The 288,358-nt window shown below is 40.1% G+C and overlaps 1 protein-coding gene and 1 long non-coding RNA gene across 3 annotated transcripts; one reads left to right on the plus strand and one right to left on the minus strand.

Moving 5' to 3' along the window:
• Window positions 1-79,359: 79,359 nt before the first annotated feature.
• VEGFC (vascular endothelial growth factor C) lies at window positions 79,360-190,583 on the minus strand. Of its 2 annotated transcripts, none has more exons than XM_025932990.2 (7): window positions 190,038-190,583; window positions 116,087-116,300; window positions 114,455-114,645; window positions 99,863-100,014; window positions 83,601-83,707; window positions 82,962-83,295; window positions 79,360-79,871 (listed from the first exon to the last, which is right to left on the minus strand). In XM_025932990.2, the coding sequence occupies exons 1-7, from the start codon at window positions 190,182-190,184 to the stop codon at window positions 79,757-79,759; spliced, it is 1,260 nt and encodes a 419-aa protein (XP_025788775.2). In that variant the 5' UTR covers window positions 190,185-190,583; the 3' UTR covers window positions 79,360-79,756. The 2 variants fall into 2 exon arrangements, with proteins under 2 accessions (XP_025788775.2, XP_086559261.1); XM_086703135.1 differs by lacking the exon at window positions 190,038-190,583 and adding an exon at window positions 128,086-128,183.
• Window positions 96,898-112,436, plus strand: LOC147581456 (uncharacterized). The gene is made up of 2 exons (XR_015249918.1): window positions 96,898-96,974; window positions 111,910-112,436. It is a non-coding gene; the product is annotated as an uncharacterized LOC147581456 (long non-coding RNA).
• Window positions 190,584-288,358: the final 97,775 nt, after the last annotated feature.

The raw sequence follows: 288,358 nt of genomic DNA on the forward strand, positions 1-288,358 counted from the left end.
GCCGTATAAGGCATACTTAAACATTTCAGAATGACAAAATGTCAGGAAAAATTAATATGTTGCAGGATCAGTGTGGTGAAATAATGAGTCAAATTCCAAATCATGCAATTCAGGTCATAATAAAACTAGTTACCAGTTACTGAGTATTTCCTGTTTGTTGGGCCCTGAGCTAATTCGTTGTAGGCCATGAAGTCATTTCATTCTAAAAACCACTCTCTGAGATCAACATTAGTCAGTGGCAGATTGTGGCCACCAAGATAACTCATTCAGCTTAATGTGCCTTAACTGAGGACCGATACATAAAATTATGCAGAGAAGAGTGAGGCATCACTTTGTACAAAACAGTTCTTGTCGTGGCTGGACAGCCGTAATTATTGAACATTGTGGATATGGAGGCTGGTACTCTGTGCATTCATAGGAAAATGAACAGGTCTGGAAGTCAGGCCATCCTGGGCTTCCTTTTGTAGAGTTGTTATGTTGCAATAAGGTTGTGCTTCTTTTCATGTTTCCAGAGCAGAACTAGGAAGAGGAGTAGAAGTGACAGTGAAGAAAATGATGACTCGGTATAAGGATGTTTTTTTCAGTAAATAGTTTTTTTCAGTAAATAGTTTTTTCAGTAACTATTTTCAGAAAAATAGTTTTTTTCAGTCTAGCCATGGAACGCTCTGGCTCTACAATGAGGGATCTCCGTCTTCTCAGAGTCCCATAGCCGTGGCCAGATGCTACAGGAAAGGTGGAGTACGTATTTCTATAATGGGATGATGTTGGGTTGAATAATGTCTCAGATTCTCTTGACTCATAGACTCTGTTTCTGTGCATTTCGGGCAGTAGGTGCAAATAAGAAAAGGCGGCAATGATGTAAGCAGGCTGGTGATGTAACACTTTGCGAAAGACCAAGTTCATTTCGTGGTTTCACAGGGCCCCTTAATAATCCATCAGCAAGCCAGATTAATTAGTGAGCAAATTTTCATACATGTCTGATTTAACAGATAGATACAGTCTCAGCAAAGCATGAATAGAGAGCTGACAAAATGAACCAGTTCGGAGTAGACGGCAGGTGCTGGGGCCAGACTGATTGGGTTCAAGTTGTGTGACATAGGGAAGGTTACTTATCTTCTCTATGCCTCTATTCAGTTCGCTTGTCTGTAAGCTGGGAGGGGTTAATAGTACCTCCTAGGGTTGCTGTAAAGGTTGAGTGAATCACTCATGTAAAGAACACTGCTTTATACACGTAATAAATATTATTACTCAAATATACACTGAATAAGAAAGCAAGACATGTAATTCCTTAGAGTTAACATTTAGGTCAAAGACTTATTACATCCTGGACGTTGTTGTACTTGCCATAAAAAGTACATTTTGTACTTAGATGAACATGCCATGCTCCAGTGCTTCTGTAAGAAGTTTTCAGGCATTTCTTCAAACCATGAAAGAAAGAAGACAGCAGGGCTTAATGTTTTCTTTTCTCTTGGATTTGAGGGTAAACCCACTTAGAGATTCACTAATACACTGGAGTGAAGGAAAATACTGATATGACAGTCGCTGATATTGATATATGATATATGACATATGAATACCGATCTATGAGGTGAAAAGAGGGAAAATTTGTGAAATGGAAAGAAAATTTGCAGTGTAAAAGTGCAGAGCTAAATTTCTGCTCCGTATTTCCCTGTCTGTGGCTGTTGGCGGGTCATAGAACCAGCTGAAAGCTGGTTTATTATATAATATAGAAATACTAGGATCTGGTCTGCCCCTTTCACAGGGATGTGCAGGGCAAGTGAGTACAAATGTGAAGGTCTTCCAGACTGCAAAGCCCCGGACCAGAATCTGCTGTTGCGCTGATATATTGTGCTGGTGAACTAGTGTAGTTCACGGAATAAGATTAACTTTCTGGTTCTCTTCCTAAAAGCACACATAAATGTTGTCGCTTTAACTAATGGGAACAGAGAAATAGTCTGTCGCAGTCAGGAAGCAACATGTATTGTTATCAGACAGTATCACCCCACTTAGTTTTCCTTTACTCAACTTGGAGTTTTCAAAAGAGCAGGAGTGTTGGGCACAGGAGGAAGAATGACCAGAGGGAGAAAAAAGGACACCGTTCCCCGCCTGCTCCCTAAGTCCATCCGAGTCAGAGCTGAATTGGTGGCGGAGGTAGAGGAGTGGGATGTGGGGGAGAAATTTCGAGGTGTGACACAAAACTCTGAGACTTAACATTTTGATACCTAAAAGTGAGACTGTTTTTTAATGTAGGAAAGGACACAAAATGCTATGGCCTCTCTTTCAGGGAAGTTCTAGGGACCAGCAAAGGAAAACCTTCAGGCTGAATGAAAAAGACAGCAGGAACGAAGGAGTGTTTCTTGCAATCTTGAATTCCTGTACAATCCTGAAGGCAGAGCTCATCTCTCAGTGCTACTTTAGCTGGGCATAGAATTCTCAGTTCAAAATGATTTTCCCTCAGAATGTTGAAGGCATTTCTCTAACATCTTCAAGTATTTGGGGCCATTGAAAAGAATCTGGAAGCCAGTGAGATTATTATCCTTTTGTCATATATTTTCCCCTTGGGAATCTTCTAGGATCTTTATCGTTGGTGTGTTAGAATTTCACAGAGAGATGCTAGACTTTTTTCTCTCACTGGAACAGAAGCTCCATGAAATCAGAGACTTTTCCTTCTTCACTTTGGATTCTTAGCCCCTTGTACCACCATGCCTGACACAACTCCACAAATAGTTGTCTAATAAATTGTTGGAACCAAGGTGTTCTATGGGACACCTACATGAAGCATTTAGTCTCAAGAATCTGTCCTTTATTGAAAAAAACCCCAAAGCTCATTAGCATAAGCTCTCCCATCTTTTATTCACTAGTCTTGGATGGCAATAATGAGGTGAATTCTCTACTTGTTGAGATCCTATGGGTATCTGAACAACCCAGGTAATAAAAATAACATCTCTCCACTTTATTATTTTTTGTCTTTTCCTTTTATTCAACTGGCTTCATTTAATCAAACACCCTTTTCTAATTATTCATTCTGAACAACTGGGTGGTTCTTAGGGTAGCTATCATTTGGTGGCCATTAATCTGCATTGTTATCAGCCAAGAAATCTCTTGCTCGAGCAAGGCATAACAAATTTTTTTTAAAAAAATTAATGGAAGTGACTACTTCAGCAAGGATCCAAGGAAATCAACTTACTGATGAGAGTCATGTGATTTTCTGAATTACAAAAAAAAATTTTTCACCTTAAAAAAAATCTATGGGGACCATATAATTTCTTAGTTTTTATTTTCCTAGGTCATGATATTTTATGATGCCACTATAATCTAATATCACCGCGAATTCACTTAAAATATTACATTTCAACCCCTCAAACTTAGAACATAATTTACAAAGAAGGGAAAATCATAAAGTTAACACTACTTGTACTTTTTATATATTCCTATTTATCTCTGTATACGTTAATTGTTTAATTGAACTAACCATTCATTTATTTCATTTCATGAAATCTTTTCTCATGAACAAGATAGGTCTGTGGATCACTAACATTAAAATAAACAAACACAGGGGCGCCTGGGCGGCTCAGTCCGTTGAGTGTCTGACCTCGTCTCAGGTCATGATCTTGTGGTTCACGAGTTCAAGCCCTGTGTCAGACTCTGTGCTGACAGCTCAGAGCCTGGAGCCTGCTTAGGATTCTGTGTCTCCCTCTCTCTCTGCCCGTCCCACCCCCCCCCCCCCAACTCACTCTCTCTCTCTCTCTCTCAAAAAAAAAACATTAAAAAAAAAAAACCCACACACACACAAAATTTCTCCCAGTGGATTAAGCTCAGAATTTTGTGGCTTGTTCTGTTCTCTATTTACAGTCTTTTTCCCCCATTCAACCTCAAGAGAAGTAAAATACATGCACATTTTCAGATTATTTCCATGATGTCTCTATTAAGTATTAACAGTAATCCAAGACATGGAGATAGAGTCAGGGATGACATTTTTCCTACCTTTCTTCTGTAAGACTCCCTATTTCTTGGCTGAGGAAGAGAAATAGGCAAAGTACCATGGGGAGTGATGAAAAAAAAATGGTGATCCATCTCATTCTTCTGGGATATTTTTCAAGAACATTTTATCCTTTAAAAAATGTTACTCTTGCCTCATTGCCAAGGTCAGTGACAACTTGGATAATCCTCTAGGTATGAACTGTTTGTAAATGTGACCTGGCAAGTAACATGTCCATTCTGTGCTCTCACTTGAAACCATTTCCAACATTTCTCATTCATGATAAGTTAACATACCTTTTACCACACTTGCTCATTTTTTCCTGTTCTTTTTTGTTCTAGAAAAAGAGAGTAGATCTATTTTGTCTTCAGAACTGGAATAGCACAAATGTACTTTGTACATGGCTGAGGAGGAAGTTTCCACGTAACTTGTCCAAAATGTGGATAGATGAGTGGGTGGATTTAAAATGATTCTCCAGCACAGAAAAAGTAATGGCATTTAAAAAAGGAAAGAAAGATTTAAATGAAGTTGAGAGGAACTACGGAAGGATCACTTGAAAAAGAGCCATAAGGAGAGGCAAATCATTGGCGTGCAGCCGATTGTACGTCTTACGTATTGACTGGCCCCAGTGGCAAAGGACTTTTACGTCAACTTGGGGAAGTCTCTGAAATCCATGTGCTGTGTCCTCTTTCATTGAGCAGGTGTCATCTCTTTGCTCCCAGCCACCCTCCACTGCACTTCGGTAGATAAAAGAATGGCCACATAACAGAGTTTGATACAGCAACGTATGCCAGGGTCGTTACAGGACTCACACTGTACAACCCCAAAGCAAACACCCTTGTTGTGAGGGTTAAGTGAGGTAACCTACAATCCCTGCCTCAGTGAATGGCATTTCCCCTTTAATCCCTTTGATATTGGCTTCACTTTTTTTGTGGGAGAACATTATCTCCACTGGTTCCACCATCCGCCACCGCCACCTCCCCTGTCCCTCCCCGTTCTGCTTGGGCAACCAACCCTGTTCCCGTGGAGCCTTTGAGCCACGTCCAGACACGCATTCCCAGAGGAAACCCTACACAGTGCTCGATAATGTGAGATCGGCCAAGGTGTGAGCAGGTGGTGGGAATGGTCAGGGCTGAGATCACACTGTTTCTGCTTGCACGTTAGGGGTTCTGTGTCGGGGGGCCAGTAGTCTCTGCTCTTTCCATTTGATAGCCACCATCGTCTCTGGGGTTTCTATCCCCTGTGTTTCTTTGGGGACAACAGTCTCTTCAAGGAAACTTTTCTACTCAACTTGAAACTGGACAGAAGCACTCTCGTGTTTGCATGAGTGACCCCTTGAATTGTGTATCTTTCTCTGCTTGCTTGCGGCTGGCTGTGAGCCGGTTCTTTGAGGAAACCAAAGAGAGACTGCTTGTTGTTCAGCTAATTGAAAAAACCAGAGCAAGAACCCAAAGCGATTCAGCCTGATTCTTCCCTGATACCAGTTGGGAGTTGTTATGGGTTGACTTGTGTCTCCCCAGAAGACATGCTGAAATCCTAACCCATGCTACTGCAGAATGTGAGTTTGAGAATGGGGTCTTTGGAGATGTAATTAGTGAAGTTAGGGTGAGGACATACTGGTGTGTGTGGTGTGGGAGCGGTGTGTGCCCTTCATCACAACTGGTGTCCTTATAAGAAGAAGGAAATTTTGCTGCAGAGAGGAAACTCCACATCAAGACAGAGGCATGGATGGGAGTAATGTCACCAGAAGCCGGGGAACACCAGGCACCATCCGAAGCAAGGAAGACTCGAGAGGATCCTCTCCTGGGGCCTTCAGACACAGCATGGCCAGCCCCCATATTTTGGACAGTGGGACTATAAATGCTTGTTGTTTAAAGCCACCGAGTTTGTGGTCCTATGTTACAACAGCTGTAGAAAATAAATAGAGATGTTTTAGATGAATTTCAGTCAAAAAAAATTTAGAACTTTCCAACTTTTCCAAACTTTCATCATTCAAGGGACCTAGGAATCCAAGTCTGCCTACTGCCTTTTACTTTGTCCTAGATAGTCCTCCTGTAAAGGAACGGGTAACATAGACTATATATGTGTTGATGATCTTGGAAGCAAGTGAACTTTGAGGCTGCCCTTGGCAAGGAGCTCTTGTTTTTTTTTTTTTTTTTCATTATTATTTTTCCTGCTGAATGAAGGTCCTACACTTGTTATAAAAGATGTCACATTAATCTTACAACAGGGAGCTCTTCTTCCCTGGAGCTGGATATCTATCAGGGCCTTATTCCAGCATGCACCCTGAAGGAGGGATCTCCATCCTACAAATGATGAAGCATTTCCCTATCTGTGAAGGGAGAAAGGGAGTCAAACATTTCATATATTTAACAATATCTGTGTTTCGAGGCATCAGTTACATACAATATAAGGTTAACCCATAATTCTTGCGATCCAGCATCAGTTATTCAAGCATGGTGGCCTTCTATGGTTCAAGATGAACAAAACCCCATACAATTAATACATTCAGCACATTAAATTGCATAACAAATCACCATTAAATAAGAGGAGGTTCACATGAAAGAGATCAGCTACACAAGTCTCTCAATAAAATAATTGATGTTTCGAAAGGAAAGATTCACCAATAAGCTAACATTTCTGAAGTGGACTTCACAATTACACAACTTCGAGAGACAACATCTGTTCTCTTGCCCTATGTGGTTCTCTGGTCTCTCCACACCACATTGAGAAGCAGTATGTCCCTGGACAAACATGGTCACACAAAGCACAGACCATTTTCGTTTCTGTTTATGGAATTCTCTTTTCTACAGAGCTCTAAGTTGGGCCTGGGTTAAGGCTCCTTGTTATAGAATGTTATCATCTAAACAATGTCCTTAAGTGGCAAAGACCTTCTAACAACAAAAGACTCAAGATTGTCTGGGCTTGCATAAAAGATCTGCTTTCCTTAATCTCTACAGATGCGCATATATTTGAGGGCCTACAACTGTATCTTTGGTTTCAATCATAAGGGAGACCTTACAGATATTTACCCAAAAGCTAAGTTGCTATCACCCTTGGGGACATTTTGTGATGGCTTCTTTCAGGATTTGTTCCCTGCTCCCCAGCTCCCACCTCTCATGGACACTGCTGACTGTGTACCATGTCCTGGACCAGGAATGACAGGACAACTGGCCCTGACCAGGAGTAGTTTCTTCCATCGAGGAGTTATAGGCTGTTTGGGGGAGATAAGAAACAAACGTAAGTATCTAAGTGGCACATTAAGTCGGTGTCTGGACTCTGGTCACTGATAATTTAGACACATCAGGTTCGTTTGGAGAAGCCAGCAAGGCAGATGGGCCAAGTGCCCGAAGGTAGACTGAGGCTGAAAGCGTCCTGCACTTCAGCATTTCGGCTACGCGAGAATAAGAACTCCTCCTCTCCACGGAGTCACTCTCCTTTATGGCCTGGTCAGCATGTCCCACATTGGTGCCAAAGTGTTAGGTATTGCAGGTAACCATGGTAATGTTTGGAATGAAGTGGAACTGGGTAATTTCTGGGTACAATTTCTGGTGCCTAAATCGCACCCTCATGCGAGGGTCACAATTTCTGGGTACAATGGCCAGTCCTAGTTTCAAGGTAAATGGCCAGTCCTAGTTTCAAGAGGTTAGGGAGTATAATCCTCTCATGTGCTAGAAGAAGAGAGAGCTGGAGAGCGGTGGCCTGGGGGAATGCCCACCACCCACGGTGAACACAATTGCCTTAGGCTTCCTGTCTAGGTCTCCTAACACCTCGGAGTTTCACTTCTTTGTTACTGTGAGAGCATCTTCTTATGGGCATTTGTTACTTCTATGCCAGGTTATTTTTGATGGTGTGATGGTCATTGTAGTTGAAAAAAAAAAATACATTTCTAAGGAACTTCGAGGCCTAATAGAACTGCAACTCGTCAAAGAGAGAATTTTCATTCGTTTCTGCCAAGTATCTCCAAGACACTACTGGTCTGGTAGTAAATGAAAAGTTAAAGATAAAGAAGATACAACTTTGGGCTGCAAGTCTGCCCACAGGCTGACTAATTTCTGGTTCAGAGCAACCCTGGGTGTACGTCTTTGACTCCCAGACCAAACTGGAAGAGAACCCAACGGTGTCTCCATGTTGAGCGGCCCCTGGAATTAGTTCCCTTCTTCCTGAAAGGCCACCCTGGAACGCGAGCCTTGCTTGTAGCTCTCTTTTTATCAGAAAATGCCCCCAAGACAAAAACAGTTGTGCGTGTGTGTGTGTGGTGCACTAACCTCTCTGGAATCTTTCCTTTGTTCGGATTTTGATCCCATAATTCTTCACTGTCTTTTCAGTGTTTTAAAAAATATCAGCTTATATGTCATTAATTTATAAAATTTGTCCACAACGGGAAGGTGAGTTAAACTATTTCACTTGTCACAGAGCAGAAGCCCCTAAATCAGGGTTTTTCAGCCTTGGTACTGTTGACATTCAGGGGTGGATAATTCTTTGCCGGAGGGCACTGTCCTGTGCATCACAAGTTACTCAAACAGTATTTCTAACTCCTACACCTAGATGCCTGTGGCAACACCTCTCTCCCCTTAGTCAACACAGTCAAAAGTGCCTCCAGACATTGGCAAATGTCCCCTGGAAAGCAAAATGATCCTTTTGAGAAGCACCGCTCTAGAGTGTTGACATTTTAAAATAAAGATTTCTGAAAATATTTGCAGTGCATTTTGAAATAAGAATAATTTTATCTTCAGCTTTGTGGTATCGAAAAAGAGGGCCTTGCAAATCCAATGGGAAATTGCTCAATGGCGTGATATACTAGAAAGACCATTAAGTTTCGAGCCAGATAGGATTGGATTCTAAACCGGCCTCGGCTACTTATTCTGACAGACTACTAATTGCATGGCCTCAGGCAAGTTACTTAACCTCTTCACCCTTACTTTCCGCTTTTGTAAATTATGATCCTCAAAGGGTTGTTTGTAAGTAATTTCCTTCTCATTTGGTTCAATTATTTAATCAGAGCACGTAGAGCACATAACATTAACTTCTTTTTTGTTTTTAGCTGCTTTCTCTTTACCAAAGTCTTTATTTTGAAGTTGGCGGTGGGGGGGGGGGGGGGGAGCCCATTGAATGAAATATGTGAACACACAAAATATTTATTTAACTTGGAATCTTAAAGAATCTTCAAGGTGAGCCTCGGTTTCAATCTTTTTAAAAAATTTTTTTTTAACATTCATTTTTGAGAGACACAGAGAGAGACAGAGCATGAGCAGGGAAGGGGCAGAGAGAGAGGGAGACACAGAATCCGAAGTAGGCTCCAGGCTCTGAGCTGTCAGCACAGAGCCCGATGCGGGGCTCGAACTCACAAACTGAGAGATCAGACCTGAGCGTAAGTCAGACGCTCAACCGACTGAGCCACCCAGGCGCCCCAAAATCTTTAAAAACTTTTTACACATGGGTGGGGGAGGCAGAAACATTTTATACAATGTTTATTCAATGTTTATACAATGTTTATACAAGGCTACAATTGTGTTTCCAGATTTGCACTTTTCCTCAGGTGTGTTTTTACAATATCCCGTGCAGATTGCAGAGGTGGGAGGTAAGAAGTTTTTGGTGTAAGGCATGTAACAAATACAATTTTTATTAGTTTCCGCGTCAGCTCGAATCAGAAAGACCAACATTTTCTTGACAGTCCTAATCAGAAAGACCAACATTTTCTTGACAGTCCTACAAAGAAAATGTGCTGGGCACCCGTTGCCAGGGACAACGGCAAGTGGTTTTTACACGCGGTTGCATTTCATCTCCCCAAGAAACATCTGAGGCAAGTGCTGTGCCCATTTCACAGATTTAGGAATCTCACGGAAGCGATGTCTACATGCATCCAGCTAAGAGTAAAGAATCCCTCGCAGCTCTCCTGGCCTCAGACCCAGTGCTCTTACACGTGACATCATGCCGCTCTGATAACCAAGTGCAAAGGGAGAGGTTAGAGACACATGGACACCAGAGGATACTGTTCAATTGTAGGAAGCATGGACCCAATGAAACATAACGGGAAGGGTTCTTGAGGAAAGGCAGTGGTTCAGGATATGAAAAATATAAGCCAGAAATAAGCAAGGGGGAAGGGAGGCAGGGTGGGGCCAGAAGCATGGGTTTATAGAAAATTCCCAGCATTTATCAGATTAAAGGAAACATCTTTATTTTTGGTTAAACAGAAACTCCCCCAACCTCTATTCAATTTGGTATGTTTAAATGTAGGATTATAAATGATACCCTCCTGCCCACCAAGAGTTTACTTATGGGAAATGAACCTCCCTCTGACACAGAGACAAGCTTCTTAATCATCAGCTAATTCTAACATCTGGACATTCTTGGAACCAGAGAATTCTATTTCAAAGCTTCTGCTGAGTGCAGAAATGCTCAGTGGGCATTCTGTCTCAGTGAGAAGCAGAGATGTTGGCCCATAGATCTTGGATAGAAAAGACCTTTGAGACCCTCCGGAGGATTTTCTTGCCAGGGCAGAAGAAGTATTGAGCGCTATTACACAAAGCCTCTAAAGAGAATACTTCAGCGACAACTGCTTAGCAATACCTAATACTTCAGATTGTATCTGTCAAGCGAAGATTAAGTGGATCCTAAACCACTTCAGAATTCAGCTCCCATTTAACGATCGGCTCTCCCTCCGTGTGCAGCAGCTACTTTCTCCCAAGGATGGTAATAAAAGTGGCAACCGGCAAGGAAAATCGTGACCGTCTGCTGCGCGTAATTTTTCCTTCTCAGAGGCCACGTATTCCTTTGTAGTCTAGCTCCGTATTTACAACCCGGTATTAGACAAAGCCCAAGCTCAGACGTGTGCAATCCCTTAATTTACAGTGTCCGAATAGGTGTGGGAGTTTTTGGAAGGAAACCTGGCGTGAGAGCACGAGAAGTTGGAAATCTGAGTACTGACCTCGGAATGAAGTCACCCTGCCCGAAGGCGAAGATGTACCTGCTTTCCCATTGCCTCTTGGCCTCAGTGATCCCACGTTTCTCAGCCGTTGCCCCGGTACCTGCCATGTTTGGGGGCGCGGGGATGGCGCCAAGAACCCCCGCTTGTGGCAGCCCGGGCACTGACCGCATTCTCGAGCCCCTCCTCGCCAGGGCAGCGTGCAATTCTTTCCCCTTCTCTGCAGCCTTGATTTGTGCAGCGCACTGCGAATGAGGACACAGAGAAGCATCATCCGGATTCTGCGGAGCCTGAGTGGTGACAAAGCTTGAGGAAGCCGGTGCCCGTCAGCAAAGGGTTGCCTTCCTCTGTCTGGTCACCGCCCGGCCGTTTTCAGGCTCACGGAGGGCCCAGCGCCTTTCTTTGTTCTCGCTTTTCTATGAGGATGTGCTGCTTCTGAGTAACACTCAAGCCACAAGAACGGGGGAGGGGGAGACTTGTTTCCAAGCGAGGGTCCAACGCTCCTAGCAGTGAACTTGAGAGTGAAAAATAGAAGGTGAATGATGCTGTTCATAGCAGCGCATTGGCTTCATGGGCTCTCAGTACCATAAGGTAACATGAAAGCATGCATTTTGTAAGCATAGATTTTAAGAGGAGAATGTACGTATATACGTACACACACCTACACGTTCTACCGTCAAATTGCAAAATTCAGGCCGTAGAACATGTAGAAAGGCCATACGTTACCGGGCAAAGCCCAGATCTCCCAGGTAGGAGCCTCATGGAACCCAGCTCTGTTTCAGGAGGGTGGCGACGATGGGCACCGGGGCCACTCCGCTGTCCTTCTGATTCACACTATGTGCACTTGGCTGCACAGTGTGCAGACAGTTCATTTGCCTTCGAAAATGACGCTTAAACTTGGAATCGTTTTCAAGGAGTTGTCCTGACGTGCTATACTCAGTCCTCCTCGGATTTTGTCCTCCTTGAGGTCAACTCATCCCGTGCTTTGCTTTCCCAAGTTTTTCTGTTTTAGTGCTTCATTCTTACTATTAATATGTTAACATTTGCTGGGTCCTGTGAGACCACCAAGCGTTGATGGGTTCGCAGAATTTTAAGTGCGTTTCACTTTGCTAATTTTCGGTTCCCTGTGCCTAAGTTCCAGAATGTTCTTAGCTGAGGTGCTGTCGGTTACAGTGTGTCGGATGGTGGCATGCAGTCGGGATTCCTGCTTCTGATGAAAAAGCCTCTGAGCAGCTTTCTAAGAGCAGGTGACTATTATGAACCAAAGGTGAGAAGCGGCTCTCAGTAGTCATATAAGGTAAGCATTTTCTTATATGCAGCTCTTGTGTGCGGAATTAAACTGAGCAAACAGTGAAGAGTTGCCTTTATTGGGTAACGGGGGGCTTGAGATGATCTCCATAACGTATCTCTTTAATAATCTGGGAAGGAGTGTGGGGATAGTTTAACACCACGTGTGATAGGGAAATTTCTAACTGTAAGACCCATGACATAGAAAGAGAGAGAAAGAGAGAGGGAGAAAGAGAAAAGCACTTTCATTTCTACAAGCCATCTGCATTTTCTATACCTCAAGAACTCATAATTTTAAGTAAAATCTGGTATGAACTTGAACTTGTACGGTGAAGTTACAAATCTTAGCCTGTGACACATCGTAGAAGATAAGGCTCTGTCTTTCTCTTCCAAAACATATACACACTCCTCTCCCGACTCCTTTGGCTGCTTTGTCCCATTTCATGGTAGAGTTGAAATATTTCAAGCTTTCAAGCTAAGATAACAGAGTCAAATTCAAGGTCTTCTTAGCACAACTCGGGGAAATGCCAAGCATAGCAGCGTGTTGTTCTTGACAGGTACAACTCCATCAGTTTCTTAAGCGAGAGAAAGATTTGCAGAACCTTCCATAGGGAAATGGAGCAGAGGCCTCATTGAGTTACAGTCACTGAATTACGTTCCTTGGCACACGGTATTCACATCTTTCACAGACCCACTATAAGAAAGTTGATGGGACTGAAAATAAAGGCCAATCTTGGTAGAAAGGATTCTGTGTAGTCCGTCAATACTATGGAAGGTTAGAGGATTGCTGAGACCCCAGAATGAATTATTTTCTTGGAGCTCCTATTAGCACCACGGATAAACACAACAGTAAATTATGAATGTAAATAATCCAGCTTGAACTTTTCTCTTTTGCAGCCAACAGTCTGTGGGCCATGGCAGAAGTCAAGATCTGTCCCTCAAAGATGCTTCCAACGTGCGTGTTCATCAGGTCACTGTCAGACTCTCTAGCTCATTGCAAGATGTGGGGAGTTTTTTTCTGAATTAATTGGACAAAGTTTTAGTCTAGGTGTCATCAGCGGGTAGAGGATGGGGACATCCCCAGGGACAGAGCCTCAAACATTTGTCAACCAAACCCCCAACGTGTGTGAGGTTTTTAAAGTGAAAAGCATTTAGAAGATCAGCTTTGCTTTCCCTTGATGTAGCTGCTTTGGCCTTTACTCTGCTAAGGAAAGAAAAAAACAATGGGGGAAAAGATCAGCGTGTCCTAGTAGATTGTTTACGTGTACTTGAAACAGAGGAAATATGCTTGTATTGCTTCTGGGCGTCTAGGCAGCTTGTAGGCTACTGTGATGGGCAGATGGGAACCCAGGCTGTTAGGAAAGATCTAGTGAGCAACACATACCACAGCCGCCCATTTAGCTAGTGTGGATTATTTGTAATGCTGTTTTTAATGTATTGGATACTATTTTGCACAGACAGTGCCCCAACACAAGCCGGTCATTGTAACTACACGTAATTTTCTGGGCAAAATATTTTGAAATATTTAAATATTTCAAATTATAAATTTGAATTTATAAATAAATTTATAAATTATTTATATATATACATATATAATATTTATATATAAATATATATTTATTATATATATTTATATTATATAAATAAATATAAAATATAAAAAATTATAAATTATGAATTTATAAATTATAAATTAATTATAAGTAATTATCCCTAGGGACTATTTTTAAACCACTAAATGGATATATACTCATGAACCTTTGAACAGTGGGTTGAAATATTTAGAGTTATTAAAGCAACCTACAGAATAGGAGTCGGTTCTAGGAAAATCGTAGAGAGTGAAAATGGAAGGCGTAGGTGGGCAGCGACAGTGTTTGTATGTATGCTGCTCGGGGCGGGGGGCTTGGCTGAAAGAGACATTGGAATCCGCTTCATCTTGCTAATCCACACGTCTCAGTCCTTGAGCCGGTGTGCACGAGAAGCTATGTTATTCCCCTTCACCGGGCCTTAAAGACACGGAGGGGCACACTTAGATTTCCTGATGGCTTAGCCAGGTTCACTCCACTCTACTCACAAAAAGCAAAATTCTAGAAGTACAGAGAACGGCACAATGGGTTTTAGCTAAAGACAAACCTTGCTAAGCTGCCCCCAGGTGACTCCTCCGTCCATACCTAGTTAAAGCTGGATTCTTGGCAATTTGTGGCTTGGTCCTCTTCTTTCACTGTTTAGTATCTGGCACGATTGGGTTGGACATATTTTACGTTCATCACATCGCCACGTAAGTGGCCAGACCTATGTGGATAAGTGGCTGGCATTAGTCATCCCAACGGATGCATTTTTTAGGATTAGAAATAATCAAAGAAGAGGCAAGTCAGAAATGCAAAACTGTCTTTGCACAAGTCATCGTTCATGCAGTTTCGTTGCACGCATACAATTTGCATAGAGAAAATATGACTGGACTAGAATCCCCTGATCCTGACTGTGCTATAAATTTAAAATTATGTTTCATCTGTGATTGGAAGCTTTGTTGTGGAGATGGATGAACCCATGTGGATTCAACCCACAGGATGAGGTAACTGAGGGGCATTGGAGACTCGGTTTGGAGGTCAGATGCATTGGGTTTGAAAAATTGTTTCTTGGGGCGCCTGGGTGGCCCAGTCGCTTGAGCGTCCGACTTTGGCTCAGGTCATGTGATCGCAGGGTTCGTGGGTTCAAGCCCCGCGTCGGGCTCTGTGCAGACAGCTCAGAACCTGGAGCCCGCTTCCGATTCTGTGTCTCCCTTGCTCTGTGCCCCTCCCCCGCTTGTTCTCTCTCTCAAAAATAAAATAAAAACATTTTTAAAAAATTTAAAAAAAAAGGAAAGAAAAATTGTTTCTTCCGCTAACTTGCATTATAGCTTTGGGCAAGTTACTTCATCAGCCTGTTTACTCACTGAGGTTACACGACTGACGAATTCGTCCCTGTTTTCTCATTTTCCTCACGTTATTTCCTCAAATTATTCTTTGAGCTTGCGGAGTTGTCGTGGGCTTTGAGGAGGCAGCACGTGTCAAGAGTTGGCGCTCAGGGAACTCCCAAGGGGTGGTGGGGCGTGTTAGCAAGGAGCGCAGATTCTAGAGCAAACGTGCCCAAGGCGGACCCTGGACCTGTCGCCTGTTATCTCTATCCTTAGACCAGTTACCTAACCTCTCTGTGCTTCCGTTTGCTCTCCCACAGAAGAGGAATAACAGCACTAACTAGGGTCCTTAAGGCAATTAAGTGAGTTCATGCAGTAAATAAATGGTACCTATTCACTAATAATGACAAATATTGCCTAGTGCTGCATAACTACATTGTTATTATATTTATTACAAATTCCATGTCTTCTCTCCTGTCACTTGATGGTGACGTCTTCAGTTCTTGCTTTGCCTCTGGTGACATCTGTTCACTTGCAGTGCAGAATTCCAGCTCAAGCAGAACGAACTGGCCCAGCAGCAGGCAAGAATCATGAGGACCTCCATCTTGGAATCACATGTAGTATATTCTTGGGCCCCTACATCATGCACTTGGGCTCAACTGAATGGCTTAAAGGTCAACGATATGCAGACGAAACACAATTGTGATGTGAATGAGAGTTTGGGGTGGTTAATTTCACGTGTCAGGTTGACAGGGCCACAGGGTGCCCAGACGTTTGGTCAAATACTGTTCGGGGTGTGTCTGTGTTTCCAGGTAATATTAACATTTGACTTGGTAGGCTAACTAAGAAGATTGCTCTCCCAAATGTGGGTGGGCCTCATCTCATCAGTTGACGGCCTGAATAGAACAAAAAGGATTGTGAGTAAGAGTGAATTCCTCCTGCCTGACTGCCTTCAAACTAGGACATCAGGTTTCTCTTCCCTTCAGATGAGAACTACACCGTGAGCTCTCCTGAGTCTCAGGACCTTGAACTTGAACTAGAACTAAACTTTCGGCTCTCCAGCTTGCCGACTCATACTAAAGATCTTGAGATTTATTAGCCCGTGTAATCAGATGGGCCAATTATTCAGTTATCTAACTATCATCTTCTATTGGTTTTGTTTCTCCAGAAACCCCTAATAGAGAGGTGAATAGAGTTGTGTTTAACATTATATAAAAATTTTCTACTTTGTGGGCTTTTTTTCCCTACCTATGGAATTAATCTTGTAACAAAGATTTTATTTGACAAAAAATGTGAATCTAACACATGAATCTATTTATTCAGCAAAAGCAACAACAACAACAACAACAACAACAACAACAACGACAACAAACCATTTAGGGTCTATTATGTACCAGGCATTACACTAGCCTCTGGTGAATAACAGGCAAAATGGTCCTTCCTTTTGTGGAGATTGTAATCTGGCAGGGGGGAGAAATATTGAAGAAATATACAAAATATAATTTTTGTAGATTTTATGAAACACGTGAAGAGGGTGGAGACTCGCGAGATGTCAATCAAGCTGAAGGCTGAAAGATGAGAATCGTTTAATCATACAGACAAGAGGCTCTCCTGGTGGAGAGCCTGCGTGAACACCCAGAGTGAGGATGTTGACCGGCTGGGAGAATTGAAGAGAAGTCCTTGCAAAGCCAATGGAAACAGCAGGCGGTGAAGTCACGAGATAGAGAGTGCGGAGACTGGGTGGGGCTTTGTGGAGCAAAGAACTGGTTAGACTGGGCAGGGTGGAAGCAGGAAGACGCTGTTGGTGGTGCAGTGATCCTCAGGGGACGCTGTGTCCCGGATGAGAGTGGTGGCAGGAGAGACAGGGGAGAGGCAGCAAAAGGAAATGCATTCTGTCTGCTACCTGCTAGGGCTCACTCAGACCTCACCTTAGCACGATTTCACCGCCTTAAGCATTTCTCTCCCGTGCACCGCCCAGGATGGCTCAGGGTCTACCACTGACTCCTTGCTGTCATCTCTATGACACATCGCAGTGTGATTAGTTAAAATTCTTAAGGGCAAGGACTTGTTCCTTTTTTCCTTTTTTCAGAATTCTATCTCTGGGACCTAGCAGAGTACCTGGCACAGGATTCTAATTCAATACATATTTGTTCAATGAGCAAATGAAATGATACTACGTACTCTGCCGGAAAGAGCGGAAAAGTCCCAATTTCCAGACAGATTTTAGGAAATGAAAAGCGTAGAGAGTAAGAAACCCTTTGAATATGTTGTTCCAACATGGTTAAGATAGAAATTCTAGAAGCATGAGCTGAACAAAGTCAACTGGATTCACTGAAGCTGATACCCCAGAAGCCCCCTCCCACACCCCCAAGCCCCCACCCTGTAGCGACAGGACAGAATGTCAACGTTTTAACCAGTGGAACCATTTTCGATTCTGTACCACTTTTGGAAAGTCTGCAGGGCAGCGAGGGTGGTATCTTCCACGAGCATTGAAGTCCTCGGTCCTTTCTCTGTGCAGTTTCCTGTGCAATGTCACTGACCAGCACTGTCTCGGTGTATCTGCTCCTGGTACGCCCAGGCCAGGGAAACCACGGACAGGTGGACTGCTTAAGACTTTGGAGGGCATGTCAGAGAAGAAGCTCCGAGAGCCCTGCAGTGAGGACGCTACCACTCAGGGTTTTGAAACTCATGAGCAACGTTCTGTCTCTTTGTATAAGCTGTGCATCCTTGATTTAGCTCCTATGACACTGGGGACAAGTCTCTGTTCCAATCAGGAGCAGGGCATCTGAAGGGATAGGAATCCATCTCACTACTGACTTTGTATCTGAAAATTAGGGAGAACACTCCAATTTCCCACGCCGGGGGTTTATGGGACTTCTGTGAGCACTGTTTGCAGTCACTTGACTGGTTAGGTTCAATAACTTGTGTGATTTAGTTTTCCACTGAGTCGACCAGTAGTTTAAACTAGGCAAAATGACTTGTCATTTTGCTGTTATATAAACAGAGACTATTTGTGGATTCAGGGTCAATGGTCAGTGTGAAAAGATAGATCGCTTAGGTTGAAATAAGTGTTTTTAAAGCATGTATGGGGGAAATGTGTGGAGAGAGTTCATGTCGTGTCTCTCTTCTAAAAAAAATGGGGAATCCCAACTAGAAACATCCTATAGAGTGGCAATAAACATGTACAAAGTTGTATAAAAGCTCATAAAACCTCACCAAAATAAAAAGCGTCTGCACAGCAAAGAAATAATCAATAAAACTGAAAGGCAACGGACAGAATGGGAGAAGATATTTGCAAATGACATATCAGATAAAGGGTTAGTATCCAAAATCTATAAAGAACTTATCAAACTCAACACCCAAAAACAAACAATCCAGTGAAGAAATGGGCAAAAGACGTGAATAGACACTTCTCCAAGGAAGACATCCAGATGGCCAACTGACACATGAAAAAGTGCTCAACATGACTCCTCATCAGGGAAATACAAATCAAAACCACAATGAGATACCACCTCACACCTGTCAGAATGGCTAACATGAACAACTCAGGAGACCACAGATGTTGGTGAAGATACGGAGAAAGAGGAATGCTTGTGCCCTGCCGGTGGGAATGCAAATTGGTGCAGCCACTCTGGAAACAGTACAGAGTTGCCTCAGAAAGTTAAAAACAGAACTACCCTACGACCTGGCACAAATGACACTGCAGGTATCTATTCAAAGGTAACAAACATGATGATTCAAAGAGGCACATGCCCCCCAATGTTTATAGCAATGCGGTCAACAATAGCTACATTATGGAAAGAGCCCAAATGCCCATCGACGGATGAATGGATAAAGACGATGTGGTGGATATATATATACAATGGAATATTACTCAACAATCGGAAAGAATGAGAACTTGCCATTTGTAACAACAGGGATGGAACTAGAGTATTATGTGGAGCAGAATAAGTTGGAGGAAGATACAGGCTTTCACTCATATGTGGAATTTAAGAAATGAAACAGATGAACACAGGGGAAGGGAAGCAAATAAGATAAAAAACAGAGAGGGAGGCAAACCATAAGAGACTCTTAAATACAGAAACAAACCGAGGTTTGCTGGAGGGATATTGGGTGGGGTGGGGGGATGGGCTAAATGGGTGATGGGCGTTAAGGAGGGTGCTTGTTGGGATGAGCACTGGGTGTTATAGGTAAGTGATGAATCGCTGGGCTCCACTCCTGAAACCAATACTACACTATGTGCTCAATAACTTGAATTTTAATAAATAAATTTAAAAAAAAGCTCATAAAAGCTCAAACCTGGAAATGACCCAACGTCCTTCATCAGGAGAGTGGATAAATAAACTACATGTATTCCCATAAAAGAGAATTAGCACAGACAGCAAAAGCACTGAATGGCATCAGGTATCAGGCATGAATCTTAGCAAATAATGTTAAAGTAAAAAGTGAAAAACAGATGAAATGTTTCCATCTATCTATGTATCTATCTCTATGATGGAGCCACATAGAAATGGAAGTGAGAGATTCAGGTTGCATGAGGGCAGAGTGATAGAGTGGGGATGGGGCAAGTGCCAGGTTAGATGTAGATTACTGTCATCATTTTAGTTTGATTTGCATGGTAGAGATTTGCAGGTGCTAATTATACCGTTAAGAAGAGGGGCAGAAGGCAAGGAAAGGAGGGATGAGGTAGGACTTTACATGCATCAATATTGAGAGTGGGATGTAAAAAAAAATGATAAATCCAATTATGCACCCAAGTGAAAGAGACACACAGAGAGAGGGAGAACCCACAACCGTTGAGCAGGTGCTCAGAACTAACCTTTTCTTGGACCACTAGGTGAAAGTCTCTTTCTAGGTTCGTGTGGTCATGTGGGATATTTAGAGACCAGGCCAGAAAATCTAACTTGCTTTTCCTGACACCGGTCTATTCTTCTGTGCATCTTATCAGAGTGAAAGTCACCACCACTCCAGAAAATCTGAAAACAACGTCACCTTATTCTGCCACTCCGTCTCCCTTGTCCTCCGTATCTCTTCCGGATCCACCTGCGCTCACTTCCAACGGTCTCCCAAAGTCATCATAACCCTCCATCTCATGGATCAAGAAGCGACCTCCCAACTGCCCTTCTTGCCTCCAGGGCTTGTTCTAGAGTAGTCATCACCTTCTCTCTAACGTGAAACCGTGCACATCCTTCCATGACAGTGGAGGGTGAAACCAAACCCTTCAGCATTGTAGACAAGAGCTTTCATCATCTGGTGGGATTAGCATGCTCTTCTCTCTGTTGTCCTCAACTTCCTGCTGTCCACACCCTCACCCCCACTGCTGTGCCTTTTTGTTTTTCGAAATCGTTTGCTTTATTGAATCCTCTTAACATCTGAGGGTTAAAGACATTATGACAGCAAGAAGGACAAAAGGAAACTTGAGGCAAAGCCAGTGTAGGATCTTGGGGCCAAATGTAGTATTAGATTAGAATTCTGGAGATTGTTGTAGGCAGCATATTAAATACCTCATGCCCTTTCCATTTGAGGAAGGTTTGGCTTCTTAATATTCCCAGAGAACTGCCCTTTGGCCCCTCTCTGGCCCCTCTCTGGCCCCTGAGCTCCCCCGGAGCACACGGACGAAAGCTGGACCTCCAAAAGCCCGGTACCCAGCAGAGTGTCTGATGGCCAACATATGCTCAATCAGTGTGAGGCCAACGAGTGGACAGGTTAGAAACGAATACTACGTGCTTAACTTGCTTTGAGAATAAATTGTCCTACTTGTTATTCCTTCTTTGGTTCAATATTTCTCTCAGTAGAGTAGAATTCTAATAACCCCTGTCTTTTTCTCAAAATAAAATGCAGCTTAAGTCTTGTGGACTAAAAAGCTCAGAAGACTAGAATATTCTTGAAGGTGCAAGTAGATGGGATACACTGACACTACAACCAAAATTTGTGTATAGAGTATATAGTATATTTTTTTAACACACTGAATTGAATTGGTCTCTATTGCCTTAAACACCTCTATTCATATCAAATTTCAATGATGGGTTTAAGTAATAGTGGCCTTTTAATTTAAAACAAAATACAATATGGGGTGCCTGGGTGGCGTTAAGCGTCTGATCTCGGCTCAGGTCATGATCTCACAGTTCGTGGTTCGAGCCCTCCGTCGGGTTCTGTGCTGACAGCTCAGAGCCTGGAACCTGCTTCAGATTCTGTGTCTCCCTCTCTGTCTCTGCCGTTCCCCTGCGTCTCTGTCTCTCTCTCTCAAAAATGAATAAACATTAAAAAATTTTAAAACAAAATACAATACATATACTAATTCTAGAGGGCCCAATGAGATGGAAATTATGTATTCATCAGGATTTTGTTTAATGTTAAACAAATCCATATTTTAAACACTTCCCTGAAAATTATAATGCTATCAAACTTCAACAGGAGCAACTGTAGCATGATTTAAATAACAGCAGGTCGATGAGAAAGAGATAAATCAAAATTACTTTTATTTTTTAAAGTTTTTACAAAATTATCATTTTTTAATATGAAATTTATTTGTCAAATTGGTTTCCATACAACACCCAGTGCTCATCCCAACAGGTGTCCTCCTCACTGCCCATCACCCACTTTCCCCTCCCTCCCACCCCCCATCCACCCTCAGTTTGTTCTCAGCCTTTAAGAGTTTCTTATGGTTTGCCTCCCTCCCTTTTTTTTCTCCCTTCCCCTCCCCCATGGTCTTCTGTTAAGTTTCTCAGGATCCACATAAGAGGGAAACCATATGGTATCTGTCTTTCTCTGTATGGCTTATTTCACTTAGCATCACACTCTCCAGTTCCATCCACGTTGCTACAAAGGGCCATATTTCGTTCTTTCTCATTGCCACGTAGTACTCCATCGTGTATAGAAACCACAATTTCTTATCCATTCATCAGTTGATGGACATTTAGGCTCTTTCCATAATTTGGCTATTGTTGAAAGTGCTGCTATAAACATTGGGGTCCATGTGCCCCTCTGCATCAGCACACCTGTATCCCTTGGGGAAATTCCTAGCAGTGCTATTGCTGGGTCATAGAGTAGATCTATTTTTAATTTTTTGAGGATCCTCCATAAAAAATTATTTTTAAAAGTTTATTGTTTTATTTTGAGAGAGAAAGAGAGTGTGCGTGAGTGAGGAAGGGGCAGAGAGAGAGGGAGAGAGAATCCCAAGCAGGCTCTGCACAGTCAGCACAGGGCCTGACGCGGGATTTGAACTCATAAACCCTGAGATCATGACCTGAGCCAAGCGCCTCCATAAAATTACTTCTAAAGAGAGAAAAGACAGGCAGCTGTTCAGCTCTGGTTGTGGGTGTTCAGCGATTTGCTGCTGTGACAGCAAAATCCAACCTGCACGTGACTGTGGTTCTCCCAGCTGTCGAGGCGAGAAGTCCCTGTTCCTTAGGGACCTGATGATCCGCGCTCCCGCCCCGTATTATCAGGGCTGCAGGTGTAAGCTTCCCAGGAGCAAAGGGGCCACTGGGAAGGCTGGCAGTGAACTCTGTTTTAGCCACTGTTTATCTGTTATGGTCATTTTCTTAGCTTGAGGTTTCTCTTGGCCTACAGAGCTAGGGTCAGACTTCCACGGGCTCTTTTCCTATAGAGGAGAACCTGGTTATGATAGAAGAAAGCGGTCTTTGTCCTTGTCTTCAGCTCACCCTGTAAAGGTGGAGCTTCTGATGAATGTGGGTCCCGTTTTCATGCACTTGCAGCCTCCTTCTCTGTCCCCGAGCATGTTTCCTCCTCTGTCAGCATTCTCTGAAGTCGGCATTGCACGTTTTTGGTGCAATTGAGGCAGAACTTGAAGCTTCGGCCGCTGCTCCCGAATCTCTTCCGAGTTGTGCATTCAGACTGCAAACACGCTCATCTCGGTTTTGAAGGCTTTTGTGTGTATGTGTTTGTTTGTTTTTTTTTTAAATTTCTCCTGTAGGTTCTTCATTCATTTGATTTTGATTGTCCTCAAATAATTTTTTTAAGGATTTATTTTTCTCCCTCGAGCCTTTTAACAGAAACGTCTACACATGAACAGCATCCTGAGTTTTTTCAATTCAGCTTCTGAATGCCGGGCCAGATGATCTCCATTTTCCCAGCTGACTCTTTCTCGCTGATGCCCCGCTGCTGTCACCTTCTCTCAAGAGGCCAGGCCAACTTCCCATCTTCTGCAAGGTTGCAGTCAGACACTAACTGGCTGTCCTTCCACTCACAAGCTGTTTGAGTTCGCGCGCCCGTTTTTCCGTTGCTCCAGCTGGGGGTCCTCTCTGCTTCCAGGCAGCAGATTCCTAGGCAAGCAGTTCTCGACTTTCCTGAGGTCTAAAGCAAGGGTTTTCGCTCAAGCCGCGCAGTTTTCTGACCTTGTCCCATGTTCTCCTGAGATGCTTTAAGATACTGTTTTCATCAGTCACTTGGGGTTGGAAGGATGCTGATGCCTCTTCCAGGGACTCTGTTCTTGGAGGTGAGCCATCAGCAGCGGCCCGGGAGGATTGTTACCTGTTTTCCTGCGGACACAGGTGAATCTCAGGGTTAGATTCTGGGGCCCGAGGGTGGGTTTCGGGTGGGGCTAGAAGCCGGGGCAGGTGCGGAGGGCCTGGTCCCACGGAGAGGCGGCGGGGCTGTGGCCCAGCGCCCTGACGCCCCGGATGCCGGGACCTGGGCCAGCTCCCACCGAACGGCCTGGGGTGCGGGTCACCTAAAGGTCGCGGCTCTCCTGCCTCAGGCCCTGCTCCTGGCGGTGGTCCCATCTGGATAGGAGCAGAGCGCGCTGCCCGCGGGCAGGTAGGCCAGGCGGGGTGGGGGTGCGGGTGGACCCGGGTGCGCCTCCTCGAGAGCCGTCTCGGGGACTGAGGACTTTCTGGGCAAGGGGTGCGTGGCTCCCCGGTCCCCGTGCTCGCCGCGGGCACCGAGCAGCCCTAGTCCCCCCACCCAGTCCCGCCCACCGGCCGCTAGGTTTGGGGGGTCCGCAGCTGGCTTGGGGGGCAGAGGGCCAGGTCTGTTCGGCCAGGACTCAGGGTGCTGCGGGGCCAGCATCCGGGGGTCACCGCGCAGATGCTGGGGGGGGGGGGGGGGACGCAGTGGGGGAGGGGCGTGCCGAGTCGCGGGCTTGGGGGACGTCTCCGCGGGCCCGGCACCCACCCCGGGTGGGACCCGGCGCTGCTGACCTTGGGGTTCGCGGGGCGGGGCGCCCGTGGTGGCCGCAGCAGGTCCGCCGTGTCCTCAAGTGGAGAGCCCTTGGGTTTTTTATTCCGTGCTGCCGAACGCCGAGTTGGTCACTTTCCGGGACCCGCTTACCCCGCAGGTGACTTGGGTGGGGGTGGGGGTGGGGTCGGGGGGGGGTGCTTGTGGAATGAACCCCGCGTTCTCATGAACTTCGCGATCTTCAGCTCAGGCAGGTGTCGGCCAGCTCTCTTCCGCTCTCTAAAGCGTGTCGGCCCTTTATTGTAAGAACAGGCATAGCGGTCCATCCAGAAATCTGCCAGAGAGACCTGGGAGTTGGCCCCGACGTTGGGGTCACACCAGCCGAGCACCCCAGCTGCTCCAGGGAGGTGTGGTGGGACACATTTTTGTGACGTTCCGCTGTCCCTTCCTGGCTCCAGAGGGCACCGCGGTTCTACCTCCAATGGCCAGGATCCCGTGGCCACCGCTGACCGCACAGAACCCTGTAGAAGATTCTGTCTAGAGGGAGAACAAGTGCCTGGCGAGCAGGACGGTTGTGAGTTGGGCTAGGGAAGACGGGGAGTGGGCAGCCAGCTTCCGGAAGGGCTCTCTCTCCCTCTGCCTAGTGGCCGCAGACATCATTGTTTGCACTGTGCCTTTGAGGAAGTGGGCGAGGCTAGCTACAGCCGGAACTGGGTTCCCAGCACGGCTCCCAGAGTCCCTCCATCTGTGCTCTGTCCTGAGTCCGAGCAAGTCCTCTGAGTGTCTGTGGACAGGCCTCTCCCTCTCAGCTTTCCCCTTGGAGGGAACATTGTGGTCACAAACCTGTAGTGCGGCGGGAGCTGGGGGGTCCTTCCTGCTCAGCCTGATAGGACCTGTTGCAGACCAGTGAAGGTGGCTCTGGACAGGATGTGGTGCGGCCTGGGTGGAGAAAAGGTTGCACAGCGGTGGGCCCGGGCTCCTCTTCTGGGCGTTTCAGCAGCCACACCTCAACGTGCCCTGCAGCGTCATGTTGCAAACCGGGAGACTGGGCACCGGAGGGTCACCGGAGGGGAAAGGTGCCTGGCCCAACAGAGCTGCTTGGCGGGGCCTCCAGAGCTCCAGGCCTGTCCCTCTCATCCTTGAGGGAGCCCCTCAGTCCACGATGTGGATTAGCCATGATGGTGGGGCCTGGCGAGTCTGAAATGCGCAGGGCAGGGGGGGGGGGGCAAGATTTCTCAGGCAAGATTTCTGGGTTCACGGCCTTGAGACCGAATTCCTTCTTCCTATTTTTTCATGCATTATTTTACTTCCGGTAGCTTGGAAAGGAGGAAGACTTTGAACAGAGGACCAAGAACACCCACTAGAACAAAGCACAGGCGGAGTGGATTCGGAAGGCAGGGATCTGTTTCCAGGCATTGACCGAGCTTTGCAATTCAGAGGCATCCCCCCAAATGCCCTGCAGGAAGGTAAAATGAGGAGGCAAGTGCCCCCACTAGACCTAAGGCCGAAGGCACAGGCTAGGTGAGGGATGGTCTTCCTCGGCCCCAGGGCCAGCACGGCAAGTCTCTAGGTGCAGAGCTCTGCCTTGGGAAGGGAGGGATGATAGAGATTTTCGATCCTTAGTTTTCCCTGCAGGCTGGAGAAACACCTTCGCCATTTCCCCTAATTTGGGGAGTAGCTGCTCCAGGCAGAAGGGCTTTTTTTTTTTTTTTTTTAACTCTTTGAACCTGAGTGGAGGGGTTTCCCAGCACAGTAGACTAGAACTGTGACAGAGCCTTCACTCTGACGCAGGAGCTGTTGACCTGCTTGGCACCAAGGTCACTTCTAGCAGATTTCCTGCAATGAGTTGGGTCAAGGAAAGTTTTTCACTGATGCTTAATTTATTTTACACGATCACGTTGCCTCCTTCCTTCTTTGGGAGTGCCGTTAACAAAATAATACTGCTTAGCCCTGGACTGAATGACATTCACTGCCCCAGTGTGAGAATATTCCCAGTTTCTTTGTATAGCCCTGGTGTGCTTGGTAAGAAGGATGTTTTGTTATTTCAGCAGCCTTCAAATGGGTGATAAATAAATTTCCACTGGGCTGGCACTTCCTCTCATTTCCTGAAGGAGGGGCTGATTGTTCTGACAGCTCCCTGGGGACAGTTCAAGTTCTCGAATGACTGAAGTGACCGCTGCATCATTCCCTTGTGTGCCCTGTCACATAGAAAACCCAGGGAAGGTCATTTGTAACATCAGCATCAAGGCTGGGATTGTCTGCGTTGCAGTCTTTCTGGGGCTAGAGAAACCACCAAGTGAAGTCATACCGCAGAAAATGGTCGAGGAAGCTTAAAACCTGTTGAGATGCTCTTTTAGAATATGTGGCTTGCATAGTGTCCTCTGTCGAAGCATGGAAAAGCACGGTTGCATTTGAAGGGCATGAGGACCATGTGATTTAGGACATACAGAGAGTTCTCTGCCCGACACAGGACAAGTGACGATTAATCAAATATGTCTCGCAAGGGTAAGAGAGGTTTCTGAAAGATGACTCCTTCCCTTCGGTGCTCTGCGTTATAACCACATTGAGTCCGTATGAAGAAGACAGTAAAGTTTCCCCAGCTGTGCTGCTGCCTGCTCAAAACATCTAAATGATTGTGCAGAAGAGCCTTTGAAAGTGTGAGGTGTGCAGAACTCCACTGTTTCCGGGGCTGAAACAAGGAGTTCTAATTTGAGAGCCATTTAAGTGGACATTTCTTAGAATTCCAATGCATTGCTCATTTTGTAAATTCCTCCCACACACACGTTGTCTGTCCCAGTAACTCACTAAACTTGCCTAACACCCTGATCTCAGGGATTTTAACCATATAACTAAGGGATCGAGGTAACACCAAGGAATTAAATATAAATTATCTCGAGGGTTCAGTGGGTTTATCTAAAATGGAAACATTGTTGGTATTATGAACAGGAGGTTGAATGCTCCAAATAAATGTGCTCTCTTGGAGGCTTTTCTTTTGAGGAGAGGAACTGCAGAAGACCAGTGCCCGCAAAATGGTCTCAACTCACCTTCCCCGTCCAAAGTGTTAGCTGGTTTGGATGTTCGAGATGGATCACTTAGCGAATGCTACGTCTTCTTCCTTTTTCACTGCAGACCAAATGTTACTTTAGCCCTCTTATATTACTAAATTATTCAAGGATCTCCTAGAATATTTAGAAAATACAAATTAAGGTAAAATGTCCTGAAGCCCAATATTAGCCGACTTTAATTTTGTCATCAAAATAAGCCCTAGTCCAATGGCATCAAATTCCACAGGTATTCACTGCAATATAGTGGCGGCACATCCTTGAGCCTGGCAAATGTATCTGATGTGATATTATTATCATGAATAATTTATAATTTGTTCCAAATGGGGGCTTAGGAGTAAGACTGCCCGCCTTAGACTGTTGGTGTCCTCGAGCGCAGCTGTGTGACCTTTGGCAAATTACTTTTCTATTCTCCGATTTCTTCATCTGATAAAGTGTAAATGATAGTACACCTGCTTGATAGGGTTGTTACCAAGATTATATGAATTATAATTGAGAGCACTCTAAATTTAGCTTTATTAATCGAGATAATAGTCATGTGCAAGAAGACACTTGATTAAATTACTCCGTAGATATAAAAAGCTGATTAAGATCTCATCCTTGCTTCCAATGAATGTTTTCTGGTTAAGACACATAGATAAATGACAATAATGTAAAGATAAGAAAATTGGGAAAATTCCACAGAGCTCGATGTTACATAAGGTTTAAGAAATCATTCATTCAACACAGCATCCACTAATTCATTCCAGTTTGATAAGTAGATGATAATATAGTTTATAAGTGAATGTCTGCTAGTTAATGGCAATGAAATATTTAATACTTAAAAACTACTTACTGGGTCAGCAGGCCCCTCAATCGATGGTCTTTAATATTGATCACTAGCAGACATTTTTTTTTTTAATTTTTTTTTTTCCCAACGTTTATTTTTGGGACAGAGAGAGACAGAGCATGAACGGTGGAGGGGCACAGAGAGAGGGAGACACAGAATCGGAAACAGGCTCCAGGCTCTGAGCCATCAGCCCAGAGCCCAACGCGGGGCTCGAACTCACGGACCGCGAGATCGTGACCTGGCTGAAGTCGGACGCTTAACCGACTGCGCCACCCAGGCGCCCCTTCTAGCAGACATTTTAAAGATGAAGGTTTATAGACTTCTTTTATCAATTCTCTTGGCTTTCATGATTTAGGTTTACGCCCCATTTTATTTAACTCAGCTTGCTTTTTTGTTTTTAATTTGAGAGAGAGCATGCCTGTGAGCAAGGGAGAAGGGCAGAGGTAGAGAACCTCAAGCAGGCTCTGTGCTCCACGTGGAGCTGATGCCAGACTCCGTCCCAGGACCCCAGGATCATGACCTGAACCAAAATCAAGATCATAAGCTCAATCAATTGAGCTACCCAGGTGCCTCTAACATGCTTCTTTCTTACAGTCCTTTTCCGTACATGAGTCAGCTGATGATGCTTGTTGAAAGTCTACCAAATACTGATCACTATAAGTGCTCAAAAGTCATCAGTATATTTTTAAGTGTTAACAGCAGAATGAGAACCCATTAGAAAAAAAATATCCAAAATTTTAATTATGCAATAAAACAGCTTCTCAGTAGCCTGCCTATATGTGTATGTATACACACACACACACACACACACACACACATATACATATATATATGGAAAATATTCTCAGTATGTAATCCTAAAATGGGGCTAAACTTGATTGGTGTCAGGACATGATCTCAGCGTTGGTGAGATTGAGACCTGCATTGCTCTCCTCCGATGGCACAGAGCCTGCTTGGGCTTCTCTCTCTCCCTCTCTCTCTCCCTCCCCCCCCTCTCTGCCCCTACCCTGCTCATGCGCTCTCTCTCTCTCTCTCAAAATAAACATTTTTTTTTAAAAAGCCCTTTCAATTCAATAAGGAAAAATATTCAGAGCAAGAAAAGTGGGAAGAACACAATTTTAGAAATACAGTCAGCATTAAATATGTATATTTTCAATTGCATTAGTAATAAGTCCAGTTTAACCAAAACTTAATTACATTTTTCATGTGTCATATTTGTAAATACTAACTAGTGTTGGTGAAAGTGCTGGCTGCTCAAACCATGAATACAACCCCTTAAAAAAAAACATATTTCTTAGGGGTTTCCCTATTAATATTATCCTTGTATACAAATACCTATCCATAAGAAAATTCTTTGGAGAATTGTATAATGGGGAAAATAGGTTTGTTTAGTAGATGATATACTTAAGAAATAAAGTGAGATGAATACTTACTGATAGAGAAGGATGCTCACAGTTGTTCACATCCTGTTTTTAGGACCGAAACACTCCATCCCCCAGGTATTGGAGGAATGCTCTTTGGCTACATATGGCTCATGGCTGGGTTCCTCCACAGGAAGTGCCCTCAGTGGAAGATAACTGCCTCACCTAGGGTTACAGCCTCTGTTGGGGGTGGCTGGCATCCTTTGACTCATCACTGTAGGCATAAAAGGCTCGGTTTCCTATGTGAATTCTGGGCCACTCTGTAGGACGGTCCCAACTCTAGAACTCCTGATGGGATTGTCAGAGACCATTGACAAGACTGCCTTCCACTTTCAGTGGCCAGTTCTGCTTCCTTCACTCCCTCACAGATACTGTTCTCGGTAGCCCGGTAAACTTCCTGCAGACAAATCTCCATCTCAAAGTCTAGCTTCTCAGGAGTCCAATCAAAGACAGTTGGTGCCAGAAGCGGACAGAAGGGAAAAACCAGTGGTGTGTTGGCAAATGTTTAATAACTGGCTCTCTGGGCAGGGGAGGGGAACAACTTGATTTCTAACATGGGTCAACTTCCATGGTGTAAATCCTCCCACCTTGGAAGACTTTAAGCTACTAAGTTAATCTTCATGAATGCAGAGTCGGGAAGAGAAGCACGCGATCTCTTCTCAAGAGGTAGGGTGAGTCAGCTCTATTAGAGGGAGCAGCCTCCAGAATGAGATGGGGAACTCGATTCCTCACCACTAATGGGTGAGGAATCACTAAGTAGTGATTGTAAGAACTGTGGAATTGGATGGCTTCTCTTGAGTACCATGGATGGACTGGACAAAGAAAATGAGAAACTAAAGGTCATTAATACCCAGTTGAAGTGCGACAGAGCATCTCCTGGGCTGCAAGTAAAGAGACCTTCACCTCCAGCATCCAAAGAGCAGTAAAAGCCCAAGGATCAGCGCAAGGATTTATTTTTATTATGACTGTTGTATGGTGACCTTGCGGCTTCCATGGCAGAGATAAGCAGGCAGGGAGAAGCATCACCACCTGGCTAGAGTAGTTGTTCTTCTTTATAAGGACGAGTTAAGGCTGCTGCTATATCATGTAGGCAGAAAAGACCATCTTTGACCCCTAGGTGATGGGCTAGGACATCTTTTTGTGGTTACTTCCTTGCCCCGTTTTGGTTGTAAATAGGGAAGTTCTGTACCACCACCTGATCAAGTCATGGAATTCAGAAGTAGAATTCACTCAAGGCTGTGGTTTGGGTTACCCCACCAGATAAGCCACCTAGTTGAGTGTGGATGCTAGCCCAGGGTAAGAGAATCTAGAATGAATAGTACCGAAGGAGATAGTGGGTCTCAGTAGTGGCCCTACAACATGGTGCAGCAGAAGGGGCTGGCATTTGTTCTAACCTTCCTCCTATTAATTTCCCCAAGAAAAGACCAATCCGATTCCAGGAGGAGCTCTTCCATGATGGGGTGAACTTACTATAGGAAGCAAATTAATTTGCTTAGACCGTAGTGAGCTGTAGTGGATTCTGTGGTGGAAATCCAGATGCTGGAGCAAGGACATTCATTCCCCCAGAAGCTCTAGGAATCAGACTTGGCTGCCGATAACTCACAACTGAGTTTTTCCCAACTAATTAGCCTTAGCTGAAGGAAGCTGCCTTGCCCAGTCTGTCTGGCATATGATAGCTGGTCAGTAGAGGGTCATAGGGCTTAACCCTCTTGCCTTAATCTGAGACAGTTCTGTAGGACCATTCTTGCTCCACAGCTGCCATAGTGTAGTTGAGTATTTTGCAAATGCATCACAGACCAGTCCTGCTTCCCTCCTAGCTGCCGTTCTGAGAGCACTCTCCAGTGAACTTTCCACGCTCAAATCTGCACCTCAGATTCTGTTTTCCAGAGAACCTGACTTAACATGTGAGTTAGGAAAATACACTAACATTTCTGCAATCGTGCAGCCTAGGAACTTCTATGCTTGAGGTAAATCTAAATAGGTTCTAGTAACTAAACAGAGTTAAATGTAATGTAAGAAAGCAGAGGCTGATAAATGCACGAGTAGTGGAAGGAAACTTGGGGAAGCACTCTTGTGATTGTTTTTATGTTCTGCGAGATAGGAGGCTGACAGGTTTGGGGTAGGATTTGGAGAGGTTTGGACATGGAGAAGGAGGAATAAAATAGTTGTCTAGGAGAGCGAGAGGCACGTGAGTACGGATGAAGAATAAACAGTTGGGTTTAAGCAGGAGTGGAGTTTTGTCAAGTTTTGTCTGTCAACATAAGGACAGACAAGGGATTGATCGTAGCTATTCCTTATTTGTAGTCCATCATTTGTAAAATGATGCTTTTGTGACCTATTTGTGTTAATTATAATTGTGGACCACGAAATTTAAATTGCGTCAGAAGGGACAGGATGTTTCATGATAGGAGATACTGGGTTAATGTATAGTGGAACTGAAACTGTACTCAGAATTCTGGAGGAAATAAACTGGAAAGATGTCAGGTACATCAAGTTGAGATTATCTAAGGATTATAGCCTGATAGTGACTCAGCCAAGTGTATGACCGTGGGAGTGAGAAGATAGAATGGGATGGAGTAGGATGGAAATTCAGTTTTTATTTAGTAACTAACATTTATGGTAGACAAGACCAGGGAACCAAGAGAGTATTAAACCTGCATGAATACTGGGGCTGGATATCATGCTAGAAAAAGTGGGAGTCATCCAGGAAATCTAAAGAAGTAGAAACCTTGAGAGGAAAGTTTTTCCTAGTTTTATTGAGATACAACTGGCACGTAACCTTGTTTGAGGTGTACAATGAGATGATGACATATACTTCTGTATTATGAAATGATTCTCACAGTCAACACCTTCTCTCTCTCTCTTTCTTATTGTGGTGAAAACTTTGAAGACACAGTCTCAGCAACTGTCAAGTATAAAATAGTGTTGACTGTAGTCACCATGATCTGCATTACATCTCCAGAACTTAGTCATTTTTTATAACCGGAATGTTGAACCTGTGGGTGACCATTTCCCCCACTTCCAGCAACCACCAGTCTCCTTGGTTTCTGTGAGTTTGTTGCTTTTAGATTCCACATATGATATCATCCAGTATTTGTCTTGCTCTGTCTGATTTGTCTGACTTAGTGTAAGTCCCGAAGGCTCATCCATGTTGTTGCAAATGTAGCATTTCCTTCTTTTTTATGGCTGAATAATATTCCATTGTGTACATCATTATCCATTCATCCATCACTGGACACATACATTGTTTCCATGTCTTGGCTATGATAAAAAAAATACTGCAGTGAACACTGAGATGCAGATATTTCTTTGAGATAATTATTTCATTTCTTTGATTATGTATACACACACACACACACACACACACACACACACACACAAAAGTGTAACTGCTGAATCATATGGTAGTTCTATTTTTAATTTTTTGAGGAGCATTCATACTGTTTCCTCTAGTGGTTTACCAATTTACATTCCCACCAATAGTCTACAGTGGTTCCTTTTGCTTCACATCCTCCCTAGCATTTATCTCTTCTAATAGTCCCGTTATCAGGAGCGCGACAATACCGCATTGTGGTTTTGATTTGCACATCCCTGTTGATTCATGCTGCTGAGCATCTTTCCGTGTTCCAGTTGGTCATTGGTATATCTTCTTTGGAAAGTTGCCTATTCAGGTCCTTCCCTCAATTATTTTTTAAGTTTATTTTATTTGAGAGCAGGAGAGGGCATACAAGCAGAGGAAGGGCAGAGAGAGGGAGAGAGGAATATAGAGAATCCCAAGCAGGCTCCACACTCAGTGCAGAGCCCGATGTGGGGCTCACACTCACAAACTGTAGACTAAGACCTGAGCCGAAGTCGGACGCTCAACTGACTGAGCCACCCAGGCGCCCCTCCCCCAATTAAAAAAATAGGATTATTTGTTTTTCTTATTCTTGAGTTGTAGGAGTTTCTTTTATATTTTGGATATTAACCAAATATCCAAGGTTTTGTCGTTTATGCTTTTGGTGTTACATCCAAAAATTCATGGCCAAGACCAATGCCAAGGAGCTTTTTGCCTATGTTTTCATTTCAGAGTTTGAAAATTCCAGATCTTACTTGAAGTCTTCAGTCTATCTCAAGATAATTTATGTCACCCATGTAAGCAGAGTGACCCAGTTTCACTCCTTTGTGTGAGAATATCTGTTTTTCCAAACACCATTTACTAAAGAAGCTATCTTTTCTCCATTGAGTATTTAGTTGGCCATACGTTCATGGGTTGTCTTTGTTCATGGTCTTTGTCCATTTTTACGCCAGTACCCTGTTTTGATTCCTGCAGCTTTGCAGTGCAGTTTGAAATTAGAAAGTGGGATGCCTCCAACTTTGTCATTTCTCAAGATCACGTTAGCTATTTGGCTTCTTTTGTGGTTCCATATAAATTTTTTTTTCTATTTCTATGAAAACTGGCATTTATAATCTCAATCCAGATTGCATTAAATCTATGGATGGCTTTGGGTAATACAGACATTTTAACAATTCTTCCAGTCCACGAACACAGAATATATTGTTACTCATTTGTGTCTTCTTCAGTTTCTTTTAACAGTATCTTAAAGTTTTGAGGGTTCAGGTCTTTTACCAACTTGGCTATATTTATTTCTAACCACTTGTGACCTTTCTTAATGACCCTGAAATGTCAAACTACTGCAGAAAGTACAAATGGATTAATAGGAAAAAGTCTAAAGAGTGGATTTTTTCTCACGATTAGATTTGTGACTGTAAACAGATTGTGAATATACAATCTTAACCAAGTTAGATTCTACGTGTATTTTTAGAAAATGCTTGAGCTCCTTTAATATTATATATCCCCATTTCTTTTTTTAAATGTTTTATCAAATTTTGAGAGAGAACGCGCACATGTGCGTGAGCACAGGAGGGGCACAGAGAGAGGGAGACAGAGGATCTGAAGCCAGTTCTGCTGACAGCACAGAGCCCAATGCGGGGCTCAAACTCATGAACCATGAGCTGAAGTCAGACACCTAACTGACTGAGCCACCCAGGTGCCCGTATCATTTCCCATTTCTGTTCTTAGTTTTTTCTTCAACGTGTCTGCGTGTTTTTATGGGTAGTGTATTATATACCAAAATTGATGTTGAACTCAAGACCGTGCTTAAATGAAGTTAAAAATCAAGATAATTAGAAACAACCACATGACTGATTCTGTACTGATTTTTTTTTCATTCAGGATCTTGGCCTCAAGTACACACAGCAAAAATGTAATCTTTAGACCATGCCTTTTCAGACTTCTTATACTAAAAATCAGAGCCTATACAATGAAGTGCTTTTGTTACCATTTAGAATATTTTTCTTATCGTAACCAATTCTCATTGGGTTTTCAACATCTGTTGCTTTTATGATGTGATAACCTCCTAAGTAAACGTACATGGATTAAAACTGTTTTCCCATCCGAAATACAAGTGGTTGTTCCTGAATCTCCATACACAGTTTTGCATTTTTATTCCCCAAGGGAAGTTCTCCAGATGACTTTTACCTGACAACTAGGGTGACCTAGTCCAATGATAATGATAATCAACAACTGATAAAACTGTGGGAAAAGTCACTTCGTTCAGGCCGATGATCCAAAAGCATTTCTCATATCATATGGTTTTCTCCTTTCCCATCAAAAAAATGAGAGAGAATAATCATTTTGGAGTAGTTGGCCAACAGTGTTCTGCTTTTCAAGTAGATTTTAGATACGTGGAAATACACTAATACAGGGAGTTGCTATATATGTTAGCATGCTTTTAATCACAAGAATACTATTTATTAGTATTTTCTACATGTAGGTTTCCAGTTGTGACTTCTCATGTAAATTTTCTAATAGTAGTTTAAAGCTGGCCCAATGGTGTGTGATGGGAAATCACTAATAACGTGAAGTTTTCCGCTTCTGCCTTTGGAATCTCGCCATTTAAAAGTTACACCATAGGACTTTGTGTGTGGGAAGAAGTAGGTATACTCTTTCCTATTTCCTTCTATAAGAACATCTAAAGACCACAGCCCATATATAAACTCTGACAAGTGGAGAAAAGAGGGAAGACTGGCTGGGAAACTTGGGGATGAAGGATTAACATAGGAGCATCTTCCATGGGTTTTCTTTTAGCCTCTTCTATCCCAGACTTGGAGATGAATTAGTTGGAAATCCAGACCCACCCAACAGGTACAGACAAAAAAATTCCTCACTAAAAGCCTCCTCCTTCTAGCCAAAGGACCAGGAAAGGGTCCTGGAAAGGTTTCTAGCAAGAAACCTTTTAGACAATAATTGCTCTACTCTAGCCAAATACCACAGAAAAAGTCGTGCCCCATTCCCACTCTGTGCCAACAGAGGTTGAGTGGGTAACCTCCGCTGTCCTCAGACTGTAATGAGGTTCTCCAATCCACCTGCCATGGTTGTAGCAGAGGTCAAGTAAGGAGCTGGAACTTTCATTTCTGCCAGGTGGTAATGAGGCACCCCCCTCCACAGTATCTGTGGTAATGATGGGGGAGCCACAGCTTCCATTCCTATCTGTGAGTATCGCGTCATCCCTCCAACTGCCTGCTGAGGTGATCTAAGCGGAGGATTTTTGCCCCAGCCCAGGGGCATTGAGACACGTTTCCATTGTGTCAGTGGAGGACAAAGGGGGAGCAGTAAAGAAGGAATTCGTACCCCCTTCTTTCAGGGTGTTATCAGTGGAGACCTAAAGGAATGACAAGGAACCTCTGGCCCCACACTCAACCGTGGGCCCCATTGTCAAAAGAAGACAAGTGAGGAATCTGGATTTCTACCCCTACCTGGCAGCAACAAGGTAATAGTCCTCACTTTCCTTGCTGAAGCCGTGTCATGGAAACGAAGTAACATATAAGGTTTAAAGAATGTCCAGAGTCTCATAACTGAATAGACAAATTGTTCAGATTTTAACCGGAAATCGCTTGTGTCAAGATCCAGGAAAATGACAATTTCAATACAAAAGGCAACCAGTACATACCAGCAGTGAGATGGCAGAGATGTTAGAGGTTTAATGCAACCATCATAAAACCATTTCAATGAACAAGTATGAAGATACTTGAAGTTTTTTGAAAAAAGAGAGCCTCAGCACAAATTGCAAAGAAGCAACGAATAGAAGATAAAAAGAAGAACCAAATGGAATTTGTAGGTCCAGATAATAGAAGAAGTGAAAATTAAAGCTCTGTGGATGAGATTAAGAGCAGAAGAGAGAAGTCAGAGGAAAGAATCCGTGGACTGGAAGAGTGAACAAGAGAAATTACCCAATCTGAAAAAAACAGAAGATAGACTTGGAAAAAAGGATGAACAGAGTGTGAGGGATTCTACAGAGTATAGCTAACATTTGTGTCCTAGAAGTTTTGGAAGGACAGAAGAAATGGGAGGGGGGCTGAAAAGAACTTGAACACATAATAGCTTTAAAAATCGAAAAATGTGGGGCGTCTGGGTGGCTCAGTCGGTTGGGTGTCTGACTTCAGGTCATGATCTCACAGTTTGTGAGTTCAAGCCCCGCGTCGGGCTCTGTGCTGACAGTTCAGAGCCCGGAGCCTGCTTTGGATTCATATCTCCACCTCTCTCTGCCCCTCCCATGCTCACACTCTCTCTTGGTCTCTCAATAATAAATAAACATTAAAAAAAATTTGTTTAAAAAATAGAAAAATGGGGGCGCCTGGGTGGCGCAGTCGGTTAAGCGTCCGACTTCAGCCAGGTCACGATCTCGCGGTCCGGGAGTTCGAGCCCCGCGTCAGGCTCTGGGCTGATGGCTCAGAGCCTGGAGCCTGTTTCTGATTCTGTGTCTCCCTCTCTCTGCCCCTCCCCCATTCATGCTCTGTCTCTCTCTGTCGCAAAAATAAATAAACGTTGAAAAAAAAAATAGAAAAATGTATAAAGAATAAGCTAGATAGAGCTGTGCTGCCCAATTTAAAGGCATATTACAATGTCCTAGGAATCAAGCCTGTGATGCATTGGTGGAAACCCAGATACAAAGATCAGTGGAACAGAATAGAGATCCCAGGAATAGACCCAAACAATAAGCCCAACTGATTTCTGACAAAGGTACAAAAGCAATTCAATAGAAGAGGCATAGACTTGTCGACAAATGCTGCTGGAGCCATTGGACATTCATAGGCAGAAGAATGAATCTCTATAGATTCTCTATAGTCATACTCCAGACTTCATACTCTATAGAAAAATTAACTCAAAACAAAACAAGGACTTAGGTGTGATAGATAAGACTTTAAGCTTTATAAGCTTTTAGGGAAAAAAAAGGCATAAAATCTTTGGGATCTAGGGCTAGGCAAAGAATTCTTAGATTTGACACCCAAGGTGGAATCCATAAAAGGCAAATTTGATAAATTTCAACATTGCGCCATAAAAGTCCACAGGAAGAGAATTGACAAAGATGTCAAAGACGATAAATATCTTCAAACCATCTGTCTGACAAAGGACTCCTCTCTAGAATATGCACAGAACTGCGAGCACTCAACAGAAATAAAGCACAAACAATTCCATTGGAGAATGGGCAAAACGCATGAAGGCAACAGATGAGTACATACAGATGGCAAAGAAGCACTTGAAATAACGTTCAACATCATTTGCCATTAGGGAAAATAAAATTAAAATTTAATTCTAAACTAAAATTAGAGAACATGACATACCTATCAGAGTGGCTCAGATTAAAAAAAAAGCTGACAACACCCGATACTAGAAAGGATGCCGAGAGACTGAATCAGTTGCATACACATTGTTGTATGGAATATAAAATAGTACAGCCCTTCTGGAAAAGAATTTGGCATCTCCTTTAAAAACAAAGCATGCTGTGGGGCGCCTGGGTGGCTCAGTCGATTAAGCATCCGACTTCAACTCAGGTCATGATCTCACAGTTTGTGAGTTCGAGCCCCACGTCGAGCTGACAGCTCTGAGCCTGGAGCCTGCTTTGGATTCTGTGTCTCCTCCTCTCTCTGCCCCTCCCCTGCTCATGCTCTGTCTCTCTCTCTCTCTCAAAAATAAATAAAAACATTAAAAAAATTAGAAAAAAATAAAAGCAAAGCATGCTACTACATAAAACCTAGTTATTGGACCTCAGAACACTCATCTCAGAGAAAGGAAAACTCAGGTTCACACTGAAACTCTATACACCAGTGTTCTTTGCAGTTTTATTCATAAAAGTCCCAAAGTGGAAACACCCAGATGTTCCTCAATGAGTTGGTGGTTCAGTACCCTGTGGTAAATTTACACCATGGAATACCACTGAGCAATGAAAAGGAATGAACTAATGGCACACCTAAACTTGTGTGTATCTTAGAGAATTATCCAGAATGGAAAAAAGCCAGTCCTGAAAGTTTCTATACTAAATGATCCCATGTATCTAGCTTTCTTAAAATGGCAATATTACAGAAATGGAGAATGGGTTAGTAGTTGCTAAGAGTTAGGTGTGGGGTGGTGTCAGGGGAAAGCGGGGATGATGGGAACCAAAGGGATTAGGCATGGATATAAAAGGACAACATGAGGAATCCCAGTGGTTAAGGAAATGGTCTGTATCTCTGGTCAGTGTCACTCTTCTGGTTGTGATATAGTATACTTTTGGAGAAAACTGGTAAAGGGCCCCTAGGATCTCTTTGCATTATTTCTTAAAATTTCATGTGAATTAAAAAAAAAAAAGCTAAAAAAAAAAAAATCAAAGCGTACCTAGTCATTGTTGGTGTTATTCGTCATATTTTCTGGCTACGCCGCTCAGTTTAAGTACTTTCGCTAACTTAAGGGAATTTCCCACCTTGTGAATCTTGGCTCCTCCAATAGAAAACAGAAAAGTTACTCAATCTTCTTTTTTCTAAGGTTTTTTTTTTTAATTCCAGTGTCGTCCACATACAGTTTTATATTAATTTCACGTGTACAACATAGTGACTCAGCAATCTCTACATCACTCAGAGCTCATTCTAGCGAGTGTGCCCTTTAATCCCCATCCCCTATTGTCCCCAGCCCCCATCCACCTGCCCTCTGGTGACCCTCAGCTTGTTCTCTGTAGTTAAGAGTGTCTTTCTTGGGGCGCCTGGGTGGCGCAGTCGGTTAAGCGTCCGACTTCAGCCAGGTCACGATCTCGCAGTCCATGAGTTCGAGCCCCGCGTCAGGCTCTGGGCTGATGGCTCGGAGCCTGGAGCCTGTTTCCGATTCTGTGTCTCCCTCTCTCTCTGCCCCTCCCCCGTTCATGCTCTGTCTCTCTCTGTCCCAAAAATATAAATAAATGTTGAAAAAAAAAAATTTAAAAAAAAAAAAAAAAAAAAAAAAAAAAAGAGTGTCTTTCTTGGTTTGCCTCTCTCTCTCTCTCTCTCTCTCTCTCTCTCTGTTTCGCTTGCTTTTGTTTCATAAATTCTACTTGAGTGAAATCATATGGTATTTGCTTTTCTCTGAATTATTTCACTTAACATTATACTCTCCAGCTCCAGCCATATTACTATAAATGGCAAGATTTCGGTCCTTTTAATAGCTGAATAATATCCCCTTGTATATATATACCATCTCATCTTTATCCACTCAGTAATCAGTGGGCATTTGGGCTGCTTCCCTATCTTGGCTATTGTAAATAACACTGCAGTAAACGTAGGGGTGCACTTATCCCTTTGAATTAGTGCTTTTGTATTTTTTGGGTAAATACCCACTGGTGAGATTCCTGGATCGCTGGGTAGTTCTATTTTTAAGTTTTTAAACTTAAGTTTAAAAGTTTTTAAACTTAAGTTTTCTTGCTTTCTCAAACTTTTCGGCACAAACACGGGCATGACCTGAATGCAACTTTACAGAGGAAATGGACAATGCGAACAAAAAGATTCATATACACTCCATTTCGTTTATGGGAACAAGGATGGAGATTGGAAGACAGGCATTTAGCTTTCAGGGTAACGATTATATATGGTCAGGGTTCTGACACTAATTTGGCATTATCACAGCTGAGGGAGGCAGCAAACTCATTTAAGAGTAAACTCAACGTATCTGGAATTTGGTAACAGTGACTGCGGCTGTTGTGAGGTGTTACGGTACTGGAGGCTCAGATTCAAGCCTGAATTTCCACTAATAGAGTGTTGAGGCCAGCTTGGGCCTCCTTAAGAAAGCAAGAAAGCCAACTCTACACCTCTCTATCCAACTTTGCATTCATAGCTATAGTATATTTAACCACTAAACAAAGAAAAATTAAAAATTTCAAGTTTATATTTGACTATCTCCAAAGTAAAATTCAATAGTCACATGACATATACATATACCTAAAAACACATATAAACGAAGTCTAATATTTTTTCTATTTTTTTCCTCTAAAAAATTGGGTAAAAGCCACATGAGATGAAATTGAACAAAATGTTCATATATTTGGCAAATCCATTGGGGTTTAACAAATCCTATTTCTTCCTGAATCATCAGCGTGTTCCCAAACCTTATTTGAAGCCTTTCCTTGATGTATAAAATTTAATGCTGTGGTTTGCCAAGCTGTTAAGGAATGTCTGACATGTTATGATACGTTATTTTCTCAGGATTCAAGACCACACTTGCTCATGGATGTTGACAATCTAGCAATCTCAAAAACTTTTATTGGGCAGTTTTACTGTATCCGCATTAAATAAATGATTGTTACATTTGTTTGTATATGGGGTTCTTATCAGGGATGTTATATAACACACGTTTTGTTAAACACAGGAGAAAATATTTATACTTTAAGGTTATTTTTCTCTTCCTTTTTTTTTCTTTTAACAGAATAAGAACACATTCTGGTTAATAACTCAATTGGAAAAAAAAAGATCATTTGGGTGGAATTTTTAGGCAAAAATTCACCATTAAAGTCTTTTTTTCTATCACTGACGTTTGAATTGTACAAGTGTATGATATATACAGATCCCATTCATGGGTAATTTGGGAACCTGAAAATTTTTGCTGCCTACTTTGCCTAAATTGAACTGCATGTTCCTTTATTTTCTATAAAAACTGGTATGAGTCCACGTAAAATCTGTCACCCTCACTTATTATATTTAAGGGGGGGGGGCATTTAAAGATGGTGTCAGGAAACTCCACCGAGCTCATAAAATACCTAAAATCTGGCCCCGCAATTTTGTCTAGCAAACACTATTATCACTCTTGTTTCTCTCATTATTTTACTCCTCATCCTGAAAGTTGATTTAGGAACATTCATTAGTGCACACTTTCTCTCTTTCACCTTCACATGCTTAACAACCTTGGACCTCTTTCAAGTCCTACTTTCTGGAAGAAGAGGAGTTACGTAGAAATGGTACAAAGTGTGTACAGAAGATCCCCAAAGCATTCCTCCTCCATGGCCTACCAAAACACTGAGCTTTTACACTCTTGTGCATTCATTTTTTTATGGCAGAGAAATCACTTAAAAATTGATAAAGTATTAGGGAAAGGCCTATAACTTGCAAAATATTTCAAAAGTGGTATTTTTTATCTTAGCTCTGTTGAATTTTCATTTAAAAGTAGATAGATTTATGAGCTACTGCCTTGGCAACAACTCAGTTTGAAGAACAATTTAGCATCTCTTGTAACCAACTGCCTGGGGCTGCTCGGTGTTCTGCAAAGGGAAGGGGGAAGTAGCAGGGAACTCAGGTTTTGGCTGGGTCTCTCCCAGTTGCCCGGATGGTGAGCTGGTAAGTCAACCTTTGCACTTCATTTTCCTCGTAAATAGATAATACACACTCTGCTAATCTACAGATTTAAAACAAATCAGTGCTTACTGTATAGCTGGCAGTGTTGTGAGTACTTGACATGCGTCGGAGAGTAAAATCACGAAGACTAACGTACTCCTTGTAGCATTTCCAGATCTGTCTCCTTACCCCGCCCACCGCCCACCTCTCAGATTCAGGGAGCAGGGCGTGAAGGGTGAGTGATACTGCCCTCAGGGTAGAGTTCTTACACACAAGGGATCCAAAGAGGTTTTGTGGCTTTAAGGTAGACTTTGGAACCTCAAGGTAAAGTACGTGTCATTGAGGAAAAACCTCTTTTGAGGTTTTTTTTTGTTTCTTCCAAGTTTTTATTTAAATTCCAACTAGTTAGCCTACAGTGCAGTATCAGTTTCAGGAGTAGAATTTAGTGATTCATCCCTTCCACACCACATCCAGGGCTCATCACAACAGCCCTCCTTCAGCCCCATCAACTATTAAGCCGTCCCCTCCAGCAGCTCCCCTCCAGTAACCATCAGTGTATTCTCTGTGGGTAAGAGTCTCTTTCTTGGTTTGCCTCTTCCCCACCCCCCTCCATGTTCATTTGTTTTGTTTATTAAATTCCACATGTAAGCAAAATCACATGGTTGTTTGTTTGTCTTTCTCTGACTGACATTTCACTTAGCGTAATACTTTAGCTGCATCCGTGTGGTTGCAAATGGCAAGATTTCATTTTTTTATGACTAATATTCCATTGTGTATATATATGCACATATACATACATATATACACATGCACACATATGTATGTGGGTATATTTATAAATAGATATGTATTTTTATATATATGTATATATATGCACCACATCTTTGTTATCCATTCATCAGTTGATGGATATTTGGGCTCTTTCCATAATTTGGCTATTGTATATAATGCTGCTATAAATACTGGGGGGAGGGGGGTGTATCCCTTTGAATCCGTATTTTTGTATTATTTGAGGAAATACCTAGTAATAAGTTTTAATTTGTATATATTGAATAGTTAGAGCCAAGATTCCCCACCTAAACAATAAATAGAATATACAGGAAGAGTTAGGTTCCCCCCCTCCCCAATCACCGAGATCAGAATTAAGATTCCATGGGCTACAAAAAGGAAAGCAAATTGGAGATGGGCAAAAAGCACAGAGTGTATCTTTATAGGGACCACGTATGCCCCTCACCTCCTCTCCAGATTAGCTTTTGACGGCTTAGCCTTCAGTTGAGAAAATTGGTGCAGAAATAATCTTTTAGCTTTAAGAAAGCAGACAAGACACGGGTTTTCCTGACTTCTGCCTGTCGCAATAGCAGAAGGTGAGAAATGGCAGCGTCACTTGTTGAGATGGGAAAAGCTTGATTAAATTCATTTGCTTCTGCGTTTCCTCGAACTCATCTCTGTGTTCCTCAAAATTTCAAAAAAGGGTAGAGTTGGTTGGAAATAAGGTCCTGCAGAGTCAAAGTCAAGGAAGATGTAAGTCATCTGGACGAGCAACCAGAGAATACCAGGAAGACTGGAATCTTGGCACACGTCTGTGTGCTCGGTTGACCATGTCCTAGGAATGAAAAGCATAGTAACTCAGAGATTTCAGTTTGGACAGATGTCAATATCTGGGAACAAGTATTCTTTCCTAATGCTGAGATGTTATGTAAATTCCTCACATCTAAGATGCTACTTCGTTGAGTTTAAAGTCTGGCACGACTGAGTTCTTCCATAGTTGGCCAATATCTATTTTTGTCATCAGATACCTATTGTCTCAAAAGAGAAAATCACAAAGAAAAATAATACATTTTTGATTTACTGAACAAATAGAATGAAATTCATGTCAAGTATACATGCATTACTTTAATGTCCACAACGGTTATGAAGAAAAGCTTATTATTCCCATTTTTTACGTGAGGAATCTGGGGCATTTCGGTTAAGAAACTTGCTCAAGATCACATAGATCATATATGGCAAAACTGAGACTCAGAATTAAGTATGCCTGATTATGGAGACATAATTCTTATTCAAAAGAAATAATGTGGTGTAATTTGCAAATAATGTACTATAATCTAATGTACGTTAACCCCATTTACTTATTGCAAAGTTGTTTTTTGCAGTCTGTTCACCAAAGGCACCAACAACAGGATAAAGAATGAAAAGGCAACCTGCAGTGTACTAGTTTTCTGGGGCTGCTGTAACAAAATGCCACAGACTGGATGGCTTAAACAGTAGAAAAATATCTTCTTACAGTCCGGGAGACTAGAAGTCCAAGATCAAAGTGTCTGCAGGGTTGGTTTCTTCTAAGTCCTCTCCCTGTGGCTCATGTATGGCTACCTTCTCTCTGTGTCCTCACATGGTCTTGCACCTGTGTTCTAATCTCCTCTTCTGAAAGGTACCAACCGGTCCTGTTGGATTAACGTCTACCCATGTGACCTCATTTCACCTTAATTACCGCTTTGAAGTCCATAGCTCTAAATATGGTCCCATTGTGAGGACCTACAAGTTAGGATTTCAACATGTGACTTTTGGTGACTTTTGGGGGGGACACAATTCAGTCCATAACCTACATAATGGGAGAAGATACTTACAAACCCTATAGCTGAGAAGCACTTAATAGTCAGAATATATAAAACCTTCTACAAGTTAACAAAATAACATGATTTAAAAATGCACAAAAGTCTTGAAGAGATATTTCTCCAAAGATTTACAAATACCCAATAAGTGTATGAGATGTCCAAGGTCACTGATCCTTAGGGAGATGCAAATTCATATCACAATGACCGATCACCTCACACCATTGGGACGGGTACTACCAAAATACAGAAAACAACAGGTGTTAGGGCTGTGGAGACATTAGAACCTGTTGGGGGGGAATGTAAAATGGTTCTGCCACTGGAAACTGGGATGGCAATTGCTCAAAAAATTAACAGAATTACCGTACGATCCAGAAATTTACATTCTGGATATACATCAAAAGGAATTGGAAGCAAGTTTTCAAAAGAGATACTGGTGCACCAATGTTTACAGCAGCGTTATTCACAAGAGTCATGAGGCACAAGCAACCCAAGTATCTGCTGACAGATGAATGGATATACAAAATGTGGAATTTACTTACAATGAGTATTATTGGGACTTAGGAAGGAAGAAAATTTGGACATATGCTACAAGATAGATGATACTGGGAAGTATTATGCTAAGTGAAACAAGCCAGTCACAAAGAGACAAATATTGTAAGATTCCACTTATATAAGGTATCTAGAACAATCAAATCTATAGACAAAGTAAAATGTTTGTTGCCAGCGCCTGGGGAAGGGAAAATGGAAAGTTGTTGAATGGCTCTAAAGTTCTAGTTTTGCAAGGTAAAAAAGCTTTGGAGACTGGTTGCACAATAATGTAAATATCCTTGGCTTCCTAGAACTATATATATTTAGAAATGATTAAAACAGTAAAGCTTATGTGCATTTTACTGTAATTAAAGATTTTGGAAGACTTGCTGACCATTTGGCTCAGGGACAGCAGCTTCTAAAACAAAGTGGGCATCCAATAAATGTTTGTTGAGTAAATGAGAATATCATCAGATGTCACTGGTTCTCTTAAATGAGTCAAATGTGTTATATTCAAAAACTCTGATGAAAAATTAATGTTTAGGTACTTGAATTACTTAATATTCCATACAATTTTAAGACTTCAGAAAAAAACCTAGTCTCCTTGAATATAAATCAACACGTGTTCTGTGACTGTATCATTTTCAGAAGTGACCTAAAATTCCTTGCATTTAATGATTTGGAGAAATAAAGGGTTTCGGTGGGTCACTTAAATATTTTACAAATTAAAATTGATGACTTATGAATACTGATCTTTTTTTTAAGACTGATCATTTAAAAAATGCTTAAAAAGTGACATATTGTAAACTAGGAATAGGGAACTTACTCAATTTGATAAAGAACATCTGCACAAAACCTACAAATAACATCATATTTAATGGTGAGAAACTCAAAGCTTTACCTACTGAGATGAGGAACAAGGCAAGAATGACCCCTCTTCATTTGACTTCAACACTGTACTGGAAATCCCAGCTATATAAAACAAGAGGAGGAAACAAAAGGTATTTAGACTGCTAAGGAAGAGAGAAAACTGCTCACAGATGACATGATTGTCTAAGTAGAGAATCTGTAAGAATCAACTTCTGGAACTATTAAGTGACTGTAGCAAGGTTGTCGGATGCAAAGTGAATATGTAAAATCCATTGCTTTCCTCTATATCAGCAATGTACAAGTGGAATTTGAGATTAAAAACAAAATACCATTTATATTAGCAACCAAGAAATGAAATACTTAAGTATGAGGCTAACAAAACATGTATAAGATCTTTATGGAGAAAACTATAAAACTCTAGTCTGAATGAAATCAAAGAACTAAATGAATGGAGAGATACTTTATGAGGCAGGAAAGAAGGGCTCCATATTTCCAAAGTAGAAATATAGATCTATAGAGATTCAATAGGATCCTAATCAAAATTCCAGAGTTATGTAGGGATTAAGAAACTGATTCTAATGTTTACAGGATGCAGAAAAGACCCAGAATAGCCAACACGAGATTGAAGGAAAATTGGATCACTGACCCTACTCGACTTCAAGACTTCCTGTAAAGCTACAGTATTCAAGACAGGGTGTATTGATGGAAAAGAAAGTTGAATCCATCAATGGAACAGAATAGAGAGCCCAGAAATAGACCCTTGTAAGTATAGTCATTTGGTCTTTGACAAAGGATCAAAGGTAAAACAGTGAGGCAAAAAGAGTGTCTCAACAAATGGTACTAGGTTAACTGGATATTCACATACAAAAAAAAAAATGCATCTAGACAAGAACCTTGTACCTTAAAAATTAACTCAAAATGGATCACAGAACTAAATGTAAAATGAAAAACTATAAAACACCTAGAAGAGAGCACCGGAGAAAACGTGGATGACCTTGGGTATGGCAATAACTTTTTAGATACAACACCAAAGCACAACCTATGAAAGAAGTAATAAGCTGGAATTCAGTAATGTTGAAAATTTCTGCTCTATGAAAGACAATGTTAAAATAACAAGAAGACAAGCCACAGACTGGAAAAAAATATTTGCAGAAGACATATCTGATGAATTTGTTATAAACATATACAAAGAACTCTTAAAACTTCAGAAAAAGAAAATACGATTTAAAAATGGGCCACAGACCTTAACAGATACCTCACCAAACAAAATACACAGATGGCAAATAAGCATATGGAAAAATGCTGCACATCATGAGTTATGAGAGAAATACAAATTGAAATGGCGAGATACTACTGCACATCTATTAGAATGGCCAAAATCCAGAACACTGACAACATCAAATGCTGGTGAGGATGTGGAGCAACAGGAACTCTCATTCATCGCTGGTAGACCTGCAAAATGGTGCTGCCATTTTGGAAGACAGTTCGGGGGTTTCTTAGAAAAGTAACCATACTTTTAACATACAATTCAGCAGTCCTACTCCTTGCTATTTACCCCAAGGAATTGAAAATATGTCATATACTTGCACACAGATGGTTTTAGCAGCTTTATTCATAGTTGATTAAAGTTGGAAGCAACCAAGATGTCCTTCAGTAGGTAAATAAAGACACTGTGTCATATCCAAACAGTGGAGTATTAGTGCTAAAAAGAAATGAGCTGTCAAGCCATGAAAAGACATGGAGGGGTCCTGAATGCCTATCGGTAAGTAAAAGAAGCCAATTTGAAAAGGCTACATGCTGTGTGCCTCCAACCACGTGACATTCTACAAGGCAGAACTATGGAGACTGTAGAAAGATCAGTGATCGCCAGGAATTAAAGAGAGTAGGGGGAGGAGGATGGGTGTTACAGGTCGGGTATGGAGGATTTTTAGGAAAGGAAAAATACTCTGTATGATAATATCATGATGGATGCACGTCATTTTGTGTACTTCCAACTCAGAATGCACTGCGTAAAGAGGGAACTCTAAGGTAGACTCTGGATTTTGACTGATAATGATATGTTAGTATAGGTTCACCAGTTGTGACGAATGTACCACTCTGGTGGGTCGTTGGTAACGGGACGGGTTGTGGGGGGGGGCAGGGCACACATGGGAAATCGCTGCACCTCCCCCTCAGTCTTGCCGCAAACCTAAAACTGCCCTTGAGAGTTTTCTGGATTACTTTAGACAGAAAAGCAATACATATTTTATATCTGTACTTCCTAACAGCTAGGTTCTGGATGAAAATTTCTATTGAGAATATTAATAAATCTATGCAGAATTAATTAAAATGAAAACTTCCGAATAAAGCTGAAGTGTGTGTGTGTATATATATATATATATATATATATATATAGCATAATTTCAACGAGCTTCATAATCAAAAGCTGACCAAAAAATATTAGAGATGAGAATAAACTTTCCTGCTCTATTGAGAATTCATTTCATAACTTCCGTAGTGACTGAGAAAACTATTAAAATCTTTAACTCCGCTGCAGCATTTGAATTGTATTAATTACTATACCATAACTTTGGGAATAATTTCATTGCCTTTGCTTTTTCGTGGCTATTTTCCTTAAATTATTAACATATTATGTAGCAGAGTCAAAGTAAAAACCTAAGGGACGTAAAATGTGTGAATATCTACAGACTTGTAATAACTGAATTATTTCTTGAATGAATCTAAATTTTTCACCCCTGCCCCTAATACAGTGATTTCCATGTGATGGAAATAGAAAAGTACTATGAGCAGAAAATAACAAAGGAGTTTGAGGGAACTGGTAGATGACACGAGAAGAGAAAAAAGGAAGAAGGCTTATATCCTGTATTCAAGTGAACATAAATGCTACCTGACTGTGTTCATCTTCAGTTCAAATTATGGTACCTCTCGAGACCACCCTTGAAAACACCATTTGGATTGTCACCTCTAGATTCCCTGGCGATAGAGAAGTTACTTTCATTCCCCAGCTGAGCTAGAATCCTCCGGTTCTATCTTGCTAAAAAGGGCTTAAGGGAACTTAATCACATGTGTGCTAATTGTGGTAATTTTGCTCTCCAAGAAGCTATGGGCAAGAGCAAGCCAGATGTTCGTGTCTAGTTCCTGCTTTGTAAGAGCGCATTTAAAATTCAGTTTCTTGGGGCTCCTGCGTGGCTCAGTCAGTTGAGCGCCCGACAGTGGATTTTGACTCAGGTCATGATTCCAGGGTTGTGGGTTGGGCCCCAGTGTCAGGCCCTGTGCTTAGTAGGATGGAGCCTGCTTAAGATTCTCTCTTTCTCTCTGTCTCTCTCTCTGCCCCTCTCCCCAGCTTGTGCACACTCTCTTTGTCTCTAAAATTAAAAAAAAAAAAAAGTCAGTTTCTTACACTGTGAATCACAGCATGAATCCACAGATGCAGCTTCATATCCAAAAGAGATTCCCACACACTTGACATGGATCCATTCATTACTCAAGTTTGAGACATGCTAGTTGATGTTCAAGGATGTTTCCATGTAGTCAAAACTGTGGCTTGATGTCTTGCTCCCACCTTTTTTTTTTTTTTTTTTTTGGCTTATAGGGTCACTTTAAAGATATTATCAGAATTTTAGAGAACCTTATCTTTCTAGAACCATCTTCCTTTTTAGAATCTTTTCTGATGCAATTTAACAGATGCTTGTGTATTTATATTTCTATCATATAAGTCTAGTAAATACATTTATAAGACAACTTGTTTTTCTTTGAGACAAAGCATTACATAAAATTTAACTGAAAATTCACAACACATCAGTGAATTTATTTTTACTCCAATCATCATAAATGGCAAAAGCTGCAATATATTAGTCATTGTGTAGCTCTCTATGTGTTTGTGTCTCACACTCTGTGTTGGTACAACTCTGTGGGGTGCTGAGATAACACAGCCTCAGAAGACTGGAGGGGCAAGGTGTGACAGGATACGTCTTAGGATGTCTCTAATGCAGTCGCTGATAAAAATAGAGCTCAGGCAGTATTATGAACAGTAGGATACCATTTTTAAAGTATATTCCAGGGGTGCCTGGGTGGCTCAGCTGGCTAAGCATTCGACCTCGGCTCAGGTCATGATCTCACAGTCTGTGGGTTCGAGCCCCGCGATGGGCTCTGTGCTGACAGCTCTGAGCCTGAAGCCTGCTTCGGACTCTGTGTCTCCCTCTCTCTCTCTGCCCCTCCCCTGCTCACACTCTGACTTTCTCTCAAAAAATAAATAATAAAACATTAAAAAAATCAAAAAGGATATTCCATAACAAAATTTTTGAGGAATATCACATCAAAATGTTAAGTAAGAGTATTTTTTGGTGATACAATTAGTGCAAGTTTAAAATTTACTTCTGTTTTCTGAATGTTTGATGATGGAGTTACATTCCTTATAACCTGGTTTGCTCTGAAAATAGTTTTTGGGGAAAGTATGACATGACTAGTAGAGATAAGATATCAATAAGGTAAGCAAGAATTGGGATGTGCTGTCCCCAAAGGTGACCGACACCAGGAAAGTACAGTGTTGGGAAAAGTGAAGGGGTATTGGCTTTTGGGGACGTGTGGAGGGTCCTGTCCAGACTGAGCAAGGTCTGTACAGTGATGGAAAACCCCTACTGGGATTTTGGTAGAATGCTTTGAAAGCAAGGTGGGGAGGGAGTATTCTGCTTGTGTTCTGGAAGGCAACACCGTAAATGCTTGGGCAGGTAATACAGTCCCAGCAGTGTTTTCGGAATATCACTGTACTGTGCTTGCTACATTTGAACTCATGACCAGTGGGAATGAGGAGACCGGATACAGTAATGTTCAGTTATTCTTCTAGGAATAAAAGGTACTTGATCATGAGCACAAACTAATTTGAGAATCAGGCCAGCTTTACCGAGGGAAAAGAAGAAAAGTAATAAAATAGATAACATCCAGGTATATTCTCTTCTTCCTGAATGAAAAGACTACATGTTCCTCTGCAGACTCTGTAAAAAACTACCCATTACTAACCAGTTAGTTTCTCAATATTTGGTCTTCCTTAAATAAAGTCTTAGTCATATAAACTAGTTTTAGGAACTGGTAGAACGTCCATATTAACTTTCTAATTGACAAAATACTTTTGTGGTTTGGTGTATTAGGGATTTGGCAATCGAAATACAGCTCTCAGTCCAAGGGGAATGTTACATAGCTTGAGTTCTTTTGCCGGAAATACATTGGTCAATTAAAAGAAACCAGCAAAGCATCAAAGAGGATTTGGACAAGATACACAAACAGGAAAACAATTTCCATTATCTCTTGTCAGATCATTTAAAACTTAATGAGTATGATTCCTTGATCTTTAAATGGCCATTTCTTCATTAAAAAAAATTATAATTCTAATTTTTGAATTCACCCACATTTCCAAAAGTTAGAAAGTCTCCAAAAATTCTTAAAACTTTAATTGTGGAAAAAAATCTTAAGAGTTCTCCTCAGTAATGTATTTCCAAAATCCTTTTAGCTTAAAAAGATTTTTTTTTTCCACTTTCCAAACTCCAATGATAGAAACCAGCCCTGTGCTTCCAAATTTCTGGAATAGTTGCAGATGAGTCGATAAAAATGCCAACTTTCTGATCTGGTGTAGTGTAATTATTCTGGTGGTAGTTTTGATACTTGGTGCTTTTGAATTCATTTATGGGAGAAATGCAGCTTTTTTCACTTGTGTTTTTTTTGTTTGTTTGTTTTTTAGAAGAAAATGCACTCAAGGCAACTTTTTCTGTTTTTTTTTTTAATTGATTTGTTTTTTTTTTTTTTTTTTTTCTTTTCCTGGTATCAGAGAGAGAGAGAAAAAAAGTCCTGGAAACATCTGTTTTCCTTCAAGTCTCTGACTTTCCACATCCATTGCTCAGTTATTACCAACGACTGATTATAAAGTGAGTGATTTTTCTAGGATGCTCTGTACGGAAGAACAGGAATAAAAAAAAACCTTGAGAATACAATCTTTCTGAACCCAGACTGTAGGTACTTGGAATCGGCAAGCAGTGCTCAGCTCTTAGCAAATGAAACCATGATCTGGGCTAACTCATGATTTGCAAAGGGTTTCTGCTCATTTCATCAAGCTGTATGAATATGAGGGTTAGACGTATTTGGAGGATGCAGGGGTGATAGTGAAGGTAACGTCATGGTCCATGGCTTGGTGTAGGACTTGGGGCTTGCTCTGCTCTGGGAGATGATCACTCTGGAATTTTCCTAATCCCGCCATTAACTTTTTAACAATCCTGGAGGAGCTATTTGAATTACCCTCACATTTCACCCGAAGAATGGGCACGAGTATATTTATTTTAAATCATTGGAGTTTTCTGAACCATGACAAACACAACTATTAGTTTATATGTTAATAGACAAAGAGATAGGTTGAATACTAGGGGGTACTTTCCTTAAAAATAGGATTGCTACAATGGGGCACCTGGGTGGCTCAGTCAGTTGACTGTCTGACTTCGGCTCAGGTCATGATCTCACGGCTCATGAGTTCAGCCCTGTGTTGGGCTCTGTGCTGACAGCTCAGAGCCTGGACCCTGCTTCAGATTCTATGTCTCCCTCTCTCTTTGCCCCACCCCTGCTTGTGCTCTGTCTCTGTCTGTCTGTTTGTCTCTCTCTCTCAAAACTAAACATTACATAAGTAGAATTGCTATAAAATTAACAGAACTTTTGCAGAGCTTATTGGCATTACACTTGAAATCAAATTTGCTGGAAGTTTATTCTTTTTTTCTTATGTATATCAAGTTCTTCCACTAAATATACATTGATATTAACTGGTGTAGCCCAACTCCATGAATATTGGTATACCCAGAAGTAATTTTCAGTACTCATCTGCTGGTGGCTTATCGCTCTGTCTTAATTTGAGTGTTGCAAAAAGTTTGACCCATGTGGGTGCTTTAAAAGATGCCAAGCGCCTGAGGTCATAGGGGTTGAAATAAATACTGTACTAATAGCCCACCTGCAATTTCATGGGAGAAGGCTAGATTGAGCATAGGGATTTCTTTTCAGTGCCTGCTATGTAGAAAACATAGAACTAAATATTTTTTTACATTTATTAGTTCATTTAATTTTCATAAAAACCCTATGGAATGTGTATTATTTCCTTCTTTTCCTTTCCAAATGTAGAACTTGTGGTTCTGTGAGATGAATGGATAGGTCTGTCATCACAGAGTTGGTCAGGGGCAGAAGTGGAACTCTAAAATTCACGTGTGACTCTGAAACTTAGACCCCATTGAAGGCCACAGTTCCTTATAGTTGAAATTAGCCATCGAAATAGGGAGGGATGGAGGCAAATTAGTGGATTTTTTATTTTTATTTTCTTGTCATCTTAACAATGTGGTTCCATTGGCGAGATGTTACTAGGTATAGGAGGCAAAATTCTAAAATGGCTCCAATGACCTTCTACCATTGGTGTTCCTCCCTTGATCATGTTACCGTATATGGCAAAAGAGATTTTGTAGATGCTAAGATTGCTGATCATTTCCCCTTAAAATAGGGAAATTATCAGGGTGGGTGTAACCTATCATCTGAGCCTCATTAAATCTCTTCAGATGGTTGCAGGCGAGTAACCCTAATCATCAAAGGGATTCTTTGTGAGGAAACGCTAAGCATGAGAAGGATTCTATGTGAGGAAAGTTAACTGCCATTGGGATGGAGAGTCCCTGAGGCAAGGACCCAGGAGTGGCCTCTAGAGGCACTGATGTACTCAGCTTGTAACCCATAGGAATGGAAGTTGATGAATGGGTGTTGTTCTAAGCTGCTGTTTCTGTGGCAATAGAGAATGAATATGTTGAGTGAATGCTCAACTTCACACTGCACTTAGTTACGTGTGCCATATTGCCCTTGACACAATTCTTTTTTTTTTTTTTTAAATTTTTTTTTTCAACGTTTTTTATTTATTTTTGGGACAGAGAGAGACAGAGCATGAACGGGGGAGGGGCAGAGAGAGAGGGAGACACAGAATCGGAAACAGGCTCCAGGCTCTGAGCCATCAGCCCAGAGCCTGACGCGGGGCTCGAACTCACGGACCGCGAGATCGTGACCTGGCTGAAGCTGGACGCTTAACCGACTGCGCCACCCAGGCGCCCCGCCCTTGACACAATTCTTAATCATGAACTTGTCTACCTGGTTGGATAATTCCATTAAATATTTTTCAGCGTGAGGAGATTCACTCACCTTGTCTTGTTCTCCTTTATCTGACCAGGGTGACTTGCACCAAATCAGAATAATGAATAGATTTTGTTCACCTTTTAGTTTTGCTTAAAAAAGAATGGAGTCTGGTCTAAAGCCTACTATTTCGTATGTGCCCAAATCGTGAGTCTTGTTTTCAGTAAGAGATGTAAAGACCTACCTGGTAGCAGAGTGTTGCCTATTCACCATGTGCGTGTGTGCTTGTGAAGAGACAAGTTATCACGGGAAAAGGATCTTGTGTACTGGTAAGAAATAAAAATGCTTTGAATCCATTGGAATATCTGGCAACTTTGCTATAAAGTCTTGTTTTTATTAACATGGTTTGGGCTGGACGTTTCTTTGATTATTTAAAATTCCTTTCCACTCTCCCTCCTCCCTGCCTCCAACCCCATGTTTAAAACATTATTGGTATTTTGGCAAATCAGGCAGACATGAAAACAAACTACTTGCTTACATTTTGTCAGGCAGCTATCTAACACAAAAGTATGTTGATGGGCATGCTTTCTCCATGCTGCTATTGGGCACATATTTGGTTTTGCCGTTATTACTCATGAACTGTGTGTAATGCACATAGCACGAACTGGTCTCATGCCTTTGCAGGAGATTTATATTCCTCCAAAAGCCTAACTTCTTCATGTAAACAAAGGCATTCACAGTCCACCTCTGCATTATTCTTTAATCAAGTCTTGTGTACTTTTATAATCTATCGTTATGAAACTACCCATATCTATCACTGTAAAGCAACAATAATTGTATTACATTCACTGATTCTTTGGGTCAGGAGTTCAGATAGGGCATGGCAGGGACGGCTTGTGCCTGCTGCATAAGGGCCTGAGGGAGTTTCAAATATCTGAGGGCTGGACTCATCCAGAGGCTACTTAACTCACATGTCTGGTGTCTGGGTTGGTATGACTCAAAGGCTGGACTCAGCTGGGACTGTTGACTGGTGCAGCTACTCATGATCTCCTGGTGTGGGTTGTGATACACCAGGAGATCATGGCTAGGTTCTGTGAGAGACCATAGCAGGAGACGGTGCCCAGAGTGAGTGTCTCAAATGACCGGGACCATAAGAGAAGCATGGCATGTGCTTCACTCTGAAAGTCCTCTAGTGGCCCTGCCCTGTGCTCCATTGCTGCAAGCGACCAGAAACCCACAAGATTTAAGGACGGGCAAGGGCAGTAGACTGTGCTTCTTGATGGGAGTGAGCAAAGCACAATTCACGAAAGCATTTTGGACAGGATCTGCTTGGCGGCCATCTTTGGGAAATCTAGCATGCCACGATTCATGCTCTGGGCCACAGTGATTCACATCCCATGGCATGAAAAATAGTCACTGTCTGTCAAGATCCCAAAACATCTCTTCCTAGTTCAGTTTCCATCTCAGGCTCAGGGCCCAGAATCTTGTCCTCCAAACTGGGGCATTGTGTAAACGAGACACCACGGATGCAGTTTCTCCGGTATGGTTTCTCTCCATCTGGTCTGTGAACAGAAGAGACAGGTTATGTGTCCCCAAAGCTGCAAATGTTCAACGGGTAAGCAGATGAGGATAATCATGGCAGACTCTCAGTGTTCAACTGTACACTCGCTGTCCCATAGCAGTTCTGAAATCTGGCAGGGAACGTGTTACCAGCTCTGGGAACGAGGCGTAGACCTACAACCTGAGACATATTCCTTTGGCATTTGGATGTATCCTGAGCTCTTTGTTCAGTCTCCGAGTCCTACTTTTTCACAAGCCGTAGCCTGTAGTGATAGCTAAGCAGAGTTTTGTTTATTTTTGTTTTTATCTTGTATCTTGTTGGTTCAGGGATTCAGCGATTTTTTTTTTTCATTTCATCCTGTCTGTCCCTTTCAGTCTCAACAGTTTAAGAACTTTGTTATTTGTCCATTTATGAACCTAGCCATTTAGATAAAATCCATATATTAACAAATCTTAGAGATAAGCCCATTTCTACTTGGGGCCTCTCGTGCGACTTCTGTGGAATAATGTCCTTAAGAATTTTAGAAATCCTGATTGTGTTTTTTAACAGAGGCACACCCTGAAGACCATCAGAAAGGTTTTTGTCTGAATGTTTCTACGTATCATGGGTGTAGATCTTAGGGTCTCATGATGGTTTTCACAATTATCTGAAAGTTTTATCTTTACTCTGAGACAATATTTTTCTGCTAGCCTCTGGTTTTAATATTTGAACCAAAGATCCTTTCTTATTTGAGAAGCTTTCCTGCCTGGAAATACTTTCCTAACACCTTGACACCTGCTTTTAATCTCTCTGCTCTCAGATTGTACCATAGGAGCGAGGAGAAGCCACACGGACCTCGGCTCTTCTCCTGAAGCCTCCTTACCCAGCTGAGTTCATTGGTGTATTTCTCATTCTCTCTGTGACCATGGGTGACTGTTGCTAAACTCCCTATTGCTGCCTATGAGTTTCCTTTCCTCTGGTTTGCGACAACCACCTCCAAAATCTCAAACTTTTCCCAACTACCTTCTTTTTTTAATTAAAAAACATTTTTTTAATGTTGATTCGTTTTTGAGAGAGGGAAAGACAGAGCACAAGTAGGGGAGGGGCAGAGAGAGGGAAATACAGAATCTGAAGCAGGCTCCAGGCTCCCAGCCGTCAGCACAGAGCCTGATGCGGGGCTCAAATCCTCGAACTCTGCGATCATGACCTGAGCCGAAGTCAGATGCTTAACCAATTGAGCCCCTCAGGTGCCCCTGTAACTAGCTTTTAAGGGCAGCGTTCCCTTCCTGTGGCTGCTCTGACCAATGACCATAGGCTGGGTGGTTTAAAGCAACAGACATTGATTGTCTCTGTTCTGGAGGACCAGTCTGCAATCAGTGTTACTGGGCAGAATCAAGGCATGGGCGGGGCTGTGTTTCCCCTGAAAGTTCTGGAGGAGAATCCTTGCTTGTCTCTTCCAGCTGCCGTGGCTTGTGGCTGTGTCGCTCTGTTTCCTGCCTCTGTCTTCACTGCCTGCTTTTCTCTGTGTCAGAACCCCTCCTCTCTGATGGGGACACCTGTGCTGGCATTTACGGCCCCTCTGGATAAGCCAGGTTAAGTCTCCTCATCACAAGACCTGTAACTTAATCATACCTGCAGAGAACTTTCCATAAGGCGATACAGTCCCCAGGAATGAGGATGTGAGGGTGTCTTGGGTGGGGGGGCAGCATTTCAGCTCACCACAGGCCTTTCAGGCTTCCACCTGACCCTTCATCTTGAAAACACATCCTGCCTGTTTGGGCAGACCTTCATTTCTAGGCACCCAATTCTATTTCACACCGTTGCTGCATGAACAAAGCACCATGGGATTTGTTTAAAAAACAAATCCTTCCCTCCTAGATTCCGTGGTTCAGGAATACCCACCGTGGGAGGGGATCGATGTTCCCTGTTCCATGGTGTCTGGGGCCCTGCGAGGGCTGACGTGCCTGAGGGCGGTGGTTTGGAATCTCATGGTGAAGTGTTCGCCGTGTGTGCTGAGCGTGGGGCTTTGGGTTCTTCTCGGTTTTACTTGTTTGTGTCTACGTTCCAGGTTCCTCCTGAAGGTACCTCTTCTGTCTTTGGAGTAAAGGGCAGGGGAACCCCGCGGATTCAGCGTTCACAGCCAGCGAGCGCGCATCCTCATTTATATGATAAATCTAGGAATCAAAGTAATGTGCAAACAGCTAAGGAGTGAAAAATAGATATAGTGTACGTGCTTTTCACTCCACAGCTGGGTAGTTAAGAGTGAACTTGAGAGCCAGGTGCCCTTGGTTATACCCTGTGATACCATGTATTAGCTCTACAGCTGAGGAAGATTGGTTCAACCATCTGTGCTCAGCCTCCTCGTGTCTAAACTGGAGAGGACATTACCTGCCTCTTAGGAAGTTGTGGCAATTAAGTTAATATCTACATGCAAAGCGCACAGAACAATACAAGAAGTAGCCGATACTCAGTAGGCAGTTTATAGTAAAAATGCAATGTTAGACATCCCCACCACACGTAGCTAAGGACAGACATGCACAGATATCCTCCCCACTCCCCCCAACACACACAAAAGTCTCTAACCACTCTCCTTGTGAACCAAATAGCTATGGAAAAGCTTAGTGCCATCATGAATGTTTGAGGGCTAAGCATCCATAAAGGGACTGCCTCACTTAAGATTTGAAAAGCCACTGAGGAAAAAGAAATCCTTAAAAAAATACGTTATGTCTTTTTTTTTTTTTTTTTTTTTTTTTTTTTTTTGGCCTTAATAATTTTCTACAAGCTGGACTTTTTGGAAGACCTAAATAACTCCCCAAGATGCCTGGAAGAATTTCCCCCCCATCATATATTCTTGAGAATCTTTTTTTTTTTTTTTTTTAATGGTTAGTGAAATGAGCTTCATGTTTTTGAACCGGCATGTAAAAGAAGGTTCAGCCAGCATAGTTAGTTATTTCCCAGTTCGTCTGCGGGAAGTACATGGAAAGTTTACCGTGGAGAGAAGAGGGAATTTTGTCGTAAAGAGATAATTGTGTACTTGAAATGTCGTCCTTCATTGCAAATTTGAAGGAATTCTCCTTTTATGGACTCAAATTAGAACCATTTGAAGAAGGCGTACAGCCGTTTGAAAATGATGAGTAAAAAATGAGGATCCTAGAATGTCCTCATACTATTGGAATTGAAGAAAAAAAGTGCAGGGTGGGAAATGAGGATGGTGGTAAACCCCAGAATTTTCCAAACGCAAGGATTTACTCTCTGAGCGTTTAGATGAAACTTTTCCTTGCAGAGGAAGTTAGCATCCAGTTTTTCTGGGTGTATTTTTGGACTGTCAGCACTGGGGTGACTAATGTGCAGTTTGCCCATGACTTTGGACGCGGCAGCGTGGGCTTGCTTACACTCCAGCGCCTCCACGGTGACATGTTAATGTCACCCATGTCCTTTCATTCCCCCGCTCCCCCTGCCGCTGCCTTTGATATGTGCGTGCTCAGTGTGGAAGTCTCGCAGCTTTCCCCCAGGGACCGATCGGTCACCTTGTCCCCCTTGTAAAGCTAGGGCTCCACACTCACGGGGAAATAGGTATGGACGAGATCTGTGCCTGGAGGTCGTTGTGAAACTTTTCACCATCGTCAGTACTGTTGTTTCTGTCCGGTTGAGGATGACAGGGGTGCTGCGAGGGGTCTGGCCACCGTTATCTCAGACGGGGCTGCTCGCATAGGGGGTGTGCCGGCTTGCCTTGTACGGTATCTCCAGACATGTTGCGGATCTGCTTTTGTTGACGTGAGTATCCTCATACACAGAATTACGTGACATCTGTGTGCTTTCGGGTCAAGACTGTGCAGCTGCAACTGAACATTGTTCTCCCTGATGTCTAAATGGTGTGGACAGAGGAGGAGCCCTCTCACTTAATTGTGCAGGGTCTGACAGATTCTTGAACGAGATGTTAAGTGATTGGGGGAAAAAAAGACTTTTTTATGAGCAAAATACTACTTCATTATACTTAGAGTGCTTTTGGACTGCGAGCAGCTAAAATATGTGTGTGTGTGTGGGGGGGGGGCGCCTGAGGGCTCAGTCGGTTAAGCATCTGACTTTAGCTCAGGTCATGATCTTGCTGTTCCCGAGTTCGAGCCCCACGTCCGGCTCTGTGCCAACAGCTCGGAGCCTGCTTCGGATGCTGTGTCTGCCTCTCTCTCTCTCTGCCCCTCTCCCATGCTCGCTCTCTCTCTCGCTCTCTCAAAAATAAACATTAAATAAATAAATACATAAATAAATAAATAAATAACATATGTATGTGAATGGATCAGTGTAGTCAATATTCCTGAGCTATTAGAAACCCTTATTTCTCTTCAGCTTTTGAAGGAGGATGTTCCAAAGGACATTTGACTTGTTACCGGGGCATAAAACCCTAGGTCTTAAAATATTTTGCACATGTCACAGTGTTCTCTCTATCACCAAGGGCACCTTTGACTTCCTTGGCCTCTTCTTTGAATTTTTGCAACATTCCCAGAGGCAGGCACAGTTGGTATCTGTGTCTAACTGATGAGAAATCTAAGATGTGGAACGGACAAATAATCAGCAGAACAATGTGTTTCGACCGGTAGCTTCTTATTCTCTAAACCCATACATGGGAACAATTATAACTACACTATGAGGATTTGGGGAAAAGGTTTAAAAATTGTGTGAGGTGCCGTGCGTAATGCCAAGATGTAGGAGGTCCTTGACTTAAAAAAAAAAAATGCTGCAAGAACTTGACTGAGATGAAAAGACTCTGGCTTGAGTATGTTTCCGTATCACTTGAAATGCAAGAACTGATTCGCCCTATACACTTTAGGCTTTGAAAAGCCAACAAAATTCTGGTTCTCTTCTCTTTGCTTCGGAGCCACTTATAGCAGGAGTTGGTCTGCTCTTTATGTAGTGACTATGTGACTGACACCAATAGGCTAGTGCCTTTTACCGGGCAACATTTTGTGTATATTATGACTTTTCTGTTTTGACGACTGAAGGGTCATTAGTAAAATATATGTATATATATGTTTATATATATATTTATATATATATAGGGGAAAGTCTGTGGGGAAAGTCTGTATTAGTCCTGCACTGCTCATCTGACTCCTAAAAGCTGAAAAAAAAAAAAAAAAAGGAGCTGAATCTGCCTTGTCTTGAGCCTTGGGAAGGTAGAATTGTTCCAGGTGTTTCTGCACAGACAACTCCCTACCTGCCAATACTGATCCATAACAAGAATATGATTTCCCAATTAAACAACTCAGTAGAAAAAATTGCAAGAGAGAACACAGTCACCTTTGAAGCTTAAATTATTCGAGTGGAAGGTCAAGTGCGAATGTCTTTTAAAACCCAGGAGCAAACTAAATTGAAGAATTGAAAAAAGGTTGAAAAATCATGATGGAGAAAAGCAACACATTTGGGATGATAGATTTAAGAAGCCAAATGTGTTACTAAGAAGAGTCCTGAAGAAGAAAATATAAGATGCTTGAAGATCAAATAAATAGTATTGTGTTACATGTCCACTGCTGTGTAACTAATTATCTCCCAACTAAGTGACTTGTATTAATTTTATCTCATAGTTTCTATGGGGCAGGAACCCAGGGGAAGCTCAGCAGGGTGGTGTTCTGACTCAGTCTCTCAAGAGATTACAGTCAAACCATGTGCCAAGGCTGTGTTGTCTGAACTTGACTGTTGCTGAAGCATCCACTTCAGAGTGTATTCGTGGCCTGGAGAGAATGAAAGAGAGGGTAAGTGCTCCATGGAGAAGCCAAAGTCTTACACATTTATCTGAGCTGACGTGCCATCATGTGTCCCGTACGCTGCATCAGACCAGCCTTGGCACACTCTTTGAGGGGTCTTCACAAGAGTGTGAACACCAGGAGGCGGGGACCGTTGGGGGGCATCTTCAAGATTGCCTGCAACAAGTCCTATAGAAGGAAAACCTCTAGAGTTGAAGGAGACTTGAATCTGAAATTTCCAAGAGCTCAATTAAGGCTGGGTAAGAAAACATGCACATCTATTCGGCATAAAAGGCTTGAACACCAGATACCAAGTGAAAACCAAACAAGCTACTGTGTTAAACTTATTTATTACTACAAAGTGGAAACCTCATACCGGCCGGGGACTTATCTCCGCAAGAATCTAGAGCGCTAACAGGGATGGGATCTACCCCCTAAAGGGAAGAGAGGACTGCAACTCTAAAGTTCTAGATCAAGCCACGACAGCCCATACCTCAGTAAAATAGAAACTTGAGTGTAGAATGTAGACCATTCATCTCTCGCATGAGAAAAATAATTGAGAAAATACATTAACCAATAACCAAATAAAGTGCTCTACAGAGTTCGAGACACGGGAAAATGAAGAAAGGGAACAGGAGCATTGTGGCATGCGCTTTCAGGAGAATAAACAAGCGTCAAAGAAGGACTCCTGAGAGGGGAGCATAGAACACAGTGTATTTGGGTAACAGCCCCCAAATTTCTGTGGTTTTTGTACAATAAAAACCTAGTCCTCGCTTGACTATTCTAGTCGTCTTCACCTTGGGTGCCTCTGCCAGATGGCTGACCTTATGAGGCCTCTCAAATTTCGAAGGCACTTAAGTTTTGTGGTTCTGCCATCGTAAGACAAATGCTTTTCCGTGTTCTGGGAGCGGTAGAGAGAGGCTATTAAAAACGCACACAAGCTTTTTGCTTACTCAGCTTAGAAACGATCCCCGTGACTTCTACATACATTTCATTGGCCCAAACGTGTTCCATGACCTCAGCTGAGCACAGGGGAGCTGGGAATTGAAATACAGGAAATAAAGGAGAAGTGTATATTGATGAGCCCTGATGTTACCCACCATGCTGTCAGGTGAGGTCCGCAAACGTGGGTAAGAAAGGAAGTGAACCATAGTCGTGGGGCACAGCAGGGAAATGCGAAGAGGTTAGAGAGAAAGTTCTTTGAAAGGTTGGTAAAGGCAGGGGGTTATGTGTCTCGATTAAAGAAGGCCGTTTTTACCTTGCCTTCATATAAAAGCGTGCTTCTCTAGGGAACAGCAGGGAAAACGACGCTAACAGCAAATGGAGCGAACAGTTGACATGGATTCTGTGGATCCTTCCCACAAAACTAAGACAGGAAATGACAATATAAAATTAAACATAGAGCAAGGTGGAAAAACAAAAGCAATTATACAGGACATTAAAGGAGATGTCAGCAAATCAAAACTCTCACATCAGAAGAGAAAACCTATAGGCTGGTTTCAGGAAACAAAGCTTGAAACAAGTGGGTCGAGAAATGCTGAAAATAGAGGCAGTTGCAGGCAATTACAAAGCAAGTGAAGAGATTGGAGATATTAATATCAGACAGCGTAATTCTTTATTAAACAAGGAGCTGAAATCATCATTGACACCATGCGTTGACTGTGCATACAAATCGGTTGCAGATGCTTCTGTCGAAGTTGTGTTCATTTTGGAAATGTTCTCATCCTAAGCAGCGTGACGTTCTGGTGTTTTCTTCAACTTGGTAGATGACTTGTTGGAGTATAAATATTTCCAGGATAGAAATAGACGGCTACTGATGACCAATATTTCAATTTATTTAAAGCTGTCAATGATAAGAAAGATCGTGAAGTTCTTTGTTTGTCAGACCTCTGGCTCTTGACCAGGACCTACAACGAACTCATCAGTCCAGTGACGAGACCCCGTACATCAGTGTAAGACATGGTACCCTTCCTCATTTCTCTAGTGTAGTTCAACTCTCTGGCACTTTCTGGGGCATGAGCTGAAATTCAGTCGTAACAACTTAGTTTCTAATTGAATTGGACTTTGTGTTGCACACAATGGTTCCAGGAGGCAAATGTATTGAAAACAGGAAACATTTAAATGAAACCCATTCCTTTAGACTGGGGCAGCTGAGAGTTGTTTTTTTTTTTAAGATATTATCTCGAAAGTTCACTTGTTGGGTTTACTCGGCTATGGAAAAAACATCGCAGAGAATATGAAATTACATGGAAATGGCTGGTCTAATATAAACAGAAGTATGTGGTGCAGAATCTCACGAGGCCATGGGGGTTTGAAAGCTATTTTGTTGTTGGAAGGGAGGCTAATTCCACAGGCTGCCCACGAAAGGCTTGACGGGACACAAGACGGGCCCCAAGACGGAAAAGGTGCTGTCTGAAGTCCTGAAACTATACTTTATTTGCAGTCAACTTAAGGGCAGCAAACTATCAGGCTCCTTTGGTGATAAAGAAAAAACTGGCAGACGGCACGAAGTATTTTTAAATGGAAGAGATAAATTAACCTTTGCACATTTTAGTCTAAGGGGCGCACACAAAAAGGAACTAATGGCTAGAGAAACATTACAAGTTCACCCCGTAAGCCTGCTTGAAGCAAATAGCAGATGGGCACGGTGAGGGAAGCTGTCTCAGGAGTTGTCTTGAAAGGTTAAAATCCACAAAGACAAGTAAGAGAGAAAAACGAAACTTGAGCTCACTTCTGCAGCGGTCCTTCCTTTCAAATAGGACTATTGTTCACAACATTGTGTGCAGAAAAATACACGGAAGGCTGCCTGCAATAATGTTTTAAGTTCACTCGGTTACCTACAACTTATTAAACTTCTGTTTGGAAACTGTAAATGGCCTTGAAGCCTGAAAGGCCACTTCTGGTTCAAAGAGATCGGAGGCTACATTCCTGTTCCTTTATTATTATTTTTTATCCCAAATAACATAAGCTTCTCATAGACATCATTCTGTGTTTAACCAGAGACATTATTTTGAAGTTTCCTAGGGATGAGCTTAGAGCCGCCCCTTAGGGGTTGAGGTGGGAAGAGGAGGGTCAGGAAATGGAAAAAGGATTAAGGAATTGCAAACATCTGGCTGGATGTTTTTGTTTGTTCTTAGTACTTAGGGATAGTCTCCTTGAAAAGTGAAAAGATGACTTTCTGAAACATCGTAGTTCATAGTTTGAAGCCTTTTAAAAACACATATGTCTATGTTGGTGACCCAAAGAATTGCTTTTTTCAAGCTTAGGCAATTATATGATCCAAACTTGTTATCTCAGCATCGTAAATTACTAGAGGAAATGAACGGACACATGTTTACTCAGTGTTTTCTTCTGAAAGTAACCATGATACGTGGAAAATTAAGACAAAGTCTAAGAAAACTGAATGCTTTGGAAAGGCTCGGTCAAGGAGAGTCAGTTAAAAAAGGTTGTCCAATTTAATCTAAGCAAGTCAGCTACCAATGTTTGGCTGCTATGAAATGTAGCAGAAGAAACTGTTTTCTTCAGACTATTTTGCAAGTGACTTTAATTTCTCAATCCTTGTTAATGGAATAAAAACTCCCAAACAAAGCATTGCAAGTATTGTATATGCAAGAAAACCAAGATCTGACTCCAAAGACAAGATCTTGTTCCTACAACAAAAGCCAAGTGAATTAGTAAACAGGCATATAAAAATGTATATTTAAAGCATGATTATATTGTTAATAATTTTCACTTTAACTTCTTAGACTAATCAATCACGAAGCATGAGTTCTGATTATCTGTGCTAAAACGCTTCTTTCCCAAAAGATTCAGACACAAATTATACCATGGGCAGAGTTTAAAGCCCCCTTTTATTTTAATGTCATTAATTTTAGACAATGAAAATTAAGTACCTCGTACATTTCACACCTATTGCATGGGGCAAGTGTAATTTGACAAAGAATGTGGATTGAGGTTTTGTTAACATTTTTCATTCAGAGGGTGCCATTTTCCCCACACCTAATTCTCTTCTCACCCAAATGTTTTTTTTTTAATTTTCATGGAGATTTTGTATTTTTATCTGAAGACCAATAACCCAAAATGCCATTACATTTTTTTTAATGTTTATTTATTTTTGAGTGAGAGAGGCAGAGTGTGAAGAATTGAAGGGCAGAGAGAGAGAGAGAGAGAGAGAGAGAGACAGAATCTGAAGCAGGCTCCAAGCTCTGAGCTGTCAGCACAGAGCCCAACATGGGGCTCGAACCCACGAACTGTGAGATCATGAACTGAGCTGAAGTTGGACGCATCACCGAATGAGCCACCCAGGCGCTCCCAAAATGCCACTAAAGGGGAAGTCATTGTATATTTTTCTTAGTAGAAAGCATCTTCACAAGGATTCTTGAGCAGTCACCTGGTGGGTGACTGACAAGTCCTGGTTAATGCTATGACCGTCTTTGAAGCCCTTTCCAAGTTAAGGCATGCTTATCCTCAGCGTGATGAAAAGGCAAATTGTAAGATATGACTTCCTCGAGTGACTGTGTTCCCGTAAACATCACAGACTTAAGAGGAGTTGGGGACAAAATGCCACCTGCTTGGTGAGCAAGGCCTCCCTCACTTCTCTCAACTTCGTAACAAAATTCTTACCAAGACCTCCTCCCCAATCCCCCCACCCCTGCCAAAAAAAAAAAAAAAAAAAAAAAAACAAACCCAAAAAACCTGACACCTGATACTTAGTGTCTGGGAGGAATTTGCCCAAACTAGAGGGTTGAAATAGAGTTCTTAAAATGCTGATGTTGGACTGGTCTTTTGCTTTCTTCAGTAAAGCATTCCGGCGGACCTGAGTAAAATCGACAGTCACGGTCCCCGCAAGGGACCGGGCAGCTGTCCTCTCCCTCGTGGGTGCAAGTTGTGACCTGGCGAGGCCAATACTCTCCTCCTCCAGACAGTGCCAGTCAGCAGATGGTGGGGTGATCGTCTCTTAAGAGAGCATCCCTGTGACTTTCAGGAACTAAGACAAGGGTTCAAAGAAGACAAATGAGGGATGCTTGCTCTGCCTACCAAAAATTCAAAATAATTTAGGCTGAAATGTCACAGCACTGATGAAAGAATCCAAAGCAGATAGATTTAAAAAAAGCAGATAGCCTTGGAAACAATCAATGATGCGTAAGAAAGTAACACGTGTATGGAAAAAGAATGCCACACACACAAGTCATGTGAAGCAATCATTCTTGAAAAGTATTGGTAAGGCAATTGGCTAAATGATTTGGGCAAAAGTTCAACCATACCCTAATATTTCTGTTGGTTTAAAAAGTTGAATTTTGTAAATGCCACTAAGGAACCAGTTGTTTCATAAAAAGATTTTTTTAAGATGGAATGATTGATATTTTATGTCCTAGATTCTCTAGCAAACTTATTTTTAAGTTTGTTCCCTCCCCCCCCCCCCACCTCGGGATAATTTTACTTCTTTATGCTGGACATTCTGCTACTCTAGGAATTTCATATCCTAGGAACAGTGCGTGTCCAGGGTAATTATCATTGGTGTTATCGTTCAAAGGAGCCTCTGAATGTACCTACCAAGAAATCAAAGTCATGGATGTGGAAGAGAAAAGAAGCATGATAGACTTGCCCATAGAGCATTGTCCCACATAGAGAAGAGAGACAGGTTCATATCCCAGCCTCAGTCTTACGGTGCCTTGTAGACATTCCTCCGTGGTTAATGACACCGTTTTCTCCATCGTTGACATAGTTCTGAAATACCTTCTAATTACTGCAAAGAGAAGGGAGCTTTGCAGGAAGGACACGAAAAAAAGCAAATAAAGGTTTGACTCATGAAATTAAAAATTGTTTGCGCATAGAGACTTTATGAACTACTTAACAAGGCTAAAAGAAAACAAAAAATAGATGCACAAGTAGATAATCAAACTTTTGCTACTTGATTGCTGTTTTAAAAGTTCTTACAATTTGGTAGGTAGGGCAGCCCAATAAAAACTGGCAAAGAGGAGGACTGTCACGGAGAAATAATACATGAAAGGATATTCGACCTCATGGTTGATCAAGAGAATTACAAATTAAACCAATTTAAGGTGCTTTTCACCCCCAGATTAGCTGAGATTCTTTTAAAGATAATATTTGTGGGGTTGCAAGGAAACTTAGGTCTCTGGCAAAATTGTACAGAGAGAATCAAAGGACACATCTTTCTGGAGGAGTTTGTTGGCAATATACATCAAGTTGTCCAGAAGATGAATACACTTGACCCATAGATGTTACAGATAAGAAGGAAATAGAGCTAGGACAAAGTGTGTAAAGAATTAGGGGTCAGGGGCACCTGGGTGGCTCAGTCAGTTGGGTGTCCGACTTCGGCTCAGGTCAGATCTCTCAGTCTGTGAGTTCGAGCCCTGCGTCGGGCTCTGTGCTGGCAGCTTAGAGCCTGGAGCCTGCTTTGGATTCTGTGTCTCCCTCTCTCTCTGCCCCTCCCCTGCTCATGCTTGCTCGCTCTCTCTCTGTCTCTGTCAAAAATAAATAAACATTAAAAAAAATTTTAATAAGAATTAGAGGTCATAACTGTAATGGGGTGAAAATCATAAGCTAATTAAATAAGTGTTCAAATGTAATAGAGTAATTAGAGATTTTTGTTCAGATGTAATATGCATTTATGCAAAATTGAGACCTTCTGAAGAAAAAGTTCACACAAACATTGAGCACTAAATGCGTGAAACAAATCTGTACAGGCCCTATGATCCCAGTTTTGTGTATTCATGAATAGAGTCCTAAAACTATGTACAACACAACGTAATGATTAAGTTTGGATAGTATAACAGGCCACTTTAATGTTCTTACATGTATATATTTCTGAACGTTCTACTATAAACATGTAGTTTTTCCAGATATACAGAGACAGTAGACCAAATAGGTTATATTAGATGTTTAAATGCATTCTTATTTCATGTTATTCCTCCTCTTACATCTTCTGTCCTGTTAAGTAAGATTTGTTCTTCAAAATCTAGAATTTGTTTTGTTTTGTTTTTTCCTCCTCTTTCCTACTTCTTCCCTTTCCACCTATATGTAGTACCTACCTAAAGCAGGTAGAGACTGATTCTCAAAGGAAAGATCTCATGGAACTTGACTACGCAAATCGATCTTTCCGCACAGGAGTAGACAAAGGTGGGGGAAGACGAAGTAGGTTTTCACCTTATGATGGGTCGAATTCTGGACTAGACACACACAGTGAGGAATTCAGTAAAAGTTTGAGTAGCCCCTCTTTGCACAATCCCCCGTCGGGGCCCTCGTATGCACTCCTGCATCCAGTCTATGCAGCACCCCCGACGGGCGGCGTTGTTGAAGGAGTTGAGGCTTAGACAGGTCACATGGCCCCACAGCCTCTGAGGTGCTCTTCTCACCTTCCCCAAAGGAACGTCCATCAGAACAGCACATTTCAGTCGGTCTGGTTTTTGCATTTCATGCTGACAAAATCAGATCCATGAAGGCGGGTGGCATTTAAAATGCAGTTTTAAAATACTGTTATTTCCTCGATGGAGATATTTTTTCAAGATGAGATGGCTTAGAATTTTGGATAGAGACCCAGCCCCCTTGAAACTTTGAAATCCAGCCTGCAAAATCCAGGATTTCCAGCCTGAAATCCACAAGGTTCTTGTGATCATCTAACCAAAATTTGGACGCACGCTGTTTTAGTTCAAGACCAGGATGTGTAGGAGGAGCCATTTGACAAGAGGATCACGTGATTACAGTAAACTAAAAGCAGCGCCTGAAAGGTCAACTTTGTTAATAGTGTTTGGGGCTGGTTTATATTTTTTATGAACATTACAGGAAGTCCTGTTTTATTTTGCCTATTAGAATTTTTAATTCTGTGTGCACACGCTTTTTGCTCTGGTGTTTTTATAGTTTTATTTTTAAATTCTTACCACCCCCCCCCCCCCCCCGCCCTTTCCCAAGCTCTTAGTATTTTACACTTTAACCTTTGACCCTTTTCAGCAAACTATGCTTTGAACCACATTGACTGAACCTTCTCTGTTGTCTATCTTTTATAAAAGGTACTCTGTATTTCAGTAGATCTCTATAAATTTCTTTTCTTTTGAAGAAAGAAAGAGTAAAAAATTTCAGATCTGCTAGAAATGGATGAAGATCCCCAAAATGGCTATTTCTGAGGGTATTTTTTTCCCAACAGCTGTTGAATAGTTATGTCTAATCTCATAAGTAAGTTATATGTTGAGGGCATAGTGTTGCCTCCTTGGTTCAGTTTAAAGCACAGGAACATTATGCATTTCTCTGACATTTTCCAGATCATGCCTTTTAAAAATGCAGTAAGAATTCACTCATAGTTAATGTTTGAAAAGTGCTGATTTAAACTGAATTTCTCAGATTTATGAGTGAAGTGCATTTTCTTAACAATGAAGGAAATTCATACCCAAAGGGTGGGAGAAATTCTTAAGTTGAAATTTGAATACAAAGTTTATTTTCAACCTAATGTCATCGATACTTAGATGCTTTTAGGTTGTTTTTTTTTTTTCCCACATTTGTTGCCCTTTTCTGTATATATTTTTTAATTTTAAAAATTAAATTAAAACTGTCCCTCATTCCTGGAATATTTATCTTGGTCTTTCAGAGCCTCTAGACTGTGTGTGCCTTTTGACATACTAAAGGCAAAGAGTTGGAATTGATATATTTGAAGTGCAAAGTCTCAGGACCTAATTTGACCATAAAGTGTGACTGAATTCCAAAACGCATGACGACACTGTCTTATATCATCACAAGTGGTGATGAATTAAGGTTTTAAAATTTGATACTTGGCTGAGTTCTGACATTCTCTTGTTTTGCTCTCTTAGAACTCTGTTGCAATTGGTAAATGAGGCTGAATTTCTGGAGACTTTAATTGTGATTAAAAAGGATTCGGCATTTGAAACTTCCAAAGATCATGGGAACGACTTAGGGATCACGCTTTATTTGCACATGAACATATGTGGCCGTCTTGCCCAACAGTCAAGGAATTAAAGAAATTCTCTTTGAAATCAGCAACTGTGGCCTTGCTTCTTGGTCACCTATGGAATCCCAGTGCCGAAGGGGGTCGTGAGCTTGTAACTTTGGGAAAATCATGTATAGATTGCCACACTTAACTCTAGAGTTCCTTTTGCCAAGTTAACAACCATATTAGTGACGTGTGACAGCAGCAGGCAGTTCAACATAAGCTCATGACAATAGGAGGCATCTCGATGTGCCAACTATCTAGGCAGATAAATTTAAGACCCGTGTTCCCAGCAAAGTCCAGCTTAAACGTACATGTATTTTATCATTTTTACTTACAATTCAGTAGAGCTGTTGTTTGAAGACTCTCTCAGGTAGAGTTTCAAGTATAGCTTGTTGTTCTCGAACTAGTTATTTTCTCTGAAGGTCTTGCTTATTCTCATGTACCAACATCTAACCCTATTTGGGTATTCTGTCTTGAAATAGATACTTTTTGGTTTCAAAATGTTTGATTCCTGTTTCTTTCTTAGCTCTTTCTTAGCAACTAAAATTCGCACACAAAGAGGAGTTATTAAGGGGGCGCCTGGGAGGCTCAGACTTCAGCTCAGGTCATGATCTCACGGTCAGGTCCGTGGGTTCAAGCCACACATTGGGCTCGGTACTCGATAGCTCGGAGCCTGGAGTCTGCTTCGGATTCTGTGTCTCCCTCTCTCTCTCTGCCCCTTCTCTGCTCATGCTCTACCTCTCTCTCCGTCTCTCTCAAAAATAAACAAACATTTTTTTTTTTAAAGAGGAGTTATTATGGAGTGAATTGTGTCCCCTCCAAATTCAGATGTTAAAGTCCTAACTCTCAGTGTTACTGCATTTGAAGATAAAACCTTTAAGATGGTAATCAAGGGTAAAAGAGGTCGTAAGAGTAGGGCTCTGATCTGATAAAGCTGGTGTCCTTAGAAGAAGAGACACCAGAGATCTCATTTCTCTCACATGTGCACGGAGGAAAGACCATGCGGGCACAGTGAGAAAGAAACAAGGCAGCTGTCTTCAAGTTAGGAAGAGGTTTCGCCACAAACTTCTAGAAACAACATTGATGGTACCTTGATCTGGGAATTCCAGCTTCCAAAGCTGTGAGAAAATAAAATTTCTGTTGCCCAAGCTACCCACATGATATTGTTACAGCAGCTGATCAGATTAAGCCGGGGCAAAGTTGTGTCAAATGAACTGAGTTCGTACAGACCCCTGACAAAAATTAGGCGTGTCTAGATACAGAAGCCTTCTCCCTGCAGATTTGAAGTCTTTGTAAAGCTAGTCTTCATAAGGAAAGAGAGGGTCATGGTATACGGATTTGGTCCAAGAATAGTGCCTCCTGGCTGCAGGGAGGGGGCTGATTATAAATCCAGCCCAGAGGATGCTTTCACCCTGCTCAGGCTGTGTTGTGTTTGTGCTTTGGTCTAAGGCTGTCAAATAGGCAATTGAAAAAAAAATCTAAACATTTTCCCATAAATCCTGTTTTAAGCATTCTTACGGCTGGGGCACCCTTGCACGGGGGTTAAGAACTTGGTCCCTCTCCTGATGAGAGCACCGTAACCTTGGTCGGTGTTCTGAGCGCACTTGTCCCCCGGTCCAGGAGAGGAGCCTTAATGTGCTAGGATTTTGGCACGTCAGCCACAGCTGCACCTGTGGCAGGCTTTGGCAGAGAGCGAGAGGTCGTTAAAGTAATTCGGTCACGTAAACCTCCTAGCGTAGGGCAGCGATTTGAAAAAAAGCACTTGTGAAGAGCCTTTTAAAAAAGAGAATGTTCCCCCCTCGATATCTTCCCGTGAAACAGACGAAAGCCTGGCTGCCCAGGACTTGGCAGAACATAGGCTGACGGTCACTGTGGAAGCGGGAGGGATGCCACCCCTCGTGGTGGCCAGCCCGGGGTTTCTTAGGGACTCTGCCGCTCTGCTGCTCGTCCCCAGAAGAACCTTTAACGGTTCAGGGCTGCAGATTCGCTATTTGTAAGAACGAGAGGTCGATTTCTATCATCGCTAAAAACCTCTCCCAGGTCTAACTCAAATTCCGGAACTATCTCGTTTGTTGAAGAGAGCTTTCCCACCTCCACCATCTCTTCAGCTTAATGAGGCTGCAGATGGCCCAGAGCGCAGGCACTGTGCGTCCCCACGCCGTGGGGATCAAGGGGACTTTGCTCGCCTGAGCCCTGGAAGGTGACTCATGACGGGGGCAACAGCGCTTGTCCGCCTCTCCACCCAGGGCGAGACGGTCACAAGGAGACTCTCAAGTTCTCTGAAATTCATGGAAAGACACCTGCTTTAAGTGCAGAGATGAGGACATTCTTTGTTTCCCCAAGACCTCGTCACAAGCTACGCACCGTGATGTGAATGTGGTGGCATCAGGGTTTTGCCACGTGCACAAGTCAAGACGGACGTTCCTTGGTGCCAAGGATCCTGCGTCTTCTGCCAGGCTTTTCCCAGTGGAACTGTCACATCACCATCGTGGTATTCGTCATGTTTACTCAGGTTTACACCATAATCCCAGACCTGCCCAACAGATAGTGTGACTTTGCCTCGGCCATTCTTGTTCCCTAATCGCAGAAATTTTTCCTGCATGTGTCAGGAATCCACCCCACCTTCTTTCTCTATCACTGTCCCAGCAGGTCACATGAGACCTCTTCCTTTTTTTTTCTTAAAATACTAGTGTGTTTGGCTTTTTGTCTCTCCTTTTCTTTCCCTTTCCCTCTGTTTTATTAAAATTTATTTATTTTGAGAGAGCGAGAGCACGACTAGGGGAAGGGTAGAGAGACAGAATCCCAAGCAGGCTCTGCAGTGACCTACACAGGGCTTGATCTCACGAACCCTGAGATCATAACCTGAGCTGAAATCAAGAGTTGGACGCATAACCGACAGAGCCACCCAGGCATCCCCATCATATCCATTTTAAGATAGCATCCCCTACTTTTGATATCAGTCTGTCCATCCAACGCTTGGGCTGGAATCGGAGGAAGCTGGGAATGTAGAGTCTGACGTCCCCACATCCTGTCTGATCCCTATGTGCCTTCTCTGGCCTGTGATAGTTCCACTGAGCAGAGATTGTCACAAACATGTAGTACAAACCTCAGGCCGGGAATAAGGAAAAGAATAATCAGGGGTAACAGGTCATTGGGTAAAATGAGCAGGAAATAAGGGGAACAAATTAGTGGGTTGAAAAAATAAAAATCTGTCCTAGAAAGGAGATCGGAAGTATAAACAAGGGGGCATAATAGAGGACACGTTTGTCCCATCAGGAAGGCTTTTGAAATCTTGGTGGCAAGACATCTCCATATGACACTAGTGCTGAAGAAAAGCTTATTTTCATTTTTATTTTTTATTTTTTTTTTATGTTTATTTATACTTTTGAGAGGGACAGAGACACAGCACGAGTGGCGGAGGGGCAGAGAGAGAGGGATTCACAGAACCCGAAGCAGGATCCAGGCTCCAAGCTGTCAGCACAGACCCTGACGCGGGGCTCGAACTCACGAGCTGTGAGATCATGACCTGAGCCAAAGAAGTCAGACACTTAACCGACTGAGACCCCCAGGTGCCCCCCCACTTTTTTTTTTTTTTTTTTTAGAAAAGCTTGTTTTTAAACAATGTGTCAGCCACATAGTTTTATTTAAGGAAGTGTGATGATAATCTCAAATTCCTACTGAATTTAAATATATGTTTGAATAGAAGGAAGATGAAGTTTTAAAAACATTATGAATAGGTATAGCTGCCTTAAAATGATGAAAAAAACCCAAGACTTTAACAGCACACTACAAATAAGGTCAGAAAGTCTTCTAAAGTAGTGTTGAATAGGGGCGCCTGGGTGTCTCAGTCGGTTAAGCGTCTGACTTCGGCTCAGGTCATGATCTCATGGTCCGTGAGTTCAAGCCCCGCGTCGGGCTCTGTGCTGACCGCTCAGAGCCTGGAGCCTGGTTCAGATTCTGTGTCTCTCTCTCTCTCTCTGCCCCTCCCCTGTTCATGCTCTGTCTCTGTCTCAAAAATAAATAAACATTAAAAAAAAAAAATTAAAGTAGTGTTGAATAGACAGGAAACATTTTTTTTTTTAATTTTTTTTTTCAACGTTTTTTTATTTATTTTTGGGACAGAGAGAGACAGAGCATGAACGGGGGAGGGGCAGAGAGAGAGGGAGACACAGAATCGGAAACAGGCTCCAGGCTCCGAGCCATCAGCCCAGAGCCTGACGCGGGGCTCGAACTCACGGACCGCAAGATCGTGACCTGGCTGAAGTCGGAGGCTTAACCGACTGCGCCACCCAGGCGCCCCTACAGGAAACATTTTTAAAAGTATTTATGAAATTATTTCTGGTTGAGACCATTTCTAATTCTTAGGCAGCTAGTTATCATTTGATGGATTTCAAGGAAGTTCTTAATGGCATTTCATCGTCGTGGCTATCGAATGAAAGACGTGATTGCTGTCTGTGTGGACAGTCGTGTCTTTCAAGCCGATGTGTATCAGCCCTGGTGGGCGAGCCCCAGGGTAGCATCTGAGCGTTTTAGCGTGTGTACTTCCAGATCATGTAGATGCCAGGTCCTGATGGTGCGGGCCCCATACCTGATGAGAGCCGATCACCAGGACTCCAGATGGCTGTAACGTTCAGAGTCATCTGTGCCGCAATGGCTTGGCCTGGATGAAACACAGCGTATGGGCATCTGATTGAGGTTTGCACACGGTGCCCGGGGAGTGTTCCTTTCTGCCTTCTTCGGGAAACTTGCTTGTTTTTTTGTTTTTTTTCAAGATAATTACCCTTTCCAACATTTGAAAGAAATTTTCCAGAGTCTCCCTGTGTGACCACCTTTGGTAAGAAATCAGGAAGAACGATGCTGTCGGCTGTCTAAATTAGTTAGCATTTAAGAAGTAGAGGCAGAAGGAGAGGAATTTTCATGTATAATTTCTTAGAGAAAACATTTTTAAATTTTTTTTTTTCAACGTTTTTATTTTTGGGACAGAGAGAGACAGAGCATGAACGGGGGAGGGGCAGAGCGAGAGGGAGACACAGAATCGGAAACAGGCTCCAGGCTCTGAGCCATCAGCCCAGAGCCCGACGCGGGGCTCGAACTCACGGACTGCGAGATCGTGACCTGGCTGAAGTCGGACGCTCAACCGACTGCGCCACCCAGGCGCCCCGAGAAAACATTTTTAAATGATCGTTCTCTTGATGTCACTGGTTTCAAAGAACAGGGCTTTCTCAACATTTTAAGAAGACTTTAAAAAACATTAAAATTTTTTTTTCCTCTTAGTGGGGTCATTAATCTCAAGAATGGGGCTTTCTTGAACTTCTTAAAAACCTTCTCTGTGTGTTTCCCCCCGCTTTGCATGTAGTTTAGTACAAACTTTGCAGCTTCAGAGGTGAGATTTGATACACCATTTTCACCCAGCTCTGTCCTTCCATAGAGTAAGAAGTTGAGACTCTGAGGGTTTTGGTGATTTGCTCAGGGGCACAGCAGAAAAGTCAAGATGAAAAAACGGGCACATAATTCCCGATCCCCTACGCCTTCCATTGTTGTATGCTTTTTAGAGCCGATGAGTTGTGAGCAATTTTTTTGTGAAACTTGGGTTTAAAAAAAATGTCTTCAAGCCGTCAGGCCTCATTTGCCATTCCACTCATTAACAGATAATTATTCCCCACTTGAAAAATATTCTTAATATACACTAAAACTTCCAACATGAACAGAGAAACTGGGAATTATGTTATAAAACATGTCACTGACTTCCTTCAATTGTTCTCTGGGTGTAGTCTGTGCCTTCCTCAGAAACCATATTGGATTTATTTAGAACTTTCTAGAATCCATCTCTATAAAAATCAGTTAACACTCTTCTACTGTAGCAGAGTGAAATAACTTTTTTTTTTTTTTTAATGTCCTTCTTATTTGAGGTTCAAGAGGTAAAGTCCCTAAACATCCTTTGAAAAGTCTGCCAGTGAAAGCTCAGATCTGGGTGGGACAGTGTGGTCACAAAGGTAAGGTGAGGGCAACAGACCCTTGTTCGGCTCTCTGCCCAGCACCTACTGGGTTGGGGAACATGCGAAGTCACCCAAGTAAGGAGTCGCATGCTTTGGGCAGCAAGCTATACAAGGCTGAAGTATAAGCTCTCTCACCTGCTGTGTCTGCCTCACCTGATTGGAGCAGGGACCCCGGAAGAGATGAGTGGAAAGCGTGTGACCCTTTCTCCTTGTGTTTAAGCGCATTCTGGGTAGGCCAGTGAATGCCGCTGACGGTCACCCCTCAAACTTCTGGTGTGAGTTATATGCACGTGGCAGACAAAGGTTATTTTTAGAAAGTCTAATCACGGATCGATTTCACTCAAGCAGCTAGCAAATTAAAACCCCCTTCCAAAAAAATATCTGGAAGCTAAATGTTACACGACCGCTTTTTTTTTTTCCCCTAAGGTTTTTTATTCTTACATAATCTCTACAGCCAACATGGGGCTTGAACTTACAACCCTGAGATCAAGAGTCACATGCTCTGCTGACTAAGCCAGCCAGGCCCATTAGTCTTTTAAACTGAGAATACAGTATTTAGTTTCTAGACATAAAATTCTCTGTATAAACTCTTTAGGATTTGAATGTATCAAGTATCCCGGCAAGCTTCCAGTATTTTCTCATCGTTATCCTTGAGATTTGGCTGGGCCGGTATCTTGAGGCTCCTGGAGAGTTTACATTCTCACTGTAATTTTGTTTCAGCGTTTTGTTGAATCGTGCTTGCTAACATTCTAAGGAACTCTAAAATCTCTAGTCTAAACTGGCACCACAAAATCTCAATTATTATAATTTAGTGACGTGAGATTTTTATCATCCACATAAAATTGTTTGCACGTATCTCTGGCAGTATATTGTTTCTGCTCGTGTTATTTTAAATTTTGACCAAAATTATTCCATCTCCAGGGACAAATTAAGTGTTATTTTTCTGGCATGCTTCACGATTTAAGTTTTGGTCTAGTGATTTCTTTTGGCTTAGCCATATATTCTGAGAAACTAATTGTCAACACATACTTGAGATTTTTTTTAAAGCTGATAGTGGTCATTGTATCAGGTTCTCATATTCTTTATGTGGCCTCAGGGGGTTAGTTTGAAACCTAGAATACACTTTCCCCCCTAAATTAGCTAAAAAATCAATACATTTTAAATGTATGAAAACTAAAAACGATTAACCAGATTGCCATAACATTACATAATGTTTGTTTGCTTACATTCTTGGCTCAAATGCGATGAAAAATGATTGAAGTGAATCTCCGCTGAATTTCACAGACGGTGACGATTTTACGCACTAGGGACCGTCTCATCAGGTGGAAAGATATTATTTATTACTCCACTTTTCCTTTGGTAAAATCATCCCTGAATTTGTGCTTGTGGAGAGATCTTCATAAAACTATAGCTTTCGTCAAATGTAAGCATTTTTTCTTTGGTATTTTTACTATCATCATTTTCTGCTGTTCACATGTTTGAAAATACCCTAGACCTTGGCTGGAACTTTGAATGTACAACACAGGTATTTTCTGCCTGAAGACTTGAGCCGTCCTCACAAATCAACAGGAAGATGGTCATAAATGTATAATGAGAGAATTTCAGAAGATCATCTTCCCCTAATACAGGAAGAGTCTTAATTTATAAATGATGTTAAAATCATGCACAGCACGTAAGTGGAATTCTGCAAACACTGTCGACAACATTATTTTAGAAGTCAATACTCAAAACACTGAGGGCATGTCTAAGGCATCACTCTGTTTAAATATTTTTCAAGAAAGCAAATTATTTTATGGCAAAACACAAGTACTACTATTTTGAGCAGTCACCTACACCATTTAAAGATGTTCTTGTTAAACTTGCAAGGTTTAAGAGAGTTATCTTCATATAACTATAGAATTTTCTTCTTTCAGGACTAATTATTTTTATGTATTGCTGTAGCTGTGTCATACCAGGAAATAATCCTGTCCATATGCAAACTACTCATCTGGTTACATTTATGTAGCCAAAATATTTGTTCCCAGAGAAAAGCATTTTAGCATAATGCCTTTTTAAAAACGATGGTGCGCCTGGGTGGCTCAGTCAGTTGATCGTCCGACTTCGGCCCAGGTCATGATCTCACGGTTCGTGAGTTCGAGCCCTGCGTCAGCTCTGTTCTGACAGCTCTGAGTCTGGAGCCTGCTTCGGATTCTGTGTCTCCCTCTGTCTCTGTCTCAAAAATAAACATTAAAAAATTTTTTTTAAAAATGAAATAAACACTTCAATTGTGTTATGAAAATGTTTCCTTTTTAACACAGAAGAGCATTTAAACATGATCTCCAGTGTATTTTAAACGTGCTAGATAGGAGCATTTCAGCTTACACAAAGTGTTTGAGCTGGTCAGAAGAAGTCAAATATCCGGGAAAGATTCTTTTTGAGTGAAATATTTTAAAGCCATTTTAATACATACTGAGGGATATTAAATCACACGAAGAATCTGAATGAATCATCCTAGTGCACGGCATAACTTTCATCTCGGGGACATACTAAGCAGACGAACTAATAGTATGTTCCATATTGACTCGCTTGGTTATAAATTCAAAAGTGTCACGTGCTACAGTATTTATAATTATTAAATATATTGAGATGAATTTAAATAAAATGGAATAGCAAATGTTGTCTCTCTGAAACTTTGTTTTCTAGAATCACGCTTTTTCAGAGTCATCAAAATCTGACGTCTGGTTAGAGGAAAGGAAAAAGGGCAGGGGGAGGGGCACGTTTTCATATCATCAAGTTTTGCTCATCATGTAAGATAGTAATGGACTGAACTTACCAGCTTATAATACAGCTTTTGTTTTATTTTAAACATATTTGGCATGATATAAAAATATTGATCACAGTGAGCTTTACCAATTGTTATTGCTATAAAAATGAATGCAGAAACAATCTTTTTAGTGGAAATAAATTATATAGTCATTATTATTTTTTTTTTTTTTTAAATCACAAGAGAAAAACCTCAGCTGTTTGGTCCTTGGTAGAAAACCAGTCATTGAAAAGAGGTCTTTTGCAGGTGAGCTCCAGTCCATTTCTGTAAAGTTGTCCACACAGTCCAGCGAACCCTGACTTGTCTTGGTCCACAGGGTCCCACAAAGGTCTCTCTGTTCATGGACAGTTCGAGCGTGGCAACACGGTCTTCCAAGATCGCCAGGTGACAAGTTGGAAAAGGGCGCAGCCTTAGTTCACGTGTGGTCTTTTCCAGTACGAAGGGACACAGCGACACACTTCCTCACTAAATGTAAGTCCTTGTTCACAAGGCTTCAGTCGATTCGTACACGGTCTTCTGTAACAACTAGGAAAACAGAGAGGAAAGCGTTTGTGTTGACGACCAACGCAACGGATTCACGATGCTACAAACGCAGTTGTTTTTCTGCATTTAAAACGAGAACAAAGTTACTCATGTGATCATAGACCTGTTCTTAGGTTTCTGTCTTTCTGAAGGTGGAGGCTGAGAATTAGAAAACCGAGGAGGACCGCAAAAGCCTAAAACCAGTGTTGCTGCTCGAACAGACGTGAGGGGGAGGTGATGTGAGCACTGGTTCTTTTGAAGTGTCCTCTGCTTTGTGGATGAAAGGAGCAGAAAAGAGAGACCGGGAAAGGGAGTGTTGAAGTTCTGCAGATAGAGTGTGAGCCCAGAGGCGTGGCGGAGTCCCCAGGAGTCTGGGTGCTTGTGTGGAACTCAGACTTGGAAGGGATGACCGTGGGCCCCAGTGGGGAGCCCCGCCCTCCCTTTGTTTCTCTCCACCTGGCAGGCAGCTGGCTGTGCCACGGGGTCCCTGTCCCTCTCCGCCTGGGCTCCAGGGGAGAAGAAGGTGGTCGGGGGGAGGGGGAGAGGGACGGTGCTTCCCTGGGCCCCCCTCTCTTCCCACCCTGGACTTCCAGTGGGGAAAGGACAGATGCTCCAAAGGCCCTATTGCTCCAGTGAACAGGAGCTGCCTCTGAAGAAGCTTAGGGGGTGTGAGACATGTCCAGTGCAGGAACGGGATGGGCGTCCAGGGCATAAGGCAGCGTGGCCTGGCAGGGAGATCAAAAGCACGCTACAGAGACCCTGCACATGTGAGTTGGAAGTGTCATTTCTTGTGCTCCGGAAAACATATCTAGTTCAAGTGTTACTTTTTTTTTCTCCTCTAAGTGCAAATGCATTATTGTTGGACTACTGGTATTCCTTTACTAAAAAGATGCAATTCTCAATGATCAATGGAAGCTGATGATTAAGGCAGTGGACAAAAAAATATATACTCTGCCCCTCTCCGACACTTTTGGAATACATATTAAGAAATGAGTGTCCACATTTTCAAAATATTATATGTTTTTGCTTCGATGTATACATATACACCTGGAAGTATATCCTTAGAAAAATGAACACAGCGTTTCAGTAAACAGAAAGTCTTCATGAAACAACATATACTATTAGGAGAATTACAAAGATGGAAATCTTTTCTCTTAGGTTAATATAAGAATTCTGTAGACAAGTATGGTGGCTGGTTTAGTCTTATGGAAAGATAAGATCAGGCTTTCCAAGTATAGTAGGGTCTCTTAGAAGGGTTCACTGTGCAAAATGATTAATAATCTGTAGTAAGACTTAGTATATACAATATTCTGCCTTTTTGAAGTATCCTTCTGGGAGGCAGATACCCAGATAAAATTGGGATACAGTTGTTGCTCAAGATATTCTAAAAAGGAAACACAAGATCCCTATAAGATACTCTGACACAGTAATGGAAGAACACAATGTCATCCATGAGATACCTAGACTCACTGAAGTTCCCTTATGCAGCAGCTAAAATGTTAGTGTGGACAGATCATCGGCGACATAAATTAGAACAGGAACACAAGCCTCACGAGCATCAAAAAGATGGAAATTTTACTTATTGGGAAAAGTAGTAAACATTAATGTAGGTAGGAAATTGTAGATACATGAAATTGAATTTTTTAAACATGTTTGTTTATTTTGAGAGAGTGAGAGAGAGAGGAATGAATGAATCCCTAGCAGGCTCAGAGAGAGAGAGAGAGAGAGAGAGAGAGAGAGAGAATGAATCCCTAGTCCCTAGCAGGCTCCATGCTGTCAGCACAGAGCCTGACATGGGACTCGATCTCAAGAACCATGAGATCACAACTGGAGCTGAGATCAAGAGTCGGACGCCTAACCGACGTAGCCACCCAAGAGTCTCCCCCAGCCCCCCAATTTAAGTTTTAAGTCATGTGAGTGCTTGGCTGTTGCAAGGGCATTATTGCCATCTCTAAAGAGTGTGCCGGAAGAAGAGGAGCCAGTGTTGGTGATGACGAACCGACGGTCTGAGAGCTTAAAGGGCAGCGAGGAGAGCGAAACGTTATGTCAGCCAGGACAAAGAGGGGAGCTTCGAGAAAAAGTACACAAAGGACAGGTTACACGAACACCGACATGTCCACTGAATTTGGCAGTGGAGTCTACGGATACCTTCCATAGAACTTTCTCGTGGAATGCCAGGGCGTAACCTCGATTACAGCTGGTTAAATATGTGACAGATGCGAGAGGTGAACACAATTGCCAAGTGCCTAGGTCTTGGTGCAAGTTCGAAGAGGACCGAGCTTCACTGCTAACATACGCTCGGCATCCCAGTAAGATGCTAATGAGATGTAAGTCTGGGAATGCTCGTAAGCTGAGGGGAAAGAAAAGTAGTCGACGACGTCAAAAATACGGGAGAGAGAAGGCCTGTCTGGTGGAGCAAGGTTGAAGAAAATGCCGGAGACACCGATCTGGCTAAAATGCAGACCACCTCGCCCTCAGGTTAAAGAGGAAGCAGCTCAACCCTGGAAGGGTCTGAGTCCAACGGTCTCATTTTCTTTTTCTTGGTGGAAAAGGGGGCAGAATCCACATTCCAGGAATGAGTCTTGAATAATCTTGAGCGATATATTGATTTATTTCTCTAACTCCACTATTCAGCTTAACTGTCATTCTTTCTCGATACAACTCTACAATTAGTGGCACTATCCTGTCCTTTGAATATTTTGCATAGACGTTTCTGCACTGAGGACAGGTGTCCTGCATTATGATGACATCATAATTTTTGGTGGGGGCAGTTGAGTGTTGTTCGGATGTTCCAGAAATGCTCGTCAAGGGACTGTCCCGCGCCTCTGTCTCCCTACCAATATCACAGCCTCAGCCTCTGGGACAAGGATTAGTGCGTGTTCGGAGCTTGGATCTGGTTTGGGTTCCCAGGGCTCCTGTCTTGTTTTTCTCAGGAGTAAACACGGTCTCAGCGGAAGTTTAACCTTGGTTAGAAAATAACAGAATTCGCCTCCCAGAACTTAACTGGTCTCATTCTAAAAAGCAACTGCTCTTTTGGTTGAGAAAAACTATTCTCAGTAAGACAAGTGAATACGATTTATGAAGATTTCTTACCTGCATGTTTGATGTTGAAATTTCTTTCCTTTTAAGAAGCATTTCTGTGAATTTTCTGTACACTCACAGGCACATTTTCCAGGGTTTAGGGGCTGACTTCTTGGACAGGTTCTTTTACATACGCACTGGCACGTGTTTTCATCAAATTCTCTGTTGGCCCCACATGAGTTGGGTAAAAGTTTGTTTTTACAGACACACTGGCATGAGTTTCTGTCTAGTTCTTTGTGGGGTCCACAGCTGGAAGGCCGGAGCCCCCCTCTGCAGACACACTGACACGTCTCTTCATCAAGCTCCTTGTTGGGTCCACAGATATCATGGGATCCATCTGTAGAGTCTAGACAAATACAGTCAGACATCTTTACTATACCTTACTTAGCACCGGGTGTGGTGGGAAACAATTAAAAGCATTTAAAAGTGTCTTCGTGTGTTTCATTGAAGGGTTGTGCACAAACATGGGTATGTTCCTTTACAAGGAAATTCAAAATAATCCCACTGTCAAGTAGAAAATGGCCCGTTTTGTAGTCACTTATTTCAGAGCAAGATGATCTGAATACCATACATGTGCTTTTAATATTAACATATCTGTTGACGAAAATAGAGACCCTTGGCAGTTAGTCTTTAAAACATCATTCTGCTTACCTTCCCCAGAATTAGAAGGAAAAATAAAATCTTGCTGAGCCAGGCACCTGCACAGGTGATCATTCCAGATGTAGTTTGTGGGGCAAGTCTTGTTTGCAGCCTGGCACCTTGGGGAGAGAGGCACACGAATTAATAGTCTAACTGGTACGCAGAAGGGATCGTCTCTATTCTTACCGACGTATCACAAAGCCAATGAATGCTTGTGAAGAAGCTTTACCATGACAGAAGGATGTATGAAGTGAAATGTGAATATTCCCTCTCAGACTACCCTCCTCACTCCCATGTGTGGCCAAATTCTAAGCCCAGCAGGGACCACTCTCGGTGGTGTGGTCTTGTATCACTTCCAGACTTTTATCGGGTTAAGGCAAGTACATTTACTTGTATAATCACGTAGTGGTTTAGCTTGTGTACAAATGGAATAAGCCTCTTCTATCACTCTGGAATTTCTTTCTTCCACTAAACAATATATTGTGGATATCTTCATAGGTTACATCATCATGTACTGTTACATCCACTGTTTAGTGGTGACGCAGTAGTCCATCAAATGGATGTACTATGAATCTCCGATTGGTAGCTAATGAAATTGCTTCCTACTTTTGGCTTTTTCAAATAATTCGATAGGAAACATCTTCATACATTTACCTTTACTGACCTTTCCTTTTTTATTTTTTAACGTCTATTCAGTTTTGAGAGAAAGAGACAGAGTGTGAGTGGGGGAGGGGCAGAGAGAGAGGAAGACACAGAATCCCAAGCAGTCTCCAGGCTCTGAGCTGTCAGCGCAGAGCCCGACGCAGGACTTGAACTCACGGACTGTGAGATCATGACCTGAGCTGAAGTCAGATGCTCAACCAACTGAGCCACCCAGGTGCCCCTTTCCTGATGTTTCTGAAACACAGATACCTATAACTATAAAGTGTCCGTTAATACAAATTTCCACTCTACACTCCACCAGAAAGGCATCGAAGTCTTGTTAACGCTGCTGTTCTAGGTTTTCCTCCCTCTCTCCTTCCTTTTCTTCTATCCTCATTATTTCGGTAAAAGTTATGAACATACGGGCTTCAGTCAAGTACACCAAGCGCTCTTTTGCTGCAGCTGTCCCACTGTTGGCTAACTGGGCCACCTTCATGTTGACGCCTGTATGAAATGAGCCCTCTAGTTTGAAGCTTCTCTGGCATGAACAGATATCACAAGCTCATCCTCCCCATTTTCCCCCTACCCCCAGAATCCGCCATTCTTTCAAGGGGCCCTAATGCTGCTTGTTGGAAAATGGCATTTGGGATTAGGTCCGTTCAGTGACATCAGGTTACACTGACCTTTGTGGGGCACAGCACTAGAAAATGCGTGTATATCCCATAGAATGTCTCTGTAGGTAATGTTTACCCAATAGAAGGATTCTTGGCTCCTAATATCCTAACTTAGAGTGTATATAAATTTCTTACTACCTAATTGTTCAGCTGAGGTTGGTGCAGGGGAAATAATTATACAATTATATCTTCCACACTCAGTATCGTGAACGACAGGTGATAGGAGAGTGTTGGGTTACATTCCAAACTGTTAGAACATAACATCATCTTCACAGGGCCACTGAGTGTAAGCAAACAGGACATGTGCTTTGGATGGTGCTAAGAAAAGTTTCAGAGGCCTACTGTGTGATGAGGTAATGACACATCTTTCGTTAAAAGACAGCCTGATGTCTTGAACAGCACCACAGAAAGGAATTTTTGAACAGTGTAAGCACATCTATATTTTGCAACCACTTTTTTCTGGACAACCACTTCTGAGAATTTATGGGAACTCTCCCAGCCAGCAGTCTCTACAGGAGCCCCAAGACCCACAAAATCTCTACTGGTTCCATTCGGTATGATTGTTTCCCTAAAACACCTTCCCCACAGCACTGCGAATGGCAATGACTGTCTTATCCTTACCCCTCCTTCCTTGTGCCTTTCTTCAAGGGTCATGTCTCCAGCTTGATGAAAAACCATCTGTGATGGAAAGTTTTCTTGAATTTTTTGATTTGTAACAAGTCTTTGAACGCTGTGTGCTATCTGCTTTCCCGTCTCATAAGCTAATTAATTTCTCATTCAGCATGCAAATAATCCAAGTAACCACATATAAAGCAACTGTGTGTTAACAACTATGATAACTGCTGGATGATCAAGGGAATAGCGTTTGAGCATTTTAGATCCTATCAAGATAGGATGTTCCTTTTCCTACAGATAGTTATTTTGTAGGGGATTAGTTATGTTTGGGGTTTCCCTATAATACTTTATAATTCTTCCCATTTAAAACAGTAAAAGATATGTTTGCAATGCATATTTTTGGAAATAGGTTATTGATTTTAAGTAAAAGATACGTGTACATATTTTTAGGAAAAAAACAAACAGTCACAGAGCTATGTCCAAATACAATGTAACATTACTGGGGTTTTAAATGTACCCCTTTGACTTCATACTAATGACTTCCATTAAAATCTTTGTTACTAACAATCTTTATATTTTCTAAAGTATATATAAGAATATATTTGCCTTATATGCTACATGCCTTTTTATTTATAATTTTATTTTTTGAAACATTTATGTGATTTCAGTTAAAATTATGAGCAAATCTATATTCAGAGGATTCATTCTGACCCACGTCCTAAGCATGCTGATACTTTTTGTAGCTTTTTGTTTTCAGTGTTTCTTTCTGTAAATAAAGGAAAAGTACGAACGCACGTATATCTTTTCCTCCAATCTGTTACACAGAAGACAGCCTCTCTTACATGCTGTTCCAAACCTTGCTTTTCTTGTGAACAATATCCCCTGGGGAGCATTGTACTTTTCCGATAATTTTATGCATTCCCAAGAACAAGTCTCTACTTACCACATAGTTTTGTCATTAGAATTTTCTTGGTCAATCACAAACCATTGTTCCACATAACATTTAGACAGTATCACTTTTCTAAAACAGTATCATTTTTTCCTTTATCTCCTTTCCAAAGTGTTAGTACCCTTCCGTCACATAAGATGCAGCTACGTTTGGTTACAGATTACTCTTCTGTAAGTGAAGAGAAGTCCATTTTGGCTGTATTGCCCTACTCTTGACATAGACGTGAGTTAAGTAACACACTCCCATGTTGGTATCAGGAGGGCACAGCACTGTGGTGGTTGCAGTAGAAGGGAATTTTCATTTTGCCAATACGGGATTTATACTGCCATTACCGAAACCCAGCATTCTCCCAGCTGTTAGCTGTAATCCACCAGTGGATCACAAATCAATTATAAGGGATGGGAAATGCATTCTTAATGTAAAAGAATGACATATAATAAAATACTACTAGAACGCACCCATAAAGATGGTTTCTGCAATTATATGCCACTTATGTATATGCATATATATTTGTAATATATGTAATATGCATATATAAACATGTATATATAAATATGCATGTATACACCCTCACACATACAACCTTCCCCCCTCTGCCACATGTGTATATGTGAATATGGTAGCAATGTCAAATGCGTTCTTTTTTTACTTATAGTAGTTGATAAACACATGACTAAGCTATTTATTTTTTATGGAAAGAAGTATCCAGAGATCTAGAGATCCCCATCACTAGCCAGGTGAGACTGGTCAGTAATGGGTTCTTTAACTGCAGGAGCGTGTGCTAACGTATCCGTGCTGAACTTTCAGTAGGTATACAAGATTGTGCACCCTAAATAGATATGAAAATAAAACATTTCCTGTTTCCCATGAAGTGAGGAAAAAAGTAGAGTTTTATAATATTTCACATTCTTAAAAATATAAGTTCAAAAATATGGACCATGTATAGAAACCAATGTAGGAATGTATTTCTGAAAATGTCATAACAAGGTATCTACTGTCTAGTTTTACAGAATGGTTTCATATAATCTGGCCACACTAGGCATTTTGACTTTGCACATTCATGTTGAGTAAAAATATAGTCTTCAGAATAACAATTTCAATTATGTTACACCTGAAGTGTTTTTGCTAAAGTAAACTTGATATTACTAATTATGCTTTGCTAAAGGTGAGCTAAATATTTTAAGTCCTAATATTCTTAAAACTTAAATTTCTAGAAAAATGACTTTAGAAGCTTTGCCAAAAATAAGTAACTCCTACTTTTCAATGTTAACCTATTTTAATGTTGAGATTTGAAATCCTGCTAGATACCATTTAATTAAAGAAAGATGTATCTGCATAGATTACATTTTCATAATTATTAAATGAGGATCCCTACTCTAAAAGTGAATGGCAAGTTGTTAGCATTTAAAGCTTCTCATGTGAGAAAAAAGGAGACACAATTTCCAAAGTATTATTTTAGAATGAAAGAAAATGTTTTTACTGTGGATAGAGGGGTGAGCACAATTTACTTATCTTCTCCATATCTTAATCTCCAAAGCATTTTTATTCTATTGAGATATTTCTTCAAGTTCTGCACATTGATGTGTGTAAACACATTAAAACGTTTAAATAAATTAGTTATTTTGTACATTGTATTTATAAGATGATTCCAGGGCACATTTTGTCTCCAAAGCCAATGCTTATGCCATTACTTGTAAATCTCGGTGGAAAATCACATGTAAATAAATGAACTTGCCTACTTTTCCTTTCCCCCCGTACACATAACCGTAGCCCCGTTTATATTTATGCAGGTAAAAGATGCTTTTCTTAAGAATTCTGTCATTACTTCACTCCACCGGTTTGGTAGCTACTGCTAGTTAAGAGCAGAGAACAAAAGTGTAAGGGGATGTGTGTTACAGAACAATGGATTTAATGATCAAAATCGTTCTTATGTTGCCGTTGATCTCTCTCTCTTGAGATTTTCAAGGACGGATATGTCCTGTGCGTACTGGATGAGTTACTGATACTGGATGAGTTACTGGCTCTTGTGCCTGGGCCACTGCAGCAGACTGTTTTCTGCACACTGTTGTTTGGGTTCTTTCAACTTCTCTACTCTTTGCCCCTTGAGTTTTTATATACTTGGAAATCTCCTGACCCCCCAAATCCGTATTTAAGGAATGCAGACACATTACCACCTTTTGTTTGGCATTAGTGAGAACTGAGCTGAATGTATTTCGTAATATATCTCTAAGTGAGAAACAATGAACGGCGTCTTGATTTGTATTAAACTACTACTGATCTACTTGACCAAATATCTCTTAAAATATTTCATAGATCATTCAAGATGAGTGTTAACATTAACTGAATACACATTCAACTTGTGGCACTCAATGGCTTTTTGAAATAGCACATTGTCTCTGTGACATGAACTGTGCTATTAATCAAGTACTCTCATTGGCATCTATTTTCGTAAGGTGTCTTCACAACAATGCAACTGATTAAAATTCTGATGAAAGTGTGGTACCTGTAATACAGTCGTGTTCCTTAAGTAGCAATCCTGCCTTAAATCTATTCAATGTGAAGTGTGATCCAGTAATATTCATTTGAAAGCATGTGCTGTGGGCTCTCCTACATTTCTTCTGAGCATCTTGATATCATCCAGTGAGCTAGCCAATAATATGCTCTGTACTCCATTAAGAAAACACAGAGGGGGCACTCTGACCATGTTAATACTTTGGATAAATACCCAAATACAGGTTTGGTTCCCTAAATGCCAACTGTTGCTGTCATCTGAACTTCACCCGCTAGGATTAGCAATCACTCAGACCTGTAATTATATTTTGAAAGCATATCCACCCAGACCCTCCCAAGATTGCTGTCAGAGTAGCGGCTGCACGGGCAACTCTTTTCTTTCACTCTCAGAGCCACACAGCCCTGGGGAAAAGACTGCAACAGTTTGATTTCCAAAGACTGAATTGTGTTGGTCTTGAGTTCTTTATGCATGGCCCTTGATTACACTTGACTATCTGATGCAAGGTATTAATAATAGGGGAATCTAGGGAATAAGGGTATGGAGTAGATGGGAATTCTTTATACCCTTTTCTCAGTTTTTCTATAAGCCTAAAACTTCTAAAAACAAAAAAAAAAAAGGCTGTGCTTTCACTTGTTATCGTTCAGAAGACAGAAACCAGACAGTCCAAAGGTGGGTGCACAGGTCAGCACAGTTAGCTTCCTGTTAGAAAAAATATGCTCCAAGGCCTGGAGACTCTTACCTGAGTTCCACGGCTAAATGGATTCATGTTAATCAGTGCTCATTCGAAGGGCTTAGACAATATTTAGATAATAACGAGCTTTGTAAAAAGAAAAAAAAGATGAGCAGACCTATGAATTAAGGTTTCAGAAATAACTGCATATGATCAGGAGAGTTTTCAACCTATCAAGAGGGGATTTTCAGGGCAGGACACAGATGCATGTTTTAAAATAGTGGAAAAGTAGTTTCTGGCCACGTGGAGCAAGACTTCATGTCCCAGTTTCACTGGCAGATGTATTGTCTCTGCATTTCTGCTCTGATGCAGTTTACTAACTGCATCATGCTACTCTATTTTTGGTAAAGCAAGAATGGAATGCATGATCTTGAAATGAAAAGGAAAGAAATAATTAAAAGGAGAAAATCAAAGCCTAATGGATATTCAAGCTTCTAAGCATTCAGACTGAGGATCTGTTATAGATTAATGAAGACACTGAGCCCTCAAGTTCTACATCAAAGGTTGCCAGGGCGATAAATTTGCTCTGTTCCTTGGAGAAGAGAGTCGTTCTCACACGAATGAAATTTTCCTTAATAAGCCCGGGTAACTCTAACTTCTTAGAGGCAAATATGTTTTATTTTGTGTCTTAGTAAACAATGTTGACAACTTCGTAAAAGAAATGAAAACCAGTAAACAAATAAAAATGAATGAGCCTTCAAGCTAGAGTTTTCAATTTTCTCTTTTTTCACCCCTTCTTTTCCTCCGTTACCACATCATGGCTCTCCCCCAAAGACTGGCAGAACCTCTTTATCAGGTTGAAATCATACATATTTCTATTTTGTATTCATTAAAAAAATCCAAGGTACCCTGGCTATGCTGAGCATGCTCTTGTCACTCCCCTACCAAACAAAACACTCCGCATGCTCCCCAATACCTCCACAGGAAGGGTGAAACTCTCTAGGCTGGTATCCAAAGCTTCCTAAGCACAGCCTTAGCACTGCCTTCTTAATCGAATCTCCGACAGCCTTCTTCCATTAACACCCAATCCTCGTCGATTCAATTCTCATGGATTTATTGTCCCCAGAATGTGCTATTTCCTTTAGGAACCCTTTAGGAACATTGTCAGTGATAACCAATTAACCAATGAATTTACCACTGGGTAGAATTCATTTCATGGCACTTATGTTTCAAATGTGACATCTCTCTCCTTTGATTTTACTCTCTTCCTAGTATGTAGTATATTGCTTCCCTATAGTCTGTATCGTAGAATAAACATGAATATTCATTCACTCATTCATTAATTCATTCATTCATCCATACAATGGAATACTACACAGGTATTTAATGAATAAAGGGGGACTAGAGACCTCAAAATGATTACATCTCTAAAACATCATGTTCAGAGAAAAAAGTACTGTCACCATTTTAACATATTTTAAGCAAAGCCGTACTATACATTCTTTTGTCTTATAAAAATGGAAGAGCATGAATGAGGATACAATTTTCAATCAGTGGTTACCTCTGGCAAGGAAGGGTGCTGAATGGTGACCATGGCTTTGGGTTGTTGTCTTGAGTGAGTATGACAGAATTGGGGTGGAGGGATATGTCGTTTTTGCATTTTTTTTTTTTGTTCTTTCCTGTATGTTTGAAGGGTTTTTTGTTTTTAATATAAAGAAGTTAAAAATGTAGTCATGACTGCATCCCCAAAGGAATGGATTGACTCCAAATTTAGTCTGAATCTCTGGTTTGCCACTCCTGAGTTGTGTGATGTTGGGGCAAATGACCTAATCCCCCTGATTCAGTTTCTCATATGTAACTGGGAATTCCACTCCCTTGTTTCTTCTTCCTCCTTCTCAAAGTGGTTGTGCAAGATAGGGTATTAATAAGTGTCCTCTCCGTTTCATGTCCTTCAGATAAGGGAGTCCGTCACAGTAACTCATGAGCTTTTTCTAAGACTTGATCTTCTGACCACTTCTTTGTTCCTTGAATTCTCGTTTGGCTTTTGCAATATCCTTTGGATTCTGTAGTAACTAGTTTTGAATCCCTGATTTTTTCTGACTATTCTCAGTCTCTGCACAGACTATTATTTCTCCCAGTTTCTTAGATATTGATATTCTGCATACTGCCAGCTGCTGCTGCTTTTTTTACTGTCTCTATTCTCCTCGGTTGGGCTCATCTCTTCCAACGCTCTATCAGCTTCATGCTGGCAGTGGCCACCTTAGCGCCCTCCCAGCTCCAGATCCTACCGCCTTGCAAACATTTCTCTTTGATTTCTTAGAGATGCCACTCTTCCTGTGAACACGTGTTCCCTGTCTTGGTGAATACTGTCCATGCACTGCACCCTCAACTTCTGCCTCTGTTCTCCTGTACATGCCATGCCCAAGTCGTGACTTTCTCAAAATTGTCTCTCCATCTCTTTTCTTTCCATCCCCATTTCCACCGCCTTGGTTCCTACCCTTGTTGCTTCTCTATGAGATTATTTCAGAAGCTTCTTCTCCAGTTTTTCCACCTCTTGTTTTGGGGCTCAATCTACCTACTATGGTGCTATCCATGTTTTTTCTATTATTACACTGCCATCCAGATGTTCTTTCTATAATATACAATGTAAATATCACGGGTCATACATGTATCTCTTAATGGCTCCTGAGAGACTTGAAGACAAAGTCCATCCTTGGTATGGCAGATGCAGTTCTCTGTACCTCTGCAGACGCGGGCATCTTGTGTGTGATGGGAGGGATGCAGCCTGCCTTCTTCCTCTGCCTCACCAGCTCATGTCCCGTGTGCATCTTTCTGACTCACGGGATTTCTCTAGAGGAGTGAGCCTGTCTACCTTCCTCTCTCTCTAACCTACCATAATAGCAATACCAAGTAGATACACAATAAGTGTTTGATGAACGACTCAATAAAGCAGAGCACAGTGTACATTTATGTACTTATTATATTAGAAATACTTGTGTTTGTACTCTGGCACAGAGCGGTTTTAGTTAAGGAATTATACATTTTTTAAAATATCCCTCATCTAGGATGGTGTGACACACATGTAAGACTCAAATATCTCATGAATGAATAGACACTACTTCTGTCAAGTAAAAAAAAAAAAAAAAATCTCTGGCATCACTTCTTAATTACAAATGATTCCCTCCATAGAAAGAGACCCACCATGTAAGGGGCCATGGGAATCCATGGAGTTCAAGCTGAAGGAAAATATAGGAGGAAATAATTGGAAGGAAAGAAAATAATCTATGAGAGCATCAACATGAATATTGATATCTAACCACTTCTAGAGAGAATATCTTCTACCTCTGGACTTTCTGACGTATCTTGGTATTGATATTGAGACTTGAAAGTTGTTGTTTTGTTTTTGTTTTTGTTTTGTTTTTTTTAATACTATAAGATACTGGGGGAGAGCATGGGTTTAAGAGATGAAAAGACTTGAATCTGTATTTTTTTTTTCTGGCACTTTTCTTAGCTGTTCAGCTTTGTTATGTGCTGATTAACACTTCTAATACTCCGTTTTCCCATTTGTAGAATGTCTGTAAAAATAGCAGCCCAAGTTTATTGAATGCTCACCGTCAGGCATCAGGCACTGTGCCAAGACCGGGCAGGTGTCATTGAGTATAAATGTCACTGCATCCCTATGTGTTGGATGTTGTCCTCTTCCTTCTCCTTATTACTCTTATTCTATTTCCCTCTTCTACGATATCGGACTAATGAAATGTCACTAAAGAGGTTGTGAGGATTAGGTTATAAATGGGACACTGCATTTATGAATGTAACATTTGAATTTATGTTTTGTACATGAAGAAAATGAATCACAAAAAGTTGACCGAAGGTAGCGAAACTCACAGCAGAAAATGAGTTTTGTTAATTGGGAAGCTGCTTGCAGTGTGCACTATTCCCCCCTCTGCTCTGTGGTGTGGACCATCCATGCGGCCACCTAGCAGGGTTAGGATGAGCACGTGGCGGTGTGTGGCAGGTGCCTGATGCATGGTAACGTTTTGTAAAATCATAATGGTGATAATTGTACAGACAGAACACGTGTCGTCCCTCCCTGACTGTGCGCATGCTCGGATCCTCCCTCCTTGACTCCGTGCATGCTCAGATCGTCCCTCCCTGACTGCGCACACGAGTTCTGATTGTCCCTCCCTGACTGTGCACGCGCTCTGAGGTCAGAATCAGCCAAGCCCGTGCCTATCCTCCCTCACACTACCTTGGAGGGTTCTCGGCCCGTTTTAGAGTCTCAATAGTTTTTTATGGACAACTCACTTTATGAAAGATTCATTTATTTACTGAATTATACTTCTTCATAAATAACCTGGAACAAATGGTCTGCTACTCGTTTAATCTCCTAATAATGGGACTTGAGCGCCATGCACCTGAGAAAGGCAAGTCTTGTCTTTGTCCCAACAGTGGTTGGTAAGAGCGCAGGGGTTGGGCAGAGCTGGGGCCACTGCTGGGAAATTTCGAACTCTATACAAATGAGGGCTGGGAGGCCCTCCCTGCTGGGGAATCTTGAGAATCTTAAAATATTTGACTTTGTTATCATGAAGATTTTAAGGAATCTACCATTTTAAACCTACATGAATTTCAAAATTATAGTCAATAAAATAGGTCTGTTGCTCTTGGCTTTTCAAAACTCTTATTTTGTTGAGAAGTAAGGGGCATATGATAAAATGCTTGTATTTTAAGTTCATTTTTTTACACATGTAGGTACCCATGTAACTATTACCATAATCAAAATATGGAACATGTTTATCACCCCAAAGTTTCCTTTTGCTCCTTCCAGTCAATCCCCACCATCTATATCTTGAGGCAACTCCCAAAATGCTTTCTCTCAGTCTAGGTTCTATTTGTCTTCTCTAGGGCTCATGTAAATTGAATCATATAACATGTAGTTTTTAGTCTAGCTTGTCTTACTCAGTTTGATGTTCTGAGACCCATTCATGGTGGGCGTGTCAACAGTTCATTTGTATTATATTGCTCAGTAATGTTCCACTGTATGGATATACCACGGTTTGCTTATGCATTCACCTTTGATGGGTATTTGGGTTGTTTCTAGTTACTGGCTAATGAAGCTTCTGTGGACATTCATGTGCAAGTTATTGTGTGCAAATATGTTTTTAGATGACTTATGGATGATATCAGAAGTGTATTATTTAAGTTGATAAGAGTCTGCCAAAATATTTTGCCAAGCGGTTATGCCGTTTAACATTCCCATTAGTGACATATGAACATAGCGCCATATCGTCTCCACTATTAGCTTTTGTCATTTCTTTTTAATTTTGGCCATTGTGGTGGCAATTCCTGCTATTTTTAACAAATGGTTTTGTCACATGGCTTTATCTCATCATATATAAGTTGCCATGACAGTTTTTTTTTTTTTTAATTTTTTTTCAACGTTTTTATTTATTTTTGGGACAGAGAGAGACAGAGCATGAACGGGGGAGGGGCAGAGAGAGAGGGAGACACAGAATCGGAAACTGGCTCCAGGCTCCGAGCCATCAGCCCAGAGCCCGACGCGGGGCTCGAACTCACGGACCGCAAGATCGTGACCTGGCTGAAGTCGGACGCTTAACCGACTGCGCCACCCAGGCGCCCCGCCATGACAGTTTTTAATTAAATTGAAGGCCACACTTCACAATAAGTGGGAGACCGACATTAAAAAAAAGAGAGAAACAGAAAAGAAAGAAGTATCTGTGTATACCGTGGGTAGTAGCAAGGCATGCATTCACAATGGGGGCAGTATCATTGGCAAGGGAGTAAAAACTAGTTATTGGAGAGGAGGAATCTTAAATGTTGCAGTGGTTTTTGTCTCTCCAAAACCCAAGAAAAGCTTTTGAACCAGTAAATTCTATTGGGTTTTATGGGTTGTCACGTGAGCAGGACTGGCACCGAAGATATCCAGAGTCTTTGCAAGATAAGGGCTATGAGATTATAGTGAACAGAGGGCTGTCACTGAAGGACTTTCTCTGAATTGAGTGCTCAATCTCAAGGTCACAGAGCAGCAGCTGCCTGTGTGGGCATGTTGGCTGCCTTGGGACTGCTGCCAATGGTTGATCCCTGGTGTTTTGTGTGTGACGTGAGCTTAGGGAATTAAGTAAAAGTAGTTTTTATTTTATTATTTAATTCTCCAGAAGTTATTCAAGCCATTAGTGTGTCAAATGCTGAGAAGAAAAAGGTGGTGACACTAAGTAAGCATCCAGCAGTTATAGAAGTTACAAGTTGTTTTCTCACATGATGTGGAAGTTAAGTTCTCTAAAAAATGTTACATAAATTATTTAAAAAATTATCCTTCTTTTCCTGGAACGATAATTATTTGGAATGTTTTCTTTAAAAATACATTCGTATCATTATATATTTATATCAATCGGTACTTTCCATATGTAATATGATATATTACCACTATATTAGTAAATAACTTACCTTAAAGGTTTGTCAGCAAATACTGTGTAATAAAATTATGTTTGATGTTCATGGCTTTTATGTTTTTATTTTTATTTATTTATTTATTTTTCAACGTTTATTTATTTTTGGGACAGAGAGAGACAGAGCATGAACGGGGGAGGGGCAGAGAGAGAGGGAGACACAGAATCGGAAACAGGCTCCAGGCTCTGAGCCATCAGCTCAGAGCCCGATGCGGGGCTCGAACTCACAGACTGCGAGATCGTGACCTGGCTGAAGTCAGACGCTTAACCGACTGCGCCACCCAGGCACCCCTGTTTTTAATTTAACTTTTAACTATAAATTTTTTTTTTGTCATTTTTAGTCCTACATTGCATTAAAAAGCTTTCTATTGTGAGGCCCTATAGCTCAGGGGTTAGAGCACTTGTCTTGTAAAAAGCTTTCTACTTCCTTTTTTTATGTATAAAGCCCAAATATACATATAATACCTAAAGCTATAAGAATAGGTCTATGGTATTAAAACTTTATGAGGGAGGTGATTCAAAAAAGGTCTGCAAAAGGATCCTTAGGGGGTGATAATGAAAAAAGAGTTGGCTGCTACTGTAATAAATGAGTGTTTTAAAATAATATTGTTTTACTCTTACAGTTATATATAACTACATGTAAGGTTATACAGTTAATTTAAATATATACACTATATATGCTATATGCCTATTACATAAACATAGATATTGCACCCATACAGATTCATGTGTGTACTGACGTGGAATGTGAAATGCATTTTTTTTATTGTAGACTGTGGTAAAAACAAAACAAAACAACAACAACACTAGAAAACATGAGGAGATGGATGAATCAGACATGGATCTTAACGGTAATGGTAAGTCTGCCTTTTACTGACTATCGCTTAGATGCCAGGCACTGTGCTAAGCACCATAGTCAGTGTTTCATTCATTCCTCTTTACTTTGTGCTTTCACATACAAGCAAACTGAAGTTCAGACACATGAAATAACCCAACCTTAGAAAGCGAGTTGGTGGCCAACCTGAATTCGGGCTCAGACCTGGCTCACTGTGAGGCACAGGCTTGATTTGCTCTTTTTGTCTCTTCTTGCCTTCAACAGCATTTAAGTTATATGAATAAGTTGTATGAATAAGTAATGGTGAAAATCTGAGCGAAACATGCAAATGCTACAAAATTGCAGATACAGAAGTGATTTGATATTAACAAACACTGGCTGATCAGTGGAGTGTATTGTTTCGCTCCTAACTCTGGAGTGTGATGACCTGCTTCATCTGTACAATGAAGCTACACCACTATCAACTTCAGAGATGCTTTTTGGGAGGCTTCAGGGAGACAGTGCATGTGAAGGGCTGAAAGTACAGTAATGACTCAGTAATTTTCAAGCATTATTCGCTGGAGACTGTGGAGGGTACAAACCTACCTGAAATGCTCACCATCCAGTTGCACACATGCCGTATTTATGGAGCCCTACAAACCCATGCGAGGACAAGGCAAATACAGTAATTGCTATGGGCATTCAGGAAGCAAGGGAGGCTTGCATTTGGGCAAGACAGATGTAGGACCGAGACCTTTCCCGAACTCTGAGAAGTGGACAGGGCTTTGGGAAGGCAGGAAAAAAAGGGAATTTATTGTAAGCCAGGGCCAGAATAGAAAGGACAAACAGAGCAGGAAATGAGTTTGGTGTTCAGGGAATAAGACTTGGTGAAACCCAGCCTTGGTGAGAAATGAGAAGCGAAACAAGAAAGGAAGCCTGATTACAGGACAAGGAGGTGAGAAATCTGTGCTCAGTTCTTTGAGCAGCTGAAAGCCACCGACAGTTTCTGGTCACATGAAGGAAGTGAGGCCTTTTAAAGCTTACTTGTGACATTACACAGGAGCTGGAGAAAGTTCTGGCATGAGAAAACGGGTATTGATACCGCTGCATTAGATGAGGTCTGCATGCAGGATGATGTGAGCGAGGATGGCAGATGAGGTCTGCATGCAGGATGATGTGAGCGAGGATGGCAGATGAGGTCTGCATGCAGGATGATGTGAGCGAGGATGGCAGATGAGGTCTGCATGCAGGATGATGTGAGCGAGGATGGCAGATGAGGTCTGCATGCAGGATGATGTGAGCGAGGATGGCAGATGAGGTCTGCATGCAGGATGATGTGAGCGAGGATGGCAGATGAGGTCTGCATGCAGGATGATGTGAGCGAGGATGGCAGATGAGGTCTGCATGCAGGATGATGTGAGCGAGGATGGCAGATGAGGTCTGCATGCAGGATGATGTGAGCGAGGATGGCAGCGATAGAAAGGAACTACATGTATATAGGTTGGAGCAAATATCTCCCGTCTCCCCCATCCCCCCAAATAAAATCAGGACAAAAAAGCAAATGACAACCGTGTGATTTCAAGGCCTCAAAGAATATGAGAGAAAAGTGCTATGAATAACGTAGAAATAAACAGAATTAATCTTTGAGTTTTGTGCCTATTATATCTGATACAAACAGCAATAGAGGAGATGTAGATATATTTTAAGTCAGTCTTAGACCATAATGTTGGGGACAGCCAGCACGGGGATAATGGCCGAGGTGCTGAGAACGGACGAGTGGCCTCAGGGGCTAGGGGTGCGACTTTCTGAGCTGCGTGGGTGAACTCGCACACACGAAAACTTTGGGGGGTACTCGTACTCCTGTATGGTGGCATCAGCTTATTAACAGAGGCCTGTAAGACCTTTTTGTTTTCATGTGGAGGACAGACTTCACTCAAATGATGCTATCCTTAGTTTAAGTGTTCCTGGAAAGATCAGGCCTCCTATCTGCCGTACTAAGTAAAGCAGGAATGGGGAAAAAAATGCTCTCAGCATCTCACATTTATTGTCATGTCCTCTAAAATGCAAGGCTACACTTTTTTTGGTAATATATATGTTTGTCCGTCAATTTATTGAACGGTTTGTTATAGATGTCGAAGTTCAGTAAATTTTATTCACATGCATTGGATATCCTAAAGATCAAAGAGCCGAATCCTCATTCTGGGGTAGCGAGCTGAAAAGTTCCTAGATTTTTGATGATGATGCATAATGATTCAGTCTACACTATTCATAGAGTCCACACCTGATGCCTCTCCAGCCCCTTCTATGTGATCTAATGCAGCAAATGCTGCCATTTACGAGCCTAAAAAATTTGATGAGAATGGAATTTGAGTAACAAATGGTACTTTGAATGTTAATTTGGGATAACAGTAAGAGAAAATTCTTTCAGGTAATTCATCAGTATTTCAATATTCAATCCTGGCTGAAATAAACAATACGAACAGATAGAGAAAAACAACTGAGATTGAAAAAAGACAAGTGAATGCTAATAGATGTAAAATAATCTTTTCCTATTTACTTTTTGTTTGGGACCAAAAATCTTACCGAGGCTTAAATGTTTTTAGCTGTAAAAACGTCACTTATGAGTTCGCACACTTGATTTCATGGATGTTAGATCAATTAGGCTAAATTACCTATAAGAGGAATATTGGGGGGATGTGTGTCACTCCATAGAAATACTTGCTTTATACTGTTAACTAGATGGTCTATACAAAGGGCTTCCTGGTTTGAGTTTGGCTTTGTTTTCGTGGTGCACTCTCCAATTTGTCTTTTGCATTTGATGCAAAGTATATTATAGCAAGTTTCACAAAAGTTCTTTTGATAAACTGTGCTTACTTGAAAATAATTTTATATAGTAGAGGATGCAGAAAAATAGATTTAATTCATACTCACTGTGGTGGTGTTGCTGGCAGGGAACGTCTAATAATTGAATGAACTTGTCTGTAAACGTCCAGTTTAGACATGCATCGGCAGGAAGTGTGATTGGCAAAACTGATTGTTACTGGTTTGGGGCCTTGAGAGAGAGGCACTGTAATTTCAAACAACTACAAAGAAGGGACAAAAAGAAGAAAAAATTATATAGGTGCTAGAAAGCATTTTTATGGTAAATGTCGGAGTCCAAAAAAAGTGAGATTAATTCTTTATGATAGGTAGTGCTTCGTGATATATGCAGGACGCAAAAGTTGTTTCATGATTACGACATAAAAACCGTTTTGCTTCAAATCAGTAAGTATCCTTTATCAGAATAATAAATAGTCCATATGCTTCTCTCGTGTCACTACTGTAAAGCATATTAGAATTTTGATAACCGGCTAATGATTATGGAGCAGAGATGCAAGGGACCAGGGTGTTCGGGGGAAAAAGCATTTTTTCAGAGTCCTCGATTATTCCAGGGGTTATTAAAAAGTGGCACAGATATAAATATCTTTGTTTCTATGAGAGTAAACAGCTGTTGGCCACACAACCTAGAGATCTTTGGTTAAGTCTTATTCTATGTAAACTGAATACAGAGACATAAAATACATAGATGTGAAATCGATTTTCATTCCAAACTAAATTTTCACCTCAAAGTAGTTTTACATTTGTACGAGATAATCTTATGAATTTATTAGGTTTAAAAGAAAATAAACACATTCATCACTTAGTAGATAAAGCTTTGTTTCTGCTCTTTTGTCACAGGCATTATGAAAATAATAAGCTTAAAATAAGGTAGGACATGATACGTGGTTGTGGGTTAGAGTCTGAAAATTTAAAGTCTCATTCCGAATGCCTTGTTTATGGGAACTTCAATTCATCTCTTCCTTCGCCAAAGTCAGTGTTTTAAGTTGAATTTACAAATAAATTAATGGTTAAGTAAAACTGAGTGGATTTAAATTCTTAAGTTTCTTAAATTCTAATTGACCAGGGGCTCCCGGGTGGCTCAGTCGGTTAAGCATCTGACTTCGGCTCAGGTCCTGATCTCACTGTTCCCGAGTTCGAGCCCCACGTCGAGCTCTGTGCTGACAGCTCTGAGCCTGGAGCCTGCTTCAGAATCTGTGTCTCCCTCTCTGTCTCTTCCTCTCCCCTGCTCGTGCTCTGTCTCTCTCTCTCAAAACTAAATAAACATTTAAAAAATTAAAAAAAATCTAACTTCTCAATAATCATGGTAAAAGTGAAGTCCTGGCCATTATGTGCTTGATAAGATCCGTCTGTAGTAATAGGACGATAGCTGAATGGCTTTGGTGTTACTGTCTTTCTGGCAATCTGAGCAGGGCTAAAAATGATGACAAACTCCAGAGCCTTGTGATCCGGCCCCTCACTGTCCTTCCAAGCCAACACTTGAAGATCATTGGAAATCTTCAGGGAATTGAATTAGTTGCCCATTTAGTCCTACAGGGAGATTTATGGACATGCAATTTGAAGGATGAAACACAGAGATACCTAAATTATAAAATGCACATTTTCTACATTTGAAATACATTTATTGTATAGTCATTGAAAAGTTCAGCTACTTTGTTAGCACAGGTGCTTTAGGAGGAAGGGGCACAAGGCCACACCCCAACAGGGCAGTTTTATTACCAACCCCACATGTAAGTTGTGTAAACTTGGAAAAGTCATTTAACTTATCTAAGTTGTATATTTCTTTAAAAATCAGTCAAGTTGAGGAAACATTTGACCCACTGTCCATGGGATGGTTATAAAAATGACATACGTTAACGTCAATGAGTGTGATATGCGTACTGATTGCTATATTTTTTATATTTTGCACATATTCTCAAGATTCTAGATCTCCTCCAGAATACTGCCCATGATACACAGATAAATCTCAACATATGACCTCAACATATCCCAGTATTATGGCTTTGACCAGTCACTTCTCTAAAAGGACATTTGTTTATGCAGATTGGAAGACACCTTTTACTAGGTGAAAGGTCACCCTGGTAGAAATCCTTTGCACTAGGTAAAACTATTTTAAGAGACAGACTTCTGCAGTGTCTATATATACTACAGTTTTTCTGCTTCTTATCGCATCTCTGGACCCTAGCATAGAACCAGTGGAACAGAAGAAATGTATGTTTCATAAAGTACTTATTCAATTTTTATATGCATAAAATTTAAAAATTATGTAAACCTTGTGTAATGGTAGAAATGGTAGGATGCACAGGCTGGCTGACAAAATCCTAAGAACTTGGGTCTACCAGGCAGTTGGATTTGTGTCTAGAGCCCGACAGACACTTCAAAGCCATCGATATGAAAGCCCTTCTTGACATCTTGGACCCCGATGAGATTACTTGGTGAGATCACTCTGAATGAAGGGGAAAATGTCTGACAGAAGCCTGGGGAACAGGTGCATCATGAAGGGGTGGAAAAGGCAAATAGTAACTATGTCTGGGAAGAAGAAGGAATGAAGACGCAGAGCCAGGAGGGCTTACTGGTAGACCAAGAGAAGCCAAAGGAAGACAGGAGAGCTTCAGAAAGGCGTGTGTGGTCACAGGGCCCGATGTCTTGGGGGAATGAAGCCTTAGGACAGGTCGACGGATGGGGTAGCAGAGCAGCTCTGGGCCCTGTGGGGGGTCGGGCTGTGGGACCGGAGCAGGGCGGGGCAGGGGGTGAAGACAGACCTCTCGGGATCAGAGGAAAAGCGCTCAGTGGGCTCAGGCCAGCAGTGTTTGCTTACAGAACGCATGGAATCACTTGGGGATCTGGCACTGTCTCCAGTGACAGGCAGCAGCCCGGGGGCCTGAGAGGGACGGAGGAGGTGCGGTTTGAGACCCCGCTGCTGTGCAAGCTTGCCTGATATTCCCCGCCCTCAGGGACTGCTACCTCCCAGAGGCCACCCTGGCAAGGTTTCCCAAGGGCAGAGAGAGATCTGTCCCCTCCAGCCACTGCTGGGGGGATGACGTCCACAGTCAGGAACCGCCCTGGAGTCCCAAGTGTACACTTAGGAACTGGGGCTTTGAAGAATGTTCTAGTGGGAGGGGAATACTCTTCTGCATTAAGAAAGCATCTTCCTGGAAAAAAAAAAAAAGCCTGGCTGTACACTTCCAAGGGGTGGAAGAGATTGGGGTCTGTGAACTCACTGACTAAAGGCACAAAGGGACAGGTAAACAGGCAGTAAGATAAAATCGCTGTTTAGAGAACTCTTTTTTCCTGTTAAGTATTACAACTACATTCATAAGTATTAAAAGTACAGTAGAACGTGAGAGAAAAATTTACTTGTGAAATAAATAAAACCCCCAAATTTTAATTACTTATGCTTCATTTCTCTTATTTGAGTCTAGCAGGCAACTGGGCAGCTGAATTCAGTTAATTTGGGTGAAAGGAGTAAATAGGCTGAAAAAATAAAGTAAAAAAAAAAAAAGTCCCTTCTCTTGAAACACATCTTCCGACTCCAAATTTTTACCTGAGTTTTTCAGATAGTTTTTTTAAATTTTGTACTTGAGTGTGTCAGTGTGGACAAAATTTAAGAGTCCAGAGAAAGATGCCTTGACCAATATTAAAAGGAGAAGGTTCTTGATAAATAAGTTTTATTCATCTATCAACTTCCCAAATATAGGAGAGCGTGCCGTATGTGTGTACATTCAGGCACAATGGTACCTATTGTGGCTCTTGTCATGTATTGAAGAGGCCTCTTTCATTTTCCAGTTTCTTCCTGCACTGGTCTTAAGTGTGTGGATTGACTGACTTTTCTCATTTAAAATGATTATAAGGTTTCCACCACCTGTTTAAGAAGTATGATAAATTCCATTTCCTTCCTTCCAGATCCGTTTGTAAATTTTATATAGCTATATTTAATCCCCACATTATGAAGAGTGTCCACAGGCCCTTTTCCCTAATCAGATAGTATGTGCTTTAGAAACGGTAAACTTGTTTGAACAACAACGAAAAATGAGTAATTTGAATCACTTATAAACTCACAGCCCCCCCAATCATTAAATGTAATTTCCAAATAACCAGCAACCTCTCTCCTTTACTAGCGTTAGAAGAGTAATCAAGAACCAAGTCTTAGAAACACAGACATTTGAGTCCTGCATCCGCAATTTACTATTTCCGTGACTTGGAAGAATTATCCCATTTCCCTTTGCCTCCATTTTGTTATCCATAAAATAGGGATAATACTGGTGGTGATGTCATAGCGGTGTTCTCTGAACAGTGGTTCTCCTTCAAAATTGATCTGAATCTTTGGTAGATGAATCCCAACGATTTGACATTTTACCTTGTTTAGTTTTCAGTAACTATTTATTGAGAACCAACAAGATGCCGAGTACCAAGTGCCATGACAACTTCTCATCAATCAGTGGCTCTTGCCCCATGCAACTCTCTCTCCGCTGCCCCCCCCTTCATACAGATACACACATATAATGATACCATGTTAGAATTTTTAAACTATCAAATCTTTTATCACAAATGCCGTTCATGAGCAAGAACCTGCAGTTTAACTCTTTTGAAATCTGTGCTTGACATTATATAAAGATCTAAACCAACACAGTCAGTATAATTTTCTCTCAAAAGAGTCAAGGTCTCTCCGGCACATCACTGTTGCAACAACATATAAATTCTTTATATTTCAATAAAACAACTATCCTCATACCGTTGTCAGACTGTTTTGTGCCTTAATGTGTGCACAACGGTATTCTCTACTTTATATTTAAGCTCACAGAGTGCAAAATTTATGTATTATGTTCAGCATTAGCTAACAATTCCATGTATATATGTATACTCAGTCAATCCTAATTGAGGATGATGACATTTATACTTGGATATTTTGAACGTGGTGATTTTCCTAAAATAGTTTTATGCTATAAAGTGAATTGTTCTTGAACAGTACATGATAATAGCTTGTAGCCAAGTTAGGATTTAAGGAGTAATATAATTCATAATGGACCCATACTATCTGCATATGTCTGTTTGAGGAGTTGCTGGTTTTAGAGATCAAAAGGGTTTATATAAAGATGGCATTTAAATAAGCCTGGACATTGGGGAAAAAAAAAAATCTGTGTATTCTGTAAAGCTGCAATAAAAAAGAGGAAACGCCAAGCATTTCCAGCTGAATGGTTCCCAGTTGTTATCTACTGGAATTCTTTAATAAGAGTATTTAATAGTCAATTCTCACCAACAAGAATGGACTTCAAATAAAGCCACATTTTGAAACAATAGGCTGTTTATACCAGCCTAGCAACAGTTGTAAAACAACAATTCCTATTTCTACTTATCTTGCAGGCTATTCAAAAAAAAGGTGTAGAACTTCCTTACTGACGAGATCCTAGACTACAGTTTAGTATTACATTTTAAGGGAATGTCTGTGTGGGTACAAATATGAAACAAAAAAATGCTGCCCGTTACGACATCTTTATACCCCCAAAATATAACCAATTTCTTTTCATAGCATGTCTCGTTGCCATATTTAATTTAAATATTCCAATCTTGAGTCCATTAATTAAGTATAGAGGCAATCTGGAGCTTCTGGAGAGTATAGTTAATGACCGTAAGATGATATAGGGAAACCACACAGCACTTAAGTAAATCCTAAAAATGGGAAAAGTTAAAAATTGAGGGTTCACTGTCAGCTTACCAAGTGAGCAGACCACTGTCAAGGGGATATAGAACTTAAATTGGGTCTGGGAAGAACAGATTGCCATTTGGGATGGAATTAATTTTATATAATGTTATACATAAAATGCATAAACAATGCTATAGTTAAAAACCCCAATTCAGGAGTTTTAGAAACATTGAATCAGTTTTGTACACAGGATCACAGTGCCTGGAGTTGGAAAAAAGGTATTTTTAACAGATGCGTTATTTTTTTCCTTCAGGAAAATGTTCTTCTTTCACTTATGATAACTGGTATGGTAGAGAGCTTTTCCCCACATCTGGACAAAACCTGATTTCCAACAACTGCGCTTGCCAAATATTAATTAGCTAAAGATTCCAAACAAATCACATTCCACTTGTTGAATACATACGAGTGGAATCTTCCGAACTGCTGCAGTACAAAATAATACCTCGCAGTTTGATTCCATAGTTGCACATTTTTACTCGGGTTTAAATAAATTTTGCTGTAAAAGAACATTTTATGAAGCATGCAGTTAAACTCAGATACAATCTGGAATGTTTTTGCTAATATTTATGCTTATATTATTTCTTTATGGAATAATTAAAAATGTAATAGTTTTTTTTTTTTTTTGGATGGCAACACAGAATTTTAAATATTGCTGTCCGTGTCCATCAGCATGGACCAGAGGAGGCCCAGCTTCCAGAGTGAGCGGGCTCCTTCTGCTGGCACTAAAAAACACAGCAAAGAGGGTATAGTCTCTTGAGCTCTAACCCCAGGATTTCCAGAGAAGCCCCATGGGCTCTGTAGTTTTTCTTCTTCATTCCTATCTTTGGAAAAACCATGTAAGGTAAATACTAACATTTAGATAACTTTTTAATCCAAGTGTTTGGCTCCAAAGGAGATGACCTTCTTCTGCTTTTATTTGAGTCATCAAATAATTTATCTCCTGCAAAATTCACTTTCTGGTTTTTGGTCATATCCCTTAAATATACAACTTCTCGTAAGAAAATAGACTGAAGGCGCATGTTGATGAAGGAGGTCAGAAAGACACCCACCCCGTTTCCTTCTCTGAAGCAGATAGCAGGGAGGACTTTGAAAGCGGTTGTGACCTATTAGTTCACGCTGGAATGCTTAGGGCATGTGGTTTCACTTTTCAAATGGCTGGTTTCCTCGCACATTCTAGAAACCTGCCCTTCGTTGAGCCCTATTAAAAAGAATTCTAAGGAAGTTTCTATAAAAAAAGTTGGGTTTTATATCACCTAAGGTACATTGTCTTTAAAATTTATATGATTCTAGTTGGTGATTTTTGTTGTTAAAAGTTGTGTCTGGAACTCCTTTGACAAAACAACAACTTTTTTTTTTCATCCCCTTCAGAAAAAACAGCAGTAAGAAACTTCCTTTTATGTTTGAAAGAGATCATCACATGCTCCCATTTATAGTACACTGAAAATATAATAAAAAATACACTTAGGAAAGGTATTAGGTATAAGCCTCTATAAGCTGCAATATTAGTGAAAATGTTAAACCATGCATGAAAACATTGCCTTCAGGAGTTTCACGCCTTGTCCTCCTTGCTATGCATTTCCATAAACCCTTGCATTTATTTCTTCTTTACAACACTTAGGCTACTTTTATTTGCTTGATAAATGCTGATTTTCCCTGCTAAATTGTAAGCTCCATTAGTGCAGGGTCCATACATGACTATATACCCATTATACAACAGGGTAGGAAGCACCCATAGTGGGTACTTCACCACACTTAACTGAATTTAAATGAAAATAATTGTTTTTACTATCAAAAACTATCTGAGTGGATTCTTTGGGTGGGAGAAGGGATGATATAAAATTAGGAAGAGAAACGGGTGGTACTATATGACTGAATGTTGGCTTTCCCTTGACACTGGCTTTTATATGAATTCTCTCCATAGTAACAAGTACACCATGGCTTCAGAAAACATTTATCAATATGATGTTTCCTCTTATATCTATAGCTAGGGATCCCATCACTGTTATAGAATTCTAGAGTTACCTGCCCAATCTTCTTCTTTTCTCCACATAAATATCACTCAGAGTTTTCAAAATCGGCATATTCCCAGCTCTACCCTTGGCCTCAAATCTGTTCTTTTTCCTGTATTCATTCAATTGAGTGCTTAGCGTTTCCTATGTGCCAATGACTGTGCTGTGCTCCAGCGTAATAACCAAACACAATCTTTGCTTTTACGGAGTTTAGGGCTCAGGGACTAAAACAGTCTGACAGAATAGATAATGATGTTATATGGGCAATAAAGGATGCTATGGAGCAGACAACACAATGCCTTGGAAGTGACATTCTTATCCAGGCCTAAAGATGGGTAGAAATTAGCTAGATGAGTATGGGAGGTCAAGGTGGTATATAAGGAGATGTTCAAACACAAAGGACAGTATTGTAGTGACTTCGAGGCTAAGAGATACTGACATAATTGAAGGAGTGAAAGCATTTGGGTTCTTGTGGAAAGCAATATTTGGGGGAAAAAGCAGTGACCACTGAGGCTACAGATTTAGGTGGCAGCCAGATCACAGAGGGCCTAGCGAACCGTGTTGATGGATTGAACCTAAAGAAGACACCTAAAGGAGAGTGCTGCTCAAAATGCTTAATGACTTAGAACATTTGCATCGACCAATAAGAACGATGCTAGCATGGGCAATAACTGATTTAGCATTTAGCGAAGAGAAAACTTACTGCTATAATGTAGCCAATGGACTAGAGGGAAGTAAGAGTGGCGACATGGGACCAGTTACTAGGCTGGCTGGCCCAGGCGATTGATGAATGTGGCCTAGATCAGAGTGGGATCAGCAGGATGAAGACACCAGATGGATTCTAGCCATGTCTGGAAGACAGATTTAACAGGAATTGATTGGGCTTGTAGTGAAAGGAAGAATAACTTGGATTAACCCACAAGATGAGGGGTGTTATTTACTAAGAGAATACCGGAAGAGGAAAGGGCTGATTGCTTGTCTATTTGCGTAGGTGGGGTGGCTGTGCGGGAACAGGTCGTAAACTCCAGTGGGGCACACACTTTCCATGATCGTCAAAGAGGAAGCGGAGTCACAGGGTTGAGTATGGGAACCGCGAGAGAAGTCTGGGCTGGAGATAAGGATTTTGGAGTAATCCCCATGAAGAGCAAAATAGTGTGGATGAGGAAACCCAAGGAAAGAGTGTGGAGTCAGAAAAGAACGCGTCCTGGGGCAGAACTCTGAGGGCTAAGTACCTTGTTTTCAACGCATTTCAAATTTTTAATTCAAACTCTGCAACTCTTCAGCAAACGGAAGTGCGGAGATGAGATCTAGCCTGCTGTTACAGTGATGCATACAACGTTTAAAAACACTACTGCTCTGTAGATCAGAACTTATAAGAATTATGATTACTGCACATATCAAGACTATCAAAAAGGATCTAAAAAAACTTGAGAAAACAACACAAAACCAACAGCAGGGAACCAGATCTCAAAAATGTTATAGGTAAATTCTTGATTTTTCATAGGAGCAGATGACTGGAGGAGGCAGGTGAAATGATTTGAACATCATAAATCTGTTATACTAGTAAACCTAAATTCTGTGAAGGCTAGAGGTGCAAGAGGATGAACCACACTGAGAACTGATTCCATATGATCTAAAGTAGATGTAGTTTTCCTGTAGAAAAATATACTGGACCAAATTCTAGTTCACCTACACATACCTTAAACTTAGCACTAAATGTTCTTCTTAGCCTGGAAGCCTTATAACGTTCTGAAGCCTGCACCCACATGAGGCTTCCAACTTGACAGAGAAGCGTGTGTGCTGTTGTGCATACATACTCATCCTTAAATAAATGCTTTCACTCTGGCACCAATGAGGTCAACATGGGACCTAATCATGCCACTGCAGGAAACAAATATGCACTGGTCACAGGAAAACCACCAATGATCAACTGAAGACTACATTTATTGATTTTGTTTACTAACAGTGATGCTATGTTTCCCAAGTTTAGATTTTACTCAAGGCACTCCTGAGATCTATTTGGCACATATTGTGTAAAGTAAGCATGTATTTAGTAAGACAGCAGTAAGAGGAATACAATGGTGATTTTTAAGTTTATTTATTTATTTTGAGAGAGTGAGAGAGGGAGGAAGAGAGAGGGAGGGGAAGAGAGAGATAGCAGGAGAGAGAGAATCCTAAGTAAGGCTCCACACTGTTAGTGCAGAGCTGATGTGGGGCTCGAACTCAGGAACCAGGAGATCATGACCTGAGCCAAAGTTGGATACTTAACCAACTGAGCCACCAAGGCACCCCTAGAATGGTGACTTTTGCTCTTGCCATCTATGAATGGGAAAGGAAAGTGGGAGAATTTTCTGTCTGTTAAAAAACAGACATTTAAAAATACTGTTCTAAAATTGACAGCATATACTTTTGTTAGGCAATAGGATCCATTTATTTAAAAATTACACAAGTGAGTTGGGGCACCTGTGTACCTCAGTTGGTTGAGCCTCTGTCTCTTGATTTCAGCTCAGGTCATGATCTCTCAGTTTGTGGGACTGAACCTTATGATAGGCTCTGCACTAAAAGCATAGAGCCTCCTTGGGATTCTCATATTCTCTCTCTCTCTCTCCCTCTCCCTCTCCCTCTCCCTCTCCCTCTCCCTCTCTCCCTCTCTCCCTCTCTCCCTGCCCCTTCCCCACTCTCGAGAGCACATGCTCTCTCTCTCTGTCTCAAAAATAAATAAAATTACACAGGTGAGTTAATCAACTATTTTATTTGTTTTTTAATGTTTATTTTTGAAGGAGGGAGAGACAAGAACGTGAGTGGGGGGGGGGGCAGAGAGAGAGGGAGACACAGACTCTGAAGCAGGCTTCAGTCTCTGAACTGTCAGCCCCATGTAGGGCTCGAAGTCACAAACTGCCAGATCATGATCTGAGCTGAAGTTGGACACTTAACCGACTGAGCCACCCAGGCGCCCCGACTATTTTATTATTATTAACCTTCAAGGCAGTAGTTTTAAAATATGGTTCAACAGATAAGGAGTAGGGTAAGGAAGCCATATCCTTGGAACTCTGGCGTAAATACTGTGGGTATGTCCATATTTTCATTTTTTCTGGTGAGAGGGTCCAGTTTTTATGTGGTTCCAAAAGGGGTTGTATGCTAATTCTGTGGTAGATACTCAGGTAACCCATGAATAACACAGACCTGCTTTTGGCTTTAAGGAGGAGACAGACATTAATCAAATAATAATGGCTATATTGTTACAAATGGATTTATAAGCTGCAGTTAAGTGCAATGAAAGAAAAGTATGGGAAACTATAAAGAATTTAAAAGAAACAGGATCCAATCAAGGAGGTCAGATAAATCTCCCCCAGGGACTTGTTGAGTCATGTGATGGAGACTAGAAGAACTGGTACCCCAGCAAGGAGGAGACCAGAAGGCCAGGGTATGAGCAAAGATCCTGGGGCAGAGGGGGCACAGCGGAAGGAACTCAAGGAAGCCTAGAGCATTTAGAAGCACAAAAAGTAAGGACAAGGGACACTTCTGTCAGACCATGTTGTAGAGCCAAGCAGACATTCAAGGCTGTGATAAGGAGTTTGGTTGTATTCTAAGAGCAGTGGGAAATCACCGAAGGGTCTTTATGCTGGAAACAGCCTCAGACTTTTGTTTTTAAAAATACCGCGTTTGGGGGCAGTTGAGACAATCGAAGGGAAATGGAAGCAGGAGAACAGAGAGGCTGGTTTTTCATTAGCTGGAAAAAGCATGAAAAGTATGTTGGACTAGAGTGATGGTGGTAGACATGGGGATTCAAGATACTTACGGGACAAAATTAACATCAGACTGGTGACAGGCTGGATGTGTGACAAGAGAAGGGAGAGGTCAAGGACGACCCCTGTGCTCCTGACTAGAGATGAAGACACGCGTCCAGAGGGAAAACCACAAGACCAGGGTGTTGTTTGGGCTGAGCGTGGTACTGGGGAACTAAGAGCTTGTCTGAGGAACTATTACACAAAACATCTGAGCATCTGTATCTAAAAACGATATATTTTGAAATATGTAATTTAAATATGAAAATATTTAATAATATACTTTAATAATATACTATAAAGTCTGAGACTTTTTTTTTTTTACAGAAACGTCATTTAAGTTTATTTATTTTCAGTGGTGGGGGGGGAGTGCATGTGAGCAGGGGAAGGGCAGAGAGAGGCAGAGGGCAGAGAGAGGCAGAGGGCAGAGAGAGAGAGAATCCCAAGCAGGCTCCGCACTGTCAGCCCAGAGACCGATGCAGGGCTTGGTCCCACGAAATGTGAAACCATGACCTGAGGCGAGATCAAGAGTCAGACAGTTACCTGACTGAGCCACCCAGGTGCCCCAAAGAAAATTCATTTCAAACTATTTTTTTTTTCCGTCAGCTTAACAAGGCATCATAGAAGAATTTGTGGAAGGAATTAATAATGAAAAACAGCATTATTGTCAACTGGCAACTGATTTTCACCGAGAAAATACATTAACTCTAAAAAGACAGGAATTTCAAGAAATGAACCAACGAAACAGCATCCCAATGCTAAAACAGTTATGATTCAACTTTTCACCTTTACAACACGAGCACTTTGATGATAAAGTTTCACCCAACAACCAAATCCAATAAGGCACTTTTGAAATGACAAATAATGAGCTCTTAGTAGGTAACATTTTATTTCATGAAATCTTCAAAATCTATTTTTTGAGCCTCTTCCATGCCATCCCATTTTTAAACCAGATCTAGCCCTTTGGTCTTTGGAAAATGCAACTGGTTTATCTGGACTTATTGAAGGTCAACCAAATTGCTATTTGCCTTAAGTCAAACCCCACAATAATAATATAAATCTAGGGTAGATATCATATTGCTTAATGGGAATATTTACAAATATATTCTATTAAAGGCATTCCAAAAAGGTAATTTCCCAAATCACCCCCGTGTGTTTTCTCTAACTGTGACAACACAGAAGGCCAAAAATCCTTTGATGGGCTTCAGCTAAAATATGAAAGCCAGCACCATTTTTAATTTTAACATCTCTTTAAAAATGAGCATTATGTTTTAGAGACTATCCCACTGGAATAAGTACTTCGATATTTTTGAAAGAAGGTGTTTAGTGCCAACACCTATAAAAGGATTTCTAAAATCCTGTTATACTTCAGGGTTATGATGAGCTAAAGCCCTATTATCCAGTAAAACCTGTGAAATCAGTAGCATTTTATTCCGAATAGCATACAGTAAATGTACAGTTCGCAGCTACCAAATTTCTAATCACTGTTTGAAGGAGGGGAATGAGTGAATAAGAGGTGCTGTGCTCAAACACTACGATGGTATGTTATTCCATTCAAATATCAGAATTCTATCAAGCACTGGAATGTTATGCTATGGCCCACAAACAAACATTCTACTGATTAAGTTTCTAAATGCGTGACTATATTTAGGAGTATGCTGCTTCATCAAGAATAAATGAAGTCCTTCTGGCTGTGCTTAATTATGATAACAGGGAGGACGCCAGGCCCCAATGCATCACCTTTTCATTTTTGTTTTTAGTCTTTAGAGTTTAGGCAGAGGTAAACTGAATAGAAAATACAGTTTGATAATTTTTGTTTCCTCCTGTAAGTCTTAGTATCTGAAACAGCTGGCTCCTTCAGCAGGTGTATGAGCAATAAAAAGAAATACAATTGTTTTTTTTTTTTTTTCCAGAACGGCAATTTAACTTTCATTTCCACTTAGTTCTATCAAAATAAGAGTAGATTTTATTAGTGCAATACAGACTTCTGAGCAGCAAGGTCTATACGAGAAGAAGCCTCTCTTACACGGGTTCCAAGTAGAGACATTATCTGAGTAAAAGCATGACCCTGTTATCATTCCACACTGTACAAATCACACCAAGCATCCCGTTTTTGAAGTTATTTTTCACTTTAAAAGTCAGAGTACAGTTCTTGGGGTGCCTGGGTGGCTCAGCTGGTTAAGAGCCCGACTCTTAGTTTCGGCGCAGGTCATGATCTCACGGTGTGTGAGTTCGAGCCCCGCGTCGGGCTCCGCGCTCGACAGAGCAGAGCCTGCCGGGGATTCTCTCTCTCCCCCTCTCTCTCTGCCCCTCCCCCACTCACTCTCTCTGTCTCCCTCTCAAAAATAAATAAATCAAACTGAAAAAAACAAGTCAAAGTACAGTTCTGGATGTAGCCAGGCTGCCTCTGTTATTCCACCTCCCAAAATGGATCAGAAAAGTCTTTTAGGCAAACACGGTTTTGTCGTTCGGGGTGTCTGCCTCAGCCCGGCCCAGGCCCCGGGCTTCTCCAGACATCTCTGTGCAGAGGCCAGTGGCTCACACCCCTTCAAACAACACCCCGTGGCCACCACCAGCGCCCAGACGTGCCCTCTGACGGCCAGCCGCCTCCTCCACGGCCGACCCGCGGTGCAGGTGAGCGCATCCGCTCCCAAGATCCCAGCACCCAACCTTAAGATACGTTTCTGGGCTATTTGTTCGAAGCCTCCCGTCTCGTGTGATGGGACCTCACAGGTAACTCAGAATCCACGAGACTGAGTGGCAGACCATTTCCTTTGCTTCCTAGACGAACACAATTCAGCTCAGGGTGCTGGCTCATCTCAGTATTAGGCCGTTGCACAGAACACCCACCCGCATTTCAGCATGTATTTTGAACGTGTAATTCGTGCTGTGTCTCTATCATCGGAAGACTTAAGCACCTGACAGTCGTTTTATTGCCAAAGGAAAGTAGCTGGGTCTCTCTCTCTCAGACACGCACTCGTACGTGCGTTTATTCTCGGATACCGCTACCACGAACAGGGTTCCTCAAGCATCAGTTACTTTCTCTGTGAGATTGTACCATCCAAACCGCAGGGCCCTGAGAAATGAACTTCATTCCCAGCGAGAACGTCGGCGGCTCTGGAGGGCAGAGCCCCGGCACCCACCCACCTACCGTCTTGCTGAGGTAGCTGGTGCTGGTGTTCATGCACTGCTGGCCCTCACTGTTGCAGCAGCCTCCACATCTGTAGGCGGACACACACGGGGGTTTAAAGAAGGTGTTTGTTGCCGCTCCGAACTCCTTCCCCACATCTATACACACCTCACGCGGCAGGCACTGAGTCTTCCTCCACTCGCTGTCAATACCTGCCGGGTCACAGGGAAGGCCGTGAGTCACAACGAAGCCCGCGAGGGCCAGAAGCCTCTGTTAGTCGCCAGCGGCTTTCCATTTCAGAGATCCAGATTTAAGCGCGAGATGTAACGTTACAAAAATATAAAAGGAGTCGACGGGATCCTAAGCTGCCCCGTGACCTGGAATATGATACGATATTTCACGGGGCGCCTAAGGATATTTTCCTTGAAACACAGATCTCTCCAGCCGTGTAACAAGCTAAAATTAGGATTATGCTCTCTTGAAACGACACCGATTTTCTACAGCACTTGTGCTCAGTATTCTTTGCTTAAGAAGATGAAAATTTAATCATTTGCAGGACCCGCGGAGAAGAAGTCACATTCTTCGGCTATAGCATGGACTATTTTTGTGGTCTCCAAGCAAATATGAACGTGACTTAATTTTTCTTTTTAAACTGAGATATAAATGAGAAAATGGCTATGGGTTTGGACTGCGTTCAGAGATGGTTTTCAGGCAGGCTGCTTGGCAGCTTTGGGTAATGTTATGGCCGTGGCTACTTGAAACGCAGGGGTTATTTTCCATCAAGTGGGGCCTGGATCCTGAACTAAGTGCTTTCGGGAAAGTCTAATTTTTCTGTTCCTTTGATGCTCTCTCTTGGAATTCTGTTTACAGTGGGTTAGTGGGTTGGTTAAGGTTAGCACTGCTGACCTTTTAACTACTGCATTATAGGTGATGTGCTTCTTAACATGTTTTAGCTTATTTTTCCCCTATTTGCCCTCAAGTAAAATTTTTAGAAAAAAAGCGTGGAAGCTATTGGTTACTCAACCGTGAAGCCATGTTGTGTGTGTTTGTTTTGAAAATAAATTGCAATCTCAAACCTTGAGAGCGATTCATATCTAACAACCGAAGGAACTTATTTTTTAAAAGTAGCCCACCAATTTATACCATGACACTTTACCCGGCATCGTAATTTTTTGTGACTCTTTCTGCTAGATCTTTTAGTAGCTTTCCCAAAGTCCAGCTATCAAGAAACAAGGCAAGAAGAAGTCATTGGAAAGATGATTTGGGGTGATTTAGAAATTCAGCATTTCTGAATCCAAATCAAAAAATTTCTGTGCAATTATTTTGTAAGACATAGAATGCTTAAATGCTTACAGAGTGTGTAAAATATATCTTCACCTTTTGAAAATTTTGCATTGGGATATCACCTCAATTGAAAAAAAAACGTGTTGATATGCATCCACATTTCTATTCTTTATATTTCGAGAAATCCTCTTAACCACTCACAGTGAAGTCATAAAATGCTGTATTTTGAAAACCTTTATTTCTCTTGTCTGCTTTCAGCCCTAAAGGGCTTTAGTGGTACAAACACTGAAATTAAAAAGAAAGAAAACAGACTAGCAGCTTTCACTGGGCTGACTGAAGCTTATCAAATATTTTTCTTCCCATGCTTACTTTTCAAGATCTCCGCATTATAATGTGCTGCAGCAAATTTTACAGTGTCTTCTGTTCTTGCATTGATGTTGGGCTGTTCTTTATTATGTTGCCAGCCGCCTTTCCTTAACTGACACTTGTACATTTTCCAATATTCTGGGTAGAGTACGGTCATGAGTTCATCGACACTGGACACGGACCGCAGTCGCTCCTCCAGCTCTTTGCCGGCATATGCCTATCAAAGAAACACGCAAGATGGGTCATTTCTCAAATTAGGGGATTTGGAAATAATGCACGCAAAAAACCTGTAGGTTTAATGTTACGTATGCCAGATCCTTATTAAAAATCGGGGTGCCTGGGGCGCCTGGGTGGCTCAGTTGGTTAAGCGTCCGACTTCAGCTCAGGTCATGATCTCACAGTTCGTGAGTTCGAGCCCCGCATCGGGCTCTGTGCTGACAGCTCAGAGCCTGGAGCCCACTTCGAGTTCTGTCTCTCCCTCTGTCTCTGTTACTGACCTGCCCCTGCTCACACACTCTCTCTCTCTCAAAAATAAATAAACATTAAAAAAAAATTAAAAAAATCAGGGCGCCTGGGTGGCTCAGTCAGTTAAGTGTCTGACTCTTGGTTTCAGCTCAGGTCACGATCTCATGGTTCATGGGATCCAGCCTCATGTTGGGCTCTGCGCTGACAGCACAGAGGCTGCTTTGGATTCTCTCTCTCCCCAATTCCCCTCCCCCCTCCTCACTCTCTCAAAATAAATACAAAAATTTTTAAAAACATATTATCAATTATCCCTGAATTTTAACTTTTCTTGGTAAAATTATATTCATATTTTAATTTGAATGAATACCACAATTAAAAATGAAATTAAGTACCACAACCAAATTTGGAAAATATATATTTGGGTCTTAAGACAAAAATTTTGTGAGAGATAATTTTAAAAACAATTTCTAGGGGCGCCTGGGTGGCGCAGTCGGTTAAGCGTCCGACTTCAGCCAGGTCACGATCTCGCGGTCCGGGAGTTCGAGCCCCGTGTCGGGCTCTGGGCTGATGGCTCAGAGCCTGGAGCCTGTTTCCGATTCTGTGTCTCCCTCTCTCTCTGCCCCTCCCCCGTTCATGCTCTGTCTCTCTCTGTCCCAAAAATAAATAAACGTTGAAAAAAAAAATTAAAAAAAAAAACAAAAAAACAAAACAAAACAATTTCTAAAGTAGCCTGTTCGATATACAGTTTTACCTAATTGGCAAATTTTAAGTTGGAAAATTTATTCAAGCTCGTATTAGCCTTCAGCACATATAAACCATAGTCCACTGTAATCCTTTGCTTCACTTTTAATTACCAGCATCAATATAATATAATTAAGCAGGATGCTTGGAATTAGGAATCTAATTTTACAGAAGTTACTTTAGAATAAATAATCCCATGAAGAAAGGGATTTCAACAAAAGTATCACATATAGGTATGTATTTTGGTAGAACCTCCAAGTATTCCCAAAAATATTGACACTGAAGATTTATTTTGCTACGAAAAAGACATGAAACGATCCAGAGAAGGTGAATTCTGCTTATACATGATTGTCTACATTAGTGTATCCAATTAAGTCGAACATTCCAAGTTATATTCAGGTAGTTACTGGGGCATCTGAGTGGCTCAGTTGGTTAAGTGTCCGATTTGGGCTCAGGTCATAATCTCACAGTTTGTGGGTTTGAACCCTGCACTGGGATCTGTGCTGGTGATGTGGAGCCTGCTTGGGATTCTCTCTCCGCCCCCCTCTCTCTCGCACACACAATCTCTCTCTCTCGCAAAATAAATAAATAAACTGAAAACAATTATATTCAGGTAGTTACCATAGCTATGAAAAACAACAGTTTTCTAAATCATACTTTGAAATTTGGGGAAAATGGGACATTATTTAACTTTGTATATAGAGTGAACTACAACATCAGAAGTTTAGTTTATGCTTTCGTAAATATGGAGGTCTAAATATGGAAGTAAACACTTCGGACATTGGTTCTTCAAGTGGGGCGTGCACAGGGGTCAGCCGGAGAGCTGTTCAATGCAGGAACTGCCCCGCCTGTCTCAGATGGAGGTCAACAGTCCACATTCTAGCAGGTTACAGGTTTCTCCTTTCTAATTTTTGATGTACAGAATTGAAATATTTGCTTTGAAAAATCAAAATACTATTTAATTGAAAGTCTTTCCACCATTACTTTGAATAATCAAAGTTATTCTGATGTAGGTGCTATTTGTACTGTGTTTTGAGAAACAGCATCTAACATGATTTCCTTTTATCATTATAGAGCCTCCTAGATAGTAGATTATGAAATGTGTTCCTTTCTTTTAGATAATAAAATTGGCTATTTCAGGATTTTCCCTTTCTTCATTAATTGTGTAATTGGGGCATATCACTTAATGTCTTTAGGTCTTTGTTTTAAAAATACTGATATTAGGGGTGCCTGGGTGGCGCAGTCAGTTAAGCGTCCGACTTCAGCCAGGTCACGATCTCGCGGTCCATGAGTTCGAGCCCCGCGTCGGGCTCTGGGCTGATGGCTCAGAGCCTGGAGCCTGTTTCCGATTCTGTGTCTCCCTCTCTCTCTGCCCCTCCCCCGTTCATGCTCTGTCTCTCTCTGTCCCAAAAATAAATAAACGTTGAAAAAAAATTAAAAAAAAAATACTGATATTAATCCATTACCGTCTGGAATATATAGGATGATTCCTGACATGCCAGGCAGCTATACCCAGAGTAATTCCATTGGCAACATGGCGGGTGGGGATGGACAGATCCCAGCTTAGGCGAAAGTGACCACATATCCTCACACAATCTCTCAACTCTTAATGAAATATTTGTCTCAAGAAAATCTCACACATGACACGGCATTCAAGACTCAAAATGTGTCGTAATGGAAAAGGATTGCAACCGGAAGGAAAATTTGCAGAAGTACATGGGCCAATGTTTGGTCATTGCTACCGGAAGTGAAACGCTATGGATGGGTTTCTGGCTGCCTCTGCTTGCTTGAATAGCCCTTGAACCAACAGAAGCAGCACGGGTCTGTGTGACTGGTGGGTCCCTGGGATTCTTTTCTCCATAATTCGGCCAGAAATAAAGTCAGGATGCGACCTCAGCTGATCACATGAATCTCACAGGCACAGGCATGAGTGTGCACTCTGCCAGGAAGGGCTGTGGGACCACACTCCAGTGTTACACGCCACAATGAAATGTGCACCCCAGGCCATTAAGATAAAAGGTAGTAGCAAGGAGGGACCTCCAATTAAGTTATTATTTTAAGTTTTAAGGTATTATTTTAAGTTTTAATTTGTACTTCAAATTAAGAAGGGAAAGTAACAGGGGTGCCTGGGTGGCTCATTCAGTTAAGCGTCCGATTCCTGATTTCAGCTCAGGTCATGATCTCCTGGTTTGGGAGTTCGAGCCCCGTGTCAGGCTCTGCACTGGCAGTGTGGAGCCTGCTTGGGATTGTCACTCTCCTCTCTCTCTCTCTGCCTCTCCCCTGCTTGCGCTTTCTTTCACTCTCAAAATAAATAAAAAGAAGGGAAAATAACAATACTTGTATCTGTAACAGAAAACACTGTCACTCAGTAGACAAATAGGAGAAAAATATAAGCATAGCATTCCAAATAGAAAAGGTGCAATATAAAAAAAAATTGAGAAAAGAACCTAAAACCGAACCACAACAAAGGACTAGAAAATGAAAGTTATATTTAAGCTCTTAGGCTGCAAAAAGGCCTTTCTGAAGGTGAATATAAAAATAAAATGTAAACTATCTGTATGGTAGCAAATACTGTAAACTAAATAAAAGACAATAAAGTAGAAAAACTATTTGCAATATACAGGACAGATGGAGAAGGACTAGTATTCTTAAAATACCGCATGAACAGTTAATGACAAAAAAGTAAACAGGTACTTCATTAGAAAAATGGGCAAAGATCTTAAATGGAATATTCACTAAGAACATATTAATATGTTTTTGGTGATGGTAAAAAGAAGGAAGCTATAGTTTTTTTCAATCCTGGTGGGAGTATAAATTTGTACAGCTATTTAAGGCAAATGTGTTATTTCAAATTGAAAGGATTTAAAATATAGCTTCATTTTATACGGCACATTCACTTTGGAATTAAAATTTCCGACCGGCAGAAGTGAGAATATAATTATGCCAGATGTATGTACAACTTCATCATGGGGCTGTCTATCATTATGAATGTGAAAAATAATCTATACAGATAATAATAAAAGGATATATTAAATAACATATAGCACAAACAGAAATTAGCACAGAAATGTAATAAAATGATATTATAAAATGATACATAACTGAGACATGTAAAGAGGTTCATAAATACTTTATGAAGAAGTACAGTATACAGTTTATACACAGTACGCACATTGTTTATACCTGTAGTACAGTCTTTTTTACAAAACCAAATTTATGTAGAGATAGTATGCATACGTGTGTGTTTATAGACAAGAGTAAAACATGCAGCAAAAATAGATCTATCTTTCCATCTATCTATACATATCCTCTCCAAATTACAGGATGTAAGGTATTATGTCCTTCTTCATATATTTATGTACTTTAAATTTTTAAAAATGTACATATATAACTTTTACTAGCAGAATGAAAATTTAGAAGTAATCATCTTGGGGCGCCTGGGTGGCTCAGTCGGTTAAGTGTCTGACTTCAGCCCGAGTCATGATCTCGCGGTGAGTTCGAGCCCCGCGTCGGGCTCTGCACTGACAGCTCAGAGCCTGGAGCCTGCTTCTGATTCTGTGTCTCCCTCTCTTTCTGCCCCTCCCCTACTCATGTTCTGTCTCCCTCTGTCTCAGAAATAAATAAACATTAAAAAAATATTAAAAAAAAAAGTAATCATCTTGGGGCATCTGGGTGGTTCAGTCGGTTAAGCGTCTGACTCTTGATTTTGGCTCAGGTCATGATCCCATGGTCATGAGATATGGTGCCCTGGGTCAGGCGCCATGGAGCCTGCTTAGGATGGTCTCCCTCCCTCTCTCCGCCCTCCCCTGCTTGTACTCTCTCTCTTGAAAAAAAAAAATAATAGGAGCTTCTGGGCAGCTCAGTCAGTTAAGCATCTGACTTTGACTTGGGTCATGATCTTGCTGTTGGTGGGTTTGAGCCCCGTGTTGGGCTCTGCTCTAACAGTTCACAGCCTACTTGGGATTCTTTCTCTCTCCCTTTCTCTCTGCTTCTCCCCCACTTGCGCTTTCTCTCTCTTTCAGAATAAATAAATAAACTTAATATTTTTAAATAATAATAACAACAATAAAGAAAATAAAAATAATCATCTTTAAGTGTACTGGCAGGGCACAGTATCAGCAGTTAGTTCAGCCTTCATTGGCTTCACTCTTTTGTCTCCACAGAGCGTGCCTTTCAAATATTAATGTATAGCGACCACTGCCAAAAGCAGAAGCTATCACAGACAAAATGGTATAAAAATAGCTTGATACTGAGCAATTAATTGACTTATTCCCATTAGACTTCAGTCATTGTATCTGTGTAAGAAAAAGAAGCTATCCAGATTTCCATCCTGGCTAAAGACCTTACTTAATGGAGTATCATTAGATTTCATTTGAGTCTCACTTTGCTCTGTAAAATGGGAATGATGATACCTTCTTCACAGAATTTTTATGATGATCCAAACAGACATTTGATATAGAAGTATCAAATCTTACAGTTAAGGGTGGAATTACTTGTCATTACAACATCATTAGAGATGAAACAGTACAGAAATTGTTTTTTAGATACATTGAAATTTTTACTCAGTTTTGGACTATAACTCTCAGTATTGTACCAGTTCTGGGATGATATTTCTTTTCATCTGTCTTCTCCATTTTTGTTCTAAATAAGCAGCAACCTAGGAATTCAGCATCGTCAGCTAAGTGACAGGGCTATTGAGTGAATCCAGAGAAGACCCAAATATTAAGATTAGATAATACCAGCTCACCACGGTATCTTCATATTCTACTTTCAATGAATTAGAAAGGGGCCCAGTAACCTAGAATGAGTTCTGAACCTGGGACGCATTCACATCTTTCAAGTAGAAGTCAAGTGAAAGTCAAGTTCTTTCTCAAAGCTTTCTTTCTTTTCCTTTCTTTCTTTCTTTCTTTCTTTTTCTTTCTTTCTTTCTTTCTTTCTCTTTCTTTCTTTTTCTTTCTTTCTTTCCTTCCTTCCTTCCTTCCTTCCTTCCTTCCTTCCTTCCTTCCTTCCTTTAAATGTTTCTTAATTTTCGAGAGAGGGAGAGAGTGAACAGGGGAGGAGCAGAGAGATAGGGAGGCAGAATCTGAAGCAGGCTCCAGGCTCTGAGCTGTCAACACTGAGCCCAACGTGGGGCTCAAACTCACAAGCCGCGAGATCATGACCTGAACTGAAGTCAGATGCTTAACCAACTGAGCCACCCAGGCTCCCCTCAAAGCTTTCTTTTTTTTGGATGTGGGGGGGAGGAGCCTGGGTGGCTCAGTTGGTTAAGTGTCCGACTCTTGATATGGGCTCAGGTCGTGATCTCTTTGTTCGTAGGATTGAGCCCCCGGCTCTCTGTTGGCATTGCGGAGCCTGCTTGGGATTCTCTCTCTCTGCCCCTACCCTGCTTGTACTCTCTCTCTCAAAATAAATAAATATTTTTTAAAAACTAAAAAAAAGCTTTTTTTTTTTTTTTAAAATTGCAATATAATTAACATACAATGTTATATTAATTTAAGGAGTGCAACATAGTGATTCAACAGTTCTTTCTATTACTCATTGGTCACCACAGTAAGTGTAGTCACCATCTGTCACCAGATAATATTATCACAGTATTACTGACTATATTCCCATGTGTTGTTTCAATCTCCATGACTTATTTATTTTATAACTGAAAGTTTGTATCCCTTAATCTTCTTTATCTGTTTCAACCATCCCCACACCCACCTCCCCTCTGGCAACTACCAGTTTGTTCTCTGTATTTAAGAATGCTTGTTTTGTTTTTTAGGTCCCACATTTCCATATAAGTGAAATCATATGGTATTTGTCTTTCTCTGGCTGACTTACTGCACTCAGCATAATACCCTCTCGGTCCATCCATGTTATTGCAAATGGAAAGTTCTCATTCTTTTTTATGGCCAAGGAATACTCCGTTAAGTGTGTGTGCCTCCACACATCACATCTTTATCCACTCATCTTTTGATGGACACTTGGGTTCCTTCCTTATCTTGGCTATTGTAATATTTTTTAAAAATGTTTACTTATTTCTGAGAGAGACACAGAGACAGGGCATAAGAGGGGGTGGGGCAGAGAGAGAGGGAGATACAGAATCTGAAGCAGGCTCCAGGCTCTGAGCTATCAGCACAGAGTCGGACGCAGGACTCAAACCCACAAACTGTGAGATCATGACTTGGGCCAAAGTTGGACACTTAACCAGCTGAGCCACCCAGGCGCCCCTCTTGGCTGTTGTAAATAATGCTGTAATAAACACAGGAGTACATGTATCTTTTGAAATTAGTGTTTTCATATTCTTGGGTAAAGTCCTAGAATTACTGGATCGTATGGCATTTCTCATTATTTGAGGAACCTCCGTACTGTTTTCCACAGTGGTTGTACCCATTTACATTCCCACCAACAGCCCATGAGCGTTCCTGTTTCTCCACATCCTCACCAACAGTTGTTATTTGTCTTTTTGATACTAGCAATCCTGACTGGTACGGGTAGTATGTCATTGTGGTTTTAATTTGCATTTCTTTGATGACTAGTGATGTCGAGCACCTTTTCATGTGTCTGTTGGCCATTTGTATGTCTTTAGAAAAATGTCTATTCAGGTCCTCTTTCCATTTTATTAATTGGATTGTTTGATTTTTTATGGTATTGAGTTGTATAAGGTGTTTATAGATATTGGATATTAATCCCTTATCAAATATATCATTTGCAACTATCTTCTCCCACTCAGAAAGTTGCATTTTCATTTTGTTGATGATTTCTTTTGCTGTGCAAAATCTTTATTTTGGTGTAGTTCCAATAGTTCCCTTTTTGCTTTTGTTTCTCTTGCCTGAGGAGACGTATCCATAAATATGTTGCTATGGCTGACGTCCAAGAGATTACTGCCTAGGTTTTCTTTTTGGAGTTTGATGGTTTTAGGTCTTACGCTTAAATCTCTAATCCATTTTGAATTGGTTTTTGTATATGGCATAAGAAAGGGGTCCGATTTCATTCTTTTGCAGGTAGTTCTTCAGTTTTTCCAACACCACTTTTTGAAGAGACTTTTTCTCCATTGCATATTTTTGCCTACTTTGTCATAAATGAATTAACCATAAAACTGTGGGTTTATTTCTGGATTCTCTATTCTGTTCCATTGGTCTATGGGTCTATTTTTGTGCCAGTACCGCACTGTTTTGATTAGGTTACTATAGCTCTGTGGTACACCTTGAGGCCTGGGATTGTGATACCTCCATCCAGGTTTGTTATTTCTCAAGATTGCTTTAGCTATTTGAATTCTTTTGTGGTTCCATACAAATTTTAGGACAAATTTATTTGTCATAGTTCTGTGAAAAATGCTATTGGTGTTTTGATAGAAATTGAACTGAACATGTAGACTTCTTAGTATAGACATTTTAACAATATTAATTCTTCCAACCAATGAATATGGAATGTCTTTCCATTTCTTTGTGTCATCTTCAATTTCTTTCATTGATATTGTAGTTGTCAGAATATAGATAGGTCTCTCTCCTCCTTGGTTACATTCATACCTAGGTATCTTATTCTTTTTGGTGCCATTTTAAATGGGATTATTTTCTTAATTTCTCTTTCTGCTATTTTGTTACTAGTGTATAGAAATGAAACACATTTTTGTATATTAATTTTGTATTCTGTGACTTTTCTGAATTCATTTATCAGTTTTAATAGTTTTTTGGTGGAGTCTTCAGGGTTTTCTATATATAATATGCCATCTGCAAATTGTGATTATTTCTTCCTTACCAATGTGGATAGCTTTGTTTCTTTTTCTTGTCTGATTGTGTTGGCTAGGGTTTCCATTACTGTGTAGAATAAAAATATTGAGAGTGGACATTCTTGTCTTGTTTTTGATTTTAGAGGAAATGTTCTCAGTTTTTCATCACTGAGTATGATGTTAGCTGTGGGTTTTATATATACAGCCTTTATTATGTTGAGGTATGTTCCCTCTAAACCAATTTTGTTGAGAATTTTTATCATGAATTGAATGCTGTATTTTGTCATAGGCTTTTCCTACATCTATTGAGATGATCATAAAGTTTTAACCTTTCCTCTTGTTAATGTGACATATCACATTGATTGACTTATGAATACTGAACCACCCTTGTATCCCTGGAATAAATCATACCTGACCATGGTGAATTATCCTTTTAATATGTTGTTGAATTTTGTTTGCTATTTTGTTGAGGAATTTTGCATCAAAGATATTGGCCTGTAGTTCTGTTGTTTGTTTGTTTGTTTTTGGAGTGTCTTTATAATCAGGGTAATACTGACCTTGTAGAATAAATTTGGAAGTTTTCCTTCCCCCCTTATATTTTTTGGAATAGTTTGAGAAGAACAAATGTTAACTCTTCTCCAAAATTTGGAAGCATTAATCTGTGAAGCCATCTGGTCCCGGACTTTCATTTATTGGGAGCTTTTTGATTACCAATTTAATTTCATTACTAGCAATCTGTATCAAAGTTTCTACTTCTTATTCATTTCTAGAAGATGCATATTTCTAGGAATGTATCCATTTCTTCCTGGTTGTCCAGTTTATTAAGTAATTTTCATAATATTCTCTTATAATTCTTTGTATTTCCGTGGAGTTTGTTCTTATTTCTCCTTCTTCAATTCTGATTTTATTTATTTGAGTCCTCTCTCTTTTTCTCTTGATGAATCTGGCTAAATATTTTCAATTTTGCTTATCTTTTCAAAGAATCAGTTGTTAGTTTCACTGATTATTATTGTTTTTGTCTTTTCTTCCTTTGCTTCTCCTTTAATCTTTAAAACTTCACTCCTACTAGCATTGAGCTTTGTTCCTCTTGTTCTAGCTCCTTCAGGTGTAAGGTTAGGTTGTTTATTTGAGAATTTTCTTGTTTCTCAAGGTAGGCCTGCATTGCTATATCTAAATGCTTTCTTGAGTGTTTATGTTCACCAGTATTTTCCAGCATGTTGAAGTCATTTGCTTGAATGGTTGACATATTCCTTTTATTTTCCAAAGCAATTTGGTATGTCTTAAAATAGAAAGTGTCTTAAAAACGGATATTCAACTGTAATAAAAAGCTTCGAGTAATGTAAAGATAAATCTGATTTTGTATTCTGTTCTGGAGGGCTCAATTAGGAGGTTCTAGTGATGACTCTTATTTAACGTTCAGCATGTATACATTTGCAAAGAGCAACCTACGTGACAATCAGTGGAGGATACTGAGGTGCTATGGAAGTCAAGCTGAGTATGCAGTGTCAAAGGCACGTACCTAAAACACATTCCCTTCTTAATGTAACAGGAGAATGATGATTCCAGGAGTGACACGATGAGAATAAACTTTGGGTGTTCACCTGCAATCTGTAAACCCACTTCATTATAAATAATCATAACATGAAGTGAACACTTGAGATAGCATCAGCTGTGGACCCTAATTGACTTTACATTGTACACATATGGCTTACAAAATCTAGATTTCCTCTTGCTTCTCTGTGTTGACTAGGGGTTGTTCAGATGTCTGTTTGGGAGAAATCACGAGGGCACAGAGGTTGTCCTTCCTTCCCCAAAATGTAACAACCCAGAGAGTCAATGATAAGTAGGAAGTCACCTAGGATTGTCAATAATGGCCTGGCATTTGTCAATGAGTAGAAATAAGTTAAAAAAAAAAAATCCTACCAATCCAATGTCAATAATCCCTTCAAACAACAATCTTAAATTATTGCTACACTATATATAAATTTGGTACTCATTTAATTTATGAAGCTGAAAATTCATGAGGGAATGGACATATTTTAATTATGGAAAATTTTCTTTCGCTTAAAAGGCTATACTCTTATCAAATCGTAATCAGAACTGAAAGAGTGGGCAAGGGTCCATCCATCAAAGATAGGTTTGGTCACACTAGTGTATTTTCATGAAGTAGCTAAAATGGTCATAGGCAATTTGTTTAGTTGTCCAATATATTTATATTTGGGGGGAGAGGAGATAACTTACTATGCAAACTGGAAAATAAGAGATAGTTACATTTTTTTCTTTAAATGTATTATCTTTAAAAAAGTCTGGCTTAAGTAATATATTTTTTAAAATGTACATTTTCATGCATAATTTCATAAAACAAAGTAAAAAGAAAATTATTTGGTCAATTATCAGTTTATTAAGACAAGAAATTTACTAAAAAAGTTTAAAAGAAAGTATTTTTCATATTATTCATCACATGCATCATTCCTTTGTCCTAAGAAACCAAATTATCAGTAAGGATCAATCTATTGTAAGGCAATTATCGAGATCAATAACTCTACACTACCATTGGCCTTTCTTTCTTTCCTTCCTTCCTTCCTTCCTTCCTTCCTTCCTTCCTTCCTTCCTTCATCCCTCCCTCCCTCCCTCCCTCCCTCTCTCCCTCCCTCCCTTTCTTTCTTTCTTTGGAAATAAGGTCAGATCCAATCATTAGAATAAGTAGTTGTTGAAATCATTCTTCCCCTAATATAACAAAGGAACTTGCTTATTCAGTCCTTCTTAACAGTGGCGGTTGCAGGACACATGAACTGTGAGTTGTTCTGTTTCCTTCAGATAACTATCCACGCTAGGCAAATTTGGAAGTCTTAAAATTGTATTTTGATTAATGGAAAATACCTTTTTAAAGCAAAATCTGGGCAAGGTGCTGGAATGTAGAAGGTTTTGGATTTGAAAAATCATCTAATACATAGTTGTAAAATTTCTTTTTTAAAATCCCCCTTTAGTAGAGAGTCATAAATAAATATATAAAATCAAATGATATCCTTCTAAGGAACAGAAACTTGTAAATGTTTTAAATGACCTTAGCAAATCATTTTACCTAATGTTTCAGTGAAGGTGTCAGAGTCAGGTTCTTTCCCCCACAGGTCACCCATCATCCATGTCTACACCAACCTGATGTGCCACAGATAGGTAACCCTGGAAGCAGACATTTAAATTTTAGTTTAATATTGGAAGTTTTTAATTGGGAGTTTTAGGTTTTAATTTTTTGCCTAATCCTCTGAAAATGTTTTGTTACAAATTTTGAAAATAAAGCCATAATAAAAAGTGGAATCTTTTTATATCTATTATTGATAGCATAAATTGTTTTTTCAAAAAAGAAAAGGCATCCGGGCCAGAGAACTTCTTACTAGACTCATCGCTGAAGACAAAGGAAACAAAAGCAAACATGAACTACTGGGACCTCATCAAGATAAAAAACTTCTGCACAGTGAAGGAAATAATCAACTAAAAGGCAGCCTACAGAATGGGAGAAGATATTTGCAAATGGCATATCTGATAAAGGGTATCCCAAATCTATAAAGAACTTATCAAACTCAATACCCCAAAACAAACAACCCAGTTAAGAAATGGACAGAAGACACGAAGAGACACTTTTCCAAAGAAGACATCCAGATGGCTAACAGACACATGAAAATATACTCAACATCACTCATCAGCAGAGAAACACAAATCAAAATTACAATGAGATACCACCTCATACAATGAGATACACCTCATACCTGTCAGAATGGCTAAAATTAACACAAGAAATAACAGGTGTTGGCAAGGATGCAGAGAAAGGGGAACCTTCTTGCACTTGTTGATGAGAATGCAAACTAATGCATCCACTCTGGAGGACAGTATGGAGGTTCCTCAAAAAACTAAAAATAGAACTACCCCACCATCTAGCAGTTGCATTAGGTATTTACCCAAAGGATACAAAAATACAGATTTGAAGGGGTACATGCACCCTGATGTTTACAGCAACAGTATCAACAATAGCCACACTATGGAGAGAGCGAAAATGTCCATCAACTAATGAATGGATAAAGAAGTCGTGGTATACGTATGTGATGGAATATTACTCAGCCACCAAAAAAATGAAATCTTGCCATTTGCAACAACATGGATGGAGCTAGAATGTGTTACCGTAAGTGAAATAAGTCAATCAGAGAAAGACAAATACTATATGATTTCACGCACATGTGGAATTTAAAAAACAAAACAGATGAACCTATGAGGAGTGGGGGAAAAAAGAGAAGAGAGGGAAACAAACCATAAGACACTCTTAATGATAGAGAACCAGCTGAGGATTGACAGAGGAAGTGGGGGGAGACGGGATAGATGCGTGAAGGGTACTAAGGAGGATGCTTATGATGAGCACCTGGCGTTGTATGGAACTGATATCACTGAATTCTACTCCTGAAACCAATATTGCACTGTAAGAAAAGTATGTGTGGAAGCATTTAAAAAGTCACTCCTTTAGTTTATCACATACATGAGTTAAATTAAAAAATCAAATACTTGTTTCATCATCTAAGTAGACTATTAGAAAATATTTTAAATCTTCATTTCCCCTGTTACTGCTGAGACAACTTTCTAATTTAATGCCAAAGTAGGCAGTCACATCTGTATACGATCACTCTGTATACACTACTTTCCTACACACACCTTGAGAAACCTACACACACTGAGAACCACTCCTTGCCAATTATTTACAAACGGAATTGGTTTTCCTTCTTTGTAGAATGACAAAACCATTTTAGAACTGTCTATTGCAACCTGTGTCCATATATATATGATGGCAAAGATATCACCAGATGGATGAAGCCAAAGATAATGTTTTTACTGACAACAGGGTGATTCCAAGGAACTAAAACTTAGGACTCTAGCATTCCAATATATGCATATTGTAGAACAGTGGCTCTCCACCAGTAGGGTCATTTGGCAACATCATCCGCAGACATTTTCATTTTCAGAACTATGGGGTGGTGCTCCTGGCAGTAGTTAAGTGAAGGCCAAGAGCGCCACCAACCATTCTACAATGTACGATCCCTACAAGAAAAGGATAATCCAGGCCAACACTCACTGGTGCTGCTGTTGGTAAACTCTGCAGCTGCGTAAGAGTGGGCTTTATCATTTATTAGCCTCTTAAGAACATGTCAGAAGGCTGAAAATTTGCATGAATTTTACCTTTTAAAATCCCTACAGACATCAGAATGAGTAAATGAATGGATCTAAAACACCACCAGCAGGTGGACTTAGTAACATTCTTAGTGAGATTTATTTATCATCCAGGGTAACATCTCATTTTTCTTTTTGCATAAGCATTTCTCAACACCACTCCTTTGTTTCATAAAGAGAAGAGAATGTAGCAGTTCAGTCTTTCTAGGTAAGGAAATTCAAAACATTTCATAATTATTTTCCTTTGATTGCTTTCATTTTTTTGAAGACTAAACTAATTTCAAGAACATCTCATACATTTAATTTTGAAGTTAAAAAATGTAACGGGTGGGGCGCCTGGGTGGCGCAGTCAGTTAAGCATCCGACTTCAGCCAGGTCACGATCTCGCGGTCCGTGAGTTCGAGCCCTGCGTCAGGCTCTGGGCTGATGGCTCAGAGCCTGGAGCCTGTTTCCCATTCTGTGTCTCCCTCTCTCTCTGCCCCTCCCCCGTTCATGCTCTGTCTCTCTCTGTCCCAAAAATAAATTAAAAAAAAGTTGAAAAAAAAATTTAGAAATAAAAAATGTAACGGGTTATTATAATATCCCTTTCCAGTAAATTTTTTCTTTGCTATTTTAAAGGCCAATTATGTTAATGCTATTTAATCTTGGAAGTAATACTAATAATGCTTTAAAAAATCTTTAATGAAGAATATTCACACAGGAGAGTGAACAAATGACACAGTTTTGATAAATTTTTACCAACTGAACATACATGCGTAATCACGCCCAGATCAAGATACAGAGCATCGACCACATTCCAGAAACTTCCTTTATTCTCCTCAGTGACAATTCTCCTCCAAATATTGCCATTTTGTTACCTTTAGGCATTTCTGTTTTCTACCAACATAGTTTTTCGTCTTTTTCAACTTTATATAAATGGTATACAGTAACATAAAATATTTTCTGTCAGGTCCTTTTTCTCACCCTTATGTTTGTGACATTGATCTCCATTGTTTGAAGCAGCTGGTTTTCCTGCTGTGTCTTTTCTCATTGTCTGCACTGCAAGTTATTAATCTAGTCTACCCTCAGCATGTCTTGTGATGAACATAATATGCATGGGGGGGGTCTATAAATAGAAACAGGAATGGCGGTTCATGAGGTATGCATATGCGTAGCTTATAGTAATGGCCATTTTCCAAAATAATCTTACCAATTTACACTCCTACAGGCTGTATATCAGAATTCCTAGTTCCATATGTTTGCCAATGACTAACGGTGTTTGGTGTTTAATTTTAGCTGTTTCCATGAGGTTGTGATAATATTTTGTTGTGGTTTTAATGTGTAGCATACCTCGATGAATATGTTGACCACTCTCATATTATTTGGATATTAGGTAATCCTCTTTTAAAAAGTACCAATTAAAAGTTTTTTATTCATTTCTGTTGGCTGTCTTATTTGTCACTGATTTGTAAGAGCTCTTAATGACCCTGGATACAAATCCTTTGTTGAATATGTGTATTGTTAACATCTTCTTCCAATACAAAACTTGTATTCTCATGCTCTCAGTGGTGTTTGCTAAGAGAAATTAAAGAAAATCCAAATAAAGGAAGAGACCTACCATGTTCACAGATTGGAACATTCAGTATCACTAATTGATAATCCTCCCCATGCCGATCTAGAGTACATTAATGCAATCCCAGCAGAATTTCTTGTAGAAATTTCAAGCTGACCTCAAAGTGTGTGCAAAGAGTCAGAATAACTAATTTTATTTGGAAAAAGAAGAACAAAGTTGGAGGACTCCTATGATCAGGTCTCAAACTCTGCAGGGTAATCAGGACAGTGTGATACTGGCTTAAGAAACGACTGATAAGTTAGAATAGAGAGCGCAGAAACAAATAAAAAAATCTCTGTACTGATGATCGAAAGATGTTAGACTAAAGTGCCAAGGCAAATAAACGCAGAAGGGGTAGTCTAGGCGGTGCTAGGACAATCTGTTAATCATATGCCAATACGAAAACAGAGCAAAACCACAATCCCCAAACCCCCATAAGCAGAAAACAAAACCACTTCCTTCTCACTAGTCTCATAAGTTAATACAAAATAGATCACGTACTTCAGGGTAAGCGTTAAAACTGCAAAATGTTTAGAACAAAATGTAGTTTCACCTTTGCAAAGTTGGATTAGGCCACAGTACCTTGGATATGATATCAAAAAGACAATTTATAAAAGAAAATATGGTAGATCGGACTTTATCAAAATGGAAACTTTTGTTCTTCAAAAGATATCATTAAGAACATCAGAACACAGCCAAACATGGAGATAAAATGTCTGAACATCATGTTGCTGACAAAGAACTTGCATCCAGAATATACATAAGAAATTTTCCAAATAAAAAAAGACAACCCAAGTTTAAAAAGGTGGGAGGCAAAAGACGTGAATAGATGTTTCTCCTAAAAAGATATTCAGATAGATAATAGGCATGTGAAACGATGGTAAGCATCGTTAGTTACTAAGGTAAGTTATGCAGATCAGACTACAAACCACTAGAATGGCTATAATCCAAAAGAATCACATACCAGTACTGGTGAGGATGTGCAGAAATGACCACCCATATATTGTTCATATGAAGTACAATACGCACTCTGGAAGTTAGTTTGACAGTTTCTTAAAGAACTGAACAAATACTTATCATATGGCCCAGAAATTCCACTGCTAGTGGAGTGTCCACACAAACACCTGTATGTGAATTGTTCACTGTCACATGATGTATAATACACCCAAACTGGAAAAAAACGTTACAAACCCATCACCTGGCTAAATATGAGAAAAATGTGTTATATTGATATAATGGGACAACTTTCAGTTGAAAAGAATAGACTACGGATACATACTACAAAACTGATGCACCTCAAAAACATTATGCTAACTGAAAAGAGCCAGACACAAAAGACTATGTGTCTGAGCCTGGGTGACACAGAGTCTATGTGGCTGAGCCTGGGTGTGGGAGCAGGGATTGACTAAACACAAGGGTGCTTTGGGGGGCAGTAAAGATAGAAAACTGGATCGTGATGGTTGCTGTAGGTCTATAAATCATGATCTACTTACAGTGAGTACATTTCATGGTATGCAAATTATTCTGCAATAAAGCTGTTAAAAAATGAGATTCTTCTCAATCTCCCCTTGTGCGGAGCACCGGGTGTTGGCAGTGGGGAATCACTATACTGCACACCTGAACCTAGTATTACACTGTATGCTAACTAAGTAGAAGTTAAATACAAACTTTAAAAAATGAGATTCTTCAACAAAGTGAGGGAAGAAGCCAAGAGAAAGACATACGGCCCCGGAGATTAGCAGTCGCATACTGGAAAGGCACAAAGAACTGTACAAGTTGAAACCAGTGGCAGAGAGAAGCCTCCAGGAGAGAAAAAAAAGAGAGAGAGAGAAAAATATATAATTTGTAAATTAACTTCTATGTTTTGTTAGCAATTTTCAGTAGACTTTTATAATTATTTTAGAATATCTGGAGAAAATTTGTGGCAGGGACAAGCAACCTATGAAATAATTACTGTACAAGAAGAAAAATTACTCAACAGTGAATAGTACAGTGCATGAAAAAGTAAACAATGTATGTTCACCCCCAAATTTAGATGTACTGTAGCTCCTTTAAGATGATGGATGGGTAAGGGGTGCCAGGGTGGCTCAGTCCCTTAAGCGTCTGACTTCAGCTTAGGTCACAATCTCAGGGTTTATGAGTTTGAGCCCTGCATCTGGTCAGATCCTCTGTCTCCCTGTCTCTCCTCTCCTCCCCCATTTGTGCTCGCTTGCTCTCTCTCTCTCACGCTCAAAATAAACATTAAAAAATCCCTACCACTTAAAAAAAGATGATAGATGGATAAGAAGTGTGTTTATTTAATACAGAGAATAGTCAGTGGCAGGTGTATAAGAGGGATAAAAGGAGGGATACAGACCAGATCCTTATATTCTTTAATAACAAGCCAATAGAGGAAATACAAATACAAAAGATCAAGAGAGAGTGCCAAAATATGGAGGTAACGGCCAATAGCAACCATTAAAAGGAAAGAGACCATATCTGGAGAACAGGATTAAGAACAAGAGAGGCTGTGGCAGGAAATAGTTTTTTCATTAGTAGAGCTATGAAACTATTTTACCTTTAACTTTCCTAATGTATCACTTAATCACAAGTTAAATTTTCAATCACTGAAGAATTTGGTTGAAATGTATAGCCCAACATTTTAGCCTATGAATCACACAACAGTCAGTGGGTTTTAAAACCCTCCATAATTCATATCCAACTTTCTACACACCTTCCCCCCATTCCCCGACGTGATTCTGTACCAAATGATTCTCATCGTGCCCATGTGTAATTTGCTTCTTAATGCAACCCCTCTTCTTTCCTTTTCTCATCCATCAAAAAGGTACCAATTATTCAAGGCCATGTTTATGTATTAATTTCATCTTGAGTTTTTCTTCAGCCATTCTGAAGTTCAGTGAACTTCACATCTTGGCTCTTGATTATTCACCCTTTTAATGTGGGGCAACTGTAGTCATCATTATTCAACAATTACTTGCTGAATTCTCCTTGTGTGTGAAAAACCATTCTTTTTGTGGACATGGACATTGGAAAACAGATTTGAGGGCTACTGAGTTCTAAAATGTAGAATACGTGGTTTATATTAGCAAAGTGAGGGAGAGGGAAATGTCCATGTGAGTACAGAGATTCTGGAATGAGTGCCAAAAGGTGAAAAGAAGAATGCTCTGGGAGGACCAGATTTGGCTGGGGGCAAATAAGGATTCACCCGGGACATTCCAGGTGAGAAGCATTTAAGACATTCATGTGCAAATTCTGAGTTGGCAATAGAACAGTGACTCTACCAATCAGAAAAAGCCTATCCTGTGAACATAAATATGACAGCTGTCTGTGTGTCTAGTTGGTAAATGAAGCCACGTGTGTGGCTGAGATTCCCTCAGAAAAGGATACAGAGTGAGCAGAACCACAGAGAACCCAGGCTGGGAGCTCCAAGACCCGACTGTTCAGATTCCAGAGAGTGAACCAGTGAAACACCAAAAGGAGAGGTAGGAGGAGGTGGTGTCATAAAATTTAAGGTAGAAGAAAGTTTCTGAAAGGAGGGAATGGTTTAAAATGAAAGTTACATTTGTTTGCATCCATTGTAAGATGACACGTGGAACCATCAGAAGGACTAGAACAAAGGTGGTGATTTCATCCATGGAGTGCAGGGCAGAGCCAGACAAAATAAAAAGGGGTCGATTCGTTGAAGGATGAATTACCCAGGAGAATGGGAATTTCCCTAACCAGTTCTTGCTGATTTGTTAAAAGAATAAACTTAAGTTTGCGGTGGGGGTGGGGGTGGGGGACGTCTAGGTTGGTTTGAGGGACTCTGAGTAGGTTCTTAGGGGAGCCAAATAACATCACTCAAAAAACATGTGACTCGCCAGTTTTTGAGGATAGATTTCAAAACCACCTCATCTTTCTGGAGAATCTATGAAAGTAGAATGCTGCAGCATTGCTCAGATAGCCAGGAGGTGAAGTACAGAGAGAATAAACACAAAACACATATATTTAAAAAAAAAAACTTCTCAGAGACCTAAATGTAAAACCCCATCGAAATTTCTAGAAGAAAATCTTTGTGCTCTTAGGTGAAGCAAAGTGTTTTTAAATTTAATACCAAGAGAAGGAAACCTAAAATAAAGTAAAATAAAATACAAATACAAATTGTATTTCAAGAAAACTGGAATGTCTGCTTCTGGAAAGTCACACAAGCCACAAACTGAGAGAAGATATTCACAGAGCACAAATCTGATAAAGACTTGTTTCCAAAATAGAAAGGAACTCTCAAAACCCAATGATGAAAAAATAACCAAAAGGGCAAAATATATTATCAGATATTTCACCAAAGATAGATAAAGATAGCACATGAAACAATGCTCCACATTATTATTAGGGAAATGCTCACTGTAAACTTGATGAGATACCACTCTATATCAGTGAGAAAGGATGAAATAAAAAAAATACGAAACTAAATGCTAATAAGGGATATTATTATGATACTTATAATAATTAAACTTTATTACAAAGAATGGATCCCAAGTCTAACTAAAGTGCAAACACATAAACACTGAAGACTAAATACAATTTTATCTTTCATCTAAATATTTGTACCAATAAAAACTAAAAGGCCAATTTAAAAGGGAAACACAACCTTAACACTATCGATTTTTTTAGCAATAAAAAGAATTTAAACAAAAAATATAATTTAGATGTTCATCTAGAAATAAATTTTTTGGTATGCATAGGACTTATGAGATTTCTTTTTCTTTTATTTTTCTTTGCAAATGGTATGATCTTATATTCTGAGTGAGTTGGAAGCAATATTATGTTGAAGGTGGTAATCTGGGGTCAAATATGGGCTTTGTTTCTAGTTAATGGCTAAGTAACTTTGGAACAATGACCTGAATTCTCTGGGTCTCAGTTTCCTATTAAAAAGATACTGATTTTAGCATCTGTGTAAAAAGCTTTTCTATTGTTTTACGTTTTGTAGTGTGCAAAGTACAATAAATAAAATTTGAATAAGATAGTCAAATCTACTTTAAGTAGATCCACAGGGTGGTCTGCTCTGTCATTATCTGTAATTGTAGCAAACATTTTATCATTAAAAACACATTTAAAAAACACATTCAACAGTTATTGTAATAAATTATACAAGTGGTCAATACACAGAAGGGATTATCACATTTTTATGTTGGAAAACTCATCTTTAGGGGCACCTGGGTGGCTCAGTTGGTTAAGTCTCTGACTTCAATTCAGGTCACGATCTCACGGTCCTTGGGTTTGAGCCTTACGTTGGGCTCTGTACTGACAGCTCAGAGCCTGGAGCCTGCTTCAGATTCTGTGTCTCCCTCTCTCTGCCTTTCCCCTACTTGTGCTCTCTTTCTCTCTCCCAAAAATAAACAAACATTAAAAAAACCCATCTTTAGACTGATAAGAGAAAAAAATACAAAATAGCTTCTAAAACAAACATATTGTTTATGTTTTTAACTAAAAATAACCACTTTTATAGGTTAAAGTGGCTAGTAAAGCCAGCACTGACTAATTGCTTTTAGGAAAATGGTATGAAAGAAATTTGTAGGCTATAAGAAACCGGCGAAACTGGCAAAAGTTAAGTGACAGAAACCTAAAAGTGTGTGAGAGTACCAGAAAAGAAAATGTTTAGAATGGATAGGTGTGTTTATGGGTATACATATTTATTACTCATTTGCAAAGAAGGATTTCATTTATAAAATATATACCAATTTGCAAAGAAGGATTTCATTTATACAATGTCAGTGGAGAAATGTTCACCCAACTTCTGTGTACGTGGTTTTAGAATAATGATTTTAAGAGAAGTAATTAAAGACAGTGACAATTTTTATGACTGTATTCAGGGAGAAATTTAATAAATGTTAATTTGAAAACAGTCAATTAAAAATTTTTTTGTTGAAGTATAATTAACATGTAGTGTTATATTAGCTTTAGGTGTATAACATAACAATTCAGTTCTGTACATTACATTACTTATCACCGTAAGTGGACTCTTAATGCCCTTTATCTCTCACCTATCCCCAGACCTACCTGCCTTCTGGCAACCATCAGTTTGTTCTCTGTATTTAACAGCATGCTTTTTGGTCTTTTGTTTCTTTATTTCTGTGTTTTAGTTCTTAAATTCCACATATGAGTGAAATCATATGGTACTTGTCTTTGTCTGACTTACTTCACTTAACATTATACTCTCTAGGTCCATCCACATTGTTGCAAATGGTAAGCTCTCATTCTTTTTTTTTATGTCTGAGTAATATTCCATTGTGTGTGTATGTGTGTGTACACGTATATATATGTATACATGTATACATACATACATATATATATGTATACACACACATACATATACTTAAATACACCACTTTCTCTTTATCCCTTCATTTATTGATGGATACTTGGACAGTTTCCATATCTTGACTATTACTGTAAATAATGCTGCAATAAACATATGGGTACATTTATCTTTTCAAATTGTTTTCATTTTATTTGGGTAAATGCTCAGTAATAGAATAACTGGATCATATGGTAGTCCAATTTTTAATCATTTGAGGGACCTTCGTACTGTTTTCAACCATGGCTGTACCAACTTGCATTCCCACCATCAGTGCACAAAGTTTCCTTTTTCTCCACATCCTCGCTAACACTTGTTATTTCTTATCTTTATAATTTTAGCCATTCTGACTGGTGTGAGGTGATAGCTCATTGTGGTTTTGATTTGTATTTCGCTGATGATTAGTGATGTTGAGCATCTTTTCATGTGTCTGTTAGCCATGTGTATGTCCTCTTTGAAAAAAATGTCTATTCAGATCCTCTGCCCATTTTTTCAAATGGATTATTTTTTTTTTTTTTTGGCATTGAGTTGTAGAAGTTCTCTATATATTGTGGGTATTAAGCCCTTATTGCATATATCATACAGTAGGTATGCCTACTCTTACACAGTAGGTTGCCTTTTATATCATTTTACTGATGGTTCCTTTTGCTGTGCAAAAACTTTTTATTTTGGTGTAGTACCAGTAGTTTAGTTTTGCTTTTGTTTCCCCTGCCAGAGGATACATTATCTGGAAAAATGTTTCTATGGTTGATACCAAAGAAATTATTGCCTATGTTTTCTTCTGGGAGTTTTATGATTTCAGGTCTCAAATCTAAGTCTATAATCTATTTAGATCTTATTTATGTGTATGGTGTAAGAAAAATGGCCCACTGTTGTTCTTTTGCATGTAGTTGTCCAGTTTCTCAACACCATTTGTTGAAGAGACCATGTTTCCCCCATTGTATATCGTTGCTTCTTTTGTTGTAGATTAATTGACCACGTAGGCATTGGTTTATTTCTGAGCTCTGTCTTATGTTCCACTGATCTATGTGTTTATTTTTTTTCTGCCACTACTATACTATTTTGATTACTTCATCTTTGTAGTGTATCTTGAAATTCTGGATTGTTCTTTCTCAAGATTGCTTTGGCTATTTGGGGTCTTTTGTGGTTCCATACCAATTTTAGTATTAGTTGTTCTAGCTTGTGAAAAATGTTGTTGGTACTGAAAAATGTTGATAGGCACTGCATCAAATCTGTAGACTCCTTTGGGCAGTATGAACATTTTAACAATATTGATTCTTCCAACCCATGAGAATGGAATATCTTTCCATTTATTTGTGTTGTCTTCAGTTTTTTTCATTGATGTTTTATAGTTTTTAGAGCGCAGGTCTTTCACGTCCTTAGTTAAGTTTTCCCTAGGTATTCTGTTTTTTGGTGCAACTGGAATGAAATTGTTTTCTTAATTTCTTTTTCTGCTACTTCATTTCTAGTGAAAAGAAATGCAACATATTTTTGTATATTAATTTTGTATTCTGTGACTTCACTGCATTCACTTATGAGTTCTAGCAGTTTTTTGGAGGAGTCTTTAGGGTTTTCTATATATAGTATAATGTTATCCACAAATGGTGAGTTTTACTTCTTCCTTACCAATTAAAATGGCTTTTATTTCTTTTTGGTCTGATTGTTGTGGCTAGCAGAATGGAAATTCTTGTCTTGTTCCTGATTTTATAGTAAAAGCTCCCAGCTTTTCACAATTGAGTATGGTGTTAGCTGTGGGTTTCTCATATATAGGCTTTATTATGTTAAGGTATGTTCCCTCTAAACCTACTTGGTTAATAATTTTTAACATGAATGTCAAATGCTTTTTTTGCATCTTTTGAGATGATAATATTTATAAGTGTGATGCATCACACTGATTTGCAAACGTTAATCCACGCTTGCATCACTGGAATAAATGGCACTTGATCATGGTTGCAACATTTTCTTTTGAACTTAAATGACTGGCAAGGCAACTATTTCTGATTTTGCTCAAGATGTTATCTCTTGTTGTTGAAAGATTCATTCCCTGGTTTCAATAAAAGGTATTTCCAGTGGATTTCTCTGTAATGGAATTTTGTTTATTCTCAATCTCCTGGGAATCTTTATTCTTCTTGCAGTATTCAGTTCTCTCTCCCCTTGGAGCTCCTTCCTACATGACTTACTGATGGCAAATAGATTCAAAAACACCTTTTAAATCCTCACAATCTAGTAACATTTCCCCAAATCAGCCTTTCAGGTACAAATGGAAATTTGTTTTCTATTCTTTATCCTCAGATATTTTTCAAACATCATTTTCTTTTATCCAGCCCTTTTACATATACTTTTAGGATCAAATATAAGATTGTGAAACACCATGGTAAGATTGGTCATTATGTGTTTTTACTTTAATAAGTTAAATTCTGACAGTATAGAATAACTCTGTTCAGAAAAGTGCAGATTTGTCCACCTTTTGGATCTAGACAGATAGAATTCTGATTCACAAGCCTTTCACCCAGTTCTTTTCTTTACACAGGAAAGAAAAGGAAAAAACAAAACAAAACAAAATGGTAGTGGCTAGCTATCACCACTATCTTTGCTTTTTCAGCACTGGATGTTTTGGACAGAGGCTCTTAGAGGAAATCTTCCCAGAAATGAAATTCTCATCTTTTTCTATTTGGTTGTATAGGAAGAATTCAATGGAGTAAGTGACTATGAAATGTCATATTCAAGAGCTTGCAAAAGCACGCTTCCAAATAGTGACACTTTGAATAGAACACTGCAGAGTTTAATCCTGGAGGCCCTAATGCTGACCTTCCAAGTGTGAGGAGACACTGGACCAAATCGCATCACACTGCTTCGGAGGGGTGTCTGCCATTTGGATCGTTTTCAAATGGCTATTTGAAAGGACTATGAAATTGTTTCAGTAATGTATGTAAAACTCTCATAACCTTTTGAAATCTTATATAAGTTGACACATTTAAATAGCCTTTTATAGCATCTAAAATGGCAAAGACTTTGGCCTTAATTGTGACACATGTACCTGTTCATCTAAAAATGGACTTTTAGCCCCTCTTTCCTGCTAGAGAAAGACACTATCTCCAGCTTGGAGCATCTCCTCCATGGAGACTCTTCCTTCATTTTTATAACCAGAGAAATACTGTAAGGGCTGTAGGCTTGAAAATTATTTCTTGAATAAGACAGAAAATATTGGAATAATGTGCACCTAAATTACCAATAGAAAACTAAAAGGTTGCATGCTTTTGGGCAATAATGGCTAAGTACCCTACAGTCACATTTTGTGGTGTTTTTCTCTTGATTTATAATTTTAAGTAACAATAAATCTTTCTACACATTCAATATAGAAGTTAAGAACCTAGTTTTTAGATCTAGCCTCGGAGGTTACAAACTCAGCTGCATATACATTATTTAGTATCTTTGTGCTTCAACTAATTCTATTATAAAGAAGGTATAACAAACTTGGCTGCCTCACTATTTCTTACAATGATTTAAAGAGATGATGTGTGATTTCAGCCATTCTTACAGTTTTGAGGTCGTATCTCACTGTGCTTTTGATTTGCATTTTCCCGACGATGAGTGATGTTGAGCATCTTTTCAGGTGTCTTTTGGCCACTGGTATATCTTCTTTGGAAAAAAAAAAAAGGTCGGTTCAGGTCCTCTGCCCATTTTTAATCAGATTATTTGATTCTTTTGGTGTTGAGTTGTATAAGCTCTTTATGTATTTTGGATGTAAATCCCTTATTGGATATATCATTTGGAAATATCTTCTCCCATTCATTAGGTTGTCTTTTTGTTTTGTGGATGATTTCCTTTGCTGTACAGAAGCTTTTTATTTTGACGCAGAGGGTATTATGCAAAGTAAAATAAGGCAGACTAGGAAAGACCCTATGATTTCATTCGTGAATGGAATCTAGAAAAATTAATAAACAAAACGCAGAATTAAATCTATACATACAGAAAACAAAGTGATGGTTGCCAGAGGAGAAGGGAGGTGGGGCGTTGAGCAAAATGAGTTAAGGGGAGAGGGAAAAACAGGCTTCCATATTGGCATGAATAAATCATGGGCATAAGGCACAGCATGAGGAATATAGCCTATGATATTATAACAGTGATGTGTTGGAACAGAAAGTAGTTACACTTGTGCGGAGCATAGCATAATGCGTAATCTTGTCCAATCACTACATTGCACACCTGAAACTAATATAACACCGTGTGTTAACCATACTCATAAATAAATAAATGAACAAACAGAAGAGATAATACGTGTATAGAATTCAGTATAATTCTGGGTATACACAATAGATACTACATAGTGTGAGGCTACTTCCTCTAAGGCTCCAAGAGAAGTATGCATTTTAAAGTTAAATTTATGCACATATAAGGAAAGAAAGACTCCATCTTGGATATAAGTATTCATTTCAATGAGAATTCCTCTTGTGGTGATTTTTTAAAATGTTTCTTCTTTCATAAAATCGTTAAGTATTTTGTAACTGCTCCAACATTTCTCATATTCCTAAATAGGGTACTATTCACCAAATGAAAAACAATTCTTAACTAAACACATACAGATAGAAGAAAACTATGGAGTAAATATTTATTAATGAGCTACACAGTGAACGTAACATGTTTTATTTTTAAGGATTCATATTAAAATATTGATCCTCCTAGTTCAACAAATGTTAATAATTATTTTTTTGTAAACCATTCTTAAACAAAATATCTAATGTGTCAGTGTATAAATTCTAAATGGTCATACAAAACATGCACTATTTACAAACCTGAGTGATAATATTAATTAAGAGACCACCCAATATGTTGAATTAACTAATAAACATCCTAAAATAAAATGTAAACAATGAAAAAGAAATGTAAACTACCATAAAAATTTATTAATTCAAAGAAGAGGGAATTGTTATGTTTGTTTGAAAATATTCTAAAAATGTTTTGTAATTATTAACATATGTTAAATTTGAGATGTTTTTCAGAAAAAACTACAGATTAATGCAGAATTTATTCAATGTTTCTTAAAAACATTTATCGTTCAGTGTTCATACAGTTCATATCTAAAAATTATTTGGAAAGGAGAAATACCTTCTTCTTTCACTTTTATGAAAAGAGCTCCAAATAATGATAAATTACTGTTTTAAACAGAATAATTATACAGATAGTCTAGTTATAGAACTTTCATTGTATAACTTTAATTTTTTCCCAATAAAACTCTCCTTGGAAAATCACATCGATTCTTTATAATTTATCATATTTTATTCCTTAGTGGCTATTTAAAAATAATCCATGATTCTCATTACATATAATTTCAAATTTAGTTTAAAATACAAGCTGCAGATGCAAAGCACAAAATGAGCAGAATGTTTTTGCAAACTTTGAAAGATACTACTCTACATTTCTTTAGTTGTTGAATAAAAGTTAATTTGTTCGGGAGATGATAATAAATTGAAGAAAACTCTGGGGTGCCTGGGTGGCTCAGTCGGGTAAGCGTCCGACTTTGGCTCAGGTCAGGATCTTGCAGTTGTGAGTTCCAGCCCCGCGTCGGGCTCTGTGCTGACAGCTCAGAGCTTGGAGCCTGCTTCAGATTCTGTGTCTCCCTCTCTCTCTGCCCCTCCCTGGCTTGGGTGCTCTCTCTCTCGCTCAAAAAATGAATACCCATTAAACAAATTTAAATTGAAGAAGAATCTTTCTAATATCAACTTTACAGAATAAGATGCTGGATCTGGGCAAAAGGTAGGAATAAACTACAGGTTGAAATTGTGAGAAAAAGGCTTTGAAATTTTTTAAGAAACAAAACAAGGTAGGTAATGGGTCGAAGCTTTTAAAACTGGATGCTGGGCCAAAGTGAGGTTATGTTTTATAATTTTAGCAACTTTTGATGAACCAGGAACATAGGAGAGACTTTGCACAAAGCATGCTCTGGACCAAAGCGCATCAGTATGTAGTTGAAATCAGACCTTTGCGAGTTTGAAGTCACTTTTTGGATCACCTTATCAAAGCAAATCAGACACGAGACTTTTGGTAAACGCCACATTTAAAGTACACGGTGACTTGGTAGTTTCCAAACTGAATTTTGGTATTAACCGTATTTTTATAGCTTAATGATGGTAAGGCTCATCCTCAAAGAAATAAACCTCAAGCCTAATTAATCAAGTTCAGGAAAATGTAAGTGAGCTGTAGGCTGGGATCTGTGTTTCTCTGCTTATTATATGCTTGGGAGGTTTTGTCTTCAGAGGCTGTAGAAAGGGTTAGGAACATGCCCAAACCATCAATTTCAAGTTTGAAACTGTTTTCTCAACACACACACACACACACACACACACACACACACACACACACACACCCCAACACCAACAAACACCTTATACAGATATTGTGATCACAACAAGCCTTCTCTAATAATTGGAATACTCACATGGTTTACAGAACTTGGCCTCAAATGATTTTGGCTGTTTTTATATTTGGCATTATTTAGATTATTGCAAAGAAAAATAACTGCTACAGATGATGGAGACATTTTCAAAAGTCAATAGTCCATAAACATCTTAAGCAAAAGCAAACTTCTCCTTTGTCCCAAGTTCAGGTAACTTTTGTCCACTGCACCTCAAACAGTTCATTACACACAGTATGACCTCAGTAAATACTTACTGATTGAAACGAATGCAAGTACTCAACAAATGTTTGTTGTATAAAGTTGTTAATCTGATAATTAAGGAGGTCAATGAGAACTCTCTAAATCTGAGAGATAAAACAACAAAAAACCTGAGGAGTCAATATTTAGTTTCACATTCTTCATTTATCAATGACACTGCCCAATATCTCTTATGTACTTGGCCTTTTGTGTGTGTGCATGCCACATGAAGCACATTAAGTCCTCGTTAAAAATATTGTTTTTAATGTTTATTTAGAGATAGAGGGAGCGAGTGGGGGAGGGAGAGAGAAAGAGAGACTGAGGATCTGAAGCAGACTCTGTGCTGAAAGCAGACAGCCGGATGTGGGACTTGAACCATGAAACCATGAGATCATGACCTGAGCCAAAGTCGGATGCTCAACCAACTGAGCCACACAGGGGCCCCAAGTGCTCATTTTTAAAGCTAAAGCTCCATTTTGATGGTTTATCTTTATGTAAAATCATCATTTATAGTAAACTGGAAAGTTAGAGAACACAGGAAACGTGTTTGTTCCACATAAATCCTTACATTGTAGCATGGAAGCATTCTTAATATAAGAAACAAGCAAAAAGTCTATGCTAATTTCAGCTGGTTTAGTTGTTGGAACAATGACTTATTTTATGTAAACCACGTGTGTGCCCAGGGCTGTGACAGCTGGACAATCAACACTGATGAAGATTATACTGGGGTGGGGCGTCTGGGTGGCTCAGTCGGTTGGGCGACCGACTTTGGCTCAGCTCATGATCTCCCAGTTTGTGAGTTTGAGCCCCACGTCGGGTTCTGTGCTGACAGTTCAGAGCCTGGAGTCTGCTTTGGATTCTGTGTCTCCCCCTCTCTCTGCCCCTCCCCTGCTCACGCTCTGTGTCTCTCTCTGTCTCAATAATAAATAAATGTTAAAAAAAATTTTTTTAAATATGATATTGGGATACTCTGCAGGCATATTAAAAAGTGAGAAATCCAGGACAGAGTCTACTTTGGGGCTTGATTTATCTGGGACGGTTATCTCTAGTATTGTAGCAACTGGGAAACTGCCAGATTGCTCCTGAATTATGCTGTGTATATGATGTCTAAGACCTCTGGTTCCTAATTTTGAACTGAGAGTACACAGGGTCCCATACATCCTAAAACACATTATGCTGTGAATAATAAAAAAAAGAAAAAAAAAGTGTAACCTCTAGTTGAAAAAACCATTTAATGAGGATTTTAAATTGAACTGTTTGGTGCAACTGTTACTGATTGTGCTGTTCATTAAGAAAAACTATTCTGGACTATATCTAAGACCTACGTAAGGGAAAGGGAAGGGGTGCAAGATGCGCTATTATGCTTTTTCTTGTCAGTTACGACATTTAAGAAGCCATAAATCATGTAGTATTAAATCAATTCTCTTATTTAGTTCAATGTTGTTCTTCTCTTTCTTCATATGGTTCAAGTGTATGGCTTAAGGGGAGATCACGAGTTTGGGACCAGACAGACCTTGGTTCAAATCCTAGTTCTTCTATGTACTTTTTGGCTTACCTTCAAATAATTATTCATAATAATTCTGAGTCTCAATTTAATTATGTTTAAACATGTTTCTTAGTAACTATCTTTCGGGTTGTTCTGAAGATTAAAATGCTCAACCTGTTCAACAACTACATATCACCGTCTTCATGCATTTTGTTGGTACTAATTTTTAAGTTGTACTATTCTAAAAACAACTCTATTCTTAATTAATTCTTTTCTAACTATTCTATGATTGGTGGTGTAGCTTTTGTCCATAATGATGCGAAAGGTCATAAACTAAATTTATTCCCCCCCAAAATATTTATTTGGCAAGAATGTCCCAGGTGCTGGAGATGGCAAGTGGAAAATGTCTCCTAATTTGAGACAGTGATAATGTCAATACCAAAGTATTGGTATTGACCATGGTCAGCTAGCCACACAAAGGAGCCCATGTGGGTGTTGGATGAAAGGAAAAGGAAGGATACTGAAGTCAGATATATTCAAGGAAGGCCTAGCAACCCACGGAAACAAGAACACTAACAGGGAACTCAAGAAGGAAGTCAAAAGGTAGACATGGGCCATGGGCAAACACCCTTGTTGAGCATTCCTGCTCATTACGACTGCACATTGTCTCCTTCCTGTCCCTGGGAAGGCCGTGTGGATTCAAAGACTCAGGACAGAGCATACAATAAAGGCTTGTTTTCAAAGCATTTTCGTATTAATAGAATACAAATGCTGAAAATATTTGGGGCAAGAAAATCTGTAATAAACTATGTATGTAGCTATTTGGTATGCCCTGCTTATTTAAGTAAATGAAATGATATCCAATAAAAAGATCACACAGTAGAACCATAAAGTGAGGATAAATGATGAAAAGCCTTCTATGACAGTAGACTAGAAACAGGATGTAGCATGCACAATTGTATAGTCACTGTATATATTCTATATAACATATATGTATAAATATATAATATATAAGGCAATATATTATAACATGTAAATAATATACGTTATATAACAGAGCTTATGATTCTATATTTGTATAAATATGCTGCTTCAGGGTTGAGGATGCTTAGTACAATCTTTTCAGCAGCGATGGAATATTATCTTATATTTCTCTATTGTTTTATTCATATGAATGACAAATGTGTATAGAAATTTAATAATATATATTTTTATTGATTTTAAAACATCTACTCTGCAAGCTGTTACTTAGCTGTTACAGTCTACACTTCATAACATAGCAACGTTGTAAATGTGGAATAACTACTATTTCTGACCAATGGCTCCAAGTCTCCGCCCCATACTTAGGGCCACGCAAACGTATCAAAATTTTGATTTCCAAACATGCTGATCAGCATCCAGAAAGGAAAAAATGGCCACAATTTCAAGAACCCTTTGTTATTCTATTTTACGTCCAGGTATCCTTTCTCAAAGCCATTATCGGACTCAAAACTTGTCATGCTTAGGGCATTAATAAAACTTGAATGTAGTAAAATTCCCATCTTAAGAAAGAAAAATCACTTTACGTTGAAAATGTTTGGCAGTGATTAGTCCTGGACACTCATTCCTGTGAATTCATGGACTCTGTCTGGCCGCAATGTCGCTGGTTACATAAGTATTTCAGTGAATGGAGTTGGACAATACTAGCCTCTACTTTATAAACATACTTAATTTACTTTGAATGGAATCTGTGATGGGTGAGATTTTGAGCTAGAGTATAGAGAATGCTCAGAACAGCTAGGGAATCCTGGGCAGCCTATACACAATTTAAGTAGAAAGAAATACCGAATTTTCTTAGCAAGCCTGAAGTGCTCAGGGCAAACATTTCCTTAAGAAATATCAAAGTCCTTTCCTAAATGAAAAAGTAACTCTCCATTCCCTTTACAATTTAGGGTCCATCTGGGATGGGCCTATAGATACAATGTTGCATAAGATGTTACCTCTTTCTTTAGGGACTTTGGGTTAATTATGATGTTCACAGGAGAGATTTCAGCATGTGAACCCCAATATTTTGGTAATACTCTTATAATGATATAGTTGTTGATGAGAAGGAGGATAATCAAGATATATAAACTCATTATATGGGGCACCTGGGTGGCTCAGTCAGTTAAGCATCTGACTTCAGCTCACGTCGTGATCTCACTGCTTGTGAGTTCGAGCCCCGCGTGGGGCTCTGTGCTCACAGCTCAGAGCCTGGAGCCTGCTTCACATTCTGTGCCTCCCTATCTCTCTGTCCCTCTCCCACTCATGCTCTTTCTCTCAAAAATAAATAAACGTTAAAAACAAAAATTAAAAAAAAATCTATAAGCTCATTATAACAGCAATAATTATTGAAATTGTTAGTTAACTAGAATCTGTGCTAGCTTTTTAAAACATACATTATTGCTTCTCCTGTAACAGTACTTCAAGGTAGGTAATATCAAGCTCATTTCACAGATGAGGAAACTGGGGTTTAGAGAAGTTAAATCACTTGCCAAGGATATGCAGCCAATAAGCAGGGAAGACAGGATTCAAATCCACATTCCTGTGACTTCACAGCCCGTGCTATTTGCACTACATTTCCGCATTTCTGTATAATTCTAGAAATCTGTGACTTTTATTTTACTTATTTAAAAAAATCTAAACATTTATTTTTGAGAGAAAGAGATAGAGCGTGAGCAGGGGAGGGGCGGAGAGAGAGGGAGACACAGAATCCGAAGCGGGCTCCAGGCTCCGAGCCATCAGCACAGAGCCCGACGCGGGGCTCAGATTCATGAACCGTGAGATCGTGACCTGAGCTGAAGTCGGACGCTTAATAGACTGGGCCACCCAGGTGCCCCTAGAAATCTGTGAAGTTTATAATTTCACACTCCCCAGGTGTAGTGCAGCTTTGACAACCGGGTGTGTCTTACCCTTTCGGTCTCACTCCTTCCCGACAGCCAGCTTTTCTCCCCATCCAGCTGGTGGAAAAGCTGGAGACTGACGAGCGCTGGTAACAAGCACCGAGGTTTCAAAGACAGGCTGCCCTGACTCCGACCACGTATCCTTGCAGGTTGCCGAATGTCACCTTTTCTGGGAGTGCTCCGGTATGCTTTATCCTTCCTTGCAGTCACACAGTTGCTCATCGCTTGCCCGAACATCCACTGCTTGTACCTTTACCACACCGCTGATTCCAAAGCTTTTGTTAAAGAACATACAAATACAGGGCGCCTGGGTGGCTCACTTAGGTGAACATCCGACTCTTGGTTTAGGCTCAGGTCACAAGCTCATGGTTTCCTGAGTTCGAGCCGTGCGTCGGGCTCTCTGCCAGCAGCACTGAGCCTGCTTGGGATTCTCTCTCTCTCCCTCTCTCTACCCCTCCCCCACTCACACTGTCTCTCTCACTGACTCTCACACTGTCTTCTATTAAAAATAGAAGTCCCTGGGTCTGCCTCCTATAGATACTGATGTATTCTTGATCACTGGGAATCACTCGGCATGGGATTCAGATCTGTAGACCACTCTCACAGATCACCCAGTCTGCACCTGCCAGGAACTGTGGGGTTAGCTGACTTCTCCACTGCCTGCCTACAGAAGTTGCTAGATCGGGTTCCAGGACCTATCACGTCAGACCATGTCTCAATGCAGAAAACATCCTGGCTTAACAGCTCATGTGAAAAAGTCTGGGTATTTTAGGGGTTTATAAGTCGATCCCAATCCCAAACTGTGATGTCCGGCTAAAGTCGCACCGAGGCCTGCTTGGGTCTGTTCTGGGCAGACCACAGCTGAAGTGTTGTGTCCAACCATAGGCACCTCATTTCAACACAGAAGAGGATGATCCACAGCAGGACAAGAGGGACAATAAAAATACTTAAAGGCCACTGCAAGTGTTATTAGGAGCACAAGAGATACAAAGTGTAGGAAGTACAAATTCAAAGGAAAATATATCTATTTCCAAATCCTTACTGGGTTCAGATTTGGAGGACATTTTCTGTTACTCGGGACAGAGCTGAAACCAGTGTGCAAAGGCAAATTTTTGGTTCATCCTGAACCTTTTCTAAGTGCTAGAGCTTTCCCATAACATAAAGGAGTGAGGCCAACATCATACAGAAGCAAAGTAACTTGTGATGGCTGGTATGGGAGATACTTGGCCAGAGATGGTGCAAGATACACCAGAAGATAATGCTGCAGGGCATTTTCTATTTATTAGTCACTAGTTTTTGTTCATCATTTATATAAAAAGACAAGCAGCATATCTCTTTAGCTCACAAAGTTAACATCACCCCCCAGGCTAATGTTTGTGCTAGTCCTTCTGCACCTAGAGAAAACCCATGCTACGTTAATGATGTTCATCCTTTTGGGAAGTCCAAGGTCCTAAGATACAGACAGAGATGATCTTTGGAACTAAACACCTGAATGTACATATGTCTGAGAGATGTGAAATTTACTGCTGAGATCCAGGAGTAGCCAGAAACCTTCCAGAGTCTTGGCTGTGCAGTCTTTTACTTGGTATTCCGCACTAAAATGGTATAATTGTTTAAAACAAAAAAGTCCCTTTCAATGAGAGCTTGTAGGAGTCAGTGTCTGTTACTTGCTAGTAATATACTTTTGAAAATCTACCTCCCTCCCTTTTTAAAAAAATGTTAAACATTTATTTATCTTTGAGAGACAGTATGCAAGTCGGGGAGGGGCAGAGAGGGAGACACAGAATCCGAAGCAGGCTCCAGACTCGGAGCTGTCATCACAGAGCCCGACGCAGGGCTCCAACCCATAAACCTATGAGATAATGACTTGAGCCGAAGTCAGATGCTCAACCTACTGAGCCACCCAGGTGCCCCTCCCTCCCTCCTTCCCTTATAAAATAGAATTCTTAAATAGTTTTCCTCTTGTGCTTGTATTTTGTAAAGTTCTTCAAGGGGAGGTATATGTGACCCAAACTGACGGCTATACAGACTCTCGTTGGCTGACCCTGTGATTTCTAGGAAGTGTAAAGCAGCCAACAGAGAGCTGGTTACGATGTGAACATTGACAAGAGCACACAAACATCAAACCACTACTGAAATTCCAAGCAACCACAAAAATTATCAAAGGCCACCAGGCATCAGTGATTCATGTAAAGCCACTAAAGGAAGGCAGATGTCAGATGTTGATAAACTCTTGTTTGCTTAATTTATTAACCAGATGCAGAAACCTGCCTATTGCTCGAGTGCTTCGGTACCATGGGGGCATGCGCTCTAGAAATCTGTGGCTGGAGGGAGAAACAGCATCCTCTGAACATCACGCTGCATGACCGTGCGCGGTGAGTGAGAGGCGTGCTTCTGTTCATGGCGCCCGTCTCACAATTCAGAGATCTGACGTCATGAGACTATGGCAGGGGACTGCATCCTGTGGCTCTGTGTAGAAAATGTAACAGCACGGTTGTATAAGCTTTAAAACGGGAAGCCCAGGGAAATGAGAGGCACTTAACGACCCATCAAGATGGACACAAACTGAAGTCATGAACTGAGTACGTTCTTCATTCAGGGCCCTGTGTTAAAGTAAACCGACGTGAATTATTTATACAATACAGGATGATGCCGATCTATTTTGAATAATTAATAGTAAAAATACAGGGGCGCCTGGGTGGCGCAGTCGGTTGAGCCTCCGACTTCAGCCAGGTCACGATCTCGCGGGATCTCGCGGTCCGTGAGTTCGAGCCCCGCGTCGGGCTCTGGGCTGATGGCTCGGAGCCTGGAACCTGTTTCCGATTCTATGTCTCCCTCTCTCTGCCCCTCCCCTGTTCATGCTCTGTCTCTCTCTGTCCCAAAAATAAATAAACGTTGAAAAAAAAAATTTAAAAAAAAATAGTAAAAATACAGGCAGAGATAAATTAGATAAAAACAAATCCACTATCTTTAATGGAAATATCACCGTCAGTACTTACTCAGAACTATAATGAACATAATCGTGGGCTATGGCCCAGAAGCGGAGATTGGACAGGTACAGCACTCAAGGAATGACCAAGTTCTGCCTCATTAAATAGCTTATGCTGACAAAGGGGGACATGAGGGTCAGAAGGAAGGGAGATGCTGGTGTGGACCGAGTGTTATGCACTTTGTTTGGAAACAACATGAGTTTAACCTTATTTTAATTTTTTAAATTAGTTTTCTTTATTTTTGAGAGATGGAGAGAAACAGCGCGTGAGTTGGGGAGGGGCAGAGAGAGAGGGAGACACAGAATCCGAAGCAGGCTCCAGGCTCTGAGCTGTCAGCACAGAGCCCGATGTGGGGCCTGAACTCACAAACCGTGAGATCATGACCCGAGCTGAAGTCGGATGCTCAACTGACTGAGCCACCAGGTGCCCCTTAGCCTTATTTAAAAAAAAAAAAAATAAATAAATAAATTCCTTTGGGATTGGCAAATGCTTTTTAAATATGTGTTGAGGCATTTAATATGTGAACCAAAAGTCCTGAAAGTTTTAGACTATACTAAGCCTGCACCAGACTGATCTTGTATGGATCCATTTATTATGTGATGCGTCACATTATTATGCGATCACATAGGTAAAACTCATTTTAATGTAAGAGAAGATCTTTTTGCGTTTTAGTAACAGCTCACAGAGAATTGCTGAGGTGATGAATAATTACTTTATATTAAAAAAACAAGGCAAATCAACATAGAAGTTAGAGCATGATTCTGAAATAAACAAATTTCTGAACCCATATTTGAGCTTTACAAGGTCATGTGCTGTAAAATCTATACTTGGCGGCTACTAACTTCATTAAGTCTCAGTTTCTTCAGTTCAAACATGTGAACCATAATATCCATATATCTGGATGGTTTGCAAATTAAATGTAAAAAAGCAATTTGTACAGTGCCTAGATATGTGGCTACTAGCTAAGTGACACAGGTACAGACTGAAGGAAAGAAAGAAAAGAGAGAGGAGGTGAAAGAGAGTGAGAAACCAACTAGGTGAACAACCTCACATTCATGTTACGTCCTTCTGTTTCCATTTCCTCATCTTTTTTTTTTTTTTTTAAATTTTTTTTTTTCAACGTTTATTTATTTTTGGGACAGAGAGAGACAGAGCATGAACGGGCGAGGGGCAGAGAGAGAGGGAGACACAGAATGGGAAACAGGCTCCAGGCTCTGAGCCATCAGCCCAGAGCCCGACGCGGGGCTCGAACTCACGGACCGTGAGATCGTGACCTGGTTGAAGTCGGACGCTTAACCGACTGCGCCACCCAGGCGCCCCTCCATTTCCTCATCTATAACAGACTGACTAGATAAGCCCTATTCAATTTACCTTCTATAAAGTTTGATGCAAAAATGATTATGTTACTTTGTTCAAAATTTGCATCAAATTGCATTGAAACTTTTGAAGCGGTTCTTCCCCCGTAAGGAACACGCAGGGCACAATTTGTCTGGAAAACAGAGGTTGTGGAGTAAATCCTCTCCTGGGCACTCGTAGCGGCCTCCTGACTTTCCGTAATCTGAGTGCACAAGAGGCCAGAGGGCCTGGCTCCGAGGGCACGGGTATCACCACCGACAGCAACTGAAAATCACCCGATACCACGACAGCACAGGAGGCATTTAGACAGGAAGGGGTGATAATACGAAGAGAACCACTCCTTCTGCTCACTATTAAATGGGAATTTCCTCTGAGCCCAAAGTGGCAGTTCAATAGTCCTGCAAGGGCGAGCACATCCTCTAAGGCAAGTTCTCCACGTAAGATGTACCGTGTGCTCGTCACACAAGCATAAGCAGGTGCACAAGCCAAAAAGGGTGCTCCGGACACCCGGCGAGGGGACGTGGCTTTCCCACAGAAGCGGAACGTGGCCAAAGCAAGACGGCTTAGGTTCCCCAGCCCATCGGCCCAGCCAACCTCCCAGCTGGCTGGGGGACTTCTCAGACTCAGCCCTCTCATTTCTAAAATGAGAACGTCGGTCCCTCCATCTGATGTTATTTTAAAGACCCAAACTACAGTCCGTGGCATGCGGTTTGCCCATTGACGGAGGGTGGGGCCTGAAGGCACGGAAACAGGTCTGGAACAGCTCGCCGGCATTGAGGGCGATGAACTGGAAAACCGCATAGGAAGAGAAACGGCGACACAGCCGGCCCTCCCTGCCTCCCTCCCTCTGCCACCTCCGGGCTTTCCCGCGGCAACACCAAGTGACAGGCTGCAGCTGTGGCATTCAGGGCTGTCTGATGGCTGGGGCGTCCGAAAATCAAACAGCAAACTGTTCATTGTTGTTTTGCTTTGAGCTTGTTTTTGGGAGGGGCAGGAGGAGGCGGGAGGTGACATATAGGCCACAGGGGGAAAAACCCGCGCACCAGTGCCTCGGGTCTGGGGCTTAAGAAGCCAGAAGCCAGCAGCCACACCTTCTGGAGCTCATTAGCCGTGTGGGTTCCTCACCCCGGAGCCCACGGCCAACCTGGAGCCCTGCAGGCGGCCCGTTCCGTCGCAGGAAGGGTGACCCCTTTCATCAGAGACGGTTGGTCCTTTTCTGTGCCCCCAAACGATCTTTGCTGATGTTAAGACGGATGCAAAGGGAGGCTCCGAACAGTATTTGTGCCAAAGTTTTAGAAAAGCTAGAGCAAGAGCATGGTTTCATAAACCGGCTGAAGGAGAGGAGGCTGGGTTCAAGATCTGATAGTCCGCTGCGATGTTTTATTCCCACATCAGTGAAGTATTTTAAAATACTTTTTTTCTTGTTTAAAATGTTTCTTTTTATTTTTGAGAGAGAGAGACACAGAGAGCAGGAGAGGGAAAGGGGCAGAGAGAGAGGGAGACACAGAATCCAGAACAGGCTCCAGGCTCTGAGCTGTCAGCACAGAGCCCGATGCGGGGCCCGAACTCACAAACCGCGAGGTCATGACCCGAGCCGAAGTCAGATGCTTAACCGACTGAGCCACCCAGGCGGCTCTAAAATATTTCTAATTAAGGGCTAGAAAATGCACCTTAAAATGTATGACAGACAAATAACGATGGCATTTTCACTCTCAGTAAATATTCGTGGTTTAACACGGACTTATGACTTGTTGACCAGACATATGATATATACCTGCTCATTGATTCAGCAACACTTAAAAAGTCTATAAATGGACCAGAATTATGTGGCTTCATTCGTATATTTTGCATACTTGATTTCTGAGATTGACTCTTTGGCACTAACATTTATTGAGAAAGCCAAGTAAGCCTGCATATACTATTTTGCAGTCTAGAAAGTACTTTCACGTGGATTCTCTAAACCGATCTTTCCATAAACTCCTGAGAGAAGCAAGAGTGTTATTACTCTTCCTGTGTTCCAGAGCACAAACATAGAGCTAAGAGAAATGAAATGTTAACTGAGATGAAATAGAGGCTAATTAGGCAGAATTCCAAACCAGTTCTGCTTTTTTTCAAATTCCAAAATCTGTTCAGTGTTCCAAACGGTATTCACTACACTCATCTATCCATCTACCTATATGAAAATTGCTATATTTACAAAATACAGGTCAACCTTTTTTTTTTTTTTTTTCACTTGAGGTGACCTCACATCTCTGTGTTTGATTAGGTAATATAGGAGTTTCCCATTGCTGCTGGGGCAAATTGCTCCAATGCAACTGCATTATTTTGGAGATAGCAAGTCCCAAGTGGTTCTCACAAGTGCTGTGGTCATTTTTAAGGGGCTCTAAAAGGGAATTCACTTTCTTGCCTTTTCCAGCTTCTAGAAGCTGCCCACATTCCTTGGCTCATGTTCCCATTCCACCTTCAAAGCCCGGAATGGCCATGAGAGTCTTTTCCACACCATGTCACTGTGAACCTGACTCTCCTGCCTCCTCTTGTTTCACTTCTAAGGACTACTGGGATTACATTGGACCTGCTCACATAATCCAGGGTAATAGTCTTCCCAAACTTCCTTACCTTCATGCAATCTGCAAGGTCCCCTCTGCCATGTAAAGTAAAATTCCACACATTAGGATGTAGGCATCTTTGGAAGGCAATATTCTGCCTACCACAGGTAGGTCTGAGTTATCTAAACACTATGTAGTTATACCAATGGGGTTGGAGGTGTTTTAACATAGAGACACGCTGTTAAGTTTGATAGGATTATCTACTGAGATCATATCCTAAAGAGGATGGTTACATATTATATAAAGATGTAGCTTTCTGAAATAAACCAACAATCCCTAAAATGCAGACTGTCATACGGTTCCCATCAGTACATACATTCAGACAGAAACCAATTTACATAGAGTATCATCCATATATTCTGTCTCAGCAATTGCATCTAAGTAATTCCTACATTCTCGTTGTCAGTCAGCTACTTTTCTTTGGTTGGCCCCAATTCATACAGACATATACACACACAAGAAACTACCATGTGCATATGGGTAGTTTAGAAGCCCCTGTCAATACCCTAAATGTCTATGTCCTCACTGTTTCAGTAAATACCAGTACCCCAGCTGCCTTGCTCCTTGGCTGGGATAACTCTGAGTTGCACATTCTACGCTGATTCCCAGAGTAACCCAGTGGAATTAAACTCCAGATGCTCTCAGCAGTAGCTCGCTTGATAAGGGACTGGCTCTTCTCCCACCCAGTCTCAGTTGTTGATCACCTCCTTATAAGTGTACCCTTGCATCATCTCCCAAATAAACTCCTTGCCTCAAAATCCCCATCTCAAAGTCTACTTCTAGGAAACCGCAACTAATGACCCCATTGGTATATGTATATTCATAGTCACATAGCTATCAATGTGTTATCAATGTGTCCATGAGTTTGTATCTTTAACATGAATGCATTACTGCGTTACTGTAAGGCCAGTCTGGTATTTTTAGTTAGGCAATTCAAGTCAACAGGTGTATTATGTGTCCAGTCAATTTTTGCACGATGTGTTATGCAAAGACTATATTCCTCTGCCAAAGATAATTTTGTAGATACCTTCTTTGATATCGTAACTTAATGAAATAATTTGTCGCAAGGGGATAACATGGCATAGAGACTGAAGAATCCAGGTAAAGTTCTAATGTCTGACAAAGCGGAGTTCAAATTCTGCCTCTACCACTGAACATACTCACTGGCTTTGGGCAAGGTAATTAACCTCTCAAATCTCTGATTTTGACAAATGCTAAATAACAGTAACAGCATTAAACTCATAATGATGTCCTCAGAGTTATGTGAGATTATATTTTCTTATTTAACAAAATGTACTCAACGCTTCTAGATATTCTTTGAATGCCAGACATTATTCTAGGTTCTGGGCATTTGACTGTGAACCAAACACTCCAAGCCCTTAGAGTTTCTGGTGGAGAGACAGAATCAATTAAGAAATAAAGCAATAGATCGAAAAGAAAATGAAGAATCGTGCTGAAGCTGAAACCAGAACAACAACACAAGAGCCAGCCATGCTCCTCTAGGGAAGAACATTCCAGGATCTATGGAAAGAATGTGTTTACATGGTAGACAAAAAAATGTGGGGATGTAGTCTTTTGCGAAAAGGGATGGTGTGGCACAGTGTCGTGGGGGTGAAGTCAAAGAGGGTCAGAGGCCAGGTCTTAGCAACTATGGTTGGGAGTCTGGATTTTAGTCTGGATGTGATGGAAAGAAGCCACTGGTGGGCTGGAATTTAGGAATGGTATCATCTCATTTACAATTTTAGAAACACCTCAGCTGTCATGGTTAGATTAGATTCAAAGAGGGTGAAGAGTGGAAATAGGACAAGTTGGTTCTGTTACAATCGTCTAAGCAAGGGATAACAACGGCCTAAGTTAGGATAGAGGCTGAAGTACAGTGAAATTAAGTGGATTTGGGATTCATTTGAAAGGAAGAGAAGCCTTGAGTTGCTGATAAATGGCTGGAGGTTTAGGCAACGAGATAGAAAAGATCTTGGATGTTTCCCAGATTCATTATATACATTACACAGAAGGCTAGGCTTCTAGGCTTGCTGAATGCCTAGAACATATTAAGCTCTCAGTATATGATAGCGACATGATAAACCTTGGTGGAAAGAGAATTTAAATGCAGACCAGTAAAATGAGGAATATAAATGGAGACAGTATGTTAACAGGCAGCGGAAATAAATATATGGATAGGACAATTATTCATTACCAATACGTATATTTTTTTCTGAGCACCGTTTATAATCCACACATATATATTGAATGTTAAGGGTTGTTAAAAGGACATACATATGGTACCAGTCTTTTTTTTTAAATTTTTTAATGTTTATTTATTTCTGAGAGAGAGACAGCACGAGCGGCAGAGGGGCAGAGAGAGGGAGACACGGAATCTGAAGCAGGCTCCAGGCCCTGAGCCGTTAGCACAGAACCCGACACGGGGCTCAAGCTCATAAACTGTGAGATCATGACCTGAGCCTAAGTCAGACACTCAACCAGCTGAGCCACCCAGGCGCCCCCATATGGCACCAGTCTTGGTGTTAATACATATTAAATGCCAAATGAATGGAATAGGCAGTGATGGCCACACAGGAGTTCAGAAGACAGAGGATCACTGGATCTGTGACATAAACTCCGAATTTCAATATAGAAATTACATTATCTACTTCTAACCTAAGCCATGCAATACTGTGCACTGGAAATTCAATCGAAATAGACAGTCTGATCTGTTAGAAACTATTTAAAACAGACAATAACAGTAAGACACTGCCTCCACAGTTAAATCACAGATACTACATTCTACTGTAAATTCTAAGGCATGCATTACCAGCTCAGAGACTTAAAGGAATATCAAACAGACCAAAAATTTCTCTTTTAATACTGTACATTTTATGGTCTTTATTAACATTTCTTATGATTAGTCATCTTTTGAGTTCAGTTTTTAAATTCTTTTTTCGACCTGAACATACATTCTGTCAGCTCCCTTCACAATTTTCATCAGCTTTCAATTCTTTTTCCATACACCTCATTCTCGTATAATTAGTCCTATGTTTAAACAGCAACAGTCCTCTTTAATCTCCTTGAAAATTAACCTCATTATAGATGCAATATCATTTTGGGAAATGATAATTTATTATACTCAATATATTGCCTTGTCCTAAATTTCCAGAAAAGTGAAAGCATAATTTTGCTGGGCATTTTCTGTATTTCATGAAATTATGTATCCTAGGTCTTAGTACTATCTTGTATAAATTTCTCACTTGTTCATTCAATAACACATTTGTTGGTCATTCAATTATGTGCAAAAACTCTTTGTTTTTAACTTGTAGAAGGGAAGAAAATGATTTAGGCATGGTCCTGTTAGAGTGAGAAATGAAAAATATTCCCAAATAATAGTCATTAGTAAAAGGAAGGAAACATTGGTTACCAGCAGCAAATAAAACCCCATTATAGATCTGAGGCCTCATTTTTAGAGGACAGATATAAGCTTAATTGCTTCTGCTTTTCTCACTAAGGTTTATTCCTCGCCATTCAGAGAGGCCACACGCAGTTACCTTGCTGATCTGAAATACTGAAGGAAGATCCTGAAGTTAGATATACTTCCCAGTACTAAATTCACATTTAGATGAACAAGTACAAGCATCAGTCACACCAGACACTTTGTAGTGCTAGGACAGGCACATCCTTTTAATCTTGGCAGCCGGCACTAGAAAACCTCCTTCCTGTTCACTAACGTTGAATTAAATGTGGTTATCTATCCTGATCCGTGCCAGGGAGGATATAAAGTCCATCAGTAGGTAGCTTCCCAAATGGGACACCAACCATTCTGGACTTGCTGCTTTTTCTCGCTTTGTGTAACTTTTCCCCGGAAAAGAGCTCTTCCTCAAGCCCTGGTTATTAGTAGAACAGCTTCTGTCTTGTATCCAAAGTCTGAAACCTTCCCATGACGTCCACCTCAGGGCCCATGATTGCGTTCAGATACCAGACATTATACCCAAGCTGCCAATCTCTTGGCTCCTGAGATGCTCAGGTTCTAACTCTTGTCTGCACTTACACTATCACACGGCCATTCCCAGAACAGTCCCCTGATTTCTTCCATGTATTTAGTCTTGAGCGGCATTTGCTCGGTGCTACGCCAGCCTTCCTGTGCTTGTCCCACTGCACCCGCATCCAGGGACAGCACAGGCAGGGTCACTTACCTTCCGGTCCACTGCTAGCCACTGAGCTCCATTTTAAATGCACTAGGAGAGTTTCCCATTAAAAGAACCAGGAGACTTTCTGAAATACTAAGAAACTCTCGCCGGAGGGATAATTATGTCATTAAAAGTATCTGCCTTCCTAAAAGAGAATCTGTAAAGTCACAAATGAATTGGAAAGATTCACAAATACAAAAGAAGCTAAAATAGCATCTGACCAAAGTAAAAACTCAGTTGACTGCGCTACCTACAGAAATTTATAATTGTCAGGATAAATTTTCCTTAATCTATGCTTAGAGATTACATTTAACAGGCTTCCCTTTGAAAAGACTTCTTAGATGTGGCATTTCTGGGTTGAGCCAATTCATTTAGGAGAGCAGAGGGAGAAGGTACTTGTGTATTTATCATACAGAAAAATGAAAATAGTTAACAGCCAGGAGGACACAAAACAAAAAATGAAGTAATGCAGTCATTCAAATTACAGTCTTGTGGCACAGAATATGAAAAATAGAGAATATTCTATTTTAAAATTGTGCTATGGAACAGTATTTTAAGCATGGTTTAATTTTTCCAACTGTAGCCTGGAAAAATATAGGGCAAAACATGGTAAGCACTTATAGTAATGTTACAGATGGTCATTTTAATATATTTCTGACTTTTAAAAATTACCTATCAAGATCTAACACGTTTAGACAAGCAGTTCAAAACAAGGCTATTAAAAACATTTTTTTTCTTGATGTTTATTTATTTCTGACAGAGAGCAAGAGCAAGCGTGAGCTGGGGAAGGGCAGAGAGAGAGGGACAGAGGATCTGAAGTGGGCTCCAGATGGATAGCAGTGAGCCTGATGTGAGGCTCAGGCTCATGAACTGTGAGTTCATGACCTGAGCCAAAGTCAGACACGCAACAGACTGAGCCACCCAGGTGCTCCCCAAAAAGGCTATTTCTAATTGACTTTTATGCATATGTTTTGACTAGATTACTAAGCAACAGTCTTTCCTTTTATAGCTATCTCCGACAAATAAAAAATAATTCTCCAGGGAAAACTATCTTTTAGTGGTTGTTGGGTTTAATCAGACTCCGTTAAGACCAGCTACAATGTCTTCAGATGTCTACATATTTGTAATACGTATATATCCACCTGTTGACTGACGGCTCTCTAGGGCAGCAGGTAAGGAGGAAATGTAATGAGAATTCTACACTGTAACAAGCTTTCAGTGTTTCCTTTTCTTATCCAACACCCCCCTCAGCAGTCTACTCCAGAACTTTTTTCATACAACCTCAAGTTCTCTGTGAAACACAGAATGAAAGAATCATTTTCTCTGGCCAATTTTTTCCCATGCATAGGGTTTGAAAAAGTCCTATTTATTCCCCCAGAAATATGCCATTCATTAATAATCTACGGATTCCAAAACAAAGAATTATTTTTTAAAGAAGTGAACAAACACCACATTGAGGCGGCTCCAGATGGCATCAATCTCAGTTAGGATGTTGTCTAAGCTTATTACTACTCATCGTATCAGCAATCGTTTTGCTCCCGGTAAAATCACTCAAAGTCAGCATAAACAAGTTTGGCGTGCTGTGTGTCTGGCCCAGTGAGCAAGGCTAGGCCTCCCAGGAATTTAAAATGGTCTGTTCCCTAAAGTGAAAAAGTTCTGTGTTTTCCTGCTACTGATCTAACAAAAGCAAGTGACAGTTTTTGAAAAATAAAAATTAGTGCATGATCACAGTGCTTTTATGGAAGTGTCCCAAAACTGCTATGAAATTAAATAACACAATTGAGAAGCAAATGTATTTATTTCCTCTTGCTGGACATTTTCCCTCAAATATCAGTGAATAATATAAACTATCTTTAACCTAGTATCAGTGAATATAAAAACAGCTGTTATCATTTGTAGTGACTATATACACATGGAGGTTTTCTGGGGAACAAACACATAGTTTTTATAGATGATCCCTAAAACAAAAACAAAACTAAGTATGCCACAGAGTTACTAAGATTGTAGGAATTGATAAAGTTGAATACTACATCAAGGACAACAATGAATTGATATAAATTGTCAGACAGATTCCCTGTGCACATTATATACATGCCCATATAACATTAGAAAAATAAACACATACTTAGCACTTAGGCTAATTATATCTTATGGTACACACAAATAATACAGAGGGAGGGGCATGCAGGCTCATCACACACAGATGGAAGGATCAACGGGGAGAGAGAAAGGCATGGAGTATAAATGGGGTGAAAGAAAGTACTAGAATTCAGAGTGGGAGAACATCATCAGTCTGAGAAGAAAATATGGGCAGAGAGACAAAGGTAAGAGAGGGATAGTGAGTAAAGTCCAGCTGTCTCTGACCTGTGTATTCATTTTATTTAGAATCATCAATTTATTCAGTATAACCAAGCAATGTCCCATGCGTTTGTACCAGCTAAGCTTAGGAAGGGAGTGAAAATTGTCTATCTCACCCTGCACCCATGACTAAAGATGCCCATGGCTGTGCAGCTGGCACCGCTGAGAATTGGTATCAGAAGCAGACACAGAACACAAGTCCTTAAAATCACCGAGTCTTAAGGACAATCCTAAAATCTCTTATAAAAATGAATTAGTTACTTCTAACCATTTGGTAGAAGAGATTTTTTCTAAAAAGGTATCTATCAACCGACCGACCGACCTACGTACGTATAAAAGTGTCTGTGTGTGTGCATCCCATATACAGTGAAAGTCTGGTAAGAAAGTAAAGATTCCTAGGAAGCCAAAAATGAAGTGAAAGAGGGAAATCACAGATGAAGGAAGCACTCAAGTCATATTCACTCTGGAATGAGAAACAGGTGCTTTGGCTGGTGAACTTGGGCTTTGAGATTGATCGTGCCAGAGAAGGCAGAGCCAAGAACTCTCCTGGATTTGGAAGTCTGATAAATATTCCTGTATTAAGCTAGAACACCCAAAGTCTATAGTGTCCCCTCAGTACAAGAGCAAACTAGAAGAAAGCAGGAGACAGCAGGAGTCGCCACCTCAACATTTCTTCTGGGTGAAAGAGGGGAAGAACTCTCTTCCTTGTGAGGTGATCATGAAAGAGCTCTCCTCTTGGTCTGTGTTCTGAAAAAATCTACCTGTGCAGTTCAAGCAGACTTTAACCAAATCTGCCTTTGAAAGTGGTCTCTATCTATGATGTCCACAGGTGCCTAACACAGCAAACACAAATCTGCTCTACAGAAATTCATCCTCAATCCACTTAGGTATGGTTCCAAAAAAAAAAAAAAAAAAAAGTCCAAAATGAAAAACCAGAAAACATATTTCCATTCATAGAAAAATACATATTTGGGGGATATTTTTACAATAAAATCTCCCTACGTTAAAAAATGGGGGGGGGGAGGGGGATGAAAGAACTACAGATACAAAATGTTACCACGGATGAATTACAGAGACTTGGTGTTAAGGGAACAAGTATCTTATGAAAAAGCTGTGATTTTCTGATTACAGGTGATAAAACTGAGCTCTCACTAGGTAGGTATTTCACACACAGTAAGTGGAATTCAAATCACAAACCTATCCAAAACTTTGTTCCCTTAGTCACCGAGCCATCCTAACCAGATAATTATTAAGATGGCTTGTTTAGTGAATGTCACTTGTAACCATCATGGATGCAGCTTCTGCTCAGGACTAGAGCATACGAGATAAAATTGAAGACAGCATACACATATTGCAATATCTAACTGCAGAGGTGGCCAAGGCTTCAGGAGTCAGGCTGATGGATAGAAAAAACTCAGAAAGCTGGGCTGACATTTTCAGCACTACCCTTGGATAATATGCCAGTCCTCGCATGGGTAAGAGGCTGAACATTCGGGCAAAAAGAAACATAGAAGTTAAAAGTGGGGACTTCTGGCAATCTGCTGGGTTGAAAAGAGGGAACATTGAAGTTTGGGCCTGCAGGGAAAGTCAGGCTTGGAGGGGCTCACATCCTGAGAGGTGGTAAGACAAGAGAAGCAATCTGACATTTCTAGTTTTCCTTTTGGGGCACTGGATAAGATTTTCAAACTGTCCAGGGCAAGAAGCAAAGTAACCAAGCAAAAATCTGAAAAGTATGGGGTGTTTTCAGTGGTATCACAGTGCTGAGGAAACCACAGTTGGAGTTCAGGACCCACCGAGGAGCAACGATGGCTCTCAGATAAATCCCCTGAGTGTACTCCCTTGGAGCATGGGCGAACCACAGCAGCCTGACCCACACCCAGACTGCAGACAGGCCTCTAGGCACGCCACCCTCTGACTGAACTGGAGTGTCCCCATCTTAGCTGACTAGCAGAGGACAAAGTAAACCCTCTCTGAAAGAACAAGCCTAATTCAGTTATAACTCTTCATATCCAATGCCAGGCACTTAATCAATAATGTTCAACCACACTTGCAAATTAGATGAAGAAAACAAAATCATAGAAAAAGTATGCAATAAAAATAAAACCATAGATAAGCCAGATATTGAAACAGGTATTGCAATATGTGTGGCTAGTATGGGTAAGAACATAAGGCAAGATGAAGAATGTTATCAGGGAAACTGAAGTTATCAAAGAAAAAACAGCAATTTGAGAACTGTAAAACATACTAACTGAAAACACAGGGATCTCAGTACATTGGATTAATAGTATTAGGACAAAGGGAGGATCAGTGAATTGGAAGATAGGTCAGTAGAAAACCCCCACAGGAAACTAGAGGAGAAGCCTAATAGACACAGACAACACAAAAATTTGATGCATAAATACGGGGCACAGTGAGGATGTCTAACATACATTCAATTGGAGGAGGGAGACTACAGGACAGAAGAAATATTTGATGAAATGATTTAGAATTTTCCAAAATAATAATAAAAACAGTCAAGCTACAGATTGAAGAATTTCTATGAACTCCAAGCATATTAAATACAAAGGGAGCTAGACCTAAAAGTGTAACAGAACTACTGAAATCCAAAAACAGAAAACCTGAAAAACCAACAAGGAAGCTCATTTCTTGTTCAAAGGAGTAATAACATTGACAGTGGAAACAATGAAATCAGAACAAGGGCCGGGGGAGAAAAATCTTTAAAATAGGGATAGGAGCGCCTGAGTGGCTCAGTCAGGTAAGTGTCAGACTCTTCATACCAGCTCCGGTCATGATCTCATAGTCATGAGATCAAGGCCCACACTGAGCTCCATGTGCAGCACAGAATCTGCTTGGGGTTCTCTCTCCCTCTCTCTCTGCTGCTCTCCCCTCTCCCTCAAAATAAACAAATGCTAAAAAATAAAATAGGTAAAGAAAAAAATGCCAATGTAGAATACTATACCCAGAAAAGTTAGGCAATGGAATGCAAAGGCAAACCCCTTTGCAGTGGCATCAAAATGTCAAATACCCGGGCACCAATGAGGCAGTCGTGCAAAACCTCTACACAAAAAGAAAAAAAAGGTTTTGTACAACTGAAATAAAAATTTAAAAACCTAAATAGAAGGCTCAATATTGCTAGATATGCCAGTTTTCCTTAATTCATCTTCAGATTCAATGCAATTCCAACATATGTAGTCAAGGCAACATCCAAAACAAACTGGAAATATTTGTGCCATGTATCGAGTCTTTCTAGGAAACAAAAAAAATGCACACAACACTAACACAAGACAAATAGAGTAAAATAATAAACAGACAATCCAGAAAGGAACTGCATATGTATAGAGAGAACACTTTTACAAGGGTAACACCAGGGATCAGTGGTAAAACACACGGAGGTAATTAGATATCTAAGTAGAAAATATTTGTCCCGACTCATACTCCTCTTGCTGTACAAATAATTCCAGGCTCATTATAAATCTGTGGAAGGTAAAAACACTAAAGCTTCTTGAATACCTTCATGACACTGGGTAGACAAAGATTCCTTAAACTTTTTAAGAAAAAGTTTATTCTTTTTAAGATATAAAAGTCATTAATCATAAAAGGAAGGAAAATCATGCTACAATTAAAATTTGAAAACTGTGGCCATTGAATAAAATAAAAAAGCAAGGCCAGTAGTAGGTGGAAGAAAATACTTGAAATATATATCTTTAAAAAGTCTGGTATCCAATCACATATATTTATTTTAAAAATCAACTGAGGTGCCTGGGTGGCTCTGTCGGTTAAACGTCCATTTTCGGCTCAGGTCATGATCTCACGGTTCATGAGTTCAAGCCCCTCTTAGGGCTCCATGCTGACAGCTTGGAGCCTGGAGCCTGCTTGGGATTCTGTGTCTCCCTCTCTCTCTGCCCCTCCCCTGCTCTCGCACTCTGTCTCTCTCTCTAAAATAAACAATAGAACAAACAATTGCAAAGATATACAGCCAAACAGAAAAATGAGCAAAATATATGAACAGGCATTTTTATAATGAAGATAGCCAAAATGGGCAAAAGAAAAAAACCTTATAAAAAAGGGTCCAGCTTCATTACAGTCACCATGGGAAGGCAAAACGAAACCACGATGAAATAGGATTACGTAATGACCAGAATGGCTAAAATGGAGAAGGGTGACAGAATCAAGTGTTTGACCAGGATGTGAACAAAAACTGGGTTGGGACATTTACTCTTCTCCTGCACGTCCCTGCCTCACCACAGATATGAGCGTGTGTGCATGACACACACCAGATCCTGCTGGAGATGGAGTCCCTCCGTCACTTCCAGGACCACCCCCTCACCCTGCTCCTGCAGGACCCAGGTGCTTAGGGCTTCCCACGGCCGCTAAGCCCCTGGGTGCTTCCTGAATACCCACACCTCCTTAAACATATCCTCATTAAATTCTCTTCGATTAAAACATTTCTAGAATCTTGGTTGCTATTCCCTTGCAGAGATTTTGGGTTTTGCTCTGTGTGAAATAGGGAGCTATTCTAGGGCCTTCAATAGAAGAGGGCTGTGATGTGACTTGCGTTCTAAAAGGATTATTCTGTTTGCTTCGTTGCGAATACTCTATGAAGCGGTTAAGGGTACAACCAGAGAGACTAGTGAACACAGCACTGTCTCACTGTGATCCCCGTGAGACACAACCGTGGCTCAGAACAGGACAGGTCGCAGTAGATGTGGTGAGACGTGGTTAGATTCGGGATATACTTTGAAGGCTTAGCCAAGCAGACTCGATTCCCATATTTGGATTTGGGGCAGGAAAGAAGGAAGGAAGGAAGTCAGGGATGACTCCCTACATTTTGAGTTGTCCAACTTGAAGCACTTTGGTGCCACTGACTGAGTTAGGGAAAAGCTGTGGATAAGGCAGTCTGCTCAGGGGTGAATATGTCTGATCAGTCTGATCAGTCTTTGAATATGTTAAATTTGGAATGTCTCTCACCCGTCCGAGTGGAAATGTCAAATAGGGAGAGAAGAAAGTTGGTTACGTTCTGAAGTTCAGAAGAGGGATCTGGACTGAAGACACTATTGGGGGACATTGAGAACCACGGGCCTGGGTTGCGTCACCAAGAGAGAGTGGACACCAGAACAGAGGGCATGGGGTGGAGCTGGGGGCACTTGGGTATTAAAAATGCAGGAAGAAGAACGGCCAGCAGTTCAGGTTCTCTTTTCTGCACCAGCGCTGGCTGGCAGGGATAGACCGCCCCTCCCAGGCTGGCCAGTTCTTAGAGGTTCAAGGGCTGCAGCTGGGAGCATGCTTTTGACAAGCAAACTCACCAGTCCAGAGGCGCACCTGCTCTAGCTGACCCATACCCCGAGGCACTACTTCTTTGCCTTCATCATCCCCCACGCCCCCAGGCCCGTTACCAGGCAACCTGGGACCACCCCTCCAGTGTAGAGCCTGCTGACATTTTTCAGACCAGCCAATCCTGACCCCTAACCGGTTCACCATGCCTTGCTATGCCTTTCCTGTGGAAACTCTGCTTTTGCCTCACTCCTGCTCTCTGCCTCCTCACCAAAATCTTCCCCTGTGGCCACGCACGGCCTGTGGGGAGCTCTTCCTGTGAGTATTATAGACTTTGTTTTCTTGCGTCTCTCTTGTGACTCCTCTCGTGGCCACATCTGACTGACCATCCCAGAAAAGAACACAGAACACAAAGTTCTGATGATGGTTCGCTGGCTTCAGCAACATGGAGATCACTGGTATCTTGCAAAGAGCAATGTATTATTTATATTTAATTAATAGTATTTAGCCAGTAGATATTCCATTAATAAATGGATGTTTAGATGAACTTTATTCCATCTGTGGGCCTTTGATCACAAAACATTAATTAAGGACTCTGAAGGCAAGAGTGTGAATCACACTGATGGAGTTAAATATTTTGCCAGGGCCTGGAGAGAGAACTACGGCTTTATCAGTAGTTAACATGAGGCACTGCTTTCCGTGGGCTCTCTTACAGTGCTGTAAGGAATACACTATTTCCCCCAATTTATAGTGGAGAACCTGACTCAGGAGTCTTAAGATCTCACAGCTATTAAAGTGCAGTGTTAAATTCAAATTCAATTCTGACCCCAAAGTCCAAGCGGTTTCAACTACCCTATGCTCTCTGAGAGTAAAACAGAATGAAAGGATTATAAAAGGCTTACTTGAATTATCTGGGAATCAAATCTGGGTCCCTGTACTCCCCCAGATTACTATTTTCTGCTAACCTATGCTAAAAGAAAATTTTATATGTTTACAAAATATATAAAACATATTCCTACAAGGCTTGGGAAGAAACATCTACTTACTAGAAAATACGTTTTCAGGCAACTTAAAAAATATCTGATAATTACACATGATCTTAGAAACAGTCACTCTGAAAAACAAAATTCACCTAGCTTAAACATTCAAACTTCCAATTGTAAGTACATCTTATTCCTTTTTTCTCATCAAACTGAAAATATTTAGAACTACACTAACAAAACCAGAGTAACTCCTACCCCTGGCTACCCAAAGACTTCAATCAGTATTATTGCTTGAAATTAATCAGCTATTAAAAAAAAAAAACAAAAACAGAAACAAAACTGTTAGTAAAAACCTTTTTTTTTAATGTTTATTTATTTTTGAGAGAGAGAGAGACAGAGAGCAAGCAGGGGAGGGGCAAAGAGAGGGAGAAACAGAATCCGAAGCAGGCTCCAGGGCCTGAGCTGTCAGTACAGAGCCCGATGCAGGGCTTGAACCCACGAATTGTGAGATCATGACCTGAGCCGAAGTCGGATGCTTAACCGACTGAGCCAGTCGGGTGCCCATAGTAAAAATCTTTTCTAAACGCGTTTAGCAAGTATATTTAGCTACCCATAAAGTCTCTTTCCAGATGTGACAAGTCATTCCATTGAAAAGGATAAATCCTAACATCACCAACATTATTATTGTGGACACATTCTAATATATTAGTCACTAGAATGACTTTCTAAATATATTTACCCAGTTTATTTGGCTACGTATGAAGTCTCTTTTCAGACCTGACATGTTATTTCCAGTGACCTGAATAGGGTATTTCCCTGAGACAGCACAATGGCAGAAAGTCTCCAGGCAGACTTTCCAAACAGAGAATAAGAATGTATCTAATGTATTTTCAGCTTTGGAATGATCTATTCCTATTATCGTGTCCTCTGGACCACTGCCCCTGAAAAACAACTGAGCTCCTATTTTCGCCAACAGACATTCTCCTGAGTTGGTTTAAAGCAATCGGGACAGACAGTTCAATAAAAGCGGTGAGAATTCCACTAAGGCCTATTACATCATCTTGTTTTTCCATGTGGTGAGCGCCTTCTCCCTGCCCGGCCGCCATCCACAGGGTGGCATCGTAGAACACACGGGAAGATGCTCACATCTGGTAGTCATGCCGTGCACACCCCACCTGGTCCTTTCTGTGTGAGGACAACACAGCCGGATCCTTACCAGGCATTTTACTGGGGGGGTGAGGCCACTGACGCCGTCCCTGTCTCAGGGCTAGTTTCCGTCCTTATCTCGGGGGTGTGATCTGTGAATCAACACAGTGAAGTCGGGATGATGGTACTCTGTTGGAGTGGGCTGCGATCTGACAGCAGCCGTGCCCCACTCTTCCAGCAGAACTGTGTGAGGGAAGGAGAGAGGGGACGTCTCCATCAGTACCAAGCTGGCCTCACAAACAATACAGCTCCACGGAGAGGAAAGACTGAGCACGTTAAGTTCATGCCTTAAGCAATGGTGACGACTCCGTTGTCAGAAAGAAGCCATGTCAAATCTGAAATGTTTCCGTGTCCAACCTCACAGCGAATACAGAGTAAAAGGAAAATCGACACCAATATATTACCGAAAAAATTTTAAATGAGGTGGGTCATATTTACTTGGGGTGGTAGTATTGTCCTATACTGAAATCCACACCCCTCGAGTATTTTTCAATAACACTAGATTTTTCCGGTCTTTCCCTTCTCTGTTACTGCACTTACTTTTGACACAATACAATTAGCAAGTTTAAATTCTCATGTTCTATAAATGTTTCATAAAGCCACTATCTCTCCAAACTAGATTTTTTTTTAAATGTTTATTTATTTGTGAGACAGAGAGAGAGAGACAGAGCATGAACGGGGGAGGGTCAGAGAGAGAGGGAGACACAGAATCTGAAGCAGGCTCCAGGCTTTGAGCTGTCAGCACAGAGCCCGACACAGGGCTCGAACTCAGACCCCGAGATCATGACCTGAGCCGAAGTTGGACGCTTAACCGACTGAGCCACCCAGGCGCCCCTCCAAACTGGATTTTTAAATCTTGTGAAGAGTAGAAACGTCTCGTGTGATACATTCATATTGCTTAAAAATCAACACTTCAGTGACATTAATTTTCAGTTAAGTATTTAAGGGACACAGCGATGTTGCAGGCGTGAGGAAAAACGTGAGCAATTTCGGGGGGAAAGCTACAAATCATACTGATACCACGCTACTAACACTGCTACTCAAAATCCATTCTCCTTTTCTTCCTTAGGGAGCGAGTTCCAATATTGCTTGAGGTTGCATAGATTTTATTTCTTAGCCTCTCTTGCAGCTAGAGATGGCCACAGGACGGTTGTGGGAAGAGTAAGTTCCAATCTACCAGGGATTTCTGAGCAAGCTGCTGCTTTCCTGTTAGGACGTCCGCTTCCTGTCTCCGTATTCTTCCTTCCTCCAGACCAGACATAAGGCTGGGAGGAGGCAGCTTTGCTGCAGCCGTGAGCGGGGAAGCACACAGGGGCTGACACATGGACAGCCCCGTGGAGCTACTGGCTGTGCGAGCCCTTAACTGCCCGCTGGAGAGACAAGGAAACTCAAATTCGCTTAAGCCGCTGAGCTAGAGTTTTGGTACAAATGGCCCGATCCCACTTTAACTGATATTCTCAGAGTAGTTGCCGAGATCACCAGAGGCTGAAATAGAATTCTTTGATGGTATGGCACTAATAATAATAATAATAATAATAATAATAATAATAATAAAGAACCCAAAGCTAAAAACTAAAAAATATCTCTCTTCCATCAAAGAACAGACGTACAGAAGCATTAGGGAAAGGAAACAAAAAAGACAAGTGTAAAAACAAATTTTTAAAAGGTGCAAAGGACGCTGCAAACAGAAATGGTAAATAACAGTGGTAGGAAGAAAAATGCGAAGTAGCAGTAATTCTAATTTTATAGCCGAATTATTTTTTTAATGTAATTTTTTTTAATGTTTATTTATTTTTGAGACAGAGGGAGACAGAGAGCAAGTGGGGGAAGGGCAGAGAGAGAGGGAGACACAGAATCTGAAACAGGCTCCAGGCTCTGAGCTGTCAGCACAGAGCCTGACGTGGGGCTCGAACTCATGAACTGTGAGATCAAGACCTGAGCCGAAGTCAGATGCCCAACCGACTGAGCCACCCAGGCGCCCCTTTATAGCCCAATTATTAAAATGAGGTTATGTTTAACCTGCTTCAATCAACACAATATAAATATGATGTATTATACTTAAAAGTGCTAATTTGCAGGAGTCCAGAAAATTCACTTAAGACAACCTCACTTCTTTAGAAAGACTGAATAATGATAAGCACGTATCCTTTGCTTGTGGAATAGTCTTGTTCCCAGCACACTGCTCAGAAAAAAGAAAATAATAAAATCAGTCCTCCACAATACGCAGTTGATTTACAACATGCAATTGACTAAAACTCTTGAATAATGTATCGCGTAGGACTACTTAAGGTATAGTTAATCAAATGATTTTTAATTAAGGAGAAATGGTTAAATACGAATTCTCATCGATACTTTGAATTACTACATTCTGTGATCATTGTGAAAATTAACTTTATGAGCTTTAGGTTTTATTTTTTTTTTTTAATTTTTTTTTTTTCAACGTTTATTTATTTTTGGGACAGAGAGAGACAGAGCATGAACGGGGGAGGGGCAGAGAGAGAGGGAGACACAGAATCGGAAACAGGCTCCAGGCTCTGAGCCATCAGCCCAGAGCCCGACGCGGGGCTCGAACTCACGGACCGCGAGATCGTGACCTGGCTGAAGTCGGACGCTTAACCGACTGCGCCACCCAGGCGCCCCATGAGCTTTAGGTTTTAAATGTGACAGAAAGTAACAGGTAGTGAATAACTTGAGAAACCAAAAAAAAAAAAAAAAAAAAATCAAAGAATCACTTTTGCTTGCGACTCAGTCCCTGTATTGAGTTATTCCAGTAGTCTACATGTGTGGAGTGTGTCGAACACTTATTTTTGTGGCAAAAAAAATGATCTTTCCAGATATAAAACGGCTACCGCATGTAACATGGAAGAATACAAAACTGAAAATTTAGACATCAGAGAAGTGACAAATGGAAAAGTATGACCACTTCTAGAAATTAAAATAATATCCCAATAAGAAACTTAGTAAGTAAAAATACACGTCATGGTCCATATTGTGTTTTAAGGGAAAAGCATTAGAACACATGCTTTATTTCGTGTTGCTTCCTGCATATGAATGTCTTGATTTGTATTCTCTAGATTGCCAGGTAAAAGTATCTAGCCATCAACTGGTTTAGCCTGAGACTAGAACCACGACTGATCAGATTTGAATGACCAGATCTGGTCAAAGTGCCTTGAGCATAGATAGGGAGTCCACCGTACGAATCTGGCTGACCCACCGATAGCCTAACAGTTCCCTAGATGGCAAATAACGTGGCAGAAGTGAATTTAGGACACTTACCCACCCTGGAGTGGAAGTTAATAAATCCACAGCTCCAAGAGGGAGCCAGTAATTCTCAGGGAGAAGGGCTAGTCAAGTATAAAATCCTTAATCATTGCAGCTCTGTGCTGACAGTGTGCAGCCTGCTTGGGATTCTCTCTCTCTTTCTCTGCTCCTCCCCTGCTCGTGCTCTGTCTCTCTCTCTCTCTCAAAATAAATAAATAAACTTAAAACACAAAGAAAAGTCAACTAACATAATATATCTCTTATTATTTGATATTTTTCCCCCGAACATTAAGCTGAAACTGTTCATCACTATAGGAGGGATTGTACACATTTCAAATTTGTCTTGGACAGAGCTTTTCTTAGGAATGAGCACCCTGTACGTTGGCCAATCACATTCTTGGAGTCACCTCTGAACATTCCATTGGGTTTTATAATTGCACTGAAAGCCATTCATGTGGCATCTGTAAGCACTTGTTGACAGATGTGAAGATGGGCCTCTATGCCATGTCGTGTATTTCCAGCTGCTTTAAATTTAAATTAGCATGCCTTCCTAATTTCCCATCTTGATGCTCTGATGACACATTCGGGCTTGTAAAGGCCTGGAATCAAACACAAGTTTTGCACAGCCCAGGTGTTTAATTATTCATTAATCTGAATGAAGGTATGAAAATACTTCCTTGTTTGCACATTTTTTTCCTCATATTTGAGACGTCTCATCCAGTTTTCTCTCTCTAAATCCCATGAGAATTTTCTCTCTAGCTGCCATTTTCTAAACAATTAGAGTTGGTCCGGAGTCACTCTCAAGCTATTAATACTTCTAACGGTGAGAAGGGACAGGAGGTGTACATGTCTTCATAGACACAATTGTTATTTATTTCAGATGTGGCTGGCTTAAAGTATTTACAAAATATGAACATAAATATCATCTTAAGAGAATCCATCAGTCATGCAAAAAAGGTTGGATATAAAGATACAAATTATTATAAGTCTAGGGGCAACAGATTGAGGATGTCGTACAAATTTAGAAAGTCACTCCACAGTCACATGCTTACATTAATAATTTAAAAAATTTTAGTCCACACAAGTCTAAAAGTGTTCTTTAAGTATGAAGTATTTTTAAATTTAAGCGACTTTTCTTATTTCTAGGGAAGAAAACAAGAAGAAAAGCAGTGTTTTATCAGAAAAGTGAAAGTTTTCCCATAAATCTTAGATTCTGCCTTATCCTTCATTGGCCAGAATATCCTATGCCAGTGCCACCTACAAAGAACACTAGAAAATAAATTTATAAATTTTAACCGAGTACATGAAAACTGTTCCATAAAAAAAAGTCACTATTGGGGCGCCTGGGTGGCGCAGTCGGTTAAGCGTCCGACTTCAGTCAGGTCACGATCTCGCAGTCTGTGAGTTCGAGCCCCGCATCGGGCTCTGGGCTGATGGCTCAGAGCCTGGAGCCTGTTTCCGATTCTGTGTCTCCCTCTCTCTCTGCCCCTCCCCCGTTCATGCTCTGTCTCTCTCTGTCCCAAAAATAAATAAACGTTGAAAAAAAAAAATTTAAAAAAAAAAAAAAAAAAAAAAGTCACTATTATATATGAAACTTTTAAGCACATAAAAGCTTACATCTTGGAGTCTTATAGAATTGTTTTCCTCAGATTTTACTTAATACCATAAATGCTGACACATAGAAGGCAATAACTACTTAGTGAACCAAGTAATCAATTTTATAAAGTAACAGATACGGATATATGATTTATTCTTGGTATATGTAAGGTATCCATTTTATAGTCAGAATGTGCCTAGAAATCTAATTCTTTGACTTCTCTCAGCTCAAAGTTATACTCAAATTCTAAGTAATTCTTCAAGTCAAAGAACTTGATGTCTTTTCTGTTTACAATTCAAAATGAAATACATTTTTATTCGGCCCACAATTATAATCACCAAAATACTGAACTTTAGCCAGAACAGTACATAAAAAGGGGAAAAAAATGCATGAGCAACAGGGGACAATATGACTTCACATGCTAATGGTCTAGTTGTGGCCGACTGTATTCTCAGGGTAAATACATTTGCTGGTGAGCTTCGATAACTAATCCATACTGGGTTACATGGAATTTCTACTGATATTTGTTCACAATTATAATTGGAAGCAAGGAAGAGAATGCCACACACACACACACACACACACACACACACACACACACACACACACACAAGAAGAAAGTAAGTGAACGGTCCCCTTCTAGAAAAGAATGCTACCAGAGGGAAAAGTGTTCCTTAAAGTGCCCTACATCAAAGTAAACAAGGGGCGCCTGGGTGATTCAGTTGGTTGAGCGTCAGACTCTTGATTTCAGCTCAGGTCATGAACTCAAGATTCCTGACTATGAGCTGGGATTCTCTCTCTATCCCTCTCCCTCTGCCCCTCCCCCATTTGCACTCTCTCTCAAAATAAATAAACTTAATAAAAACACAAAGAAAACAAGTATTTGTTCTTCAACAATCATTAAGCTAGCAATCCCAAATTACTTAGCGCTATGACATCTATTACAATCAAATGCGGATTCAAGTAAGAACAACCTAATTAAATAATTCTGACTAAATCACCTGGCCCTGCAAGCAAGTTACTTTGTTGAACTGAAGACTTATAAGGGTGAATCTAAACTATACTCATCTTTAATTCCCAGTCTCAGTGAAGTCGGGTTTTGATAGCTACATATGACCCAGATATACTTTAACCGTGCTCTCACTCCCTGCTGCAAAACATCTGGTCTCGCCCAAAACACTGTCTGTTCTACATTCTACATGTGTAGCAACTTACCTTCCCAACTTCCTGAGAGTGTTTCGTCTTCAAATATTCCTGCTGTCCTCATAAACTCCAGATATATCCTGGAAAATTCTCTGATTTCACATTGCAGCAACAACATAAACCAGCGTAACAAAATTATACATTTATATATATTGCCACAAGAAAAAGCACCCAAAGTTGGGAAGGAATTCTGGTTCCTCATGTTAAATGCACCCTAGATGTACATACGACCTACTTACTATGTGTACTTCTGTAGTCATGGAAGAAGTGTATGTCCTAAGTTTTCCAAGCCACAACCAGCTAATATTACATTAAAATGGAAGCAACTGTGATATAAAAGCATCATTTATGCACCAAAATAGTGGGAAGATGTGTTGAGGTGCAAAGATGGCAGAGCCTGGAACCTAATTTTCCAAAAAGAAATTAAGTTCAAATTTAAATGTACTCTAAGAAATTCTACTCTCACTAAATTGTTGACCTTCTTTGTAGAATGCTATATATAGACTGAAGTACAAGGCGGTATAAACAATGACTCTTGGCAGTGGTAGACGTAGTTATTCTGTAATGAGCTGAAGTTGTTTAAAGTGTGTTGAAAGATAGTTAATGGCAAAATATACTAGAGTAAAAAGATGGAATATAGGAAAAGGAAAGATTATGTAATTTATCGGGAAGAGTATTATGTGTCTGTAATTTTGCTTTATGAAAGAATGGTCCCATGTCTGTCAGCACCCAAGGGCATGTTATCAAGAGGGATACGTCGCTTTAGAGTGAAGCATTACTCTCTAATCAGGAGTCTTTGTAACCTTCAAGGGAGCCCATGATCCTGGAATTACAACACGTTCTTTCTGCCCTTGGGACAGACCAACTCGTGTCAGGGGGTCCAGCAAAGGACCCAGATAGAAAAAAAAAACAAAAAAAACCAGAATTTAGTTAACTAAAATGGTAATCGTTTAGGCTTAGGGTTAGAAAGGCAGAAACTGTTCTGGAAAAGACTGAACTTATATACGGGTAGAAACAATGCACCAGGGTGCTCACGAAATCACACAGCTTCAGAGATTCGCGTACCATTAGGTCTAAACGACACTCTTCCTCACAGGTATGGAAGTCCTTGTTTAATGACAGGTTGGTGACATTTCGTTAAAAAGGGAAAGGTTTTAAACTTCACTATTTAACTGGAGCTCCTACAGTTCAGACTAATGGCACCTGAGTGCTTGGCATTGCACAGACGTAGCTGTTACAACTCGTTTATAACCCATTGGCTAAGCAAGTGTGGAACGCTTACGTGCAACACACAGTGCATATGGTGTGCCATACAGCTCATCTGAATGTCACAGATTCAATTTTAGCACATGAATATCTTAGTGTTTAAGTTACCATTTTAATTTGGGGGCAGAAGGTCCAATTTATAATTATCTAAAACACTCCTGGGAGGAGAAAACCCACAGTCAGTCCTAAGAGGGTATTTAAGGCAAATCAGGCATATTTGTTCTCCTTCCTACCACACCGCAAACGCCTTACAGAGGTGCAATAAAGTCAAAATCAATGTCAAGAACACCTTTGTTTAAAAATGACGACGATGACGACAGCAAACCTTGGCACCCGCGACGGCAAAATTTCAGGTGTTTTCTGCTGGAGGAAGCTTGAGGCAGTCACACTAACATTGGCCCCGGTTTAAGAATCCAGAAGAAACGGCAGGCTGCACTGACAGGTAAGTGTGACACAGAAAGGGAACGCCAATTTTAAATCTTTTCATCTTCCATTCACGAAGGCGGGTGTCACCATATGCTAGGTTACAGTAATATCATTATGCTACGCTCCTGTGGCCATGACACAAAGGTGCGTTTTTCTAAAGTAAAACAGAATGGCTCTCAACAGAGCAGCCCCCCACCCCGGCTACCAATGTTTAGGAGGAAAAAAGTCATTTGTGCTACAATTTATGACATCATTATTTGCTTAATCTGTGTATCTAAAGCAGCTTCAAATTACTCAATTTTAAGTGTAATGGTCATGACTCACGAGTAATTTTGACCTTGGTAAAATTCTAATTTGGCATGGATGGACACCAATTCTTTTTTTTTAAGCCCTAGGATTCAAAGAGAACAAACAATGATTCACTATCATCCCAAAACGTAAATCTGGCTCTGAGACAAAAGGATTAGTTTGTGTTTTAGGGAAGTCTTAAGTGTCATGACCCATAAGCAAACATGAACCTCCATAAGTGTTCCATTTTTCAAAACATAAACTTGGAAGAGGCCTTTAAGAAGGATAAAGTAACGAAATATACACAGCAGATGCAAACATAAAGAAAGAATCAAAAATATTCCATGGAGGCAATGCTAACCGTAGTAAAGTAAACCACAGTGGTTTAAAACAGCATCACATCTGGTATTTGATATTAACCGGCTACTTCCAAGGAACTCTGAGTGAAAGGAAAAAACAACCCCTTTCACAGATTATAGGAATTCAGTCCTAAGATTCATGGCAGATGTGTGGTCACTCTGGTTACAAGAGAATCAGGACTATTTTCTTTCAGATTTCAGTCTGATTTAATTTGTCAAGTTTACCCACCCACCATTTGTTTTTGGGGGGGGGGAGGTGAGCATTGGAAGAAAAGGCTCCATGTAAGTGTAAACAAAGAAAAGAAAATGCGCTATTTTCTTGAGGAAAGGTTATAGGGCTCTTACCAACACATCTTTTTTAGTAAGGTAGTGATTTTTGCCATTTCAGAAAAAAAGACATTAAACCTTTGACCACTAGCTGGCTGAGGAGGTGATAAGGAGTCAGTTTCCCTGCTCCCAGCCAGTTCCCAGGAGTGTGGCTCCCCATGCATATATATGTAAGACTCTTCCTAAACAACTACAATGTCAAAGTCTGCTCTTTCTTCTCAGAAAGTTTTCATCTGTTTCAAGTACTTCAGCAAGTTGGAAGCGAAAGTATTATTAATCGCACAACATTTCCTCTACATATAAAGGAATATTAAATATGCAATGCTATTTTAATCTTGTTTCTGACCAAAAATACAAGCCACAGCCCTTTTAACAGGGAAAAATTGTATAAAAGTTACTGTGAAGAAAATTACATTAAAATTTAAATTTGCAAAATTTAAATTTGAAAATAGGGAATATAATGGCACTTACATATGAAGCTGCATTTTATATCATGACACATAGTTCTGATCCTGAAATAAAAATATGAAACTCACTTTAAAAGACGGGGATACCCCTACCTGCATAAAGACTTGAATGGCTAATCTACATAGATATGCACAGATTTCTATAGCTAATACGTCATCTAATTCTTTATTCAGTTACAAGGAGGCTGAGTGCCTAATTAGCATTTAATCTTTTGGTCCGGACTGAGTCAGGACAACATTCTCAGTTTAGAAATACGGGATCTGGTCAGAAGTTCCTAAAATACTTCCGCTAACGTCTGTACTGGAATCCTAAGGAAGTGTACTTTCAAGATGTTAATGAAGAACAAATACAGCATTAGCTCCTGAGGAGCTAGGAGCCGTGTACCCCACTTATTTTGAATTTCCTCTTCCTTACTTGCTCGTGCACCTCCAACACTCCTCACCCCCATCCGCACCAAGAGGCTGCACCAAGAAATTCAGTGTCTGCTGACTGGCAGGCCAGCAAACAGAACCATCGAACAAACTCGGCTACCGCGAGCAAACCAGGGTCCTCCTGTAAACCACGCTTACTCTCAAAGTAAACTGTCTACTCCCCGGTTCATCTCCATGACAGCCCAGACCGGACAGACTTTGCTGGTCTGGAAGACTGCCCCAGAGAGGCAGGGCTAGTACATTTTCCTAAACAAATTTACACAAGCTTCCCTCTTGCAGGTAACATGCTGGCATGACATTTTCTTTATGTTTTATTCGTGGACACTCCACTTTTAATATTTTAGGTATTCTGGAAAGGTTTCCCTATAAATTTAGAACGTATATTTTTATTTCTCTCATGCCAGGTAATAATATAAAGATTTGAGAGGTTTACACACTAAAGTGGCAACATTAGTTTGTTTCTTTAGCAGAGATTTGAACTTTAAAGTATTTAAGCCTTGAAAGTATTCAGGATGAGGTCATGTGAAATGATATGGCATTGTAAAACTCTTGTGTGTATCAAAATCCTTTTCACCAAATGACTTAAGTGCAGGGCACTTCAGACGATGACCATCGTCCCCTATTCCTGGACTCAGTGGTCTCAAAATCAAATATCAATATTATCTCCTCTTCCCATATTTTAGAAGTCAGGAAAATTGTAAGCTTATAATAAAAATGTAATAAACTAGATGGAAGGTGTTGGAGAATCACTCGGAAGAATATCACAGTTACTTCCTATGCCTAGGACCACAGCCTTTATGTCTATGATGTGTTTCTGACGATGAAACCCATCTATTTAACAAGAAGTTATAGAATTTGATAGCTTATGGCTGTCCCCTCCTCTAGTCTTACTGTTGGCAGGAATACTTGAAAGCAGGTTAAAAACATTTTTTAATGTTTATTTATTTTTGAAAGAGAGAGAGAGAGACAGACAGTATGAGTGGGGGAGAGGCAGAGAGAGAGAGGGAGAATCCAAAGCAGGCTCCAGGCTCTGAGTTGTCAGCACAGAGCCCGATGCCAGACTTGAACCCATGAACCACGAGATCACGACCTGAGCCAAAGTCAGACACTTAACCGACTGATCCACCCAGGCACCCAAAGCAGATTTTAAAAAGTGGGAATTGCTGGGGCGCCTGGCTGGCTTAGTTGGTAGAGCATGTGACTCTTGATCTCGGATTGGGAGTTCAAGCCCCACAGTGGGCACAGAGCCATCTTAAAAAAAGGGCGGGGGGGGGGGGAGGGGGAGGAATTGCTAGGACACGTCAGAGTTACCAGTCTCTCTCTCTCTCTTGCTCTCCCTTTCTTGCTCTTTGTCAGCTGAACTACAAATCAGTATATAAACTGTGGAGAATATAATATCGTATACTCTGATTTTTTTTATATTCTCTTTCAATGGATTGTCTGAAAATATTTAGCTAGGCAAGAAAAAATACAGAAGCCATGGCTGGCAGTTTGAAGAATGATTAAAGGGAGGGGACTGGGGACAGAAAGGGACAAGGGGGGGTAGTGTGTGTGTGTGTGTGTGTGTGTGTGTGTGTGTGTGTATCTAAGCATGACCATTGTTTACACTACTTGCTCTGTTTGGAATGTGAGCCATAATAGAGAAAATGTCTGTTAATAATATACTTTATAAATGTTTCCAGATAGCGCAGGGGTGGGTGCTTACATAAGTCTGCAGTGGTCATCACTATCACCATCAGAAATAACCAGGAACATATAGTGGAGTTCAAATTCCATATATGGGTGGCCCACGGAATGAGAACAGCAATCGTTGACAGACACTGGAAGGAAGTCTGCAGTTGATAATGGCTTCGGGGAAGCTTGCGGCCACCTTCTAGTCTTCTTCTTTTTAAAAAAAATTTTTTTTTTTAAATATTTTATTTACTCTTGAGGGAGAGAGAGACAGAGCATGAGCGCGGATGGGGCACAGAGAGAGGGAGACACAGAATCCGAAGCAGGCTCCGGGCTCTGAGCTGTCAGCACAGAGCCCGACGCGGGGCTCAAACCCACGAACCCCAAGATCATGACCTGAACCGAAGTCGGATGCTCAACCGACTGAACCACCCAGGCGCCCCTAGTCTTCTTCTTTTAGATACTTCTGCACAATGATGCCAAATTAAGTTCCTTAAGACACCAATTTCAGCCTATCACTCAAGAATCTTCCGTGGCTCCTGTTGTGTCAACCGAGATCCAAACTTAGGTCCTGCTCCTTGGTTTTTTATACCTTCTACAAGATTCCCCTCTGTTTCCCTTAAAGCTCTGGACAGTCTACTCCCTTCTCCCCAAACACCCTGCTGACTAGACTGACTTGTACTTTGCACTCACACTTCAATATGTGAAATCTCCTCCTTTGTTTCTGTAACCACCATCGACTTGCTTTGCACAGCTGACCTCATACCAGCCCAGCCTTCCCATGCTTACATGCAGCCTCCAGGGCTCACTCGACAACTTCTGGTAAACCAGGAGGCTTCCTTACAATAGCTCTTCCACTGTCTGCATTTCCAGTGTAACCCACTTCTGGTATTTTTAATGAGTAAGCTTCTTGTTCCTTACACAAGATCACATGCTTGCTAGAGACAAGAGTCACTCACTCTAAGTTGTGTGATCACTCACCACATTGTAATTTCCTGCCTAGAACTGAAGCTGCTACTAGTGAGAATTAATTAAAATGCCCCTGAATTGAAGTCAATCTAAATAGGAGAATTTGGAGTAAGAAATCCATAAACCTGATACTAATGGGCAAGTGGAGTTAGCAGCATCACCGTGGCCTCCTTCCTGAGTACCTCGGTATCCCCTCCAGGTGGTCACTGCGGTGATCAGGGGACTAGGGGAAGCCTTTGGAAAAGAACCACTCAACAATCCAATCCCTTCCCCTTGTCCTGGAGCCTGCGCAAACTTCAGATCCCAGAATTCTTCAGCAAACCCGGGGTGTATGTATACACATCTCATAAGTGAACACCTTACTATTTCTTTAATGAAATTTAGAAATAGTCAAACTCAGAGGATAAATACTATACATAGCCTTATGTTATATCAGGGTCATAGCACCAAATAATTTACGAAAATGAGCTTTTGGATTCCAGAACTTCATGAAAGCCTCCTAACACTTTGAAAGACACTAGCTCATGATCAGTACCAGAAAACAGTAAGAATCTACCAGCAAAAGGCATTTCCAGGCATCCATTTGACTGACTCTTACGATGAATGCCAAGAAAGACAATGTCTTCTTCTAACAGTTAAACTACAAATTCTGAAAAAGAGTAAATCAACTAAGGATAGGAACCACCTGAATATACACGAGGAAATTTCAGAAGAAACAATTACCCAGACAAATCTATAATTTTTACTGAAAATTTTAAACACTTTTTTAAAGTTTACTTATTTACTTTGAAAGAGAGAGAGAGAGAGAGAGACAGCTTGAGCAAGGGAGGGGCAGAGAGAGAAGGAGAGAGAGAAATTCCCAAGTAGGCTTTGCACTGTCAGCACAGAGCCTGATGTGGGGCTCAAACTCATGAAAGTGTGAGATCATGACCTGAGCCGAAACCAAGAGTCAGACGCTTAACCAAATGAGCCACCCAGGCGCCCCTTTAATGTAAATTGTAGAATTACGTTATAAGTTAACTGAACTATCATCCCTTGTTTGAAGTTCTCTGCTACATCTGTTATTTCTAATGTGAAAACTCAATGATACTTAAGTCAAAATTTATACAAATCTGCACTTACAAATGTGCATTCTGCAACAAAACGTAGGACCAGGTAGTATTTGACTGCACCTCTACCAGAAATAATGTAACTGGTACAAGATAAGACAATGGGTGCCCAGAAATCAGAGGGCCTGTAATGCTTCCACCAACCACAGTTTGTTCTCTCCAAATCCAATGATTCCTGGAAAGGTCACTTGGCATAGGTAAGACCATAATCTTTCACTGAAGTCCGAGTAGTGCAACTTTGAAAAAACGGTGTGATTATTGTCAGGAATTCTGGTGAAGATTCTTGTTACGCAGTCATTCTTACGAGACTATTATGGATTAGGCCATCTGTGATGGCTCTTTGGTCAGAGGGGCACCATATGGTAAGGCCTGGAAGAAAGTACAGGTTTATTTCAGATTTGTCTAATTGTAGGGAATCAGGACTTAAATAAAAGTAACTGGGTAGGCAGAGTACCTCTTCTCTCTGCCTTCCTGCACCCGGCTACAACAAGAAAGGAATATATATATATGATCATGGGTCTTTCATAAATCCGGAAGGCCCAAACCCCTTATCACACTTTTCTAAAACATATGCCGTTTAAGTATTTTTTAAATGAGAAATGCGGGTCCCTGGGTGGCTCAGTCGGGTAAGCATCTGACTTTGGCTCAGGTCATGATCTCATGGTTCTTGGGTTGGAGCCCCGCATTGGGCTCTGTGCTGACAGCTCAGAGCCTGGAGCCTGCTTCAGAGTCTGTGTCTCCCTCTCTCTTTGTTCCTTCCCCACTCATGTTCTATCTCTCTCTGCCTCTCAACACTAAATAAACGTTAAAAAAAATTAAAAAGTAAATAAAACGAGAAATGAAACAAAAAAGCTCTATCCTTGCTCCTGGCTAAGTCAGAATAACATCCATCCCATAAAGATGTAGTGAAAAACAGGGGTGCCTGGGTGGCTCAGTTGGTTAAGCGGCCGACTTCGGCTCAGGTCATGATCTTGCGGTCCATGAGTTCGAGCCCCACATCGGGCTCTGTGCTGACAGCTCACAGCCTGGAGCCTGTTTCAGATTCTGTGTCTCCCTCTCTCTGACCCTCCCCTGTTCATGCTCTGTCTCTCTCTGTCTCAAAAATAAATAAACGTTAAAAAAAAATTTAAAAGATGTGTGAAAAACAAACTTGTAAAGCTCTCAGCACGGTGCATGGCACAGATAGATAGATACCGAGGATGTCGTAGAGGAAAGCGAATTATGATGTAAACATCTATGCAATATTCAGACATATGTATGGTACCCAGGGAGCAATTAGAACCTGTGAATACCACTATAGCTGCCAAAGACAAAAGCCATGCCAGGGGCACAGGAAACCATCTTTCCTCTCCCACCACCCCTGTGTCCCAAAACACCCTAGAAAGAGCTATGAGACAGAGTTCCTGGTTGATAGCTCCTCCTCCATGTTGATAGGAGGCCAAGACCTTCATATCAAGAGCTCTAGAACTGGAAGGCCAGGAAGACACCTCCCCGGTCCACCATCCTCCACCTTTTCAGAGCAACTCAGAAGGACAAGAATAGAGACCCACTGGTCTGGAAGCCATGCCACCGATATCGGTAACTGCTTCCTATGAAGCAATTTTGATGATAACTGATTCTCGAACAAATGACTGCCAATCAGGTGTTCACAATTCAGAAGAAAGACTACACAGAAGTGGAAACCAAAATGAAGGATGAATTGAGTTTCTTATGCCCCAAACCATAGATCCCCAGCATCACTCAGAGTTTGGTCAGAAATCTCTCATAAGGCAGGAAGCTTGCAAGAACCCAATCCAATCCTTCCATTATGTATTCCTTTGCCCTCCTCAGAAAGGGACTCCAGGGCGTGAAACTCCAGGCACCCGCCATAAACTGATGCAGAGTGAAGTGAAGACAAGAGAATTCATGGGTTTCCACTTTCACAAATGTATTTCCTTACTACTGAACCTCCTTTCTAAAGATTGCTGCCAGAAAGTATGGACATTTGCAGTACATCAGGAAATGTCATGGGTACTGAGGCATGAAGCCCAGAGAAAGCTGCAAGTCCATGACTACATATTATAGTTGCATTTATGGCCTAATTCAGTGGAATAAAATTTGCCTCTTTATTTTGAATGCAGGGCAGTAGACTATGCATACTGTTAATTTTCCTTTTGGGATTGTAATAGTACTTGTCAAATGCTCAAATACTTTACGGATATTACACCATTTAAGTCCCGTTGATCCCAGGCAATTATTTTCCTTTAATAGGATGTAAATGTGTAAAGCTTATTTTGCTTCTCCAAAGAGTTTGAAGTCTAGTAAAATCTTAAGTGATTTACAGAATAATGCCGTCATCCTCCATCAACGGTCCATGAAAACCAGCCTCTGCTCTTCTCTGCGACGCCCTAATCCTGCATGTAGGACCAACATTGTCCTATGATGAAAACACCGATGCCAAGGTCCATTTCTTCCACTTCCTAATCTTTCTTGTAAATCAGTCACCAAAGCTATGGGTTCTTCCTCCGTGACAGCTTTGGCTGCTATTCTCACTGCCTCCACTCTGCCCTATTCATCACTTCCCCTTCTAGAGTATTGCTGGTCACTAGACCACGTCCCCAGAAGTCTTTGTGATCTCTAATAACATCCCACAAATGGTTCCAATACTTTTCTCGCTTCCTGTGTCTTTCGGGAGCTCAGTGCACGAATCACCCTCCATGACCCACCTTCAACTGGCGTGGGCTATATACAGTGTAGCCCGAGTCACCTCTAAAAACGTATTCATAGTTACGATTCTTCGCTGTTACCCTATATAATCCCCTTGCCTTCTCACCTCCTCAAGCCAGCCACGACACGAAGGGATTCCTGTGCTTGATGTAGTCTAGTCATCTGCTAGAAATTCTCACCCGAGTTGTTAGCCCAAGTCCAGCCATACGTCAAAGCACTCGGACCAACCAGGCCACATGCCTGAGTGTCTTGTGCCAACTTCGGGACACAGACAATGCTTTGGTACCATTCCCCTGGTATCTCACAGTATTTTTGTGCTTAAGATTTTCTTTTTTCTACCTGAGTTGTAAGCTCCTTGAAGAGAGGAAAATGGCTTATGTCTTTTAAGATGCTCAATCCCTAACACATTACCTTGCAAACTCAACAGTTATATAATGAAGATGGTAAAACCAACGAATCTAAAACTGTCATTGTGTATGAGAGTAATCTAGAATGTTCACTAAAAATGTATATTCCTAGACCCAAACTGAGAGATTTGGCTGGTCTCAGGTAAGAGGAAAAAATTAAAGACTTCTAGGGAATTCTCATGCGAGTAACATACAGATAGTATTTTGAAAAACATCATCACTGATTAATTTGAAACCGTAAATGCAAATAAACCAAGTACAAAAGTATGCAGAATTATAAATAATAGAGACAGAAAACCTGGCATGTTACAAACCAGTTGCCAATATTAGGAAGTTTTTTTTTTGTGATAGACACCATAAACCATATATGCTTCTACTATTTTAATTTAAAATAGCAATTCTCATTAAAGCAATTCATGTTAATATTAAGCTAATCTTTTTTTTTTTCATTTAAACTAGAAAGTAGGGTTACTTAAAGTTATGTAAAACAGAAGTTGTATTTTGTCACTCAAGAATAACTGATCTAGATTATTCGCTTAATTGATACAAGATTATAAATCTTTAAGCTTTCTTTTGTTGATTTTGACCTTTAACAAAGGCATGTGCAACATAAGACATGCTCTCCTTGAATTCATTATTCTAAAAATATATAAGGATCTAGGTATTTATACTCCCAGTCCAACACTTTTTGGAATAAAAGTATACTTCGCATAATTCTTCCTTTATTATTATACAGTTTTTTCTTTGAACATCAAAATCCTGAACTTCATCCAACCAGAGTGAACTCTGTGCAATGTCATGTTGGCAAATAATTGCATTTAGCAATCTAGTTGCTCTTTCTAGGCTTTGCAGTTTTTTATTTTTAGTTGGATGATAATTCTATATATTTCCTCTTTTTCCCGTCACGCCTAGTTAATTTTAATTATATAATAGGCAAAACTGTGTTTGCCTCACTTTTCTGATGTTGGCTTGCTTGCACTACTATCCTTCAGGGAAACATTTTGGGATCTTTTAGTAAGTCATGTACCACGAATAATTAGAAAGAGGAACCTAATAAATGCAAATATAAGTCAAGTGACAAGGAGATCTCATTTCTCTTTGTGATTTTGCCTCCCGATTTTTGTGTGCTTTTGTGGGTGGGGTGAAGGACTGGATGGCTAAGCTTGGTTTATAGTTTGTGAGCTATTTTGTATTTTTTAAACATTACAAAAGTACTTCCTAAATGTGAATTAACCAAAACCCTGCATTTGTTGGAGATTTTGTATACTCAGTGTTCCTTATTTACCTTCTGAAATCTCTTCTTGGGATATAGGTATTTCACAGGAAATTAACAATCAGTTCCCTCTCCAAGGTTTCCATCCCTGTGAGTCACTTGTTTAGGCCACTAGGGAGAGACATGGAGTCTTTGGACCAGGTCTTCTGGGAGTTTCATGGCAGGGACACAGCAATTCACTGAAGGCATTCATGACACACGCCCTGTCAAGCCTCTACTCGACCAATGAGGAACACTTTAGTGCACGCATAATATACTGCCCTGTGGTCGGTGGAACTCAAGAGACCTAAAATGATGTTTCACCAAGTGAAAAAGAGTCCGTTTCACATACAGAATGTCAACTCACGTGCACCATACAGGATATAAAAGATGGTTAAGTATGAAAAGCAAATAAAAATGCATAAAGATTTTCTTCACAGTAAAGAAAAAGTTGATTACATCACCAGCGAAGATGATTTGAAGACTAACAACAAGTTTAACCTCCAACGGGATGCCCACATATAACACACACGCATGCGCACACAGGGGCATGTTCATTCACGACCGACCCACCGGTGACTCTCATACAGGCTTCTGGCTTATCAGGCAAGACTTCTCATTTTACCTCCTTCTTCACACTTTCTTACTGTAAACTCAAGAAAGTAATCACAGGCAATAACCTGCTCTGGAACAGGTTACGTGGTCTCTTTCACCAGCCACCTCTCCGGGTGTTGCCTTACTAGATCATACTTTTAATGGCTTGACTTTGCAGAAACAGAAAGTGAGTCGATATCATGAAACTCCAGGCATTCCAATTACAGGAAGTGTTAGTGGGTCTAATGCTACATTTTTGTGGCATTTAAGCACAGGAAGACATTCTCACGATAATAGTTCTACCACTGTTAAGTGGGAATTTCACAAGTCCTAGAATACACTCTGTTCGGCAATTTAAGTTTTTTTTATACGCAAGGTTGTTTTCCTTGACTTCTATATTGAATGACAAATTCCGTTTTTTTTTCAATTCCCCCCCACCCCGAAACTTAAAATTTAAAGGTAGTTTGTTTTTTTTTAGTCTTCTCAATCTTAAAACGTATTGCAAAATAACTGTGAAGGCAATTCAATTTTTGCACATTCAACATGTCATTCAATCAAGTCAACTCACAGTTGATAGTCACACACCATGGGCACCTCTCCACTTGCCATCGGTTGAAATAAAGCTCCGCATTCTGTACCCAGCCAGGGGTACTGCGCATGTTTGAACGGGGACGTCCCAGAGTATGTGGAATATAAAAAGTTCTTCAGGACTTCCCAACTCTGTTACGAATACTATCCATCCTTAATGTCAGATCTGAACGTTTTTTAGGCGCACATTTTGGAAAAGCAAGTTGAGAAGCGGGCACACCTACGGTCACTCCTTTTTGAAAATCAGAATGTCTCCAAAGTGCCTTGGCAACATTTTCCGGCAAAGGGTTAAACCGCTATTTCATAAACCCAACAAAACAACAATCCACCTTACTGTTCAGGACTTTCAGAACCAGATTTCAGCAACGCAGAGGTTGAAGTTGAAAAGTCATGCCTGATCGTGATCTACGGGAGATCCTGTTGCAGCTCAAGTTTGGCCAACTAACTTCTCCAAGTGACTCTGAAGTCTTGAGCCCTCAAGCCCCGGTGACTAAATCCCTTCCACATTATCCTAAAATCGCCTGCTGCTCCGCCTAGGGGGAACACTCCGGGAAAATGAACCTCGGTTGACCGGTCGTCCTGGCCCCGGGAGCCGAGGGGACTCCCCACTAATCTGCTCCGGAGGGAAAAGAGCAGTGCGGACCCGGACGAGCCGCGCTCCCGGGGAGGGTTCCAGCCCTCTGGGCGCACCCGCGGGGGACGACTGCTCCCCAGCAGGTTCCGCGATCTCTACCACCACCCCCACCCCACCTCAGCGGCTGCGTCTCCCAGGCTTTCTGGCTTTCCTACTTAGTAACAACTTTATGCAAAAACAAAAACAAAAACAAAACTTTTCTCCCAGGAAGCGTGCAGTCTGCTCGGTATAACTTTGGAGGCAGCGTTCCGAAGGTGAAGCAGCAACACACGGCCGGCGCGGCTTCTGGGTCCGCAGCGCCCCGCGGTCGCCCCCCACCGCCGGCCCGGCCCCGCACCTACCTGGGCCTCGTCCGCGTCGGGCTCCGCGTCGGAGAAGCCGAGTCCCGACTCGAAGGCGGCGGCGGCGGCGGGCGCGTCGCGCGGACCCCGCAGCAGCGCAGCGGCGAGCAGGGAACACGCCAGGGACCAGAAGCCCAGCAAGTGCATGGTGGAAGGACCCGGAGCGCGGCGGCCCGGCCGCGGTGGGGGCGGGGTGGGCGCGTGGCGCCCCCGCGACGATGCGCTCCCTGCGCGCGGAGCCGCCGGCGACCCCCCGAGGGCGGCCGGAGGCGGCGGCAGCGGTCCGCGGCTGGGCGCTCCCGACGCCTCGCGTCGCGGTGCTGGCCGGGGCCGGGGAGGGGCGCGGGGTCAGGTAGAAGCCTCACAGGAAACCGGACGTCCGAGCTCCCCGCATTCGGAGCCGGCGAGGTGAGGCGAGGGCGAGGGCGAGGGGGGGGGGGTGGGGGACGGCGCCTCGGTCCGCCTTTCTGTTTTCGCTTTCTGGCTAGAGGGGGGCAAAGCCGACCCCCTCGGCGCCGCTCGGCCCCTGCGGCCCCCCCACCCCCCCGAGCCCGCGGCCCCCTCCTCCCTCCCCTCCCCTTCCCCCGGTGCAGCGAGCGGCGGCCGGGAGGAGGGCGGCGGGGCGCCGCGCGGCCAGGCCGGGGGAGCTCGGCGGCGCGGGCGGCTCCGGAGCGCGGGGCGAGCGGCGGCGGCTGCGGCGGGCGCAGGGGCAGGGCATGGCTGACGCGCCCTCTGCCTGCGCTTATGTGAGAGAAAGCGGCCGAGGGAGGGAGCGTGCCGAGCCCGGCCGCCCTCCCCTCTCACTTTCCCTCGGAAGCGCTCCGCGCGCTCCCCGCGGCCCCGCGCCTCCGCCCCGGCGCCCCGCGCGTCCCCTCCCCCCGCCCCCCTCCCGGGAGCGCGGCCCGTGGGGCGAGTCCAGCCGGGGCCGGCGGGCCGCGCGGGGCGGAGGGGGAGCGCGACCGAGTCGGCGTGGTGGGGAAGGCAGGCCGACCCTTTGTCCTCGGCAGGCGGCTCCCGGGCTCCAGCCCCTAGCCCACCGGCAAGCCTCGCCCTCCGCGCCCCCCCCCCCGCCCCCCGCTCCAGGTTTGCAAAGTGCCCCCGGGGGGCTCCAGAAGGTCCGGGAGAGAGTCGTCACAAAGGCGGAGACCCCGCCGGGACCTCGGAGCCCGCCGCCGCCCCCTCGCTCCCCTCCTCTGGGCAACTTTAATGTGCAGCAAGAGCTCAGAGTGCAGGACGGGCTACGAGGGTGAATGCTAATGATCCCCTTGGAATCCCAAACTTGGGGCGGGTGGGGATGGAGGGCCACAGTCTTCGCGGAGAGCAAAGTCACGAGGCGTCAGTTTCTGCAGGGAAGTTGGGTTTAAATGGGAAAGGGAGCGATAAAGAGCCGCGTGTGCTGATCCTATTGTAGGAAGTGACCTCTGCGGAGAAGTCACTGCGTGTCCCCATTGGGAAAATCACATTGTGGCGCTGATTGCCCTGGTGTCTTCCTCCTTGGGGCAGAGCGGACGGGTTGCTGATGACCAAGCTACTGGGTTTCAACAGTGTTCAGAACAGGAGAAGCCCGAGCTACTTTTCAGTACACTGATCCTAAAGTCTTAGACGGAGGACGCGCTGTTATCTGATTCAGTTCTCTGCAAGTTCCGAAACCGCCCTCACCCACTGCATACTTGAAGGCTCAAATAGCTCCAGGGACAGGGAGTCCTCTGTGCGTTTGCAAAACCAACACTGCCGAAAAGCATTTCCTTCCATCTAGCCATTGCTTTCGACTTCTGGACTTTACACAATAAATCTAATCTAACTTCCACATGTGAGTTCTTCGAATATTTTGAAAACATCTGTCATGTTTTCCCTATGCTAGCTTTCCTCCCAGCAAAATATCCTTTTTGTGAAGATGACAGTTCCAGGTTCCCTCATCAACCTTAATCTCATTCTCCATGTTCTTCATATAGTATGCTGCTCAGAACATGACTCAGTACTTAAAGTGTTCCCGTAAGCACGTACAAAGAGTCTTCTGTGTCCAGACGTTATACATTTATTGATCCAGCCTCCGGTGGAGTTCATTTGCTGGCAGCCAAATGACTACTGACTCACACTACACTTAAAATCGACTAAATTCGGAGCAACTGGGTGGCTCAGTCGGTTGAGTGTACGACTTCGGCTCAGGTCACGATCTCACGGTTTATGGGTTCGAGCCCCACATCGGGCTCTGTCCTGACAGCTCAGAGCCTGGAGCCTGCTTCGGATTCTGTGTCTCCCTCTCTCTCTGCCCCTCCCCTGCTCATGCTCTGTCTCTCTCTGTCTCAAAAATAAATAAAACATTAAAACAATTTTTTAAACATTAAAAAAAATCAACTAAATTCCTCAAGAATTTTTCATGTGCACTGGTGTTAGTCACATGCACATTACCCATTATTTGTGAAGTTGGTTTCCTGTGCCCAAGATCCGAGCTTTGTTATTTATCTCTGTTATGTTGGGAACACTCGGGGAGTCAGCCCAAGATCATGGCATGGTGGGATGTTTTGGGATATTCTTCTTGCTGTCTTTCTACTCCTGTTTCATCAGTTTGCTATATTTGTCTTCAGATATTGATGAAGCTGTGGGAAGGGAGGAGGCAAGGTCAGACCGGGAGTAAGATCGAAGTCCTAGCTGGAGCTTTCTCTTGATGATTCTCTCTGAGAGCCTTTCTCTGCTTTGCACTTGAAATACCAATCAGAGGTTTCGAAAACATGCTTGAGTGTATCCTGGAGAGTTTCCGGTTTAATTGGTTTGGAGTAGGATGTGGGCTTAGGACCCTAATGGGCCACCACATTGAGACTCTCGGGCATTTAGGACACTCCTAGGGCAGGGCATAGTGTGGAGACTGCAAATCAACGATGAAAACATATTTTAAAAATGTATCATATTAACGGTATGATCTATTTTATATGAAATACAGCAGGAAGCACATACAGACTTTTTCCTCTCAAAAATGTTATCTTCTTACCCCTGTTATTATTTCAAGCTGGCCAAAAGTATACTTGAAAGAAAGACCAGTCTTAGAAGACCAGCGTGCATTAGGTGTTGAAGAGTGCCTTGAAGGTCGAAGGGGACAGTGGCTGTTTTACCTTTTCCTGCTGCATTTGGCTCTTGCTTTCTGTGGTGAGCTGTAAATTTACCATAATTTTCTTTCGACTTTTTTCTTTGAGGTGTTGTAAATTTACCATAATTTCCTTTCAACTTTTTCTCTTTGAGAAGTTATTAAATTTTTTTTGTCATTGGAAAAGGACACATGAAGTTTTTGTTAGTAGTTTTTAATTTTATTATACTTAGTTGTACTATAGATGATGCTGACCTTAGAGCTGCATTGAGGTTTCTTTGTGACTTTGTACATGGTTGATTTGGGGAACTAATTCTCTGTGCCCCCTTCTTGCTGGATATTAAGTTTGAGCTTATTGTAATATTCTGTTCTTGAGAGTGAATTTTAAAATGAAATGTGTTGGGTGGGGGGGCTGCCTGTGTGGCTCAGTTGAGCATCTGACTCTTGGTTTCAGCTCAGGTCATGATCTGACAGTTTGTGGGATTGAGCCCCCATGGGGCTTTCTCTCTCTCCCTCTCTCTCTTCCTCTCTCTCTCTCCTTCCCACCGCTTCTGTCCCTAGCTCGTGCTCTCACTCTCTCTAAAGTAAATAAAAATAAAAATAAAATAAGTGAAATGTGGGGCGCTGGGTGGCTCAGTTCATTGAGTTTCCAACTTTAGATTTTGGCTTAGGTCATGACCCCAAGGTCATGAGATTGAGCCCCGTGTTGAGCCCCATATTAGAGCCTGCTTAAGATTCTTTCTCTTTCTCCCTCTGCCCCTCTCCCTTGCTCTCTCTCTCTCAAATACATAAAATGAATAAATAAATAAAATGAAATGCTTGTAATGTGTTTTTTAATCAAATTGTTTTCTTTTACTGGTGTATGTCTATTTTTGTAATATCTGATGTTTTCATTTGAAATTCTGTTTTTACTGGTATTAAAATCAGAGTCTTTGAGAATTGAGGCCATCTGTAAACCTGACTTGGAGACAACGATAAACACACTTATGTCAATGCCACTTAGTTATTCCTTCTAGGAAACTTTAGCCTGGGAAAGAGAAGATTGCAAACTAGCGATTAAATCCACATTTTGCTGCAGTAAATGCCGACCAATCAGTGTATCGAAGACAGTAACCTCACTCTGGCAACAGCCTTCTTGTCAGTAACAGCTTCCTTATCAAGACCCTCCCCTTCATGTGTCAACCAGTCTTGAACGGTGACATCACAGACTGCCCAATCCTACACCATCTTAACCTACTGAGTGCAGACCCCAAAGTCCTACAGTTTTTTTCTGCTTCTGACTGACCTCTCCTGGGACACTGCTAAAACTGTCACAATGGTGCTGTCCCTTAATGCAGTAAGTTCTAAATATGACTTTTGTTTATTAAAAAAATTTTTTTAATGTTTATTTTTGAGAGAGAGAGAAAGAGTGGGGGAGGGGCAGAGAGAGAGGGAGACACAGCATCCGAAGCAGGCTCCAGGTTCCGGGCTGTCAGCACAGAGCCTGACGCGGGGCTCGAACCCATGAACCGCGAGACTGTGATCTGAGCCGAAGCTGGACACTTTAACGGACTGAGCCACCCAGGCGCCTGAGACTTTTGTTTATTGAAGGGTTATCCGGTGATACTTTGGTGAGCTAAACACCCTGGAAATCCCACCGAGACCCTATTTAAAGTCCCCTTTGTGCTGAAGCCCAAGTCCCTTAATTCAGAAATGGGGAGCCCCCCTGAGGCCTGCAATGAGGTAAGTGTCCCCATTAGGCATTAGGTCTCAGTTCCAGTCTTCATCAAGCTCTGAAGTGCTAAGTGTATTTTGTCCTGTGAGGTTGCCTTTCAGGGACTCTTTGATGATTTGATCCTCTCTGTAGGCATATATCCCTGGCAGAAAGCTGTCTCAGTACTAACAACGTTGGTTTGGGTCACTGTGCTTTTCGTGGTCTTCTGTTGCTCTTGGATGGGTGGGAGTTCATGTCTCAACCTCGTGTCTTCCAAGACCTGTCAGGTCTGCTAGGGGAGACCACCAAGCCAATAGGTTGGGGAGCCCAGGACATAGGTAAACAAGCCACTGAATTGACGGACCGTTGCCACACTGTCACACGTTTGTCTCAGACTAAACCCAGGTGTGTGTCTCCTGAAGGCCTCTTGCGTGTATTTATACCGTAACGAATACACGTGAGTTGTGTCCGAAATGGCACAGTTTTACCAACAGTAGTTTAACTTTAGTGGCCATTTGGGAAAACCTTTCATTGGAACAAAATTGTTCATTTGAGAAGTGTTTTTGTTTGTTTGTTTGTTTGTTTGTTTTTAGAATGGAAAGGGACTAAAAATGCAAACATTCAATGACCTGTGTGTTTTTTTTTTTTATTATTATTATTGGTATGAGAAAGCTTGCAAGAGAAATTCAGATTCCACGATTGCCTCTCTAAATATTCTGTGAAGGAGACAAACGAAAAATGTGGAAGGCTGTCTTTCTGATCTGCCCAAACCATAACTTGAACCTAAAAGTTCTGATGTAACCCTCCCTCTTCTTCTATCCTGTGGTCCTCCCTTATCCCCTGCCTCCAACCCTCTTTCTGACCAGCTGTCCTTTCCTGCTGGCCAGCCAACCACTCTGAAGGCTGAATTGGCTCTTAAAGTTATCCAGGTCAGAAAAAGCCCCTTATAGTGGAACTTGAGCCCTGATTGTGGTCTGAAAGTGATTTTCAAAGGCTTTCCAAAGCCTATGCAGGGTAGGCGGAGATTTACAGCAATTTGCTGTGGTTCTAAGGGCATTTAATTGAGAGTTCCCAGATCTACATCAATTGATTTATATGTTATTAGGAACCTCATATGTGATAAAATTCAATGGAAAAGGTACTGTGAATATTCTGATTGTGGCTTTAAAGATGTCAAATTCTATAATAAAACCAGAGGAATTTAGAAACACTATAAATATTAGAAATTTTGGAGACCATGGTCACAGACAAATAGAAAGATGAATATACTGGAGACCTTAACACCTTTGGAAAACATTCAGGTGTAGATCTTGGAGCATCTATGACCACAGCTCTTTCCTCACTGAATGGCCTTAAGTCAGAAATCAGGGATTTCATACGCAAGCAAAAACTGGAATGGAAAACAGTCCTGTTGCTGGACCTCTAAACTCTCGCCAAGTGAAACTGAAGGGAAAAAAGGAAAGGGAAAATCAATGAAGCTGCCACAAATGACTGTCAAGGGCTCAATATCTCATTTCCTCTTAAAGTCCCCAAGAGCCTGACTGAGGAATATTTTTTGTGACACAATACCTGTTTTAGAGTATGCAGATTTAAAAAAAAAAAAAAAAACACTTGGGGAAGATAATCTCTGTCACCTTGGCTGCTTGGCATCACCAGAAGAAGTCTTCAGTTGGAAACCTGGCAAACATTTAAGAAGAAATCACCTGCTTCAAGGGAGACAAATTGACAAATACTTTGTCAGCATTGGTGAGAAAATTTTATTAAGGTTGCTGAGCTTGTCTCTGGTTGCATGTCTCATCTGCACCAGATTAATTCTGGTGAAGCTGTACAGATGGAATGTAGACAAGAACCGTAATTTTCAGGTGCCCTAGAACACTTACAAATGGGTCCAAACTCCACTTGCAATGGAGTTTGAATATCCTAGTCAATATTTGCTAATTTTCAAGGTGGAATGAAACTTTTGTTTGCTGGAAAGGTATAGTTCGAGTCATAGCAAAAAAGTTGCTTGACCTTGTGTTTTCAATCTGGGGAATTTCCAAACTATTTCTCTGGTAATGGAGGTACTCAGTGTACTGGGATGGTTACTAAAGAACTTTGCAAAGCCTCGATGTTTACTCCGAAATTTTATTGTCCCTATTACTCACAGTGATCATGAAGAACAGAGAAGGTGAGTGGTGTTTTTAAACTCAAGTGAACACTTGTTGCCTCTTACCATAAGAGTATGTCACAGGCCTCCCTTTCAGGGTGCTCATTTCGACCCCAGTTCTGGCTCTACTTTGCTTTGGGCAGAGACTAAAAGAGACTCAGGCAATCTAACCAGGCTTAGTACTAACAGGGATGAGTGGCATTTCCTTCGTGTTCTCCCATGTGGCCTCTCCACGACCTAAAAAACTCAGACTTTGTCAGCTGGAAAAGACACCATAAAAAAATGCTGGGCTAATTTCTGATCACTAGAACAGCGGTTACACTTGAGAAAGAAAATACTTAGATTCATGTATCCAGCTGAAAAGGCAAGGTTTATCCCACTGACAGCAGGATTGAGACATTTTAAAATTAGGAATTCTTAAGAATTGTTTTAGAAGCAGTTGGTCTTTGGGTGGAGAGAACTTCCACTTCAGAGCCTTGTGCCAAGACTACAGGACGGCCACTGCAGGCCAGCTTCCAGAAGAGGCCTACGGAACTAGACTTGGAGGACTGGAACCATGCTCAGATCCATAAGCTTTTGTTCTTTTCCCTCTTGGCAAGTTTCCTCCATGATTACAGGCTTAGGGGACTGGGTAGGTAACCAACGATTGTTATTTCTTAACCAGTGAAAAGTCAAGGTCTCTAACTTTCATGTTGCTTTCTCTGTCTTTAGTCATTTCTTGCTCTGACTCAAATACTGGGAGAAATGTGTGCAGGATTTGTCCAAAAAAAACAGCAGAGCTCTGTGTTTTGCACACATTTGCATACGGGTGCCAACCGGCTAGTGCCAGTCCTTTGTTATGAAATATTTGGTTTCATCCACAATTGGACTCAACCACAGACTGGCTTTTTATGCGGATGAGAACACAACAGGACAGGTAACCAAAATGCAAACTCCTTAGAAAGAAAGGTTTCTGCCTCCACCGAAACCACACTCAAGGACCATTTCTTAGAGATAACGTCTGTAAACAAGCTTTCATGGAGGAAAGACTCAGAAAGGGAACAAGGAACAGATGGTTTGTATTTAAGATCTGTCTCACATTTACGGACCTTACAAAGGAGGCTTAGTATGGAGATACTCTTGATTGCCTATCAGACCTACCCTGAGTGACCTCTGGTGAACCTTTCTTCACCACATGGGGTTCATGTGAATACTAAATTCGTTAATTTATGTAAAGAACTTAAAATAATACGTGGCATTTAACGTTCTCAATAAAGTTTGGATAAAGCATGACTAATAATTATTAATAATTATATGCTCTTAATAATATGTTGACATATTAATCTTCATTTCTTCCTTACACGTATTATATTTTTTCCGTTTTTTCACCCTTGTAATTAAATGATTGTCCCAATGGATATAAAATTCTCACATTGACTGTTTTTTCTTAAGCATTTAAAAAAATGTTGTTTTATTGCATTTCTCCGTGAAATATTGCTACCAAGAAATCTGAAAACAAGAATAGTTTACAGCCATATAAGGTCCATTATGTGTTTGCTGTATTTTTATGGGTTTTACATATTGTAATGTGTTTAGTAGTCGCCACAATCTTATGACATGGAAATTACTGTGATCTGTGTTGTGTAAATGAGGAAACTGAGCTGCAGAGAAGTTAAATATCCTGTTTAATGTTAAAGCTAGTGCTAGTGTTTGACAGATCCTGGATTCAAAGCAGGTGGCTCCAGACCAGGAGATTAAGCACTGCCCCCTATTCACTGTCACTTGACGAGTACTGCTGTGGTGCTTTTCCTTCTTAGATGATCTGCCATTTCTTGTCAGAAATTTTAGAATGGTCCATTTGTCTTTGCTGTTATTAAATTTCCCTGTAAGTGTCCATAGTGATTTATTTGTAACTTCTTTGGCATGCTTTGGGTTTTCTTGATCTGAGTTCATGTTTGTATGTATGTGGGGGTGATTTTTGCTGAATAATGGGTCATATGTCTTCAAATAATTTATACAAGCTGTTTTTCCCCTTGTTTTTCTAGAACATGTTGTACACAGATGTTGACATTCTACCTTTATTTTCATTTGTGTTAACTTTTCTTGTTATTCATTCCATCTATTCATCCTTTCCTAATGCGTCTTAGAATTTTTCTACCTGATTTTGAACTTGCCCCCCATTGTTGATACCAATGATTCCTCTTTCTCGTTATGTGTATGTATGTATACACACATGTAATTGTCCAGCTATGATACCCGTGTACATAGTTCACTTTTGTGACACTTTCCTGTGATTCTTAAAGATTATTGAAATTCCACCACCCACCAATTGTGATTGCACATCCAACCCTCATGCTTGTCAAAGAATTTTGGAAAGCTAGTTGCTAAGTATGATTTATCAGTGGGAAAATAATGATTGACTTTTTAAAACTACTGTTTACAAACTAGAGTGATATGATCATTATAATTAACAGATTACTTGTGAAACATCTCAGTTGATTAGAACAATTGGTCGTCATGCTGTCATTTTTAAATAGCCACATGCTTACAGAATTGATTCCAAAGTACTTACTGTGGGATGCATTTTTTTTCACAATATCATGACAGCCCCACATTTCTAGCTTAATTTCCTGTTTCTTTTCTGTTGTGGGTCCTATTTGCCAACCATACTAGACGGATTTTCATTTCTCAGTCACACCAGAGAAACTGTCTCACCAAAGCACATTTTTCCTCTTATTTCCATAAGAGGAGCAATGTTTTCCAGTCTTAACGCTCACTGAAATGTTTTTATTTTTATTTGTTTCCTTCTTCATCGTCATGGTCATGGTCAAACATTCCTATCTAAGCCATCAGAATGAATTCTTTCTTTCCTCTTTTGTGTGTCATTATTTTTGTAAATTTCATGATCTAAATGTGTGTTTATCTCATACATTTTACTTAGTGAGGGTATTTTCTTAGTGATGAGCACGGTGCCTGGAATATTATAAATACTTAGTATATGCTTGAACAATAAGTGAGCCTCGTGTTACCCTGGGTAATCAAAGCGCAGATGCTTCTTCTTCTCCTGCTCATTCTCCTTCTTCCCTTCTCTACCTCCTTCCCATTCTTCCTTTCTAACCTCCTCCAAATCACAATCTGATAAAAATTGTATCTGCCGCTGCCTTGGGCCTCACGTTTAATGCTAACCAGCTTCTATGTAGAGACTGAATCTCATTCATCAGTGTCTTTATTGTATCATCTAGCACAAGAGTTTATTGAATTTAAGTAAGTGAGCAAGGAATTTGAGACAGAAACTTATCTATTCGTTTATTATTTTAACTGCCTTATAAAGATATAACTGACATACAATAAACTGCACATATCTAAAACATGGAATTTGATAAATTTTGGCCTATGTGCACATCCATGCAACAATCACCATGATCGATGTCGTGAACATACCTATCACCCTCATAGGTTCCCTCATGTCGCCTCCTTCTGTTCCCCCATCTCCAGGCAACTATTGAACTGTTTCCTGTTATATATATATTAGTTTGAATTTTCTGGAATTTTATATAACTGAAGCCATATAGTATGTACACTTTTAGGTCTGACCGCTTTTATCCAGCATAATAATTTTTAAATTCATCCATGTTGTTGAGTACATGAAAAGTTTATTCCTTTTTCTTTTTCTTTTTCTCTTTCTTTCTTTCTTCTTTTTTTTTTTTTTTTTTTTTTTTTTTTTTTTTTTTTGCTGATTAGTATTCCATTGTACAGATGTACCATAATTGTTTATCCATTCACCTCTTGATGAATTTGTGTTGTTCCAGTTTTTGGCTATTACAAACAAAGTTTTTATGAACATTCTTGTCAAGATCTTGATGTGACAAGGGACAAAAACTTGCATGAGCTTTCTTTCTCAGCTGCTTAATATGATGAATTAAACTGATTGATTTTCAAATATTAAATCAACCTGTTTTGTGCTGGAATAATTCCAAGTGTTTGCATACAGTTGGTATTATTTGTTTTCTTAATTTTTATTTGTGTTAGTTTCGGGTGCACAACATACATGTGGAATTTAAGAAGCAAAACAAATGAGTAAAAGTATTGTTTCTTTTTTAAAGATTTGATAGAATTCACGGTTGATACCATCTGGACCTTGAATCTTCTTTGTGGTAAGACTTTTTAACTGTAAATTCCATTTATGTAATATATGTCTCCTTAGTTTATTGACTTATTCTTGAATGAGCTTTGGTAGTGGTACCTTTCGTGGAGTTCTTTCATTTTAAGTTGTTGCATTTATTGACATAAAATTTTCACATTTCCTTATTCCTTTGAGTATGTGTAGAGTCTGTCCTGATGTTACCTCTCTTGTTCCTGATACCAGTGGTTGTGTCTTCCCCCTCTTTGTTTCCCTTTCTTTTGTGATCAGTCTGGGTACAGGCTAATCAATTTCATTGATCTCTCGAAGAAGCAACTTTTTATTTCATTGATTTTTCTAAAATTTTTGTTTTCTATTTCATTGATTCTACTCTTCATTATTTTCTTATGTGTGGGTTGGGTTTATTGTATTTTTTTAAGTTCCTAAGATAAAATATGTCATTGATTTCAGACATTTTGTCTTTTATAATATAGCTTTAGTGCTATAAATTTCTAAGTGCATACTTCTTTAGCGGCATACCACAAATTTTGGTACGTGTACTTTTATTTTTATTCAGGGAAAAGCACTTTCTAGTTTGCTTTTTGGTTTCTTCTTTGACTCATAGGTTATTTATAATTGTGTCATGTAAGTTTCAAATACAGGTACTCCAGAAATTTTTCTGTTATCCCTAATTTATACTGTGAAAACAGAAAGTAGTTTGTATGGCTTGATTTTTTAAAATTTATTAAGCTTTGTTTTCTTGCGTGGAATATGCTCCAAGTTGCTAAATGTTCCATGTGCCCTTGAAAATAATGTATATTCTTCTGTGGCAGGGTGAATTTTCTATGAATGTCAATTAGGTCAAACCGATTGACAGTGTTGTTCAGTTTTCCTATGTCCCTTCTGACTTTCTGTCTACCCGTTCTGAGTTATCACAAGAGGGACAATGGTGCCTCCATCTGGGTTTGTCCATCTCTCCTTACACTTATATTAGTTTTTGTTCCACGCATTGTTAATCTCTGTTATGTGTGCCATGTATATTGTCTAAGAAATAAGACCCCTTTGAGAACAAAACAGGTTCTAGCAACAATTACACTGTAACAATGGATGTAAACCTATATTTTCCTGGAAAGACTGGCATGTATATCAATCTACTTAAAAAATGGAAGATATATGTGCAAACATGCATACATTTTCTTATGAAATATGGGCCTATAGGGGAGAAGAATAGGGCTGATGTGGTGGCAGTACATTCATCAGGGCCATGGAGTCAGTCAGTCTTTCCGCTTTGCTATTCATCTCAAGGCTTCTATCTCAAGGTCGTCCAATTGCTCACAAGACAGGTGCTGGACCTGCAACTTCCACGTCCACGGTTGCTGATTCCTCCTGTTCACTTGCCGCTCAGTCACTAAGTTCTGCCTATTTTATCTCCCTGGACTGGTGCATTGAACGGGAAAGATTCATCGTGTATAATTAGAAAAGACCCCGAGGTTTTTCATGACGACATTCTTAAACTGACTCCTGCCAGTTGCATGAAAATTAAGTCAGGCCCAATAAGTTTTCTGATCTTTTTAGGTAACAAAAAGCCTTCCAGCTTCTTCTAGACATAGAAGCAGTCTGCATGCTGTAATTCATTACTCCAGTTCAGAGAATTTCTGTCTTTATTAGAAATTGCAGCCCTCCCTCCTAGTCTTGTTACACAGTCTTACTGCCAATAGAGAGAAAGAGGTGAGTGCAGTTGCTTTCGGTGGCTGGTCCCCTGCCTTCTTGCAAGCTGCAGTTCTGATGCTTCTGAGTATAAGGGAAGGGAAAGAAGATAAGGAGATAAAAGGAGGAAACGTATTTCTTGATTTGTGCCCTGATGGTCTACCTTCACTATTCTCTGAGCTTGGAGAACGTTAAGAGTTAACTTTCTTTGGCTGTTGTGGATCTATTTTTCCCTCGATGTTCTTAGCTTTATTCCATAGTCACAAAACAAAACTAGAAAATAATTCAAACCTCCATCAAAAGTAGAAATGATAGATAAATTATAGGTCTCCAGAAAACGGAGTTCTATATAGCAGTTAAAATGGATGGATTACAAATATGTACATCAATATGCACAAACCTTGCAAACATAATATCCAGTGAGAAAAGCAACTCACAAGAGAATATCTAATAATTAATTTTTTATAAACTTCAGAAATGTGAGTGTACAAATTATATTTTGGGGGTACAGTATATACATGGCAGTTGTTTATTGAGGCATAATTGACATACAATATTCTAGCTCAAGGGTACATCTTAGTGATTGGATATTTTTATGCGTTCTAGAATGGTCCCTGTGATGAGTGTAGTTACCATCTGTCACCATACAAAGACATTACAATATTACTGACTATATTCCCTATGCTGTACATTAAAAAGAGAGAATTCTCTTTGGCTATTGTGGTTCTTTTGAAACTCCTTTATCAGCGGGGGTATTATACCTGCAGTTTCTTTTGAACTGCATGGATTCATTACTTTCCAGCAGATGGCTTATGACTTCTCAGCCAGATCTCATAATGCCGATTTGGGCTTCATGAGGATATAGTGACATCATCAGCCTTCTACTTTTAAATTAATATCCTTACTACAGTGCTAAAAATGGAATGGGAGTCTTTATGAACAGATAAGAGGGTACAGGGTACAATTATGACAGTTCAGTCAAGAGAAGGCCAGAAGTCGAACTAGGATAGTAGCAGCAGAACCAGAAATAGGTGGATGAATTCACAAGAGCTTTACTGATTCAAAAGAGTTTCTGTTTTAGTGAGCATTAGAATGAACCAGAGAAGAGTTTGAGGGCTGGATCTCAGGTTTTGGTTTTCACCATTGGGTTGATGATGTATCCTTCAGCAAGATACAAAAGCTGAATAGGACCAGGTGTAAGGAGTGTGAGGGGTGGCCTATAAATTAGAAAGCTAGGCGACTGGGTTGTCAGATCAAGAGAGGAGAGTATGTTGACACAGAGGTGTCCACGAGCAGCGGCAGTCCTGCCAAGAGAGAAAGTAAGACGGGGCGCCTGGGTGACTCAGTCTGTTAAGTGTCCGACTCTTGATTTCCATTCCAGTCCTCCTCACAGTTCAGGGGATCAAGCCCCGTGTTGGGCTCTATGCTGACAGCGTGGACCCTGGTTGGGAGTCTCTGTCTCTTCTCTCCTCTCCCCTGCTTGCTCTTGCTCTCTCTCTCTCTCTCTTTCAAAATAAATAAATAAACTTAAAAAAAAAAAAAAAAGTAAGATGAGTTCTGAGGAACACTCACTGGACCCTCCGCTGGCCTGACTAAAATATGTTGGTGACCTGTTGGAAGCATAGGTCATATTGCACCGTCGGTTGAGGAGAGAGGGGGAAAGCAGGCAATAGGGACAAGTGTAGAAAAATGCTTCTGGATGATGTGGATGGCCCAGAGAAGAGAGAGTTCACAGGTAGCTGGATGGAGATGTGTATAGAGGGAAAGTGAGAGGGCCTGTCAGAATGGGAGGGTGGGGAGACCAGATTGGAGTTGGCTGAAATGGAAAACACATTTGAGATGAAATGTAAATTTTATTCACCTGGTTGCAGTGACCACCCACCGACAGGCTTTACACAGAAACGCTTGACGCCATGAGAAGAGCGTTGGGGAGAATGAATTATTACCATTATTCAGCTAGGGTAAAGATGTGTTGAGAGGTGGACAGAATGAGATTGAGGTAGAGAAACAGGATAATAAATTTTTCCGGCAACGTAGGTGACCGATGACAAGGAATTACATTCTGTAGTTTTGAAGTTAAAAAACAATAGGCTTGTGACTGTGACAGGAAGTAAAGACACTTTTATTTGCTGAACAGCTCCTGTGTGAAAGGCAGGGAAATAGAGTTTTCACAAGTATTATCTCATTTTATCCTAGCAATCTAGTGAGGAAACTGGGTGGGAAATGGTAATTTGCCTGAGTTTATCCTGTTCTTCAAAACTTCAATGACGGTCTTCAAAATATTTTACATTATTCTCATCATCTCATTGTATGGGGTACAGTGAGGACAGAAGAACCAGATGAAAAAATAGGGAAGTAGGGAAAATAAGTTAAATTTTGGATCTGCTGAGAATTGAGGATAAGAGGGCGAGCAGTACTTTTGGTTCCTGCCCAAGTTTGTTTGTTTCAACAATAAACTAAGGTATTAGACACGGAACTCGTTGATCTTTTAGATGGCATTTCTTGAATCCAGTCCAAAGGTTTTATTACCCAAAGTGACTGATGGAAATTTTTTCTTTCCTTCTCCCCTTCAGCTTTCCTCTCTCCCTCCTTCTCTTCCTCTTCCCCCCTCCCTTGCTTCCTCCTTTTCTCCTCTCCCCTCTTGTATGACTCACCATTTCTTATCTGTAGTAGGACCATCCATCTGGTCAGACCTCCATCTGTCCGCCCGTAATTTATTTTCTCACTTTTTTTTCTAATGGAATTTATGTCACTTGATAATTTAGAAACAGAAGGTAAATTAAAGTCAGTTAATAAGAAAATAAACTTAGGGAAGTAAGATGAAAAAAATGACTAAGCAGGTGACAATAAAAATTGTGCGAAATAAATGTCAGGACCGAGTGAATGACTTTGTCAACGGTCAGTATTGGTAACTCATCAAGTGGTTCCTTGTGTTGAACTACAACCTCCAGTTTGTTACTGGATACACATACCTATCCATTCTCTAGCAGTTTATTTTTGAGGTTTTAGTTGTAAAGAAAACAATGAGGTGTAGATAGGAATGTCATTATAACAAAATGGCATACATACAGATATATACTTGTTTTAAATTAGAATGACTTCACCCATACTTAGTATGTTTTAGGATACAGATAAACTGCCAAAGAAATAACAGGAAATGCTTCTTTCCTGAAAGAACACTATAAAAAAACTATAGATAGACATCACTTGCCATTTGTGTTTGAATAGGTCTTTGAGAGTTGACAACATACATGAATAATTATAGTTTCTCTTATGTTTTCCATTGTTATCTGTTTATTAAAATACTATTTATTTTGAGAGAAATCCACAGACTGCTGTGTTTAAAAATGATAGTCATATCTAAGAAGGCATTACTAATTCTGGATGTCTGTTAATTAGTTATGACAAAAATTGTACTGATAAATAAAAATTCCTTTCAAGTTATTGATTGGCAGAAAAATATAGCATGAATTTTATAATTTTGAAATAATTTTCCCAGCTTTTGCCTTCTCACTCCTTTTCTCTATATAATCTGAGCTCCTAAATTCATTTATTTTTTAATTTTAAAAAATTAAATTTTTTTGAGTACAGTTGACGCGCACTGTTACATTAGTTGCAGGTGTACAACCTAGCGATTCAACTTCTCCGCACGTTATGCTGTGCTCACTACAAGCGTAGCTACTATCTGTCACCATACAACGCTATTACAATATCATTGACTATATTCCCTATGCCGTGACTTTTATTCTTGTGACTTATTCATTCCATAACTAGAGGCCTGTGTCTCCTACTCCCCGTCACCCATTTTGGCCATCCCCCCACACCCTTCCTCTCTGGCAGCCATCAGTTTCTTCCACGTATTTATACATCTGATTCTACTTTTTGCTGTTTATTCGTTTGTTTGTTTTTTAGATTCCACACGTGAGTGAAATTATGTGGGATTTGCCATTCGTGATCTGACTTGACACCTTCTAGCTTCATCCATGTTGTCGTAGATGGCACAATCTCATTTCTTTTTATGGCTGTGGAATATCACATTATACGTATGTTATGTATTACGTTATACATACATATGCCACTTTTCTGTGTATATATACCACTTCTTCCTTAGTGATTCATCTACCAATGGGCACTCGTTTCTGTATCTTAGCTGTTACGATTAATGCTGTAGAAAACATAGGGCTGCATATATCTTTCTGAATTAGTGTCTTCTCCTACTGGGTACATACCCAGTAGTACAATTATTGGATCATATGGTATTTATATTTTTAATTTTTTAAGGAGCCTCTATACTGTTTTCCACAGTGGCTGCACCAATTTACATTCCTTCCAACAGTACACAAGAATTCCTTTTCTCCACATCCTCGCCAGCACCTGTTATTTCTTTGTTTGTTTTTTGTTTTTGTCAGTCTGACAAGTGTAAGGCGATATCTTATTGTGGTTTTTATTTGCATTTCCCTGTGGTTGAGTGATGAGCATCCTTTCATGTGTCTGTTGGCCATCTTTACGTCGTCTTTGAAAAAATGTCTGTTCAACTCCTCGACCCATTTTTAATCAGATTTTGTTGTTGTTGTTGTTGGTGTTGGTGTTGAGTTGTGTAAGTTCCTTATGTATTTTGGATATTAACCCCTTATTAGATATGTTATTTCCAATTATCTTCTCCCATTCAGCAGATTGCCTTTTTATTTTGATGTTGGTTAGCTTCACTGTGCAAAAGCTTTTTGTTTTAGTGTAGTCCCAATACTTTATTTTTGATGTTGTTTTTCTTGCCTTAGAGACATATTTAGAAAAATGTTGCTATGGCCAATGTCAGAGAAATTACTGCCTATATTCTTTTCTGGGATTTTTTTGGTTTCACGTCACACATTTAGGTCTTCAATTCATTTTGTGTGTGTGTGCACACGCGTGCGTGTGTGTGTGTGTGTGTGTGTGTGTGTGGCATTAGAAAGTGGTCTAGTTCCATTCCTCTACAGATAGCTATCCACTTTTCCCAGCACCATTTATTGGAGAGACAGTCTTTTCCCCCTTGTGTGTTCTTGCCTCCATTGACATAGATTAATTGACCATATAAGTATGGGTTTATTTCTGGGCTCTCTATTCTGTTCTCTTGATTTGTGTGTCTGTTTTTATGCCAGTACCATACTGTTTTGACTACTACAGCTCTGTAGTATATCTTGAAATATGGAATTGTGGTACGTCCAGCCTTGTTTTTCTTTCTCAAGATTTCTTTGGCTATTCGAGGTCTTTTGTGCTTCCACACAAATTCAATATTATTTGTTCTGGTTCTGTGAAAAATGCTGCTGGTATTTTGATGGAATCTGTAGAGTGCTTTTGGTAGTCTGAACATTTTAACAATATTAATTCTTCTAACATGTGGGCATAGTATATCTTTCCATTTGTTTGTGTCATCTTTAATTTCTTTCATCAGTATTTTATAGTTTTCAGAGTACAGGTCTTTTACCTCCTTGGTTAAGTTTTTGTTTGTTTGTTTAGAAAATTTTTAAAAATTTTCTTTAATGTTTACTTCTGAGAGAGACAAAGTGTGAGCAAAGGAAGGGCAGAGAGAGAGGGAGACATAGAATCTGAAGCAGCTCCAGGATCTGAGCTGTCAGCACAGAGCCTGATGTGGGGCTGGAACTAACAAACTGCAAGATCATGACCGTGCCTAACTGCCTGAGCCACCCAGGTGCCCTTATTAAGTTTTATTTTTAATGTTTATTTATTTTTGAGGGACAGAGAGAGAGAGAGAGAGAGAGGGAGAATGCAAGTGGTAGAGGGCAGAGAGAGGGGAAAAGAGAATCCCAGGCATGTTCCACAATGTCAGCACAATGTGGGGTTCTAACTCATGAACTGTGAGATCATGACCTGAGTAGAAATCAAGTCAGATGCTTAACCTACTGAACCACCCAGGTACCTTATTTACCTCCTTTGTTAAGATTATTCCAGTATATTTTATTCTTTTTATGCAATTGGAAATGGAATTATTTTCTTTAATTTCTCTTTCACCTCTTTATTGTTAGTGTATAGAAACACTACCAATATGCGGTTATTAATTTTGTATCCTGCAGCTTTACTGGGTTCATTTATCAGGCCTAATAGTTTTTGGGTACTCTAAGGCTTTCTATATGTAGTATCATGTCATCTGCAAAAAGTATAGTTGAGCTTCCTTTTTACCAGTATGGATGCCTCTAATTTCTTTTTCTTGGGTGAATGCTTTCGCTAGGACTTCTGGTACTGGGTTGAATAAAAGTGGCAAGAATGGACATCATTGTCTTGTCTTTGATCATAAAGATAAAGCTCTCAGTTTTCATTGAGATGTTAACATTGAATATGATGTTAGCTGTGGTATGATCTTTCTTATGTTGAGACCTATTTTTTCTAAACCCACTTCGTTGAGAGTGTTTATTATGAACAGATGTTGACTTTTGTGACATGCTTTTTTCATGCATTTATTGAGATGATCATATGATTGTTGTCCTTTGTTTTGTTGATGTGATATATCATGTTTATTGATGTGCAAATAGTGAGCCATCCTTGAATACTTAGAATAGATTCTACTTGATCTTGGTGAATGGTCCTTTTAATGTGTAGTTGAATTCACTTTGCTAATATTTTGAGGATTTTTGCATAGGTGCTCATCAGGGATATTGGCCTGAGGCTTTCTTCAGTGTTTGTGTGTGTGTGTGTGTTGTGTTGTGTTGTCTGTCTTTGTCGGGTTTGGTGTAACCAGGGTAAATTATATAATAAATTTGGAAGCTTTCCTTTCTTATTTATTTATTTAAAAAAATGTGTATTTACTTGGAAAGAGAGAGAAGGGAAGGGGCAGAGATGGAGAGAGAGAGAATCCCAAGCAGTCTCCATGCCAGCCACCGGAGTAGAGCCCGATGCAGGGCTCAAACTCATGAACTGTGAGATCATGACCTGAGCCTAAACCGAGAGTCAGATGCTTAAGGAACTGAGCCACCCAGCTGCCCCTTATTTTTTTTTGTGTGTGTGATATTTTTAGGAGACTAGGTATTAACTTTTCTTTCAATATTGGGCAGAATTCACCTTTGAATCCATGTGGTGTTGGACTTCTTTTTTGGGGGAGTTTTTTGATTACTAATTCAGTTTTGTTATTAGTACCTAGTCTGTTCAAATTCTCTATTTCTTCCTAGATTTAGTTTTGGAACATGGTATGTTTCTAATAATTTATTTCTTCTAGATTGTCCAATTTGTTGGCATATAATTTTTGCAGTATTCTCTGATAATCCTTTTTATTTCTGTGGTGTCTGTTATTTCTCTTTTCTTTCTGATTTTATTTATGTGGACCCTTTTACTCTTTTTCTAGCTGAGTCTTGTTAAGAGTGTATCAATTTTGTTCATGTTTTCAAAGAACAAGCACTTGGTTTCATTGATTTTTTTTTCTGTTGATTTTTTTATTCTCAGTGTCATTCACTTCTGCTCTCATCTTTATTCTTTCTTTCTTTCTTTCTTTCTTTCTTTCTTTCTTTCTTTCTTTCTTTCTACTGATCTTGGGTTTTGTTTGTTCTGGGTGAAAGTTTGGATTGTTTACTTGAGCTTTTTCTTATTTTTTGAGGTAAGCCTGTATTTCTATATATTTCCCTCTTACAACTGCTTTTGCTGCTTCCCAAAGAGTTTGGACCCCTGTGTTTTCATTTTCATTTGTCTCCATGTATTTTTTAAAATTTATTCTTGATTTCTTTGGTGATCCATTTTGTTGTTTAGTGTCATGTTGTTTAGTCTCTGCATGTTTTTGTTTATTTTTTTTATGATTTATTTCTAATTTAATACTGTTGTAGTCAGGAAAGATGCATGTTATGATTTCAGTCTTAAAATTTCTTGAGACTTGTTTTGTGATATAACATATGATCTATTCTGGAGAATGTTTCATGTGCACATTAAAAGAATGTATATTTTGTTGTTTGGGGCTTCAGTGTTCTGTATATATCTTATACATCTGGTAGACCATGTCATTCAAAGACATTGTTTCTTGGTTGATTTTATGTCTGTGTGATCTATCCATTGATGTAAGTGGGGTGTCAATGTCCCCTACTATTATTGTATTACCATTGGTTTCTCTTGTTATGTCCATTAATATTTGTTGTGTGTAGTTAGGTGCTGTGATGTTGGATGCATTAATATTTGTAATTGCTATATCCTTTTGTTGGATTTATCCTTTTATCATTATGTAACACTCTTCTTTGTCTGCTATAGTCTTTGTTTTAAAGTTTATTTTGTGTGATATAAGTATTGCTATCCTAGCTTTGTGTTGTTGTTGTTGCACCATTTTCAGGGTTAATATTTTTCCATCCCTTTACTTTCAGTCTGTATTTGTCTATAGGTCTGAGATGAATTTCCTGTAGGCAGCATATAGATGTGCTTGGTGTTTTTTTGTTTTGTTTTGTTTTGTTTTGTTTTTTTAATCTATTCCCTGTGTCTTTGATTGGATTATGTAGGCCATTTACATTTAAAGTAATTATTGATAGGTATTGACTTGTCATTTTGTTCATTGTTTCTGCTTGTTCTTCTGGTTCTTCTGTGTTCCTTTCTTTGCCTTTTGCTCTCTTTCTTTGTGATTGATGAGCTTCTGTAGTGTTATGTTTGGTTTTCCTTTTCTTTAAGTTTTGTGTGTCTATTACAGATTTTGAGTTTGTGGTTATCATGAGGCTCATATATAACATCCTAAGAATATAGCAATCTATAATACTAAGTTGATGGTCATTTACATTTAAACATATTTAAAGGGGGGGCGCCTGGGTGGCTCAGTTGGTTGAGCATCCCACTTCAGCTCAGGTCATGATCTCATGGTTCGTGAGTTCAAGCCCTGCGTTGGGCTCTGTGCTGACAGCTCAGAGCCCGGAGCCTACTTCAGATTCTGTGTCCCACCCCCCCTTTGTCCTCCCCACCCCTGCTTGTGCTCTGTCTGTCTCTGTCTTTCAAAAATGAATAAATGTATAAACAAATAAACATATTTAAAGGTTATTAATTTATTTTGAGAGAGAGAGAGAGAGAGAGAGAGTGAGAGAATCCCAAGTAGGCTCTGCACAGTCAGTGCAGAGCCTGGCATGAGGCTCAAACTCACGAACTGTGAGATCATGACGTGAGCTGAAACTAAGAGTAGGATGCTTAACTGGCTAAGCCACCCAGGCACCCCTAAACACTAAAAAAAACCTTTTTTCATTTTTTTTACTCCCTCCACATATCATATATATGCTATCATATTTTACATCTTTTTATTCATAATTTTCTTATATCTAATTATGGCCAATTCTTTTCCACTTAAAGAAGCCCTTTTAATATTTCTTGCAAGGCTGATTTAGTGTTGATAAACTCCACCAAAGTTGAAGTGGACACAAGCCACTGTGATCCCTGGCCTCTCCATGCAGGATGTGGATGTGCTGGCAGGACAGCTAAAGCTAAAGCGGGTGCAGGCTGGGGTGTTCCGACACCCTACTTGGAGAAGGAATCTTGGTAGGATAGTTGAAGCTGAGGTAAGTGCTATCCAAGGTTTCCTGGGGCTCTCCATGCACAGGGCACCCTGGCAGGGTGGCTGGAGCTGAAGTGTGGTGTGGCTGTGGTGTCCTGGGGTTCAGCAGGATAGCTGGAGATGAAGTGGGTGAAAGCCAGGAGATCCCGTAGCTCTCCGTGCAATAGGTGCCCTGCCAGAAGGACTAAAACCGAAGCTGATATAGACCGGGGTATCCTGGGCTTCTGCGTCCTGAGCGCATCCTGACAGGACAGCTGGAGCTGAAAGGGGTGCGAGCTGGGGTGTCCTGGGTACTCTGTGCAGGGTGTGCCCTGATGGGGCATCTGAGGTTGAGGTGGTATGCCAGCCGGGGCGTCCTGGGGCTCTCTCTGGAGAGGGTGCCCTGGCAGGGTAACTGAAACTAATGTGGATGCAAGCCAGAGGGTTCTCTGCAGAGAGCATGTCCTGGAGGGGAGGCTAGAGCCAAAGCAGGGTATAGGGTGAGGTGTCCTGGGGTGCTCTGTACAGGGGTCGTCCCGCAGGACAGCTGAAGCTAAAGTGGATGTGGGCCAGTGTGGTTCCTGGGCTCTCTGCACAAAACGTGCCCTGAAGCTGAAGTGGTTGCAGGCTGGGGTTTCCCAGGACTCTTCCAGCAGAGGCTGATCTGGTGGGACAGCTAAAGCTGAAGTGCGTGCAAGTTGGGCTGTCCCGGGGTGCTCAGTGCAGGGTCGTCCTGTCAGAGTGGCTGGATTTGGAGCAGAGAGGATGATTTGTTTGAAGTCCAAATTCTGGAATCATCTGTGCTAACAGTGCCCTAGCAAGCCATCTGAAGTCAACGTGGTGTGGGCCTGGAGTGCTCTAAGGTGGTTTGCACCCGTGTCCCCTTGGCACAACGGCTGGAACTGTAGTGAGCGCTACCACGGGATGTTTGGGTGTGTGTACCACTTCCTGGCCACCTTGGTGGGACTGCTAGGACTGGTGCAGGCTAGGGGCCCAGGGCCCACTGAGGCAGCAGGCTGGGTAGAGCACCCAGGTGGTGCGCTTTCAAGGTGGGTCAAAACCCTGTGTGTTAGGCCCTCCCATGTAGAGAGAGTTCCAGCAGCTCCCCTGCCATTTGGCGGAGTTCTAGGGCTGGCTTTTTTGTATGCTAGTTGATCTCCTCAGGAGGCTTTGTTTTCCTGTGCTTAAGGGTGGAGGAATATGTTCTCTCAGTACTGTCCCTCCCTAGGGCAGTTTGTGGAGTTGGCCGTGGGGGTTCCCTTCATTACCGGGTCTCTGCCTCTCCTGCTGTTCTCTTTGCCATTCTGTCTGTCTTTTGTTGTGCAGAAGCTGTTCAGTGAGCCCTCAGTTCTTCCTCAGGAAGAATTGCTCTGTAAATAGGTGTAATTTCATGTGTTCTGTGAAGGAGGAGAGTTCAGGGTATTCCAACATCACCATCTTGGACCCAATCCCCAAATCGTGTCGACAGAACAAAAGGGCAAGCAGTGGGCAAAAATGAAGGTAGAAAACGCAGATGTCACAGGCACACATTTCTGGGAAAAAACTATATTCAACTCATTCTAGAATTAAGATACATAAATACCCTACCCCAGAAGCAATCTTGGTAAGCTTTGTTTAATTACCATGCTTGAGACAAATTATTGATCTAATAATTTATCAGCATCTCAGAATAAATTTCACCTTGAATTGCTCTCTGTAGAAGATTAGAGCACTTAGTATCATTCTTTTAAAGATCGTTTATACAATTCTCTCTTAATCACCTAGACAGGTAACATCCAACTCTTTAAAATTATGGGCTCTTGAATTTTATATTATTTAACTAATCCTTCTGTATCTTTATTGGGCATTTTTTAATCCTCTTGGTTTATATCACTTAAACTTTTACCCAATGGAGTGGAAAACTTTTTTCTATTTATTTTCATATCAATCAAAGCAATCTTTATTCCTAACATGGTATGTGTGGTATTGTGTAATTTTAGCGGCTCTTTGGGAAGTTCTCTAAGACGGTGGTTCTCAAAATGTGGACCCCAGATCAGCAGCACCTGAGAACTTTCTAGAAATAATAATTCTCAGGCCCTGCTCTAAGCCTGCTAAATCAGAAACTCTGGGAGTGGGGCCTAGGCATCTTTGTTGTTTTTTTTTTTTTTTTTTTTTTTTTAATTTTTTTTTTTTTTTCAACGTTTATTCATTTTTGGGACAGAGAGAGACAGAGCATGAACGGGGGAGGGGCAGAGAGAGAGGGAGACACAGAATCGGAAACAGGCTCCAGGCTCTGAGCCATCAGCCCAGAGCCCGACGCGGGGCTCGAACTCACGGACCGCGAGATCGTGACCTGGCTGAAGTCGGACGCTTAACCGACTGCGCCACCCAGGCACCCCCTAGGCATCTTTGTTTGAACAAGTCCTCCAGGTGATTGTAATGCCCAGTGAGGTTTGACAACCACTGGTTTAAAAATTCCAATACCCAAGCCAAGCCACAGAACAGTTACTTCAGCCTCTCTGGGTGGGACTCAGATATCAGTATTTTTAAAAACTCTCTTGGTGTTTATGTGCATCCTGATTAAGAACCACTACTCCAGGAAGACATTCCTAACATCTGAGATACTGGGCCTCTGATCTTATGAGATGTCTGAGTCCCTGCTTGCTTAGTGTCCTCTGCACACAGCAGATGGCAGGAACTGTTGTTAGATACGTCAGGGAAATGCACTACCATGTTTACACCACTATATCAGTAAGGCTTAGCAGAAAGAGATATTCAGAATTTAAGTTAGTTCCTTTAAGTTAATTTTTTTAATGAGCAAACTTGGGATCAGTACCTTCTGTCACATCACTTTTGTATACTCTCAATATCCAAATCAGTCCCCAAATTCTGCCTTCTGCTTTTCTGGTTTTCTCTCCTTCTCTTTAAATCCACATGAATTCCTTGAGGATTCCAATTGATCATTTTACCCATAGGCTTTGCTCTATAAATTTCTTTATCCATACCATTGGTCTTTCAAAAACCCCATATCTGCTTGTATTTCTCTTTTGTTTAAATTCTATCCACACATCCTTATAACCTACAGATAAAATACATGTATGTTTACATGGCTGTTTTTATCACAGACTGCTCTCCACTCTCCCCAATTTGCCCTCTTTCCTAATCATATCAAATCACTTGGAATTCTATGTATAAAGCTTTACTTTTGTTAATGTCTAGCACATTTTAAAGTCTGAATAAGTGTTTCTTTAATGAATGAATAGGACTACTATTTAGTGTGTTAAAATATAAACCATAGGGAGTTTAGCGTCTGCTGATGAGGGAGGGGCTTGATCCAACTAAGCCAGCTACAGGTAACAATTATCAAATCTGCCCCATTCCACAACACCCTCAAAGCCCCCAACTATTTGAAGTCACTGAGACAGTTGCCAAAATCAGACAGAAAATGGAGGAGTATGTACTCTTGAGGATTAAATGGAAACAGACAAGAAATGGTAATAGAAGCTTGTCAGACTGGAAAGAATTACACAGAAGATAGTTACTTGGATCTATAGGAAGGCATGAAGATCACCAGAAATGTAAACATGTAGTCAAACATTTAAAAATTTCAAAATCTGTAAATACACACACATATAATTTATTTTCTTAATTTCTTTAACAAACCAATAATTGTAACATGTTGAAGGATTTATAATGGGAATAGTTGTAGCATATATAGCAAGAATAGCACAAAGAACAAATGTAAATATAACCATACTGTAGCAACATAAATTAGTGTGAAATAGTACAGAGTTAACACTAAGTAGATTATGTCCATTTAAAGATTCATAATGTAAACTTTAGAGTAACTACTTGAAAAATAGCACAAAGCACTGAAATTCTAATAGAGAAATCAAAACAAAATACTAAAAAAGAATTGAATTATCCTAAATGAAACCAGAAAGCCAACAAAGGAACAGAAAACCATTAAAGCCAAATGAAAACAAATAGTAAAATAGTGGCCCTAATTGAAATATATTAATAATTGCATTAAGTATAAATGACTGAATGCTACAATTAAAAGGCAAAGATTTTTAATCTGATGAATGAAGCAAGGCCCACCTATATATAGTCTGTAAGAGACATAACATTAATTACAAAGATACAAGTTGAAAGTTAGAATTCACAAAAAAGATATGTCATGAAGACTGTACTAATAAAAAGCTAGGAGGGCTGTATTATATGTTGTGGAAAAAGTACTTCTAAACAGCAAATTTTCTCAAAAATGCAAAGAGGGACATTGAAAATGATAAAAGTATTAGTACATCAGGAAAACAAAGTTTACAATATGTATGGTCCTAGTAACAGAGTTTCAAAATACATGAAAGAAAAACTGAAAGGACAAAATAAAAATAGACAAATCCAAAAGTCCTGTTGGAAACTCCAACACGGTCTTCTCAGCAGAACAAGTAGACAAAAATAATCAGTAATGATGTACAAAATGTGAATGACACCATTAATCGTGTTGGCCTCTAACGATATGGTCAACAATTACAAGATAAGACATTTTTTTCAAGTGAATATGGAACATTCACCAAGACAAACCATATGCTGACCTCTAAAAAATGTCTTAATACACAAATTTCAAGAGATTGAAATACTGTAAGATATGTTCTCTAACCATGATGAAATGAGGTTAGAAATCATCAGCATTTGTTAATATAAAAAAGTGGAAAAATCCAAAATATTTAGAAATAAAAAAATACATTTCAGACTAATTAATAGGTCAAAAGAGGTTAAAGGAGTAATTAGGAAGTTATTTGTCATGAAGAGATTAGATAAACAAATTGTGGTATATCCATACAGTGGAATTCTGATTAGCAGTAAAATTAGTTACTGATACACGGCACAGCATGAATGATTGTCTCAGGCATTGTTTGAAGAAAAGAAGCTGGTGCAAAATATTTTGAAAAAATAAATTCTGTGATTATAAGAAATTCTACAACAGGCAAAACTACTTTAAGGAGAAAAATGAGGACAGTGGCTTTGGGAGTGAGGGACTTGTAATTGTGAAGGGAAACAAGGATGTTTTCTGGGGAGAAGCAGATGTTCTGTATCACAATGGATGTGGGTTACATAGCTGTGTCCATTCATCACCATTTTCAGCTGACATTTGAATGCCTTTTAATGTGTGGAACTTATACCCCAAATGAAGGCCAATAATGGTAATACTAATAGTCATTACTCTTACCCATGAAGTAGTTGTCATTATCATTATTGTTGGCAGTATTATTGAGTGGGAAGTGGGAAACCAGCCGAGGTATAGACACTATAAGAATGGCAGAATGTTTATAATTATGGAAACTGAGTAATGGTAGGTGGAGATTCTTTACATTGTTCTGTTTTCTTTGTATGTATATGATATTTTCGGTGAATAAAAGATAAGAGAACATAAAAATAGTGACCATCTCAGATTTCCTTTTTAAAAAAATTTTTTTAAATGTTTATTTTTTGAGAGAGAGAGACAGAGCGTGAGCAGGGGAGGGGCAGGGAGAGAGGGAGACACAAAATCCGAGGCAGGCAGAGCCCAAAGCGGGGCTTGAAGCCACAAACTGTGAGATCATGACCTGAGCCAAAGTCAGACACTTAACCGACTTAGCCACCCAGGCACCCCTCAGACTTTCTTTTTAACACCATTTAGTAATTGGATCATGAGAAAGGTATTCTCAAAATTAACGCAAGCAAACAATAATGGCCCTTTTTCTCTAAATTCCTTCTGTGGGTCAAGGTATTTTTAAAGGAACCTTTTTTATTGCTAGTGATTTCAGGTAAAAATGTTGACAATAACAACAACAAAAAACAAAATTATAAATCTAAAGATTAACCGTTCAAAATTCATTTGATGAGATATCCTAGAGAAGACCACATCCACATTATCTACAAATCCACCTGTGATTCACATAATATTTCGTGAAGCTAACCTGACCCTTGGGAAAGTTCTGAAGTAAGCTATTTTTATTTCATTTTTTCCCATCTTACAGAGGCTATAGTATATGACACAGAAATGTGGCCATTGTGAATGGCTGCATCTAGAATTATTACATTTATCACTATCACTCAAACCCCGGGCTGCTTCATTTTATTATAAAAGTGAGTTTGATTACCCTGACTTTCTTGTTCCTCACAATTCATTATGATTGCTGCCCAGTGTATAATTCTATTAAAGATGATGCCAAATTGAGTCTATAATTCCAGTTTGCAGAATTTAAGAGTATGTTTTATGGTCTTTGATTTCTAATTGTTCTTATACTTCAGCCAATCACTACTTGATACCTTATAACTAAGGACTGAATTGTAACGTTTCCTGCCAATGACCCACCTTAAATAAAAGAGTAGAGGCACGAGATAGAGTCCAAAAATAAATTGGCATATAGTAGAACCAGAAAAAATTAATGGGGTGTTACTTGCGCAACACATCGTGAGTCGTGACCATCATTTATAGCTTCCTCCTTCTCTCTGCATTTCACATTTGCTTTGCCTTCAGGTAGCAACCCAGCTGGGCAGGATTGAATACCAGACAGTACAACCTGAACCTTCATTCCAGCAAATCCTGAGCACTCTGGCCATGCCTGTATGGGGTTGTAATTGTCGTCAATGAACTTCTTCTTTCTTTCTTTTTAAAAGACTTTAATTTTTACAATGGTTTCAGGCTTACAATAAAATTAAAAGGGAGGTACAGAGACTTTCCCAAACCTCCTGCACCCATACATATATAGTCCCCCCCATTATCAACATCAGTCATTGGAATGGTGCATTTTTTTTTTTTTTTACAAAGTATACACCTACTTTGAAACATCATCCTCATTCAAAGTCCATAGTTTACCTTAGAGTTTACTCTTGGTTGTGTACATTGTATGGGTTTGGACAAATGTATGATGACGCATATCCCATCATTATATCATACAGAGTATTTTCACTGACTTAAAAGTACTCTGTGCTTTGCCTGTTCACCCTCCCCTTCTCCTAGCCCCTGTCAGCCACTGATCTTTTTAGTGTGCACATAACTTTGCTTTTTCCAAAATGTCATACAGTTGGGAGCAGACAATATGTAGACAGACTGGCTTCTTTCACTTAGTAATAAGCATTCAAGTTTCTTCCATGACCTCATGGCTTGATAGCTTATTTCTTTTTAGCACGGAATAATATTCCATTCTCTGGATGGACCACAGTGTATTTATCCATTCACCTACTGAAAGATATCTTGGTTGCCTCCCAGCTTTGGCAATTATAACCAAGCTGCTATAAACAATCTATGTGCAGGTTTTTGTGTGGACATAAGTTTTTGACTCCTTTGGGTAAATACCAAGGAGTGCAATTGGAGGATCTTATAATATGTTTTGGGGCGTCTGGGTGGCTCAGTCGGTTAGGCTTCCAACTTTGGCTTAGGTTGTGATCTCATCGTTCATGGGCTCGAGCCCAGCGTCAGGCTCTGTGCTGACAGCTCAGAGCCTGGAGCCTGCCTCAGATTCTGTGTCTCCTCTCTCTCTGCACTTCCCCACTTGTGCTGTCTCTCTCTCTGTCTCTCTCTCTCTCTCTCTCTCAAAAACAAACATTAAAAAATTAAAAAAAAAAAAGTATGTTTCAATGAACTCCTTACCACCAGATGAGGTATTACTAGGAGGTGTCTTAGACCCTCACTATTCGAAGGGTGGTCCTTCAACCAACACCCTGAGCATCACCTAGGAGCTGGTTGGAAATATAGGTTTCATTGTCCCCGCCCTGACTCACTCCATCTAAATCTGCATTTTAACCAGATTGGCCAGGTGATTCATGCCATGTGAACTGTTCATTAAATGCTGCTCCTAGAGAATCATTTGGGTCCTTGATGCAGTTTTCTGCCTCTCTTATAGAGCAAGAACCTTAATCCCCTCCTTAACCCTTATATATTCTAACCAATGTGAAATCTCCTGGTGGTCATATTGATGTGATATTTCTGAGACACTTTCTACAGCACGGAAGTTAGGGGTGCTGACAAGAGTCAGAGGCAGAGTTGCAGCTGTCTAGGTGGAGAAAATTGAAGGGCTGATAAACCCTCAAACATCCCGACTGCTACCAGTATGAGAATTTGGCATCCCTCTTGTATAGGGCAGTGGCGTGGAAATTGTGCTCCTTAGTTTGCTGGCATGCTACTGGGGCTCAGCCGCTGTGGGGCGTCAAAGGCACCGCCAAGGTAGGCTAGACTCCTGAGGTGCAATACGTCAACCTGGGCCGCTCCTTCTGTGTCCATTTGATCTATTAGAGCTCCACTTAAACTTTCTTTGGGGGGACAAAAAACAAAAAAAAACCCCAAAATTCGAAGGACAGTTTCTGCTTAAAAAAAAAAAAAAGGAAAAAGTTAAAAATCTGTGGCCTGGCGTACGACCAGAAAGAAGCCATTAAGTTACATACAGTTCTCAGGAGAGGTAACCTAGTAACCCCTTATCACTTAGTGATTCCAGGAAATATTCAGTTTCTCAGGTTAGTGACTTAGATTGATTTGCTGAAAAGCAGTCTAGAAAGTTAATTTTTAGTGGGAAAATACATGATAAGACTGGCTCGACTTTATTATGTGAGAGGGAAAGCCGGACAACTATTTGTGGGGCTGGCTAAGGGTAAGAAAGAGATCAATTAAGCGGACTGTGTGTGTGTATGCACATGGATACAGATATTACAGGTTTTTTAAAACTAAATTCTCTGTTGGACTCAATAAACAATATCACATTATATGTTCTTTTTAAGGAACCACGGCAGGATTTTTTTTTTTTTCAGGCTCACTATTAGGAAAATACATAGTTTTCCAAACTAACTGGTTTATTCTTCTCTTGTGGTCACTATGACTATTTCCTGAGATTGCGTTTCCCTTTGTCCCTGTCTGCTCTAGAGCTCATTGCCAAATATTTGGCCTACCTCTAGCAATGATGAAATTATGGGCTATTGGCAAAGTTTCCCCTTAGCTTCATGTTGGTTTAGTACCACTGTTTTCTCCTTGGCCGGCATTTAAATCGATGCTATATATCACATTAGATTCTTAGCATGCCTTGTATCAATATTCATTTCTAAAGATTAATTATGTCACACAAAGAAAAAGGTGACTGCTTCAAACTATATTCTTTGCCATTAATTAGTTTTTGAAATCATGCTTTGGCTTTTAATATGGAAAAAAAAATCATGTCAGGAGAAAACGAGTTTTTGTGATTGCAAAACGATCTATGTCCTATCCTTTGTGAATGTGACCCAGGGGTGGTCGCTGTGGGAGTGGGTTTTAAAAAGCACTGTTTTGGAGGTGGCAGCTTGAAATCCGCCCATGTCCCAAATCAGACACATACATTCTGTTACATCAGATTAATTGGGGGATGTATATGCAATAGTATATATTATTTAAAAATTGTTTCATCACATTAACATATAAAATTATCTGTAATATGCTCCGTCAGTCAGCTTGACTTCTCTTTCCAGGTGTGAAAGGATCTAGGCAGGAGCTTATTTGGAGGCAGAGAAGCAGGAAGGGGAATCAGTACAAGAGTGTGAATTGTAGTTTCACTCTCAGATTTTATAATCCCACAGAAATCCAAACCCAGAACCTGGGGAGGAAAGAAATTTCATCCCCAATATTCTTCCCTAACCACTTTGTGCTTGCTTTTTAATAATTTCTTATTTTTTTACTGTATCATATGGCTACATCTCAAAACCATGCCAGTAAACTAGCACGGTACTGTTTTCCTGTGTCTGCTCGCAGTTGGAAGAAAGGATAAGAGTGATTATCTGAAATCATTTAAACTTCTCGATCAGCCCTGTCCACAGAAATATAATGTCAGCCACAAATGTGAGCCACAGAGGTGATTTTAGACCTTCTTATAGCCATCTTTGAAAAAAAAAGGAAAAGAATGAGGTGAAATTAATTTTCATAATACATTTCATTTTAACCAGTGTATCTAAAATACTCGCATTATTTCAACCAGATATTCATAGAAAAGTATTAACCAGATGCTTATTTTTATAGCCTTTCTATGGTCTTCAGTAGCTGGTGTGTGTTTTACAGTCATGGCATATCTCAAATTGGACTGGCTGTAATTCAAGTACAGTTAAACCTTGGGTTGTGAGTAACTTGGTCCGTGAGTGTTCCCCAAGACAAGTAAACCTTTCCTTCTCTCTTTTTTCTTTCTTTCTTTCTTTCTTTCTTTCTTTCTTTCTTTCTTTCTTTCTTTCTTTCCTTCCTTCCTTCCTTCCTTCCTTCCTTCCTTCCTTCCTTCCTTCTTTCTCTCTCTCTCTCTTTCTTACTTTCTTTTTATGTTTATTCATCTTAGAGAGAGAGAGAGACAGAGCATGAGAGGGGGAGGGGCAGAGAGAGAGGGAGACACAGAATCCGGAGCAGGCACCAGGCTCTGAGTCAGCTGTCGGCAAAGGGGCTCGAACTCACGAACGGCGAGATCATGACCTGAGCCGAAGTCAGATGCTTAACTGACTGAGCCACCCAGGCGACCCTATAAGCAAACATTTCTAACAAATTTTAACTTGATAAATGAGCAATGTCTTGTGATAGGAGTAGGACGTGACACCAGATGTCACATGACCACAGCTAAGCCAATGGTTCCTCTCTCTCTCTCTCTCTCTCTCACATTCTCACTGCAGGACTGTGGGTGATCGTCTCCGTTCAGATGCTCAGTCTCAAGCCGCACTGTTTGTAGAGATCACTAATTTTTCAGAACGTTGGCAGGTGCCCACAACTGGCACTTGTGTATTTTATGTCACTTCCAAGCACCTATGGACAGTCCCTTGCTTTTCCATCCAAGAGTGAGCTTAGGAATGCTTTGCTTCATTCTAGGTCAGGCTGCCTGCAGATAGAGACCCTTTCCTCTGCTGCCTTATTGCCAGTTCCATTAAATAGAGTATATGACAAGAGTTTATTAATACTGCACTGTAGCCAACATCTGCGCGAGTGTATACACAACGGCCCCCATGCAGAAAAAGATTCCATTGAGCCAGGAGATAGCAGTGGTTCCGTTAGTGAAAGTCATTCTACACAATAACCTTCCTCTCTCTTGTGTCCTTCACACTAGCCATGAAGGTTTTCCAAGGGAAGTGCAGATAATTTGTTTATTTTTCTTTATAGTGTGTATTTTCTTTATTATTTTGTTTATTTATTATTTTGTATTATATAATATAATTTGTATTATATTACAGTACTGTAATCATTTTTATATGAATATTTTGGGTTGTGGAACGAATCATCTGAGTTTCCATGGTTTCTTATGGGGAAATTCACTTTGATATTCAAGCGCTTTGGTTTACAAACACGTTTCTGGAACCACTTATGCTCGCAAACCAAGCTTTTCCTGTATTCGGTGGCCACGTGAAAGTAGCAGCTGCTGTGCAGGACAGCGCAGTTCTAGACCGTTACGCCTATGCCCGGGGATAAATCCCACACCTTCTGGAACTATTTCTTACTGCCATATACTATTTCCTAAGAAGGTCCACGCTAATTAATGACTCTGCATGCTGAACGCAGTTTCATCCTTCACACTAATCACCCTGGATTAGCTACACAATTTCAATGTTTATGTGGATAAGCAACTCACATTCTAATTTTTCAGTTCCTCGGTGTCTTCAAATCAAAGAAATTTCATCTCCCTCCTGCTTCCACCATTCTGTCTTGGAACTACACTGAGCACTTTGCATTCAAATGAAACCACAATAGCTCTGAAATCTGACCCTTTTGCTATGTTTCTCCCAGCCCACAGCCTCCATCCTTTCCACTTGACCACAGCCTCCTTGCACCCCTGTTTTCTCCCTTGGCCCCTCTCTGCTGCCTAGTCACGTTTGTTTATGGAGTGTAGATGGCTCAAGTTCAAAGGGCCAGATATTAACGAGAACTATGAATTGCCTCCGGCAGTGTGGTATTCCCTCAGCACAGATGCTTTTCCTGTGTTCTCTTCAATCCCTCTTTGCTAATTGACCCTAATAGACCCGTCCCACACTATTTGATTTTGAAGGTGCTCAAACATACCTGCATGCTAGCAATTGTTCAAGTTAGTTTCAAGCTGCCACATGTCTCCATACGCGCTTTCCAGGTGATTTCATCAGCCCCATGGTTTTGAATATCCTGTGTCATGCCAGCTCCATTGTCAGCCTTCCAATGCCGTCTTATCTCCTTAGCTTTTCCTGTTTCTTCCTTCTTCCTTGAGTTCTCCAGTTGTGATTGTTTTCTCCCTGCATTTCATCCATTGTGATTGTTTTCTCCTTGCATTTTGTCCCTTGTTTAATGTCTTTACTCCCAAGCTCACCAGATAGAAAATCCATCATTACCGCCTGACAACTCTGTCCCTTCATCCCTGCCTGCCCTTGCCTGCTCCGTGCGAGCAGTGGTGACTCTTCCTCCACATCTTCCTCCTTGAGGAAGGAAAGCTCCTTGAGGTTTGTGGGACCGGTGCGCCCGCTACCAGGGTGTCAAGTTCCCATGGCAATGGCAAGACGACTCTGATGCTTCCGAGCTGTGGGTGGTAGAGCTGGGCCTGCCGGCTGTCCTCCTGGGAGGCCCTCGCTTGGCACCACTTGTTTCAAATTAACCAACCAGTATCGGATAATTCTGTGATGTTCTCTAGCAGCAAGGTGGTGCTTCTGAATTCTGATGATGGCTTTCATACAAGAGCAACAGTCTCGGAATTATATGACTAACACTCCCAAGTAAGTGAGATTATCCTAAGAAGCAAATTCATATTACTTTTATTAGTGAAAGAAATCTGATCCTTTTGGGCTTTACTTGATGAAGCATGGGTTATGCAGATATTTTCATATTACGGGTTTCACTACTGTGTGGAGCCATGATACTTATTATGAGTTTATCCAAGAAAAGAGAACATGCTTGACTTATAGAACATGTGCAAGAAGTACACCAGATGAACTTCCTTACATATTTGGACAAGTTAAAGCCAAACTTGAGTTGACAAATAATAGTAAAATCTGTATCAAGGTTAAGGAGAATTTGTTTATGATCAGAGAATGACATAGAAAATTCAGAAAATGTATTTACCTACCAGTGTTCTTTAACATCCCATTGATTAAACACTTTACACTCTGTGCTTTGGAAACTATACACTAGATAGTATACACTGTATAGTCCATAAATGGGCAAGACTTTTCTATTAAGATAAAAAAACTGAGTATTAGGTTTGACATTTGGTCTTTCTTATTGATTGAAAACAGATATTCCAAAAAAAAGATGGGAGTCTTATCTGAAAGAAAATGAATTTAAACTAAAGTCTTTTAAAGTCTTTGAAAGCACCCACTGAAACTGTTAAAGGAGTAATTGCATTAATGTTGACCCTAACTGTTCCTGTCACTGTTTTGAAGCACTGTACCTGCCATTAATACTTACGCTGTATGATAATTCCAACGGCCAAGTATGTGACCGTGATGTGCCTGCCTTCTACGTGGCTATTATCATTATTATTTTTTTTTTTTTTTGCTTTTCATGCTTCTGTACACTGAGGAAATGGATAAAATCACCTCAGTTAATCAGAAGGGTGCATTTTATCTAATATCTCTAGGAAAGAATTTAGGACATTTCCCCTGAAGCCCTAACAGGTCGTATTAGTGGTGCTGAACCTACCAGTCACATTCACATTAGGTCACTTCCCACAGACACAGCAATACAATGGAACCACGAGACAAGGAAAGAGCAGAAATCCCTGTGGCCCTTGCTCCTAGAGTTTGTAAAGGCCAAGAAAAAGTGGGATTCTTTAAAACTGTCAGTGCTGAAAGATCTCAGCTCAATTCTCTTTAGCAAAGATCAAGTAAGGAAGGCTAATCTTGTTTTTTAAAACGACACTTAGCTTTTTTTTTCCTGGGCATCTTTACTTTCCGTTTTGCCTGAGAGTCTCTTAAAGAGAAAACCCTTACTTTAAAGTGACTTTTTAGTAATACAAACATAATAGTTCCGAATACATCAGTGTCACAGTAATTGTGCTCAGAAGTTAAGATAAGCTAAACACTGCAAAGCACACACTGAATGTCTTTCCCCCAAGTGGCATTAATATTCATGAGGCACACAATTTTAGTGACAAATTCACTGATATTTTATCTACAGGAACTATCACAGGACAGCCATGTTAAATGGGAATGTGAAAAGATATATCAAGAATAAAAATAGGAAATATAGTCCTTTCTTAAATATTTACGAATATTAGAGACATTCCATAAAGATTTATATTTGGCTCGCTTTTGCTTATAGTTAAATATCAGCTCAATGGGATAAGCATTTCATTGCTGAATGCTGGTTTTTCGGCTCATGGATTAAGATGGTTTCTGCTTTCCCAGCTGTCAGATACATGCCACCAGGCTGTGTACAAGTCAGCTAGCCAACTTGGAGCTCACGATTCATTGAGCACATTCTCCTCTCTGAGTTGTGTGTCTTTCTACACCATGTGCATAAAGAGCATTTTCAATGCTATTACGACAAACTCCATATTTATCTTAAAGTTGAATGATAAAGTGCCATCAATTTAAAATAGTATGAAGACCTTTTGTAAATAAATAAAAAAAAGATACCAAAGATCAGAGCTTGGATTAAACATGGCTGAAGTCAAATCAGAGCTCTGTTTGTCACTGGATCTGTGACTGTAAGGGTGTTTTGTTTTTTTTTTGTTTTTTGTTTTTTTTCTCTTTAGGAAGGAGCGGGGAAAACACTAATCTTTGAGTACTTTGAATGACCACTGGTGTGGACTGGAATGCTTGTGTCCCCTCAAAAGTCATATGTTGAAATTCTAACCCTCAAGGTGATGGTAATAGGCGGTGGGACCTTTGGGACGTGAGTAGTGTTGTTATAAAAGAGATCATACAGTGATCCTGGGCCTCTCCTGCCACATGAGGAAACAGGAAAGTTCCATCTGTGAGGCTGTCCTCAGCAGACACTGAATGTGCCCTCACTTTGATGCAGGACTTCCCAGCCTCCAGAACTGTGAAAAATAAGCGTTGGTTGTTTATAAACTAGTCTATGGTGTTTAGTTATAGGAGCCTGAAAGGGGTAAGACAACCACCTGTAACGTTTCTTCACATTGCAGTTGAGGTGCTTTTTATTTTATTTTGTTTATTATTTTATTTTTAAATGTTTATTTTTGATAAAGAGAGAGAGTGCAAGTAGGGTAGGGGCGGAGAGAGGGAGAGAGAGAGAGAATCCCAAGCAGACTCTGTGCCATCAGTACAGAGCCTGATGCAGGACTTGAACTCATGACCTGAGCTGAAATCAAGAGTCGGCAGTTTCACCGCCTGAGCCACCCAGGTGCCTTGAGGTGCTTTTTAAGAAATGAAATGAGATTGGCTTGTTTAAAACACATCAGCCCGTTCCCATCACACTTAGATAAAGGTCTAAACCCCTTCCCCACATCCTCAGAGCCCTCTGATCTGGTACCTTCTAAACTCCTTGCCTACCACGCACCCCATCAGTGACCATGACCAGACTTCTTATCTCTTCCCACCATTTATCAACTGCAGAAGGCATGCACTTGTCTTGGGCAGGTCGTGGAGCACTTTTTGCACTGTCCCTACATTCCAGTGCCTTCTTGGGTTCCGCTTTGCTAGTAATCCTTTTTGGCTTCCTTGGCTACCACAGCCAAACCAAACCTGGGCAGCCATTAGCAACAGTGACTGCCACTGCCTAGTTCAAAGTCAGTTTCAACGACATGATTAACACAGAGATTATCTGCAGGCCCTCTCCGCTAAATGTAAGCTGCATGGGAGTAGGGTCTCTTTTAACCAGTTGGCATATGCACAGAGCCTCATGGTACTGATGCAAGGTTAGTCCTAAATAAAGGTAAATTCTTTCCCTTCACATCATTGAATAAATATCTACTATGGACAAAATAGTGTTAGTTCAGGGGACTAAAATTTGCAATGTAATGAGAAAGTCACTGACAATAACAAAAATATCAGTTGGTTGAGTGTCCAACTTTGACTCAGGTCATGATCTCATGGTTTGTGAGTTCAAGCCCTGTGTTGGGCTCTGTGCTGACAGCTCAGAAACTGGAGCCTGCTTCAGATTCTGTGTCTCCTTCTCTCTGCCCCTCCCCTTCTTGTGTGCTCTCTATCTCTCAAAAATAAATATAAATAAATATTTAAAAAATTTAAAACAATTTATATGAGAATTTGAACTTTAAAGTAGAATTTTGATACATGCTTTGAAGTCAAAGTAAATGGACAGAACATGTTGTAGGAGGATGTAATTGGAAGCTGATAATCAGAAAACAAGTTCTCATAAGGCAAGATTTGCATTAAGTTTCAAGCCTAAGTAGACAGAAAAAGTGAGATGAGCTTGCAAAGCAGTAATGCAGCAAATCATTATAAACAATAAATTCAGTATTGTGCCATCTGTTTATGTTCCTATCTTCTGTTTTCATGTTGGCAATGTTTGGGAAGCCAACTGTTGGTCAAGAAGCTAGGAAATAGAGTCTTTATCTGGGTACATGACTAATTCCAATAAAATAGTGGTTTTGTTTCTGAGGAAGAAAGGGTTACAAGGGTTGTGCTAGTTAACTAACATTTTTTCTTTGCCACTGTAGCACCCTGTTTTGCAGATAATTAGTTAGAGACACATGTAAATTAAGTAGCTTATCTAGTCCACTTGAAGAATATCTCCTTTTTTTGTAAGCATTAGATATGTCAATGTTAGCTAAAGCTAATATCTATATATAGTATCATATATTGATTCAGCTAATAGTAATTACCATCTTGAAAAAGCTAAAAATATAGGGAAAGTCTAGGGGAGAGTAATTGCATTGAACTTTTAGGAACAATATAATCTTGGGGCCCCTGGGTGGCTCAGTCAGTTAAGCTTCTGACTTTGGCCCAGGTCATGATCTCTTGGTTAATGAGTTCAAGCCCTGAGTTGGGCTCTATACTGACAGCTCAGAGCCTGGAGCCTGCTTCGGATTCTGTGTTTCCCTCTCTCTCTGCCCTTCCCCCCGCTTGTGCTTTGTCTCTCTCTCTCTCTCTCTCTCTCTCTCTCTCTGTCTCAAAAATACATAAACATTAGAAACAATGTAATCTCATTTAGAGAAATAAGATTTTCAGATTTAGATGTACTTTATTGAATGTAAGTTAACCATAATAATAGAAGTTAAAATATACACTTACATAAAGAAGGAAAAATAATAATTTAAGGGCTTAGGTTTGCTATGGAGAGATGTGTGTAGATAGATTAGAAGTTTGGGGTGGGATTCTAACATAAGTTTGGCAATTGGCAATATAGGTACCTGATTAAGAAAATGAATTCACAGAACACTATTCTTTTTCCTTTTGTAATGCCACTAAAAGTTTACCTTTCTCTTTGTGAAAAAACAAAACAAAATAGTAGAATGTTAGCCAAACCTTAATAGATCATAGAAACCTTAGATTGGTTCGGACATGTGTAGAGATTTTGCATAGAGGATGCCAGAGAAAATGATGGAGTAAGGAATTCAAAAGTCCATCCTTCCATAAAAGCAACAAAAATTCTGGCAAAAACTATCAGAATCAACATTCTCGGAAATCTGGAATGTCACCAATAGCTTGCAGCAACCAGTGGAATGCTTTATCCAGAAAAAAAAAAAAAATGGCTGTATCTCAGAAATAACACAGAGTATTGTGGTGTTTTAACTTACTCTAGTCCCATCCCCTACTCAGCACTTTGGCAGTGGCCGTGAAGATAACAGCCCCCATTTCAAGTTACAGATTCCAGTACTGGAGAGAGCAGAATGGATCTCATTTGTAAAGAATTGTTTGTTTTGACTTGTGTGATAGCTCCCTGGAGGACTGGCTAAAAGGGCAGTGTTTGTCAAAGACATTTATAGACAAATATATTACTTTTTGCTGCTTGGGGCAGTGCATGAAAGTTGGGGCCAAAAAAGACTAACCAAAGAGTTTTGGAGGAAAGTCTGAGGAATGAGATGCTTTGGAGAATAAGGACTTTACAAAGCTCTGACATATTCCTGGGGACCTACAAGGCCATGCACACACTCAGGAAAGACCTGAGAAGGCCCTAAGTTCTCATTTCTGGCTGACCTTCAAGTTCTACACAAGCAGGAAGTGAAAGCTAAGACAGAATTCAAATTGCCTAGCTGTGTGTTAAAGGCAGGTCCCAACACACACACAGAGTGGATCTGGAGATACTGTCCAATAACTAGCTGACCACTAAGGTAACAGAAGAGAGACTTCAGTGGAAAAACATGAAAAAGAATACAGACTACAAAATTAGCTCAGAAAAAATAATTGAACAAACAAATAAACAACTACAATAAGTAGCTGAAGACAAACCTGGGGAGGAGAGAGAATCAGATTTCCAGAGTTGCCACATAATAATATTTTAAATGTTCATTAAAAAAAAAACATGAAATATGCAAAGAAACAATAAGAAATGGCAATTCACAGGAAAAGAGAAATTAATAGAAATTGTCTCTGAGGAAGCCCAGATACTGAACTTAATACATAAATACTTTGTCACCTAATTTAAATTTGTTCAAATAGATAAAGGAAACCATGGCCAAAGAACTAAAGGAGATCATGAATGTTTCTCAATAAGTAGAGAATGTTAATGAAGAGAGTGAACTTATAAAAAGGAACCAAATAGGAAATCTGGAATTGAAAGGTACAATAATTGAAATGAAAATTTACTAGAAGGGCTCAGTAGCAGAAGTGAACAGGAAGAGGAAGGAATCAGTGTGCTTGAAGATTTGTCACTTGAGATTTTTAGTCTGAGTAACAGAAAAAAAAAGAATGAAGAGAAATAAAGAGCCTAAGTGAGATAACCATCAAATATATCAACACAGGTATAATGGGAATATCAGAAGAAGAGAGTGAAAATAGGGACAGTATGAATATTTGATGAAGTAATGGTGGAAAACAAAGACACATCATACTCAAACTGTTGAAAAGGAAATACAAAGAGAGAATCTTGAAAACGGCAAGAGAGAAGCAACTTGTCACAACGAAGGAATCCTCACTAAGAGAATAATGTCTGATTTTGCCTCAGAAATTACAGACTCTAGAGTCTAGGCAGTGGGGTGATATATTTAAAGTGCTGAAAAAAAACCAACTTTCAACCAAGAATTGTATATCTGGTAAAATTATCCTTCCAAATGGATGGAGATGTTAATACATTTCTAGTTAAACAGTAACAACAACAAAATGATAGTCTTTGCTAGGACAGTTGCTCTACAAAATGTGCTAGTAGTCCTTCAGGGTAAAATGGATGTCCTTCCAGATGTAACACAGTAACTTGAATCCACATGAAGAAATGGTGAAAACCATTGAAGGTAACTACATACGTGAATATTAAAGTCAGTAGTAATGTATTTCAGGTTTGTAACACTTATTTTCTCTCATCCCATTTACAACTAACTGCATAAAACGATGATAAATTTATATTAATGGACACACTGGATGTGTAAACATGTAGTTTATGGTAATAACAACATAAACAGTGAGATGAAGCTATGAAAGAGCAAAGTGTGTATACTGTTGAAAATGAGTTGGTGTTAATCCAAGCTAGATTGTTATAAATTAAGACAATAATTGTAATCCACAGATGAACCTCAAAGAAAATAAGTCATGAATATAAAGAAAGGACAAAGGAATTAAAATGGCACATAAGAAAAAATATGTTTAATGCAAAAAAGGCAGTAATGGAAGAATTAAAGAACAAAAAAGATACAAGATATAGAAAAAAGCTGCAAAATGACAGAAGTAAATCCTCCTATATGCGTAATTATATTAACTGTAAATGGATTAAGCACTCTAAAAAGCTCAGATTAGGGGCGCCTGGGTGGCTCAGTCGGTTAAGTGTCTGACTTTGGCTCAGGTCATGATCCCTTGGTTTGTGAGTTCGAGCCCTGCTTAGGGCTCTGTGCTGACAGCTCAGAGCCTGGAGCCTGCTTTGGATTCTGTGTCTCCCTCTCTCTCTGCCCCTCCCCTTCTCATGCTCCGTCTCTCTCTGTCTCAAAAATAAATAAAAAACATTAAAAAAATTAAAAAAAAAAACTAAGATTAGCAAAATGGATAAATAGAAATGATCCAACCATATGCTGTCAATAAGAGACTACATTCAATTCACAGACATGAATATATAGTAAGTGAAAGTATAAAAAAAGATATTCTGTGTAAAGAACTGCAAAAAGAGCTGGAGTAGCTATGCTATTAGATAAAATAGACTTTAAGACAAAAATTTTTATGATACACAAGAAGGACATTATCTTGTGATTATATAGTGATAAGGTCAACTCATCAAGATTTAACAATTAGATACACCTAACAGAGCCCCAAATACAAAAGCAAAAGCTGACAGAGTGGTAGGAGAAATAGTTCAATAATAATATTTGGAGACTTCAGTACTCCACTTGAAATAATGAGTAGAACAACTAGAGAGATGAATGGCAAGGAAATAGAAGCTTGAACAACCCTATAAATAATTTATATCTGACAGATATTTTTTAAAGTTTATTTATTTACTTTGAGACAGAGACAGAGCAAGTGGGGGAGGGGCAGAGAGAGAGGGAGTGAGAGAATCCCAAGCTGGCTCCACACTGTCAGCGCAGACCCTGATGTGGGACTTGAACCCACCAAACATGAAAACATGACCTGAGCCAAAACCAAGAGTCAGACACTTAACTGACTGAGCCACCCAGATGCCCCATAAACCTAACAGATACTAATGGAGTACTCTGCCAGTAAAAGGAGAGAATACATCTTTCTCAAGTACACATAGAATATTCTCTTGGATACACCATACATCAGGCCACCAAACAAGTTCTCAATAAGTTTAAAATGATTCTAATCATGCAAAGTATGTCCTTTGACCACAATGAAATGAAATTATAAATCAATTACAGGACGACATTTGGAAAATTCACAAATATGTAGAAATTAAACAGTCACTCCTAAATGACCAATAACTCAAAGAGGAAATCACAGGAGACATTATGAAACATTTTTACTTGAATGAAAGAGAAATCACAGTTTATGAAAACTTATGTTATAAAAGAAGAAAGATACTAATTCAGTAACTGAAATATCTACCTTAAGAAAGTAGAAAAAGAAGAGCAAATGAAACCTACAACAGCAGAAGGAAGGAAATAAAAAAGATTAGAATGGAGATAAATGAAATAGGAGACAGAAAAGCAATAGAGAAAATCAACAAAGTTTGTCCTTTGAAAAGATCAACAAAATTGACACAACTTAGCTGGACCAAAAAGGAGAGACAGACATGTGACATGCAAATTATTATATACAGGAAAGGCAGTAAAGCCAGACAAGACATCACAAGAAAAGAAAATGACTACAGATATCTTTTATGAATATACTGGCACAAATTTTCAACAAAATACTAGCAAACTGAATCCAGTAGCATATCTAAAGAATTATAAATTATGACTAAGTGTTATTTATCTCCTGTTTAACATGGGGGAACCTGGGTGGCTCAGTCAGTTAAGCATCAGACTTTGGCTGTGGTTGTGATCTCATACTTTGTAAGTTCAGCCCCGCTGACAGACCCTTTGTGGGATTCTCTCTCTCTCTCTTTCTGCCCCTCCCCTGCTCGCTCGCTCTCAAAATACATACATTAATACTAAAAAAAAAAAAAAAAAAAAGAGATGTTCAACTTAAGAAAATTAATAAATATAATATGCCATATTAATAGAATGAAGGGAAAAACACATAAGAATCTCATTAACACAAAAATAGTATTTGTAAAAATTTAGTGCCCTTTCATGATAAAAACACTCCACAAACTTTGCCTTATGGTCAGGAGTAAGACAATGATGTCTGTATTTTCCTCTTGTATTCAGACATTGTACTACAGGTTTTAGTCAGGGTAATTAAGAAAGAAAAAATAAATAAAAGGCATCCAGATTGGACAGAAAGAAATAAAAATACCCTGTTCCTAGATGACATTATCTTAGGTGTAGAAAACTCCAAGGAAGACACACACACACACACACACACACACACACACACACACACACACACAGTTAAAACTAAGAAATGAGTTTGGCAAGTTGTAGTATACAAACTCAATATACCAATTTTAATTATATTTCTATATACTAGCAATAAACAACCAAAAATAAGAAAACAATTCAGTTTATAATGTCACTAAAAAGAGTAAAACATATAGAAGTAAATTTAAATAAGAAATTGCAGACTTGTGCATTGAAAACTACAAAGTATAGTTGAAAGAAATGTAAAAGATCTAAAAAATAGGAACACATCTTATTTTCATGGATGAAAGACTTAATATTATTAAGATGACAATATTCTTCAAGTTTATCTGCACTCAATGCAATTTCTATAAGAATACTTTTTTTAACCCCTTTAATTTCTGACAGCAGTTTTTAATAGAAATAGGCAAACTAATTCTAAAATTCATGTGGAATTTCAAGAAACCCTGTAGAGCTAAAACAATTTTGAAGAAGAACAAAGTAGGAGAATGCACACTTACTGATCTCAAACTTATTATAAAACTACAATAATAAAAACATGATACTCACATATGGATAGACATATTAGTCGATGGAATATAATTGAGAATCCAGAAAAGGAGCCATACATCAATGCCAGTTGATTTGTGACCTACCAAGACTGTTCAATGGGGAAAAATAATGTTTTCAACAAGTAATGTGGGAACAATGGAATATCTATGTGTAAAAGAATGAATTTGGGCCCCTACCTCACACCATATATAAGAATTAACACAAAATGGTTAGAAGTCCTAAATGTATGAGCCAAAACTATAAAGTTCATAGAAGAAAACATAGTCGTAAATCTTTATGACTTTAGGCATTGGTTTCATAAATATAACATTAGAAGCATGTGCATTGAAAGGAAAAATAAATAAATTGGATAAAATTAAAAATGTTTGCACATCAAAGAACATTATTAAAGTGAAATGACTACCCTTACAATAGGAGAAAATATTTATAAATCTTATACCTTCTAAGGGTTTAGTATCTAGAATATATAAAGAACGCTTACAACAACAAAAAACAAACAATCCAATTAAAAATGAGCAAAGGACTTGAACAGACATTTCTAAGAAGTTTTACAAATGGCCAATACATGAAGTGATGCTCAACATAATTAGTCACTAAGGAAAAGTAAATCAAAACCACAATGTGCTACCATTTCACACCCAACAGGATGGGTGTTAAACAGACAGACAGACAGACAGAAAATAAGTGCTGTTGAGGATGTGGAGACAATGAAACCTTCATACATGCTGGTGGGAATGTAAAATGGTGCCAAAATTGTGGGGAATAGTTTGGCAATTCCTCAAAAATTAAATCTAGTGTTACTATGTAACTCAGCAATTTCATGCCTAGGTAATTACTCAAGAGAATTAAAAATAGGGGCGCCTGGGTGGCTCAGTTAGTTAAGTGTCTGACTCTTGGTTTGAGCTCAGGTTGTGATTTCACCGGTTCATGGGATCGAGGCCCCTGTCAAGCCCCATGCTGAGCATGGAGCCTGCTTGGGATTCTCTCTCTTCCTTTCTCTCTGCCCCTCCCTCAGTTGCTCCTTCTCTCTCTCAACATAAATAAACATTTTTTTTTTTAAAAAGAGAACTGAAACAGTTATCCAAACAAATACTTGTATATGAATATTTATAGCAGTGCTATTCATAATAGCCAAAAGGTAAAAACAACCCAAATATTCATCAACTAATGAATAGAAAAGTATGTGATAGATCTATACAACGGGATATATTTACCCATAAAAAAAGAATGAAGTCGTTTTCATTCTATGCTACAATATACTGTAGGTGAAAACTTTTACTTGTGGTAAGTGAAGGAAGCCAGACACAAGAAGTCATATATTGTTAGATTTTGTTTGTGTGAAACATCCAGAATAGGCAAACCCAGAGATAGACAAATCCAGAGAATAGGCCAATCCGAAGAGACAGAAAATAGTTGCCAGGGGCTAAGGGGAGGTAGGAATGGGGAATTATGGGTAATGGGTATGTGGTTTCTTTTTGAGATGATGGAAATTATTTGGAATTAAATAATGGTGATGGTTGCACGTTTTGAATATACTATAAACCGCTGAAAGGGTATACTTTAAAATCATGGTGAATTTAAATTATATGAATTTCAACTCAATTTCTAAAAACTATTTTGCTTAGGAGAAAGACCTATTCTTCAGGCATTACATCTTTTTTCTAGGTCCAGCAGTCCCCACAGCCTCCTTCTCTCAACATTTTACATTTTCCTTACTAATAACTTTTGAGAAACATACTGGTTTTCCAAACACCATTCTGCTAAAATTCAAGGAAGTAAGAGTTTTGTGTTTTGCTTTGAATCAGTTTGAGGTAGATTGGGAACATGAAGTACATTTGAATAATTCTCAATAAACTACTGTAAAAACAATGACTGTATTGTTGGTTAAGTGCAAGGAAAATAATGAACTAATAAATTCGGACCTATTTAGACCGCTCTCTCTGACAGTTGCCAGACTAGCTCTTTATGTACCGTAACTTCCTCAGAGTTTCCTTCTTCTAGTGAGAGATTTTTTTCCCATCTTCTGATCAAAGCACTCCACATAACAAAAGTTCACAAAAGGAGTGTGCCTGTGTCTTCTCCAAAGCACCTTTGTCTTTGCAATGTTGGTGGGACCTTGTCATCCTCTAGTGGCTATCCTCAAAAGCTACATTCCAAGTCAATGGCCACTTGAGCCTTAGCCAACAGATACTGTCCCACAGCATCCACCGTGGTACTCGGAGCGATTTATCCTGGATGACTTCCAGATGATCACATCTCACGTTCACTGAGCTGACTCTGTTGTAGCTGTTCTAACGGAACGGATATCTCTGTTCATCTTCCCTTCTCACCTTTCTTTCTCTGTTCTCCTTACACCCTCTCAGATGCCAAAGTATTTTGCAGATTCCCCCCGCCCCTTATTCAGACAGAATTGTCACTATTCTATTAATAGTGCAGATTCATAAAATATTTTTCTCAATAGTTAGAAAAGGCAATGATCATAAAAAGTAGTGCACAATATGCCATATTCACCATATATGGAAACTTTTCTCTGTACACCAAGCAGCCCATAGCAGTTTCCATTATGCTTCTTGTGGCCCTTTGAAAAAGCATGTGTGTTTCAGATCTCAGGGAGAAATGTATTGAGAAACCAACAAACAGGTCATATATTGTAAAATTTTGAGCTTCGACTTTTTGTTACCAAGAAAATAAACCAATATAAATGATGATTCCTTTTTAAAAAGCATTTTATGAGGAAATAATAGGTGTTTGATTTAAAATTTAATTTACACTGTAGTAATAAGAACCACAAAGTTAAATGTCATATGGGTATGTAAGGACAGCATGTAGTCTTAAGCAATTAATGAGCTGTTTGAAAAGTAAGTAATATTTTTAAATTAAATGTTCTCTTTTGGAACTAGTTTAATATCATTTTTTAATACCTGAAACAGAAGGTATGTTGCTTGAAAATTGGGGGCTACACTTTTGCTTAATATTAAATGGTCAGTAATAAAAATACATTATTTTAAAAATATCCTGTATATGTTTTTTTACCTAAAGGAACTACATTGCTATTTCTAATATTCTGTGCTTACTACTGCTGTTACAGGAACATTACAATAAATACTTATGTGTGAACCCAGAGAGAGCAAGATCTATATATGCTATTCTAAATAATATCCTACTGGCTCTTCCTGCTTCTGATTCTGTGTCTCCCTCTCTCTCTGCCCCTCCCCCACTCATGCTCTGTCTCAGAAATAAACAAACATTAAAAAAATCCCCTATTAATATTCTACTGGCTCTTCATTAAATACCACATTCCAATTACTTGTATGTAAATTATCCACATTGTCTTTCATCCAGATTTCTCATCCTCACTGCATTTTATGGTCTTGGTAGACTGTTACCATTATGACAGTGAAATTACCTCCATGAAGGGAAATTAAGTCCGATAATACAGTGTGATTGGATAAGTGTGAGTAGCTTTATCCTTGCTTTTGACTACTGATTTTTGCTAGCCAAGACATCTGAGGAGTATTTTACAATGGTAAAAGTATTTGTACATTCTCTCCTTATCACCATAGTTATAAATATTCTCAGTTACTTCCTTTGATAATGGTAGTGACTTCCACTGATAAATCCCTATAATTTGTATTGACTTAACTGATACCTTTATTTTCTAACCACTCCTGTTGTCTAAGAGAGTGATTTCTAAGGGTTCTATTTATACAACAAATTGGATTAGTCACTAGACTATAAACTATTTAGCATTGTTTTAAACATCTTTGTGTTCTGTATGTTGCCCACAGTGAGCAGACAGTATTTGCTGAACGGAAGTTAGGTATTTTGTAGTCACTATATGTATTTAACGTCAACGGTCTTTCATATGTTAAAACTGCTTAAACCTGTGTTCAGAACAAAACTCTATCTTTGTGTCACAAAGAGTTACACAATTTGCTTTTTAGAGACTACATTAATGAACCAATATTCTGTCTTATGTCACACAGCTGAGCGCTGAAATTCCCTCCTTTATGTTACTGCCCTGCTAATTCCCTGACCAGTTTCCCTAGGAAGGGGGGATTCTTTTAAGTCTGGTGCTGTGCTATAAACACAGTCCTGTTTATTCCAGCTAATGAGAAACAGGCTGTCTGGAAATGTGTCTCTGAGGAAAATACTGAGCAAATCTTTAAAAATAAAGCTCTCTAGATTGATTTAAGAGATAACATTTGGTAACACATTATAAGCAAAACATAACCTCAAGCTGAAAAGAAGGCAAATCAGATAGAAAACTTATTGGATGCGTCAATTTGGGCTTTGGACAGAGCACGGAAAGGTAGTGAGGTTTTGGCATAGATCTAATGTGCTTCCTGGTCCCATTCCCCTGCAGTCTTATAATGCCCCCCTCCCACCCCACCCCTGTGCTCTCCTGCTGGGAATCCTTCTCTGGCCTTGTTATCTCTCCTTGGGATCAGCCAGGCTGTCTCTTCCTCTTTCTCTTCTGCTTGTTATAAGGTGTCTAATAGTTTATAGCCTTTTAATCTTATGGCTCTTCCTGTAGACAGTTTCGAATGGCTTCTGTAGCTGCTTTAGATCCCTTAATTTGAAAAGCCACCAGCTTTTAAATAATAGCCTTCATTATTGTAAAGTTTTGCAGGGCTGTGCCCTTCCGAGCATTGATTTGGTCCCCGGAGGATCCTTCCATCCAAAATGTGAATTATTTCGCTTAGAGTAAATTATATAATAGGAAACAAGTGACAAGACTTTTTTATTTTCCTGTGACTTCTCAGCACACTGTATCTCTTGAGTCTCTCGTCTCTACTCTTTAGTTCCTGAAAGGACATGACTTGCTTGCTGGTGATTAACTTCTGTGTAAATAAATGCAAGTAGAACTCTCATCTCACATATATTCACTAATTCATTCTCAGCAGTCCTCAAATTTGTTTCTGTCATCTATTCTTTTCCATCATTTTCTATCACAGAATGTTTGGAGGTTTTCTGGATGCTACCAAAGAGCAGCATTGGCTGTGCCCCCTCATTCATCAATAACCTTCCCCTAGGAAACATTTATGGGTTTTATTTTCCTATGGGAAGATAAGAAAGCCTATATCAAATTTCATTTAACCAATATTATTATGTGGTATGCTCTAGTAAAAAATATCATGAAGTAGGATAGAAAATTTTCCTACTAATTTAAAATTCCTAATAATTTAGGATTTTTTTTCCCTTTGATAGCTGAAGATTTTGGAGATATCACATATGGTGTGCAGGGTATAGGTCCCTAAGTCCACTTCTTTAGAAACTGGAGTACAGAAAAATAATTTGAGGGGCGCGTGGGTGGCTCAGTCGGTTAAGCGTCAGACTTCTGCTCAGGTCGTGATCTCGCGGTCGGTGAGTTGGAGCTCCGCATCGGGCTCTGTGCTGACAGCTGGGAGCCTGAACCTGCTTCAGATTCTGTGTCTACCTCTCATTCTGCCCCTCCTGCTTGTTCTCTCTCTCTCAAAAATAAACATTAAAAAACAGGATTAGAAAAATAACTTCATCAGCTTCCTGGAAGAATACTACTGTTAGTTACTACCATGAGTGCTACTACCAGAATTTCACATTTTCACGGGTCTTTCTCTTTTGATAGCTTCTGTTGCTTACAACATGGTAGCAGAAGAGAGCCAGACCTTTCGTGGTGAACTTATGCTTGGTCTTGTTTGCACTTCAGCTTAACGCTGAAAGCACAGCGGGTAATACCAATGATATTTCAGTGGAGGCTCTAAGAGGTTAAGTAAATTACTTAATCACACTAGGAGAAGTAGCAGCCATCTGATTTCTACATTTGTCATCCCCAAGTGGCCATTGGATCCAAATTTACGGGCCATGGACCTTCAGAGTCCTATAGATTGCCTTCAAAGAGGTTCATATGCGTACATAAATGTTTGCAAATTGCATACCTAGCACCATGATATCTTTAGGAATATTTTCCACTTGTGCATCTTTTGATTCCCATTGACCTTTTTCGTAGCTTTTTGACTCACTTGTCATCTTACCATTCCTGTCTCCTTAGCTTCCTACTCCCACCAGGAAGAGACAAACATGATATTTATTTGTTGGAAGCTACCTAATTTGTTTTACAGATATTATTTACTGAAAGTCTATTGCAGATCTGGCAGTGTGTTATCCACCTTATTTATAGTCTTTCCTTTTATTCTTATATCAGCCATGTAAGCTGGATATTTGTTAGTCGTGTGTTGCTGACGAAGAAATGGAGGTTCAGAAATAATGACTCCAAGACGATAAAAAAATATAAATTCATGATATAAAATCAGATCTGACAAATCCCAATGCCTGCATTCCCTTAAAGATAAATAATTGACTTTGTATGTTTTTTAAGGCTTAGGTGTGAAGCTAAGTAATTTAGGCAATTCCCAAATATAGGAATTCTTTTTGCTACTTGAAAATCAGCATCTGTTGTTTGAATGCAAAGGTTGTGCCTTTTAAAAAAATATATTAGTCAAGTATAGTTGACATACCATCTTATATGAATTGCAGGTGTACAGTTAGTGATGCGACAATTTTATACATTATGCTTTGCTCACCACTGTAAATATAGTTATCATCTGTCACCAATGTTATTACAGTATTATTGGCTATATTCCCTATGCTGTACTTTTCATTTCCCTTTCTTACTTCTTCTGTAACTGGAAGTTTATGTCTCTTAGTCCCCTCCAACTATGAAGCTCATCCCACCCCCACCCCTCTCCCATCTGGCAACCACCAGTTTGTTCTCTATTTAAGAGTCTGTTTTAGTTGTTCATTTGTTTTGCTTTTTGGATTCCACATGTAAGTGAAATCATATGGTATTTGTCTGACTGACTTATTTCACTTAGCAGAATACCTTCTTGGTCCATCCATGTTGTCTCAAATGGCAAGATCTAACTCTTTTTTGTGGCCGAGTAGTATTCCTCTGTGTGTGTGTGTGTGTGTGTGTGTGCATACGCACAACATCTTTATCCATTCATCCATTGATGGACACTTGGGTTGCTTCCATATTTTGGCTGTTATAAATAATGCTGCTATAAATATAGGGGTGCATGTATCTTTTTGAATTAGTGTTTCTTTGGGTAAATACCCGGTAGTGGAATTACTGGATCATACGGAATTTCTATTTTTCATATTTTGAGAAACCTCGATACTGTTTTGCACAGTAATTGCACCAATTCTCATTCCCACCAACAGTGCATGAGGGTTCCCTTTTCTCCACATCACTGCCATCACTTGTTTCCTGTCTTTTTGGTGCTGTCCATTCTGACTGGTGTGACGTGATATCTCATTGTGGTTTTAATTTGCATTTTCTGATGATGAGTAATATTGAGCCTCTTTTCATGTGTCTGTTGGCCATTTGTATATGTCTTTTGGAAAAATGTCTGTTCAGACCCTCTGCCAATTGTTTTTTGTTTTTGTTTCTGTTTCTGTTTTTTTGGTATTGCGTTGTGTGAATTATTTATATATTTTTGATATTAATCTCTTATCAGATATATCATTTGCAAATATCTTCTCCCATTTAGTAGGTAGTCTTTTTGTGTTGTTGATTGTTTCCTTTGATGTGTAGAAACTTTTTATTTTGGTGTAGCCCGATAGTTTTTTTTCATTGGCTTCCCTTGCCTGAGGGACATGGGCATAAATATGTTGCTAAGGCTGATGTCTTAGAGAGATTACTGTCTATTTTTGTTTGTTTGTTTTTGTGTTTTGTTTTGTTTTGTTTTGTTTGTTTGGATTTTTATGGTTTCAGTCTTACATTTAGGTTTTTAATCCATTTTGAGTTTATTTTTGTAGATGGTGTGAGAAAGTGGTCCAGTTTCATTCTTTTGCATGCAACTGTCCACTTTTCCCAACATCACTTGTTGAACTCTTTTCCTCATTGTATATTCTTCCTCCCTTTGTCATATATTTGGCCATATAAGCATAGGTTTATTTCTGGGGTTTTTAACTTGTTCCATTGGTCTATATGCCTATTTGGTGCCACTTTTGATTACAAAACATAATGTTTTGATTACTGTTGCTTTATAGTATATCTTGAAATCTGTGATTGTAATACCTCCATCTTTGTTCTTTTTTCTCAAGATTGTTTTGGCTTTTTGAGGCCTTTTATGCTTCCAGAAAAATTTTAGTATTATTTGTTCTGGTTCTGTGAAGAATGCTGTTAGTATTTTGATAGAGATTGCATTAGATTTGTAGAATGCTTTGAGTAGTGTGGACGGTATTTAACAATATTAATTCTTCCAATCCATGAGCATGGTATATCCATTTGTGTCATCTTCAGCGTCTTTCATTAATGTCTTCTAGTTTTTGGAGTATAGGTCTTTCTCCTCCTTGGTTGAATTGATTCCTAATTGTTTTAATTATTTTTAGTGCAGCTATTATTGGGATTTTTTTTTCTTTAATTCTGTGTCTGCCCCTTCATTTTTAGTATACAGAAATTCAATAGATTTCCATATATTATTCTTGTATCTTAAAACTTCACTGAATTCATTTATTAATTCTAATAGTTTTTGGTAGAGTCTTCAGTATTTTCTGTATATTGTATCACATCATCTGCAAATAGTGACAGTTTAACTTCTTCTTTACCAATTTGGATGCCTTTTATTTCTTTTGTTTAATTGCCATGGCTAAGACTTTTAGTACTGTGTCGAATGAAAGTGGTGAGAGTAGACATCTTTGCCTTACTCCTGGACTTAGAGGAAACACTTTTAGTTTTTCTGCATTGAGTATAATGTTAGCTGTGGGTCTTTCATATATGGTCTTTATTATTATGTTGAGTTATGTTCTCTCTAAACACACTTTGTTGAGTTTTTATCACAAATGGATGTTGTACTTTGTCAGGTGCTTTTTCTGCATCCACTGAGATGATCATGTGGTTTTCATCCTTTTCTTGTTAATGTGATGTATCACATTGATTTGTGAATATTGACTCACCTTTGCATCTCTGGATTAAATCCACCTTGACCATGTTGAATGATTCTTTAAATATATTGTTGACTTCATTTTGGTATTATTTCATTGAGGATTTTTGCATCTGTGTATATCAGGTCCTGTACACAGGACTTGTTTTCCTTTTTTGCAGCATCCTTGTCTAGTTTTGGGTTTCAGGGTATAATACTGGCCTCATAGAATGTATTTGGAAGTTTTCCTCCCTCTTCTGCCTTTTGAAATAGTTTGAGAAAATAGATATTATCCCTTCTTTAAATGTTTCTTTAAATGTTTCATAGAGTTCACCTGTGAACCCATCTCATCCTGTACTTTTGTTTGTTGGTAGTTTTTAAATTACTGATTCAATTTCATTACTAATAATCAGTCTGTTGGAATTTTCCTTTTCTTCCTGATTCAGTTTTGGAAGATTGTATGCTTCAAGGAATTTATCCATTTCTTCTAGATTGTCCAGTTTGTTGGCATACAATTTTTCATAATACTCTCTTATAATCATTTGTATTTCTGCGGTGTCAGTTGTTACTTCTCCTTATTCATTTCTGATTTTGTTCTATGAGTGTTCTCTCTCTTTTTTTATGAGTCTGGCTAGTTTTGTCAATTTTGCTTATCTTTTCAAAGAACCAGGTCTTGATTTCATTTTGATCTTTTCTATTGTTTTTTTAGTCTCTATTTTATTTATTTTTGTTCTAATCTTTATTATTTCTTCCTTTCTTCTATGAACTGTCTTCTTTTTCTCTTTCTTTTCTGTGTAAAGTTAGATTGTTTATTTGAAATTTTTCTTGCTGTATCCTAAAGGTTTTGGAGTTTGTGTTTTCCTTTTCATTTGTCTCCAATTATTTTTTACTTCCTTTTTGATTTCTTCATTGACCCATTTGTTGTTTAGTAGCATGTTGTTTAGCCTCCATGTGTTTGCCTTTTCCTGGTGTTTTTTTTTTTTTGTATCTGATTTCTAGTTTCATACCTTTGTGGTCAGAAAAGTTGTTTGATATGATTTCAGTCTTGTAAGTTTATTGAGACTTTTTTGTGGCCTTTTTTGTGGAATCTATCCTGAAGAATGTTTCATGTGCACTTGAAAAGAATGTGTATTCTGCTGTTTTAGAGTGTTCTGTATATATCAGTTAAGTCCATCTTGTCAAATGTGTCATTCATAGCCATTGCTTCCTTGTTGATTATCTGCCAGGATGATCTATCTGTTGATGTAAGTGGGTGTTAAAGTCTTCTACTATTACTGTTTTATGGTCAATTTTTCCCTTTATGTCTGTTAATATTTGCTTTATGTATTTAGGTGCTTCAGTGTTAGGTGTTCAATGTTACCATTTCTATATTGTCTTGTTGGATTGATCCCTTTATCATTATGTGACACCCTTCTTACTTTCTTGGTACAGTCTTTGTTTTAAAATCTGTTTTGTCTATTTTAAGTTAGCTACTGTGTTTTTTTTTCTTCCATTTGCATGGAATATCTTTTTCTATCCTTTCACTTTCGATGTATGTCTTTACATCTGAAGTGAGTCTCTTATAGACAGCTTATAGGTGAGTTTTGTTTTTTATCCATTCAGTCTTTTGATTGGAGCATTTAGACATTTACATTTAAAGTAATTATTGAGGGGCGCCTGGGTGGCTCAGTCGGTTAAGCGTCCGACTTCGGCTCAGGTCACGATCTTGCGGTCCGTGAGTTCGAGCCCCGCGTCGGGCTCTGGGCTGATGGCTCAGAGCCTGGAGCCTGCTTCCGATTCTGTGTCTCCCTCTCTCTCTGCCCCTCCCCCATTCATGCTCTGTCTCTCTCTGTCTCAAAAATAAATAAAAATAAATAAATAAATAAATAAAGTAATTATTGAGAGGTGTGTACTTGTTGCCATTTTGCTCATCGTTTTCTGGTTGTTTTTGCAGTTCTTCTCTGTTCCTGTCTTCTTTTCTTGCTCTCATCTCCTGTGGTTTGATGGCTTTCTTTAGTGCGATGCTTAGATTCTTTTCTCTTTATTTTTTTGTGTATCTAGTATAGGTTTTTGATTTGTGGTTACCATTGGCTTCATATATATAAGATCCTATGTATATAGCAGTCTCTATTAACTCAATGGTCGCTTAAGTTCATACACGTTCTGAAGGACTACAGTTTTACACTAGGGGCTGTGTCTTTCATGTTCATACAAGGATGAATATATGCCAAATGCCAAGGTAGCCTTAATTCTTTTCCATTCTTCCCACTTCCTAAATTCACTTGATCATCTAATGTTGTTAATTCTATCTCGAAAATTTCTTTCAAATATTACTTCCCTTTGTTCCCATTGCCACTGTGTTGGTATACAGGTCCTTGTTATGGATGGAATTGTGCCCCCCCCCCCCCACCAATTTATATGTTGAGGGTCTAATTCCCAATGTGACCGTATTTGAAGGTAGGGCCTTTATAGAGATAATTACATTTAAATGAACTGGTCTAATCCATTATGACAGATGTCCTTCTGAGAGAGGCAGAGACACCAGAGTTGCACATGCACCAAAAAAGGGTCAGGTGAGGACAAAGCGAGTAGATGGCCATCTGTAAGATAAAGAGAGAGGCCTCAAGAGAGACTGAACCTGCTATCACCTTGGTCTTGGACTTCCAGCCTCCAGAACTGTGAGAAAACACACTTCTGTTTTTTAAGCCACCTGGCCTGTGGTTTTCTTTAATGGCAGCCGTAGAAACTATTACAGGGCTTATAATTTATTATTACAGAAATTGAAATTATTCCCTATTTTCCCATTCTCCCTATTTTATTTTTAGGAGAGAACCTCTAATTTCCTGGTCTTATGTTTTGATGGAATGACTTCTCACTGAGGAGCACTGGCTGTATATTATCTGATTGGCAGATTCTGTCTCCTGTTACCATTTCCAGGAGGGGTTCAGGGCACTGAGAAAAAGCTCACTCTGGGAGATGGCCAGAAGTCCCTAACATAGGTGTTCAGATCAAGGTCTTCTTGTGTCTTTTATTATAGTATCTTTCACTGACACAGAAACTATATTTTAGAAACCATTCGTATACAATTGTCTCATGACTCAATCCTTAAAACAAATCTGCAGCATATATCATGTGGGACCACCAGTGCATACCTGAAGAAACAGACTTAGAAGATGAATTAATTGCTCCATATCTGACAGACACCGAGGGGCAGAAACAGCCTAGAAATTCAGTGCTTCTGATTCAAAGCTCATTGTTCTTTCCACTCTGTCACATTCAAGAAGGACACACCAGATCATATTCATTTGCTGTGCACAGTGGAGTTGCAGCAAACATATATTTAATTCATTTGAATTAAACTGCAGGGGAAGGCCCAAGATAGAAATCATTTAAATTAAACATGGACTACTGTGTCAGACATCTTATTCAAGAAACATATGCCCCAGGCGGTGGAGTCAGTCAAGCTTAAAAGAGTAGTTTGGGGGGCGCCTGGGTGGCGCAGTCGGTTAAGCGTCCGACTTCAGCCAGGTCACGATCTCGCGGTCCGTGAGTTCAAGCCCCGCGTCGGGCTCTGGGCTGGTGGCTCGGAGCCTGGAGCCTGTTTCCGATTCTGTGTCTCCCTCTCTCTCTGCCCCTCTGCTGTTCATGCTCTGTCTCTCTCTGTCCCAAAAATAAATAAAAACGTTGAAAAAAAAAATTAAAAAAAAAATAAATAAAAGAGTAGTTTGGGTCTGGTGAATCCTATGAACAAAAATGTTTGATTCAAGGGATTTCAGCCACTGATAAAGAAGTAAAATATGTTGTCCAACCATAAGTAAGTTGATGATGACAGAGAAATTGGATAAATTAATTAAGGGCTGTAGAGAAACATCGATTAAAGAAGATACTCTGATACATAATTGGTCAAGTAGACCTATTGTCTCTGTAATTTCCTTTGGAAAATTAATAGATTGACCTTCTGGCCTCTATATGTTCTATTTCTTTTGAGTAAGATTGTTTGAATGGTGTCAATAGGTTTTCCCAGGCTTAATCACCTTTTGTTAAACCAAAGTAATTCAAGTAATGAAGTTCTTACCCTGCAGACCTGAGGACAAGATACTGGATCTGTGTAAATTTACCAAGGCGGAAATACCCAAATAGTATGCTGGAGTTTCTCCAACCATCTTCTCTACAATAATCAAGTGTTTCCTTTTTTTTTTTAAATGCAGTCAACAGTATGCATTCTTTAAAAAAAAAAAACTTTTTATTAATATTTATTTTTGAGAAAGAGAGAGAGAGAGAACAGGGGAGGGGCAAAGAGAGAGGGAGACATGGAATCTGAAGCAGGCTCCCAGCTCTGAGCTGTCAGCACAGAGCCTCATGCAGGGCTTGAACTCACAAACTGCAAGATCACGACCTGAGTCGAAGTCGCATGCTTAACTGACTGTGCCACCCAGGTGCCCCAATCAACAAGTCTTTCAAATAGAGAAGTTTCCAGCCGATTCTTTTTCTTATGATTTGTGACAACTAATTTTATGTGTCAACTTGACTGGGCCAAGCAGCTGGTAAAACATTATTTCTGGGTGTGTCTGAGAGGATGTTTCCAGAAGATATTAGCATTTGAATCAGAAGGCTAAGTGAAGAAGATCTTCCCTCACCAGTGTGGGTAGACATTGTCCAATCTGTTGAGGACCCCAGTACAATGAAAAGGTAGAGGGTGGGCACATTTTCTTTTCTTGATCTGGAAAGTCCTTCTCCTCCTGCGCTTGCACAGAAAAAATGCCTGGTTCTCTGACCTTCAGACTTGGACTGAATGATAGCAGTGGCTTCCCTGGTTCTCCAGCTGCAGACAGCAGATGGTGGGACTTTTCAGCTTCTATAGCTGTGTGAGCAGATTTCTGAAATAACCTCCTCTTATGTAGACCTCTTTCCGTGTATTGTATTGGTTCTGTGACCCAGAGTATTTCTCTTGGTAATACACTGCCATTCTGCCAGTGCTAATGCATGGTGCTTATCTGCTCCTATAGTCTAGTCTTAGACCTTTGATATTTGAAGTTTTAAAATTACTGTTTCAGCAAATAATGAATCAGAACAAAAATAAAGGGCAAAATCATTTTATGAATTTGCACATACTTCAGAAGAACGTGTGTAAACATGTCACAAACCAATGGAACAATATTAATAAGGAGCTAACTCCTCCATTCTTCATGCCCTATCATCCCCCATCTATTCTTTTATCTTTCTAATTTGTTCTTGTTCTTAAGGATACAATTGAATAAACAGCAACAAGTCTTTATCTCAAACCACTTTGCAAATATTTTACTGTATGTCCCTCTCTTGTCGCTCTTTTCTTGGCCGGCCAATTGTTACGTGTCATGCTTAAATTGAAATGAAATGCTAGGATGGTTAATCCGTTTTTATTTGATTCAGTTCTCTTCATTTTATCTTCAGCCAGAGTCGGGGGGAAACCAAGTTGTCATTTTCTAACTTGTGTGTCTTTTCTGGACGTATTTCATTTCATATGCCTGAGTGGCTATCATAATGGGCAGTATAATGTTTTTTCTATCTCAGCACTCAGTGTGAATGGTGTGAAGGGTATATGTATCCAGAAACTAATGAAATAGTTTCTCTGTAAATACTAATTTTTTGATATTATAAATGGAATTATTATTACCTAGAGAATAGATGTAAGTATTATTTAAGTGTCCTTAAATGGCCATGAATACATTATGTTAGAGATACTGAAAGATATTTTGGAGAATATTAGGCATTGTTTAAAATCCCTAGAGATAGAAGTTTTTCCAGTTATTAGAAGAGGAGTCAAAGGGAAATTTTGCTAAGAGTAGTAGGGATATTATTACACTGTTTATGCACGAATGCTCCTAGTGACTTGTGACTAATGTAATTTTGCTGGCACATTAAAAAAATTACACTGGACCCAGGAATGATATCATTTAGAAGTTTGATTCATTAGTATAAGTAGAGGATTATTTGTTTTTCTTTCTAACCCATAGTGAGAATTTTTATGCTAAATATACCAAGGTGTTGTAATTTTAGGCCAACGTGATAAGTATATTACAGATGGCTCAAAAGAAATCAAAAGTAGAATCTAAATTATTGACTGCATTTTTGGGGGGTATAATAATTCTCTTAGATAAAGTCAGTATTAGGTTACCTTTGCACAGTTTCCAATTGTAACTTTCTAGCAAAAAAAGAAAGGGAAAATAGGTACGATATACTTAACATCTTTTAAAATGAATAATGACACTACCTTTCTGACTATTGGTCACAATACTACATTCCTAACAGCTTTATTGTTTGAGTGACCAAAATTTGTTGGTAAAGACCTAAATATGGGGGCGCCTGGGTGGCGCAGTCGGTTAAGCGTCCGACTTCAGCCAGGTCACGATCTCGCGGTCCGTGAGTTCCAGCCCCGCGTCGGGCTCTGGGCTGATGGCTCGGAGCCTGGAGCCTGTTTCCGATTCTGTGTCTCCCTCTCTCTCTCTGCCCCTCCCCCGTTCATGCTCTGTCTCTCTCTGTCCCAAAAATAAATAAACGTTGAAAAAAAAAAAAATTAAAAAAAAAAAAAAAAAAAAAGACCTAAATATGACTCATTAAAAATAGTTATTACAATTATTATAATATTAATAGCCATTTCAATTTTCTGGAGGTAATAAAAATGTGCTCGCCAAATCTTTAATTGATTTGCCTGTAGTGGAAATTTTTTCTAAGAAGAATTATCTTGCTGTACGTCTTCTTACTTAATGCGAATGCCAACCAAGTAAAAATTTCAGTGATTTTTAAAGTACCATTACTTTGAACTTATGGCATGAATTGTACCTAAGGTTTCATTGACTACAGTAATAATAATGTCACTTGTTTCCAGTTTAAAGCATTCCACTAGAATTACTCTCTGTTTCTTTGTTTGTGGTATAATCAGGGGAAGTTCACCTAAGGGTAGAATGGTAAGTGTAGAAAATTCTGGCTGATTGCAACACATGGGGACTATATTTGGCTTTCCAATAAAGGATTACTTGGTCCAAAAGTTTTAGCACGCAGCATCTGGTATTCAGGATAACATCATGTTTTTCTAAAAACCCTAGTCAAAGTTCTGGCTGAATAGCATCACAGAGTATTTGCACTGCTTTTGCCAGCTTTTCTTGCCCAGGCAAAACTGCACTGTCATCATGCCCGTGGTATCCAGTTGTTAATAGCCTACACACGCTTGTAAGCTTGACAAGGTGAGGCCTTTGTAGGACGGGAATAGATGTGAACATAGACCAGAATTATTTAAGAGCCCACATGGATGGCCATGAAAATCATAGCCTCCTGGGTCCTTCAGGTCTAACCTAGCATCAAACTTTTTGTGTCAAAGCGATCCCTTGATAGCCACTTGAGCTAATTTGAAGTTACATGCTAAGGAAAGCACATAAACTTAAAAAAATGAATATAAATAAACTAAAAAAGATGGAAAAATAACCTCCCCTATGATAGTGTGATTGGTGATCACAATGGAAAACTGTTCAAAAGTATTAAAAGTACTGATTCAATAATAGATAACCTTTAAAGCTTTTTTTTTAAATGTTTATTTATTATTTTGAGAGAGAGACAGAGCATAAGCAGAGAAGCAGAGAGAGAGACACACACAAAATCTGAAGCAGGCTCCAGGCTCTGAGCCGATGCTCAGCACAGAGCCCGATGCGGGGCTCAGACTCACAGACTGCGAGATCATGACCCAAACCGAAGTCAGACACTCAACCGACTGAGCCACCCAGGCGCCCCATAAAGCTTTTGTTTTTAAGGTCCCTTGGATAACTGAATTCTCCAAGTAATCCTAAAGAATGCATATGCATAAATCCTTAATGTGGTTTCAACAACAGCAGCAAAAAATGGTTCTTGCACACAACAAGTGTAGCTTTAAATTGCGTATGTCTGGCTTGTATCAATCACTGCAGATGCCCGGTTCCTTCTTCTGAAATTGGGTTAATACAGGTGTACTATCCTTTACTTACAATTCTGAAACCCAAGACCATCACAAACAAATTTTTTTTTCTTATTTGGCAGCGAAACCTTGAACCCGTTGTCAGCAAAGTTGACCAGAAGTGACACGAGGTTATTTACAGCCTTTATTTATCCCACTCTGTAGAGGTGTTCATGCATTTCACTGAGGAATTCATGTTATTGATGGAGGGGAGAGTCCTCAGATACTAACACCTGGAATTTCTCAATTCTGAGACCTATTTAGCCTGAGGATTTTATATAAGGGATTTTGGGCATGTAAACCAGCTATGAGAGTTGATATGCAGAGTAAGAAAGCAAGAAATATTAATTTATAGTGCCCAACGCGAAGTACATGTACTATAAATTCTGTTTTCCTTTTCCCTCCCCAGAGAAATATCCTCTGCAAAACTACATGCACGTTAGACAATTCATCTCCTTCTTTATCCACCCCCCAGTGAAAGTGTGATGACATCATTGAAGAAGAATAATTCTAGTTCAAATCTATAAGATATAATATGCAAACTGCAATAATTAATTTTGGAATGATCACATCACAATATTACAAGTTTTTAATCAGGCTATGCCAAGGATAATTCCTCCCATCCAAATACTAACCAGGCCCAGCCCTGCTTAGCTTCTACGAGCATACGAGATGAGGCACATTCAGGGTGGTTAGCTGTGGATGCTGAGGACAATTTCGGATTGCCTTATCTTAGTGGGCACTGAGAGGCTGTGTGGGAGATGGGAGATTGTGCCCAACACGTAGAGGAAGGCCACTAGGACCCTGAGAATGCTGGAAATAACACAAAAAAACCCCAACAACCAATAACAACAAACAGTAAAAAGTTAGACAGTGGACGAAAACATTTAGAAGAAAAGCCTAAATATTCCAACTGTCTGTTTGACTAAAAAAAATGGATCAAGAGGCGGGGCTAAAGGGCACATAGTTGGAAAACATCTAAACCAAGGTCAGTGAGAGAACTATTTAGCATTGCACTGGAGTAAGTAACTATAAGGACACGTTATTCCCATCCATCAGTTCAAAGTGAAGAAGGGACCAATTTATCATTCTGCATTTAAGATTTACAATTTGCCAAGAGTTTCTTGGCTATTGCGTTAGTCTCCTGAGACTCTAAATGCTTTTCACTAAGCCTGGATCACTTCCTTAAAGACACATAATGAAGCAATAATAGCAGGTAGCAATATTTGCTTCATCAATGGAGTTAGTGCTCTTTACATAAGTACAAAATTCAGGTTAAAAGTATATAAAGAAAAACGGGAAGGCAATAAAGTATTTGCTGAGAACTCTTTATTTCCAGAGGTCCTGTGGCATATCGCCATCATGTCAGCAGTATCAGTGTTTGGGCAATTAACACTTCAAGATGAGTCACAGAAAAACAGTATGGAAGAATTCACACTTTTAAAAAATGGGGCAGGTGCCAGGGTGGCTCAGCCGTCAGGCATCTGGCTTCGGGTCAGGTCATGATATCACAGTTTCTGAGTTCGAGTCCCTCATCGAGCATGAGCCCCCTCTTCCAGTGGGCTCGAGCCCTGCCTTGTATAAAAATCGAGACCCAGCTGAACCTACTTCTCTCTCTCTCTCTCTCTCATCTTGCTCACTTGCACCCCTCCCCCCCATAAAAAAAACAAACGAAAAAGAAATGGGGCTTTTGGGCTTCTTCTCTTTCCTCATAAGGGAGATGGAATATTACATTTGATACATGAGATTTTCATTGAAGACTCTTTTTCAATGTTAAAAGATCTCTCTCTCTCTCTCTTTAAACAATATTGACTTGAACAAATAGTCCTACCATATTTAGAGAAATATTAACAAGTTCTAATACAGTGAACATTGGACAGTGGCAATTTTATTTCACAGAGAGGGTGTCATCAATTATCATCTTAGTTTTCCTGTATTTTCCTGTACAGAGTCAGGAAAATCTTACTGTATCACTCTAGAAAATAGACAGCTGCATGACTCTTTATGAGGATATAGGCTTGGTATGAAAAGAGAATGGAAGTCAAATGGGTATGAGGGTAAAACAATGTAAAAGAAGAAAGTAGAGCATATCCATGTATTAGGAAAAATATTTTACCCCCCCCCCAAAGTTGTCATTGATAGCTGTCAGTTGTTTGACATGGTGACTCACCAACCTCTGAACAGTTTCCTTATATACTCCTAGGAATATCTTAACATGCACTTCGAGAAATACTGTGCTTTATCTGTGTGATGGTTAGTTCTAGGTGTCACCTTGGATAGGCTACAATATTCAGTGATTTGAAAGACACAAATCTAGGTTTTGCTATGAAGGCATTTTGTCCATGGGCTAAATATCTACAGTTCAGATGACTTTAGTAAGGGAAGTGACTACATAATTCGGGTGGGCCTCCTTCAATCAGTTGAAAGCCTTGGGAACAAAAACAACTTTCCTGGAGTAGACAAAACTCTGCCTCAATACTGCAACATTAACTCTTGCCTGAGTTTCCATGTTACTATCCTGCCCCACTGTTCGGTTTTGCCATGACCTCACAATCATGTGAGCCAATTCTTTAATTCTGCTTTTCTGGAGAACTCTGACTTCTATCACTTTCAGTCACTTTATTGTATTTCATATTTAGAAAACATATAGACAGACATCACAGGCATTTTCAAATGCCAGGCAGTAGAACCCTGCTACATCTTATGTAGTTGTAGATTATTGCCTTAAATTTGTCCTGAGAAGACAGAGAACTAGGTAAGAAGAAGGTAGGTGTATCAGTCATTCTGACTGAACACTAAATAAGATTTTTGAGGACTTGGTCAGTTAAAATTTATCTTTCCAATATATCAGAAAACTTCTTCAACCACATATGGTCTTTTGTATATTTTTTAAATGGTAATAAAAGTTGGGAACTCAAGTCCCTGGCTTATGTGTATATATTGCCAAATATGTGCAAGAAAATGAAACCGTCAGTGCAGGTCACAGAGCACTGCAGCGCTCTCACATCCAAATAGTGGATTGCTCTAATCAGTGTCAGGAAAATTAAACAACTGCATTTTTAAAAAGTAGTTAGTCTGTTTTCCGAAAGGCCTCTCTCTTATTTAACTTCACGTTACTTAGGGTTCAACACAGGTTATGAAACAGCGAATAGACTATATTTCTTAGCATCACTCTGTATAAGAGCCTAAGAGGAAGTTTTGAAATTAAGTGGGCTCAGGCTGACTTCCAAGTGGCTACTTCTCATCTGAGTAATCTAAGGTGAGTCACTCACTTTCTGCCTTAGTTTCCTCCTGTATAAAATGGGGATAATGGCCCCCACCTGCAGGTGAGGAATGATGAGATACTTATACTTAAGTATTTCATTTGACTGATGCCATTGTGAAAATATATATATTTTAATGTTGCTTTCCAATTGTTCATTGTTGGTACTATATAGAAATACAATTGATTTGTGTGAGTTGACCTTGTATCGTGTGACCTTGATAGGAGCATTTTTGTAGATTCCTTGGCAATCTACATGTAGACAGTCATGTCATCTGCAATAGAAATAGTTTTATTTCTTCCTTTCTGATCTGAATGCCTTTGATTTGTTATTTTATTACACTGGCTAGAACTTCCAGTATGGTGATGAATATGAGTGAGGAAAATAGACATTCTTGCTTTGTTCCAGATCTTAGAAAATGTTCAGTCTTACCATTAATTATGATGTTAGCTATAGGATTTTTATCATTATGGAAATCCTTTATTAAGTTAAGGAAGTTAAGGAAGAGTTGTAAAATATTTTCTCCCCTTCTATTTCCTGAAAGAGATGTCGGAATTGGTGTTATTTCTTTTTTAAGTGCTTGGTACAATTCACCAGTAAAACCATCTGAACGTGGAGCTTTCTTTTTCAGAAGGATTTAACAATGAATTCAATCCTTTTAATAGCTAAAGCATTATTCAAATTCTCTATTTCATGTCAGGTGAGTTTTAGAGTTTGTGATTTTTGAAGAATACCTCCATATTGTCAAAGTTATGCATGTAGAGTTACTTATATAGTGTTTATTATCTTTGTTATCTGTAGGGTCTGTAGAGATACTACCTTTTCATTCTTCATGCTGATAATTTGTCTTTTCTCTTTATTTCTTTGTTAGTCTGGCTAGAGGTTTATCAATTTTTAAAGTATTTTTAAAGAATTACCTACCTTGTGTTTTTTTTTTATTTTCTCTATTGTTCTTCCCTTTTCTACTTCATTGATTTCTGTTCTTTATTATTTCCATAGTTCTGCTTGTTCCAAGTTTATTTTGTTCTTTTTTCTAATTTCATAAACTGGAAACTTAGATTATTTGATTTCAGACCTGCATTCCATAGTTTTGATATTCATTTTTGTTCATTTTAAAATATTTTCTAATTTCTCTTGAAATGCCCTCCTTTACCCATGTATTATTATTAGGAGTATGTAATTTAATTTCTAAGTATTTCTAAGTATTTCTGTTATTGGTTTCTATTTTTTTAAGTTTACTTGTTTGTTTGTTTATTTATGTATTTATGTATGTATTTATGTATGTATATATGTATGTATGTATGTATGTATGTATGTATGTATTTATTTATTTATTTATTTTGAGAGTGCATGCTCGTACCAGCTGGGGAAGGGCAGACAGAGAGAGAGAATCCCAAGTAGGCTCCACACTGTCAGCACAGAGCCACACACAGGGCTCCTTCTCACAGTTGTGAGATCATGACCTAAGCTAATATCAAGAATCAGATGCTTAACCAACTGAGTTACCTAGTGCCCCTCTGTTACTGATTTCTAAGCTAGAAACCAATATATCATAGTCAGAGGACATAAGTTGTATGATTTCATTTCTTTTAAATTTGTTCATATTTACTTTATCACGTAGGGTATGGTCATCTTGGTGAATGCTGCATGTGCACTTGAGGAGAAAAGGGTTATTTTGGATAGAGTAGTCAGTAAGTGTCCATTTATTGATTGATGGTAAAAAAAAACCCACTTATTAATGAGAGCTCTTAATCTAGCTTCTTACTCTAATTATTATAATGTGCTGCTTTTACCACATTTTAAAATCAGTAGAGGTGTTTAAAATCAGTAGAAGTAGGGTCACCTGTGTGGTTCAGTCGGTTGGGCATCTGCGTTCTGCTCAGGTCATGATCTCTGGTCTGTGGGTTCCAGCCCCACGTCAGGACCTGTGCTGACAGCTCAAAGCCTGGAGCCTGCTTCAGATTCTGTGTCTCCCTCTCTCTCTACCCCACCCCCACTCATGCTGTATCTCTCAAAAAATAAATGTTAAAAAAAAAAGAATCTGTAGAAGCAAGAATAGTGAGCACTACATGAGCACGTGTCATGGGAACATGACCATCTACACCTTCTTGAAGCCAACCTGCCAGTGATTCTAAGTTTCCTCTTTTGCTTTCCCAGTCACTCTTCCTTGAACTTGTTCTCTTTCCTCGTGATTTTATTCTGACACAGGTGTGTCCCCAGTTCTCCTTTTTTTTTTAAAAAAAAATTAATGTTTATTTTTGAGAAAGAGAAAGAGAGTGAGTGGGGGAGGAGCAGAGAGAGGGAGACACAGAATCCTAAGCAGGCTCTAGGCTCTGAACTGTCAGCACAGAGCCTGATGTGGGACTTGAAGTCATGAACCATGAGATCATGACTCTAACTGAAGTTGGATACTGACTGAGTCACCCAGGTGCCCCTCCCCAGTTCTGCTTTTGATCCCTCTGACAGGCTTAGCCATCTGAGCTCAGTTCTCTTGTGTTAGAGTTTTTTCGGCCCCTCATTTTGTCTTATTCATTTGTGGTTATTGTTTTTCCTGCTACAGTACAGCTAACGTGTAAGTCAAAATGAAAATATTTTAAAGTAAATTTTCATTCAAGATTATTAACTTCAAACTGAATAGCCATAACTTAGTTTTGCTTTACATTTTACGATGAAAAAGCCATAGGTTTTACATATTTTATTTGATTTTTTTTCGGCTTGAGAAGATTTTACATATTTTAGATGTGTGGAAAATATACATGAGCTAAACAAAAATCACATGTGTATACTAACAAGTAGAGTATGTTCTGTGTAATCTCTGCAGTGATCACGTACTGTATATCTGCAGATGTTCTAATATATAACGTTGAAGTTATATATCAAAATCGCTATTCTTATTAACAGCTACAAAACAACATCGTTAATCATTTCAACAGTGACAGTATTCCCTTTTTTCCCCTAGAAAATGTCTTCTAAATGTTGAACATTTTGGCGAGTATGGCTAATGCAGTACTAATAAATAATTTATCTCAAGATGTGTAGCAGCCAAGAGGTTCATGAAGTTGCTTCATCATTTTCTACTTCTTCTTTCTCCTTATGTATTCTTTTAGTGTGGATATTTTGCAAATTCAGTTCTAATTAGATTAAAACTTTCCCAGTCACCCATTTTTCATATTCGTATGTGCACTAGCCAGAATTAGTAAGATAAGTAAAACTTCCCTTTTGTGAAGGGGTTCCAGATCTCAAACTAAAATTCTATATTCCATTCTAGATCTTTAGCATTAAATCTTTTTTTTTTTTAATGTTTATTTATTTTTGAGACAGAGAGAGACAGAGCATGAACGGGGGAGGGTCAGAGACAGAGGGAGACACAGAATCCGAAACAGGCTCCAGGCTCTGAGCTGTCAGCACAGAGCCCGACGCGGGGCTCGAACTCACGGACCGTGAGATCATGACCTGAGCCGAAGTCGGACGCTTAAACGACTGAGCCACCCAGGCGCCCCTAGCATTAAATCTTTACTGTTAAATCTTCCAATTTAACAGAAAAAAATAACCAAGCAGTTCTTTTGTTAAAGGGAAATACAAAATATTGAGGGTAATAGGAAATAAATCATAGTCGTATAGCTGATATTGTTACTTGATTATTAAAATTCGGATTTTTATGTCCTAAAAAGAGAGAAACAGAGGCAGAGAGAACATGGCTGTTTTCTGGGTCAAGTGCTCTGAGGGCCTTTGACCTCCAGGCAATAAATAACTTCCTCAGGCAAATGGCTCCTAGTGGAGACTCCATCAACAATAGAAGTTTAAAATGTCCCACCAGGCATTGTAAATAAGGTGGGGTGAGGTCGCTCCTTGTTTGACTTGAATGGGAACAAGTTTCTCAGGGAAGCCTGATGTTCCAGTAATGCTTGAGTCATCTGAGGTATGATGTGCTTAGACTACATTACAAAAAAAATGTCTAAAATATTTTAGCGAAACTCCTCTTTTAATGTTCCTTTGCTGACTTGTGAACTATTGTGTACTATTAAAATGTACATACTACACAATTCTCAGGGATAGTCACCAGAACTAATACACCTAAAATTCAGTATCCAGCTCCTCTATTTTTGGTTTAATGGCATGCAAACTACTATTCTTTCAATTCTTAGCAGCTGAATTATTGCTGTAGAAGAAAGAAACCAATTATAAAAAGTTTTGTTGATGTTGTATTTTGGTAGCATTGCATCAAAAGAGGAGGCTTATATAAAGATAGGATGAGTGGGTAGAGGAACAATCAGGAGAAAAGTTAACTTTTTTTAATGTAGCATTTACCTTGTTGGGGGAAGGTGAAAAAGAAATAGCTGTTTTCAGTGTTTCATAGATGTTTCCCCCCAGGCAACCGATTCTACTAAATATCCCGTAAGCATGGGATTATGGGAGAATAGTATCACAATTTTATTGATAAATCAATTGAGACAAGTAGATTTAAATGGTTAACTAGAAGTTACACAGTGAATGAATAAGGAATACAGACCTGGCTGGCAATGAGTGCCTTATTGCAGAGTCCCAGGATGTCTGAAAGTGGAGTAAGATGATTTTCTTAAAAAGTCTGAGAAAATTACATAAGAATGAGATTACTTGATTCAACAAAAATCTCTACAAAGCTACTATAACTAATGTAACAGGAGGAACGGGGATAATTTAAATTAATTGGTATAGAAAAGGACAGGTATTTTAAATGGCAAATGATTTATACTTCTAGGTTCACTTGTGATATAGTGCAAATAACTAAATCTCTTTCTCCAGAGCAGAAAAGAAAAGAAAAATTTTATTTATTTATTTATTTATTTAAAAAAAAATTTTTTTTTTCAACGTTTATTTATTTTTGGGACAGAGAGAGACAGAGCATGAATGGGGGAGGAGCAGAGAGAGAGGGAGACACAGAATTGGAAACAGGCTCCAGGCTCTGAGCCATCAGCCCAGAGCCTGATGCGGGGCTCGAACTCACGGACCGCGAGATCGTGACCTGGCTGAAGTCAGACGCTTAACCGACTGCACCACCCAGGCGCCCCGAAAAAGAAAAATTTTAAATGGTGAGAAGTCTCAAGGTCTTGGGGAAGAAGAAAACATAAGGTTTTAAGGCATAGTTGAACATTTTCAAACAAAAATTTGATTATATTTTTCCACACTTGAAGGAAAATTTCCATTTTAGTGATCTAATAAATGCAGCAACTTTCTAAATATATTTGTACAGGAATTTATCCTGTTTGCATCTTATTTAGATAAAGGAAGTTCTTTTTTGCAAATGATAATTTTGTGGGGCATGTAAAATTTATCATGTTCTCTCTTCTCTCCTAAGATGCTATGCAAATATTTCTAGTTCCTAAGGACTGAGAGATATTTGCAATCAGATGCTACGCAAATGTTTCTAGTTCCTAAGGACTGAGAGATATTTGAAATCAGAGTTAGCATAAATGTTGCATACCTCTGTTTTTGGTAATACTGCCTAAATACTACGTTCATGTTCTGGTCTCCCTCCCCTTACTCATTATACCAAAATGCTTGAGATTCTTCTCATCCCTAAGAGTCACCTCTCATCACAGTTTACCTCTTAGAGAACACATAGGAGTGACAGAAATTTAGAAATAACGGAATTTAGAAATGAATGGCTAGCAGCATGAAACAAACTCAGTTTAGGGTTTTAGACAAACATGTTAGAGGATACAATTTAAACTGGAAGCCGATGGGATTCCTACCTCCTTCTCATTCTTTGAGACATGTGAGCCCTACCTGTGCTAGCCTAACTTGATTTACCTGTCGTGGAGGCCAATGAACGAGCTGAGAGTGAGACAGAATATTGTCTCCCCTTCCCCATAACCACCACTTCGGAAAATTTGGCTCAGGTAGGATTAACAAACAGAAACAGGAATCATAAAAGATCCACTGTTTTTCTTACTGATTCATCAGTCAGGATGTAGAAAAAGCCATCCTGGAGCCTGTTTCCTAATTTTCAGATACAATATTCATACTCCTAGTGTAAGTCTGATTTTATGTATCTGAGACTCTAAGGTCCAGGGGTGGGAAACAAATATGATGATGAAGATCCGGGTCAATGTGTTCACTTCAATGGATTCCCCTTGTATATAGTGAAACTCGGGTGGGTCTTAAAAGAACAGGTGAGGTGGAAGGTATAAACATTACTCCTTACCCAATAAGATGAGGAAGAATGTTCTATCAGGAATAAGATTAAGGGAAAAGTACCTAAATATGTTTCCTTCCTGCAGGCCTTTTCAACTGCCCAACTACCTTGTGAATCTCCATGGGGAGGCATATATTTGGGGATCGTGTTTAAACTTATTTTGGATATGCCCCCCTTTGTTGAGCAGCATCTGTTAGGAGTTGTGAATTAAGAGATGCAGTTTGGGAAACACTGATCACAAATGGAGAACTAAACTCAGTAATGGAAAAGATACAGAATGTGTAAGTTACCAATTTGTACTCTACAACTTACCTTCCTCAAGAAGCAGATGTGAAAGGAAGCTATTACAATATCATTACAAAAGATGAGGGAGTCATGAATTGTCAAGGCCACTGCATTGGACAACCCTGGGGCAAAATTCTCATTTTATTCCAAGTAAATGGTGACCCCAGAAGCTGGAGAGCATGGAGAATCTGAGGGCAACAGAAGATGTAGTGAGTAGTTGTTGGATTTAAGATCTAACTTGAAAGCTAAACCAAGAGAATTTGTTTCAACTTGGATTTTGAATGCAAGGGGAAAAAAAAAAGAGGACTAAAGGATAATCCCAGTGTGTTGGCAGAAACATAAGGGTGAATGGTGGTTCATTTATTGAAATGAGGATCACTATGAGAAAAGCCAATTTTGACAAGGGTGGGAAGGAGATTTCAATATTGAGCTTGGCAAGACATAGATTCATATCCAGTTGGACATGTCATGTGTTCAGTTTGATACATGACTCTGATCTAAAGGTAGAGAGGAGTGTTAAAAATATATACGTGTGAATCTGATGATTATAAGTAGTATTTAAAGCCATGGAAATGGATACCATCACCTCAAACCTTTAAAAATTAGGACATCAGAAGAACTAATAAGAGCAATTTAAATGCAATGGACAAATTTAGTAAGAGATCAATCAACAAATACGGCATCCCAGAAACCGAGTGGAAAAAGTGTTGCAAGAATATATGAGGAATCCAGTATGTCAAATGATGCTGAGGGCTAAATGGGAATTATTGATGATATTAACAATCAGAGAAAGATGAAAAATGAAGCATAACATCAAGAGTAGTACAGAACCAAAATATAGATAGCAAGCAAAGAAATATTTTGAGAAGTTTTGCCATGGAAGGGAGAATAGATCAAGAAAAGGATAGTGAGCCTAAGGGTCTTTTTTTTTTAAGATAAAAGGGATTGTGAAGGGGATGATCCAATAAAAGAAGAGAAAATTCTATGACAGGATGGAGCAAAGCCCTTTATATAGTAGGGCATGGGAACTAGTCCACAAGTTAGGGATTTGTCCTTTACTTGGAAAAGTAGAATATAGCAGCTAAAATCTACAGGCTGTAGTACTAGATTGCCTGCATGAAAACCCCAGTTCCTTAAAACAACAATGAGATACCACTGCACACCTATCAGAATGGCCAAAATCCAACACTCTGACAACACCAAATGCTGACAAAGATATAGAGCAATTGGTACTCTCATCCATTCCTTGTGGGATGTTATAATTAGCACAGGGATATTAAACAGTTATTACATTTGTATTCTATATGTTAAAAAAAGTTAAGGAAAGAATTAGAAGATACAAAAAGGTACAGTGTCTAAGATGAAAAATTATACTGGAGAAGATTGTGGGCAAATTAAACTTTCTAGAAGAAAAAATTAGCAAACTTGAAGACATAGCAATAGAAACTACCCCAAATAAATACACAGAGAAAGAGAATTAAAAAACAACAACAACACAACATCAGTAAGCTGTAGGACAATTTTAAAAAAAATTTTTTAATGGTTATTTTTGAGAGAGAGAGAGACTGAGTGGGAGAGGGGCAGAGAGAGAGGGAGGCATAGAATCTGAAGCAGGCAGCACAGAGCGTGATGCGGGGCTCAAACTCACAGACTGTGAGATCATGACCTGAGCCGAAGTCAGACGCTCAACAGACTCAGCCACCCAGGTGCCCTGGAATTTAAAATACAAATGTGTGGGGGCGCCTGGGTGGCGCAGTCGGTTAAGCGTCCGACTTCAGCCAGGTCACGATCTCGCGGTCCGGGAGTTCGAGCCCCGCGTCAGGCTCTGGGCTGATGGCTCAGAGCCTGGAGCCTGTTTCCGATTCTGTGTCTCCCTCTCTCTCTGCCCCTCCCCCATTCATGCTCTGTCTCTCTCTGTCCCAAAAATGAATAAACGTTGAAAAAAAAAATTTAATAAAATACAAGTGTGTGGAGTGCCTGCAGAAGAGAAGGGGGTGGGGCATAAAACTATTTGAGGAATTAATGGCTGAAAAATTTACCAATTTGATAAGCTACAAACTCATATACCCAAGAAATTAATAAATCCCAAGTAAGGAAAATAGTATGAGGCTCTTCAAAAAATTAAAAAATAAAACTATCATACAGTTTGAGTGTCCCATGCCTGGGTATTTATCCCAAAGAAATGAAATCAGTATCTTAAAGATGTATCTGCTCTTCCATGTTCATTATAGTATTATTCACAGTAGCCAACATATGTAAACAGCATGTCAATGAATGAGCATATAAAGAAAATGTGGCATACACAACTAAATGTTATTCAGCCACAGAAAGGAAGGAATCTTGCCATTTGCAATAACATGGATGAGGCTGGAGGGTACTGTGCTAAGTAAATTAAGCCAAATGGCGAAAGACAAATACTGTATACTATCACAGATAAGTGGAATATAAAAGGAAACGGAAATTTCATAGAAACAAAGTGTAGATGGGGCACGTAGGAGGCTCAGTTGATCAGGCGTATTACTCTTGATTTCGGCTCAGGTCATGACCTCACAGTTCATGAGATTGATCCCCACATCGGGCTCTGCATTGACAGCATGAAGCATGTTTGGGATTCTCTCTCTCTTCCTTTCTCTCTGCCCTTCTCCCCCCTCCCTTTCTCAAAATAAATAAAAATTAATAATATTAATAATAATGATAATAAAAACAAAGAGTAAAGAGGCTAGGAGGAGGGGAAAGTGGGAAGATGTTGATCAAAGGGTACATATTTTCATTTATAAGATGAGTAAGTTTTGAAGCTATAATGTCCAGCCTGGTGATTATAGTTAATAACATATTTATTATAGTTTATAATAAACTATATAACTATATAGTGTTATGTGCAGGTATACAGTTATATATAACTATATGTGTATATATAATAGTTATATATATATAACTATGCAGTTATATAGTTATTTATATGACTATAATAAGTGTTGTTTTTTGAAATTTACTGAGAGTAGATCTTAAATGTTTTCACCTTAAATTCATGGACTCACAAAAGAGTTAATTAAATGAGGTGATGGATGTGTTCATTATCTTGATGTTGGTAATCATTCCACAATGAATGTGTATCATCAGATACATACACTTTAAATATATACAATTATATTTGCCAATTATTCCTCAATAAAGCTGGACAAAAACCCTAAGTAAAAGAGACACAAAGAAAATTAAGAGAGAACATAATCAAATTGCTCAAAAACATTGATGAAGAATTTGTAAGTAGCAAGAAGAAAAAGACAGGTCAGAGTCCTGGATAAGATTGACCACAGATTTCTCATGGGAGCCAAGGCAACTGAGAGGCTAGTGGGACAGCATGTTTAGAGCAACAAAAAATATCTAACAACCTAGAATTCTGTATACCCAGCAACTATATCCTTCAAAAATTAAGGTTAAAGACTTTGTTAAACATGTAGAGCTCGGGGCGCCTGGGTGGCGCAGTCGGTTAAGCGTCCGACTTCAGCCAGGTCACGATCTCGCGGTCCGTGAGTTCGAGCCCCGCGTCGGGCTCTGGGCTGATGGCTCAGAGGCTGGAGCCTGTTTCCGATTCTGTGTCTCCCTCTCTCTCTGCCCCTCCCCCGTTCATGCTCTGTCTCTCTCTGTCCCAAAAATAAATAAACGTTGGAAAAAAAAAAAAAAATTAAAAAAAAAAAAAAAAAAAAAAAAAAAAAAACAAAAAAACATGTAGAGCTCAAAGAATTAATTACCAGCAAACCCACATTAGAAACTTTGAAATCAAGCAAAAAAAAAAAAAAAAAAAAAAAAAAGAGGCTAGTAAGTAACAGTATGGATCAATGCAAATGAATAAAGAGCGCCAGAGATGATAAGTAATGTGAGTAAATATGTAAGATATTTTTGTCAGGGCACCTGGGTGGCCCAGTTGGTGATGCGTCTGACTTCAGCTGGCGCAGGTCATGATCTCATGGTTTGTGAGTTCAAGCCCTGCATCAGGCTCTCTGCTGTCAGCACAAAGCCCACTTTGGATCCACCGTCCCCCTCTTTCTGCCCTCTTTCTGCACGTTCTCTCTCTCTCTCTCTCTCAAAGATAAATAAACATTTTTTAAAGATTTTTTGTCACTATTTAAATCTATTTTTTAAAGTTTTTATTTATGTATTTTGAGACATAGAGAGAGAGAGAGCAGGGAAGGGTAGAGAGAGAGAGGGAGAGAATCCCAAGCAGGCTCCACACTATCAGTGCAGAGCCTGATGCAGGGCTGAATCTCACCAACTGTGAGATTATGACTGAAATCAAGAATTGGATGCATAACTGACTAAGCCACCCAGGTTCCCCTAAATCTCTTTAAAATGTAATTCAATATATAAAAATAACAATATAGTATAGGTTTTCTAAAATATGTGAAATTAAAACATATGCCAACAATAACACAAAAGTAAGGGGAGAAAATACTAGTATTATATTTTTAGGCTAAATGTGGAATAATGTAATATCTAATGAAGTTAGACATGGTATCATAAGTTATAGATGTATATTATAAACCCTAAAGCAACCGCTAAAATAACCAAACATAGGAGATGAATTGCTATCATAATTTGAAAGTAAACAGGGAATGTAGGGAAAAGGAATAAAGGACAGACAGAAAAGTAGAAAATGAATAGGAAAATAATACATTTAATCCTCACCATACTAATGAAAACAATAAATATAATTGGTTTAAATACTATAAATCAAAGCCCAAATTTCTCAGATTGGATAAAAAAGCGAGATCTATTATTTATAAAATCCCTTACTATACGTATATTATGTTATATGTTAACTCTGCAGTGAGGCCATTTCTCTCTTTTTGTAATTTCGTATCTTGCTTTCTTCTTCCTGATCAATCTGACTAGAGATTTTTCAATTTTATTGATCTTCTCAAAGGACTTTTAGTTACATTGATTTTCTATTTTCTGGGGAAACTGAAGAATAGGATGGATTTCACCCCTGTGATTAGGATGCATTATATGACAAAGGTAGAGATATCTTGCAGATGTAGTTAAGGTCTCAAATCAAGTGACTTTGATGTAGACATAGGGAGATTACCCTAAGTGGGCCTGACCTAATCAGTTGAGCTTTTAAAGGGAACTGTGCCCAGCATTTGTCCGAGATCAAAGCATGAGAAGGCTTCTACTGCTGGTCTTGATGAGGTAGGCCATGTTAGGAGAGTGTCTGTGGAACAGGCAATGTAACAAAGACCTAGTGACATTCTCTAGTTGCTGAGAAGTTCCTGGCTGAAAGCTGGCAAGAAAATCTGTGTTTGGTCCTGTAGCTACAAGAAATGCACTTTTCAAACAACAGTTGTCACACCGTATCCTAGTGGAGAGACCATGACATGGTATAACACATTTGACACATACAGCTGTCACATGGCCCAAGAGTTCCATCCCGAAGTATTTACTCTAGAGAAGGCAGAACAGACGTTCCTACAAAGAATGGCATGTGAATGTTCATAGCACCTTCGCTGTAATAACCAAAAACTGTATACAACCCAGCTATCCATGTGAATGATTAAACCCACAGTGAAATCTGAACACAACACTTTACTTCTTGGCAATGAAAAGGAATGAATTACGGATACACATTTTAACAAACCTCAAAATAATTATCCTGACCGAAAAAATCTAGACCCCCCCCCAAAGTACGTATTTTATTATTCGATTAATATAAAATCCTAGGAAATGCAGGATGAGGTAGAGTGACAAAAAGCAGATTGGCAGTTGTCTGGGGACTGGGGAGGCACTGCAGTAAGTAGAAACCAGCCGGGGATTGGTAAATGCATGGAAATAACAGAAATGTTCTGTTCCTTCATTTTGGTGATGGTTTTATAGGCATCTACTTATCTATGTATCAAGCTGTATACTTAAATAGATGTCATTTATTATATTTCAATTTAAAAAATTTTTTTAACGTTTATTTATTTTTGAGAGAGAGAAAGACAGAGTGTGAACAATGGAAGGGGCAGAGAGAGGGAGACACAGAATCCGAAGCAGGCTCCAGGCTCAGAGCTGTGAGCACAGAGCCTGACATGGGGCTGGAACTCATAAACCACGAGATCATGACCTGAGCCAAAGTCAGACGCTCAGCCAACTGAGCCACGCAGGCGCCCCTATTATAGTTCAATTTTAACTTTATAAGTGTTTATAAAAAACAATACATTTTTGTTTCAATCCCTGAATTTTCTTTTTTTTTTTTTTTTACATTTTTTTTAAACATTTTTTATTTATTTTTGCGAGACAGAGAGAGACAGAGACAGCACGTGAGCAGGGGAGGGGTAGAGAGGGAGGAAGACACAGAATCCGAAGCAGGCTCCATGCTCTGAGCCATCAGCACAGAGCCGACACAGGGCTGGAACCCACAGACCACCAGTTCATGACCTGAGCCGAAGTCCGCCGCTTAACTGACTGAGCCACCCAGGCGTCCCTACAATCCCTGAATTTTCTATTTTTCTGTCTCCTGAATAGATTCTGGAGCTCGTCAAAGTAAAAACAGAGTGTAAGTACAATGACTTGATAACCACAATTTGGCTTAATCTTGTTAATTGCCGAAAACCTACTATTTGCCTTTGACATTTGGAACTGATAGGCTGAATGCCTATTTAAGTGTGTGTGTGTTTTAAGTTTATTTATTTATTTTGAGAGAGAGAGAGAGACAGAGAGAGCATGCACAGGGGAGGGGCAGAGACAGTGGGAGAGAGAATCCCAAGCAGGCTGCACGCCGTCAGTGCAGAGCCCGAGATGGGGCTTGAACTCACCAACTGTGAGATCATGACCTGAGCTGGAATCAAGAGTCGGACGCTTAACTGACTGAACTGTGCAGGCATCCCTAAGTGTGTGTGTGTGTGTGTGTGTGTGTGTGTGTGTGTGTGTGTGTGGATGTGTGTTTACTTGGCTGAACCTATCTATCATTGTGACTGTGAGAACCTGTAAGTTGCCATTGAATGGAATATCGGGAACAGGCATAAGGCACATCACATAGATGTATCATTCATATCTGACCACCCACTTTCAAATTTAGGTGCACATTCTAAACGCAGCTTGGAAGTCTTCATATATTGGAATTTTATCAGTCAAGTGAAGCATACATAAATGTTATCTTAAGAGGAAAATTCGTAATTATTGATGATGGCTATGGAGGCTATTCATTTTGTGTATAAAATTATTAAGAACTTTCAAGTAGCCAAATGACAAAATACACTGGCAGTTAACACTGTATTTTGAAGGGAAATATAGGTGGAAATTCAGCTTTTGTTGTCATGACATCCAGTTTAATTGCTCCTCTGCAACATTGCTCTACCCAAGATTTATTGGTAATTTTTTTCCCAACTGATTGTGTGAAATAGGAGTTCAAGAAGAGAGGAGGATAAAAATAAACAATCCAAGTGAGACCAATAATCTTACATTTGCTCCCGAAGATACTTAAAGAGCATTTTCTTTAAACAGAGCAGAAAGCTTTAGTGCGTGGTATTGCTACAAAGAAATGTGACATTATCATTGACCTGATCTTCTACCTACAGAATTGGAACAGAAATAAATCTACACTGGTCACTATTTTTGTAGAAAGGAATGGAAATATAACATCTTTATGGAAACTTACCAAGAAATCTATGGACTGGAAGGTGCATGACCCTTAGAAAGTTACTGGTTCACTCTTTGCAACTGTAATATGGAAATAATGTCTGTTGGGAAACACCTGGGCGGACACTCTCAGCATTTAACCCATCTATACACAGACTTGGGTAGCCCTTTACTTCATTGTCCAGAATCTATTCTTTTAAAATCCATCGATCCACAATGTAGCTTTTTTTTTTTTAAATGAAGACTTCAACGTCTGAACAAGAAAGGTTTTCTTTCCCTATTTCATAGCTCTATTTACTTATCAAAACTCACTTCGGGACCCTCAACTCATTATGTCCCCCAATCCTAAACCATATATGATGAATTTCCCATCTCAATCAGATCCTCGTGTTGAAAGTCCTTCCATGTACCACTTGATCCTCAGTCTGTAAATCCTGTAGTCACCTATCTCCACCCATCTCTTTTGAGATACAAACTAGACTCCAGGTAGGTAATGTTCTTCCTTATAGCAGGAGGTGAATCAAACATTGCTTTGCTTAGCCCTGGGTCATTCCTGATTTGTATAATTGCACCCAGAAGCCAAGACAGGAGGGGGCACTAGGAGGTACTTATTTATTTATTAAAAAAAAAATTTTTATGGGGGAATATGGCGGCGTAGGAGGACGCTGAGCTCACTGCGTCCTGCTGATCACTTAGATTCCACCCACACCTGCCTAAATAACCCAGAAAACTGCCAGAAGACTAGCAGAACGGAGTCTCTGGAGCCAAGCATAGACAAGAGGCCCACAGAAGAGGGTAGGAAGGGTGGAGAGGCGGTGCGCACTACACGGACTGGCGGAAGGGAGCCGTTGCGGAGGGGCAGCCCACCGGCAAAGCAGAGCCCCTGAGTCTGGCTGGCAAAAAGCGGAGGGGCCGGACAGAGTGTGTTCTGACAGCAAGTGGGACTTAACACCTGGAAGGTTATAAGTTAACAGCTCTGCTCAGAGAACAGGAGGGCTGGAGGACAATGGGAGGGAGAGTTGTTGAGCCCCGGACGACGGAGCTCAGCTAGGCGGGGAACAAAGGCACTCACCAGCGCCATCTCCCTCGCCCATCCCCCAGCCAAAATCCCAAAGGGAACCGGTTCCTGCCAGGGAACTTGCTTGCACCCTGCAAACACCGAATGCTGTGCTTCTGTGAATCCATCCCTCCGGCGGGTCTGACTCCCTCCCGGTGCCGCAGGGCCCCTCCCGAAGCGGATCTCTGAAGGAAAAGCAAGCTGAGCCTGCCCCTCCTGCCCCTGTGCACCTTGCTGATCCACCCCAGCTAATATGCCAGATCCCCTGGCAGTGTGCCACAAGCCTGGCAGTATGCAAATAGCCCAGATGGGCCACGCCACCCCACAGTGAATCCCGCCCCTACGAGAGGGGAAGAGAAGGCACACACCAGTCTGACTGTGGCCCCAGCGGTGGGCTGGGGGCAGACATCAGGTCTGACTGTGGCCCCACCCACCAACGCAAGTTATTCAAGACAGCACAGGGGAAGTGCCCCTCAGTCCCACACCACTCCAGGGACTATCCAAAAGATGAAACGGAAGAATTCCCCTCAAAAAAACGTCCCGGAAATAACGACAGCTAAAGAACTGATCAAAAACGATTAAACAGTATAACAGAAAGTGAATTTAGAATAATAGTCATAAAATTAATCAGTGGGCTTGAAAACAGTATAAAGGACAGCAGAGAACCTATTGCTACAGAGATCAAGGGACTAAGGAACAGCCAGGAAGAGCTAAAAAATGCCATTAATGATCTGCAAAATAAAATGGAGATGACCACGTCTCGGATTAAAGAGGCAGAGGAGAGAATAGGTGAACTAGAAGATAAAATTATGGAAAAGAAGAAGCTGAGAAAAAGAGAGATAAAAAAAATCCAGGAGTATGAGGGGAAGATTAGAGAACTAAGTGATGCACTAAAGAGAAATAATCTACGCATAATTGGTATTCCAGAGGAGGAAGAGAGAGGGAAAGGTGCTGAAGGTGTACTTGAAGAAATAATAGCTGAGAACTTCCCTGAACTGGGGAAGGAAAAAGGCATTGAAATCCAAGAGGCACAGAGAACTCCCTTCAGATGTAACTTGAATCTATCTTCTCCATGACATATCATAGTGAAACTGGCAAAATACAAGGATAAAGAGAAAATTCTGAAAGCAGCTAGGGATAAACGTGCTCCAACATATAAAGGGAGACCTTTAAGACTCATGACCAATCCCTGTACTGAAACTTGGCAGGCCAGAAAGGAATGGCAGGAGATCTTCAATGTGATGAACAGAAAAAATATGCAGCCAAGAATCCTTTATCCAGCAAGTCTGTCATTTAGAATAGAAGGAGAGATAAAGGTCTTCCCAAACAAACAAAAACTGAAGGAATTCGTCACCACTAAACCAGCCCTACAAGAGATCCTAAGGGGGATCCTGTGAGACAAAGTACCAGAGACATCGCTACAAGCATGAAACCTATGGACATCACAATGACTCTAAACCCATATCTTTCTATAATAACACTGAATGTAAATGCACTAAATGTGCCAACCAAAAGACATATGGTATCAGAATGGATAAAAGAACAAGACCCATCTATTTGCTATCTACAAGAGACTCATTTTAGACCTGAGGACACCTTCAGATTGAGAGTGAGGGGATGGAGAACTATTTATCATGCCACTGGAAGTCAAAAGAAAGCTGGAGTAGCCATACTTATATCAGACAAACTAGACTTTACATTAAAGGCTGTAACAAGAGATGAAGAAGGGCATTATATAATAATCACAGGGTCTATCCATCAGGAAGAGCTAACAATTATAAATGTCTATGCGCCAAATACAGGAGCCCCCAAATATATAAAACAATTATTCACAAACATAAGCAACCTTATTGATAAGAATGTGGTAATTGCAGGGGACTTTAACACTCCACTCACAGAAATGGATAGATCATCTAGACACATGGTCAATAAAGAAACAAGGGCCCTGAATGATACATTGGATCAGATGGACTTGACAGACATATTTAGAACTCTGCATCCCAAAGCAACAGAATATACTTTCTTCTCGAGTGCACATGGAACATTCTCCAAGATAGATCACATACTGGGCCACAAAACAGCCCTTCATAAGTATACAAGAATTGAAATCATACCATGCATACTTTCAGACCACAATGCTATGAAGCTTGAAATCAACCACAGGAAAAAGTTTAGAAAACTTCCAAAAGCATGGAGGTTAAAGAACACCCTACTAAAGAATGAGTGAGTCAACCAGGCAATTAGAGAAGAAATTAAAAAATGTATGGAAACAAACGAAAATGAAAATACAATCCAAACGCTTTGGGATGCAGCAAAGGCAGTCCTGAGAGGAAAAGACATTGCAATCCAGGCCTATCTCAAGAAACAATAACAATCCCAAGTACAAAATCTAACAGCACACCTAAGGGAAATAGAAGCAGAACAGCAAAGACAGCCTAAACCCAGCAGAAGAAGAGACATACTAAAGATCAGAGCAGAAATAAACAATATAGAATCTAAAAAAACTGTAGAGTAGATCAACAAAACCAAGAGTTGGTTTTTTGAAAAAATAAACAAAATTGATAAATCTCTAGCCAGGCTTCTCAAAAAGAAAAGGGAGATGACCCAAATAGATAAAATCATGAATGAAAATGGAATTATTACAACCAATCCCTCAGAGATACAAGCAATTATCAGGGAATACTATGAAAAATTATATGCCAACAAACTGGACAACCTGGAAGAAAAGGACAAATTCCTAAACACCCACACTCTTCCAAAACTCAATCAGGAGGAAATAGAAAGCTTGAACAGACTCATAACCAGTGAAGAAATTGAATCAGTCATCAAAAATCTCCCAACAAATAAAAGTCCAGGATCAGATGGCTTCCCAGGGGAGTTCTACTAGACGTTTAAAGCAGAGATAATACCTATCCTTCTCAAGCTATTCCAAAAAATAGAAAGGGAAGGAAAACTTCCAGACTCATTCTATGAAGCCAGCATTAGTTTGATTCCTAAACCAGACAGAGACCCTTTAAAAAAAGAGAACTACAGGCCAATATCCCTGATGAATATGGATGCAAAAATAAGATACTAGCATTCATACTCGATATATGTGGTCGAATTCAACCACATATAAAAAGAATTATTCACCATGATCAAGTGGGATTCATTCCTGGGATGCAGGGCTGGTTCAACATTCGCAAATCAATCAATCTGATACATCACATTACTAAAAGAAAAGATAAGAACCATATGATCCTGTCAATCGATGCAGAAAAGGCCTTTGACAAAATCCAGCACCCTTTCTTAATAAAAACCCTTGAGAAAGTCGGGATAGAAGGAACATACTTAAAGATCATAAAAGCCATTTATGAAAAGCCCACAGCTAACATCATCCTCAATGGGGAAAAACTGAGAGCTTTTTCCCTGAGATCAGGAACACGACAGGGATGTCCACTCTCCCCGATGTTGTTTAACATAGTGTTGGAAGTTCTAGCATCAGCAATCAGACAACAAAAGGAAATCAAAGGCTTCAAAATTGGCAAAGATGAAGTCAAGCTTTCACTTTTTGCAGATGACATGATCTTATACATGGAAAATCTGATAGACTCCACCAAAAGTCTGCTAGAACTGATACATGAATTCAGCAAAGTTGCAGGATACAAAATTAATGTACAGAAATCAGTTGCATTCTTATACACTAACAATGAAGCAACAGAAAGACAAATAAAGAAACTGATCCCATTCACAATTGCACCAAGAAGCATAAAATACCTAGGGATAAATCTAACCAAAGATGTAAAAGATCTGTATGCTGAAAACTATAGAAAGCTTATGAAGGAAATTGAAGAAGATATAAAGAAATGGAAAAACATTCCATGCTCATGGATTGCAAAAATAAATATTGTCAAAATGTCAATACTACCCAAAGCTATCTACACATTCAATGCAATCCCAATCAAAATTGCACCAGCATTCTTCTTGAAACTAGAACAAGCAATCCTGAAATTCATATGGAACCAAAAAGGCCCCGAATAGCCAAAGTAATTTTGAAGAAGAAGACCAAAGCAGGAGGCATCACAATCCCAGACTTTAGCCTCTACTACAAAGCTGTAATCATCAAGACAGCGTGGTATTGGCACAAAACCAGACCCATAGACCAATGGAATAGAATAGACCCACAAATAGACCCAGAACTAGACCCACAAATGTATGGCCAACTCATCTTTGACAAAGCAGGAAAGAACATCCAATGGAAAAAGACAGTGTCTTTAACAAATGGTGCTAGGAGAACTGGACAGCAACATGCAGAAGGTTGAAACTAGACCACTTTCTCACACCATTCACAAAAATAAACTCAAAATGGATAAAGGACCTGAATGTGAGACAGGAAACCATCAAAACCCTAGAGGAGAAAGCAGGGAAAGAGCTCTCTGACCTCAGCCGTAGCAATCTCTTACTTGACACATCCCCAAAGGCAAGGGAATTAAAAGCAAAAATGAACTACTGGGACCTCATGAAGATAAAAAGCTTCTGCACAGCAAAGGAAACAACCAACAAAACTAAAAGGCAACCAATGGAATGGGAAAAGATATTTGCAAATGACGTATCAGACAAAAGGCTAGTATCCAAAATCTATAAAGAGCTCACCAAACTCCACACCCGAAAAACAAATAACCCAGTGAAGAAATGGGCAGAAAACATGAATAGACACTTCTCTAAAGAAGACATCCGGATGGCCAACAGGCACATGAAAAGATGCTCAACGTCGCTCCTCATCAGAGAAATACAAATCAAAACCACACTCAGATATCACCTCACACCAGTCAGAGTGGCCAAAATGAACAAATCAGGAGACTATAGGTGCTGGAGAGGATGTGGAGAAATGGGAACCCTCTTGCACTGTTGGTGTGAATGCAAACTGGTACAGCCACTGTGGAAAACAGTGTGGAGGTTCCTCAGAAAATTAAAAATAGACCTACCCTATGACCCAGCAAAGCACTGCTAGGAATTTACCCAAGGGATACAGGAGTACTGATGCATAGGGGCACTTGTACCCCAATGTTTATAGCAGCACTCTCAACAATAGCCAAATTATGGGAAGAGCCTAAATGTCCATCAACTGATGAATGGATAAGAAATTGTGGTTTATATACACAATGGAGTACTACGTGGCAATGAGAAAGAATGAAATATAGCCCTTTGTAGTAATGTGGATGGAACTGGAGAGTGTTATGCTGAGTGAAATAAGCCATACAGAGAAAGACAGATACCATATGTTTTCACTCTTATGTGGATCCTGAGAAACTTAACAGAAATCCATGGGGGAGGGGAAGGAAAAAAAAAAAGAGGTTAGAGTGGGAGAGAGCCAAAGCCTAAGAGACTCTTAAAAACTGAGAACAAACTGAGGGTTGATGGGGGGTGGGAGGGAAGGGAGGGTGGGTGATGGGTATTGAGGAGGGCACCTTTTGGGGTGAGTACTGGGTATTGTATGGAAACCAATTTGACAATAAATTTCATATATTGAAAAAAATAAAATAAAAAATAATTTTTTTAAAAATTTTTTTTTCAACGTTTATTTATTTATTTTTGGGACAGAGAGAGACAGAGCATGAATGGGGGAGGGGCAGAGAGAGAGGGAGACACAGAATCGGAAACAGGCTCCAGGCTCTGAGCCATCAGCCCAGAGCCTGACGCGGGGCTCGAACTCACGGACCGTGAGATCGTGACCTGGCTGAAGTCGGACGCTTAACCGACTGCGCCACCCAGGCGCCCCAATAAAAAATAATTTTATGTTTGTTTATTTTTGAGAGACAGACTGCAAGTGGGAGAGTGGCAGAGAGAGAGGGAAACAGAATCCTAAGCAGGCTCCAGGCTCTGAGCCATCAGCACAGAGCCCTGTGCGGGGCTCAAACTCAAGAACTGTGAGATCATGACCTGAGCCGAAGTCGGACGTTCGACTGACTGAGCCACCCCGGTGCGCCAGCACTAGGAGTTTTTAAATTATGGAAGACAGGTGTTTTTTTTTTTTTTTTTTTTTTTTTAGTTAAGATAGACTATATGAATATATCTTGCACGTTATATGTGCCACAGCATGTTTTTAAGCTATGGAAAATAGGATTTAGGAATCAGAGAACCCAAGTGTGGGTTCCTGAATTTTGAGATCTTACACACAGCAAAATTTATCTCAACCTCATGAGCTTCCTATGAAAATGGGTATAGTAACACCAAGTTCACAGACTTGGTGGCAGGATTGCATGAAATAACACAAAAAGTACGGTTGTAAAAATTTTTTATTTTCTTTCTTTTCCCTTCCTTTTACCTCTCTATGTCTTGTTTTACTTATCTGTAAAATCAAGAAGTCAAATGAGATTATCTCTAAGCCCTAAATTTTTCTGAATCTATAGTTACACTCAATGATTTCTCCCTTCCCTGAACTTTCAGGGAAGCACTTTAAATAAGCTTGGCATTTAAATATGTGTCCTGAGGTCATTCTCTAGTAGTGTCACGTGAGTCTCCTATCTTTCTCAAAAAGCAGGCACTATATTGTGGATTTCTCTTGCCTAGTTTACCATGCTCAACAGTGCTGAATGTACACTAATCAATGCATACTTATTGGTTGATTTAGTATTATAAACCCATCCAGTAAATGAATCAACGTCTACTGAAAGGTCCAAATACTTTGAAGAGTTGTTAGTTCTATATAAGTGAAAGATTAATTTCCTTCTACTCCAGACATTGAACACGTTCTTTGGGTCATTGAACATACTTAATGTATTCATCCAAAAGCATAGGAAGGGTGCTTCTTTCAAGGTCTTAGTGATAGATTTTAATGAAGAGTATAATGGAAGAGTCGCTAGGGCTGAGCCTCAAGCAGGAGATAATAGAATGCAGCTGAATACATTAAAGCATAGTTTCCAAGGCTTCAAACCTCCTGGCTTAAATGATGTTCTATCATTTTATTCTTACTCCAGCTCGGTTAGAATTTTCTCATTTTGAAAGTGACTGAGGTTGGTGTTTTTGATAAATTATATATTCTGTTGCCTAACCGCCTCTCTTCCTGGGCTCAAAAAACATGAAAATACAACAGATGAAGAGTCAGGCTTGCTAATGTAGAGATATATAGAATTTCTTATGTCTTAAATTTTACATTTAAACCTGAAGGATGGGGCTGGGGAGGGAGACTGGAGGAGAGTGGTAGACTCCAGATTTCTTACCTTTACGTTTGTACAGAGACTTCCTACTCTCTGTCTTTCAGTGCTTGAATTCTCATGTTGGAACTTTTATATCATGCATGATACCTGGATGGGGTAATAGATCTCAGTATATAAGAACTAATATTTGTCAAAATAATTATTATTTAAAAATTATATAACTCCCAATTTTTAATGATTTGTTTACCAAATTATTGCACAATTATAGGTTTGGTGTAAAATATTATATTTTCCTGAGAATGCCTTTCTTTGATATGAAAAACCATGAATGTTATTTTAAATTGAACATCGCCATTGATGTTGCAAATATTTTGCACTGCATATTGTTTACAAAGTCTGAAGTTAAAGAGTCTGATCTAGAACTCTTGAATACATTCCTCCAAACATAAAGAAATAGAGGTAATATGGTAGCCAAAAAGAAGGACAACTGAAGCAGATTTGGAGTTTAGCACAGATTCCTAGTAAGGGAAGGTGTGGAGAGAGAGGAAGATTTCCATATAAAACTGCATCCCAGGTATGAAGTCCTGGAGAGAAAAGAGAGCGTGCCACAGGTACATAACTAGGTCAAGTTTAGGGAAATTCCAGCAGCAGGTGTCAATGGGAAAGAAAAGCAAGGGAAATGCCTGGAGAAGTTGGCAGGTTCAGTTCACACTTTTACTCTACTAGCTCTAAAAATAAATAACCGTTATACGTAAGTGATGAATCACTGAATTCTACTCCTGAAACCATTACTACACTGTATGTTAGCTAGCTTGGATTTAAATAAAAGTAAAAAAAGAAAGAAAGAACTGTTAGGAGTCATTTAAGCTTTGAGCAGGGGAGTAAGATAACACCAAACAGCATTATAGGAAGATCATTTTGTGTGGATGGTGGAGAATGGGCTAGAGGTGAGCAGACTAGGACACGTGTCCAGGTAAAAGACTATTGTAGTAATGTAAGAGAGAGCTGGTGAGGGCCTATTGTAGAAAAGCATCAGCGAGGTCAGAGAAGAGTATCCAGAATCCTGAGACATATATGGGTGACAGAGTGACAAGAGTAGATGGAGTCCATGTGAAGTTTGAGGGAGAAAAAGGAATGAGAAATTATGCCAAATTTCTGCCATGAGTAACCAGGTACAGGATGATGTCTTTCACTGAGACAATAAGCACAGTAGGAGGTTTTGGGACAAGATAGGATTTCAAGTTAGGACAGGTTGCATTTGAAGTGCATTGAACCGAGGCATCAAAACAGGTTTTCTAGTAAGCAGTAAGATACAGAAAAAAGGAAAACCTTGGGTGGAAGTGTGAGAGGATAAGAAGACATACCACAGAATGATGGAAAACACCAACATCAAAGGGAAACGTGAAGGATGAGTAACTGAAGAGTGTTCTAGAAAAGGACTCAGATTTAAGGCAAAAGAGGATGTGAGGGACTGTGTGGAATTCTCTTGCTAGGGCACATAAGACAAGGATCAGGAAATATGGCTGATGCAATGTTCCACACAGTGGTGGGAACAGAAGGAAGAGTGAAGCTTCTGTTTTCTCTGTAAATTGGGAAGGGAAATTATTGACTGATGGGGTTGATAGAACAGAGGTTTAAAATAGCCTCTCTGAAAAAAACCAAAACAAAAAAACAAAAAAAAAACCAAAAAACAAAAATAAAAGCCTGTCTGGAGACCTGGAAAACCGTCCTGAGAAGAGAAAGGAAGGATTAGGATTGCTAGGCAACACTCAGGGAGTTGGAGTCTATAATGAATGTTTTGTGACAACAGTCTGTGGGTGACTTATTTTTATTTATTACTATTAGTTGTAGTAGTATAGAATTCATTCAGCAGACCAGAAATATTACTTCAAGGCTTTCTTCTTCAGGTAAGAGGAAGCTAAGTTACTGTGGCTTAAAGAAATTGTCATTTAGGGGCGCCTGGGTGGCGCAGTCGGGTAAGCGTCCGACTTCAGCCAGGTCACGATCTCGCGGTCCGTGAGTTCGAGCCCCGCGTCGGGCTCTGGGCTGATGGCTCAGAGACTGGAGCCTGTTTCCGATTCTGTGTCTCCCTCTCTCTCTGCCCCTCCCCTGTTCATGCTCTGTCTCTCACTGTCCCAAAAATAAATAAACGTTGAAAAAAAAATTAAAAAAAAAAAAGAAATTGTCATTTATTTTTCCTCAGGTGCTAAGAATACTGCGGAGTTCAGCAGCCCTGTGAGGTGAGGAATGGTCGTATCCTTGGTATTTTGCTCCTGGTTAAAGATGGCTGCCATAGCTCTAGGTGTCTCATTTGCATTTAAAGGTGGAAGAAAGAAGGGAAGTATATACGACAATTTTTTAATCAAAAAAGAAAAAGCTTTTATGTCAACTTCCTAATATGTCTCATTGGCCAGAGTCGTGTCATGTGACATTTAGAAATTCAAGAGAACCTAGAAAGGAGAGTATTAACTTCTCTGTAACAAAGGCAGGAAAGGAGAGAGAGAGTTACAAATGTGTGTTGAATGAGCCCAGCTCATGGTGATGTGCACCCCAGGCGAACGCATGGGGAAAGCAGAGAAATGGGTAGATTCAGGTTTGGGTTTTTCAGGTGAACCCCATACAAGACAAACTAGAGCAAAGAATATACAGGACTAATCAGGAGAGAGCTTGAATTGGTGATTCCTGGAAGTTAAGAAAATAAGGACTGGAGAGGATTCATCTTGGGTAAACAGTAAACCACCTGGATGCCTTTAAAAGCACCAAGAGCAGTAGTAGTGAGATCACCTGAGTGAGAGTTGGATGGGCTAAAAGTGTGGCCAGTGAGTAGGCGCTAGGAGCCTGAAGTCATGATCTCAAATGCTGGAGCTGAAATACCAAGGTCAGTGGGAAAGCAGAACTTAATATGGGAAGCAGAAAGAAACCACTGTAAGTTTTTGAATGGGCGAATAGGGAGAGAAGACAAGTTGTCTTTGAGTAGGCTATTCGGAGGGCAGGTGGAGGTGGGGGGGGTGTGTTTTGCAAGTAATACAGAGGTAAGTGTGGAAACATAAGTTACAGCTTTTTCCTTGTATGCTTTCTTCCAAGGCTCATGCAAGTATTGTAAAATACTGAACTAGAGCTCAGCAAGAATCAGTTTTGCTTTAAAATGTATGTTTTTTCTATCACAAACTCTACCTTTAAGCCATGCCAGTTAAATGCCAGCCACGCTGGTCCCAGACGGAAGTGGACGGTTGGCCTATTTCACGTGCACCCGTCCTGAAGCCACACTGTGCGTGAGCTGCGGGCTCCATACCTGGGCTCGGAGACGTGTTGCAAAGAATTAAGACTAAGCAGATGTAGACGTCCAGTGATTTCGTTTGTCTTCGATTTCGTGGGCCTCCTGATTAAGGAATCACACTTGTTTTCACAAGCATAGTTTGGAGAGGAAATTCCATAGGAAGACACCATATCAATTTTTTATATCCATATCTTCAAACGTTATAAAAACACTGGTGCCTAGTATAAAGTCAATAGTGCTTGTAATTATGGAAGAATTAGCGGCGGCCTGTGGGAGGGGAAAGAAAAAAAAAGGCAAACTGAAATTGGCTTGTGCTCGGAATCGTCCTGGGTAGATTCATTCAGCAGGTTAGAGAAAGATCCTAATTCCCTGCGATTTTGAAGTCACTATTTTCTGTCCATTTGAACAGGGGGAAGAAGTTCAGTGTCCTGAATTAACATGCCAAGGCTGTAGATTTAAGCTTGCTAGCACCTTCCCACTTTTTATGATACTTTTTTTCAGGGAAAAAACGAAACAAAACCACAGCAGACACTCGCCAGACTCCGTTTTCAGTGACTGAGATCGCATTAGCTCATCTACCTTCTGTTTGGTGGAGTGTAAACTAATTGTTTCTTTGGCACGCCCTCACCCCCAGATTTTACAAAGTTAATGAATGTAGGAGGGTGTAAAGGCGAGCTGCTCAGCCCTTGAAGCTCAGGTTTTTAACAAGGTTGTTTGGAAGACGATTTTTATTAGCTAAAAGCGAAAGACCTTTTCACAGGGAGATCTAATTTCTTTTAATCTCTCTTGTTTGGTTCCTCTGCAGGAGTTTTTCTAGAATTACTGATTGTCAGTTCAGGTTCTGTTTGTCTTACACTCTGTTCCCCTGGTCTCTACTTTGATTTTTCCATCTAAATAATTGGATCTTAAAATACTGTAAATCCATTTTAACCAAAGTTTTTTTTTTTTGCCGTTTTTGTTTTGTTTTTACTAAGTTTTCAACAACAGCGTAAAAAAAAAAGTATTGGCGAACTATGCAACTTTAGAAGTAGCACTCTTTGGATAATAAGCTCGGAAAAGAGATAATAAGATAACTTCTGAGTATAAATTAGGCTCGTGTTATCCACTGCTGTCTAGTAGACGATCATTAGTGGAAAAATCTGGCCACCTTTCTCTTCTCAGAGCTCTGAGGCGTTGTCTGCCCGGCCAACCCAGGAGTCTCTGCTCCAGCTTCTTCTCCATATTCAATTTTTGTCTGTACACTTGTATTCTTTGCTCCCACTGACCGCCAACTAGGTGAACTTTATAGCAAAAGATTGTTTTCTTCAGCTCCTCTCTCTGTGTTTACAACCTTTCAGTCCTCCTAGTATCTGATTCATCCCTTTTTCCCCACCTCTAAGTTTGGGACATCACAGAAATTTCCATCCGAAATCGAAATTTCCAGTTCTGTCGTCTTCTATAAAGCAATCCCCCGATTAAAGGGAAGAAAGACATAGTTCAAAACAGGAAAAGATGTACCTACCGCACGTGCCTATGTCTCCAAGACAGCAGACTGACAAGCGGGAGTCCCGCCCTTCCTTTGGAAATGTTGTGCTAGTGTTGTTTCATTTGGTTTTACTGAGTTGATTGGTTTGGCAAATTATTTTACGGCCTAGGCAAGGCTGTGTTTTCCTGTTGCCAACCAACTGGTCAATCCATTAAAAAAATCACTAGGATGGATTTGTTTATGTCATGAAAGTAAAATAATTTGTTGGTGGGCCATTTTCCTGGGTTTTTATTGAAGTAAAATTAACATGCAGTGTTATATTAGTTTCAGGTGTACAACATACTGATTCAGCAGTTCTCTCCATTACTCCGTGCTCACCTAGAGAACTGTAGTCATGTCTGTCACCGCACAATGTTAGTACAGTATTACTGACTATATTCCCTGTGCTGTACTTTTCATCTCTGTGACTTATTTTATAAATGAAGTTTGAACCTCTTCATCCTATTTCACTCGTACTCCCCACTTGACTCCCCTCCGTGTGCCTTTTCATTTTTAAGTCCCGATGTTGATGTTGTATTTATATCAAAGATAGGTGAAATGTTTCTTTTTGATATAACAAAAGGCACCGTTCTGGCTATCACACAATTTCTCTAGATGCTGTAGAGTTGTTGGCTTGTGCAGTTTCCATTCCTTATATAAGTATTTGTTTACAAAGAGCTTAGCACATAGTAGAGACCTACTAAATATTTAGTAGAGAGATAATGATGTGCCTTTTCTTGCTGTTCTTAGTCATGATAGACTTTAAACTGCTGGATTGTTTCTGTCAAAATTGCTTTCTGGATTGTCAAATAACAAGTAAATTCTGAGTTTTCTGTCTCCAGTGCAGAAATGCTTCATTTTATGTATTGATAATGATCCATCAAGAAGGTCTTTGACAAATGTTGATTACGTGAATAGAACCTTTGCCTAGACTGTTATTTACTAACCTTTATAATCCTTGTGTTTTACCAGTATGCAAAGTAAGGCTAAGAGACATAAAATGAATTGTTCATGGTCACATAATTATCAACTGACAATGTGTGTGGGCCTGGGTTTTCTTATTGTAAATTTAGAATTGCATGGGAATAATACAGCCAGTGTTACTTGATTTCAAAGAAGCCAGAGGACATTTTGTAATGTGTCCATGAGGGAAGTTTCATGAAGAAAGTGACACTATCTAAAAGAATGCACAGGATGGCAAGAGAAAGAAATTGTGTGTGTGTGCGTACATGTGTGTGTTCGTGCATGTGTGTGTGCGTGCATGTGTGTGTGTACGTATGAATGTGTGTGTGTGCATGTGGGCGTGTGTGTGTGTGTGTGTGTAAGCACAAACAAAAAGGCACAGCATAAGCAAAGGCATAGAGCTGGGAATATATGTGGCAGATTTACAGAGACCTAATCTATAGTTTGGATTAGATAATACTGGAAAAGTGGGCTTTAAGGAGAAGGTGGTTTTATTTTTTTTAATTTATTTTTTATTTTTTTAATGTTTATTTATTTTTGAGAGAGAGAGAGAGAGAGAGACAGAGCATGAGTTGGGGAGGAGCAGAGAGAGAGGGAGACACAGAATCCAAAGCAGGCTCCAGGCTCTGAGCTGTCAGCACAGAGCCAAATGCGGGGCTTGAACCCACAAACTGCGAGATCGTGACCTGAGCTGAAGTTGGACACTCAACCGACTGAGCCATCCAGGCACCCCAAGGAGAAAGTGGTTTTAGATTCCAAAGTGCACTAAATACAAGGCTAAAGAGTTTGGACTTTAACTGGGAGGGAACAAGGAGTAATCAAAGGTTTTGGATTTCAGGGAAAATGTGATTGCAGTGGTCATTTGGGCATAGTAATAGTATCTGATCTGCATTGGGAGACATGAGCTCCTAGATGACGTAGAAGATGATGGAAGGCACAGATAAGAGGAAGGTACAGACAAGCTGCCCCCATTGTCATCATTACTCAGTGGAATGGTACAATTTTGCCAACGATGAACCTACATTGGCACGTCATCACTCCAAGTCCATAGTTTACTTGAGGGCTCACTCATGTTGCTGTACCTTCTATGGGTTTAGACAAATACATAATGACCTCTATCCATCATTTTAATACCAGATGGAGTATTTTTACTTCCCTAAAAATCCTCTGTCTTTTGTTCATCTTCTATATGACGTAGAGTACTGTAGTGCGGATCAACCCGTATCTATCTGGAATTTGGTAATGATAGAAAAATTAATTCTCTCATTTTGACAGTTGCAACATCTTCTCGAGACAATTTTTCCCCTTACCTTTTGAAATCACCTCCCACCTCACTGGCCACTCTTTCTTTCTCTTTGTCTTCCTTTTCCTCTGCCCCTACCTGCAAATACTGAATTATCCCAAGCCCCATTCTTGGTCCTCTTCCTCTACATACACTCATTCCTTGGAAAATCTCATCCACTACCACAGCTTTAAAATCCATGTGTGTGGTTTGATACCCAGTGATCTCTCCAGCCATTAGCACTCCCTCGAATCCAGGCTTAGATATCAAACTGCGCACTTGACACTTCTACTTTGATGCTAATAGATGTCCAAAATATCCCAAACAGGACTTGGGACTTCCCCGACTCCCAACAAATTCTTCTATTGTTAGTCATCTCAATCGATGTCATCACCATCCACATACTTACTCTAGTCCTAAATCTGGGTCTAAGTCTAATGTACCAGAAAATGCAGTTGGCACTATAAATATGCATCTTAAGATGGGCAATTACCCTGTCATCCTTCCTGCCACTCTGGTCCGTGCTGCCATCATCTACCACATGTGTCACCATGACAGTGTCCTAATCCATTTCTTGTGCTTTCCCTCTCCTGAATTATGTTCTCTAAACTAAACTAAACCTGAATAGCTCTGTCATTAAACAACATTTTTTTTGAGAATCCACCAGATATTAGGCACTGTCCTAAGCAATGGAGAGAAAACAGAAAACATAATCAACCCCAAGTCTCTTTCCATTTATGTTTCTGGGAGAGCTCAGACAGCACACAAACATATAAATAGATGTAATAACATCAAATCCTATATAAGTCATCATATAAATAGATGAAATATTATAAATCTAGTGTTTCAGATGGTGACTAAAAAATAAAGCAAGAGAAAATAGAGTGCAAGGGTGAGGGAGAAAACTGTTATATAGGGCTGTGAGGTAAGGATTTGCTCATGAGTTTCTATTTCATCCAAGACATGAGGGAAAGGAAGAGTAAGTCATTCAAATATCTGGGGAAAGAGTCATTTATACAAAACCAACATTAAGAGCAGAGGCCTTGCAGCGTAAACACCTTGATGTTCAAGGAACATGCAGGAGGCCGTTGGGGCTGGAACAGAGTGGGTAGGAGGGCATGGTAGTTGAAGTAGTAGAAGCCAGAGTCCCACAAGTGTTAGAAGCCACATCACGCAGGCCTTTGTAAATCATTGTTTTGCCTTTTGATTTTACATCAAGGCAGTGGAGGGTTTTGAGCTACAAAACAAACTTTAAAAAACCATTATTCTGGCTACTACGTGGAGAATAAGGGGCACTGGTAAAGCAGGCAGCCAGTTGAGAGGTTTTGCACCACCACAATCCAGATGAGAGGTTATGGTAATTGGGCTCAGGTTGCTAGGGCTGGGTGGGGGACAACTGGTCATAGTTTGAGTGTGTTTGGTAAGTAGAGCCTAGAGGTTTTTCCTGGTAAGACACCAAGGCTCTTAGCTTTTAGCAACAGGAGACACTCTTTTACCGAAATGGGGAAAACCTTGGGAGGAACAGGTTCTGAGAGAAAATAGGATATGGATTTCAGATAGTTCTTTGTTAGATATTTGAATGAAGGAGTCGAGCAGACTCGTGTATGAGTCTGGAATACAGAAAAGAGCTGGGGCTGCAGACAATAATTTATGAGGTGCCAAGTGTACAGGTGTCATTTAAAATTGAAACTGGATACAATTACATAGGGCCTAAATATTGATGGATAAGAGGAGGTGTGAAGAATAAATCCTGGGGCACTCCATCATCTAGAAGTTGGAAAAAATGGGGTGAAATGTACAAGACATTATTTATTGATCTCTCTCAACTTATTTATTGATGTACATTGTTTTCTAGGTACATCTGTTTTGTCATGGGTCTGGTGGATGTCTCTGAATTATTCCTCTTGGCCTCTGTTTTTTCAGCTTCTTCACTGATAATCAAAATGAGTTATCCTTAAATTTATATAAGGATTTATTGTCTTCTATTTATGATTAAAATTATTTTTAAAAATCCATTTTGAGTAGCTATTGAGATCATTAAAAATGAACACATGGCTGAATCATTTACAATCAGTAAATTTGAGGAACAAATCCTAAAGCTTCAGTGCCAGGGAGAAAGCAGCATAAATCAAATAAAAAGTTTCCATGCAACCACTGATGGTCGATTCCCATTCATACACTCTCCAATAGGTAAAAGTTGTAGACTACTAAAACATACATTCAGGGAGGTAATACAGCTCATGAGTTTTTCTGCTACCCTTGGGAAAGTCCCTTTTAATCAATCTGAAATCCATTGAAATTGTACACAATGTAATTCAAAATAAGTGTTTAAGGGCATTTTTCAGCCAAGAAGGTCTATGTAAGTTGTTTCACATTCTAGAAGAAAACCATGAACCCTAAAACATTTTATAAGGCACTTTAACATACAGCTTTAAAATAAATTCTACATTTCTTCTAAGTATAGGCCACTGGTAACTTTGAAAAGTCAAATTTATATTCAATAGACATTGAGGATAAGGGAACAAATGGAATAAGAATTCATTTTTTACTGAATTTCCACAAAAGATATAGTAGTTCCCCCTAATTCATTGGAAGGGATTCCTTCCAATACCTCCAGTGGATGCCTAAAACCGTGACGAGTACCGAACCTGGTAATACTATCCTTTTTTTCCCCATAGGTACATGTGTATGATAAAGTTTAACTTACAAATTTTAGGTACACTCAGCGATCAGCAACAATAACTAATAAAAATAGAACAATTATAACAACATATTGTAGTAAAGGCTATGAGAATATGGCCCCTCTCTCAAAATATCTTACCGTCTCACACCGAACCTTCTTCTTGTGCTGATATGAGATGATAAAATGCCTATGTGCTCAGATGAAGTGAGCTCAGTGACGTGCATGCTGTGATGTAGCGTCAGGCTTCTATTGACCTTCTGACCTACAGGGTCATCTGCTTCCTGACAGTGGGAAACTAAAACCACCGAAAGTGACACCACGGATAAAGTGGTGACTGTGGTACATTCTGAAAGAAGCACGATCAGAGCTCTCACTAGAGGAGCAAACGGTGAGATTGTACAAGTTGCTGGGCACAGGGTCAACTCTGACATTCTGTATGTTGTCATTTTGGTTTTCATTTTTCTTTCTGATAAGACTTCAGTTTTCCTTAGTTGATGTTCTACCACATCCCCAGTAAAGTGGTAGAACATGAGAAGTTATTTTAAAAAAACAACATGACACAAAATGCTTCCAGATCTGACCTATCTTGCTTGTCTCCTCTTGACAATGTATGCCACAGGGTGGCAGCTTGGGGAAGAATGGAGGGTTGAGTCTTGACAACAAGATCAACAAGTGAATCAGACATGAATGAAATGCCTGGGTCTCTGTGTGGCTGGTCCATCCTGTATTAAGACGAGCATTTGTTCTGTGCTCTGCCCTCCAGGGAGGACTGACTCTGCTGCAGAGATATTTATAGCCTATGTTTTCAGAATAACATTGAAAACACGATGACTGGAGTACTGAAAGGAATATTTGTCAGAGCACCTTGAGGTAGCCTGGCTCTGGAGCTTGCCCTTTGTAATAGTATCCTAGCTGTCCTAACAGATAGTCTATAAACAGTGCCCCTTGGGACCTACTTACTGTGTTTCTCTTCTTCTCCTATTAAATTAAGCACTTTAACAGTCCAGTTTGTGGTGGTTGATTTTGTTGTTGTTGTTCAGGAAATAAATCTGACAACATTTTGGGAAGTTGTCTAAACCTTTTGAAAAGCTGATGTAGATAACCTTTATTAAAACGCAATCTTGTAATTTATGCTGGTTTCTTTATAATCTACCCTAACATTTTAAAACTCAAAGCTCCATGAGTAGATTTATCTGTGGAAATTCCAAATTTTCTTGACTGTAGGATCCATGGATATTCTGGCATGAAAATAAACACACAAATAGAATCCAAAGAACCCAAAACAAAATCTTTAAAGCCCAAAAGTAGTCAATAAATTAAAATGGTGTCTTACCTTGATTATAATACCAAGGTAAGAACAGTTATTCAGACCTTGTAAGTGGATATTAGAGTACACGCTAATCTATTGTTAATTTGGTTTTGTACTCGAAACAGCAGTCTTATTACAAAATGGAATGTATGAAAAACAAAACCACCCTACTAGCTGGTGCCTTGAAGATCCTTACCATGATGAGCCCTCAAAGGTCTTTTTGTGAA

The sequence above is a fragment of the Puma concolor genome, chromosome B1 (genome assembly GCF_028749965.1).
Source record: "Puma concolor isolate L17-30 chromosome B1, mPumCon1.1.hap2, whole genome shotgun sequence".
NCBI classification, from domain to species: domain Eukaryota; kingdom Metazoa; phylum Chordata; class Mammalia; order Carnivora; family Felidae; genus Puma; species Puma concolor.

What these genes read in the sequence shown, in the direction of transcription:
- VEGFC (XM_025932990.2), bottom strand. Translation starts at nt 190,184, where the DNA reads ATGCACTTGCTGGGCTTCTGGTCCCTGGCGTGTTCCCTGCTCGCCGCT. An exon ending in CCAGCTACCTCAGCAAGACG is followed by an intron (nt 100,015 to 114,454) that starts GTAGGTGGGTGG and finishes CCTTCTTTGTAG; the next exon opens with TTGTTTGAAATTACAGTGCC. An exon ending in TCCTTCTAATTCTGGGGAAG is followed by an intron (nt 83,296 to 83,600) that starts GTAAGCAGAATG and finishes GTATTTGTCTAG; the next exon opens with ACTCTACAGATGGATCCCAT.